General features: G+C 44.4%; 2 protein-coding genes, 1 long non-coding RNA gene and 1 pseudogene across 17 annotated transcripts; 2 read left to right on the top strand and 2 right to left on the bottom strand.

The window, feature by feature from the left end:
• Positions 1-8,831: 8,831 nt before the first annotated feature.
• APH1B (aph-1 homolog B, gamma-secretase subunit) lies at positions 8,832-148,928 on the top strand. 8 transcript variants are annotated; one of them, XR_009264083.1, is made up of 8 exons: positions 8,832-9,053; positions 10,476-10,646; positions 16,210-16,280; positions 17,899-18,021; positions 37,748-37,875; positions 47,945-48,139; positions 72,116-73,812; positions 74,021-75,562. XR_009264083.1 is itself a non-coding variant. In XM_058737484.1 (7 exons), the coding sequence occupies exons 1-6, from the start codon at positions 8,941-8,943 to the stop codon at positions 48,110-48,112; spliced, it is 774 nt and encodes a 257-aa protein (XP_058593467.1). In that variant the 5' UTR covers positions 8,832-8,940; the 3' UTR covers positions 48,113-48,139; positions 148,492-148,928. The 8 variants fall into 8 exon arrangements, 7 of the variants coding, with proteins under 7 accessions (XP_058593467.1, XP_058593465.1, XP_058593466.1 ...); XM_058737484.1 differs by lacking the exons at positions 72,116-73,812; positions 74,021-75,562 and adding an exon at positions 148,492-148,928; XM_058737482.1 differs by lacking the exons at positions 72,116-73,812; positions 74,021-75,562 and adding an exon at positions 92,353-98,118.
• On the top strand, positions 34,828-37,741 carry LOC131516452 (keratin, type II cytoskeletal 8-like; annotated as a pseudogene).
• Positions 42,993-59,442, bottom strand: LOC131516457 (uncharacterized). Its single transcript, XR_009264085.1, has 2 exons — positions 57,948-59,442; positions 42,993-43,818 (listed from the first exon to the last, which is right to left on the bottom strand). It is a non-coding gene; the product is annotated as an uncharacterized LOC131516457 (long non-coding RNA).
• Positions 67,949-119,425, bottom strand: CA12 (carbonic anhydrase 12). 8 transcript variants are annotated; one of them, XM_058737474.1, is made up of 11 exons: positions 119,207-119,422; positions 114,111-114,131; positions 87,710-87,889; positions 86,713-86,855; positions 84,279-84,374; positions 83,339-83,402; positions 82,998-83,155; positions 81,607-81,733; positions 72,276-72,308; positions 71,317-71,404; positions 67,949-70,492 (listed from the first exon to the last, which is right to left on the bottom strand). In XM_058737474.1, the coding sequence occupies exons 1-11, from the start codon at positions 119,286-119,288 to the stop codon at positions 70,423-70,425; spliced, it is 1,062 nt and encodes a 353-aa protein (XP_058593457.1). In that variant the 5' UTR covers positions 119,289-119,422; the 3' UTR covers positions 67,949-70,422. The 8 variants fall into 8 exon arrangements, with proteins under 8 accessions (XP_058593457.1, XP_058593456.1, XP_058593458.1 ...); XM_058737473.1 differs by having other exon boundaries at positions 67,949-70,495; positions 119,207-119,421; XM_058737475.1 differs by lacking the exon at positions 72,276-72,308 and having other exon boundaries at positions 67,949-70,495; positions 119,207-119,421.
• Positions 148,929-223,873: the final 74,945 nt, after the last annotated feature.

Below are 223,873 nucleotides of genomic sequence, written 5' to 3'. Positions count from 1 at the left end.
TACTCTGAAGGACTATTTTTTAATTATACCTCATTTAGCTAACTAGTATTCTAATACCTGGTAGAAAAACAGTGAGCCAGCCTTTAAGCATCCGGCACCATTTAGATTTTATGTTTTGTTTTGGACTAAAGACATCATTGGAAGAGGTAGGAGATAGTTTACTTTAGAATAGAACATACATGTCATATCCACTTAGTGCAAAAAAGGTATTCTCGCCCTGTCTACATTAAGAAATTTAGCTGTGCAATATAGATAAATGTTTGCAGAAATTTCTAAGTAAGAGATTATAACTCCATTTTACGGATTCTGAATGCTGAGAATCTGTATTAAGACTTATAAAGTTTTTCCTGTGAACAGTAAGTGATACATTTAAGGAGACTTTCTTTTCTAGTTCATGACTTAGATTTCTTTATAAATTTAGTACTTAATCTTTAAAGATGGACTTCTGAGCTTCAAATTTTAAAACAGCATTTCATTACGTTGGTTTACTTAGCTCAGATTTTAAGCACTCATTTCTGCTGTCGGGTTTTTTAGAATTTTTCTTTTAACAGAAAGGACCATTCCTTTTCCTTCTTGTGATATCCAAAGAAGGGAGGAAAAAGGAATGTCTAAAAATGAAATTCCTTGTCCTAGAGGTACATGATATGCTAATAAAAATTTAAATCCCAGCACAATTTTACAGGAGAATCAGTCTTTTTTTTTTTAGACTAATAATCTTAATGGGAGTCATGTTCAATATGAAAAAATTCTAAATGACTGAAATTTACAGAAGTGAAAATTAGCAAACAGTTATTTTAGGGATATTTTCAAATTTTACTTTGTTTTTTGCAATGCTTGTGCCATATGCAATTGCATTTCTTATTGCCAAGAACTAATAGAAACTTCTTGTTTCATTTTCTTACCTTTTTTAAAATGTGAATTTAATTATTATAATTCATTCCTATGGCCTTACAGATGGGTTTTATTTTGTTTGTTTGCAGCTGACACTGTAGTTCCTTTAATGCAAAACGCCATAAACGATTTGACTAAAATCATGCCCCTAGTGGGAAATATCTAGTCTTTCCATAGAATTGTCCTATTGTGTATGTTTCGGCATTTTTTTTTTCTTTCCTTTTTTTTTTTTTTTTTTTGCTTCAACGGCTTATTGTGAAAAGCTCCTGCAGATAAAGTGAACCTGTCATGTGGTTAATCTTGTTTAAGCCAATTCATTAACTGTATACTGATAACTGATGCTGTGTGTTTTCTTTTTTTAATGGACTTTATTCCAGGTGAACTTTTTTTTACAATAATGTTCGTCTAAAATAAAAACTACATAATGAAAACACCCCCGACTCTGAAATGGACTGCATGTTTAAAAAATGTTTCTTCAAATTTGCTAAGTGTGTGTGATTCAAACCGTGGTAGACATAAGATATGTTAGCAAACATATCTGACCTGAAGTTGTTTAAAACTTAGAAAAATGGCCACATCTGCTCATACCTACATCAGCATACATTGAGGTTGTTCTATTCTAGAACTGTAGCCTTCCCTTCTTAGTCCTCACAAGTGTAGTTTCTGTTGTTTTGTTTTCCCTTCCAAATCCCATGGATTGAGGCCCTGGACCTATTGCTGTCCTACCACTATGCTTGTGCCCATTCCTGGCCACTATGCTTGTGCACATTCCTGGCCACTATGCTTGTGCACATTCCTGGCCATAGCCTTTCGCATTCAGCTCCACCACCATTTTGAACGTTCACGGTTCTCGAGCTTCCTACTTCTCTCCCTTCACTCATAGTAGATAGGTCTTTCACCTCCTGCCTCACAGAGAAAAGCATCAATCAAACACGAGGTTCTTAGCCACCTCTTCCTCCCCAACCGATAGCTTCCTATGGGCTGGCTGCCCATCGCCAACCCTCATCCTCACTCCTTCCTTTTGGAATAGAGGCATCTTTTCCATTCTGTGCACTTTGCACCACTGCCTCTTCTCTGAACTCTTCCTCCCCCCCTACCCTTCAGAGAACTCGCAGCTCTTTCTCTTCTACCTTTACACCCTTCTCCTGTGTCACCCCTGTCCCTTCAGCATCTAAGCAGCCCTGGTGTTTGATGTACCTGCAGCAGATCCCAGGGGAGATGTCTAGTAGGCAGATCAGCTTGGAAGTTGATCCAGCCTTTGGCCCCGACTCTTTTCTCTCTGTCTCACCTATTGCCCTTTTTCCTCTTCTGTTGTAGCTAAGCTTCTTCAAAGAGTTGACTACAGTTACTGTCTTCAGTTTTTCAGTTTTCATTTATCCCTCAGCTCTCCTCCAGTTTGGCTTCCACCCCTGCCACTTCACTGACATTGTATTTACAGTTGCCTAGTTGCTAAAGTAGCTGACAATTTTCAGTCCTTATCTGGGTTAACCTCTTGGCAGCATTTGAGCAGTATATCTCTTCTTCCTAGAAATGTTCTCGTGACGGCTTCTGTGACAGTGTTCTCCTGGTTTTCCACTTTTTCCAAAAATAATTTCATCCCTTTTCATGGCTTTTAAATGTTCATAACTTCTGTGGTCAGCTGAATAATGGCCCCCAAGGATGTTCATGTCCTAATCTCTAAAACCTGTGATTGTTACTCTATACAGGGAAAGGGACTTCGCAGATATGATCAAGTTAAGCATCTTGAAATGGGGGGTTGTCCTGCATTATCGGAGGGTGGGGAGCATGTAATCTCGAGAGACTTTATGGGAGGGACACAGGAAGAGTTGGAATCAAACAGAAACTATGTGATGACAGAAACAGAGGGAGAAAAGGTGTGATCGTGAAGGGCTGTGAGCCAAGGAATGTAGGTAGCCTCTGGGGTCTGGAAAAGGTGAGGGAAGAGATTTTCTCCTAAAGTCTCCAAAAGGAACCAACCTGGCCCTAACAGGTTGGTAAGGTGTATTTCATAATTCTGCCCTCCAGAACTCTTAAGAGAATAGATTTGTGTTGCTTTAAAGCCACTAAATTGTGATTATTTGTCACAGCAATGATAGGAAACTAATACAGCTTTCAAGTTTATATCTCTAGCCCCAACCTCTTTGCAGATGGGCAGACTTCCAAGTCGATCCACCCACCAGACATCTCCCCTGGGATCTGCTACAGGTACCTCAAACATCAAATACAGTCTGAAACTCATACTCAGCTCTCCATCTGTCCTCCTCCCCAGCAGTTCCCACCAACAGCCCTTAAACCTAAGAGGAAAAAGCTCTTCTGTCTCCTTTCTTCTTCCTTGTGTTAGATAGCATCATCACCTACTTAGATCTGTACACAGTTCACTAGCCTCCAAGTCTTATTTATTTATTTTTTTAATTTTAACTAAGTAGGCTTCACGCCCAACGTGAAGCTTAAACTCACAACCCTGACATCAAGAGTTGCGCACTCTGCTGACTGAGCCAGCCAGGTTCCCCTTTGGAGCATTCTTTTTTTTTTTTTTTTTTTTTTAAAGATTTTATTTTTAAGTAATCTCTCTGCCCAACATGGGTCCCAAATTTATGACCCCGCGATCAAGAGTTGCATGCTCAGTAGCCTCCAAGTCTTATAGATCAAACACCTTAATCTCTTTCTAATCTGTCCACTTGTTCATTGTTTCTGCCTCTGTTCAGGCCTCGTCATCTTTCGCCTAGATGTCTGCAACCTCTCCTAACCAGTCGCCCAGTGTCGAATCTTATTTTCCTCCAAGCTGGTTTTCACAGTGCCAACAGGCTTTTAAAACTGTAATCTTCAGGGGCGCCTGGGTGGCTCAGTCAGTTAAGCCTTCCACTTCGGCTCAGGTCATGACCTCCCGGCTTGTGAGTCTGAGCCCCGCGTTGGGCTCTGTGCCGACAGCTCAGAGCCTGGAGCCTGCTTCGGATTCTGTGTCTCCCTCTCTCTGCCCCTTCCCCACTCTCTCTCTCTCTCTTTCTCTCTCTAAAAAATAAATAAGAATTAAAAAAATAATAAACTGGAATCTTCTATCACTGCCAAATTTAATCCTTCAGTGATACCTCATACCTTGGGGTATAAAAAACTAAACTCTTTAGCCTGGCAAACAGAGCCATTTACCACCCCCACATCTTTCTCTCCAGCCTTGGATCTTGTCATACCCTAACTCATACCCGTTTTAAATGTCACCACTAATTGCAGTTTCCCAAATACACCACGTTTTGTCATTCCTTTTCTTATGCCACTCCTTCTGCTGACTTCCTACCCCTTTCCTGGCTAACTCTTCCTTATCTTTCAAGACTTACTAAGGGTTTTTCTGGGAAGACTTCTTGCACAACCTATCCAGGTTAGGAACCCCCTCCTCTGTAGGCCCAGAGTGTCACTGTACCGGATTCAAACTGTCTGCTTATTTCCTTCCCACTAGACTCTAAGCTCCCAGGAGCTTGAATCTACGGTATCCAGTAAGGAGCCTGGCACATAGTAGGTGTTTAATCAGCGTTGAAGGAACCAGTGAACTTCATCAAAATTAACATGTGATTGAAGAAAGCTAAGTAATTTAGGAGTTTTTTCCCCCATTTACTTCTTAGAGAAAAATTTAAAGTAAATTCATCAATGCCTCAGTGAGTATAGCAAGAAAAAGAGGAGCTTCATTATCTGGTTTTTATTCTAGCGCTTACCTTACATTATTTTAGTCTTTATTAAATACAGAAGAATTTCCTTTTAATAAAATAAATCACCCAGAATGCTACCTATGTATTGATAAATTGAGGAAACTTTTTCTCTCCTTTTCTTCATGTGTCCTACCTTCAAAATTTGGGTTTTCCAATATTGGTTCCGGGAATATATAAGAATTCCCCCATACCAAATAAAATTAATTTCTGTCCCTCAGAAATGCCCTGCTTTCTTTCACTTGGAGGCCTTTCCTTGTCCATCCATTTCTCCCCTGCTTCTCATCTTTGCTAACTCCTAAGCAGAGACCTGAGTGAGTGCATGTTCTCTTTAGCAAAACCTCACACATCTGGACTGGGTGCCCTTCCCTCTTCCTATACATTCTCACAGCACCCTGTACCTGCCTATCCGGCTTCGCACTAGACCGTAATCTTCACGGAGACAGGAGCACATCTGGCTCCTGGTGGATTCCCCTTGCCCAGCATTGTGCCTGATAACTTCATCGCTATTCAGCATGCATTTTGAATGAATGAATAGATGGTTGAGTAACTCTGAATCTATCAGCACTACCAGAAACAAAGCTCAAGTGAGTTCATTAGTATCTTGTGAGCTACACGTAGGTATGTCAAAGCCTTATCTGATAAATTGCTAAAATGTGGTATTACTTTTGTACCCCCCCCTCCCCACAACCTCCCTGCCCACACCCAGCTTCCTACATGCACCCAATTCTGAGGAATTCCCAGAAGTCTATATCCAGAGCCATACCATGTGCCAGCCTCCTTCTGCCAGTCACCTCTTAGGGATTTAACCATCATCACTTAGTACCTTATGTTTTCAAGTTTTCAGGGGATGTTAATAGTGCATAAAAGCTTGAGGAGTCAATAGCACTGCTACTTAACCTCAAACTCCTCTCTTGTAAACAGAATTGTTGAAGTCAGTGTAAAAGTGTTCTTCAAATAACAATGCATTATATAAATGTAAGGTGCTATTATTCAGAGAAAACTTGAAATCAGTTTTTCCAGTAAATAACCATGAATGCTGAAGATGACTATTTTCTTGGTGATTTTTCCAATTTGGTCTAGTTGCTTTCTTTTCTCTTCCAAAAGACATCACTTAAAGATGTCTTTACTGATGGGGGCGGGGGGGCAGACCCATTACATTTTACATTACCTTCCCATTGTTTTTAAGTGGATTTGAGGACTAAGATTGAACTGAAATATGGTCAAGACACTATGAATACAAATTGCCCCAACTTACAGTTCTGCCTGTTGAGTTGCCTACTACAAGATATTTGAGGCAGCTTTAACCAAGACACAAGATCTTAGTTACGATTGGGGTAATCAAATCATTAAAATAGGGATAAAAGAATACGTCGTTTTCTGAGGTCATGGCAGTAATTATAATGCTAAAAAAAACCAGAATAGTTGCTATAACCGACTATTAAATTTAGCTCGAAGCTTCCTGAGAGTGCAATAAAGCCTGAATATGATGAGTTAGCTCTCAAAGCTGAGCATGTGTATCTATCGGGAGAAACAAAACTTTTTTCTAGCCCTGAACTCAAGTAGTAAAGCATGGATCTACTAAAGATATTGAACAATGATAAAGTTTTATAAAATATGCAGGAAAAATGTAGATGGCCATTTGTGGTATAAAAATCTTAATTTATGCTAAGGACATGAGTCCATTATGCTTCGTGAAGACATTTCTGCATGGAGCTGAAGTAATGGAATTGCATCTGGTAACTTTGATTCAGGATAGAACCAAAAGAATATGTAATGGTGAGTCACTCCATCATTTTGAACTGTGGTCTCAACCTGAGTTTCAGTAGGTACTATATAAGACATTTCAAAATGAAGTATATTGTGGAGTAAATGGAAAGTATATATGTCTGTTTTCAGTGAGCAAAGGTGACGTTTTATCATAATTAAATACTTGTAGGGATACCCAGGTGTCTCAGTCTGTTAAGCTTTTGACTCTTGATTTCAGCTCAGGTCATGATCTCACATTTTGTGATATCTAGTCCTGCATCAGACTTTGTACTGACAGTGTGGAGTCTGCTTAAGATTCTCTCTCTCTCTCTGTCTCTCTGTCTCTCTGTCTCTCTCTCCCTCTGCCCTTACCTCTCTATCTCTTTTCTGTCAAGATAAATAAAATAAACTTTAAAAAAAGGAAGTAAATACTTGTAGTTGTATTATTTGAAGGCCCATTATCAGAGACGAGATGCAAAATATTTTCAGTCAGGTCCTGGCTACCAGCGTTTCTCTTTTCAGTGTTCATTTCCAAGAGCTTTATTCATGATATTAAAGGATGAGTAGGAATGGCTAACACTTATATATCACTTACTGTGCAGGCACAATCCTCAAAATAACACATAAAGTATTATTATCGTTATTATCCCTTTATTATTTTTTTTAACGTTTATTTATTTTTGAGACAGAGAGAGACAGAGCATGAATGGGGGAGGGTCAGAGAGAGAGGGAGACACAGAATCGGAAGCAGGCTCCAGGCTCTGAGCCATCAGCCCAGAGCCCGACACGAGGCTCGAACTCGCGGACCGCAAGATCGTGACCTGAGCTGAAGTCGGACGCTTAACCGACTGAGCCACCCAGGCGCCCCTATTATACCCTTTAAACATGGAGAAAAATCTTAGATGTGAAATCCAGGAACTTAACCTTCTGATTTTAATTCTTAAACCTCTCAGACGTTGTTCCATTAATATAAAGTAGCAAATGTTTATAAGTTCCATCTTTTAAATTGTTTCATTCACTTAACAGCTATTTAGTCAGCACCTTCTAGGTGTGTGGAAACAGCAAAGCAAAACAAAACAAAGCCCCTACCCCCCAAAAATTTACATTTTAATCGGGGACGCAAAGGAGTAAGTGAAAACAGAGCAGGGAGATTTTACTGTTCGTATAGGGTGGGGGGTAACCGGAGAATGTCTTCAAAAACATCTTTTCTGAAGACCTGGGGGTGAGGGGACAACATAAATAGAAACAACGATGAGGACAGCTTCGTCCACCACTATTTCGTATGTGTGAGTTATCACCTAGGTTACCGCTATTCCAGCTTGGGTTTTATATACGATGGAGCACGAAGTTCCCGCAACTGTGCAAATGGCAAAATGTACTTTAAAAAGACACATTTAACTTTTACTTAAAAAGTTAAAAAAGACAACTTTATTTAGAAATGGAATCCTGCTTGTGTCCGGCGCTATATTTCTTTAGGGGATCTGGAATCTTCCCCCATTCTGGCTCCAAAGCGGGCTGGGACCTCTCTTCCTAGACGCCTCGCGGCCGGCACCAGCGGCCTGATCGAAGTGTAGGAGCGGTGATGGTGGTTTCGGGGACTCGGGGCCCTAGGCTAATGTCGCCAGGTACCCAGGGAAGGGTACCTCGGAATCCGGTCGGCCCTAAACGCCCAATTCGGGGGGTGGGGCGGGAGCTTGGCGATGAGGCCCGGCCTCCGCCCCGCCTTCCAGCATCATTGCTTCACACCCCCCGCCCCGCTCCAACATCTCTCCGCCCCGCGCCAACCTGCCACTAACCTTCCAGGCTAAGACCCGTCCCGCCTGCCCCAGTTTCCTCCGCCGCACCCAAACACCCTCCGCCCCGCCCCCATCTCCTCCGCACCGCCCTATCTCTCCGCCGCGCTCCGCCCCTCCCCCTTCTCCGTGTTCCGCCTCGTCCCCCATGCTGCGCCCCGCCCCCGCCCCGTCTCCAACCCCCTCCGCCGAGCTCGAGCCCCCTCCGCCGAGCCCCGCCCCACCACCCCGCTTCCAGCCCCCTCCGCTACGCCCCGCCCCCCTTCCAGCCCCCTCCGTCGCGCCCCGCCCCAATCTCTCCGCCCGCCTCCAGCCCCCTCCGCCGCGCCCCGCCCCGCCTCCAGCCTCCTCCGTCGCGTCCCGCCCCTCCGCCCTGCCTCCAGCCCCCTCCGCCTCGCCCCGCCTCCAGCCCCCTCCGTCGCGCACTGCTCCCGCCCCGCCTCCAGCCCCCACCGTCGCGCCCCGCCCCCGTCCCGCCTCCAGCCCCCTCCCGCCGCGCCCCTCCCCCGTCCCGCCTCCAGCCCCCTGCGCCGCGCTCCGCCCCCGTCCCGCCTCCAGCCCCTTTCGCCGCGCCCCGCCTCCAGCCCCCTCCGCCGCGCCCCGCCCCGTCCCGCCTCCAGCCCCCTTCGCCGCGCCCCGCCTCCAGCCCCCTCCGCCGCGCCCCGCCCCCGTCCCGCCTCCAGCCCCCTCGGCCGCGCCCGCCTCCAGCCCCCTCCGTCGCGCCCTGCTCCCGCCCCCGCGCGGCGCTGAGCTCTGTCGGCGCCTGGCGTACTTCGAGTCCCCGCCAGGCCTCCTGGCCGGCTTCCGCGGTCGCCATGACGGCGGCCGTGTTCTTCGGCTGCGCCTTCATTGCCTTCGGGCCTGCGCTGGCTCTCTACATCTTCACCATCGCCACTGAGCCGTTGCGCGTCATCTTCCTCATCATCGGGTGAGGCGGTTGCGCCGGGAAACCCGGGCCCGGGGCTCCCCTCCCCCGCCGGAGATACCGGCGAACCCCGGCGTCCGCACCAAACGGCTCTATCTTGTTGGGCTTGGAGGGGGGAAAGGTTGGGAGGGGTGAGCCGGGACCCCGGTCCCCTAGTACTCCTCGTCCTCCGAGGGTCGGCGGGAAAAGAACAGGAGCCCCGGGACCCCACAGTGGGGGCTCTGGGGAAGGAGCTCACACTGGGTCTCAGAAAACCCTGATGCTTGGCTCCTGAGTTTTTGCCGAGGGTCCATGGGTGTGGGCTTTAGTGAGTCGTGAACCCATTAGAATTGCATGAAAAAATTGTGGGTAAGTTCACATATTCACCTTTTATATTTCTTGAGGGGGGGGTCTCTAGTTTCCCTCAGATTATCACAGGCATCTGTAATCCCGAAGGGGTTAAGAGCACATTAGCACTTGGGGCTTAGGTGCTTTTAGAACGTACGCATGCCCACCCCCTATCCCGGATCAGCCACTTCGGAATGTCTTGGGGGGGGGGTGGGTTCGGGCTACGGATTTTTTTCCTTAATGCTCCCCAGAAGGACAGCCAAAGGCTGGAAACCTGTGAGAACACCGACGCACCTGTCAGTGCATCTCCTGGCAGGAGCTTGGTAAATACTGAACTCTGGTGGCGAAGGTGGTCATAATCCCAGTTCTCACCTGTCCTGCAGCCTTCCCGGGGCTCCCCACGTCCCCCTCCTCCCTTGAGTCTCACTTAGTACCAGGAGAAACAGCCTTGGTAGGCCAGTGATTCCCACCTTCTCTGAGCTGTTTCACCTCTCGCAGCTGTAGTGAAAGTGCTGCATCACAGGTGTCATTTTAAACACAATAGAGATTTGGGCAAAAGGTTTGTAAAGCTGGTTATAATCATTTAAAATCCACAGGTATGTTGCAAAAGCGGGACTGGAAAGCTGATTTAGATTTTCAACCATCAGCGGTTTCCAACCTCTGAATTTTATACTAATCACTGTGTTAATAGAGATGTAGACATTTTTCTGGAAAAGGCTCATACTTACACATCAGTGGGCAAAGCCTTAATTAGGAAGAGTAGCAGATAACCAGGTTTCTAGCTAAATGGCCCTTGGCAGGTAGTCTGCAGATGTACTTAGAAATAGCAGAGTCACTGGGAAAAAAAATGACTGTTAGGAAAAATCTCACGTTCCTCTTGGAGGGCATGTTCGTCTCCCTGGGGAAAACGAACCAGTGATGAAGAACAGTTGATCCAAGCATCACTTTATGAGGACTCCCCCCCCCCCCCCCCCCCCCGCCTTGTTAAGGAGTCAGGAAATCTGTTGCTTCTCAAGTAGGGGTTGTTTGTTTGTTTTTTTCACTTTTAAGTCTTTATTAATCCTGTTCACTTAACCTTTTCCTCCCTCTAATTTTCAGAGCTTTTTTCTGGTTGGTATCTCTGCTGTTTTCGTCCCTTTTTTGGTTCATGGCAAGAACCATTACTGACAACAAAGATGGACCAATACAGAAATATCTGCTGATCTTGGGAGTGTTAGTCTCCGTCCTTGTCCAAGAAATGTTTCGATTTGCATATTATAAACTTTTGAAGTAAGTTAAATGTTTGCTTTACCTTTTTTTGCATTTATACTTGAATTATGATTTAGTAGTTTGAAAATGTTAATGTAGTGTGGTGTTTGAGGGTCCGTGTCTTCCTAACAGAGTTGAAAGTCAAGGGATTGTACATTTTCAGCCTGAAAATACTGAATATTTTAACTGAATATTTTAACTCCCTTCATTCACTCATTCAAAAAATACTTCTTCAGAGTTAAATTAGTGCCAGGCACTATCCTGTGCACTGGGAATGATACATCCTGATTAAAAGACAGTTTCTGTCTTCACGGAGGTTATTTTATAGTGGAAAGAGATGACAAATGAATGAACAGGAAGATACATTGTATGTTAGAAGATAATAAGTGTCTTCCAGAAAAATAAGCCAGAGAAAGAGTTATTGAAACAACAAGAAAAACTGTTCCAGGTTAGAATTTCTGTGTGCTTCTTTTTGCTGCCACTTAAAATAAATAATTCTTGTGGAGATTATGCCTACCACTGTTTTAAATGCATTAGGGGAAAACTGGGGTTTATTTTGTGATAGTTCATGGCATTTCATATCTATAATAGAAAAATAGATTTAAAAAGAAGCCATTGTCTTGAGTTTCATTTTTTGGTCATAGGTTGTCTGTAGGACCCATGAAGACCTCACATGAAACCACTGATTTGAAACACAGCTTGATCTTGGGACCATGTTTTCTTTCAGGCAGTCATGAGGTTGACCTTGATTATGTAGTAAGAATTAATAAAGTGATGTGTGCTCTTTTTATTTCTGCAAATGAGATGATTCAGGCATTCCACGAATTTCATAGATGAAATCAAGACAGAGCCTCAACAACATCTCTTGTAATAGGCTTCAGATAATTTGTTCTTGCCACTATGCCAGGCCTTCTCTGTTTTTTTTTACTTGTTGCTTTTAATAACAGATATTGAAATTTAACACTGAAGCTGTTTTAATTACAAATAACAAACCCAGGAAGCTACTGCTTAAAAGCAAAAGTTCTATCTTAGAACAGGTTTAAAAATGATATTTCCCCTAGTTTCTGGAAATATTAAAGAGCAAAAACAAAATACCGACAATTACTTTTCAGTTTCCACAGGAGTACGGTACCCTTAACAGATGGACCATCTATTCACCTGTGGATGTTTCTGGTATGCAGCAGTTACTTTCATTCAAAAATTTAATTTTAACTTTAGAATATATTAAGGTAGACAAAGTCTCCCTCTTTCTGACCTCTGCCCCACATGGCCAAATGAAATCTTTGTTACATGGTTGTCATCTTGTCTCTTACAAGGCTACCCATACCTCATTTCTTCACCTGGCCCTCAGAAGACGTAGATATGGCTTCCAAACCTATTCCATCTCTGTTCTTTACGTCACTAGACACCCCCGTTTTTAGTGCCTGGAGTTCACCTGTGCTTAAGACAAGCACAGTACTCTGCTGTGGTCGAGGTGGTACCGAGCAGTGGCCCTTCCCACCCTTGACTGGGCACTGTCCTCTGAACAACTCAGCCTCAGATTGCACTGTTTTTTTCCTGTCAGCAACATCATTGGCTCATGTTAGTTTTACATTTTCCACATGATGATCCTGATTTTGAAGTAGGTTAATTTTGAACGATTTTACAGTGTAGGGATATGGGTTTAATAACCCCTTAGGGCTTTAGGTCTGTAATCCAAGTTGCCTGGAGTAGCTAAATCTGCCGTTCTTTACCACCTTCGTTCTTCATGGTGTCTACCTGGAATGCATCCTTTTATTTTGCACTGTCCTATGTTTCTAAAGGACCGCAGGCTGAACATTACCATTTTTAATAAGGGTAGGGAGGGAGTGGGGCCATATGTGGAAGGAATTACAGGTCAGTCTGATGGCTCTCAGGCCCGCAAGTTCAGTAAAGCCACTTTGGCTTTCTGGAGAAACCATGTTTACTGCTCTGAAAGGGCCTTTGAAAATTAGCAACCAGGTAACATGACAAACCTGTATTCATAGGTTCCTTTAAGGACACCTGAGTGGCTCAGTCGGTTGAATTAGGCTCAGGTCATAATCTCACGGTTCTTGGGTTCCAGTCCCGTGTTGGGCTCTATGCTGACAGCTCAGAGCCTGGGGCCTGCTTCAGATTCTCTGTCTCCTTCTCTCTTTGCCCCTCTCCCACTCATACTCTGTCTCTCAAAAATGAATAAACGTTTAAAAAATAATAAGTGGCTTTATTTGCCATTGCAAAATGCATCTTCGCTGAAACTTTGGATTATTGTACTGTATCTTCCTAGCACATTTTAGACATACTGGCTGTCACGTACTTATGTGTTAAAACAAGTTTGAGAATTATTATGATACTTTATTCATGACTAACCTATAAATACATTTAAGTTGTTGTCTTATGCTATGCTGTATTTAAATATAGGAACTTTGGTTCAGTCGATATTTTAACTATCTTCACTGTTAAAGTGGGTTCTCAACTTTAAAGTACTGCCTTAATCACATATTTGCTATCCGAATTTGGTGCCAAGATTAAAATGTGAACATTTTGCAGTGTTGTTTTTTTTTTTTACATATATGAAATTGAGTCAAAATAATTATCATTGTAATCTCAGTTTTATTTCATGGGTCAGGCTTTAGGAAAAGTACTTCATCTTGAATAATGAATAATAATTTTCACCCTAGCAAAGAGTTGTACCCTGAGAAACTGGCATGTGGCCACAAGTAATAGCTCTTCCTATATTAATTTTTTAAAAAATCCAAATTATGGGCCTGTACATTGCCTACAGTATACATTAAAAAAATGTTGGCTTGGGTTAACCTTTTGCAATTTAATCCAATTTTGTCTTACAATGCTGATACCATAAATATTTCCTAATTTTAGAAAATCTTCCATTCATAGAAAAGATACTCTTTACTATAGTTTCTTAAAAGGCATAATCTATTTTTAAAAATTTCTAAAATGGAATGTTTATATGCATATTTTTTGATACTGTTTGTCTCTTACTACACATACACAAAAGAAGACAAAGAAAACATGATTTATCAGTAGTTTTTCAAAGTTTGTATTTTAAAAATTGGACTTTTCCTTTTATGTTCTTGAAAATAGTAATAAATGCAAACAAAGAATTTTCCACTTCAGTAAAACTGTCAAAAACGCTGTCCATCAGGAATATGGAAACTACTTTTTCATTTCCTAATGTTAGCATTGAGAACTGTTAATGCCATTGACCTTTCCTCTCACAAATTTGTAATGTGGAATGAGGAAGTTTATTAAACTTTTGAAATTATATATTTAATATATTTGTGATAGCAGTACTTTGCTATACCAGATAGCAAAAATCTTTTATTCATTATTGAGCAATTTAAACAGATCCTCCAAAATTTAATGATTCTGTTGTATTCTTACGTCCATTTGTTGATAGAGATTATTACTATCATACATGTCTCTAAGCATTTTTTTCTAAGCTTTATTATTTTTTTAAGTTTATTTATTTATTTTGAGAGAGAGAAAGCACGAGTCAGGGAGGGACGGAAAGGGAGAGAGAGAGAATGAATGCCAGGCAGGCTCCATGCAATCAGCACAGAGCCCAACTCAGGGCTCAAACCCGTGAACTGTTGAGATCATGACCTGAGCTGAAGTCAGATGCTTAACCTACTGAGCCACCCAGGTGCCCCTTTTTCTAAGCTTTAATTAGCCTTTAATAACATTCTTGTGACAGGTTATTTTATTTTATTTAGAAAAATTGAACATTTTAGTTGGTTACTGCTCCAGAGAAAGATGATGACAGGCACTTAATGGCAATGTCCTTGCTACCAAATAATGCTTCTAAATGGAGTACCCTGAAATCGCATATTGTTTGTCTTGAGTCTGGAAAAGCAAAAGGCCTTTTTCATTATGCTTATTGCTATTTTGGTTGAATTCTGCATTGCCTTAATTTACTTTTTAAAAAAAAATTTTTTTTTATGTTTATTTATATTAGAGAGAGAGACAGAGTGTGAGCAGGCAAGGGGCAGAGAGAGAGGGAGACACAGAATCGAAGCAGGCTCCAGGCTCTGAGCTGTCAGCAAAAGAGCCCAACACGGGGCTTGAACTCACAATCCGTGAGATCATGACCTGAGCTGAAGTCAGACGCTTAATCGACTGAGCCACCCAGGCGTCCCCGCATTGCCTTAATTTAAAGAAATCTGTGATATTTATACTTATGTAATGAATAAGCCAGCTGCACTGAATATGTGTACCTTGAAATTTAAATTAATACAATGCCCAGAATATAAGTATGTTTTGGTTAATTTAAATTTTCTGTTTTTAGAGTTAACCCAACTCATTTTGTTTCCGCATTTGCTAAGAAATCAGTCTAAAACGTTCAGTTTCTTTATTGCTTTAACAAATATACTTTATAATAAATATAATGTAGATATCCTTGGAGTCAGGATCATTGTTGCAGAGTTTCTAGCCAACAAATGTTAGTAATAGTGACAGTAGTGGAACAGACCAGCCACATCTTGCATTCCTACATACATCTGCATGGGAGCAGGGACTCATGGTAAGTTTCTGAATTGTTCACAGCACAGATATGATCACTCTGAAGATCATTTCACATTGAGCAATATTTTAATGTTTCATTTAGGTATTCATTTATCTCCTTTTCTGAGCGCAGCATTTTATTCTCCTCTGATTATTTCTTATCTGAAGCCTGATTGGGATATGAAACAAATATGTTCAATACTTTTATCATCCGAAGACCAGGTTAAGTACTCATATAAGAGTTCAGACCATGGGTATTCTAGGATTTAAGAATAAGAAAGTAGAGCACCTTAGGGACCTAGATCCCTCACTGAGTGGCTCAGTGAGTGGAGTGTCTAACTTTGGCTCAAGGCATTATCTCACGGTTCGTGAGTTCAAACCCCATGTAGGGCTTTGTGCTGACAGCTGGACCCTGCTTCAGATTATCTGTCTTCCTCTCTCTCTGCCCCTCCCCCACTCACACTGTCTCTCAAAAATAAGCATTAAAAAAAAAGGGGGTAAGGAGATAATAGCAATCCCCAGTCACTGGCAAAGGTGGTTTCTTTGAGACACTGCTGAGTCAGTGAGACTTTGGAGGATGAGTATAATTTAGGTCCTATGAAGTGGAAGGTAGAAGGGAGGATAGCAACATAACTATAACCCAGGCAGGAGATAGTATAAAGTACCACTAAACTGGGATTGAAGATATAGTACTTTCGAAAGAGAAAACAATTCAGAGTGATAGATGCCATAGGATATTGAATTAAATATTTACTGAGCTCAGAAAGTAGTCAGAACCATACTTTTTTTCTTACTAAACCCAATCCTTGATGGCTTGTTTACTTACATTTTTCTTATTTTTTTCTCTTCTACATGAAAGTCAGATAAAAGGCGAAATGTTGGTTGTAAATTTCGATTGATTTAAGTTAATTGAAAATTTTCTGGGTTTCGTTTAAATGGATTTTAGATTTAGAGTATAACCTGATTAGAAACCTCAATAAGCATCTAGGTTTTGAAATATCTTGTGTATTTTCCTGATATACTATTTTCCTTTTAAAAAATTGTCTGTATGGTTTTATTTTAGAAAAGCCAATGAGGGTTTGAGGAGTATAAACCCAGATGAGACAGCACCCTCTATGCGATTGCTAGCCTATGGTAAGTTGGAACTGCATGTTGTCTCAAGAGAAAAAACCATACCTGGCATAAGAGCCATTTTTACTTTTATGTCTTTGTAGATTTTAAATAGTATTTTATCACTGCCTTGGCCTGTTGGTGTACATTGTGTCTTTTTCTAGCTTTTCAGGACCATTATATAAAGAAAAATAATTATACAGGTGATCTGTGTGTCCATTAAATATTAACTAGATTTGAAACTTGGGTTTCTAATATGTATACACTCTAACAGTTTTTAAGTGATGTTTCTCTTCTCTGGATGGTTACCATGACTTTGGCTATACTAGGAGGACTTTTCATATTAAATAATTAATACCCTTGTATAGTCTTCTTTCAGAATTATGTTTTAAAGACTGGATCTAGGTCCCTAAGTTGAATCACCTTTGTTTGACCCAGGAATTACTTTCTATAATCCAGTCATCCCTCAAGATCAGTTCCAGTTTTGAACCCTCAGACTTTTTTTTTTTTTCATTTTATTTAGCTTTATTTAATTTTACCTTATTAATTTTTGGAGAGCTGACTATATACATTATGACATAGGTGTGCAAAGGTGAATACAGTTATAGACTTTAAGGTGTGAAACATTAACCAAAACAAGAGAAGTATTAACTCCCTTACTCTATGCCTGGCAGACCAAATCTAGACACTGTTTTAAAAATGATATTGATAGGGGCGCCTGGGTGGAGCAGTCGGTTAAGCGTCCGACTTCAGCCAGGTCACGATCTCGCGGTCCGTGGGTTCGAGCCCCGCGTCAGGCTCTGGGCTGATGGCTCAGAGCCTGGAGCCTGTTTCTGATTCTGTGTCTCCCTCTCTCTCTGCCCCTCCCCCGTTCATGCTATGTCTCTCTCTGTCCCAAAAATAAATTAAAAAAAACGTTGAAAAAAAAAAATTTAAAAAAAATAAAATAAAATAAAAATGATATTGATAAAGTAATGACAGCTCAACATTCTGACCTCTTAGTTTTTGACCTTTTCATCTTCAAAGACCTACCTCCAACTTTCCTTAGCCTCCCCCTCCCACGAATGGTAGGAGGCAGAGTTAGGAGGAATCTGTACATAGTTTATCCGTGTTGATTCTCTTGTCCTAAGCTCCCAGTTCCCAACCCTGGCTGCACATTAGTGTTACTGGGAGGCATTAAAATATATTCATGTTTAAAACCCACTCTGGAATAATTAAATAGAGTTGCCATGAGGAAAGGGAAGAGATCTGTTCAATTTTAAAAGTTGCACAGATGTTTGTAATGTGTGGTCAAGGTTGAGAATTAGTTCTACAGACTGTTAACATAAACCAAAGCCAGAACTTCAGCATAGTGTCTTTCTCTGCCTTGCCTATTGCTTCTGTGCCTTTCTAGATCTTTTTCTCTCCTTTTCATTTCTCTGCTACATTCCACTGTTTATTTCCCTTCCTTTTACACCATTCTTGCTCTATTTATCATTTAGCCAAGCACTCATCTTTTCTGAACCAGCTTTCTCCACAGCTTCTCCAATAGCATGTGTCCTTTTTCTCCTTTAAAAAATAATATTCTCTAATCCTTGGAAATTTTATTTGAAGAGAAATCATAACATAAAAAGGGTCTAACAGTGTGTTTCTTCCTCTTTAGTTTCTGGCTTGGGTTTTGGAATCATGAGTGGAGTATTTTCCTTTGTAAATACCCTTTCTGACTCCTTGGGACCAGGCACAGTGGGCATTCATGGAGACTCTCCTCAGTTCTTCCTAAATTCAGGTATGTGCCTACCAGTTGTGAATGTCAAGTCTTCTGGTCTAAATGATCATCCTTATTGAAGTTACCTGGCTTAGGAATTGAAGTGAATATAAATTTATGTGATACCTTTTAAAGGCAAAATACTGTTAGACATCGGAAGGAAAGGACCTAGGAGGGGCGCCTGGGTGGCTCAGTCAGTTAAGTGTCTGACTTTGGCTTAGATCATGATTTCACAGTTGGTGGGTTCAAGCCCTGCATAGGGCTCTGTATTGATAGCACAGGAGCCTGGAGCCTGCTTCACATTCTGTGTCTCCCTCTTTCTTTGCCCCTCCTCCACTCACACGTGTGTGTGCTCTCTCTTTCTCTCAAAAATAAACAAACATTAAAAAAAAAAAAAAAAGAAGTAAAGGACCTAGGAAAATAAAAATTTGGTTAGGGTATTTAGGATTTTAGGGTGGAATTTAGCATACATAAAATTTATTTTTATTTTTGTGTACTAATAATGTTTCTGTGTGGTTGATATATTGTAAGTGAATTTTTATAGGATATATGCTTTTTCATAAGAGACTGTTAAAAACTGAGAACAAACTGAGGGTTGATGGGGGGTGGGAGGGAGGGCAGGGTGGGTGATGGGTATTGAGGAGGGCACCTTTTGGGATGAGCACTGGGTGTTGTATGGAAACCAATTTGACAGTAAATTTCATATATTAAAAAAGAAAAAAAGAAAAAAAGAAAAAAAAAAAAAAAAAAAGGATATATGCTTTTTGATTTTTATTACTTTGTATTTATTTTCAGTATAACCAGTAGTCTTTAATTAGTCATCTTGGCCCCTTTTTGGGATAGGCAGTATAACTGGATTTTGAAATTGAGAGGGAAAATGGTTGTTTAATGTGATGTTTATGTGTCTACAATGTATATTTAAACATACCCGTATCATTTAGAGACTAACAACAAATCTTCCCTTTTCCTTAAGAACTAGAACACTAATAGGACCTTAGAATCCCTTGTTTTTCATTGTTTCTTCCCCACAGGTAACTATTGCCTTGACTTTGTGTTATTAATTCCCTAGGTTAACTGGGTTTGAAAGGTAGGGTTTTTTGTTTTTTTTTTTAACTTATATATGTATATTGTTTTGAAGGTAAAACATGAAAGTTTTACGTTCATGTATGTATCTGAAAAGAAATTAATAGTTTTCCTGCTTCTGAATATTTAAAAATAAATCATACGACATTCTTTGAAAAAAGAAATTGAGAGGAAAAAATGATAGTAGAGAAGTTGACCTTTTTTTTTTATTGCTTTTCAAATTTTTATTTAAATTTCAGTTAGTTAACATAAAGTGCAGTATTGGTTCTAGGAGTAGAGTTCAGTGATTCACCACTTACATACAACACCCAGTGCTCATCACAACAAGTGCCCTCCTTAGTACCAGTCACCCATCTAGCTCATCCCTCACCCACCTCCATCCATCAACCCTCAATTTTGTCTCTATCATTAAGAGTCTCTTATGGTTTGTTCCCGTCTCTCTTTTTTCTTTTATTTTTCCCCCTTCCATTTGTTCATCTGTTTTTTTCTTAAATTCCACATATGAGCGAGCTAATTGTCCTTCTCTTTTTTCACTAAGCATAATACATTTTAGCTCCATCCATATTGTTGCAAATGGCAAGATTTCATTCCTTCCGATGGCTCAGTTATATTCCATTGTATATACATACCACATTTTCTTTATCCATTTATCAGCCGATGAACATTTGGCCTATTTACACAGTTTGGCTGTTGTTGATAGCGCTGCTATGAACATTGGGGTGCATGTGTGCTTTTGAATCAGAATTATTTTTTATGAAATTTATTGTTAGCTTGGTTTCCATACCCAGAACACCCAGTGCTCATCCCAAAAGGTGCCCTCCTCAATGCCCATCACCCACTTTCCCTTCCCTCTCACTCCCCATCAACGCTTAGTTTATTCTCAGTTTTTAAGAGTCTCTTATGGTTTCGCTGTCTCCCTCTCTAACTTTTTTTTTTTCCTTCCTCTCCCCCATGGTCTTCTGTCAAGTTTCTCAGGATCCACATAAGAGTGAAAACATATGGTATCTTTCTCTGTGTGACTTATTTCACTTAGCATAACACTCTCCATTTCCATCCACATTGCTACAAAAGGCCATATTTCATCCTTTCTCATTGCCAAGTAGTATTCCATTGTGTATATAAACCACAATTTCTTTTTTTTTTTTTTTTTTTTTTCAACGTTTTTTATTTATTTTTGGGACAGAGAGAGACAGAGCATGAACGGGGGAGGGGCAGAGAGAGAGGGAGACACAGAATTGGAAACAGGCTCCAGGCTCCGAACCATCAGCCCAGAGCCTGACGCGGGGCTCGAACTCACGGACCGCGAGATCGTGACCTGGCTGAAGTCGGACGCTTAACCGACTGCGCCACCCAGGCGCCCCAATAAACCACAATTTCTTTATCCATTCATCAGTTGATGGACATTTAGGCTCTTTCCATAATTTGGCTATTGTTGAAAGTGCTGCTATAAACATTGGGGTACAAGTTCCCCTATGCATCAGCACTCTTGTATCCCTTGGGTAAATTCCTAGCAGTGCTATTGCTGGGTCATAGGGTGGATCTATTGTTAATTTTTTGAGGAACCTCCACACTGTTTTCCAGAGTGGCTGCAACAGTTTGCATTCCTACCAACAGTGCTGGAAGGTTTGTTCCCCTTTCTCCACATTCTCATCAATATCTGTTGTTTCTTGTATTGTTAATTTTAGCCATTCTCACGAGTGTGAGGTGGTATCTCATCATGGTTTTGATTTGTATTTCCCTGATGGTGAGTAATGTTGAGCATCTTTTCATGTGTCTGTTAGCCATCTGGCTGCCTTCTTTGGAAAAATGTCTATTCATGTCTTCTGCCCATTTCTTAACTGGATTATTTGTTTTTTTTGAATATTGAATTTGATAAGTTCTTTATAGATTTTGGATACTAACCCTTTATCAGATATGTCATTTGCAAATATCTATCCTTTCCTACTGCGTTGGTTGCCTTTTAGTTTTGATTGTTTCCTTGGCTGTGCAGAAGCTTTTTATCTTGATGAGGTCCCAATAGTTCATTTTTGCTTTTGTTTCCCTTGCCTCGGATGACATGTCTCATAAAAAGTGGGTCAGAGGGGTTGTTGCCTGTGTTCTCCTCTAGGGTTTTGATGGTTTCCTGTCTTACATGTAGGTCTTTTATCCGTTTTGAATTTTTGTGTATGGTATAAGAAACTGGTCCAGTTTCATTCTTCATGTTGCTGTCTAGTTTTTGCAACATTATTTGTTGAAGAGACTGTCTTCTCTCCATTGGATATTATTTCCTGCTTTGTTGAAGATTAATTGCCCATATAGTTGTGGTCCATTTCTGGGTTTTCTCTTCTGTTCCACTGATCTGTGTGTGTGTGTTTTTGTGCCAGTGCCATGCTGTCTTGATGACTACAGCTTTGTAGCATAGCTTGAAGTCCAAAATCGTGATGCCTCCAGCTTTGCTTTTCTTTTTCAGGATTACTTTGGCTATTCAGGGTCTTTGTGGTTCCATACAAATTTTAGGATTGTTTGTTCTAGCTCTGAAAAATGCTTGTGGTATTTTGATAGGGATTGCATTTAATGTGTAGATTGTTTTGGTGTAGTATAGACATTTTAAAAATGTTTGTTCTTCCGATCCATAAGCATGGAATGTTTTTCCATTTCTTTGTATTCTCTTCAGTTTCTTTCATAAGTGTTCTATAGTTTACAGAGTACAGATACTTTACCTCTTTGGTTAGTTTATTCTTAGTTATCTTATGGTTTTTGGTGCAACTGCAAATGGGATTGTTTCTTTGATATCTTTTTCTGCTGCTTCATTGTTGGTGTATAGAAATGCAACAGATTTCTTTACGTGGATGTTATATCTGCAACTTTGCTGAATTCATTTATTAGTTGTAGCAGTTTTTTGGTAGGATCTTTCAGGATTTCTACAGAGTATCAAGTCATCTGCAAGTTTGCCTTCTTCCTTGCCAATTTGGATGCCTTTCATTTCTTTTGGCTGAGGCTGAGACTTCCAATACTATGTTAAATAGTGTTGGTGAAAGTGGACATCCCTGTCTTATTCATGACCATAGAGGAAAAACTCTCAGTTTTTCCCCGTTGAGGATATTAGCTGTGGGTTTTTTGTATATGATCTTATGATGTTGACATATGTTCTGTATATCCCTACCTTGTTGAGGGTTTTTATCAAGAATGGATGCTATATTTTGTCACATGCTTTTTCTGCATCTGTTGACAAGATAGATCATATGGTTCTTATCCTTTTATTAATGTGATGTATCACATTGGTTTGCAAATATTGAGCCACGCTTGCAGCCCAGGAATAAATCCCAGTTGATTGTGGTGAATAAATCTTTTAATGTACTACTCGATTTGATTTCGTAGTATCTTGTTGAGATGAGTTGACCTTTTTATTCAAAGATACAGTATAAAAGGACCACCTCATTTCAAATTGCTTTTTCATCCACCAGGTAAAAATTGTCGTCATGCTGCCATGATCATACATTTAGAGTTGATAATGTACATAATATAAAATTTATCTTAAATGTTCAAGAAGAATCTTTTAAAAATAGTTTTAAGAAAATTCCATTGTATTTTTTTCTCCACAAGTTATATCATTAAAATAAGTGTCCCCCATAAACACGTTCTATTAATTAAAAATTATTTAACGTCTTATGGGGTGCCTGGATGGCTCTGTTGGTTAAGTGTTGAATTCTTGGTTTCAGCTCAGGTCATGATCTCATGGTTCGTGGAATGAGCCCCGTATTGGGCTTTGCATTGACAGCACAGAGCCTGTTTGGGATTCTCTCTCTCCTCTTTCTGCCCCTCCCCCCTCAAAATAAATAAACATTAAAAAAAATATTTAACATCTTATACTAAAGGAATTTCTGTCCTCAAGGATCTTACCCTCTGGCAGAGAAAATGAGACTAAAAAAAAAAAAAAAAAAGGAATAACTGTTTTAATACAATTTAAGGTAGCAGTAGAACCAGATATTGGAAGGTATGCCCAAATTTTAAAAACTGCCACAGGTATGGAGGTTCCTCAAAAAACTAAAAATAGAACTACCCTACAATCCAGCAATCACACCACTAGGTATTTACCCAAAGGATATAAAAATACAGATTGAATGTAGCACATGCACCCCAGTGTTATAGCAGCATTAACAACAATAGCCAAACTATGGAGAGAGCCCACATTCCTTACACAGAGGAATATTACTCAGCCATCAAAAAGAATGAAATCTTGCCATTTGCAGCAATGTGGATGGAGCTAGAATATATTGTGCTAAGCGAAGTAAGTTAGAGAAAGACAAATACCATATATTTCACTCATATGTGGAATTTAAGAAACAAAACAGATGAACATATGGGAAGGAGGAAAAGAGAGGAGAGAGGGAAACAAACCACAAGGGACTCTTAACAATAGAGAACAAACTGAGGGTTTCCTGAGAGGTGGGTGGGAGATGGGCTAGATGGGTGATGGGTACTAAGGAGGGCACTTGTGATGAGCATTCGGTGTTGTATGTAAGTGATGAATCCCTGAATTCTCCTGAAACTATGATTGCACTGTATGTTAACTGAAATTTAAATAAAAACAAATTAAGCTGCTGAGGTAATTTAGTCATCCTGACTGTTTTAGTGATCCCCAAACCCAGTAGACTCTTGTTCTTCATTTTAGTCCAGGCCTTGGTATCTCCTGTCTAGATTACTACCATCAACTCCCAACTGCTTAGTCTTTCCTCAGCACACATTTCATATGAATCTGTCCTATATGCAGGCAGCCACCAAACTGATCTTCTTTATACAAAAATGCATGACTTGCTAAGGTCTCTTCTTTCCAGGGATTAAGTCAGGGCCCATTACATCTGGCTACAAGTTCATGGGTTGGACTTATTTAGAGGCACCTCCAACAAATCTAATTTTCTTCATCGTAAGCATTCCATAATTACGGCATTTCCGGCAGTTTTTTAAAGGAATTATAATGAACATTAGGTTTTTAGAATAAATGTAATGTTAATAGCTAAAGTCTGTTAGAGTCTAGTATAAATGAACAAAACATAATCAGGAGGGAGTATTACTGCTACGTTTTTCTGTATTTTCTGAAATTGGCCTATTATACTGCTACCTAAGCAGTTTGGTTCACGTAGCATTCTCCTAATGGAATTTCTTTTTCTGCCAGCTTCTTTCGCTAGATGGTGCTAATTCCCTTTCATAAGACTAGCTGAAGATGATTCTTTTGGAAGAAAGTGAAAGAAAGATGTGCTAGCAGTTTGGGGATTGTATTTGCAATTTCTATAAATGCAAGAGAAAATGCAATATTCCAAAGAAAATGAAGTATTTTAATGTCTCTGGCTGTTAGGATGGCAGGTTGATCATGCTGTGAATATGACCTATAGAAATAAAGAACAGCTGTCATTTTATTATATGCAAGAGTTTCTTATTTGTTATAGCATCATTATTTGGAACATAAACTCTGAATTATTCATTGAAGACATTTTCATTGCATTTTTTTTCAATATATGAAGTTTATTGTCAAATTGGTTTCCATACAACACCCAGTGCTCATCCCAAAAGGTGCCCTCCTCAATACCCATCACCCACCCTCCCCTCCCTCCCACCCCCATCAACCCTCAGTTTGTTCTCAGTTTTTAAGAGTCTCTTATGCTTTGGCTCTCTTCCACTCTAACCTCTTTTTTTTTTTTTTTTTTCTCCTTCCCCTCCCCCATGGGTTTCTGTTAAGTTTCTCAGGATCCACATAAGAGTGAAACCATATGGTATCTGTCTTTCTCTGTATGGCTTATTTCACTTAGCATAATAACACTCTCCAGTTCCATCCATGTTGCTACAAAAGGCCATATTTCATTCTTTCTCATTGCCATGTAGTACTCCATTGTGTATATAAACCACAATTTTTTTTATCCATTCATCAGCTGATGGACATTTAGGCTCTTTCCATAATTTGGCTATTGTTGAGAGTGCTGCTATAAACATTGGGGTACAAGTACCCCTATGCATCAGTACTCCTGTATCCCTTGGGTAAATTCCTAGCAGTGCTGTTGCTGGGTCATAGGGTAGGTCTATTTTTAATTTTTTGGGGAACCTCCACACTGTTTTCCAGATAGACTCCACCACAAGTCTGCTAGAACTGATACATGAATTTAGCAAAGTTGCAGGATACAAAATCAATGTACAGAAATCAGTTGCATTCTTATACACTAATAATGAAGCAACAGAAAGACAAAGAAACTGATCCCATTCACAATTGCACCAAGAAGCATAAAATACCTAGGGATAATTCTTTGCATTTTAAAATAATAACCTCAGATTTGTATATATTTTGTGTTTGTTGTATATGTTATTTATAATTGCTATCGTAACCACTTATTTAGGCATAAGCTCATTTTTTTTAAGTTTATTTATTTTTGAAAGAGAATGAGAACATGTGCGAGCGGGAGATGGGCAGAGACAGAGGGAGAGAGAGAATCCCCAACGGGCTCCGCACTGAGCATGGAGCTCAGTGCCACGAACATGAGATCATGACCTGAGCCAAAACCAAGAGTCAGTTTTTTAACTGACTGAGCCACGCAGGCACCCTGCCATGAGCTCATTTTTAATTTGTTAGTTAAATCTGTAAGTTTATATGTTAGTTTAACATATGTCATTACACATGCCTAAGTAGTAATCAGAATAGGGCCTATGGGGTCACTATGTTAGTGTCAGAGATACACTGTATATAATACCTGTCTGTACATAAATTTTTGTGTTACAAGTAGGCATAGTTTATAAATGATATGTATTTCTAAGTTAATTATTTTTATTTATAGTTGTGTAGCAGGCGAGCATTAAATTTTATTAGAGTCATTACCATCTTAGTAATGCTCTATAGAGGCAAAAATATGGAAATTGGAGTCCTAAGTTCAAGTCTTTTTCTGGCTCATTAATTTAGTATTTTGGGCAAGTCCATTCGATCATTTAATCACTCATTCCACACAGGAATATTAAGTATTTTTATCAAACAGAAGTTATACCAAGCTATGAAAATACAGCTTAATTGGTGTCTGTGCCTTCCACTCTTAGTGGGGGATGAAGACAAACAGCTGATTATAGTAAAGTGTGATAAATGTTATGATGAGGAAGAGCCATGAGCACACAAAAGTCAAGCCCTGACCCATGCTCAGTTGACCTTGTGCTTGCCTTTTTAGTACTTTCTGCAGTTGTTATTAAGTGGTCAAGTGTGTAGTTATTTATGTCTTTCTCTCCAGCTGGATGCAAAGCCTTTTAAGCGCAAGGACTATGTCTGTTTTGTTCACACCAGCACCTCGTGGAGTCCTTTATTTCTCAAATATTGATGGAAAAAATGAAAGCTGGGCACAGCTTATGGAGAAAGTGCTATTTGAGTAGAAACTGAAAGATGAATAATAGCTAGGCAGGCAAAAGAAGGAGGTTGTCAGGGAAGAATGTACCAGGTGGAGGGAAGAGGTCTTTTCCCTACTGTCCTGGAGGTAAGAAAGACATTGTTCATTGGGTAAAGGAAGTACTAGACTTCTGTCTAACCCTCAATTTCCTCATCTTTCTTTTTTTTTTCTTTTATATTTGGCTTTTATTTATTTATTTTAAATATGAAATTTATGGGGCGCCTGGGTGGCTCAGTTGGTTAAGCGTCCGACTTCAGCTCAGGTCACGATCTCACGGTCCGTGAGTTCGAGCCCCGCGTCGGGCTCTGGGCTGATGGCTCAGAGCCTGGAGCCTGTTTCTGGTTCTGTGTCTCCCTCTCTCTCTGCCCCTCCCCCGTTCATGCTCTGTCTCTCTGTGTCTCAAAAATAAATAAACATTTAAAAAAAATTAAAAAAAAATAAATAAATATGAAATTTATTGTCTAATTGGTTTCCATACAACACCCAGTGCTCATCCCAACAGGTGCCCTCCTCAGTACCCATCACCCACCCTTCCCCCCTCCCATCCCCCAAACAAAATTTCCTCATATTTCAAGAAGAACAAAAATGATGCCTAGCTCCGAGTTGTAATGAATTAAATGAAAATTTAGAGAGTAAATAATTGAATAAACTGTAAAATGGCATAAAGGTAGAAAAGTCGTTCTTATCAGGGTAGAGAATTTGGTTCTTGAAATTAAAAAACAGGATTTGGAGGATAATTTCTCTAGTTTATGTGGAATCTGGGTTTATTACTCTGAATTGTGTCTCATGCTTTAGAAGAAAAATGTCTTTAACTGGTACTCAGTAAGAAGGTTTAAAATATTAAATTTAAATTTAAAAAATTTAAATTATTTAAATTAATATATTAAATATTTAAATTTAATATTTAAAATATTACTCAGCTAATATTTTATTTTTAAAACTTCCCCAAATCATTTCATTTATATTTTCTTGGCAGTGCTCCTATCTAGGTAAGGTCTTAAACTTTGTACCCACTCACTAGGAGAAATCAGCACAGGTCAGATCATCATGTTCAGTTCTGAGCATTGTGATTTAACAGGAATACCAAAGAACTAAAATTGGTACAGAAGAACATCATGAGTATGGTGAAAGACCTAGAAGCTGTGTCCAATGGGGACTGATTGAAGGAAGAGGAATGTTGAGCCTGAAGGAAAATAAAAGTAAGAGGAACACAGGAGATTCGATATTTGTCCCAATTTGTCATTCCCATTATAGAATTACGCATCCACATCCTTGCATGGCCTGTCGTGGCCAGGATGTACTTCTCTGCGCTTGAGGTTACACGCAGTAATGTGACTTGAGTTGGTTAATTAGTGGATGTAAGGTAAGTCAGAGGCCAAAAAAGCACTTTATGGTTGGGCCTGCCTCTTTGGACTCTGGTCATGTGCCATGAGAACGTGTCCCGCATAGACTTGCATGCAGCTGTAGCAGCCTGTAGCAGTGCTGCCCGGCTGAGCCCAACCTTAATCAGCCAGAGCACAGTCAGTGAGACCTTTAGACCAATGAACATGACTCTTATAACCCAGTGAGTTTCCTTTTTTTCCTATAATATTTTAAGTATAATCCTTATAATATGTCAGTTTGTTACATGTTTAGACTTTTATTATTTTTGTTAATGTTTGTTTATTTTTGAGAGAGAGAGAGAGCGTGAACAGGGGAGGAACAGAGAGAGGTAGACACAAATCTGAAGCAGGCTCCAGGTTCCGAGCTGTCAGCACAGAGCCCGATGTGGGGCTCAAACTCATAAACTGTGAGATCATGACCTGATCTGAAGTCGGACGCTTAACCAACTCAGCCACCCGGATGCCCCAGGTGTTTAGACTTTTAAATGAAAGCTCTTTGTAAGCAACATTATCTCAAATGACTGTCTTACCAATTACAAAGTGGTAGACTAATAGATTAACATCTATTAATGATACAGAGAAAGTTTTTAACAATGGAGATTAATCTGCAATTCCTACTCTTTTCTGAATGTATTAGAATCTTAATTTCTTAGAATTATCAGAGCTATCTGCCACTGCTTATGATGCAGTAATATGTCATCAGTGTTGTCATCACATATATTTTTTCGTTATGTTTTCATTATATCAGTAGCATAATAGTCTTTCCTTCAAGCTGTCCATGTAACAGAGAATGGGAAACTCTACTGTTGGAATGTCCTTGGCTTGTTAGAGACTAGCAGCTTGTGATACGTTATCATGGATGCAGAGCACTGACAGCCGTCTTCAGGCAGTGTGCAAACAGGCAGCTCAGGAGGCTGCTTCACAGTTTGGCTGAAAAGAACGACGCAGGCTGTGGCTCTAAGACTTGGTGGCTCTTTCAGATATGTTCCAGGCTACTTTCTGAGACACTGATGTCTTTTCTGTCACATGGCTGAGTGGCTGGCCCCTGCTGACCCCTATGCAGCTGAGGCAGTCTACTGGCTTCTGCTGCTCATTTTTTTTCAGGCCATGTTTCTTCTTCTTTGCATGTGAATAAGTCCTTATTTTCTTCATCCACTACTGCCTTTAATTTTTGGTGTTTTTGTGTTTAGTTTCTTTTTCTTCCTAGAGAAATTCCCAGAGAATTTTTTCATAGCAGTGATGAGCAGGATATTACTCTGCAGATGATTTGCGCTGGATAAAAGTAACATTTTTGGAATATCATCTGACATAGTATCTTTTTTTCCTTCAGTCCCATAGGGACATATATTTTTTCCACTACCTCACTATTTACAAGTTTGAAAGCGGGGGGGGGAACCCACCCTGTTTCCAGCTTTATTGACCAGTCTGGCCTTTCTCAGTCACCTCAGCGTGATCCTGTGAGCCCTGTTGCTGTGTTGGGAGCATGTTCTGGGAGTCCTGGCATTTGCTGATCTGTTCTTTGCCTACTTCTCGTCACCAAGGATGCTCTTCACTTCTGGGATCAGTGGTGCCAGTTTGCTCCCCTGCCTCTCCATGGTTCTTCTAAAGAGAACTAGAATGTTCACATCAGGGCCGCTGCATTGCATCATTTCTGGGGAAATCTTTCATATTGTAATATGTTTCACTGGTGTACTCTGAGGTTTTCCTCAGTACTCTGAGTGCTATTACTGGAGCAAGTCTTAGCCAAATTTCCTGGAACCAGACTTTTTGTATTTTATGCATAAATGTTTAGAAATCTTTGTGGTTCTTTTTTAAGGAATTAATCAACCTTGAGGTTTATTTTAAGGGATAGGTCTATTTGATTTTATCAGCTTTTTCATTATTCTGCAGTTCTTCACCAAAGAAGATATATTTTATTTCATCAAAATATCAAAAAATATTTTGATATACAAAGATTTTGATTTACAAAGGTTTACTCAAATATTAACTTTGAATATTGAATATTTTTTTCAACTTTTTAATGTTTTTTATTTTTGAGAGAGAGAGAGTGAGCGAGCGTGAGTGGGCAGGTACAGAGAGGGAGAGGGAGACACAGAATCTGAAACAGGCTCCAGGCTCTGAGCTGTCAGCACAGACCCTGATACGGGGCTTGAACTCGGAAACGGCGAGATCATGATCTGAACCGAAGTCAGATGCTTAGACTGAGCCACCCAGGTGCCCCTTTACTTGAATATATCAATCTTGAGATTGAATTCCCAGTTTCAGATGTTGATTTTTCCATCTTTGGGGGATTTTTTTCTTCTTACATTGAATGGAACAATGATTTGAAAATCTGACTTCTCATCAGTAATTCTGGAGGACAGAAAACAGTGCAACAACATCTTTAAAGTGATGTTCTTAAGAAGTCTTCCTCATTTCAATTGATGCCCTTCCATCCTTCCTCTTGCTCAGGCAAAAACCTTGGCACAATTCCTTTCTTGGCACAATTTTTCCTTTTTTCTTATAACTCACATCCAGTCCAGCTACACATCTTACCTCCAACTTTCATTTAAATCTCCATCCAAGTTCTTTTGGCCAACTACACATTTTATCTCCAACTTTCATTTAAATATCCATCCAAGTTCTTTTGTGCTTAGTTTTGCTTTATATATAGCATTAGGAATGAACGGTTTGAGAACTGGTTTGGAGCAAACACTTAAAGGTAAATCTTGGGATGCCTAAGTGGCTCAGTCAGTTAAGTGTCTGACTCTTGATTTAGGCTCAGGTCATGATCTCATGGTTTGTGAGCTCAAACCCCATGTTGGGCTCTGCACTGACAGTGTGGAGCCTGCTTGGGATTCTGTCTCTTTCTCTGCCCTTTCCCTGCTTGCTCACTCTCTGTCTCTCTCAAAATAAATAAATAAATAAACAAACAAACAACTTAAAAAAAAAAAAGGTAAATCTGATGGTGCTGAAACTATTCCAGGCCAGAGACAAACATGGAAAGGCCCTAGTTAATGTCGTAAAGCCAACACAGCATTAATACAAAGCAGTAGAATCCCGAGAACCCACACTCCCGGCCCACTGCCAGAGGATGGGTTTCCCATTAGGGAGTTGTACCCTAGGTTCCCATGAACACTGCCTTAGGCCACTCATGCTCCCAGTGGCAGCTGTAGCCAATAACTTTTGGCATAGTTATCCAGCATTTTTGTGACAATAGCTGAGTAGTAGAGTTTCAGTTTTTTTTAAGTGTGCTACATATGGGAAATAAAAGAGTTGACTCATTCTTCTTCAAAAAGCCTTCCTAGGATCAACAAGCAGCATTTGGAGCAGAGTTTCTTAATGGCACTATTGACATTTGGGGTCAGATAATTCTTCGTTAGTGGGAGATGGAGGGCTGTCTTGTGTATTGTAGGGTGTTCAACAGCATCCCTGGCCTCTGTCTACTAAATGCCAAAAGTACCCCACCCCCAGTTGTGGCACCCAAAAATGTCTACAGATATTGACAAATGCTCTCTGGGGGCAAAATTGCCTCACTTGTGAATCACTGAGTTAGAAGGCAGATTTGGGTTCAGTTGGAGAAGAAACTTTCCCACCGTGACTGCTTTAATGAAGTAAGCTTCTAGACTGGATTTGAAGTGTACCCTGTGGGATTTACTTTTTCATTGCAAAGAGATTAGTTCATAAAACATGTAAGAAGTTTCCCAATGCTGACTCCCCACTCTGATGAACTAATCTGAAGAGAGGATTTCATCATTTTTTAACATGTGTTAGGGAGACTTTAAACAAAATCATATCTTTGACAGTCTGTTCAGTTCATGAGAATATTTCAGAAGCATTTTTGTAAATATGAAATGATAAATGCTGTTTAAACACCAGTAGTTAATTCAGATTGCTTTCAGAACATCTCTTTTATGATCTGTATTAAGGGATAGTACTACCCCTTTCTTATTGCTATGTAATATAAGATAGTTTTCAATGTCTTTTTTAAATCTTGGAGAATGTTATTTGATCAATGTATATATTTCTATATTATTATAATTAGGTCACAGGAATGTCATGTTTTTTAACGCTAAATTTTAAGTTAAATCACTCTTATAGGAAAAGCATTTTCAAAAATATTTAGTTCTGTGGCTTGACTTCTACTTTGGCTAGGTCAATGGAGATTGCTCAAGAATCCAGAGAGTTTCTGCAACCAAGAGGGATGGAGAACAGTCCCTCACTTCACAGAACCTTGACACCCCAGACTCTTTTCTTACTTAGAGAAGGAAGCCAGAAGCTCATTAGTAACTACATTCTGTCTCTAGGCAGTTGAGGCTAACCCTTGGCTTTGCTAAGTCCTCCTCTGCCTGTTGCTGCCACCACCCAGCAGCAGCCTTTGGCTCTCTCTGGCATAGTTGGAGATACTCTGAAGTTGTCGAGGGAAGCCAGATGATAGCAGTGTCTGTGCTGGTAGGATCTAGTATTAGAATCAGTCGCTACTTTAAGCTGCTATCTTTGCAGGGACAGAAAAGCAGATACAGGAATAAGGGAGAGAGGGACAAGCATGAAAATGAGGATATTTGTGAATCTGTGTGCTGAAACATTTAGAGTATATTCAGGAAGAACAAAAGAGCCAAATAGTAAATGTGGCCTCTTAAAGATAACACTGAAACATTTGGCTTAAAAATGGGTTAGATTAAAGCATTCTTTACCAAGGGAATTTGACTTAAAAGATATTTGGAAGAGGAAGTCCATTATCAAACTAGCAGCTACGGTTTCACAAACAGATGTACAAAATTCGTTAGAATGTTAATCAGGTTTCTGATTAATGTTCCAAAACACTAGAAATTCTAGAACTTCCTTTTATCAGTCTGTATTATAAAGAAGTTGTGAAATTTATATGATTAAGTTAGAGAAGTTTTTTTTTTTCTATTTTTAAGAATATTAGAACAAAGCACACTTAGGGTTAGATTCATTGAAGGAATTGTTGAATTTTATAGTTAGGAACATGAAATGAGAAAGTTTTACTAATGAAAAGATAATATCCTAGAATAGCAAATCCTTTAGTTGGAATTCTGTTTACTAGAGACAAGCATCAACATAGTATGTATGTCCCTCTAGCTACATGTACATGGCAGGATACTCAGGTCTCCATTTCTCTTGGACCTCTAACCAGTTGCAGAGGGAATAAACAATGAATCGCAGTATTCTAAAGAGCACATTGTAATAGGAAAGGCTTGTGATGACATGGAAGCCAGCCAGAAATTAATGCCAGCCGAGTAAATAAGCAGTCAGGTAAGCATATGCAGTGTTTTCACAAATGTCCGAGAGGTCCCCTTTGGATACTGTTAATAAAACAGGAAACTGAAAGGATGAGGCAGAGTCCCATGGGATTGTGTTTTGTGCACCGTGATAGCCCCAGTGCCTGGAACAGTGCCTGCCCATAATGGACATTGAATAAGTATGGGGAGGAAGAAGACAAATGCAAAAGTAATACCAGGTCAGAGGAAGAAATGTCCAAGGGTGAAGAAGAGTGCATTTTAAAACATAGCCCGGTACCTAGGAAACTTGGATAAATGTGGTAACCGCTTGCTGCTTTGCCTCGCTTTCTTTCCCACCTGACAGTACAACTCATTAAAGGCTCTGCCCTACTCATCTTTGAACCTGGAGACGGTAGCAGATGGTAGTATCATTTATTGAAAAGCTGTGGTTTATATTAAAGCACTGTTCTTCCCTGGAACAGCCCTATGAGGTATTATTGGCCCCATTTCTGAAATAAAGGAAACAGAAGGGGAGGGAGGTTAAATAATCTGGCCAAAGCCATACTGTGGAGCTCGCATTCCATCTCAGGATTGTGTGACTCCTGAGCTCCTATACAGAATCTTTAGGCCAGACTATCCAGGTGCTCAGTAAATGTGTGCTCAGTGTTTTTTAAAAATGAAGATTAGGTGTCCTAAAGAATTCACCAAGGAGATGGCATCAAGCTAGATCTCAAGTAAAAGTAAGATTTGGATGTGGTGAAATGTTGCCATCATCCCAAAGGTACATATTTTAAAACTCCTCCTCTACTTTCAAGTATTTGTCAGCGTTTCACTAAATGATGTCATTATATATAAAAACTTGCCTTCTAGGGGAGCCTAGACGGCTCACTTGGTTAAGCTCCCAACTTAGGCTCAGGTCGTGATCTCACAGCTTGTGGGTTCAATCCCTGTGTCAGGCTCTATGCTGACAGCTCAGAGCCTGGAGCCTACTTTGGATCTGTGTCTCACTCTCTCTCTGCCCCTCCCCTGCTCATGCTCTGTCTCTCTCCCTCTCTGTAAAGTAAACAAACATTAAAAAAAAATTAAAACTTGCCTTCTTCTAATCACAACAATTATATCCTTTTAATGTATAACAGTTTTGTCCTTTTAATATAGTTTTTGGATGTTTTTAACTTTGTATAAATAGTGGTTGGTGTTCCACAATATACTTTTGTCCCCACTAGCATTATATTATTGAGATCATTTATATTATAGAGCATATAGTATTCCATTGTGTGAATACACCACAGTTTATCCATTCTGATAATGATGGAAATTTTTTGTTAATATAAACAATGATAGTATAAATATTCTTGTATATGTCACTTGGTGCACATATATTAGAGTTTTCCAGGGTAGTGGTTCTCACATTTGAGCATACATCAGAACCACCTGAAGGGCTGTTTAAACACAGGTTGCAAGGCTCATTGATTCAGGAAGTCTGGGGTAAGTCCCAAGAATGTGCATTTCTTTTTTTTTTTTTTTTTTTTTTAATTTTTTTTTTAACTTTTTTATTTATTTTTGAGACAGAGAGAGACAGAGCATGAATGGGGGAGGGGCAGAGAGAGAGGGAGACACAGAATCGGAAGCAGGCTCCAGGCTCCGAGCCATCAGCCCAGAGCCTGACGCGGGGCTCGAACTCACAAGACTGTGAGATCGTGACCTAAGCCGAAGTCGGACGCTTAACCGACTGAGCCACCCAGGCGCCCCAAGAATGTGCATTTCTAACAACATCTCAGGTACTAATGATCTATTGATCCAAGAACTAACTGCTTCAGAGTATATATCTAACTGTGGAATTGTTGGAGTGAAATAGAGAGTACATACTTTCAATTTTACTAGGTAATGCTAGATTGTTTTCCTATCAGCAATGTGAAAGCGAATTGTCAGACTTGAATTTTTGCCAGACTGGTGGGTGTTAATGGTATCTTATTATGTGGCTGAAAGGGGAAATCGATATGCTTTTTTTTCTTCATATTAAAACTTTCAGAATAGACCCTAGAAGCAGCTTCTTGGCTCCTTCTCGAACCTCAGGCAGGTTCAGCCTACCTGCCTCCACTCCAACTTCCACACTGGCCTCCACCATGTCTATCAGGGTGACCCAGAAGTCCTACAAGGTGTCCTCCTCCGGCCCCCGGGCTTTCAGCAGCCTCTCCTTCACTCATGCGCCTGGCTCCCGCATCAGCTCTGCCCTGTCCTGGGTGGAAAGCGGCAGCAGCTTCCAGCGTGGCCTGGGCAGCAGCATGAGTGTAGTTGGGGGCTACGGCAGGCCCGGGAGTATGGGGGGCATCACGGCTGTCTCAGTGAACCAGAGCCTGCTGAACCCTCTTAAGCTGGAGGTGGACCCCAACATCCAGGCCGTGCGCAGCCAGGGGAAGGAGCAGATCAAGACCCTCAACAACAGGTTTGCCTCCTTCGTCGACAAGGTGCGGCATCTGGAGCAGCAGAACAAAATTCTGGAGACCAAGTGGAACCTCTTGCAGCAGCAGAAAACCTCTCGCAGCAACATGGACAACACGTTCGAGAGTTACATCGACAACCTTCGGCGGCAGCTGGAAACCCTAGGCCAGGAGAAGCTGAAGCTGGAGGTGGAGCTTGGCAACATGCAGGGCCTGGTGGAGAACTTCAATAAATATGAGGAGATCAAAGAACGTGCAGACATGGAGAATGAATCTGTCCTCATCAAGAAGGATGTGGACGAAGCTTACATGAACTAGGTGGAGCTGGAGTCCCGCTTGGAAGGGCTGACTGATGAGATCAACTTCTTAAGGCAGCCGTACAAAGAGGAGATCCGTGAGCTGCAGTCCCAGATCTCGGACACGACTGTGGTGCTGTCCATGGGCAGCAGCCACTCCCTGGATCTGGATGGCATCATTGCCAAGGTCAAGGCCCAGTATGAGGAGATCGCCAACAGCAGCCAGGCTGAGGCTGAGACCATGTACCAGATCAAGTACTAGCAGCTGCAGACATTGGCCGGGAAGCATGGGGATGACCTCCATCTCCCAAAGACGGAGATTTCCAAGATGAACCAGAACACTAACTGACGCCAGGCTGAGATTGAGGGCCTGAAAAACCAGAGGACTTCCCTGGAGGCCACCATAGCTGATACCAAGCAGCGTGGGGAGCTAGCCGTGAAGGACGCCAATGCTAAGGTGGCCGAGCTGGAGGCCGCTCTGCAACGAGCCAAGCAGGACATGGCCCGGTAGCTGCAGGAGTACCAGGAGCTCATGAACATCAAGCTGGCCCTGGACATCAAGATCACCACCTACTGCAAGCTGCTGGAGGGCGAGGAAAGCAGGCTGGAGTCTGGGATGCAGAACATGAGCATCCACACTAAGACCTCCCACCGGCTACTTGGGTGGGCTGGTCTCAGCCTACAGGGGCCACATGAGCCCTGGCGTCAGCTATGCCTTCCAGTCCAGCTTCAGCTCTGGCCAGAGCTCTGCTTCCTCTGGCCATGTCAGCTCCTCCAAGGCTGTGGTGGTGAAGAAGATCGAGACCCGTGATGGGAAGCTGGTGTCCCAGTCATCTGACGTCCTGTCCAAGTGAACAACCACTGTGGTCCCTCCCAACCTACCCGCTCCCGTGGCTGCCCTAGAGCCTGTGGGGGAAGGAGCTGTGCAGGGGAGCGTTGGGAATGGGAGGCCCACCTAAGCCTCACCTCAGTTCTTGGCCTACCCTTAGGGGGAGTCCACCACCCTGGGTACCCCCCTCTTGCCCATGTCCCCAGCTAAAAGCCAATTCAAGAGTTTTTTCCCAAATAAAGCCTCAGATGGCTCTGCCAATCCCCCTCTTCCCCCCAAAAAAACCTTTCAGAATATGCGGAATTGGTTCATTTTAAATAATATTTTCAGGGCACAGGAAACACATTCTTTTCCACAGAAAAATCTGGGATCAAATTCAGTTTTGGTTGCCTAAGAAGAATCTTAGATAATTGTTGTAATTTTTAATGTTTTTATTCTTCCGTTGGCCTTTTTAAAAAGGAAAGAACACAGGAGCAATTCCACTTTAGTGAGACTTGTGTAAACTGAATGTACTCCGTTTAATTGAGGATGGTGCAAAAGGCTAATTTGGGAAGAGTTGATTAGATACCACACTAGTTTTATTGCGTTCCTCAGAGATACTCCTTGAAAGCCAGGTCCAAGCTGACTTTAGGTTTAACAGGTTTAACAGGTTCACATTCTGGATGAGAAGCTACTGCAGACCTGGCGCCTCTTTCAGAAATGTTGCTTTCCAGGGGCGCCTGGGTGGCTCAGTCGGTTGAGCATCCAACTTCGGCTGAGGTCGTGATCTTGGGGTTCGTGAGCTCGAGCCCTGCATTGAGCTCTTTGTTGACACCTCAGAGCCTGGAGCCTGCTTCGGAACCTGTGACTCCCTCTCTCTCTGCCCCTCACCCTCTCACGCTCTCTCTCTCTCTGTCTCTCAAAAAATAAACATTAAAAAAAAAAAAAGTGTTGCTTTCCAGTTTACTATTTGAGCAAATGTGTGTCAAAGTCCTGCTTCTGGCAGGTGGTAATTAAACTCTCAAGGTGGTGTACCGCACCCCAAGAGCCTGTTGTATCATGACCAAGTGTGACTGGGCTTTGGCATCCGTGTCTGTATGACTGGACACTAATTGATAACTGTCTTTCAGCTTTCATGACGCTGGTTATCATATTGTTGCACGTGTTCTGGGGCATCATATTTTTTGATGGCTGTGAGAAGAAAAAGTGGTCTGCCCTTCTTGTAGTTCTTCTGACCCATCTGCTGGTGTCAGCCCTGGTGAGTATTGATTGTCACCATGCTCACAGTATTTTTTGGATCATAAGTCCACATATGGTACATTCCACTCTCAATGAAATACATGCTCATGGGAAGATGAAGCTCTTTAATGAGTGAATGGTAGATAGATAAATCATCTATTCCTACAGCAAAAGCCACTCTTAATTTGTTGGTTGATTTCATTAAAGATTTTATTCTATGTATCTATCTATCTTTTATGGGTATAGTCAAACCTGAAATAGTCTTGCATTAGGCTTATATTATGTAACACATCTTAAATAAGTACCATGTTATTAGAAATCCTTTTCATATATACATTTTAATAGCCTTATATCATTACATAGAATTACATGATAGTTTGCTTAACTGATCACATCTATTTCAAAATTTTGTTTCTTACGATGCTGTCTTGAACATCTTTGTACATGAAATTTTTTCAGTATGATGTTTAGATTTCATAGAATGAAAATATGAAATTAAATGGTACAAATATTTTTAAAGCCCTTGATATAAATTGGTAAAGTCCTCTCCACAAGGATTGTACCATTTCTACTCACTCTGATAAATAGCAACGGTGCCCATTTTATTCCCTCCTCACTGAAATTATAATTATTATGCCAGTTTTCTAAATAACTAAAATTTAAAAAGAAAGCTTGACTAGCTATATTTCTTAAGAATATTTAATGGTTTGGGTTTGACTTTCATGGCAATTTGCCATGTATTTACATCAGAATTATCCCCACTACTGCCTTGTCCAGACCCTTATCATTTCTCATCTCTTAGTTTTAGAAGGGTTCTTTCTGATGGTGTCCTACCTCATGTTTCTCTCTTCTCCATCCACTTAGAATTTATATCAAGTTTTCTCATACTGGGCTCCTTGACCTCTGATGCATCTAAAATGAAGTCTTGCAGGGGTGCCTGGCTGGCTTAGTTGCTAAAGCACATGACTCTTGATCTCTGGGTCGTGAGTTCAGGCCACCAGTTATAGGCATAGATAGATAGATAGTTAAAAGATAGATAGATAGTTAGATAAAAATGCAGTCTTATTGCTTCCCCTTCCTAAAACCTTTCAGCGGTGCAGGATACTAAAGTTAGTGTGATGGCAACTATGTGAAGCCAAATCTTCATGGAAAAAAAAAGACTGGAAAGAGAAAGCATTAAAATACTAATAGTATTTATCTCTGAATGGATTCTTTTCTTCTTTATAGTTTTTGGCATGTTCCAAATTTTCTGCAATGTACACTTCTATAATCAGAAAGGAAATTAAATGAAAAAACAAATGTCCTTTTCATGGATCCATGTGGCTAATTGATTCATTTGACAAATATTTACTGAGTACCTTCTATGTTCCAGGCACTGTTTTAGGTAAACAAAACAGTTTAGTGAACAAAACAAAGATCCCTGCTTTTACAGTTTAGTGGTGAGAGAAAGGCAGCAAGCAGCAGGCATAATAAATAAGAAATTTTATCGTGATAGGTGCTATGGAAAGTAGAGCAGAGTTAAAAGGAATCCAGAGTGTGGGGAGGCAGAGGATGTCCAATTTTTTAATTAGGTGGTCAGAGTAGGCTTCGTTGTGAAGGTGACCTTTGAGCAAAGAAGTGAAGTAGATTGGTCATGCGGCTCTCTGGGGAAGAGCATCCTGGACTGCACAACCAGTAGCAAAGTCTAAGATCAAAGAAATTGCTTGGCGTATTTTTGGAAGTGAGGGTGGCCAGAACAGAGTGAGCTAGGGTAAAGGTAATAGATACTGTCACAGAGTTGAAGGTGGGGAGGGAAGTAGAGGTTAGAAGTGAGAACCACATCTAGATAATGCAAGACATTGACATTTACTGTCAGTGAAATGGGAGTCGTTGCAGGGTGTTAGGGCCATGATCTGACTCAAATTTTTAAAAGATCACTTGGCCGTGTTAAGAGTGAACTGTAGCAGGGAAAGATTATAGTCATCAGGAGAAGGATGGTGATAACTTGGGTGAAAAAGCAGTGGATATAATGAGAAATGATCAGATTGAGGATATATTTTTGAAAGTAGAGCCAGCAGTATTTCCTTACAGATTGGGTAAGGCATAGAGTGAAAGAAGAGGAGCCAAGGATGTCTCCAAGGTTTGGGCCTGGACAATTAGAAGGATGGAGTTACCATCAGCTGGGATGGGGGAGCTTGTGAGGGTGGATCAAGGAGTTCATCTGGACACATTATAAAGGTGAAATAGAGGTGCCTATTGGACATCCTAGTGAAAATATCCATTAGGCAGTTGGATGAGAAAGTACGGAGTTGGGGAGAGAAATCCAGGCCAGAAATCCAAAGACTGAGCTCTGGGACACTCCCACATTGACACTGGGGAAAGAGAAGGTGCCAGCAAAAGAGACTGAGAAAGAGCCACTAGTGAGGTTGGAAGAAAACCAGGAGCCAGATGTCCTGGAAGCCAGATGTGTTAAGGAGAGAATGATCAGCTGTAGTAGATGCCTGTGGAATAAAACCCAGACTTCTTTGTTTGACATAAGCCTCTTATCAGCCTTACTGGTACAGAACTTAACCTCCTGCTGCTCCCCACAGTTCACATCATATGCTCCATCTAAATTAATCCATTGTGGCTTCCCAGTAGGTGTGCCTTGTCCGTGCTGTTTTATCTGCAGTGACGCATCTCCCCCTAACCTAAGTCAGTTTGGAAAAGTACTCATTCCATGTGAAGCCTCCCTGGAAAAGGTGCATATTCCAGACTGAGCACGATCACCAGCCCTTATTCATAGCTCTGTTATAACACTTATCCACAGATAACACTGTTTTATTTAATATAGCTATTTATTCATTTATTATTATTTTTAAAAATTTACATCCAAATTAGCATATAGTGCAATAATGATTTCAGGAGTAGAATCCAGTGATACATACAACACCCAGTGCTCATCCCAGCAAGTGTCCTTCTTGGTACTCCTTGCCCATGTAGCCCATCCCCCCATCCCAAACCCCTCCAGTAGTCCTCAGTTCTCTGTATTTAAGAGTCTGCAGCTACTTTCGAGGGAGTGCTTTTCCTTTACTCTAACGATGTGCTGCACGCTTCTCCCCTTCCTCTGTCCTCTCTCTGCAAAAACAGCTCCCTACCCTCCACAGCTTCTCTCTCTCTCCCCCACTTCACCTCTCCGCACCATGTACCTGCCAAGTTCTGTGGTTCAAGTTATGCAGATTGTTGTGTTAATCCTCAGATCAATTTCCTAGATGTGCAAAATAATGTGGTGCTGATCTAGCTGCATTTCAGGGATGAGAGAATCTGAGAACTTGAGTGCTGTGCTGCTCTCCCATCTTGGCCTCACTATCTTATTTAATATCGTTTTTGTATATCTCTCTCCAACTAGAGTTTGATCATCAGGGATGATCTTATCTTGTCAATGTTTGTATCCTCAATCCTATAAATGTAGAATATTGAATAGTTGATATTCTCTTTAATGATTAAAGAGAACCCAGGAAAATAAACTAAAATAAAAAAGAATTTGGGAAATTTGGAAGATTATCTACCAAAATTTTAATAGTAGTTATCTCTGAATAGCAGAGGGGGGAGGGGAACGGGGTAGTGCTTGGTGGCTCAGTCGGTTAAACATCTGACTCTTGATACCCGCTCAGGTTTTGATCTCCTGGTTGTGAGTTTAAGCCCCCTCTGGGGCTCCATGCTAGACATGAAGCCTACTTAAGAAAAATAACACACACACACACACAGAAACATATACAGATCAAAACTGTACATCTTGTAACCTATGTAACTCGAACCTACATGAAAACTGAAACATCAGATCCCATGAGCCTCCTACCACGGTCCTGACTTCTAACACCATGGCTTGCCTTGCCTTTTGGTAGTTTATGTAAACAGAACTATACGGTATTTACTCTTGTGTCTGACTTCTTTCGCTTAACATTATCTTTGTGAGAGTCATCTATATATATTGCTCATTTATTGCACTCTAGTATTCTACTTTGTGACTGTACTATGATTTATCCATTCAGCTGCAGAAATGGTATCTCTAGTTTTTGACTTTTGTGACTAATTATAATGCTTTGAGCATTCTAGAATATATCTCTTTTGAATATATGTGTACATTTCTTTTGGATGTATGCCTAGGAGCGGAATTGCTGATCATGGGGCGTGCATATGTCAGCTGTTCATACCACTCAGCTTTTCAGAGTCGTTGTATTGACTTACATTCCCATTAATTTGTGAGTGGCAGTTCCTCCACCTCCTCACCAGTGGTTGGTATGGCACTGTCTTGTTACTGATCCCCCTGGGTATGTGGTGGTATCACATTATGGTCTTAATTAGCATTTCACTAATGATTAATGAGATTAAGCAGATCTTCATATATTTATTGGCCATTTGGATCATTCTTTTTTTTTTTTTTTTGAGTTGTAAGAGTTGTTTATTTTTTAAATTTTTTTATATGAAATTTATTCTCAAATTGGTTTCCATACAACACCCAGTGCTCATCCCAACAGGTGCGCTCCTTAATGCCCATCACCCACTTTCCTCTCCCCTCCCACCCCCCATCAACCTTCAGTTTATTCTCAGTATTTAAGAGTGTCTTATGGTTTGCCTCCTTCCTTCTCTGTAACTTTTTTACCCTCCCTTCTCCTCCTCCCTGGTCTTCTGTTGAGTTTCTCAGGATCCAGATATGAGTGAAAACATATGGTATCTGTCTTTCTCTGCCTGACTTACTTCACTTAGCATAACACTCTCCAGTTCCATCCATGTTGCTACAAATGGCCAGATTTCAGTCATTCTCATTGCCAAGTAGTGTTCCATTATATATATAAACCACATCTTCTTTTTTTTTTTAATTTTTTTTTTTAACGTTTATTTGGTTTTTTGAGACAGAGAGAGACAGAGGATGAACGGGGGAGGGTCAGAGAGAGAGAGAGAGACAGAATCTGAAACGGGCTCCAGGCTCTGAGCTGTCAGCACAGAGCCCGACGTGGGGCTCGAATTCACGGACCGCGAGACCATGACCTGAGCCGAAGTCGGTCGCTCAACCGACTGAGCCACCCAGGTGGCCCAAAACCACATCTTCTTTATCCATTCATCAGTTGATGGACATTTAGGCTCTTTCCATAATTTGGCTATTGTTGAAAGTGCTGCTATAAACATTGGGGTATAAGTACCCTTATGCGTCAGCACTCCTGTATCCCTTGAGTAAATTCCTAGCAGTACTATTGCTGCGTCATAGGGTAGATCTATTTTTAATTTTTTGAGGAACCTCCACACTGTTTTCCAGAGCAGCTGTACCAGTTTGCATTCTCACCAACATTGCAAGAGGGTTCCTGTTTCTCAACATCCTCGCCAGCATCTATAGTCTCCTGATTTGTTCATTTTAGCCACTCTGACTGGCATGAGGTGGTATCTCAGTGTGGTTTTGATTTGTATTTCCCTAATGAGGAGTGACGTTGAGCATCTCTTCATGTGCCTCTTGGCCATCTGGATGTCTTCTTTAGAGAAGTGTCTATTCATGTCTTCTGCCCATTTCTTCACTGGATTATTTATTTTTGGGGTGTGGAGTTTGGTGAGCTCTTTATAGATTTTGGATACTAGCCCTTTGTCTGATATGTCATTTGCAAATATCTTTCCCCATTCCATCGATTGCCTTTTAGTTTTATTGATTGTTTCCTTTTCAGTGCAGAGCTTTTTATCTTGGTGAGGTCCCAATTCATTTTTTGCTTTTAATTCCCTTGCCTTTGGAGATGTGTCAAGTAAGCAATTGCTGCAGCTGAGGTCAGAGAGGTTTTTTCCTGCTTTCTCCTCTAGGGTTTTGATGGTTTCCTGTCTCACATTCAGGTCCTTCATCTATTTTGAGTTTATTTTTGTGAATGGTGTAAGTTAGTGGTCTAGTTTCATTCTTCTGCATGTTGCTGTCCAGTTCTCCCAGCACCATTTGTTAAAGAGACTGTCTTTTTTCCATCGGATAATTCTGTTTTTTTGAGAGCAAGAGAAAGAACAGGCATACACACGTGAGTGGGGGAGGGGGTGACAGAGAGAGAGAGCATGTGAGCAAGGGGGGGCAGAGAGAGAGAGAGAGGGAGATAGAAAATCCCAAGCAGGCTCCATGCTGTCAGCACAGAGCCCAACTCAGGGCTCGATCCCACAAATTGTGAGATTATGACCTGAGCTGAAATCAAGTCAGACGCTCAACCGACTGAGTCACCCAGGCGCCCCTGGATAATTCTTTTGTGAAGTGCCTATTCAAATCTTTTGCCTATAAATCATTTTGATTTTTAGGAGTTCTTTTTATGTTCTCCGACAAAACGTCTTTGTCAGATATACATATTGTAAATAACTTCTCCTGTACTATGGTTTATCTTTATCTCCTCATACTGTTGTCTTTTTTTATAAGCAAAGTTCCTCATTCTAATGTAGTTTAATCAATTTTTCTTTATGGTTTGCAGTTTTTGTGTTCTGTTCAATAAATACTAACCTATCTGAATTTCAAGTTTTAAAATTTGTTTATTTTACTCATTTGTGTATTCTAATTTTCTGCAACAATCACAGCTGCTTTTGTAATTGTTTAAAAGAGAAAAAAATTTAAAGAAACTAAAGAGAAATACAAAAGAGCTTAGCACCCTATAAAATAAATTAAAATTCAGTGGATTTGAGGTAAATTATTCTGAAGAATCCAGAAAATGCTCAATGCCTGCCATACCCACTGATGCCTCTTGAGAAAAGCACTTTTTCTGCATAAGTAGCTACGTGCAAAATCAGCCCATTTTCCTGGCCAGAGCTGATAGGTGGGATCATGTACAGGTATGGTGAGGGTAAGGACAGTGAGGAGCCGTGGAGGCACTTCCCCTGAAGCCCCTTATTGGCAAAGGTGTATGGTGGCAAGTTGACCCAATCAGATTCTCTCCTTTGGTACGTGTAAGTGCTGGCTTACGTGGGAACCCATCTCCTTATCTTACCCTGGCCCAGTAAAGGAAGTATCCCTCTTTCCGTCAAAGGCCAGTCCCTCCTCCTGGCCACCAGATGCAAATCTCGTTTAAGGACTTCACTCCTCTGATTGTGCCCTTTATCCCATACCACCAGCTTTTCCCTCTTTTCATCAACATACAGACATAACTTTTTGCTTTTTTTTTTTTTTTTTTTTTTTTAGAGAGCATAAGCAGGGGAGTGAGGTGGGGGGTGGGGGTGGGGAGAGAGAGAGAGAGAGAGAGAGAGAGAATGAATGAATGAATATCTTAGGTAGGCTCCACGCTTAGCTCAGAGCCCGATGCAGGGTTCCATCCCATAACTCTGGAATCATGACCTGACCCGAAATCAAGAGTCAGACACTCAACCACCTGAGCTACCCAAATGCCCCCATGTAGACATATCTTTTAAAAAAACAAAACAAAATCTCTCCTCTTGCCTTTCCCCCTCCTAGCCTTCACTCCTTTTTTTCTCTTCCACATCACAGCCAAATTTCTCAGAGTTATGTCCACTAATTTTGTCTCCACTTCTTCACCTCTCCTGCTTCTGATCCAGTCTGGCTTCTGCTCAACCACCTTCTTTGTTGTTGTTGTTGTTGTTGTTGTTGTTCTTAAAATTTTTTTTAACATTTATTTACTTTTGAGAGAGAGAGAGTGAGCACAAGTAGGGGAGGGGCAGAGCGAGGGAGACAGAGGATCTGAAGCAGGCTCTGTGCTGTGAGCACAGAGAATGATGCTGGGCTGGAACTCACCCAGCATCCCAGCTGGAGCCACCCAGGTGCTCCTCAACCACTCTTCCAAGATTGCACTTGTCAAGGTCAAAACAGACTTTCGTTTCTCCAAATCTGATGGACATTGGTGTTTTGGTTTTGGTTTTTTTTTCATTTCAGCAGCCTTTAAAAGAGTTCACCTTCTGTGAAACATTTTCCTCTTTTGACTGCTATATCACACTGTCCTGATTTTTCTTTTACCTCACTATTTGCTCTTCTCAGACCCCTTTGCTGACTCTTTCAGTACAAGTCAAGCTAACAGATTGGGGTACCTGGGGGTAACAGATTCAGTACGAGTCAAGCTAACAGATTGGGGTACTCAGTCAGTTGAATGTCCGACTTTGGCTCAGGTCATGATCCCGTGCTTCATGGGTTCGAGCCCCGTGTCGGGCTCTGTGCTGATGGCTCAGAGTCTGGAGCCTGCTTCAGATTCTGTGCCTCCCTCTCTGTCTGCCCCTCTCCTGCTTGCACTCTGTCTGTCTCCCAAAAATAAATAAACATTAAAAAAAATGTAAAAAAAAAAAAAAAAGAGTCAAGCTAATAGAAAGGTGTTGACACTTTTAATTTGCTCCTATAATACTAAGCAGCACAAACAATCTATAAATGTTCTCAGGGCTTATTCTTCTCCTTTCCCTTCTTTCTACAGTAGCTCCCTGGGTAGAGACATGGCTTTAAATACCATCTATGGGGGTGCCTGGATGGCTCAGTCAGTTGAGTATCTGACTCTTGATTTCAGCTCAGGTTATGATCCCAGGGTCATGGAATTGAGCCCCATATTGGGCTCTGCACTGGGTATGGGTCCTGCTTTAAGATTTTCTCTCTCTCTCCCTCTCTGTCTCTCTCTGTCTCTCTCTCTCTCTCTCACACACACACACACACACACATACACATTCTCTCTCTCTTTTTTAGAGAGAACTCTAAAAAATAATAATAAAATAAAAATAAAATTTTTTAAATTTTTAAATTTTATGCTTATGGATTGTGCTTTTGTATTCCTCTTTCCAGCCCAGGCCTCTCCTCTGAGCCCCATGCTCATATACTTAATGCTTACCTGACATTCCGTCCTTTGAAATCTCACAGGCATTTCACTCTTAGCGTGTCCTTATTGGACTTGATTCTTACCCATCATTTCAAGCCTGGTCTTCCTCAAGTCTTTGTCATCTCCTTAAATAGCACCATCATTTACCAAGAGCCAGAAACCTGGAAGTCATTTTGGCCTCCCCCTTTCCCTCACATTGCATCCATCAGCAAGTCCTGTCAGTTCATACTGCCCACTCTCTCCATCTCTACTGCCACCACCCTGATTTCATCAACCAGTGCAGAATCTTCCCAATGAGTCTCCCTGCTTTCACAATTGCCTCCTTTAATCCATTCTCTGCAGTTTTAAACATCTAAGCCAAGTTGTTCAGCCCCTGCATGTAAGCCTGTTCTGTGACCCTCCATTGCACTGAGGATAAAATTTACACTCCTTACCCATATGCTACATAGCTGGTCCCTGCCTTCCTCTCTGATGCCTCATCTCTTGTGCTGCCTCTCCATCCCTACACATCAGTCATAGCCCTCTCTCAGGTTCTCAGCTGCCCCAGACTCTTTGCTTTACTGTCATTCCCTCCCTCAGTCTACATGAGGCTGGCTCTCTCCTCCCAACTATGTGTCTCACTTTATGTGCCACTTACTCAGGACCTCTCCTGAGCAACCTCAATAGACCACCTTATTCTTACTTATCCTGGCACCATCACAATTAGAATTATTCTGGCTAGCATTCATCACAATGTGTAATTATTTAATTCATTTATTTGTTCTTTCATTACTTGTCTCTCTTCCTAGCATATAAGCTCCAGTAGGTAGATACTTTGGTCTTCACTGTTGTGTAACAGAGTACCTCTTGGCTTTTCACCATTGTTTTTTAAATAAACTTTTGGAAGCCTCAGCAATTATGCAGCTGAAAAAGAAATGCTGTGCCCTCTTGTTCCCTTAAATACTAAAGGTTCATACTAAAGTAACTTGGACGTGTCCTACTTTCTTGCAAATATTAAGAGCCAGCTAACACAGAAATTATTATAAACTGGGCCCAGATTATATAACATGTATCTTCTCTTGGGTATTCCATTAGATGCTGACTTCTAATTACCCTTTAGGTTTGGCATTTGAATATTGCAAAGCGCACACCTATGGGTTAGCGTCTGTTGACTAGGTTAGTTCTGTTCGTCTTTGTGAAACTCCGCAGTACATGACATACGTCATATGTTTGTTGAAACACACCCCAGCTGTTGAAAGTATCCTAGATTTTCCTTTAGCTTTGGTTACTCTACATGTTTAATAAGCTTGCTGTTACTACCCAAACTGCTTTATTTTCCTTTTGCAGACCTTCATAAGTCCTCATTATGGAATAAATTTGGTGTCAACATATATAATTGTGGTACTCATGGGCATTTGGGCATTCTTTGTTGCTGGCGGCAGCTGCCGAAGCCTGAAACTGTGCCTACTCTGCCAAGACAAGGACTTCCTCCTTTTCAATCAGCGTTCCAGATAACCTCTGACAACCAGCACCTGCCAAACAGTAAGCTGCATCTTTAGAGGAAGCACAACTGTGCCTTTTTCTAAAAATTCCTTTTCCTGGTGGGATTTAGAAAAAACAAAACCCTCTAGATAAATAAAATATGACTTCATGCAACAGCTCTCTGGAAGGATACAGCAGTGGATGTACACATCCTGGCTGCACATTAGAATCGAATCCCTTGGGGAAGCGTAAAGAATATTGATATCTGGGCTTCACCCTCCACATATAATTGGTCTGGGCATTTGGTCATTTTTAAAAGCTTTTCCCAGATGACTCTGATGTGCAGCCAGGTTGATAATCATCAGTGTCCAGATAGGAACTTTCTGAGAACACCATAAATGAATAAAAGTCCGATGTTTAGCCGTCTCTCAACTCAGCTTGTGCTGAGCAGGTAAATCTCTGACTGTCAGATCCTGCTTAGCCTTTGTCTTTTTAAGTTATGAAGTCACAAAACGCTAAAGGGCTCTCACCCCTGTGAACTTTTCATGTTCTTTATTATACCCTAAATTTATGAGAACATGGTAGGTTGTGCTTCTAAATGCAATAGTAAATTGCACTGACTTACTATGATAATTTAGCCAAAGTAAGCTAGTGATTAACAAGCTGCATTTTTTCTCGTAGTTTTACATTCTGGATTCTGCTTTTTGAGGCATTACTTTGTTCATGAGCATAGATTCAGTTTCTTTACCTAAAAATCAATTATTTTCTGATTTCTGGGAAGGTATTATAAACCAAGAATTTTTGTGCAACTTCCGTAAATCTTTCCTGGGTTTAAGGCTTTTCATGAGCTGTGCCCCGAGGCAGTGTTTACCAGCTGAGTGCTAGCAACCAGCTGGGCTAGTTGGGGTGAAGTCCATTGTTCTATCTCTGAGCAGTTCTGCAGGTTGCTGAGTGATGTACCCTGGGACACGCTTCACTAGAGCTGGTGAAAGTTCAAAAGCATGAGGAAAACAAGCCAGTAGAATGATGTTGACACTTTAAATTTGCTCCTGTGATACTAACCAGTACTTCCTCCTCCTCACCAAGTGATGTAGTGCAGAATTAGAAATATGTCTTAAACTGCCAAATCGATGCTTTTACAGAATCCGTATAATCTTTAGAGCTAGCAAATGTCTCTGGGTTTTAGTAGCAGATACAACACTCCCTTTATAGGAATACCCAAGGTGTTTGTTCAGCTTCTGAGCAACCTTTTGATTTCCTTTATAAAGAGGAAATGCCAGTGAATTGTGCCTTTACTAACTAGAAATTGCTCCCAGTTAATGGCTTTTAGAGAGTGGATGGTGTGAAATGAAAATTCCCTACACATTAAAGTGATAAGCTCAATGGATCCCATATGTGCAGTAGAACACCCAAAAGAAATGGGAGCAGCAATGAGAGAGAGCTCACCAGTGCCATGACAGATGGAAGAATTGAACGGTACTGTGATGGGAAAGAATAATGAACGTGTCTAAAGTGGAAATGTGGCCAGTGTTTTGGGCTAGCCACACATCATTCCAGGGGCCAGACCTTTCACATGAACTAGATCTTTATCGGTGAAATCTCCCCCCATGTTTAAATTATGAGAATTTCTCAATCTAGGGATTCAAGAGAAATAGGATTTCTAGAAAGGCTGTAAACAGTCCCATAGCAATTACAGTTATTACCCTAAAGTTCACTTCACAACACAAATACCGACGCTTCCACTGGAGTTTGCAGTTTTCCCCCTTTATACCAAGTTTTCCTTAGATGAAAAGAGCCACAGGAAGAGTCAGAGGCCTAGAGACTGAGCAGTGAAATTTACTGTGCAGAGTTAAGGGAAACAGGATACCCACTGAACTGCCCTTTATTCCTATAGGAATGTGGTGTTCTTTGATGAACAGAATAAGAAAAACAGATAGTTGCTTACTAGTATTGACTTACACATCTCTTAAATGGATAGTCTGATAAAATGTTTGATCTGTAAAGTATTGAAAAATCCGAGAATATTAGTCGTACACATTCCTGCCCTCTGAGGATATCCTCTGTGCTTTAATAGTTTAATATTAAGTAAAGAAGCTGGGATATGGTACAATCTTATTTATAAAAATTTCTCAGGCCAGAGGAAAATTTTCTTTGATGCTAAGACTCTTGTCTGAGGAAATTATTTTTGACTCCCTATGAATAAAGGAACTTTGTAATCCTGATTTCTCTTAAAATGTGAGCATTGCCATAGTCAGCTTAGGCACTGTTGTCATAAATAGCCCAGATTTGCCTGATGCCAAGGACACCCAGAAAGAGAGGAGAGGATAGTATTCCTCTGTTGCTGTGTATATATCGAGGTGCCTTTTTTTTTTTTTAAACATTTGTTATCTATGGTGAGCCTTCTGAGCCCTGATAGTATTTGTAGAGGAGGTGGTGTTGATCTTTTATGTTTTCCTCCACACCAAGCTTTCTCAGTTTGGAAGGAAATGTGGGTTATAGAGTTAAAGTTGACCTTGGAATATGAATATTGTTGCAGTGCTTGAATATCTTGCCATGTGATTAATAGAGATTGGTTTTGTTGCTCTCTAATAAATTTGTATTTATTTTGTATTCATTTAAGTCAGTAGTTGTAACTGCAGAAGTTTTGTTACCTCAATCCTGGCCCACCTGGCTGGTCATATAGTAAGTAGCAGTTTCTTTTAGAGCATCTAATGAAAACATGGCTGAAAGGAAGAAATGATGATAATGGCAGATTGTCTAGAAAATGGTTTTTGTTCTCAATGTTAATTTTTTATTTTAAATCACACTTCAGTGTTTGCTGAGAGTGGTAGATTCACATCAAAAATATTAGGTGTTCTTATCCATAGAGTTGGTGCAGTATATAAGCAGCTGTTGACAGAAGCTTCCTCGTACCTGCTACTCCTCCCACTTCCCAGTCACCTCATACTAGCGCCAAGACAGGGATTAGCTGTCATTATGGGCCTGAGGGCTCCAGGGAGGCCAGGGTGGCGGCCTGTCTTGGGCAGCGGCAGCCTGATCCCCAGGAAGAGCTCCTTGAAGGTGCTAGCTTTCGTTAGCTAACTGTTTCTTAGGCCCTGCTATTCCTAACTCTGGGTGGACCAAGTAGGTATCACAACAAACCAATTTTAAAGTGCTTTGCTTAGAGCATTTTGTTTATGATTGCAATGTTTACAGTTCTCATTTAATACAAGGCTTTACTTCTATTAAATTCTAGTGTTTAGAGAGGTGGGGTACTGTATGTATCATTTTATGTAAGTATGCAATATGTATCATTTTATATAAGTTATGCCGTTATGTCATGTATCCTTGTAATGTCAGGCCTTGCGTTCAGTACACAATGCAATAGACTCTTTGCAGACCTGTATTTTTCAGTGAACAATAAAAATATTGTTTGGCACTATTCATTTCCCATGTTTCCTCTTTTTGGAGTAGTGTATCCTTCAGTATGTGTTGTTACAGTTTTTGTCTCTTATAAAACTTGGCTGTATATTCTGTTGTTTATGACTGGTCAGCTCTGAGACTTTTTAAAGAGAAATCTTTGTTACCTTAAAGTTCCTAAGGCCTATTTCATTTCTGTGTGTTCAGAAACAGTTTGGTGCAGAGAAGTTCTTTGAGGTGTTCTAAACCAAGTGGAAGATTATTCTTGAAGATGCTAGAATCACCTTGAAAAATCTCCTCTAAGTAATTTTTTTAAAAAAGTTTATTTTGAGAGAGAGAGAGAGAGAGAGAGAGAGAGGGAGAGCATGAGCAGAGGAGGGACAGAGAGAGAAGGAGAGAGAGAGAATCCCAAGTAGGCTCTGCACTGTCAGTGTGGAACCCGATGTGGGGCTTGAACTCACCAAACTGTGAGATCATGACCTGAGCCTAAGTTGGACACTCAACCGACTAAGCCACCCAGGCATCCATCTTTCTAAGTAATTGTAAAACAATGAATTTATAAAACAGCATGTAATAGTGGCTAAAGATGGGAATTGGTTGACAAAGAGAGTATAGTTTACTTTCTACCCAGCGACCCTGAGCAGCCTATAGAGTCCTTATGTTTTTTTCTCTCCTTGATGTGGAGGCAGGGCAGCTGAGGCATTGAGCTTGGCTTTCACCATCAGACAGGCTGTGAAGAGAATTGTTATGGCCTGAAACGCAAACCATGTGATACCTGTTCACTCTGGTTTGAAATGAGGCTGCTCAGGTTTATGTTGACTGTGTTATTCTGTGAAATAACCTCAGAGACCAAGAGCCTTTTGGTTGTAACTTGTAAGCCAGTGGAAGAGATGTACATTCTGTAGGTAATAGCCCAGATTTGTGTACAATTTTTTGGCCCCTTCCCACTGAAACTGTGGCTCTAGTTTAATTGATATTTAGTTGGAACAAGGATTTCTCTGTGACCAGCCTCAACACATGAGAAACCTCCAGTGGAAAGAAGTACATATTTTATCTACATCTCATTGAAAATGTTGAATAGAAGGAGCTACTTAACTGGCTTTTGGATTTATCTTAGTAAAAGAATTGGGGACTTGACACATTCTAAGGCGACTGTAATTATGAGCCCTGAGCAGGTCCTGGCTTTAAGACTCAATAATACAAGGTACATGTTGCATGAGTGTGGATCACTATAAACCTTTCTTCGATTTTGTAGTAAACCATTCTTTTTTCAGTGCTTGAGCAAAATCAGAGATGGAGTTTGTAGTGTTTAATCAGGGCCTAGCATGCACAGAACACTGTATTAGATACTTTAAAAAGATGGAAAAGAACAAGATGGTGGAGATCTTTGTTCTCTGGGAACATGTAATCTCACCGCACAGATTAAAACACATAAATATTACTTTAAGGCAACTAAAAATGTACTACCAATTATGAAATAATACAGAATAGCTTGAGTGCATGATACTTGCAATTTTAGTGGTAGATGAAAGGCACCTAGGTAATGGATGTAGATCCAGAGGAGAAGGTGTGACTGAGGACTGAACCCTGGGAAACTCCCAGCTGAGAGGTTGGAAAGGGGAAGTGGAATTGTGCCCTGAAGGAGGGAGGAAAACCGGGAGGTGGCCTGAGAGGGGAAAGTATGTCACATACTGTTGGATAATGAGTAAGATGAGAAGTGAGAATTGATCGTTGCATATGAAGAGATGGAATTTCATTGTATGGATGAACACCTAAATGGAGTGGGTTATAAATATTGGGGGATAAGGACATAGACACAGCATATTGGGTACAGACAACCATTATAATTGTAGTAGAATGTACTACATTGTGCAGTAGAATTGTGTAGAATGGGATGATAGCCTGAGGAGTATGAGGGGGCAACAGAGGGTGTCTTTCTTCCCCCCCAACCCCCATAATTTATCATTATAACAACATGTTTGTATGAAGATGGGAATTATTTAGTGGAAAGGGAAAATTGATTGATGCAGGAGATGGGGAGGATAGTTGCCAGAGCAAAGTACCTGAGGGAAGAGTAGAGTGAAATTTTTAGTATTAAATGCTTATATTGGGTAAGTCAGAATGCTTAAAATAGATGACTTCAAGCTTTTTCTTAAGAAACTAGAAAAAGAGCAAACTAAAGTTTACAAAATAAGCAGAAGAAAGGAAATAATGAAAAGAATAGCAAAAATCACATAGCAGAAAAACAATGGAGAATTTCAATAAAACAAAAATCTAGCTCTTTGAGAAAATCACTACAATTGATAAAGCTCTGGCCAGATTGGTAAGGGAAAAAAAGAGGGTACAAATTATGACTATCACTACAGATCCTACGTTTATTAAATAAAAATAGAATATTATAAACAACTTAATGCCAATAAATTAAAAACTTAGATGAAATGGACAAATAGCTTTAACAACTCACCCAAGAAGAAATTGAAAATCTGAATGACTCTTCAGACTATGATAATTATTTATTAAACCTGCACACCATATACTGAGTAACAGGAACTGAAATAGGCTTTTAGTGTAAATTTTAATCTGAGCAGAAGTTGGATTGTATTAAATGTTTGTTGCAGCTCTAAGTACCAGAGGCTTCAGATTCCTCTAGTGTCCTGTTTTGGTCTCCCCTCTTGACTTTGGGCTTCTCTATATGCTCCTTGTCAAAGAAAGTCTAAGTCTTACAGCTCTTTCAGCTATAATCCACTGTTATTATGTTGGAAACCTATTGGTGTGACAGTAAAAGACATAAGAGAAAGAAGGTGTCCTATGCTCTTAAGAATAAATTTCAATTTTGTAGTGGGCCTGCATCCTTAAACTAAGCGTCTCTTAACTTTTTACCCACCCTGGGTAAGACAGGAAAGCCAAAGAGGGCTAGAGTGGGAGGAATGCCTTCCCCCCCAGGTAGGATAAGGCTCTTATAAGGTCTTTTTCTGTGGAGAGTAAGTCTTTGTTATGGATAACACTGGGCATAATTTACGATATTTGCTCTTACCCTTTCCCTGCCTGAGCCATAGGGGATGGACCATGAGATTGTGGTCATGTTCCTAGAGGTAAAACCTAGAAAAATGTGAGCCTCTTAAGATTGTGTGCTAGTCTTAGGGATTTCTCACTGTTAGGCTACTACACACTCAGACTGCAGCAGTTTGTTAAAATTAGCCTGTAAGTGTCCCTATCTGTTTATGACTCTGGTGGCTTCTGCCCTAGGCAAGCAAATCTCAGTTGTGACTCTGCAGATTCCCCTGTCTTTCAAGATTTCAGGGTGGTGGCCTGTCCTGAGACTCAGTTCTCTAAGAAGTGCAAAGCATTATTGATTGTTAATTGGTTTAGTGTTTTCTTGTTGTAAGGATGGGAGCGACAACTTCCAAACTCTTTACTTATTGGAGCTAACCAGAATTCCCCTGTCTCTATTAAAGAAATTGAATTTGTAGTTTTCATGAGGGCAATTCCTAGAAGGCTTCACTGGAGAATTCTACCACACAGAAAGAAGAAAGGAGAAGGAAACAATACTGATTCTACACAAACTGTTCTACAAAATAGAAGAGATGGCACACTGTCCAGTTCATTCTATGAGCATTACCAATGATAACAAGACCAGACAAAGATATTATAAAGGAAAACAAAAATAAAAGCTACAGATCAGTATCTATCATGTATAAACATGTAAAAATCTTCAACAGTCTTTTGGCAAATTGAATCCAGTAATATATAAAAGATAAGATGCATGTGACCAAATGGAGTTTATTCCAATAATAAAAAATTAGTTTAACATATAAATACCATTCAGTTCACCACGTTAACAGACTAAAACAAACAAACATGATCATGTCAACAGATCCAAAAAAGCTTTTGACAAAATCTAAATTCCATTTTTTTAAATTAAATCTCAGCAAACTAGGAATAGAAAGGGATTTCTCTGACCTGAAAAGAAGACATCTGTGTAAAACCTGTATCTAAGGCCATGCCTAATGATAAAGTACTGAATGCTGTCTCCACTAAGATTGAAAACAAGGCAAGAATGTCCACATTCACCACTTTGATTCAACATTGTACTGGAGGTACAAAAAGACAAAAGGAAATAAGTCATCGATCAAAAAGGAAGAAATAAAATTTTCTTTTTCAGATAATATGAATTATTAGTGTAGAAAATCCTAAGGAAGCTACAGAAAGGTGATTACAACTAATTAGTGAACTTAGTAGGGTCATAGGATATAAGACCAACATAGAAAAATCAATCATGTTTCTCTATACAAGCAGCAAACAATTGGAAATTGAAATTGGTTGGCTCTCTGGAACTAGTTTGCTTCTCAAACTGTAGTGAAGGGCCATTTTAAAAACACCTTCTAATTCATTGCAGATCAATACTTTTGTAAAATACAACAAAAATGAATTATTATAAAAATGTAATAAAACATTCAAATTACAAACCCAAAATTGTTGTTGTTAGAGTCAACAGATATAAAATTACATTCAGTAAATAAACCAAAGCAAACATAGAGGAAAAAAAGAATTACTAAAATGTATACGTTTTATTGACCATGTGCTTATAGGCAGTTAATATGGAACCAATATTATACTCAAAACTTTCTGTTCTATAATAACTGAACAAAATGTCATAATGAAAAGGATATTCTCCATGTTGAATGCCTGTTTAACACACCATGAAGCTTTTTTATGTGATAAATAATCTTGTATCCTGTTTCTTAATTTACCTAGTCTTTTCAAAGAATAAAGCATATTGATAGTATTTCTGTGTTTATCATACTAGTTACCAAAATATACCATAAATCTACAATAATGGATATGGATAGAAGATTCAGGGGCAGGCCAATGTGTATATGAAAATCTAGTATATAATAAAATCAGCATTTTAAATTAACAGGGGAGGAATCAGCTATTCAATATTTGGGCTATTTGATAATTTGATTATATTCGGGGGGGAAATGTACAGCCAGGTCTTTCACTTTTACTGTAAAACAAAATCTAAACATTAAAAATTCAAATGCAAGAAGTAAAACTATAAAAGAACTAGAAAAAAATTAGACTACAGTTGATCCTTGAAAAATGTGGGGGGAAAGTGGTGTTGACTCCCCCGCCCCCTGCATGCAGTTGAAAAATCTGTGCATGACTTTTGACTCCCTAAAAACTCAACTACCACTAGCCTTACTGTTGACTGGAAGCCTTACTGATGACATAAATAGCCAATTATCACATTTTATGTGTTATATGTATTACATACTGTTTTCTTAAAGTAAGCTACAGAAAAGAAAATGTTATTCAAAAATTATAAGAGAATGGGAATGCAAGCTGGTGCAGCCACTCTGGAAAACAGTATGGAGGTTCCTCAAAAAACTAAAAATAGAACTACCCTACGACCCAGCAATTGCACTACTAGGCATTTATCCAAGGGATACAGGTGTGCTGTTTTAAAGGGACACATGCACCCCCATGTTTATAGCAGCACTATCAACAATAGTCAAAGTATGGAAAGAGCCCAAATGTCCATCGATGGATGAATGGATAAAGAAGATGTGGTATGTATATATACAATCAAAACGAATGAAATCTTGCCATTTGCAACTGCATGGATGGAACTGGAGGGTATTAGGCTAAGTGAAATTAGAGAAAGACAAAAATCATATGCCTTCACTCATATGAGGACTTTAAGAGACAAAATAGATGAACATAAGGAAAGGGAAACAAAAATAATATAAAAACAGGGAGGGGGACAAAACAGAAGAGACTCATAAATATGGAGAACAAACTGAGGGTTACTGGAGGGGTAGTGGGAGGGAGGATGGGCTAAATGGGTAAGGGGAATTAAGGAATCTATTTCTGAAATTGTTGCACTATATGCTAACTAATTTGGATGTAAATTTTAAAAAATAAAAAATAAAATTGAAAAAAATTGTAAGAGAAAATACATGTATAGTACTGTACCGTATTAACATTGTAAGTTTACATCATCTGTTTACAAGATGAATTGTCTGTCAGTACCTACATCAGTATTGCCTCAAATGATACAAAACACTGTAAATGTTATATGTATTACTAACACTAGACATCAAAAATGAAAAGATAATGTGAAAAAGAAACTCATATTTATTTACAGGTATAAGAACTCATACATTGAGAAGCAGCAATATGATTGCTTTATGGTAACCATATTTTTATGTAATCAATAAGATTGCTTCATGGTAGCCTAGCCTACACTCTGATGAATTAATTGTTATAAGATTATTATGGCTTACAGTATTACAGTCATATTCATAATCCAGTATTGGAAATATTGTTGCTAAAAAAAAAACGGTTGTGATGATAGGCTGATATGCAGTTTCTCTAATTATAAGAAGCATACTGTAATTCCTGAAAGCAAAATTATCAAACAGAAAACTAACACATTATTAACTTTATGTTAAATATCACTCACCTTATGTCTATGTGAGGATAGGCTCTCCACTCCCATACAGGTTTCACATGCAGTGTTCTACATGATGAGCACTTAGGCGATGATGGTAATGGTGACACAAAATGTCTCACACAATTATTGTACAGTTGTTAGATTTTCATATGAAGACACTCACATATATGCATAACACATAAGTTTGTTGGCTGTACAGCATGATTGATTATTAAATGGAAGTGAATCACCATAAAGGTTTTCATCCTCATCATCTTCACATTGAGTAGGCTGAGGAGGTGGAGAAAGGAAGGATCGGTCTTGCTATCTCAGGGCTGGCAGAGGTGGAAGAGGTCAAAGGGGAGGCAGGAGAGGCAGGCACACTCAGTGTAACTTTATGGAAATACATCGCAACTTCTGACTTTTTGTATTTTCATTTCTCTAAAAATGCTTCTATCCAGTATCAATTGTTTTTCCACCGTTTGTTTTAGTTTCGGTGCCTGTATCATAGAAGGGTCCATGTTGTAGAAGTCACAAGCGGTCTTGAATAATCAGAACCCTTCTGCCAGATTGTCTAACATCAACTTGTTTTCTGGCTTCTGTGACTCCTTCTTTGTCTCCTTCCTCATCGTCTGGCACTATTTCCAAAGCATTCATTTCCATCAAGTTGTCTTCTGTTCATTTTTCTGGTGTGGTGTCTATTAGCTCTTGAATTTCTCTAAGATCCTTGAAACTCTCACCCTCCACCTTTTTTTGCCATATATAATCTCTATGGCTGGCCCTGTTGTAAATCCTTTGAAGTCATGTTTAACATCTGAGCACAGCTTTCTCCAGCAGGAATTTATTGTTCCTGGCTTGATGCTTTCATGGCTTTTTCTATAACAATGATTGAATCTTCAATGATGTGATCCTTCCAGACTTTCATAATGTTTTCCCTTTCAGGGTTCTTTTCCATAGTGTTGACTATCCTTTCCATAGAGTATTATGTGTAATGAACCCTAAAGGTCTTAATGACCCCCTGATCTAGAGACTGAATTAGAGATAATTGTGTTTGTGGGTAAGTAAACCACTTTGATGCCTTCTGTGATGAGCTCATGGAGTTCTGGGTGAGTAGGGACATTGTCCAGTATCATAAGAACTTTAAAAGGCAGTCACTTACTAGAGATCCTGTCTGGCTCAGTAGGAACAGCATGCAGTTCTTGATCTTGGGGTGGTGAGTTCAAGCCCCACATTGGGTGTAGAGATTACAAAAAAAAATAAACATTAAAAAAAAAAAAAAGCCTGGCTGTCACTTACTGGCAAGGTATTTCCTAACTTCAGGAACATTGATGGAACCAATCCAGAAGAAGAGTTCTGTTGTCCTCTTGTCGTATAACCAAAAGATTGGCACCTGGTCTTTTTTTCCCTTCAAGGCTCTGAGCTGAGTAGCATTACAGATAAGGACAACCCTGACTGCATCTGCACAGAACAGTAGAGGTAGCCTATTCCTTCCTGCCTTAAATCCTGTTGCTTAATTCTTTATTAAGAAATGTCCTTTGTGGCTTTTTCTTCCCCCCTAGAATAGGGCACTTTTGTCTGTATTAAAAACCTGTTCAGGCAGATAATTCTTTTTTCAACAGTGATTTTCTTAACAGTGACTAGGAGCTCATCTGTTGCCTCTTGGTTGGCAGAAGCTGTTTCTCTTGTTATCTTGACACTTTTTAAGCCAAACCTCTTTCTAAAAGTATCAAACCACTCTGCTGGCATTAAATTTTACAGCTTTCAATCCTTCACCTTCCTTTTGCTCTGAGTTGTCACATAATCACTTTTCTTTTTCTCAAATCATGATTAGAGTATATAGGAATGCCTTTCTTATAGCAAGCCTGCACTCACATTAAGGGTGCATTTTCAGTACAAGATAAAGGTGTTTTGCAAAAAAGTGCAAGATTTTTTGCACCTGCTGTCATAGCTGCAGTGACAGCTTTGTGAATTTCGGTTTTGTTGTTGTTGTTGTTTCCCACAATGGTCCTTACACTGGATTAATTTGCCTTGGAAAAGCAGGCAACCGCAGCTGCAGACCTCAAAGTATGGTGCAATTCCACTTTTTCTTGTAACGTCGTGACTTCTGTTTCTTGGCAATGTTTCCAGCATTACTTAGTGGTACTTCAGAAGGGTCCTGTAGTGGTATTCAAGGTTTATAGTATTGCACTAAACATAATGAAAACTATGTGAGACCTGAGAGAGATCACTTTTTACTGTGATATGCAAAAATACTGGAGAGGTAAAATTGGTCATGCAGAGACGATTAGCGTCACACAGCGTTTTAAGCAGATGCTTGCAATGCTTGAGTCCACCTCAATAGCAACAGGAGGTGGCTGTGAACTATTACAGTAGTACGTTATGGATTGCAGTTAATTTTATGCAGTTAAGATTTAATGCTGCATTTTTGTGTGTTTACATTTCTCCTGACTAAATGGCGCCATGTAGGTAAACTTTCACTTTTTATGATAGATTTGTGTATATTTCATGGAAATAAATGATAAAGTAGACCATTATCTACATCTTTTGTATGCATGATATACCTAACATTTTCTTAATTTTTTTTATATTTCTAGGCTATGCAGTTGTCTAAGTTTTTTTAAATTGTTGCAAGTCTCCAAAATTTTTTCAATAAATTTATGGAAAAAAGTCTGCCTGTAAGTGGACCAGCACAGTTCAAACTTGTGCTGTTCACGGGTCAACTGTGGTTTCATAATCTTAAGGTAGATAGAGTATTTCTCAGCACTTTACTATAAATCACAAAGGGGAAAAAATGGATGGATTTAACTGCATAAAATTTAAAACAGCAAAAGATACCCTAAAGAAGAAGACTGGGAGAAATATCTTTGGCATATATTACAAAGAATTGCCACCTATAATATATAAGAAGCTTCTATAAATAAAAAGATGACTGATTTAGTGAAGTGATCAAAGGAGGTCAACAGATAATTCACAGTATATAAATGTAATAGCCAACAAACATAAGATAAAATGCTAAACTATTAATAATAAAAAAAATATAACACAATTTTTAGATTTATCAGATTGTCAAAGGTGAAAAAGATTGATAATATCAAGGGTGGTTGAACATATGGTGGAAACAGCATGTTGTGAGACAGCAAATTAGTACAACCTTTTGGGTGGTAATTTAGCAAAATTTATTGTATCTATAAAATGTTGAGATATGCATATTTTGAGCCAGCAGTTCCTTTTCTGGGAATTTATCCTATTAAAATATATCCAAGTGCAAAAGGATCTTGCATTAGTATTGGAAGGTAAGGAATTTGCAATGTCTGTCAGTACAGCTTTGCCTCAAGGAGCAGAATACTTTATAGCCATTAAAAAGAATGAGGATGGGGGCTCCTGGGTGGCTCAGTCGGTTGAGCGTCCGACTTCAACTCAGGTCACGATCTCACGGTCCGTGAGTTCGAGCCCCACATCGGGCTCTGGGCTGATGGCCCAGAGCCTGGAGCCTGCTTCCGATTCTGTGTCTCCCTCTCTTTCTGCTCCTCCCCCGTTCATGCTCTGTCTCTCTCTGTCTCAAAAATAAATAAACGTTAAAAAAAAAAAATTAAAAAAAAAAAAAAAGAATGAGGATGTTGTTTGTTTTATTAGGAAACAAAAGCAAGGTATAGACCATTCTTCCATTCAGCACTTATTTCTTAGGCTAGGCATTGTGCTAGATACTGAGAATACAAGAGTGAAAGTAGACAGGTATGATCCTAGCCCTAGTAAAGCATGCAATATGTATCCTATTAGTCCATTTTCTTAAAAATTTAAAATAAATATTAAAATATGCACACACTTACATAAAAGCCAGAAAGATAAAACTAAATTACTAGCAATTTTTATTTTAGGAGTTAGGATTATGGGGGACTTTTGGTTTTATACATATATTATTTGTATTTTTTAATTAGCATATATTGTTTGTGTAATCAGACAAAATGATAAGCCCTTTCATGATTTTTGTTGTCCTTATTAGAAAGTGGATATCATTCGAGGCCTTTCACAATCTGATCCCAACCACTTTTTCCCTATCTTTGTTTCTCAGATGTTCCCAAACACATCCCTGAGAGCTCTTATTATCCACTGTGGACTTTCACACCTCTACCTTTTTGCTTTTGTTTTCAGTTTCAACCAGAAAGCATCCTATTCCTCCTTCAAGGTCCTGCTCAAATTTTACCCTTTGTGAAGTCCTTCCTGATTAGACTCAAAACAAATGGCTTTCTCCACTGTTATCCTTCAGCATGTATTTTCTTAAATCAAGGAATAATTTACATATGATAAAATGCACAGATTTAGAGTATACAATTGGATGAGTTTTGACAAACGGATACACCTATTTGGTAAACACCACATCTATCAAGATATAGAACATTGCCTTTCCCCAGGTGGTTTCCTCATGCTCCTTTCTAGTCTGTTCACCCCAGAGGTAATTGCCAGTTACAACTTCTATCGCCGTTGATTAGTTTCACTTGTTTTGAACTTCATATAAATGGAATAACACTAAATGTACTCTTTTGTGTCTGACTTCTTTCATCCAACATAATTTTCTGAAACTGATCCATGTTTTTGTGTGTATCAGTAATTTATAACTTTTTGCTAAATACCATTCCATCTTTTGGATATACAATTTGTTTATCCATTCTTCTGTTGATAGGTACATAGTATTCTTTTCATATTACTGTTCTGTATATTATGTTTAGTGTTTTCTGCTTGCTTCCCCAAAAGACACTGTGATACCAGTTATCACTGAATATAGGAACTCTATCTAAATCATGTTTGAATCTCCATCACTTAATCTATGCTTAGCAGACCGTAGTTATTCATTAAATTTTTGCTTTTGAATAAGGAGGTGTGAGAAAGGAAGGCAGTTGGAAATTACTTTGAATGATAGAGGAGAGATCAAGGAAAATGCTGTTCTGACAAAATGTGTGAGGTTTTCCACACGAAGCAATTCTCCAGTTCTCAGTGGACACTGTGTAGGTGTTCTATAATTTAACTCATTTCTAACTAACTCCCCAGACCCACAGGTTAAAGGCTCAATCCCACAAGACTGCCCCCACTTCAAACACCAGTTTATCTGACACCAGTTTGTCCCAGATTGTCACTTGTACTTCTGACCAGGTATAAGTTGTAAGTTTCCATGTCTCCCTTCTCAGGTCTGACAATTTGCTGGAACAGCTCACAAAACTCAGGGAAACATTTACTTATATTGACTGCCTTATTATAAAGGATATTACAAAGAATACAGATGAACAGCCAGATAGAGAGGTACATAGGTCAAGGTGTGGGGGAGGGGCACAGAGCTTCCGTGTCCTCACTGGGTGTACCACCTTCCCAGCACCTCCAGGTGTTGGAAGCTCTCTGCACCCCATGGTTTAGAGTTTCTGTGGAGGTCCCATTCTATAGGTATGATTGATTAAGTCATTGGCTATTGGTGATTGAACTCAATTCCCAGTACTCCGCTGGAGGTCAGAGGATAGGGCTGAAAGTTCCAACCTTCTAATCACATGGCTGGTTCCTCCGGCAACCTGCGTCCCATCCTCCAAGCATCACCTCTTTAGCATAAATTTAGGTATGGCTTAAAGGGGCTTATTATGAATAACATTTGGGATCTCTGTACCAGGAACTGGGAACAAAGACCAAACACATATTTATTATTATATTACAGTATCACAGGAGATTAATCCAGATTTCACCCAGTGGCTAAGAGAAGGTGATAAGCTCCAAAGCATGCTTGTCCAACTCCATGAAAGATTGTACGTTATTTAAGAAAACTTTTTTTTAAAATTTTTTTAAATGTTTATTTTTGAGAGAGTGACAGAGCGTAAGCAGGGGAGGGCAGAGAAAGAGAGGGAGACAGAGAAGCCAAAGCAGGCTCAAGGCTCTGCACTGTCAGCACAGAGCCGGACACGGGGCTCAAAACCAGGAACCATGAGATCATGACCTGAGCCAAAGTTGGACACTTAACCGACTGAGCCACCCAGGTGTCCCAGGAAAACTTTTCAAATGGTTATGTGTTGGGTGGCTGGGAAGGAAGGAAACTAAGGTGCATGAGAACTATTGTTGGATGTCTAGGTATCTTGGGAAACTAGTTTCAGCAGACGAATGAACTGGTTATATTACCTGACTCACCAGGAGAGTCTTTGCTTCTTGTAGAGAAGGTAGTAGACCCTGTCATCACTGACAACAAAGTTCCTATAGAGGTCTGCATCTGTCCTTGAACCTGTGGCCCTGTGTTTGTTGTTTTCATTGCAGGTAATTAAAAGTTAATATTTGATACTAGTGAACTCAAGCAGAAACAATGACTTTGACTTCCAGTATCAAGAGGTCATAGCTGGTCATGTGAATAGAGAGCACACTTCTTCCTGGGCTCCCACCCACAGGGTGGGTCCCAGGGAAGGTGCCAGTCCTGGGCAGGCTTCTTCTAGATGGACCAGGAGGATAAGCTCTCAATGGAAACTCCAGGACAGGGCAGGGTGTCATTTGGCTGTGTGTGGGCACATATTTAAAGTGTAAAATTTGACCAGTCTTGACCTATGCGGAGAAACCATCACCGCAAACAGGATAATGAACGTATCCATCACCTCACCAGTTTCTGGTACCCCTTTGTAATCCCTTCATCCCCCACCTTCCACCCCCACCTCATCCCTAGGCGACAACTGATCTGCTATCACTATAGTTTATTTTGCACTTTTTAGAATTTTATACAAATGGAATTAAAGTGTGTGTGTGTGTGTGTGTGTATGTGTGTGTGTGTGCATGTGCACACGTGTGTATTTATTCCTTCTCTCCAGTTCAGCCGTCAGATAGAGAAAGTTCAATGAATGCATCCTTGGGACACATTTGGTTTGCAGAAGTAAGAGGTGAGGGTTACATCCCAGGAGCTGTGCTGACTCCTTTTTCGACTTGCAGTTGGCAACCTTTGGACCGACTTTTCCTGAACAGAGGCCAGAGGTTAATATGACCAAGCAGAGTGGAGGCAGGAGGTGGTTGTTGACTTTCCAGAAATTGTTGGCACAAATGCCTTTATTTCCTTTAGCCTTTGCGGCTTTATGAGGTTGTGGCATGATTGAGATAAGCGTAGTACGTTCTATTATAAGAAGGTGTTTTCATGTCACTGGAGCTGCGAAGGGCAGACCGTACTGTCACTGCAGATCCTAGAGCTGCAGGAGCTGTGTCAACTTAGCCCAGAGCAAGAGCCCTGGTTTGATTTCCTACTTACAAGGGCAGTGTTTCCTCTTTTCCTGGGTTGTGAGATAATGGAGTGAAGGTACGTTCAGTCTAGGATATACAGGTGGGAGACTTACTGAAGCCTCCCTGGTTGACCTGCAGTCATAACAATATGCTGACCTGGTTGCAATGATTTGTTTATGATGAATAATTCTATTACAAGGCACTGTGGCCCTTATCCCTACCCATTCAATATAAAACAAAAAGGGACAGGTAGAGCATGGGGCCCCTCCTCTCCAGCACTGTCTGGGCCTTATGCCTTCTCTCCCACCCTCTCGTAGTGGAGTCTGAGCCAGATGACCATAGAGGATCATGCACTCCTGCCAGGCTGTGTACAATGTGGACATAGATGGCAATGCCAGAATGTGCGGTGGGCACCTCTGCTTCTCAGCAGGCCTCTCCAGAGGTCTCCTTTCCTCTTGTCTCAAGACTTCTCCCCACACCTGAATGGAAGGCAACTTACAGCCCCTTCCACTATGAGGGGCCAGGCCCAGCTGACAGTTCAAGGAACTCAGGTTTCAGGCATTTGCTCTCTTCAGGCTGGCCAGGACTGGAAGAGTGGAGACAAAGCAGCAATGTTGGGACTCTGAGATCAGGAAGAGGATGTTGCCGGGGAGGTGGGGGGGCGGGGGTGGGAAGAGGGGAGTTAGCACCTGGCACTTGGCCAGGGAAGTGCAGCAAGGTCCCCTAACAGGTTAACCAGGCATCTTTGTGCCTTTAGCTCAAACTCCTGCAAAGTCACCAGAATGCCCTAGATCGAGTCACTACTGAGCACCTGGACCCCAGGGCCTGGCCAGGGGACATTGCCAGGGTGAGGAGGGCTGGGAGCCCCCATGGAGCTACAAGAAGAGGTGTGAGGGAAAGGAGATCTATGCCTAAGGTCTGCTGCTCTGTTCACCTTGTCCTGATTTTCTGTCTGCCCTCTTTTCTTCTGTCGTCCATATCCACCCACCTGGATTCCCCCATTTTCTATCTCTCATCCCCCATCCCTTGCCCCTCAAAACTTTGTTCTTAGGTTGATTTTGCATGAAAGTTCTCTAGGTTTAACTCTCACAAAGGGTATGTCCCAGGAGGTGAGCGGTCCATATCTGCACAGTGGTTGTGCTGGCCTCTGGCCATATGTGGCTACTGAGCACTTAGGATGTGTCTAATGAAACTGAGAAAAAACTTGATGTATTTTCCTTTTTTTTTTTTTAATGTGTATTTTTGAGAGAAAGAAAGAGAACAAGTGGAGGAGGGAGAGAGGGGAACAGAGGATCTGAAGCTGGCTCTGTGCTGACAGCAGAGAGCCTGATGCAGGACTTGAACTCTCAAACCACGAGATGACCTTAGCCAAAGACACTTAACCAGCTGAGCCACCGAGGTGCCCCTGATTTATTTTACTTTAATCACTTTAAATTTAAAAGCCGATAATTGATTCAGTTGTTGGGAAAACTTTTAAGTGTGTTTGGAGCAACTCCTGGCATGTGAATCTGCTTTTTCAACTGTAATTTTGTCAAATCTAAATACAGATCAAATATTTTCAATGAAAGTTCAGCATCTGAATCAAGATGTGCTATAAATGTAAAAATACACACTAGGTTTCAAAGACTTACTACAGGAAAAAAGAATGAAAATGACCTCATATCAAAATATTGATTACAAAGTGTAGTGTTTTGGACCCACTTTTTTCCTTTTGGGAGGTGTGGCTACTGTGAATGTTCATGTGTCTTGCATTATGTTGTCTTGTATTCTGTTGGGCTTTGTGCTCCAGAATGTCCATATAGCTGGATTTACAAGAGGAGGTAATGGCCAACCTGAAGAAGGACTTGAGTGTCACCTGGCATCCCATGGCTCTTGCCACCTCACATCCCTGATCATCAACCCTGATGAATCTTGAGTTAAGGGAATGGGGAGAGAGGCTATGGAGAGACGAGGGAGATGATTTTTGTTGCTCGCCCCAGCCTCCCCTCCCCTGTCACCCCAGCCCCAATGGGAATGAGAGTCACAGGCACTCCGTGTATGCCTCGCTTCACCTGTCCTCACCCCAGAAGGATGCTAAAGGGCCAAACTGAAGAATCCCTGTGTTCTGACCAAGAGACCATCAGAACCTGGAGGGTTCTATTCTAAAGTGTTTCTATTCTAAAGCTGGGTCCACTGTTTTATCACCTACTGGAGCAAAATTACCCTTGGACAGTTCATGTATTTCCATCCTTGGGCAACTAAAGTGAAGACTGGAAGCTTTTCTAAATAACTCAAACAATTTTGTAACCGGTACAAGACTGCCTCTTTTAGCAAACCAGAATATGAAATCTGGAATTAGATAAAAATTATATGGAAGGCGATAGCATGTTTTGAAAAAAAAAAATCCAAAATAGGTAGCAGGCAAGCTAAAGGCTACCAACCTACTAAGTGCAGTAGCTACTAAGACCCATTCTCTATATTCATGTCACTTTGGTTAGGAATGCCTCCCTCTTTCCATCCATCTGTTCAAATGTGACATATTCTTTAAGGCACAGCTCAGATACCCGCTTCTCTCTGAGCGTTTCCCTGATTATTCTAAACTTCCCAGCTGTACTCCCTAAGCAGCTGTGTGATCCTAGGACTTTACTGCACATACCATAGGCCTCCTTCCTCAGTAAAATGATTAAATACATCAGTGTATTTTCCTTTGGAGCAGGGTTCTAAGACCTGGATGCAGGTGACATCATTATGATCAGTTACATGTCACCATAGACCAGGAACTACAAAGTGCTTTGCCAACAGTAATGCTTAGCCTCACCTCCAAAAAATCAGTCTGATGTGAAAAACATTTTATTTATAATTTCTCATATTTATAGTTTAGGTCTTCATTACAATCATTCTTACAATAAATACAGAAGTGCTAAACGTCATCATCACAGTGGCCCATGATCCATCCATGACGCAGGAATGGAGGGGTGCTGCAGACCCCACTGCTCCCCAGCGGTGCTCAGGAGGACTTTAGAGAGTTTAGCAAAGGGGAGAAGAATCTAAGGTCTGAACTTGAAATAGGATTAATAGTCAATGCAGCAAAATCCTAGAATGTCTATTAAGGAAACAAGTATAAGTTACTGTTTTTACCAGATGGCACTAAAGAAACAGAATACAGAAACTCAGGTTATCCGTTGGTGAAGCAAAGAAGCCAGGGCCTTCCGTGTGTCCCTTTCCCAGTCTGTGCCTGGTTTTTGTGATCTCTACCTGCTGTGCACCCAGCACAGCACTGGGGCCCTTCACCAGGTGCATGGGAGACAGAGGAGTGTCACACACCACAGTCTGGGTTCCTGTAGTGGCCACTGGTGTCAGTGGAATGAGAGAGAATCTGAAGAAAGGCTTCCCAATTCCAAAGCTGCTGGGTCCTCAGAGGTCTCATAATGATTCACATGGAAGTTGACAGTGTTGATTCTTGGAGCCTTCTGCCTGCCTCCCTAGCATTGCTTTATCTCAGCCACAGGGCAGGAAAAAATGCCAGTTTTCATGGCTCAGTAGATCTCCCTTTCTTTGAGCAGCTGTCATGCCAGGTATGATGATCTCTTTGTTCTCTTACAAAATTTGTTCAAAAAAGGTATAGAGAGACATTCCCATGGCTCTGGAGTGGTTTATGTTGGTTTCTGATGGACAACTTTGGGCCAAGGCCAAGAAAGCATCCCCTAAGTCACATTGCTCTGTCATGAGGGCTGTCCCTACTGTCATTTGATCAGCATCAGGCATGCTAATGGCAAGGTTGGGATGCTGCCCCAGGCTCCAAAGCTGTCAGAGTTCTCATCCACACACATCTGAGTGTCCATTAGGTCTTTCATAACTTTGTTTAGCAAACTAGCTACAAAGCCGCAGGGCTTGCCATCGCTACAAAAAGTCATGACAGTAGAAAAGGGAAAAGACTTCTCAGAGTCAGAGAGAGGAGTAGAAGGAAAAAGGTGTTATAAAGAAATCTGTGCTTTGATAGGACATTCCATGCTGTCAAAATGAGACCAGGAATCAGAAAGCTGTCTGTGAACTGCAAGGTGCTGGCCATGAGAGGTTGGTGCTGGAAGCTCCTTCTCAGTCATGGAACTAACTGATCTCCATGGGGCTCTTACATCTAGGAAAGAGTTAAGTCTTTTCAGAAACTGCGACTTGAGTGGAAGACCATGAAGAATCTTTGTAACATTCCATTATTATTGGTCCCTAAATACCGTGGTGCCCCCACCCTGCACAGATAACTTCCCGCTTTCATATCTCGAAAACAGATTTTAACCAAGCCCCCCCCCCCAGATTTTAACTCAATATTCCCCAAGTCAGAGAAGTAAGAAGTCCCCATTCCATCCAGCTAGGCACTAGAGATACCACAGAAGTGGCAGAAATGAAATTTGGGCAAAAGAGATGAAGCTCTTCAATCGTTTTGCATCTGCCCGTTTCCTGTAGAATCAAAAGCAGTTTGAGTCATCTCAGAACTCATGTCTAGGAGAGAGAAAGCAACAACACATTTTCAAGGAATAGCCTAATCATGTATAAAGTGTGTGGAGTACAAAGCATAACTGCCCCACCTACAGGAGTCTGGGCTTGACCTTAATATTCTGTCCTTCTCACACTTATGGCTTGACAGACAACTTCTGACTCCAAAGTGAGGTTCCTCCAGACCTTAGGTGTCTTCTCATTCTCTCCCTCTCAGGTCCCTTCACTATATTTGAACCAAAGTACAGGACTTTGGAAATGCCTCTACTCTGTTTCAAAGAATCTCTCTTGTTTTCTTTTGTCTCTGATACCTTGACCCTTCCTGAATCATTCTTCCTTCCAATTGTAAGGTCAGACCAAAGCTTTTGTCATAGCAGGAGGAAATCAGAGGAGAACAACAACCCCTTCCCTGAGGAAAGAAACTGAGTCTCAAAAGCAAATCCTAAGCAGAGAGTGCACATCCAGGTCTGGAAGCTTCGACAAGAAGCAGGATTTCCAGGATCCTTGAAATCACACTCAGGTGAATCCCTGGGTCAGAGTGTTTTGTGCCCCCAGAATCCAGACACCTTAATGGTCCACACAGCTGAAGCAGACTCAGAGTTTCTGCCTCCTTGGTGAGTTATTCCCATCCATGCATCGCACTGGCCGGTGGCCGTTGCATCAGGATGGCAGGGCACCCACCGCGAAGCGCCCCCATGGGTCTGGAGTGTTTGTGGGTTGAACGTCAGAGAACCTCAGCTATTTCAAGTGTCTAGGGAGCCACATTGTATAGTGTCCAAACCAAAGTCCTTCCTTGGACGTGCCTGGGAGTTCTGGGGCCTCAGGCATGAGCTTCGGTCTCCTTCTTGATGGCCGGTTTGTAAATGACTCCTTTGTTGTCACCTTTTTTGCTACTGGAACAGGAAGAACACACATTTAGTCTCAGTTAAAGAGAAGAGACAGGCAGAGAGTAGTCTGACTCAGCTATGAAAGAAGATGAACTTTAGGGGTCAGATTCCTTTCTTAGGTACCTTTCCCCAGTTCTGTCACTCTTGGGAGGAATGCCCCCAAATAAAGCATCAACCAAAAAGGAATCTCATCTGAAGAGCTTGTTTAAATGTAGACTTTTTTTGAGCCCAACCATCAGAGACTGATTCAGTCTGGAGTGGGGCCCAGGAATCTGCAACTCTTCTCTTTTAACAGCTGCATTTTGAAGAAGGTCTCATGACTACCCTGACTTCAAACCTTTGATTGTGTATAACAAAGCTCCTGGAAACTTTTGTTACAAATGCCAGAAGAAATAGATTTTATAAAAACCAAATGACAACAAAAACATGAGCAAAGGGCATTAATAGCTAATGTGAGTGATGAATCAAATTTTCCTTCTTTTTTCTTTTTGGGTTCAGAGAAGAAACAGAGACAGCCTTGCAGCTTGTATTTAGCCAAATGGGGCCTCCCGCGCCCCAGTCGAGAGACTTGTCTCTTGTCTAAGGTGTTAGCTGGTGCAGCAAGGCTGGCAGACACACCTCCAGCTCTGAGCATAAGGATCCTTAAATGACCAGCATCTCCGGCAGAGGATGCGAGGGGCAATTGTGTTCTGGAAACAGCACCCGTAGGATAAGTGTTGGTACAGGTGACAGGGGCCCTTCGTTCTGCAGGCTGCCTTTCCAGACAGATCAATCCTCATGGACAAATAAGCTACCCACTCTCATTTAGAACCAAAACCAGCTCCTACCTCTTCTTTCTTCTGAAAAGCCAAATGGACACTGCCAGGACAACGCAGATGCCAAGAACGCCAGCCAGGGCCACTGAAAGGATGATGCCTGGTGAAGAGGCAACGAACACACATTACCTTCCTCCCTTCCCCTGCATCTCGTCCCATGGCACATGGGTGTGAAGTCATGTGACAGCTGTATAATCTGCCACAGAAAGGTGTCATTTCCCTATTTCTGTTCTCAGGTTCTGGTCTTTAGCTCAGCAGAACTGGCTGGAGTACTTGGGGGTGTGTGGGCATTTGCAAACTGTAGTGACTCTTCAAGGGTTCTCAAACTTATACCAGGATCATCTGAAGAGCTTGTTTAAATGTAGACTTTTTTGAGCCCAACCATCAGAGACTGATTCAGTCTGGAGTGGGGCCCAGGAATCTGCATTTTTACCAAACAAACAGCTCTAGCTGATGCTGATGTAAATGGTTCATGAACCACACTTTGAGAAACCCTGAGCTACAGAATAAGAACTTACTCTGTCTTTGTTTGCTGGATTTAAGGCCCATTGGGATGCCTCTATTGGCTTTTCCCCCAAGCTCCATTGCACAGTCCTAAGCAGTCCAAGACAACCAGGGGTCCATTGCCAATATCACCTAGCCAGTCACCCAAACTCCACACTGGGCTCAGGCATGTTTTTTTTTTTTTAGACAATGGCTTCCCACCATGGCCAGCAGGTCTTGGATAGCTCGTTGAATGTACACATGCTATAGAGTGATTAGGTCTTTCATTAGGGAAGCATTTGATTGGCGGTTCATCTTTGAATCACAGAGTGACCTGAAGGTAAGACCCACAGCAAGGAGAGGACCGGGAGCCAGAGCAACAGCACAGAGAAGCAGGGAGATTGGGCTGGAAGTATCACAGGCCCAGATCACACCAAGAATCACAGAGATCACCCAGCTGCAGCATGCAAGGCCGGCAGGCCACATACCCAGACTCAGTCCTGTGTAGGTAAGGTCTTGCACTTCAAAGGGGAGAGGAAAAGGTTGAAAATTAACCAAGTCAAACCATGGTGGATTTGACCAGTGTGCTGAACATTTGGTTGGAAGTACAGGGCTTATACAGACTTTCTGAGAGTATTCATTCTTGACTCAGGTGCCTGATGGTATAGAGGGAATTGCCCACCTTGGGAGTTCACACTGTGATCCTCCTTTCCATTTTTTGTCACAGCAGTCTTTTTGCTAGGGCAAGACTTCAGTTTTTAGTACAACATGGCTAGAGTGGGAACATAAGGAAGGGTAAGGATCAGAGTCTCCTTGGGCAGGCTATTATCTGCTGCCTGGATACCTATCCCTCTTCATCTGTAAGGAATCTTCCAGGTTCTGGCTGTCTGGGGCTGACAGGGCTTAGCTGGAGCCTGTGGCTAGACTTCTACTCCATCCCTGTCTAGTCCTGTTATCATGATTTGGTTTTGTTTTTGCTTTGGCCCCACTGGACAAACTGGAGAAACCCTTCCCTGATACTAGCCTCCCTTCTCTGATGTGGAACGAGAAGATTGTGGCTTCTCTTAGTGAGTTCCTTTGGGGGTAAGTTAGGAGTCTTCAGTGGGGCTGAAATAGTGCCCAGCTCTCTGAAATAAAATCCCATAGTCAGCCTCCTAGGGACCTCCCTGGGGGAGGGTAATGGGTGAGCCCATCTTCTTGAGAAAGACAGTGGTGCCCAGTCATGAAGCTCCCCTGGGTAACCCCAGCATGCTCCTTCCAGGTTCTTAGAACTACTCCCCATTCTCCCAATCAGGTCCTGCATCTAAAGAAAGTCTCTGTTACACATACCCTCTTGTCTGGTGGTTTTCCGACCTTAGCAGAAACTTCTAGCATATGTGTGCATGTGTCGTGTGGGTGCTTGTTCCAGCTCACATTGGAAGCCAGAGTTGTGCTCGGAGTTGTGGCCACCCAGCGTGACACTCAGCAGAGCCTGTGCCCACAGAGCCCACTGTGAGACTCAGACCTTGGGAGAGCCCTGGCCAGTTGTGAGATGTCAACAGAGGGCCAGGGACTCAGACTTGGGGGCACTTGACACCCTGGGGAACCAGACCTGAGACTGCAGGATGAGGGTTTTTTTGTTCACTCCCTTCTCCTGTTATGTGGCCAGAGTCTGGTTGATTCCCCCGGAGCCATCAGCCCTGTGTCTTTTCCCGGCTGTCCTCTTCCACAGTCTCACACTGACCCTGCAGCCTCCCTCATCCAAGGCTGGCCCCTAGGAGTCTCTGGTCTGGCCTCCCCAGGTGGCCCGAGGCTGTTGTCAGAATAAGCAGAGCCGGTATGGAGAGGGGCTATCCACAAAGTACAGGGTGGCCTGTTCTCTTGGCTCTTGCTCGCCATCAGCAGCCCATGGCCTCCCAAGTGGCAGAGAGAGTGTGGCTCCGATGGCCTGATTCTCTGCTCCAAGTCTCTTCTTGTAACCTGAATACAAGGACCAGTCTGTGGCTTAGGGAGACACTCGGGATATGAGTCTCCCCTGAGGAGAGTGTCCAGTATTTGTATAGCATATGCTGTGTTCTCTGTACAACCTCTGGCCTCTGCACACCGTAATTTGGTATTTTTGGTTTTTTTTTTAAGTTACCTAGAGGCAACCAAGGCCTCTAAGATCTTAAAAACAACAACCAAACCCCCAACTGCTCATGCTTTCTTTTCCAAGCCTTTTGATGAAATACACTTTTGTTCTTTGTTCCTAAAGCTCCAGATGTCTGTGGTACCAAACTAGTTCTCGCCACGTAAGACCATCACTAGTAAGCCTAACCACTGGCTAAGCCGCCCCAACTGAACAGTTTCTAAAGTCGTTGCTTTCACAGTCACCTCAAACATCGTTGAGAAACACACAGGGCCCCGGACAGCTGAGCAGCCCCACTCCAGACTGTAGGGGGCACCCCCAGGGAGCTTGGGGAGCAGAGCCAAGTCTACAGAAGCAAGGCCCCCAGAGATGGGACTTTTCTCAAGAGTCCATGGCCCAAGTTGATGTCTTATCTGGAAGGAAATCTGGCTGCCCTTAGCTGTATTAGGCCCTGTAAACAACGGCCTAATTTAATCCAGGGCTCTAACCAGGGTTCCTTGCTCCTGGATGACCACTTGTGAGGGCCTAAATTGCCTTTCTGTGGAAATAATGAAATGAGCAAGCAGCCACAAAGGCAAAGTAAGCCCCGGAGACTGGGACAGATGCTTTTCAGCCAAGACTTTGATGCAGCAAAGACAAAGCGGCTTGACTGAGCAAGTGAAAAGCGTAAGCCACTATGGAAGAGGAATGGTAGTGAGGGTGTCACCTCCCAAGAATTCCACCCCCAGGGGAGCCCAGGGCAGGAAAATGTTGTTGGGATGCTACCCCCTGCCAGTTGAGACAGCACCAACCATCCAGGAAGCGGGACTTCTCTGCAGACCCAGATGAAGTCCACAGGGCTTGGGGCCCCCTGGAAGCAGCTGCTAAAGCATCTAATTAACAGGAGAGGGGAAAGTCGGGGAGACTTTGGGGGCACAGGGAAAGCTCTTGGGGCAACTGAAGAAGTAGAGCCCAGAGAGAAAAGCCAAAGCCTGCATCAAGCAGAGCCTGTGCGATGGTGTAGAGAATAGGGAACACAGTTGATGATGGGAGGGACACAGCCAGAGAAATTCATCTGCAGATTAAACAAAGAAAAGGTTTGGCTTCTAAATGGCGACTAACACAGGCAGTTCCCACTGAAGAACAGTGAGACAGGAGAAACAGAGACAGGCTGCTTGACGGAGATGGCCCACAAGAGCTACTGCATGAGAACACGACGAAGGGGCTTCCGAGCTGGTTGGTTAAGAGGGTGCATGCCATACAGATGTGGGAGCTATCTGCTATCTAGAAAGTGCTCTGGTACGGGTCAGGGTGAGCAAAGATAGGGCAGTATGACACAGAGAATGAAATCACACAGATACAGAAGAATTTGGTTGTCACATGCCTCCCCAGGAGGGTACAGATCCCGGAGAAGGCAGACAAACTGATTGCCACAGGGGCACTGCTACCTGTTGTTGCTGGCTCAGGAGCTGGATCTTCCACTGGTATCTCGCTGGACCGAGGGATGCTGGTTAACTGCTTTTGAGGTCTTCTGAAGCCTCAAGTGCAGACACAGAAAAGCCCAGCAGAAGGAACAAGCCCCTCGTTCACACAGCTTGCCGTTCCTGGAACAACTCTAGCATTTTCGAGATCTATTTGCAATTCTGTTTATTCAAACGGAATTTTAAATAAAGAGGAATACAATCCTTACTGTTATTCCTTTCAAAATGTTATTTTAGGGGCGCCTGGGTGGCTCAATCGGTTGAGCATGCAACTCTTGATTTCGGCTCAGGTCATGATCTCACGGTTTGTGGGATTGAGCCCTGTGTCAGGCTCTGTGCTGACAGCAGGGACCCTGCTTGGGATTCTCTCTCCCCCACTCTCACTGCCTCTCCCTCGGTCATGCTTGTTCTCTCTCTCAAAATAAATAAACATTAAAAAAATACTAAAGTATGGACTATTTTGGTAAGTGAGATTTTACATAGCTACATACACGTGTATACATATGTATATGCCTCTTTAGCAGTCTCCAGTCTTATAAAAGAGACAAGAAGAGCTTTGGCTTAGCAGGGATTTGATAGTTTAAATACATAAAATCCAGTTTGAGATGATAAAAGCTCTTATTATTATGCTTAATACAAGTCATAGAGTGAAGTAACTGAAATGCTAGTCCTCTCTTTGGATGATGCTTTGGTAAGAAAAGCAAGGAAGATGCCCTCAGTGACTACAGAACATAGCTATCTTTGGAGAACATATTTAACTGGAGGACTTTTTTATTGACACTACGGAACCCCCAAAAGAAATAATTTCTACAGATCTGCCAAAAGGATGCCACCACATTAAATCAGGGTGCTGGTTTTCTACAACCATGATAGGGACTGAGGGCTTTGCCCTCCAGATGGCAGGATTGTAGGCCCAGGACAGAAAGCCACACATTGCTCTGAGGGGCCTGAATCCCGGGGCAGTAGGCGTGGGTTAAAATCTCAGCACTGGGGGTTTAGTGCGCTCCGCTCCCTTCAGTGGCCAGGCACAGGCTGTCTGTGCTGAAGGAATGGTAGGTGGTGGCACGGGGGCCTCTTACTCCTTTTAGGCCAGAGCAACAGAAAAAGCCTGACAGCATCCCTAGGCGACTCTCTCCTAAGACTTTGAAACTTGCCGGCTAAGTTCTGATCTTTAAGGCTTCTTAAACCAATGGATTGATTTGAATGCCTGTTGGCAACCTGAAACAAAGCAAAAGAAGACTTGAAACTAAAAGGTGACCCCTGGCCAGGCTTATGTTCAAATCATTCTGCAGAGAAGAGCCTGGGGAGGGGAGCGGAAGGGAGCTGGCTTGGTTATATCCTCTCAAACTTGTAATGAGCACCAGGCACGATGCCTGCCACAAAAGTGAGTCCCTGTCCTTAGGGTCTTGGAGCGTGTGGATAATCTAGACATTGTTTTTCTTTTTCTGTACAGCAGTAAATCATTATCCTGTGCTATGCTAAGAACCATAACAGAGATGAACGGGTTGTTCCAGCCGCATTGAAAGAGACTGTAAGTCACCTTCAGGGGAACAGGGAAGATTTCTGGCATGACATTAGAGTGGGGTCGTGAAGGAATTTTCCAGGTGGAAAGCTGAGGGGCATCGCCGGCAAAGGGAGTCGTGTGCAGAAGTAAATCATGTGCACATGTAAAAGCAGTGCCTTGCTAAGGGAGGCCCTGCAGGGCGTGGACGGGTGCCAGGGGGAGAAATGCCGGAAAGATAGCTGGGGCCACCTCGCCGTGGGTGGGTCCAGCTTTCTGACTTTCCACCTGGTCTGCCCTGTGCCAGAGGCTTGTTTTTAAGGAGCAAGAGAACATCCACAGTGAGGTTTTTGTTCTCCATAATGCTCAGCTTGGGGTATGCTGAGGAAACATGTGGTGTGTTGAATTGCACTAGATGAAGGGGCTAGGGACTTCGTAGCACATTTGACAATTACTCCTGACTGTTCAGCCCCCTGGATCCAGGGGAATTGGAAGGTGGGAACCCCTCTGTCTTTCATTTGGATGTCTCAGTAGACTTGGTGATACTTTCCATCTAATAGTTTTTATTTAAAAATAGGAACTTTTAGAAACGAGGTCAATAACCACAAAGCATACAGTCTAGTCTCAAAAAGTAGATAATTAGCCATCTTAGCTTTGTAAGAGTTTTTCCTCTTTTTGAAGGTTTTATAAAACTCCCCAGGTCTCTAAGGGTCAAGCAGATTCTAATCGTGCGACTCCACAGATTTAGCACGGGTCAAAGCCCTGCCCCACTACTGTCCAGCGCTCTTGTCTAAGAGTGCCTCAGCTGGCTCTGGGCTCTGCAGTGGGGAACATGCAGTTGCTCAGCGAAAGCCCACTAACGCATGATTATAGAAACTCTTTGGCTTCCCCTTGTCCCTCGAGTGTCCCTTGCCCTGGTATATTAAAAATAGGACTAGATAACATTAGCATTTAGGTTCGATAGGCTCTTGCTTTATTACCCACCACCGTCAGGACCCAGTGTTGCTATCTTTAGCTGGGAAGAGGTCAACGTGAAGGAACTAAGAATCAGGCTCCTGGACTGTAAATCTGCCCGTGCCATCTTTCTCCTTCTTCACAGAAGGCATCTGACTCCTGTGAGATCTGGTCTGGTCACAGGATGTCTCCCCCGTCTCTGGGGTCCCACCTTGAGGGCAATGACTCTTGTCTCCCCTCTTCAGCTCAAGTCTTCCATTTGTACCCCTTGGAAGAGGCACTTTCACAAGAGCTTAAAAAAAAAGTGCCTGACGTGACTTTCACCTCTCCATCAAGAGTGGTCATTTTAACTAAAGGCAACAAGAAACAAAACACACATGAGAGAAAAAATGGTATAAAAGCGAGGGAGAAAAATGATAACAAGTTTCCGAAGCAAATTGCTGCCTCGGAGGCATCTGGAGCCCTGATAAAGGGGTTCGTATGCTTCTCTTAAGGGTGGATAGTTCTCGCCTGTCCACTTCTCTTGGCCTTGGACATAGCCAATTATACAAAAAGCAGGTATATTCAAATTCTAAAGGAAGGTAGGGAACAGGGTTTCTCTTGAGTTTGGTTGTTCTACCTTAGAAACCCAACAACCTTTCGGTTTCAAGGGTAGCCATCACGAGATTGAAAATGTCATGCTGTAATAGAGGAAAGACCAGGGCATATGATAGAAAACTCCAGAATCCTGTCATATAAGTGAAAAAAAATCAGCATGGGCCTAGGAAATTCATCGTGTAATTCCTGGGTAGTGGTTCTCAATTTTGCCCCTCATGCCCTGGAGACATTTGGCAATGTCTGGGGACATTTTTGGCAGTCATAAGTGGGGGGATGCTATAGGCATATAGTGGGGAGAGGGCAATGCAATGCACAGGACAGCCCCCCAGTGAGAATTATCCAGACCAAAATGTCAATAGCACCAAGGTTAAGAAACCCTGCCCTAGGGCTAAATCATAGACTACCCCTTAAGGACAGATTACTACCTCTTAAGGACAGAAATTAAGTTCTTTATTCCTTTTCTAAGCACAGTTGAGGAAGCCTGGTAAAGTTAAATGATTTAGTCCCAGTTGTTCCAATTTGGCTAAACCTCAGAGCCTACTCTCAAAGTCCTTGCACTTTCTCTCCTAGAGGATTTCCTTAACATCACTTTTCTCCTGGCTCAATGTTCCAACTCCATAGTTCCTGTTAACTTCCAGAGAAAGCTCTGAATAAATCAGGCCCTAATTACAAGTTTGCCTTAATGGAAGTTTACAGATAATTCAGCACAATTGCTAAAGGTTCACACTGACACAGGCTCACTCCATAAACCTGAAATGGCATGTTATGGTCTGAGGCCCCTCCAAGTTGGTGTGAGAGCCCCTCATAAATGCAGGTGCCCCCGGGGGGTGAGGTTTGGGGCTTCTCTCCTTTGTGGCCGTCCTCCCCATTGTTCCTTGGGAAACAGCCCCAGTAGCTGCCTGTGTCTTCGAGAAGTGGGAGGGGACAATTCTAGCCAAGTTTCTATAATCAGCCTCCAAATGAACAGGTTTGCCTTGGACTGCCAGGGTTTCTCACTCCAAGGGGAGAGCTGGGCACAGCCTGGGCTCTTGGAAGCAACAGTTCTGGGTGAGCCGTGCAGGAAGGGCAGTGGCAAAGCTGCATTTGGGCTTTGATCTTGATGTCCTGAGCTTGGAGTTGGTCTCCAGGCTTCTGCTAAGAGGCCCCTCAAGCTCCCCAGCCAGACTGGGAGAGTCTATTGAAGCGCTCTGCTACAAGCCTGACTGCACTGCCCACTCTGTGAGGGCCAACTTAGACCTGAGCTGGTCTAAGAAGATGGCTAATTATTCCCAGTGCCATAGTCCATTGTTACAAGTGGAGGTTACTTTGGGATGTCAGACTCAAGTTCCTGTGTGGTTTCTTCTGATCCTCTGTAACTGCCCTCAAACACTGTCCCTGCAACGTAAAGTCAGGATGGGCAGTTGTTAGTATCCACTTCGAATCCTATAGCATGTTAGCGTTGAAAGGACATTAGCTCACCTTGTCCAACCTATCATTTTATGGCTAAGGAAACCAAGGCCAAAGAAGGGACATGATTTGCTTACATCATACAGCAGGGAGGAAACAAATTGAGGCCTTGAACCTAGGTCTTCTGACTACAGGGGGTCTTTATGACCATATCCCTTGTGACTTATATAGACCAATCCAGAGAAGAGATCTGATTATTATCTTGAATCACAAATAAGATCTACCTTATCTATGTGGGCCAAGTCCCTTATCTCCAGGTAGTTTTTTTGTTTTGTATTTTATTGAAGAGTTGAAGTATTTTCCATTTACCCTTGACTACTACTCCATTTAGAGGAATGGGAAAAGAGAAATTTATATCCAAACTAGATCACAAAGGGATGATCTGTACATTTGAAGCGTTTTCCTAGAAAAGAAGTTGACAGTCATCATCATATGCGTTCTCTGTGTTTAAGAAGGACCATTGTTCACAGATGACGTTTTCAGACCAGGAAACTGAGAAAAAGAGAGAAACTACCTTAACCAGTGGTATGTGGCAAGGAGAGCACAAAAGATAAATTCTTGGGCAGGTCTGATTAAGTGATTGACAGGACATAATTCTGATCATATATATGGGTCAGTGCAAAAGGGCATGTTTCTAAAGCTTTCTGGCAAGGGCCCTGAAATACTATCTTCCTATGTTTAAGCTTAGTCAGTGGTAGTTATAATCTCACACAATAACAAAGGAACAAGAAGGTGAGACAAGGAGAACTGATTCTCGGACAAGTGGGTTAATGGGGTCATCTTTAGATATGAACACCTGGCCCAGTTCCATCACAAGTGACATAAGGAGAAAAAGTGGAACTTGCACAGACCTACCTGTTTCTGACCATGAGATTCCCGTGTTGGGAGTGGCCCAAGAGTCTACGGTGAGAAAGTGAACTTGGAGGTTTGAAGAAGGGTGTGGACCCCCAGGGTGCTCTCTTACCTGTTTCCCTGAACCCCCAGCTTCCAACAGTATTGACAGGGGTATTGAACAAGTAAAGATGTTAAATGTCCTTCTGGGGAGTTATGGTTACAGATTTAAGAGGAAGAACGGAGCTTTCATAGCATTAGGAATAAACCAAACCATTCAGCTTCATTCAGTATAGCTCCTCTGTGTCTGTGCTTAGGCAAGCTTAAGGAGATGAGACAAAAAGGCAGTGAATGCAGACGCTTTCTTGCCTGATGGGTCCTGGTACATCAGACCATGAGCTACTTATGCCCACAAATGTGGATTATGCCCACTCTCTGAAAGCTTAACGAAGGAGCATCCCTGGATGTTGGTGATGCTGATGGTGCTATGAATCACCTGGTGAGGCTGAAGATGGGCCTTGATGCCAAGAAAGCCTAGGGCAAGACGTTAGGAGTTTGTCTCGTGAAAACAGTCCTACCATGTGTCTTAGGAGACATAGTTCTCTGACAGAGAGGACCCCAGAACATCCTCTCTTCCCCATCTGTGAGAGACTCCCAGACTTAATGGGGGCTCCGGTCCAGGCACCTAGAAGCCCTGGCTGGTGCTTCCCTGCAAAGGCTCAGGGAAGTCAAGAGCAGTGGAGGGAGACCTCAGTAAACCCACACACAATAGCTTCTTACATACTTGGTTCCCTTGGCAGCCAGAGTGCTCTGAACCCACCGCCTAAGGGTATCAGTGACAAAACCCCGAGGGTAGGGCACCTGACTGCAGATAAAATGGGTGTCCTGGCACCATACGCCCCCCACACACCGCATCTTCTCACCTTGTCGGAAAGAGATATACACCAGCCTCTCGTCAAAGTTCTGGACCCGCCGGAAATTGTTGACCATCTCTCTGGGGGATGGGTCATCCACATGTGTGCAGTACAGAGCAGTCTCCAAAGCTAGAAGCTGCAAGGCAGGAACACACCCCATGGGCAAAGTGATGCTCCCTTGCCTGACCTCAGTGGGGAGGAGAACTCTGGGGCTTGGCAGGAGGCACGTCAGAAAGCAGTGGGAAAGCCAGAGAACTGTTTCCCCTCCCTCGCAGGCATCTGGTTGCCTGGACACCGGTTGAGCTGGTCTGTCACCACCTCCCAAGGCTTGGGGGGAGGTTACAGCTCTTAGCTGCTGGGTGGTGGAGGGGCTCCTCAGCCTCTCACAGGCCTGATTTGCAACCCGACTCTAAATCAGAGGGGCCTGGGGCTTATTCTGGTGGTCCCATCACAAGGAACAAAAAGAGGGAGGCAAGAGTTTCACAGTTCCTCTGACCACTGGTTCCATGGAATTTTCGTACACCCACATACATTATATAATCTGTTTCCAAGGCAGCTTCTAGGTTACTGCTCCCCTGAACATTTCATCTCTTGATTCATCACATCTCTATTCCTGTCTGCCCACCTGCTGCCATTTATCTACATTACTCAGATCAGTAGCTCATAGTAAAAAGAACGACCAACAGTGAGGGCCTTACTGGTCCGGAAGAGGGGTTGGGGGTGGGACGGGCCATGAGCCAGTGTGCAGCACTGCCCCTGGCCCTGTCTCCTGGACAGTCAGTTTTCTTCTTGATGAATTTCAACTGTGGAGTAGGGGATGGGCAGCGACCAGCAACCCCAATCTGACTTTGGGGCTTTGTCTCCAACCAGCAGGCGATCCCACAAACTCCCTCAACTGTCTATCCCTCACTTTCATCATCTGTAAGATGAGAAGGTTGGAGATGATTGCTGAGGCTTCTGTCCCCCAGTTTTGCGCTAGACTTTGAGCTTCTTGAGAACAGAGACCATTGCCTACTCACTGCTGCAGTCCCAGCACTCTGGTTGGTTAAACCATCGAAACTGGGTCTGTCTTTATTCTGCCCTGTAAAGGAACCGTGCTCGCTCCACCATGGAGGCAAACACCATGCAGCCACTGAGGGGTATATTAGGAAATGCAGCCTAACGACTTGCTTGTAAGGAATTGTGGAGATGGGTTCATTTTTCAAGCTTGACTTGATAACTCTGTTTTTGAAGCTCGGCCTGTAATTTTTGCAGTGCGTCCAGGAACCCGCACTATTTGGAGAGGTTTTGCACAGCTGTCAGTGAAACTCTAAGTGAGGAAATCAAGTTGTTATGATATTGGGTGATGGTAGAGATGGAGGTGCCACATGGCCTCTGACTCAGAAGAGCACGACAGTTACCTGCTCCTGGGAAATTTGCACAGGGTTCCGGAAAACCGTCCAGAGCACTGTGGGGTGGCAAGGAGGTGTGGTCAGGGAGCCTTTGTAGCGGTAGTATTCGTCAGGCCTCTCAGGAAGCAGCTCTTCAATGCTGAAACCCGGAATGAGCACTTCTTGGCCTGGAGAGACATATTGGGGAGATGGTGTCCGCCTTTCTCCCCATGGCAGAAGTGCTGCTGGGCATGCGACTGAGCCTAGAAATGTGAACAGCACCTGCCCCCTGCATTCATTTTTCTTCAGGTCACACGGGGGTGACTGTATTCTCCTCTCTAGGGGTAGATAAGCATCCAAGAACCCCTTACCTTTGTATTTGACATCTTGAAGGTGCCTGAAGATCTTGTCATAAGATGGATTGAAGGAACCCATCTGCAACATAGATGGGGCAGGTTGAACTAGGACAGAATTATATAGGCTGAGCCTGGTGTAACAGTTGCTAATGGAAGGACTGGACTAGGGGTATATAGTCATCACTGCCAAGGTCCTCCCTGAAGGATTCACTTTACTAGGACAATTATGAAGGATCGCTAGCCTGTTACAGAGTGAGGGTGATGGTCCTGTCCTCTTGCATCTCAGGACGCGAGGGACTGAGTCCTCAGGGCACTGGGGCTTGAGCGTCACGAGGCAAAGAATATAGCCTGTGCTCTTGGCGATCAGGCTTTGAGTCTGAAAGCCACAACTAGCATGTTTTCTAACCAGAACTCAAGGGAGATGTAGTACGTACAAGCCAAGTCAGGCAAGCAAGCATGTCGAAAAACGAGGTACTTGTCTTATTAGGGAAATACATGCAAGCGAATCAGGAAACATTCCCATTTGGGGGATTAAGGAAAGAGCTCACTCCAGGGTCCATATAAAGACAACAACTTGGATGTTAGGAGTTGTGTAAGGGATTCGACACCTGATGAGGCAGCGCTGAATGATCCCCACCCCCCAACCCCATACACACAGGGCCTGCCTCGCTGGACAATTCCAAGCTTTATACAATAGGGCTAGCACCCAGTGCTCATTTTCTCCAGTGTTCCAAAGGACATGCCCATTTCTGCTGCCCAGCTACACAAAGTGCTGCCTCCTGGCCAAAAGACAAGGTCCCCTATGGGGGCATACCTCTGGCTCTAGAGGCAAGACACAGCCAAAATGAGAGTGAGCCACACACATCCAACGGACGGGCAATTCAGGGACCAAATGCCGAGCGTGATACCATCCTGGCTTCAAGTTTCATGTAAAACCCCTTTCAACATCTCTTACCTCTATGAGAACAGCTAGGACGGCGAGGCCTTCTGACTTGTTACTGGCGGTGCTGGCGTTGGCATACAGGTCCGAGTTATAATGGACGATATGCAGCTGCAGTGGAAGGAAAGCTGCTCACCATGGGTGGGCGACTCATGGGAACCTTTTGCTTTTGCAGGGGGAGGACACATATTTATCCCTCCGGTGGAAAAAGAAATCACAGCCCGGCTTTTATACGGGTTTAATCAGCCATATTTCAAGAGGCCAAAAAAACAAGGACGTTACTCTCTGAATGTAGATTCTTAGCATTCACAAAAAAATTCTAAGCTCATTTTTTCAAAGCAGGAATTACTTGTGATTATTAAAGTGAGGGAAAGAGAACGTTCTGAGAAATCTTGGGTTTCAAAAGTCTAGGTAACTGGGACGCCCAGGTGGCTCGGTCGGTTAAGCGTTCGACTTGATTTCGGCTAAGGTCTCGTGGTTGTGAGATTGAGCCTCGAGTCCAGCTCTGTACTGAGCGAGGAGCCTGCTTGAGATTCTTTCTCCCTCTCCCTCTGCGCTCCCCCCCGTCAACATTGCATGCACACATGCTCTTTCTCTCTCTCTCAAAAAAATAAATAAATAAATAAAAATGTCTAGGTAAGCATTAAGGTATTGTTATGATAAATTCTGACAATAGGTTGGACCTAGTTTTTAATCCAAAATGTGGTGTCTGTCACTTGTCCTCCAAAAAAACTATATTAGTAGATACATCTGTATATGTGACATACATTTTTGCTGAGTCTTTGCCTCTTGAGACTGTGACACGCTGAGATTTTCTCTTTTCCTTCATCTCTTTCTCCGTCTTACATGGTCATAAATAGAATTCAAGCAGATTTTACTGAATACGGCTTAATGTTCCCCACCTTTCAAGTGGCCCTTTCTAATTTTCACAAGTGACATGACATCATTTCTTTTTTTAAGTAGTCCTCGCTATGAAGGATGTAGCCTGCCGCCTTGCCCCCTACCACGTTAGCCTGGCACAGCCTTGAGAAATGGGGGATTCTGTATGGCTGACACCCTGCAGGTCCTAGATCCGTATTTCTTTTTACAGCTGCCCTTTGAGTGTGCGGTCTGCTTCAGCACTTTTCTTACTGTGTTCAGATTAAACAGAGAGGAACAGAATTTCCTGCTGAAGAGATGAAGAGACTCTTCTCTATAGGACCCAATCCAGAAGAACTGTGCACTTTCAAGGACCCTCCACAGGGAATCTGCCACTTTCGGGTCACCTTGATGTATTTTCTCTATTAGAGACATTTATGGCCCATCTTCACCAGGCCCTTGGTGATGATGTGGCTTCATAGCAGAAAATATAATGATGAGAAATCCATTTAAATGCCCACACTCTCCCAGCCTACACCCTAACTCCTTCTTTATTCCCCGGGTGTAGGTAGAAGCCTCCACATTGCAATTAGCCTGAAAGAAATTGCAGTCCTGGGGTTTCAGAGATGGGCCTGGTTTGAAACGCGTGCCCCTCCAAGAGTGCCATCCTATTGGGCCAGAATTATAGCCCCTCCACACGTGTAACTCTACCTATAATTAGCCTGAGACATTAAGCAGTTCAGCAGTTAAGAACAGAGGAGAGTGGTCATGTCATTATTTACCTTGGGCTCCACTGGCTGATCAGTAGCATTTATCTCCTTGTATTTATTGCCCTGTAAACAGTCAGAGCCACACCCCCAAGTTCTGTCCTTTGGGAGCACTTAAGTGGAGCACCTCAAGCACCCCCACCGTAGCCCCTGCACACCTATAGTGCAGGAACAATGCTCCACTCCTTCCGTTTCCTCTGGGCATTTTGGGGCAGTGCCTCAGAACGACACAACACAATGTTGTGCCGACATCCCAGACTATCCTCTTTGACTCTCTCATTGCCGTGATGTCCCGTGAATTATAATGCCAGTCTTCCCTTGGCTTGTGGCCCTGGGGCCCAAGGTTCCAAGCACAACCCATGCGCAGGAAAAGGAAAGCTGGAGTGGGAAAGGCCTGTGCAAACAGCACGGCTTGTGAAGAAAGTTGGAGAAGGTGGGGGAAGCAATTAGCCCAGTAGGATTCAGCAGCGAGATACGATACGTCAGCCAGACAAGCCGGTGGGATCCCGATCTGTGCAGGCAGAAGAGCGATGCCGACAAAAGGGGCATGTGTGCCCCACTGTGCCACCCCGGGAGCATTGCCTTCTGAGCGGCGCCACTCAGTAAAGACAGAGACAAACTCCGTACGTTCAGGAGGAAGGGGACCAGGGCACCGCGGAAGAACCGTGGGGGGATGGGAGTGGCTCTGCCTTCCCTGAGTGGGTGTGTGGAGCCTGAAGGCAGCCCTTGCTTACGCTCTGATCTTCGCTGCACACCAGCCAGGTGGAAGGGTGCCAGACCACCCACCGCCAGGCAGCCTCTGCCGGCCTGCCCGCTCCACTCACCTCAGCAGCAAAGTGCTTCCCGCCGACAGTGTGCTCGGAGCCGTGAGGGTCATTCTGGTTCCCCCAGTGCAGGTGCAGCTGGGCGGCACTGTAGCGGGACCGGAGGCCCTGGATGTGCATGTCCGAGGGCAGGTTCAGCCTCACTGTGGGGAGTGGAGCCTTCAGAGCCCTGGCCAGCTGAGCACCGCCTGAGAGCAGTTAGCGATGCGACACCGGCCCGGGGCCCAGACAGGAGGCAGGTGGATGCAGTGAGTGGAGACACAGCCTGGGGCTCGGAAACCTGGGCTCTTCTCCTGAAAATGTCCCCGTTTCCCTAAAGCGATTCTAGTTGCACCAGCCCCTTCTAAGCTCCCCTGGGAAAAGGAGGGCAAGAGCACTAATACTAGATGGGTGGGTGTGTTTTTACATATCCACATATTACACACCCCGCTATCAAGACAGAACCTTTAATGAAGTATCTTCCAAGCCATAGAATAATATAACAGCAACAATAATAATTGCTATTTATGAAGCATCTTCTGTATTCCAGATCCCCAACATACATAATCTCTGGTCTTTCCGCAGTACCCATCAATATGCCCATTTTCCACATGAAAGCTCAAGGAGGTTAATATTCTTACCCAGAGTCTCATGACTCATAAGTAGTCAAGCCAGGATTCAAATCCAGGTTTGTCTGACTCCAAAGCCTGGGCGACCCCACAGTGAGTTGCGTGGCTCCTGGTGTGTTTGCACCAGGGAGCCCAAGGGCTCAAGCCTGTCCCCCGCCTCCCCCCCACCCCGCCCCTTCCCAAGAAATGTGCTTCTTATGCGAGGCGCTGCCCGGGAAGAACTGCCTCCAGCATCCCCCCCAGTGAGTGGTCCAGGCATCTCTCATCCCTCCCCCCTCCCACCACCCCGTCTCCCGGGGGCTGTACTTCAGTGCCAGGGGCAAGAGAGCAGGCCAAGGAGCTGAGGGGAGCTCAGACATCCCCTTGCAGTCCTCAGAGGTCTCTCTCACCTGAATGGCCATCGTTGGTCAGGAGAAACTGCTCGTTGGCAGAAACATTGTAGCCTTGGAACCCAAGGGGCACAAGGCTGGCGTCGTACTGGAGGATGTCACTGTGCAGGTCTATTGGGGACTGCAGCACGCCCCCACATGATGGGTACTTCTTGGACCAGCTCTTCTCCCCATCTGGACCTGAAAGGGGGAGATTCAGGCCCGAAAGTGAGTCCATTTCCCACAAAACTGTTTTCCTCACTTTCTAATTCTGTGTCCAATACAATCACTCCTTTTCTCCTCTTAATCCCCAGAGGTATATTCTTCGAGGCCCAGAAATCTCAGCCTCCTGCCACTTGTCCTTAAAGGGAGATGGGTATAGAAGGACTAGAGCGGCCCCATGCCACGGAATGGGGCCCACCAAGCTCCATTTTCATTGCTCATATTTTGGCACAGTACACATCCTTTCCATGTGAGGACCTGTTGATATTCAGCAATTTAGCCTCTCTTTATGGAGCACCTGTTATGAGCAGGAATTACTCAGGGTCTTGGGGCCACCAGGTTGAACACAACCATGGGGGCCCTGCTTGCCCAAGCTTGCATCCTCTGGGATGCTCCAGGCTGGAAAAAGTGGTGTCTTACTGACCACAGCTCCAGGAAAGTCTTCAGGGCTTGTGGATTTATAGGTATGATCTTCTTGATAGGAAACCTTTGAGGACATTGACTCTTGATAGCCACATCCAGAGCAAGTGTAAAACCCCATCTGATAGGGATGCTTGAAAAATTCCAAGTAATTAGGGGATCACAGAGCTAAGTGCACAGTGTACCCTGAGAGAGGGTGACAACACTACAAACTAATGACAAACGATCAGTGAAGAGGAAGAGACTTAAAAATAAATCCTCCAGGGCTCAGGCTTCTTGCTAACTACCAGGTGATTGTCCTTCCTCTGGAAATGGAAATAAACAATCCAATCCCATGTTCAGATAAACTTTCTTACTCCCACAGGGACAAATCTTTAAAGAATGTAAAGCTGCGCTTAAAAGATTATCTCCCGTGGTAATTAAATGGATTTTCAGGCTGAGGTTTCTCCAGAAAAGTGAATAATTGGCATGTCCTGGCTCGTTAGGGTAACACCATTGTGCCCTGTGGGCTCTGAGTTGGGGACCACGCTTTACCTTCTGGGGTCCATTCATCAGTATTTTGGCACCAGGAATGATGTTAACTGGAGCAGAGGGGAACAGAACTCCGCTTCCAGGAAGCCTTCCATAGACAGCGGCACCATTTCCCAAGAGTGTACGTGTGTATTCTGGTTCCCTACCCCTTGTTCTCTAACTAGGGGACTTCATCTGAGAGTAAGGAGAGTCTAAAGAAGAACTTGGGTGCCCGTGTTCATTTAAAATGCTATGAGGGGGGCGCCTGGGTGGCGCAGTCGGTTAAGCGTCCGACTTCAGCCAGGTCACGATCTCGCGGTCCGTGAGTTCGAGCCCCGCGTCAGGCTCTGGGCTGATGGCTCGGAGCCTGGAGCCTGTTTCCGATTCTGTGTCTCCCTCTCTCTCTGACCCTCCCCCGTTCATGCTCTGTCTCTCTCTGTCCCAAAAATAAATAAAAAACGTTGAAAAAATAAAATAAAATAAAATAAAATAAAATGCTATGAGGAATTGATCCGAGGTCTGGACACGCAGTGGAACCCTGCTAATTTTTCCGACTGTCAACCTTTGGATAGACCTTTTGGGAAATGTTAGGGCTTGAAGGGATTTCACCATCTCCTGTCCAACCTTCCAACAGACACCAGTTTCCTCACTTGCACAAGCCAGTCAGAGTCTTCCCTGAGATATATTTTAATTTCCCAGACCTCAGAGCCCTGGACTCAGAAGCAACTCACACCAGGATGGCAGAGGGAGAGGGAGGCCGGAGGACATCAAAGCTGTCACTCCGTGGGGCAAACCGGAGTAAAAGTAAGACCGTTACTCAGCTGAGGGCAAATCCAAATTCCTTAGGGACAGTCGGAAACATAGATGAAGCAATCATGGGGACCCTTCGAAACCCTCGGGTCAGGAAGAGGTACAGCTACCGGGTGGCAAGCCTTCTGGAGTGAGGCCGCCAGCCTTTTCTCTGATCACAACATCGTCTGGACCCACAGCCAGCGTGGCAGAAGGCTGCCAGCCAGGCACGAATGGAAAAACTCAGTGAGTAAAGAGGCGTAGCGATGAGATGATTTCTCCTTGCCCACATGACTAAAGGGAACTGGCTCAGAAGGACTTTCTCTTCCCAGAGCAGAGGTTCCAAAAGGTGTCATGAAGAGAGCCGTCTAGTGATAACTAAACCAAGAGCTCCTGGGGGACAGGGACATCTCTTGTTCATCTCTGTGAACTCATGCTGTGACTAGGGTCCCATGCATAACAGGCATTTAGTAAACAGCTTCCCAAAGAATAAAAGACCCCAAAGAACAGAGAGCTTGGGAAAAGGTTGTCAGGAGGAACTTTTCTTTTTCATTGCACCCTAAATACTCTTTGTTGGAAGTCACACTGAATTAGGTATTTGGGGGCAGAAAGACTAGGGATATAAAAGGCAACAGAGTCTGTGTTGGCAAAACCTCCCGAGGAAAGAAAAGCAACTGCACAGGACCAGAAGAGTCCAGAAAACAAGATTTCAGCGCCAGCTGTCCCAGCACCTCAGTGAGTGACCTTGAGCAAGTCACATGCACTGCCTGAGTCTCCTTTACCCTCATACAAATGAGAGGATTGAACGCTGCGTTCTGGAAGTTCCATTCTGGCTCTCAGTTCCGAGACTGATTGAGATTACCTAGGACTAAGCACCTCCACCCTCGGTGTCAGGCAGGTTTCAACGGGTTGGAGACGGTTGCTCATGCCAAGGCAGCTCCTGGGCATGTGACAAGGTGCCCAGTGGGGAGCGGCGGTGAGGCTGAGCGCAGGGCGCTGCTACTCCGAGGTCTGGCTGGAAAGCCGTCTGCATCAGGAACTTGCCACAGGTGTTGGCTGCCGTCCACAGGGGGCCTCGTCTTTGAGCCCCACTCACAGGCGCTTTTATAAAAGGGGCAACAGGGTCTAGTAGAAAAGGCTACTCCTCCTGCCTTGTTATTATTTTTAGTAGTTTTGGTTGTTACATCTCTAAACTCTATAGGATCCGAAAGGCAAGAATTGCCCCATTTTACAGATGAAGAATTGACATTGAATGATTTGCCCTAAGTTAGACTTGGGCTCAGGTAACAGAGTTACCTTGCCTGGGTGCCAGGACCTCCATGCCCTTCTGTTTTAGTATATACCCAGGAGATTTGGTGCATGCCTGTTTCCCCCCTCTCCTGTGCTCGCCATGCAGGTGAGCATCATGTCATGTTCACCTGGCACGGAGCAGGCCCTTACTTGTTTACTGAGCTGGATTCTGATGCTAATTTTGTGCTTGTTCCTCTCCAGGGAAGCACGCACCTATGAATGCCCCTAGCTTCCCTTTTACCCCGTATAATTTTTTTTCCCCATTAAAAAGAAAAGAAGAAACTTAGGTCGTTTGCTCAGGTTCAAAATTTACCCTCCTAGCTTCCTCGTTTACCTGCCTGAGGGTTCGTTCTGTTTGGGGGCCACTCACTGAGAACAAAATCCGGTTGCTGCCCTGGAGCCTGGGAGATGGTCTGCCAAGTATGGGGCTTCACCACAGTTCATAGGACCCTCCACCAGCACGTGGCAGCCAGTGTCCCCTTCTTGCACATCTGGGGACACTGTCAGAGCAGCCTCCCATCGTTGTGGCTTGTGAGTGAGCCAGGTGTGAGGTGCTGTGTGGGTGGGCACCAGGGCAGCCGGTATCAGGGCTGGGGGTGTTGTCAGTAGACCTCTCTCTGCCCCCCACCCCTCACCTCCGCCTGGGCAGTTTGTGACTTGTTGCAGAGGCAATGCTGGCTTTTTACAGGCAGCTCCAGCCCGGGCTGTGGTTTTTCAACTTGGCCACGATTTTCACACTCATGCCAAGTGCTCTGGTGCCAGAAAACCACCCTTGGGATGGACTCTTCCAAAAGAAGCATTTATTATTTCCAGCTATCAGAAAAATTCCACTTTTCTCATCTGAGTTTTGACTTTGCCTTTTCAGTTAGTTGGATTCCTCGTATGATCCTGATAAAGGAGATCGTGTGTATCTCCCAGTTTGTTTTTCCAAATAAAGTCCCGGCATTATTTCTTTTCCAGCACATGTTTTTCTGCTTTAGGCAAAACAGAAGTGGACCTCATTTTTGTTTTGAAATGTGACAAGAGATTAACACGGCACAGGTCAAAATGCCTCTCGTGATCTCTGAGTGGGAATTATGAAGCCTGGGGTCCAAGATTTGATGCCCAAGGACCAGAATTTTTTTCCATGGAGAATTTCAAATACATACAACGGGGGAGAGGGGAGCACAGTGAAACTCTGTGTCCCCCAGCTTCGACAACTAACAATTTGCAGAAACAAATCGCACCCACTCTCCCCATCCCTGGATAATTTTGAAACGAATCCAAATGTATTTTTTCTGTACGTATTTTAGTATGTGTCTCTAAAACACAAGGACTCAAAAGCACAAGACCGTTACCACACTTCCAGAGTGAGCGACTCCTTAATATTATCAAATCTAGTCAGAACTCAGTTTTCCAGTTATCTCCTAACTGTTGAATGGTTTATTTGTAAGCTTCGGGGTTGAAGTACGGTCCACAAACTGCAGTTAATCAACCTGTGATGGCCTGGATCTCAATTCGATGGTGTGATGCCTCATCAGAGAACAACTGGCCCCACTCTTCCAAGGCTCCAGATCTCAGAGTCAAGCTGGCTGTGTCCATCCTGTGCCCTCACTTGGTCATGGAATCAAACAAACTGTTACCACCACCGTCTCCACCACCCTGGGGTAAGCCCTCATCATGTCCACCGTCAAGACTTCCTGCAGAGTTCCGTGCCTCAGCCTCTCCTGTTAGCTGCCAGGCTCCTTTCTCTCATAACCGAGTTTAACCAGACTAACCAGATGTTGCCCTGCCTCTGTGGCGCCGCCCCTCCACCCCACCCCCCTTCTCCAGAGCACGCCCACTCCACCCAACAGGACAGAGCAGAGCCATAGCCATCTTTCAAGGCCTGTCGAGGCCTTCAGTGGCCCTCATACCCTCCCCCGCCAGCCCCCATGGTCAGGCCGGCTTCCCCATCCTCAGAACAAGCTATGAACTAACTCAACCTTCCCATATGTTCTTATGCTAAAAAATGTGCTTAAAATGCCACCTTCTTTCCTCTTTGCCTTTCTGAATCCTGTTCACTCTTCCAAGTCCAGCTCAAGTCCTGCCAAAACTACTTCCAGGGCTTTCTCCCTGCCCCGGGACTCCTTGGCCAGCCTGCTGGGGGTTCACACGGTGGTACAGTGATATGAATACTCACTTAAGTCTCATGTGTGACTGCTGTCTCCAGACTAGCATATGAACCTGCTCCAGACTAGAACTCTGTCTACAAATTTCACAGTCCTTTTGAAGACTAGAGCTTTTTGTCACGTCCTTCCCCCATGTCTGATATAGCAACACTTACTAAACACTTAATAAATTGATTTGGGGGATTTCTTAAGCTCATTTCAGAAATCTAGCCATAAAGGGTTGAGAAAAGACTCTGTGTGTGTGTGTGTGTGTGTGTGTACATGGGCATGCGCACATGGTTATAGGAAGATGAGGATAACAAGAAGGGTTTTGTTCTTAATAGACAGACTTAAGCATACTTCCATACAGAATGGAAAGGGGAGTAGAGAAGGAGAGTTGGATCCAGGAGAAAGAGGAACCTATGGATGGAGTGTGGCTCGGAGAAGACAGCGGGTTGGGGAGGGTCCAGCCAGCAGAGCACAAATTGATTCCAGGCTGAAGGAGGCACTCAGTAAGTATTCAGCAGATGAATCAGAGCAGGACACTGAAGGCTGCCTGGAAGTGAAACCCATAGACTGAAAACCTAGGCAGAAATCCAGGAGCTCAGCGGGCCCGCAATGCTGATCAGAGGGGATTGGCTATGGGAAGACAAACTTTCTCCACATTCTGCAGTATATGCAACCAAAGTGTGCCAGTGAGCCTAAACAAGTCAGTGTGATTTTTTTTAATGAACTTATATTTTGATATTTTCTTAATACATCTTGTGTCTTGTTTTAAAACTTAATTACAGAGAACTTCAAAGCAGGTGCAAAGGTACCATATAATGTACCCATCTGTCAATCCATGATTAGTTTAGTTTTTGTCTGTCCCCCCAACACTGGATTACTTTGAAGAAAATCTGTGGATGCTTATCTAAAGATAAGGAGTCTTGGGGCACCTGGGTGGCTTAGTCGGTTAAGCGTCCGACTTCGGCTCAGGTCATGATCTCACGGTCCGTGAGTTCGAGCCCCGCGTTGGGCTCTGTGCTGACCGCTCATAGCCTGGAGCCTGTTTCAGATTCTGTGTCTCCCTCTCTCTCTGCCCCTCCACTGTTCATGCTCTGTCTCTCTCTGTCTCAAAAATAAACGCTAAAAAAACAATTAAAGATAAGGAGTCTTAAAAAATAACCACAATATTATTTTCACATCCAAAAACTGTTGGCAGTAATGCCTTAATGTCATCAGATATCCAGAGACTGTTCTGGTTTCCCCAATTGTCACATAAGTTCATTGAACTGTCTGTTTGAGTCAGGGTCCAGGTAAGGTTCATGGATTATGACTGGTTAATATGGCTCTAGGTTTCTGTTTAATGGCTTTAGGTCTCTCTTTCCTGCCCCCCCTTCATCTCTCCCCAATATGGGTGTATTTACTCTGTACATATATGAGGTATGTCTTTGCCTCAAGCAAATAATAATTTATGCAAGTAAATGGAGGATAATTTTATTATTTTATAACCTGTTTGCAGACGTGGTATGGGGTAAGTAAAAACTTTATGGGTTGAGTAATTTCTTCTATTTTTATGCCTGGTACATATACTGTAATAATAAAAGCACGGAGAGTGCCTTCGAAGATGAGAACTATGTAGTTACTGCTACAATCGGATTCCGGTCTCTCACCGATTATTTCTCTCCCTGACTGTACATCCTATGTGCTCAAGAATAATAAAAATTTTAGTAAAAACATTGTCTGTAACTTGCACTGTATCCGATGAGTCTGGACAAAAAACAAAATGCATTCATTGTCATCCTATTTTGAGGTTTGTCTTTGAGCCTTTCTTAAGTCGGTCCCTCAGATCCACTTGCTGCCCCTGACATTTTTTCATGGTCATCCTCTCTGAGGTAGACTCATCTCCGTGTCTCTGTGAACCCTTGTGCAGGCAGCTTCCTGGGAAGCCAGTCCTGTGCCACAGGCTCCAGGGCGTGTCTCTTCGGCGTGGCCGCCGAAACACAAAGTCAGATCAAAACTTGTGCCAACAGATAAAACCATCGTGGGAAGGTTAACAAGGTCTACATATTATGGATGTTGACATGCCTTTTTTTCAACCAATAGTCAAAGTTTCAGTGCAATAAAAGCTTCCGGTCAGTCCCCCAAAGGATCTGACCATATAATGAAAATGGACCTAGTCCTGGCATGTATATACTTAAGTGGAAGTGATCACAGATGGTGTATCAAGTTTGAATACATTTAATGAAATCGATCATGTTTGCAATTAAAAATGGGTATTCAAATGTTGACTAGAGGAGGAAATTGCTACTCTCCTTGGAATGCTACTTAATTTTGAATTTCATTCATTCATTTCTCCAACAAATGTGCCTACTATGTGCCCAACACTGTATTGGGTACTGAAGATGCACTGGAGAACAAAACAGATGTGGTCTCTGTCCTCATGGAGCATCCATTCCAGAGGAAGAGTCTGATAATAAAGTGCAAATAGGCAAACCAATACATAAATATAATAATTACAGTCTGCAGTCAGTGCTATGAAGGAAATCAGCAAGGACTAGGATGGAGAAAATGGAGGGATCACTGTGGACCAGGTGCTACAGGAAGGCTTCTCAGAAGAGGTGCCATTAAAATTGAGACGGAAAGGATGGATCTAAGCCAACCATGAGCAAAAACAGAGGGATGGCATTCCAGAGAGAGGGCACCACAAGCTCAGAGGACTTGCTGCAGCAGAGAGTCTATGTATTTTATATGCATGTGACGTATGAACTCAGAAAAAACCTAGGATACATCTGGCTTGCCCATGCCCAAGATGGGCATCGCCCTACGACAACGCTGCGAATCTTTCGGCACCTGTTCATGTACACTCCTCTGTTAGAAAGGTCCCCCTCTCAGGGGGCTGGTACCCACCTTTCCCTGAGGGCCATCAGTCATTGTCCTGTGGCTAGAGCCATACGGAACACGGCTAGGCCATAGGACACCATTCAGAGGAGAAGGCAGCCTTTGGGGCCCCCTCTAAATCCATCTTGAAACCACACATCTTGAAGATGTCATTAGGACATGGGAGCCACGTTTTAAAACTATTTAATATATACTTTATAGGTCCTGCAGTTTACTTCCAAAGTTGATTAAAAGATATACAGCTTCTCATAGAAGTCCAGTGGGTTCAGCCTATGGGGAGTAGGGAGTTCCCACAGAGTCCACCCTAGCTGGGTTCTGGCCCCCCTGCAGAAGGCCATGTTCTGCCCATTCTGCCTGTTTTCCTGCCAGTCAAGTGGAGAGGCATGGCCACAATAACCAAGATCTTGCCCGGAAGGAAAGGAGGCTAGCAGGGCTGTGGGTTAATGATTGGTGGATGAGGTCTTATGATTTTATTATAAACAAGTGGAGGCCAAGGAATCAAACTGGCATTTTCCTTTGTTAATGTTACAAATGAGTCAGAGACAGGGCAGTGAGCAAGGACTGGAGAGTCAGGGCTACTTATTATTTATACAGCTTAAAGCTGGATTGCCGAAGGAGGCCCATTCTTCTTCCTTGGATTTTATGTTATGGGTTAATAAAAAGGGAAAAGTTTATTTTTTAAGTTTATTTTTGAGGGAGACAGACAGAATGAGAGGGGGGAAAGGCAGAGAGAGAGGGGGACGGAGGACCTGACAATGTAGGCCTTGAACTCACAAACCTTGAGATCATGACCTGAGCTGAAGTCAGATGCTTAACCGACTGAGCCAGCCAGGCGCCCTGAAAAGGGAAAAGTTTTCTAAAGATGCTTTAATCTGTACTTTATCTCAAACTTTCCTCTTTGTTATTTCCATTAGTATTTGGGCCAGCTTGAGAGGAAGAGCTGATGCTGGCGTCAGCTGGGCCAGTTTGAGAGGATCAAGCCTTGCTTGGTGTCATTTCTGGCTTAGCCGTGGCAGTAGGGGGAGAAGAGGTGAGCTGTGAGACTGACCGCCAACTCAACTCTCTGCTAGCCCTCAGAAGCCCCTCCCCTCTGCTTGCCATATCTAGAGGTACCTCCACAGTAGCACTGGAGTTGTGGGGGGGGAGGGGGTGGAGGTACGAGGGTAAATATCTCTCCCTGCCCCTCTCTCCCCCTAACACAGGACAGAGTGTTTCCCCCTCCTCTGCGCTCCTGTAGAGCCCTTGGCATTTCTCTTTCCTAGTAACACATACACTTTTCAAAATAGTATTTTCTATCTTTCTATCCCAGTAGACCAGTGGTTCAGTCTAGTCTCAGAACAGCTGTTGTCAAGCTTGAGTGACCATCAGAATTCCCTGGAGGGCTTTTTAAAACACAGATTGCTGAGTCCCACCTGCAGAGTTTCTGATTCAGCTACCAGGTGAGGCTGATGCTGCTTGTCTGGGGACCACACTTTGAGAACCACTGTCTACAGCAGTGTTTCTTAACCCTGGATTTACACTGGCATCTCTGAGAGCTTCTAAGTGTGCCCCTGGCCCCAGCCTCTGACATCTGGTTTAATTGGTCTTGGGTGGGATCCAGACACAGGAAGCCTTAAAAAGCTTCCCAGGTGATTCTAATGTGCAGCCAATTTGAGAAGAGCTGATGAAAAGCCCTTCCCAGATCAAAGGCCTTGAAGTTGGAGCCCCGGCTTTTACTCCCCATCGTCAGGGTAAGATTGCTTTTTTTTTTTTTTAATTAATTAATGTTTCATTGTGGTAAAGTATATATAACATAAGTTTGCCATTAGTGACACTTGGTATATTCACAGTGTGGTGCAACATCGTCACTCTTTAGCTCCAGAACATTTTCGTCACCCCAAAAGGAAACCCCATCCTCATCCCCCATTTCCCATCCCCACCCCCAACCCCTGGTAACCACTAATCTACTTTCTGTCTCAGTGGATTTGCCTGTTCCGTATGTTTCATCTAAGCAGATCGTACAACATGTGGCTTTTCTGTCTGGCATCTATCACATCATAGAACTGTTTTCATGGTGCATTCATATTGTAGCATATATCTGTACTTCCTTTTTATAGCTGAATTCTATCGCTTTGTATGGATACACCTTCATTTATTCATTCGTATTGTTGCTTTTTATTGTAGTTTAAATATCTGACTCTGGTTAAATTGCTCTTCTGTTGTGTAATAAAGCATCAGTGCCTCTCCTGTGAGGGTTTTAGAAGAAGTGTGACTAGAGTCAGCAGAAAAGGAAGATGGAGAAAATGCAGGCTGCTTTCCCGAGAACAAGAGTCTAGGGGTCAACGAGGCTCTTACTTGAATGAAAAGGGGAACCTTCCATCATCATGCTAACAAAGGCATGTTCCATACAAGGTGGTGTAGCCGTGTGCCCTCCCACAAGAAGGAAGTTGGTGGGAGGGCAAATTAAGTGGGCAGAGGCTGCCTTTGTGACAGGCTCTTTGGCGAAGAGAGATGTGAAAATGTCTCAGGTGCTCTGAATCATTGGTACAGCCGTCTCCTCTAGCTGACAAGAAGCTGCTTGTCTCCAACGCCACCCCCACCCCTTTGTTAAAAGGGTGAACCTGGGGGTGACAAACCGTGACTGCATTCAGGGTTAGACAGTAGGTGAGGGACAAAAGTGGATATCTAAGTTGAATGTGGCCTTGGCAAAATACTTAGTTGTGGACCTTGGATGTCTGTTTACTAGAACGAGTACTTCCCCTTTCGCTTTTACTGTGATATCTTTCCTCCGCTTTTCAGCCAAGCATCTCACAAGAATTGTCTAAGCTGCTGGCTTCTGCGTCTTCACTCCCCATTCAGACTCCCTGCCCTGCGACTCTGACTTCTGGGTCCATGTGCCACTGAATTCAAATAGACTCTTCAGCCCTCGCTTTTCTTGCAGCCCTTGATCCCAATGCCCCCACCCCCGTTTCTGAAACCTCTCCTCTTCCACTATCTGTAACTCAATGCCCCCTTAATGACAGCTGTCTTATGGTTTTGTTCTTGGCTCTTTCTTTACTTTCACACATGCCTCCGGACTGAGGCCATACCCTCCCATGGTTTCAACACCACCTCTGCCCTACGCAGTTTCCTCCTGAGCTCCAGACCAGCTGCCTACTGGATGCCCCCATTCGATGTCCATGGCTCCCTGAAACCAGACATGGCTGGAGAGGAAGGCAGACAGACAAGCCATCAAAAAAGAATAACCAAACTGGCCATATTTTCCTCTCTGACCCTCCTCCTTCCAAAACCTCCCTTACTTCCTTCAAGGTTCTCTGTCTCAGCTGATGGTACCACCCACCACACCAAAGCCTGGAATCCCAATCTACCTCTTCCTGTCCTCTCCTTTGGCCCCATTGCTAGGCACAGAGACATAATGATTTTATTTTCAGGTATCTTTTTCCAAGACTTTTTTATTTTGAAAAATCTTAAATGTATGGAAAATTGAAGGTACCACAATGAATTCCCATGTACTCTTCACCTAGAGTCACTAGTTGTTAACATTTTGCCACACCTGCTTTATTACTCGCTCTATATATACATATATATGCACATTATTATTGTTGTTACAGTTCCTCCTCAACGTGTGACAGGATTATGTCCCAATACACCCATTGTAAGTTGAAAATATCATGTAATTTGAAAATGCACCTAACCTCTCGAACATCTTAGCTCAGCCTCGCCTCCCTTAAACATGCTTAAATTAGCCTACAAATGGGCAAAAGCATCTAACACAAAGCCTAGTTTATGAGAGAGTGTTGACTATCTCATGTAATTTGTAGAGTGCTGGGCTGAAAGTGAAAGAGTGCTTGTCTGGATACAGGATGGTTGTAAGTCCCTCAGGTCTGTACCCTCGTGGTGGTGTGACTGCCTGGGAGCTGCAGCTGCCCTACCTGGTGTCACCGAACGGAATCACACCAGGTATCCCTAGCCAAGGAAGAGATCCAAATTCACAATCCCAAGTATGGCTTCTACTGAATGCGTATCACTTTCACACCGTCCTAAAGTGGAAAAATTGTAAGTTGAACCATCACCAGTCGGGGCTATCTTTTGAGAGGAAGTTTTAGACCTCATGCCTTCCTGTACTTAAATACTTACATGTCTGTCTCCTGAGAACAAGGACATTGTCCAACATAATCACAATATAACGATCCCAGTCACGAAATTTAACAATTAGTACAGTTACCTAATATACAATCAACATTCAAATTTTTTGTACCCAGTCTCAAAGGATCTTCCCATAGATTGCCTATGGTAACGTTGAAATGGAAAGCTACAGGCATTATCTTAACCATGTGATCAAAATTATCACCAGTCGAGAGCCTCCTGATGAAATACATAGATATTCAAGGACACATTATTTCTGCGATATTCATGCCAAAACGGACAACCTAATCTCATGAGAAACCCTCAGACAAACTCAAATTGAGAGACCTTCTAGGAGATATCCAGTCTATATGCTTCAGAAATGTCAGAGCATGAAAAGTCTGAAGAGGCATGCAATGAGTTACCTGGATTGACTCCTGTATCAGTAAAAGTGCTATCAAGGACCACATTAAGTTTCTTTTAAACTTGGCCTTCATGTGTTCCCACCGGCACAGCCTTTGTTCAGACCCACAGCTCCATATCTGTCTGCCTCACTGGCCTTGTCTCTCCAGGCTTACCCCACAGCCCTCACCTCTCCACACTAATGCACACCACTTCTGAACATTACTTTGCTGAAAATTCTTCAGTGGTTCCTCAAACCTTTAGGATTAATCCCAAGGCCTTTACTGCAGCCCTCAAGACCTTTGTGATCCCCCCTTCTCCAGCCTTTGCTTTCCCCACTGCCACCTGTCAAAAATCTGAGGTCAGTGGAGGGGGGACCTAAAATTTCAACCAGGCTAACAAGTTAGGCTACCACAGTTTGATGGGAAAGACGCGAGACTCCAGAGTCAGAGACAAAAGACAGTTTAATACTCACAGCAGTAGCAGAGTGACATTTGTGTCTGTTTCCCAAGCCCCAATTCCACAGGGTACTACAACGAGGGCCAGGTGACACCTGCACATGCCAACTGCTCCACATCATGGCCAAGCAACTCCAAGTTGGGAAAACCTGCCCAACTTTACCCCCAAGGGAGATACTGTCTTTATCTTATTGGATAGCAAACAAACCTGCTCTCTGCCCTGGAGGGAGACACTGTCTCTGTCTTCTAAAACTCTTTGCTACATACACATCCTTGAAATGATTGTCCGGAACAAAAGCCACCGGTGCCTCTGCCCACAGATTTGCTGAAACACAAGAGACCTAGGGAGAACAAGCTCCCAACACCACTCCTCAAACGCTAGGCTGCTGCCACCCTGATTCTCTAACCACTCCACACACTCTTACCTGCTTTTTGGACCTCTCTTGCCTTCAGTGGAAAGCCATCCTCATCCCTAAAACACACACCACCCATGCATATAAACATTCACATGCTCTTCTTGCTGTGCTCCTTTGTCTTTCAAGAAACAGCTCCTCAGGCAGGCCTGACAGTCACTCTGCCTCCAAATTGAGGCTTGCTGTCATCTCTCCGTGTCCACAGCTCCAGCACACATTGTCATAGCACTTAATTTGCTCCACTCTAATTGCCTGTTTACATGTCTGCGGGTCCCTTGGCTGTCAACCCATTGAAGGCAAGGGCTGTGTCATGCTTGTCTCTAATCCCAGGACCAGCCCAAAAAGGAATCATTAAGGACTGCTGGCGCGAATAAGTGACTCTGTGAATGAACTGTTATTTTATAGCAGCCAGCAGTTTCTTCCTGTCACTTGAGGTAGAGTCAGATGTACAAACCCTTGAAGCTGGAAGATTGGCATGGGACAAGGGGTGGGGCAGGTGTGGGGTTCATAAGCACCTTCAACATTCTGGGGGAGGAGCCAGAAATTTGTCCACGGGGAAGCCCTCCCCGTGTTGTAGGATGGAGCACTTGGATAAGCCTTCTTAGCTATACACACCTGAGGCCTGGAACTACCCAATGTTGCTATGAAAACGTAACCCTGCTGTAGCCATCCAAATGCTCGTGTTTCAGGCTGAGATGCTAAGGGTTCTGTTTAGTGGCCCAATGATACAAACTGGGTGCATCTTTAACAGGTCTGTGTCCTTGCAAAGAACACTGTTTTTCTAAATATGAATTTAGGTGTCCTGAACAGGAACATTGTTGTCCCACTTGTGATGTTATTTCCAAAGTTTAAGTCATTGTGGTCAAGAGGAGTGATATTACCCCTCAGGGGACATTGGCAATGACTAGAGACATTTTTGGAATCCCAGCTGGCAGGTGCTACTGACATCTAATGGGTAGAGGCCAGGGATGCTGCTAAATATCCTACAATGCACAGGACAGCCCCGCACGACAAAGAATTATCCTGCCCGGAATGTCAGCAGTGCAGAGGCTGAGAAGCCCCAGGCTAGTCTATTGTGACTTCCTCTTCTGGGCGGTATGGAAGAAGGACCAGGTCATACAGTGCAGAGGAGGTTTTTCTTGAAGGAGTTGGGTTCTCTCACTGTGAATCATCCTGGGGCCACAAAGAGGAATAGAGACCTGGTGTCAGGGAAGAGGGAACACAGTCAGGAGGACTCCAGGCCAGGAGACCAAGGCCGGTGCCTACATGGTGGTAGGGACCCATGGCAAAGGGATGATTGTTGCCCTCAGGGAGATCTGTAGACTGTAATTGCCTGTGTCATTCCAGGGCCTGAACCAATTTTTTTTTTTTTTTTTTTTTTTTTTTTTTTTTGCTAAATCCCAAGGCCTAATGAATTGTTTTTTAGTATTAGTGTTTTTTGTTTTTGTTTTTGTTTTTTTACACTACCATATAATGAGCGCTTACTATGTACCAGGTATCACTCTGTATCTGAGGTTGGCCAATATTTTCTGCAAAAGACCAGAGAGTAAAATATCTTAGGATTTGCAGGCTGTACTGTTTCTGTCACAACGACCCAGTCCTTTTGCTATAGTGCAAAAGCGGTCCTAGCAACTGTGTCAGTGGATGCATGGAGCTGCACACCAAGAAAGCTTCGGCTACAGAAACAGGTGGTAGGCTGCCTTTGGCCCACGGGGCATAGTTTGCCAATCCCCATTCTGTATGCGTAACATCTGTTAATTTAATCTGCGTACAAGCCCTATGACATAGGTACTATACTCTCATTTAATAGAGGAGGTGACTGGTGCACAGAAGTTTGAATAATATGCCCAAAGTCATACTGCCAGTGAGTAGCAAGGCTGGGCTCTGACCTTGGCAGTTCATACTGGCCACCATGGCAGCTCCCAGCGCGCTTTATAGGGTACAGAGCCCGGGCATCGGCATTGGTTACAGGGTGGTTAAGAGGTGACCGGCAGGTAGGCCCTGGGTAACCGTCCAGAGCTAGAGAGGAGGAGCAGCCATGGAGGCATTTGTGACCTTGTAAACATTCCCCAGGGAGTCTGGGAATCATGAAAAGAAAGGATCTGGTAAAAGACAAACTTTCTGCAGTTACCCTGGGTGGAAGCTGAACTAAAGTGAAGGGTGACTGGCCTCGAAACACGGGCCTGATGTTAGCTCAATCCTTCACTTACCAGCTTTCACAATGAGGAAGTTCTTTCTGATAGCTAACCTACAGCACTCTTGCTGTTACTTAAAGCTACTCCCTCAGTTTTCCTGTCTAGTGAGAAAAGCTGCTTTTTCATGGGTCTCTCCCACCTGAAGACCTCATCCCAGCTACTTCTTACTATCCCCTTTCCGGAGAGGCATGAGACTCAGCAGGAGGGCTTTGGAGCCCTCAGGCTGAGCTGCTAAGCACAGCTCTGCCACTTACAAGCTGTGTGACCTTGGGCACATGTCATCGATGCCCTGAGCTTCACTCAGAAAATGAAAGTGACAGCACCTCCTCCCATCCCTGTCATGAGGAATAAATGTGGTAGCGTAAGATCAGTGTCTAGATGTGACAGACTCCCAAGACAGGCTGGGCCCTGGGCCATTCTGAGCTAAATTGTCTCAATCCTTTCTCTTGCGGGCCATTTGCCAACCTTTTCGAGCAAGTTCTCCCTTTCGCCTCGCTGGAAAATAAATCTAGGGTTCCCTGTGTGTCTCCGTTTACTTCTAATGAGATATGCGTGGTGATGTGGCATTTCGTTTCAGACTGGCTTTTACCTCTGAAATCCTATCATCCCAGATCAAGTGTCACCTTCTCCCTGGTGACTTCCCCAACTCCCAAAGCCAAAAATAAGCAGAGAAATAAACCCTTCTTTCCTCCTTCACTCAACCAATGTTTCCCAAGCATCTTGCCTGGGCTGGGGTCTGTGCATCTGTCCAGGCAGCCCCTATGGGGAGGGTGTCGCTCCCCACAGGGTATGCAGTTATGTGCTCCTTCTGGATGACCCTCCTTGAGGCTGGAAATGGCTCCTTGCTCAGCCCCGTACCCTGCAGAGGCCCTAGAACACTGCCCTGCTTGCAGTAGGCTTATGCTAAAAAATAAATAAATAAATAAATAAATAAATAAAGCCACTGAAGCAAAAACTTCTCCAGTGATAACTGGACACGTTAATCTTCACTGGAAAGCAAGCGCTTGGCTATTATTACCAACCCAAGAGGCACCTGTGCTTCGGGGGACAGTTATGTGAAAGGAGAACACTAAGTTCCTGCAGTTCTCCATTTCTCTCCAGGGTGTAGTAAGTTTTCGGACCAGGCAGCTTTGCATACTCAGTGTTACTTGCACACCTTCCATACTCAGGGATGGGACACTCCCTCCTTCATCCTTGCTGACGGACACATTGAAGCATCGCACCCAAAGGTTTATCAAGAGCCCGGGGAGGTTCTTGGGTCACTGCCAGAAGGAGGCACAGAGGAGTCACTTGTAAGATTGTACCTGAGGGTCCCTCCAAGTTGAGTGTGTAAACAGACCATGGCTCAGAAACCAGCCGAGAGGCTACGCCAGCTCACAGGCTAGGGGATGGAATTGTGAGCGTGTGTGAGTACAAACGCATCTCAGAAAGCAGATACTCACATGAATGTGGATGTGGGCGTGCATGTGTGCATGCATATGTGGGTGCATAGGCACGCCCTCCTTCCTGAGGAACCAGGACAGAGCACAATGGTCAGGCATTCCTCTTCAGTCTTGCCGGCTGCCTCTAGCCCTGCAGTGTCCCATGCTCACACGACACTTGCCCACTAGATGCTCCCTCTGCCCCTGCCACCCAGCCCACTCACTTGATCTGCTTTCCTGACCTGCTTCCTCACCTCAATTCGTCCTCTACTCCCTACTCTTCCTTCCAACGCTGATCCTTCTGATTCCAATGACCACATTCCTTTAGCTGCCCTTCCTCTTCCTAAGAATCTGAGAAGGGTATTGATTCATGAATGCCCCCAGAGGAACCCCGACAACAGTAACAGCCGTGTGTTGCCAACGGTAACGATGGGGGGGGGGGGTGGAATCTATTGATTTTTTTCCTACCAACCACACTGGTCCTTGATCTACATTTCCCATGAGTGTGGCACATGGAACCTTATCAGATATTTATCTATGTCAAAACGTATTGTGTTTTCTTTAACCACTAAGCCTTTTATCCTGACGAGGGGAAGGAAAGCACATTAATTTGGCATAATTTGTTCCTGGCAAATCTATGTTATTTACTTTAAAAAAAAAAATCACTGCCTTTCCTCAAGGGCTTTTACACAATGTCATGATGTGCAGTCTAGGGCATGCAACACCTGGTATAAAATAAACATCCGCAAAATGACTGGGAAAGCACATGCAATGGGAACCGGGAGACACAAGTTCTGGTCCTGGCTCGGCGCCTTGTGCTCTGTTTGGGCCACTGTGGAACTGTGAGTTTCCCCTGGAAACTCATTTGTAAGTGGGGGTGGGGTTTGGCTACATCAGTGTCCCATACACACATACACACACACACACACACACACACACACACACACACCCCAGCGTCCCACGTAGGCAATATGGCAGTCTGGATGCCAATTTGAACAGAGACAGGCACTCATCCGCAATCAGGCTTCCCCGTGTCTACATTTCTGTTAGGTGTCTACATTTCCAGCTGATTTATACCAACAGGTCATTACCCCTATCCCCCCTCCCTTGATTCAGACCCCTAAGCCCTTCTCCCACATCCCTCTGGCCTCCCTTTCTCCAGTGTTCGCACTCCATTCACTCCTACCCTGCAGCTGAGAAGATCCTTCTAAACTGCTCATCTGATCACCTCAGGTTTGTACTTGGAATGCTCCAGCAGTCCCTGCTGCCTCCAGAATGAGGTCCTAACTCCTCAGCTGGCTCACACTCGTCACACTCTGGCCCTGGCCTGCCTCCCCAGCCCCAGTCCCCCTCATCAAGGCTCTTGGGTGGTCCCTAGAACATACCAGCCTAGGTGGTCATTGCATAGTTTATCCCTTGGCCCCCAGTGCCCTTTCATGCCCTGCCCTTTGCCTGGCTTGCTCTTATCTGTCCTCCAGATCTCAGATTAGATATCACCTCCTCTAGGAAAGCTTTCTCTAGTCCTTTCCCCCAAACCCTAGGTGAGGTCTCTTCCATGCTTCATCTCTCTGTATTGTAAGGCCCTGTCTAATTCACTGTCTCCTCCCAGATTCATAGTTCCACAATGGTAGAGACCATGCCTTACTCGTCATTCTTTAGCATCTAGTCCAATACTTGGCACTTAGTATTCACTCAATATTTGTGGAGTGAATGTGAACCAATTATCTTGGGCTAACTGAAAACTCTGATTGGTTTTTATGTGCATCTTTAATTAATAACAAAGGAGAAAGATTATTTCATTAATGTATTAATTTGCTAAAACAAATCTTTTAAGCAGTGGTGCCCATGGAGGGGGCAGAATGAAAAAGAGTGGTAGAAATCTAGAGTATCTCTACTATATGGTCCCTTCTAGCTAAAAATTCCAGAAAGCTATTTGTTGTAACCTTTTGGCTCAGAACCAGGAAAAATATCTAGAAACCAGAAGGGTGATATAAGGAAGAATCTTTAGATTTACAGGTCATAGAAGAATAGACAGTTACTCCAGTCGGAGCCACCAATTTGCCTCTGGGCTTCCTGGTGGCCAAAGCCAAAAGGGAAACAGTCATTTGCATGACTGCCTCAGACTTGCTACAAAATGTCTTGGGGGGGGGGGTGGAGTTTTTGTTCAACAACCTTCAGAGTCACCTTTTCTCACTTCTCCACTCCTCGTCCACCTCCCAGAAGATGGAACACCCAGGAACGGCCACTGCTACGACAGCACTAGGCACCATTTGCCAATGTCCTTGTTCCCTGCTTTAAGTAAATCTCACTTTGAACATAAGGAGCCTTTCCAGAGTGATCAGCCCCTAGAAGGTGGGGGCTGCCTGAACCTTGCCCTGACTGTGCTGGCGTCTGGACGGGTCTCATCCAGTTCACCCAGGAGTCACCCAACTGATCTAGTCACCAGTTAATGATTGCAAAACCATTTAAAAAGTTAAGATGATTTAAACAAACCATTCCGAATTACACCAGTTCTGAGTCAGCCTTTATAGGCAGAAGGAGGTGCAGCTGGCGTTTCTTCCTTCCTGGTTGGCATAAAATCGAGTGCTTGTGAGGAAATCGGGGAGCTTTCTTCTTAAAGAAACACTTTTGTAAAAAAAAAAAAAAAAAAGCTCCTAAATTACTTTGTTTATGAGTACTTGTAATATTATCAAACAGAAAGCATACATGAACCGAAAATTGGAAAACGTTATAGTTTAAAATCAAATATGATGACCCATCATTCCCATATGCTGTGTTGGGCAGTGTGCGTACCAGCCATTATTTTTACACTTTTTTGCCCCCACTGTTTTCACTATTGAGTTATCAAAAGTAATCATTTCAGCTCCTTTCCTCGTCTTCTTAGCATGTAACAGGGTGCTTCTCAGTGAGTATTTGTGGAACAACTACCATATTTCATTGCTTCCAGACACCATTGATGGTATGTCCCTATTTCAGAGATGCTAAAATGTGGGGGAAATGTGCGTCTGAGAATCAAGCCATTATGGTCTTTGTCCAAGGCAGGCACTTGGCCACATGGTGTGGCCCCTGGAAGTCTGGCTGTGCTTCTGGGCTTCTGTACCCCTCACCCCTGTGGGTGTCACTGCATAGGACAGTAACAGAGCAGGAAGGAAGGCCCTCCCGCCCAGGGGATTGCAGAAACGGTCTCGGATCCATTCTCTCCCTCCCGGAAAACCAGACTTTCCAGTCCCTGCCTAGAGCCTCCTTCACACACCTGTTTTGAATTCAGCCTTTTTTTGCTTTAAATCTTCCTTTGAGCCAGTTTACCCCAGAGGTTCCTTTCCGTTCAGTGCTGAGGCTGGGCTGCCAAGGGCTTTCACCAGCTCCTGGGGGGCCCTGTTCTGCCCTCACCAGGATGCCTGGGGCACAGGGCAGGAAGCGCAAGTCTGAGCACCGCAAGAGGCCTGATGGGGCCCCTGAGGAGACCTGCTCCTAGCTCCAATCAGTCAGCCAGCTCTCACCCTGCAGTCCCAAAGCTTGACTCTGCCTCAGGTGGGTGAGTGTTTCTGCCTGGGGCTGGGCTTACTTAGCTCACAATCCTCACAGCCCAGCCTCAGGTTTCTGCCCAGGTTCAGACCTCCACCCTGGCATCCTAAATCAAGGATCAGCCTTGGCGCTTCCCAGGGGCTGGGTCAGGAGGCCAAGGAAGCTGCAGTGACTTCAGCTGTCTGGCTGAGGTGGCTGAGGTGGCTGAGGTGGCTATGGCTGTGGAGCCAGGTATCTGGTCCCTAGAGGCCAGAAAAGCACCGGGGAGATGTCTGACTTCTCCCTGGCCTAATGGACAGAGCTAGAAGGAACATTCCGGCCTGTGAGGAGCTCGTGTTTTTTGCCCGGTCACTTTCTTTCTCACAAAGGAAATGTCCATTTGCTCAGAATACAAAAGGACTACCTCCTTGCTATTAAAAGCTCAGGCAATTCAGAAAAGCCCGAAGAAGCAACCCCCTCCCAACCCAGCTCACGTCTGTTTGGTGCGATAGGGTTTACAAGGCATTTTCCCACATATTAGCCAATATAATTCCACTCTGTGGGGTGGAGGGAAAGAAAATGGTGATTAGCTGTATTAGGGGCTCACTATGTGCCAGGCTCCACTAAGCTCTTTCCACACGTGATCTTACTCAATCCTCCATGAAGCAGACCCGTGCTTCTCAGACACCAGTGGGCCTCAGGATCCTCTGGTGGGCTTCCCCAAATAGATGGCTGGGCCCGGCCCCAGTTTTTTAATTTGTAGGCAGATCTGGGACGGGCCTGAGGTTTTGCATTTCTAACAAAATCAAACACGGTGCTTTTGTTACTGCCACAGAACTGGAGCTGAAGAGGTTGCTGTTTCCTCCCAGCCTCCTTCATGTGTTCCTCTTCCAGTTCTTTCTTAGTGTTTGGGAAGGGCATCGCGAGTCCCAGGTGACGCTGATGCTACTGATCTGAGAACCACGGAGTAGACGCTATTACTCCCATTCGGTAGTTGAAAAAAACTGAAGTTCAGAGAGGTTAAGTTCCTTCCCTAAGGCCATTCAGCCAGAAAGTGGCCCAGCAGATATTCATGGAGGTCTGCCTGGGTCTGGGTTCCATACACTTTCCACTTCTTCCTCCTGGTTTTCTGCCTCCCCCACTCCCGAGCCACTACACCTGCCTTTAGGAATGAATCCTGGCTTCCCTATGGTACTACCCAGCTGGTAAGGCCAGCCATGAACACTAAAATGCAGGCATTTTGGTAGCTACAGGCCAGGATACCCCCGAACACACAAACCTCAATTCCACAGCTCAGAAGAGATGAGAAATGAGTATGAGTAGGCAGACCATACCACATCCTAACAGACCCTGGATGTCACAACCTCAGTTAGAAGTAACTGGAACAACAGCACAGATTTCATAAATGATAGTGGGTTGGATTGCTAGCCTCAAGGGAAATCCCTAAGGCATAGGGCTGGGGATTCAGTTCCCTGGTATGAGAAACATGTTCCAGCCTTTTCCTGCTGTCTCTCCTCACAGTGCTCTGTGCCTCTTGGCATTCACCCTCAGGACAGCAACTGGAATCGGGGGCCGGGCAGGGGGGTGGGGGTCACTGGGGTGTTTGGAGTTGGTTGGGCCTCTTACCTTTGGTAAAGACAAGAGCTTTTTTTTTTTTTTTTTTAGTTTATTCATTTATTTTGAGAGAGAGGGAGACAGAAAGAGCAGAGGAGGGGCAGGGAGAAAGGGAGAGGGAGAGAATCCTAAGCAGGCTCCGAGCTCAGCACAGAGCCCAACATGGGGCTTGAACTCATGACCACGAGCTCATGACTGAGCCAAAACCAAGAGTCGGATGCTTAACCAATGGAGCCACCCAAGAGTCCTAAGACAAGATCTGTTCTTAACTAAGTGCACGTGCTTCCTACCTGTGTTTTAAGTTCTCCCTTTAGCTCTTAGTCTGCTTCCCATACTACATTTGAGAGTGAGGTCACAAGTTGCCTTTATCTATACTAAAGAATAGAAAGTGAAGAGTTTTTCCCCCAACCTCCCCCTTGTTTCGTATCTAGCCTGTAGAGTTTGGGGAGGCCTTGGGAAGGATGTCATGTGTCAGGGAAAGCTTGTTTGTGGCAATTTAGTGTTCCAGAAGATTCGGGACAGAAGGTGGGTGGAGCCCAGAGTCGGGAAAACCAGAGAGGTTTGCCCCGTAAAGGATCCCTGCCTGATTCCCAAGGAAAATCCTTTAAGACAGGGAATCTATTGTCTGGGACCAAGGGGAGCAGCATGAGGAATGCAGTGACAGGGCCTGGATCACACGGAGTCCTGCCAGAGTCCAGGGCCTTCTGGCCACATGGCAGAGACGCTGGGCAGGAGGGCCTGTGAGGGGCTGCAGCCCACTGCCCGGTGCCCCCAGGCCACGCCACCGTCGTTCCAGAGTTCCCTGCACCAGGATGGTGGGGCTGACCCAGCGGATGTCCTGCAGGGCCCCGACTCCAGGAGAGTGGGACGCCCGCCCCATGTTCCCCATCCATCCCATCTCCTTTGAAGGCTTGTCTTTTATCTCCCAAATCTCTAGCAGATGATGGTATCTGTTTCTGAGCTAGCTCACATCTAAGGAGCACCGTAGCAATGACTGCTATGCTCAGGGATGGGGCACGGCACCCGTTCTCTGCTCATCTGACATGTCCTTAGGTCATTAGTTCCAACACATTCATCCTTTTTGGCTGCTCTGTCGTTTTGAACACACTAAGGGGTCTGGGGGGGCATTTTTGTGGGGGGAGAAGTAAAAAAAACTTCCAGGGTAAGGACGACTCTCCCAGCCAGCTGGAATTGGTTGACTCTTTTATTGAATATAACACAAGTACAGAACAGTGCATGGAGCATCCGTGAGCAGCTTGATGAATTCTCCCCCCTCTGAGCACAGCACCCACACCAAGGAACTAACCGTGACCAGCACCCTTCTGGTGCCTCCTTCCAGTCACCTCCTCCCCATGAGGGCCCCGGCTACCCTGGCCTCCGTCAGCAGACAGTGACTTGAGCGGGCTGGCGTTTATCTCCCGCTCACAGGACAACCTGACTGGAAGTGCCCTCCAGTCCAGAGTCGGAGGAGCTTCCCGGGCTCAGCAGGATTGATCTGGGACTGGCGAGCGGTGGGGAGGGCCTGCTCGGCAGCTCCAAACCCCGCTGACGCACCCAGCTGCTGCCCCAGCCACCCCAGAGGGGTGGACAGGACCGGGGGTGGGGGGGGCCATCTTGCCTATCAGAGGGTTCTCCTGTCTGCAGGCGGGCCATCCGGGAGCTCAGCCTGGTGACTTTGTGGAGGGGGAGGGGGTAAGAGCTCTCTTTCCATGTGCTTCTAGAAGTCCTACCCTGTGTTCCAGGCCTTGGGAGGTCCCTGGTTCAGGATGACTCACCCGCATTTACGTGCAGAGTAGCTGAGGTCTGCAGCCTGGGAAAACTAGCACGTGGCATTTGGTTGGACTCGCCTCATTCAGGGCAGCCCTCACTGTTTGGAAACCATTTCCCCCGAGCACCTATGCCAGGCCCTCTGTTTCGCCAGGTGACGCTGAGCACAGGTGCCCGCTGCCAGCCTGGACCCGTCCCCAGCCATCCTTCATTCGTCCTCCTTCACTGGCCCCCACTGAGGGCTGAGTCCACATCACGTGTACTCATGTCACTAACAGGAAGCCAGATCTGTCTTTGTGCTCACCCCACGAATGTCACGCACCATTAGACTCTGCCCTCTGCTTCCTCGGCAGGGGGCTGCTACAGAGGTGCCGGCCAGAGCCCGTGGTCAGGAAGAAACGCTTCTGCACCGCTCCTGACGCCCCCCCCCCCCCCAACACTGACCCTCCCGAGGAGCCCTGGGGCCCAGACTCTGTGGGTTCTTCCTTTGTCACGTCCCTTGCCCTGCCCTTTCCTTCCCTCTTCAGCCCCTACCACCACAATACTCTCCCTAAAACACAGACTACTCCCGGCCCTGCCCCTCGATCTATGGAAAAAGTGGGAAAGCTCCGCCCTGCCCCTGCCTGTCTCCCCTGTTCAATCCAACCTATCTTTCCAAACTTAGAGTTAATCACTCCCCTATAACTCTTTTTTTTAAATATTTGTTTATTTATTTTGAGAGAGAGAGAGAGTGTGTGTGTGTGTGTGTGTGTGTGTGTGTGTTCAAGAGGCAGAGAGACAGAGGGAGACAGAGAGAATCCCAAGCAGGCCCCTTACTGTCAGTGCAGAGCCCAGTGTGGGTGGGGCCTGGATCCCCTGAACCATGAGCTCATGACCTGAGCCGAAATCGAGTCAGATGCTTAACCAACTGAGCCACAGATGCCCCACCTCTTTCTGTACTCGTTGCCCCTCAAATACCACCTTATTTCTTGCCTCCACTCATGTGATGCCATCATCATATTGGCCAACGCCACTTCTCTGAATCCACCACCACACTGAATCCTCTCCATCCTCCACGGCCCAGGTGAAAGCCCTTCTCCTCCAGGAAGCCTTCCTTGACCATCCAGCCCTAACCCTCTCTATCCTCCTCTGAACCATCAGAGCACTGAGCCATTTATTACCTGTCATTATCTATTTAGCTTTGAACTGTGAGCTTAAAGTATTCCCAGGTACAGACCACGGCCCACCCTTCTGATCTCCCACGCACTCCGCAGTGTGCCTTGCACACAGCAAATACATAAGGGATGTTAGTAATGATGGAGCCATGCAGTGCTAGGACCAAGGGGACCTTGACCTGTAGGATCATTGGTTAATTAGCTCAGTGACTTTGCTGTGCCTCCTGGGTTAACAAACATCCAGAGGCTAGCTTTTGCAAATCTAAGGCAGACCTTTTTTGGATTCTGCTTACGCTGTCGAGATCAACTCCTTTGCCTGTCACCACTCCTCCTGTGCCAGTGAGGCAGTCCCAGCCTCCTCACTATACCAGTCCATCTTGCCCATTGCTTGTGACCATCCCTAACAAGACATTATTAACATTCCTGTGCTTGTCAGTGGACCTGCTACTTGGCCTCCATTCCCACCCCAGCTGACGACCAAATTTCCAGTTCATTGCGACACAGCAGCTGGGCTGATTTCAGGCTGCTAACCTTGCAGGCCCGCCAGAAGTGGCTAATGTCATTCTTGAGCCAATCCCACAGAAACCCCATTGCTTACTCGATGTCCCTCTCTCTCCTCATGCACAAGGCAGGCATCCCTCTTTCACGAAGGACTGTCACTACCCCTGAACTATGCTTGTTTACAAACATGGCAACAAGAAGTTAATCCTAGGCACACTGACAGCTTAACTCCTGGGGCCTGAGCCAAACTTCCAGAAAGGAGCCCTTTGTTCTTTGTTTTTTGGAGAATAAATGTCCTCCAGAGGAGAAGGTCTCTCTCCTAGCCAAGGCTCTTGCAGTCTGGAGGTAACCCGGGCACATTCACCTGGGAGGTTTGGTAGAAATCCTTGCAGGAAGCTGGAAACCTTAACGCTGGGATTCACAGTTTTCGTGCACAGAGCAGGCTCCTCGGCTTGGAGAAAGTGCTGCATGGAACCTGGGTGGAACCGTCCTTTACAGAAGCCTGGGTACCCCCTTTTAATGATAGCAGAGTTGCTCTTCTCAACCCCCACTGTCACCTCCACAGATCGTGGAGTTTCTGGCTTTCTCATTAAATACAGCCATCCATCTCCTCAAAAATAAAAAAGTATGCAAGATCTCTACTTACCAAAATAGCTCCACTTGGACCCTGCAAAGAACAAAACAAGGCAAAGTAAGTGCAACTGAACTTGAGCAAGCTGGAGAACACTAGAGATTTTATTTTGAAACGGGTGCGGTCACAAAGGAGGTGGACACCCAGGCGTAAAACGTCACTGGAGTCGGTGTCAGAACAACCCAGAGTCACCGTGCTCCAGAGGGAGGCACAAGGCCATGGGTTCAGGCAGGGGCTCAAGGATCAGGGAGGGGGCTTCTTGATTAGAAGCCTCCCAGATCTTAAGCCAAATTTTATTTTTCTGAATACGTAATAAAATTCACAAGGCTCAAAACCCAAAAGCTCCCGAAAGGTACCAGTGAAAGCTCCTCCTCCCACCCGCTCTCCCTGCTTCCATTAGAGACAGCCAGTTTTATAGTTGATGAGAACATTTTCACGGTCTGACTACGCACACACATGTAATGACGCTCTTTCTCCCCCTTTGCACACAAACGTCCGCATCCTGGAAACGTGGGTCTGCATCTTGCTCCTTCCCACTGAACAGCATACCCTGGAGAGCAGTTCACCTCCGTGCATAAAGAGGAGAAAAGTCATCTCAAAAGGCATGTTCTTCGTGGAGGAAGCTGCCACCCTCACCTGCGTTAGAAGGCCAGGGGCGGTAAGAACGTGGAGAAGTTCTGCCGGGAATATAATGGAAGCCGCCTACCCCCTCCCGCTCCATGCCCTTCACAGGTAGAAGTCCTCTGTTCCCACGTCAAAACACAGTTTGGGAAAAGAGGCTGCTGGGCGGCACTTTTAGTACCCCGCCTGACACCTCCCTCGTCACCTCCAGAAGGACACAGAGACCCTGAATCAAGACTCAGGGTGTCTCAAGGGACACCGCCAGGGAGAGGGACTCTCTAAATCCTAAGTGCCTCTCCTGGCTTCTCTGGAGGCCTCCATCATTCTGGGCCCACGGGGTATAGTCGGAAGAGGCTCTCACGTCTCCTTTTTCTCCTGGGAATTGATTTGCAGTAAAGCTTTAACTGACCAGCAATCTGCTCACTTAGCACAACTGGCCATTTTCTACTCAAGCCAATGGTGATTTTGCAAAGCTAAAAGAGTCTTTTAAAACAGGGAGGATGCGCTTGGGTGGCGCATTTGGTTAAGTGTCCGACTCTTGAGCTCGGCTCAGGGCGTGACTTCACAGTTTGTGAGTTCGAGTCCCGCATCAGGCTCTCTGCTGTCGGCACGGAGCCTGCTTTGGATGCTTTGTCTCCCCCTCTCTCTGTCCCTCTCTTGCTCATTCTCTCCCTTCCCCCTCTCTCTCAAAATAAATAAACTTAAAAAAAAGTTTGGAAATCGTTGAGTCTCCTTCTCAATCTGTAGTGTGGGAAAGAAGGGGGTGTTCAGATCTCTTAGAATAACTGATGAGTACCTAAGGACCTCTTCCCCAAAAAATGCCTGTAGGCTTGGACACACAAGATTTCACATACAGTTAATTTCCAGAGGTCCACAGACCCTCTAAAACCTGCTCTGGACCCCATAGGAGTTAACAGTCCTAAGATTAACCTTCCCTGAATTAGGAGTTAGATGAAGACATTCAGAACCATGGGGAAACCGAACTTGTACACTACCCCCAAGTGTACCGCTGGACCTTTTACTGAAACAACACTGCAAAGGAACAAAGGAGGCATTGCCGTGGAACCAAGCTACAGAAGACCTCAACCCTCTTTGCTGAACATTTTCCTTCAGCGGTTTTGCCTGAGGGGTTCATTATTAAAATACAATCATGGATTTCAGAGACAGAAGAAAGACTGCCACTTAGGCTGGGCAGCACACTTGGAAGCTCAGGATCTAGAAGTTCACAAGTAACCGGGGAGTTTATCCTCGCCCCTAACCCGGAGAGACGGGCCACTGCGGTGAGCCTGGAGACCACCAGAAACACAGCTGCTGCCCGTGAGCAGTCCTGCCTTGTCCAGAAGTTGAATTGCACCTGCCCCAAATCAAATCATAGCCCCAGTCTTCCGCACCTTCCGCTCTCCTCCCCAAAGCTGGCCACGCTGGGGTTTTCCCTACTGTTGTAGCTCTTCCTCTGATGAGGCATCTGTGTGATACTTTGGAAAGCTCAGGGACCAGTGGTATAGAGTGGACATCTGGGACTGTAAAGCCTTGCAGGACCAAGGACTCGGTCTTTAAAAAGCAGCGGCATCCAGAGTAAACGTTCCCACCCTCCTCTCCCCAAGCAGGCCTGCCTGGTCCTTAAGACCAAGATACAAATTGGCAGTCTCTGGAAAGACTCAGGAGCTGGAGGCTGGGGAGAGGAAGCATGATAAAATGAAGGGGAGAGTAGTCTAAGGGGGAGGGGGTTTCAGATGAAGGTCAAGGCCCAGCCTGGTCCATCTTCAGCTCAAAATTAACCTTAGGAAGACTTTCTAAAGGAAATGTGTGTGTGTGTGTGTGTGTGTGTGTGTGTATGTTTGCTTTATCTGCAAGTAGCACCTCCTGGTTCCTCGCCTCTAGCTTTAGGGGCAGGAGTCTTTTTTTTTTAATGTTTATTTTTTTTTTAAAGAGAGAGAGACAGAGTACTAGCTGGGGGTGGGGGGAGGGGATGGGGGTGCCGAGAGAGAGGAAGACACAGAATCCGAAGCAGGCTCCAGGCTCCGAGCTGTCAGCACAGAGCCTGACTCGGGGCTCAAACTCACGAACCACGAGATTATGACCTGAGTTGAAGCTGGACACTTAACCAACTGAGCCACCCAGGCACCCCTAGGGGCAGGAGTCTTAACAGACTCACCTGACCATACACAGGAGGCAGGCCAGGCCAAGGCTCCTTCAGCCACATTTCAGAGGCTTCCTGAGGGAGCAGGCTCTTCCAGAAGGAAAATTTTCCCCTTCCTGGAAAGGTGATCTTTTCTGTTAGATGTTGGAGGCTCAGCTCAGTGCCTGTTAGAACCTGCAGGCCTACTCTGTACTGGGCAGGGAGAATGCCCTGAGGGCTCACTGAGGAAGTAGTATGGATAAGGATCCAGGCCAAGGGTTCAGGGCCCACCTGCTCCCTGTCCTGGGTGTTAGAACCTTCTCTGAGTAACTGTCGTTGGGGAGGCCAGAGACTGTCTAGCTCTCCATACCAGGTTCAGACAGAGCAGGCTCTGCAGAACTCATTGAAATGTTCCCCCAAAGCAACTAAAATTTCCAAGGTTTTCTCCAGAAGACACTTGACCTCACTTTATTACATTCCCTCCTTCCCGACTCAAGTCATTTTTTTCAGACATTCACCAGTGCCAAATGCTGGAAGTTTAAGTGCTCCAGGGGGAGGGCAGACCACACTCCGACCTCTTTACCTAGCTTCACCCCCCTCCATTCCCAACCTTGGGTTAATACTGACACTGTTTGCTTTGACCTTGTCCCCCAAGGCAGTTAAACAGCCAAGAAACCTGCATGAGGAATAGCAGAATAAAACCCATGTTCTTCAACTCTGGGGGGTAGGCAGGCTGGCTACTCAGTGTGGGGTGAAAGTGAATTTTTTTACTGCAAGCTTCCCCCAACTTGGAGAATGGGGAGGGAAGCAAGGCAAAGGAGGAGGGAAAGGAAAGGAAGAGGGAGGGCACTGAGAAGAGGGGAAGAAGAGGAGGGGAGGGCAGGGAGACAGGGGAAGAGACAGCAGGGAGGAGGAGCTGCCCCAGAGTGAGGGGAGTAACAGGCTTTCTGGAAGGCAAGCCAATAAATGACTGTTTCTCTCCCGTCTTGAGCAGCTTGGAACTACAAGGGAGATTTCTAGCAAAACTTGAGGTCTTGGTGCAGCTTTCTTGAGAGGGGAATATATGACAAAGTCTGCAACTGTAAAAATTAATTTCCACTTTTAAATAACCCCTTTCTCCCACCCACCTTCTATTTCTCGTGGGCCAGATAGGGGAAATAATATCAAGCCTATCTTGCCAGCCAGTGGATTTGAGTTGAATTAAGAGTAATGCCAAAGCTGCAACAGGCCAGCTCCCCAGACCTTCCTCCTGCCCTGCCCCACGGGCATAGTGACCTCCAGGAGAGGAGGAGGGTTGGAGCTTGCATGCTACAGAGGAGGTCCAATGTCCCATGACCACTGCCTAGTAGGGGAGGAACCATTTCCAGCCATCATAGTCACTTTCAGGCCTCCTATAAATGTTTCACCCTAATCTCGGTCCAGGAACCAGGCACCTACAAATGCCCCTACAACTTGGGACAGACTCTGTCAAGGGCAGGAGCCACCATCGGTTAGCCACCCAGAAGTTTCCACAAATGTCACCATCTACCCTCAAGAAAAGTGCTCTCCCGGCAGCTGGAGAGGCAGGGGACAGGTTGGAGTCCTGCTGTTTGTTCCTAAGGATAAACTAACCTTGACCTTGGCTGCTCACCCAAACTCACTGCCTTGACCTGAGCCTGCAGTTCAGGTCCTCCCCGTCTCCTGTCATCCCATTGGGCACCCTCAGCCTCCAGCCCTTCGGGGTTAAAGGCCCTAATTACACTCAGAAATGATGTGTGTATGCTCTCCTGAGTGCACACACACTTCCCTTCAGGATAGTGGAGCCCTTCTGGAGAAAAACAGTGATTAAGGATGGGACGCATCATCCCTTAGACTTGGAGGTAAAACGTCATGGTAGAGAGTCTCTCCTCCAAAGAAAAGCATCCTCCACTGTGGAAGGTTCTGCAACTGGGGAGCGGCAAACCCCTCCTGGTAACCACGCAGCCCAGAAGGCCACACTCACTTCTCTGCCATCTACACGTGGACCGAGGCACAGTACCTTAAATCCCGGTTCCCTCTCTCCTCCCTTCAGCAAGTTCCCAAGACGCCCCTGCCGAGCTGGCGGGAGCTCAAAGAACACACAAAATATCTTTCAATCCGAAGACGACATGCTTCCCCCAACCGCAACAGGTCGTGCCTGCCAAAAGAAAACGAATTTCCCAAAACGCATTTTCTAGATTGTCTTAAAAACACGCGTTTGAAAGTATGCATGTCCTTCCCGGCTCCGCCGCAATGATTTTGCTTTAGCATGAGAGAGAGAGAGAGAGAGAGAGAGAGAGCCCTGCAGGAAACCCTCCGTCCAGGTGTAGCTGAGCTCCTGGGACCGGGAGGAAAGAAGAGGCAGGCACTTTACCGTGGAGCGGGGCCGGGCCGGCAGGCTGTTGGTTTAAGCACAGGAGCAGGAGGACGGCGGCGGCGTGCAGGCTGCGGGGCATCGCTGGCTGCCGGGGCGCGGCGGGGGCGCAGCCTGGGCTCCCGCTCCGTCCCCTCCCGGGCTCTCCGCGCTGGGGACCGCGTGCGCGAAGCCCCGCCGCCTTGCGAGCACGTCTGCTCTTCGGGCTCCGGGCTCCCCGCGGGCTGCTTTTAAGGAGCGACTCAGCCCCAAACACATGATGTCATCGTGCAGGGGTGGGGTGGGGGGGAGAACGCCCTGCCTACGGGAGGTCTGGTGCCCGGGGCTGCGAGGTGAGTTGTAGCCTGACTCGAGCCGCGCTCCGCGGGGCAGCGCTGACCCGGGAATCCAGGGCTCGTTGGGAGCAGCGGGCAGGTGTGGGTCGAGAGCCGCCTGCCTCGGTCCCGCCGGGACGGGTGCGGCTGGGGACTGGCTCCACTGGTCACCGCCTTGATCTGTGGCTGCCCTTAAGTGAGAAGCGCCCTGAGTATAATGCCATAGGGACAAGTGCCTCCTTCGGGACGCCCAGTTGCGTGCCTGCCTGGACCGGGCACACACATCAGGGACTGGAAAGGACAGCAAAGGGGCTGCACTCCAATTCAGAATTTCCGCAGGTTGTGCAGTGCAGCCTGCTTTTGAATTTGCACACAAAGAAATTAATTAATTAAGAATAGGTAAATAGGGTGGGCAGTGAACAGCTTTAGGAAGCAATTAGACTTTCCCTAGTAACATGTTAAGTAGACAAGGCTCATATTCGTTCGTAGTACCAATCCGTTCTCTACGAAGCTGGGGGGCAGGGTGTCCCTTCTGTGGGGTAGAAAAAGACTTCGATTATTTATTGAGTACCTTCTATGTGTCAGGCACTGTACTAGGCATTTTGCATCATGCATCAATGTCTGAGTTCTGCTTCCAATGCATATTATTATCACCTGTTGCTCATTTCTGCCCATTTTTCTCACATATCTGTATTTTTTTTTTGAGAGAGAGAGAGAGAGAGAGAAAGCTCAAGCAGGAGAGGGGCAGAGGGAGGAGAGAGAGAGAAGCTTCAGCAGGCTTCATGCCCAGAGCTAGCTGGACATGGGGCTCAGTCTCATGACTGGAGATCATGTCCTGAGCTGAAATCAAGAGTCCCGTGCTTCACTGACTGAGCCACGCAGGCACCCCTGTATTCTTTTAAGTATGTGTATACATACATCTAGTCACATACTCATGGTTCTGATTCCCCTTTGTATTTAGTCCATGTTCATTTGTTAAGTCAAAAGTCTTACTAACCTGCTGCCTCGATACATCTTCCTCCTGCTGTTACTGCCACTTGCCGTTCCCACATCCTTGTCATTTGTTCTTTTGGCTTCCCCGGGCCATCTCCATGTCTGCACTGCTCCTCGTGCTGGGCTCAATTTCCTTCCTGCTCTGCGATCTTGCCTGTTCTCTTGGCTCCAGCTGCCTATAGACGCTGTACAGACCACATGGTCTGCTGAAGGGCACCCACCGGCCCTGGTACACGACCCCTGCTTTTGTGACTTGGCCCATCCTGCCCTCTTCTCTTGGCCACAGCAGCCTGACCAGCCTCCCATCTCTCCGGTCTGTGCTGACTCTCAGCCTATGTGGACTCTCAGGCTGGCCTCAGTGACCAGGGAAACCACTTGTCCATGCAGGTTTTGGAGGGAAGAGCAGCTTCTGTGCTGACAGTCACCAGCAAGCACATGCCACCCACATTAGAAGGGGTGCTACTGTTCTGTCCCCAGCAGCTCAGCTACTGTTTGCATTAATCAAGAGCCCTGAAGTCTTTGTAAGGAAGTAGCTACAAAGACAATCTTGTCACCGGCACTTTCAGACCACAGCAGGCTTAAGGATGACCTTTTCTGCCTGCAAATCTTGATAAAGAGCCTTGACTAAGCTCCAGAGCTGCGAGTGAACAGTTCACTTACAGTTCTTAAGACATTCCTGCCTCCGATTTGTCATCAAGGGCTTTAGAAGATTAAATGTACTTGAAGGACACAAGAGATAGGGAAGAGCTGTTGCAGGTTCAGAGATGCACACACTGAACCTGTGCAGATGAAATCATTCACCCCACGTCTCACAACGACTTAAAGGTACCCTGGGCCATGCACACACATTTCGTTACTCTCAGTTCAAGTGTTTTCCCATTATGTCTGGCTAAACATTAAGTTCAATTTCTCCTTGAACATGCATCTCTAAGTCTTCTCCAAGGATCCTCCGAGATCGAGGTGGACGGGTTTAAATTTTTTTTTTTTTTCAACGTTTTTTATTTATTTTTGGGACAGAGAGAGACAGAGCATGAACGGGGGAGGGGCAGAGAGAGAGGGAGGCACAGAAGCAGAAACAGGCTCCAGGCTCTGAGCCATCAGCCCAGAGCCTGACGCGGGGCTCGAACTCACGGACCGCGAGATCGTGACCTGGCTGAAGTCGGACGCTTAACCGACTGCGCCACCCAGGCGCCCCTTGACGGGTTTAGAAAAGAGGGGGGATTTAGTAGAAGAGTAAGGCAAGATTGTGAAGTGGGTTTGGTGCAGAGAAAGGAGAGGGCTGGGATGTTCACTGCATGTCTAGAACAGAAATGTGGTTAATTAGTAAAGAATGGATAGCAATCAAAAGAGAATTGAGAATATCAACTAAGATCCAATTGCCCTGCTTTGAGTGATTTTTTTTTTTTTAAGTTTAGGGGATCAGAAAGGGGGAAAAGCAAGCAGGAATGGATGGAGTGACCAAATTTCTAAAGTATTAAAGCTGAACATCAAGCACCCCCTCGCTCCCCAACAAACAGCACAAACCTAACCAGCTTAAGTTCCCAACTCTGGGAGCCTTCCCTGCCAGAGGCTCCCTGAAGCCTGCGTAACTGGACATGCACGGGCTCGCTTTGCCATCATCAGATGGGGCTGTCATCCGCCAATAAATAATCCATTACTCAATGGGTTAAGGTGGAAAACGGACCTATGGCACACAAAATGTGGCAGCTGGCCACCAAACAACATGCCCAGGCAGAAGGCTCCAGGGTGAGGAGCTCCTGTATAATGTCGCCATCTGAATTGACGAGAGGGCGAGGCTGCTGAGTCAAAGGGCAGAGAAGTGTGGGGCAAAGGAGCTCGAGATTTGGTGTCGGGGGGTCTGGGCTGAAGTGCCTGCCCCATCACTACTTACCGAATGGCCTTGACAGTGGTACAACCTCTTGAAACTTCAGTTTCCTCCTCTGTATAGTGCAGGTTGTAATCCTGGTCCCTGGGTGACTAACAGAAATGATATATGGCTGGAATGAGGGCGAGTGGAAACTTTTCTGTTCATTCATTCACCCTCTGTATGCTAGGCACTGTGCTAGGCATTCTCCTTGCTCTTGGAGAGTGTGGAAACGTAAAACAACCTAATAAACAACTATATCAGATTGGAATAAGTGTGATGGAAGGTTGATGTATAACCAGACGGGAACCACTCTGCCTGGGGCAATGAGGGAAGACATCATCCATGTAAGAATTAGATTCTGTGACTTCATAAAACCTCTGAAGCACACTGCTAATACCAATCTCTTCTTTCCCAGAGCTGGCATCGTTTGTCCATACATAAGCTAATGTGTAGCCATAAGCATTCCAGTATAAAGAGTTTGATTTCCTGGGGCACCTGGGTGGCTAAGTCGGTGAAGTGTCCGACTTCGGCTCAGGTCATGATCTCACAGTTTGTGAGTTCGAGCCCCGCGTTGGACTCTGTGCTGACAGCTCAGAGCCTGGAGCCTGCTTTGGATTCTGTGTCTCCCTCTCTCTCTGCCCTTCCCCCATTCGTACTTTGACTCTCTCTCTCTCTCTCTCTCTCTCTCTCTAAATAAGTAAACATTAAAAAAAAATTTTTTTTAAGGAGAAAAAAAGAATTTGATTTCCTAAGGTATGAACTAACTTTTCACATAGTGTCACTCAGGGTTGCCCAGGTGGCTCAGTCAGTTAGGCATCTGACTCTTGATCTCAGGTCAGGTCTTGATCTCAGGGTCCTTGGGTTCAAGGCCTGTGCTGGGCCCCAGGCTGAGCGTGAAGCCTACTTAAAAACAAACAAACAAACAGTGTCACTCAGTTGGGAATGACTTTTTTATGGGGCTAACGAAAGGACTAGTGGGCGGAGGACTAACATTTAGTGAGTACCCACTGTTTGGCACTGTGCATGGCACTTTATTCTTACAACAGCTTGTGGGGATAGTGTTAGGATTGCCATTTCACAGATAAGGAATCTGAGGCTTGGCAAGGTTAACTCCTTTCCTTGAACGAGGCTGTTGGGTGGCAGAAACTGAATCCTCAACCAGACGATTCTCTGTCTCCAAGACCCAGGCAGGCTCTTTTCACGGCTCCCCTAACAAATACCTTAGATGGGGATACTTTATATCCTTGTAGGATGAGGATTCTTTCATTTTTTAGATGCTTTGATCATTTATTTGTGGATTAGGGGCACAATGTGCCAGAATGCCCAGCATGGGCCGTGGCTGTGTCCTCCCTGACCCCCATGGGGTTACTGAGAGCCCCTGCACTCTGATCAACGCATAGCACATCTGCCAAAATGTGATACGAGGAACCTGAGACCACAGAGCTTTGATATGACACGTCTCTCCAGCAAATGAGAATATGAGCCCGACTGCCTAGTTACTTGTTATATTAATGGACTTGTTATATAATGAACCAAGGAGAGGGAGTATGGAGGAAGGCAGAGGGAAAGGAAGGAAGGGAGGAAGGGAGGGAGGGAGGGAGGGAGGAAGGAAAGAAAAGGAAGGACAAGGAAGGAAAAGGAAGGAAGGAAGGAAGGAAGGAAGGAAGGAAGGAAGGAAGGAAGGAAGGAAAGGAGGAAGGGAGGAAGGAAGGGGAGGGAGGAAAGGAAAGGAAGAAGGAAGGAAAAAGCCACAGGTTTTCCTTTGACTGGGTAATAGCTGAGGAGACCTCTGGGCCAAGACTTGCACAGACCCCTTGATCCTGGTGCAAGTGTCTAGGTCTTTGAAAATGCACTCACTTTTGTAGCTTTATTCACATGGGCTTCTTCACTTGTGAAACTGTGGCTTGGAGTCATAGCCTCTGTGTGAACCCTAGCTACCCTGCTCACTTTCAGGCAGGATCGTCACAGGGTAGAGTGACCCACAGGAAAGAATGCTGGACTCATGGCTTTGCCAGGAATGAGCTCTGGGCTTATAGCAGATCTCTTGTCCAGCATAGGCCTCAGTTTTCTGATCTGTAAGTGGAAGTAAGAACGTCTAGCCACACACAGGGTTTCGAGTGTGGGATGAGACCATAGATGTGAAAGTACGTCGGAAAACCAAGTGAAAGTACTCGACAAACACGATATTCCTAAGAGAGGGCTTGAAACAAAAGATATTGTTTTGATCTCGGCCTTGGTTTACCAAAGAAAATGAAAACTGGATTCCAACAAGGGACCCTAAGTTCTCATTCAGCCCCTGCCACCAGTTACCATGGCAACTTGTGACTCTGGTCCAGCTACTTGTCCGCTGAATCCTTCAGCTGTTGCTTCTGTCAAGTGGGAGATAATGGCTTGTCATCAGGACTTTTATAAAGCACTCTGCATGATTAATAACAAAATGACAGTAATTTAAAATTCTATGTACAAGGAAAGTACGCATTGTCAGTGAAAATAAACCTTGGTGCAATATGTTTCCTCTTTCCAGGCAAACGATTCTGAAAACCATGGTTAGCCGACAAGAGACTGCTTAGGAGATATAATTAGACTACAATAGCTTAAGGTTTCTCACATCCATCTCCTTTCACCCCTGCTGGTTGGATCCACTCTTCTCTAACCTCGGGGGTTTGGTCCAGATCCTGGACTATTCACCGAAAGTGAATAGTCCTCATATCAATTCTGACAACTTCCGCCCAGGGTTAGGAAGGCCGAATGGTATAAGGGAAAGAGTTTGTCATCACATGAACCTGGGTTTTGAAAGTCAGCAACACCACTCACTACCCATGGGAACTTGGGCAAGTCATTTAACCTCTCTGAGTTTCAGTTGCCTATTTTTCTTTTCTTTTCTTTTCTTTTCTTTTCTTTTCTTTTCTTTTCTTTTCTTTTCTTTTCTCTTCTTTCTTTCTTTTTCTTTTTCTTTTTTTTTGAGAGATAGAGGGAGTGAGAAGGGAAGAGGGGCAAAGGGAGAGAGAGAGAGAGAGAGAGAGAGAGAGAGAGAGTCTCAAGCAGGCTCCATGCTCAGCATGGAGCTCAACATAGGGCTCAATCTCACAACTGTGAGATCATGACCTGAGCCAAAATCAAGAGTCAGATGCTTAACTAACTGAGATACCCAGGCACCCCTCCTGTTTTCCTTTTTAAAGAGATGAGGGCCATAGAATAAGAATACCCCAAAGAGCAATAAGGAGGAATAAACAAAATAAGCTAGGCCTGTAAAGAACTTAGCCCAGTGGCATATAATGAGCACCATATAATGGTAGTTCTCTGCTATAGAAAGGCCTTGAATGGCGGATGGGGGACTATTTCACCCATTGTTCCTGGTTTAGGCAACCCCACCAACTTCCCTGGTTTGGGCAACCACACCAACTTTCATGAACCCTAAGAGAAGAATGAGTGAAGATCTCAAGACATCTCTTTTCCCCTAATTTTACACATTGGCCTCTCAAAGAATGTCACTTTTGTCATAACACACCAGCCTTCCTACAGAAGCAATGATACCTTTTAATCAAGGAGACTCAGAACTACTTTATCACGGGAAATGCCTGATCACTAGAATCTTGGAGCTGGGAGGTACTCCTGAGCTCAGAGATGCCACATGCTATTAGAATAAGCTAGTAATTTCCTCTTGCTTCGATACCCTTGTTTTTTACAAGTGCAGGAATTTATAATCTGATCCCTCATTTCCTTTCCTTTCAAAGAAAACTGGCAAGCAACTCCCACCTTCCTTCGGCCCCAGTGCCAGGCAGAGACTCAGTAGGCTGGAAGCCTGGTGCAGTTAACATTGCTGGCTTCATGGCATGGACAGGTGATGGCCACTGAGCATCTCAACAGACCATCCAAGTTGAGTTGGCTCTCGGGTCAAGTGCCAGCCCTTGGCAAGGACCCAGCTCCATCTCAAGCCCTGAGAAAGGGCTCAGGTGTACCCGGTGGCCAAGGACAGCAGATAGGCAGCCAAGGCTTCATTGTTCTCTCACCCAAGAGAGTATGGCCAGTGAACTAGAGATACCTCCCTGAGGAAAGGCTGCACGGTGAGCTCACTGAGATGAGTAAAGAAATCTTACCTATGGAACTAACTTCTTTATGCCCACCCCATCCCCCAATCCTTGAAATCAAGAGTCTGAGGCTCAGGGAAGAGGAGAGGGGCCGGAGGTTGAATCAGTCACCAACGGCCAATGATTTCCTCAGTCATGCTGATGTAATGAAGCCTCCAGAAAAAAACAAAAGAACTTCTGGGTTGGTGAGCACATGGAGATGTGGGGAGGGTGGGCCCTGAAGAGGCATGGAAGCTCCATACCCCTTTCCCAGACCTCATCCCCTGTAGCTCAGCCATCTGTTCCTGAGTTGCACCCTTTAAATGTGTGGGGTTTCTTTTTAATGTTTATTTATTTATTTTGAGAGAGAGAAATATATGTGTGCATGCACACAAAGGGGCAGGGCAGAGAGAGAGGGAGAGAGAGAATCCCAAGTGGGCTCCATGCTGTCAGCACAGAGCCCGACGCAGGACTCGATCCCATGAACCGTGAGACTGGCAAGATCAAGAGTTAGACACTTAACCAACTGAGCCACCCAAGTACCCCTGTTTGTTGTTGTTGTTGTTGTTGTTTTGAGAGAGAGTGGAGAGTGGGCACAGGGAGAGAGACAGAGAATCTCAAGCAGGTTCCAGGCCCAGTGCAGGGCCCAACACAGGGCTCAGTCTCACAACCACGAGATCATGATATGAGCCAAGATAAGAGTCTGATGCTTAACTGACTGAGCCACCCAGGCACCCCGAGTTATATCCTTTGATTATAAACTGGTGATCCAGAAAAAAAAAAAAAAAAGAGTTTGAGGCTCACTTTACAGTGGAATAAATTATAACTAGGTTACTTACATCTTCGAATTCTGTTTCTCTTGGGGAGGATGGGAAGGAAAAATGCCTCAGATACCTCAGTCATTCCATTTTTGTAATAGAAACTGTGCCAATTAATTCCAGTGAGAATTTGTAAAATTCTTTTGAAACATTTAGGAAGGATTCCATACTCCATAATTACAAAGTGTACTGATGCTTGTTACTATTGAGTTGTTCATCTTTAGTGAAGGCATCTGATCCCCCTGTGATAAGAAGGATCTCAGAGTCATTACCCCTCTGAGACAAAAAACATGTTAACACAGGCCCAGTTCATAGTAAAGAAATCACTTCAGAGCTAGTGAATAAGAGAAATCCCGTCATGGGGTGCCTGCCTGGCTCAGTCAGTAGAGCATGCAACTCTTGATCTTGAGGTTGTGAGTTCAAGCCCCATGTCGGATGTAGAGGTTACTGAAAAAATAAAATCTTTGAAAAAATAAAAAAGAGAAATCTCATCGTAATAGTTCCTATATAACGAGCTGCCAGCAGAAGGGAGATGGTAAAAACTGGGGAAGAAGGCAGAGAAAAGTTATGGAAGGAACAGTGCTAACTTGTAGCCATTGTCCAGACTAAAGGGGAAGAAGCCTGGGGAAGTCAAGGATAACTCCATGGTCTTCCGCCTGAGGGATGAGCAACATGTGATTTTGTGAAAATTCAGGAGTCTGATGCTGGACAAAGCATTCCTGGCCAAGACTGGAAACACAACTTTTTTTTTGTTTATTTTTTTTAATGTTTATTTACTTATTTTGAGAGAGAGTGTGAGCAGGGGAGGGGCAGAGAGAGAGGAAGAGAGACAATCCTAAGTAGACTCTGTGCTGTGAGCACAGAGCCCGACATGGGGCTCGATCTCATGAACCATGAGATCATGACCTGAGCTGAGATCAAGAGTGGGACGCTCAACCTACTGAGCCTCCCAGGTGCCCCTGGAAACAGAACTTTAAATGCTCAACTATAACAGGGAAACATCTCAAATGATTTTTATAAACAAAGTTATTTAGAGGGAATTCATAAAAGGAAAAGAAATCACATACGAATGCATCCTAGTTGACAATAACTTCTTGCACGTTCCATTCTTATTCATGTGAACAAAAAATATTTATCCAGTCACTATCAAGTAAATATACCATAATGTGCATACAACTTTTAATAAAAAAAAATGACAGTGGATCATAAGCACTTTTCTACTTTTCTACGTAATCTTAATAATTTTTACATTGACAAATCTTAAGTTTCAAGAAGTCATGAAACCTGGGAAGACTAGCAATTTAAAACAGGGAATCAAATTTCTTGAGGGAGTTCCTCAAGAAGGTCAGGAAAGTCCTAGAAGAACAATGGAAGATACAATTTGACGGATTTAGATAAATATGACACTGGGTAGATTGTAAGTCAGTGGCTTGATGGCTTTGGGAACAAGGGGAAGTGATTGCATATACAGAACTGGCTGCACAGGGGAAGTGAGCCCACAAGGATGGGTCCAAGTTCACAGCCCAGAGCAGGAGCAGCCATAGTGTATGACAATGAGTCTCTTTCGAAGTTCACATGCTGCACAGTGTTTCACCAGTAGGCACTCTAAAGAAGCTTCTAGGCTTCAGAGCTCCTAAAAGAGCCCAAGACCAAGACCAAGAACCAAGGACATTCAATGAAAGGAAAAGTTTGGGGAATCATCAGAGCCACACATCCAGGACATCCAGAGCTGGGCATTTTCTTCCTTGTCCCACTTCTAGGTTGCCAGCCGCCCTCCTCCCACTCGCTTGTTGTGCTTTTCCTTTCTTCTTCTCTATTTCATTTATTCCTCCCCCGTGAACGTTCTCCATCTTTCAGTCTGAAGAGTCAATGGGCTAGGGCGCCTGGGTGTCTCAGTCAGTGAGTGTCCGACTTCAGCCCAGGTCATGATCTCATGGTTTGTGAGTTCAAGCCCTGCATCGGGCTCTGTGCTGACAGCTTGGACGGAGCCTGGAGCCTACTTTGAATTGATGTCTCTGTGAAGAGGGATTAGCTAGGGCAGTAGGAAGTAAACTCCGAAGACCCTGTCCCAGGAAACAAAGTGACAGTTTTACTTGTTACACTTCTGTATTGTTTGAAGTTTTGGGATTGTTGTTGTTGTAGTTTGTTTTAAGCAAATCTGTTACACATTGAAACAGTCACACAAGTCAAATTTTAAAACCACTGAAAGAGGCAAATGTTTTCTTTTTTGAAGTAAAAAGAAGCAACAGACAACTGTTAAAGAACAAAAGTGCAACTGAGTACATTTGAAGCTCTGATTGGCTTTATGAAGCGATTCCAGAATCTCGCAAGTGGAAGTGAGCTTCAGGAGAGGAATTCGACCACATGGAAGGTTTTTATAGGAAAGACAGTGGGACAAAGACGTCTTTAGCAAAAGAAATGATTGTTCCAGGAGAGGGCGCTTTCTCTTTGGGAAAAGGGCGGGGGGGGGGGTCTCATCATGCAGATTACTTCATCTCCCCTTGGGTGGGGTGGAGAGGACCCTCGGGACAGGTTGCCTCATTGGTGCTGGCTGGCCTGCATTTGTAGGGAAGGTTGAAACTACAGTTAGGTTAGGTATAAAGCCCCCGTTTCAAGACTTGGCCTCAGTAACGCCGTGTTGAGCCGCTGGTTCTTTTTCACACTACCTAAGGAGAGTCTACAGTGCCTATAAAAGCAAGGGCAAGATCCCAAATAGCAAATGCAGAGGAAAGGTCTCAGATGACAGGCAGTCAGTGCCTCCGAGAAATCCTGTTCTGCAAACACACAGAGCGAGCCTCGAGAAAGAACCCTGGTAGGAGGGAAATGGCAACTGATAAGAGATGGATCATTTAACAACGTCAGCAGGGAGGACAAGGAGACAAGGCAAGAGCAGCAGGAGTCTCGAAGATTTGGAAAGCTTGAGGCAAATACAGAGAATAAAAGGAGCTGCCATTTCCGAAGCCAGGAGGGAACATTCCAGACAGAGGAGAGCTGGAGAAAAAGGGACCAAGAGGAGGAAGGAGAGAGCAGTTAGGTCTTGCACTGCAGGAAAAAAAATGGTTCCGATTTTTTAAAACGTTGTACTAGGGAAAGCTTCCAAACACATATAAAAACAGAATACAGGGGCACCTGGCCGGTTCAGTTGGTGGAATATGTGACTCTTGATCTCAGGGTTGTGGATTCAGGCCCCACACTGAATGTAAAGATTACTTAAAAACAAAATCCTGGGGCACCTGGGTGTCCGACTCTTGGTTTCGGCTCATGACATGATCTTGTGGTTCCTGGGATTGAGCCCGAGTCAGGCTCTGTGCTGAGTGTGGGCCTGCTTGGGATTCTCTCTCTCTCTCTCTCTCTGCCTGCCCCTCTCCCCCCATGTGTGTGTCCCTCTCTCTCAAAATAAATAAACTTTTAAAAAATCTTTAAAAAAAAAAAAAACCAGTGTAGTTACAATGAATCCCTGTGTACCCATCGCCCAGCTTCAACAGTTGGCAGCTCATGGCCAACCTTGCCTCCTCTATATGCTCACCAACTCATTACCCCTTCCCTGGGCTGGCTTGAAACAAATTCAAGATTCAACATCTTTTCAGTGGTTCTCAGACTCGACTGAGCATCAGAACCCCCTAGAGGGCTTGTTCAAACATGGATTGCTGGACCCCACCCTGGGTTTCTGATTCTGCAGGTCTGGAGGGGGACTGAGAATTTGCATTTCTATTTATTTACTTTTTTTAATGTTTATTTATTTTTGAGAGAGAGACGACAGACAGAGCGCAAGCAGGGGAGGAACAGAGAGAGAGGGAGACACATAATCTGAATCAGGCTCCAGGCTCTGAGCTGTCAGCACAGAGCCCAACATGGGGCTCAAACTCACAGACCTCAAGATCATGACCTGAACTGAAGTCGGACGCTTCACTGACTGAGCCACCCAGGTGCCCCGAGAATTTGCATTTCTAACAAGTTCCCAGATAATACCAGTGCTGTGGATCCAGGGGCCACACTTTGACAACCACTGTGTTATTTCATCTGTACATATTTCTCTTTCAAAAATGACCCCCTTATCTAAAACATAATCACAATGTTGCCATCACTCACAAAAATCTATCGTAATTCCTTACTATCATGTTTTCCCAGTTGTCCTCTCGGTGGTCTTACCAACCACTTGTTGATCTGTGCTCCGGACAAGGTCGGGGCCTTGCCGTGGGTTAGTCTATTTTCTACTCCTCTGGTCTAAGGGGTGGGGTTTGAATGAGTAGCGTGAGGGTCGTTTGGGCGGTAGCATTGAGAGATGTGCCGCTGTGTATTGTGAATAGAGCACAGCCTTTGGGTCTGAATCGCGCGCTGCCACTTGCGACTGACAGAGGTCGGACCCGCCACCGAAGTGCTCTGAGGCTCATTTGCCTCATCTCTGAAATGAAGAGAATAAGCCTATCTCATGGAAGACTTGCGAGAACTGCACGAACATCAAGCCTGTGGCATGGTGTCTGGTCGCCTGTTGGGCTAAGGAACCAGAAGACATGGTCGGTAGCAGCTCTGTGACCTTGGGACCTCAGGCACGTGCTTCCCTAAGCTCCAGCTTCCTAACCAATAAAATGGAGATGATAATAATAGTACTTTCGTGGGGTGTGAACGAGCTAATGGGCGCAAACAGCTGAAGCATGGCATCTAATGTGCAGTAAGCTCTCAGATTTGTTGTTGCTCTTAGGAAAATACCAGTTATTATTAGGAGCACAACGAATGTCACTTCTCTTTCACCCGAGTAGGAACGCCTTCTTAGAATCTTGGTTTTCAGAGTGACGGGCTGGGAGATCCCAGGCCGTGAACGTTCATGGTCCCCATCTCACTTATTTCTTACTTTGGTTAATGGCACCACCATCCTCCCGGGTGCCTGAGTTAGAAACTGGGGGTCGCCTCGACTCCACGCCACATTCAAGTGCATCATCCATTATGAGGGTTTCCCCCTTCAGGTTGCCGCTGGGATCCCAAACTGAATGAAAGAACCTAATAGCGCCCGGTATACAGCAGGTCCTTAATCAACACTGATGGTTTATTTTTACTTCCATTGCCTCTGCTCTCCTTCTGACCACCGCCCTCCCCCCACCCACACTGCCCAGCAACTCCCCTCCCCAACCTCCCTTGCCCCCCCACCCCCCCACCCCCCGCCAGCCTCTCATTCTTCAGATGACAGCCTTTCTCCCAGTTTCTCCCCCTCCCCCACGCTGTCTGCAGTGCAGTCTCCCTCATTCTCCAGCTGTGTAAGGAGCCACTTTCCTTTTGTTGTGCCTCTCTCCCTTTGTCCCTGATACTTCCGGCTGCCTCCTTCCCATAGGCCTTCACTCTCGTGGGTTTTTTTAAATGTTTATTTATTTTGAGAGAGAGAGAGAGCATGCACAAGCAGGGGAAGGGCAGAGAGAGAGAGAGAGAGAGAGAGAGAAAGAGAGAGAATAGCAAGCAGACCCTGTGCTGTCAGCAGGGAGCCCGAGGTGGGGCTCAGTCTCGTGAACCCTGAGATCATGACCTGAGCCAATGTCAAGAGTTGGACCCTTAACCAACTGAGCCACCCAGGTGCCTGGCACGTTTTTGATAACGTGTTCTTGGCTACGTATGTGAACTTGAAAAATACATTGTGTTTTTTTGTGTACATTCTGTTCTTAAACCCACCTACCACATCTACTTATCCGGCCCCCTGGCAAATACCCTCAACTCCCCGCGGCCAGTACTACAGTGAGACGAATGTCTTTGTTGATGATCCTTTAGGACCTGGGCAAGAGTTTCTCTGAAGCATATGCCAGGAGGGGAATCACTGAATCATAATATCTATGCCAATTTCCTTTGACAAAGTACTGCCGGGTCATCCCTGAGAACTACAGAACTCTCGGCATCTGAAGACTCTGTTGTCCAAACCCTTCCACTAACAGACTTGATGAAACTCTGGCATGGCTTCAGTCGCTTAAGGTCATCCCTGGGATGATCCTAGCCCCCTGGAAGGGCCCACCCGGGATGAAAGTTCAGTGCTGCCAGGAAAATTTGCTGTTCGTTCCGCAGATGGGCCCCGAACCCCCTCAAAGGGCAGTTACTTTAGAAAGCTTGCAATTATGAATTCTTTCTCTGCCCTTTGAAATGCAAATCTACCACCTCAAACTGTTTCCTAAAAGACCTAAGAGGAAACATTCAGGGAGATAACGCTCCTCTCCCACCTATCCCTGTGGGAGGACAAAGACCTAACTTGAGCGGGCGCCTTGTTGCATCTCACACCACTGCCTCCTTCATAAAGACTGGAGAATTTGTTTCTCCTCAAATAAGCACCAATTAACGAATCCAGGTAGCCTCGTCACATAGGCTGAGCCCTCTTAACCCCCATCTCAGTATCTTTCCCCTTGCACATCCTTTCAACACCTCCATGTTGAAACGTTTCCAGCCTTTTGTTTTGAGGATGTTGAGTCCCATTCCCTCTGGACTCATTTTCCCTGTTGCAACATAGTTACTGAATAAAACCTGTCCTCGCTGCTTAAACTCGTGTCCAGCTTTATTTGTGACATGCGCTAGAAAAGTCCTAGCAGTGTACTTTCTTCCCAGCAGGCGACCAGAAGAGTTTCAGACCTTGCGAGAATTTCATATTACCCAGTCCCCTAATTCTTGCCAGCCTCCTGGGTAAAAAGAGATCTCTTTTGCTATTGTTTGGATTTTCATTTACCTGTAACAGGTGGGATTGAGCAGAACTAGTGGACTTTCTTGTGTGAGTCACATATTCATATTCTTTGTCCATTTTCCTACTGGGTTCTCCATCTTTTTCTGATTGATTCGTAGGACTCTCTTATACATTCTAGGTAATAATCCCTGTTGGTTTTGAAGTCTCAAATATTTTTTCTCAATCACCTGTCAGTTAATTTTGGTAACAATATCCATCATTATCATTAATTTTGACATAGATCTCTCCATTTTTTTGGCCTATGATTGTACTTTTTAGGTCTTGGTTTTAAAAGAATCCTTCCCCACTTTAAAATCATAACTATATTCTCCTACATATATTTCTGTGTCTTTTTTTGTAGGGATGGTTTTCACAGTCAATCTTTAGTGTATCTGAAATTCACCTTTGTTTATGTGTGTTGAGGCTTCAACTTAAATTTTCCCCATGTAGTGAGTCAGTTTCCCTGTACTATCAACTCAGCAACTTACCCTGTCCCCATTGATTGTGGTACTTTTTTCCTGTACATCAGGTACACTCACACCCAAAAGCATATACGTTTCTGGGCACTTTATGGCCCTTGGTCTCCTCACACGTTTCTGCACCATAGTGTTTTATTCCATGACCCTGGAGTATAGTGAGGTAAGTCCCTCCTCTTTGCTCTTTTCTCAGAATTATGGATGTTGATTTTATTCTTCTAGATAAATTTCTGAATATGCTTTTCCTTTCCACTCAAAAAATTATTAGATGTCTATTGAAATTGCCTTACATTTTTAGATTCACTTTTGGAGAATTGGGATCTTTACATGTTAGGGAGTCTTGTCTACCAACATGGCATATGTATCTGCTCATTCAAGTCTTGTATTTTGCCCTTTAATAGTTTTACATTTGGCTTCCAAAAATGATTTTGAACTTTTCGTTAATTTTTAGGTACTTTATAATTTTGTTGCTCTCATGAAAGGAATCTTATTTTCCATTATATTTTCTGGTTAAATATTGCTAATACAGAAGAATGCTACTGATTTCTGAAAGCAGACCTTGTTCCTGACATCCTTGCCAGGATTCTATTAATTCTGGGGTGATTTTCTATATGGATAATCAAATCACCTGTCAATAGTGACAGTTTTGTCACTTCCTTTCCTTTTTTTTAAATTTGAGACAGAGAGAGAGAGAGAGAGCAAGCATGCAAGCATGGGAGGGGGCAGAGAGAGAGAGAGAGAATCTTTTCTTTATTAAAAAAATTTTTTTAATGTTTTATTTATTTTTGAAAGACAGAGAGAGACAGAACAGGGTAGGGGCAGGGAGAGAGGGAGACACAGAATCCCAAGCAGGCTCCAAGCTCTGAGCTGTCAGCACAGAACCTGACATGGGGCTCGAACCCACAGACCGTGAGATCATGACCTGAGCCAAAGTTGACGCTTAACAGACTAAGCCACCCAGGCACCCCAGAGAGAGAGAGAGAGACAGAGAGAGAGAGAGAGACAGAGAGAGAGAGAGAATCTTAAGCAGGCTCCATGCTCAGTGTGGAGCCTGAAGTGGGACTCAATCCCATGACCCTGGGATCAAGACCTGAGCCAAAATCAAGAGTCAGATGCTTAACCAACTGAGCCATCCAGGCACCGCCCCCCCCCTTTTTTTAAATGTAAATCCATGTTAGTTAACATATGGTGTAATAATGATTTCAGGAATAGAATTTAGTGATTCATCACTTAAAACACCCAGTGTTCATCCCAACAAGTGTCCTCCTTAATGCCCCTTGCCCATTTAGCCCATCCCCCCCACCCAACACCCCTACAGCAACCCTCAGTTTGTTCTCTGTATTTAAGAGTCTCTTGGGGTTTGTCTCCCTCTCTGTTTTTATATTATTTTTGCTTCCCTTCCTTTATGTTCACCTGCTTTGTATCTTAAATTTCACATAAGAGTGAAGTCATATGATATTTGTCTTTCTTTGACTAATTTCACTTGGCATAATACCCTCTAGTTCCATCCACATAGTTGCAAATGGCAAGATTTTATTCTTTTTGACTGCTGAGTAATATTCCATTATATATATATATATATATATATATATATATATATATATATACCCCACATCTTCTTTATTAATCTGCCAATGGACATTTGGACTCTTTCCATACTTTGACTATTGTTGATAGTGCTGCTATAAAGATGGGGGTGCATGTGCCCCTTCGAAAAAGCACACCTGTATCCCTTGGATAAATGCCTAGTAGCGCAATTGCTGGGTTGTAGGGTAGTTCTATTTTTAGTTTTTTGAGGAACCTCCATACTGTTTTCCAGAGTGGCTGCACCAGTTTGCATTCCCACCAGCAGTGCAGAAGGGTTCCTCTTTCTCCACATCCTTGCCTACATCTGTTGTTGTCCAGGTGTCCCTTTCTTTTTTTTTTTTTTTTTTTTAAGTAGGCTCTACACCCAACGTGGGGCTTGAACTCACGACCCTAATAAGATCAAGGGCCACATGCTCTACCAACTGAGCCAGCCAGGCACCCATCGCTTCATTTCAAATCCTTATACCTATTACTTCTTTTTCATGTCTTAACATGTTGGCCAAGACCTCCAGTATTCTGTTGAGAAGTAGCATTTCCTGTTCTTAGAGGGAATGTGGATCTACCTGAACCTCTTATCTCCTTCCTATCCCCAGGGGCTAAGCCTGCCTTCATGTAGCCACAAGCTCTATTTCCTACTCGTGCAAGACTGGTGATTCTGTTTTGCCATGTAGTAGAGTTGGGATAAACCCTAATCTGTCCATGGAAATATGGGGGAGATGTAAGTTCCCCCACCTGTGGCACCTTTCCTCTTCCCCTATAGACTGTAGTCACATACACATATACCCTGGGACCCAACTATTTGCTGTCTCTCTAGAAGCTTCTCACAGTTATTACATTAGATACTCAGATTCACCACTGCTCCATTTCTGAGGCGTTCATTCCCAGCACTGGGTTGAGGAAGGTAGCCAGTAGCCTAAAATGGGTTGCCATTTTGTCAAGATCCAGAAGCCAGAGTGACATTTCTCAAATAATTCCCATCATGAGAGTGCTTTAATCATAGACCGTTGAAGGCCCTCATTGTAAATTAATAAGAGCATTCAAGGACTTGACAAGGTGGCCTCACCTCCTTTTCTGCTTACCACAGCATACCCCACACTCAGACCATCCCGGGTGATCTCCTTTTCCTGAATGTGTGTCCATTCAACCTTATCTGTTTACCATCAGTTCCCTCTGCAAGGGATTCTCTCGCCGTTTCTCCACATTGAGAAAGCCTAACCATTCATCAAGGCTCAGAACAAAAGTCATCAGTCTTATGCTGTCTTCCCAAGTTTATCTCATTGGTGTAAATCATTCCTTCCACCATGCTCTCCAGAGCACTTGACTATCAGATTTGCCTTACAGTTTGTTGTTACTTATCTAACTGTTCCATTAGATAGCGACGTCCAGAAGGTCAAGGACTGTGTTCTATTCATCTCTGTCTCTGCAACAATTCCTTGCACACAACAAATGCTCAATAAATGCTTGTTCATCAAATGAAAGGGTAGAGATCACAAATTACTCAAAAAAGAAGTCGTGAATAAAGATGAAGTAATGCCGATCGAATGTGTATTTGCAGAGATGTTGTTACCTGCAGTAATAGTCGGCAACACGCAGATAGGAGCAAGAACAGACCCCGTACGTGCCTAGTCATTCTCGTTATTCTGTGATAAACCTTGCGGGTGCTATAGTGACAGGTGTTCAACCTGTGCAGTGCGGAGCAACCCTGGGGACAATTGGGGAAGTTAGCGTGTGGGCAGACATCCCTGGGTCTCTCCTTCTGAACGATACTTCTTTTTTTTTTTTTTTTAATTTTTTTTAACTTTTTTTTTTTTTATTTATTTTTGAGACAGAGAGAGACAGAGCATGAACGGGGGAGGGGCAGAGAGAGAGGGAGACACAGAATCGGAAGCAGGCTCCAGGCTCCGAGCCATCAGCCCAGAGCCCGACGCCGAGCTCGAACTCATGGACCGCGAGATCGTGACCTGGCTGAAGTCGGACGCTTAACCGACTGCGCCACCCAGGCGCCCCTATATTATATATATATATATATTACACATATATATACATATATATGTATATATATACACATATATAATTAATATATAATGATATAAATATATCATTATCATATAATAGCTGAGATAAGGAGGAATTAAATTCCTTTTCTTCCATAGATTGTTGCAGCAGTGGCCCTCAAATCGTTCACACCTCCCTGTATGTACATCCTTGGGTAATACCTTTCACACTGACTCCAGGCATGGCCATGTAACTTGCTTTGGCCAGCGATAAGAGCAAATATGACATTAGCAGAAATTTTATTTTTTTTTTAACATTTATTTATTTTTGAGAGACAGAGACAGAGCGTGAGTTGCGGGGGGTGGGGGCAGAGAGAGAGGGAGACACAGAATCCGAAGCAGGCTCCAGGCTCCGAGCTGTCAGCACAGAGCCCTATGCGGGGCTTTAACGCACAACTGTGAGATCATGACCTGAGCCGAAGTCAGACAATTAACTTACTGAGCCACCCAGGCACCCCTGACTCTAGCAGAAATTTTGAAGGGCTTGCATACTGACCTTGCCATCTCCTACTGCTCTCTGGTCCCCTGAGACTGCCATGGTGCGATCACCACATGAAGCCTGGGCTTGAGGATGAGAGAACATATAGAGTAGAGACAAGCCATCACAGCAGAGTCCCCAAGAAAGGAGCTTATCAATCTTCGGGTATGTGAGTGAGGCCAGCCAACTCCAGAGGAGCCACCTACCGACCTCAGAGATCCATCACATCAACTAGATCAGAAGAACTGTCCAGATGACTCACAGAAGCCTGAGAAAAACTAAATGTCTGTTGTTTTAAGCCATTAAGTTTTGAGATGGTTTGTGACACAGCAAAACCTAACTAATACATTCCTCAAGAAAGCCTGCTCGGGCTAGAATCTAGAGGTCCTGGTCTCCAGGTTCATGTTAAATTGCTGTTACTCCTTTTCTAGTCAATGCTCAGGTTGAGATATGCAAAACTTATGTATCTTAGGTATGCTCAGGCCTCTTGAATTCCTCGAGGGCAAAGGTCACAACTTTATTTTTCCAGTTGGCTTAGTACATCACTTTATTCATAAAATATGCTCAGTACAGAGTATTACTTTTTCTGAAAGGGAATGAAAGTTTAATTCTTATGAGGATAAAGGTAAATTAAATGTGATATGTATAACCCTCAAACTTTATATAGGACGGAGGTATTTCTAGTTACAAAGAAGGTTTTAGACTAGCAATCTATCCTAAGAGAGAAAACAGAGAGGAAGGAAAAAGCAAAGGCCATGTTTTTGTCCCCAGGATACAGAAGAGAGTCTTGCAGAGTCACTGGCCTGAACAACTTCAGGGAGCAACCATTCACATTGAGGTCTATACTAATAGTCTCCCCCCCAGTTGTGCAGTGTGCAATGTACACAACTGTACACGAGGCCCCTGCCTGGCACATAGTAAATGTTGAATGAATGAATGAGCAAATGAGTGAGTGAGCGTGTGTGTGTGCCTACACATCATGTTTGTGGCATTTAGCAGAGTTTTAACTGGAAAGAGAAATAAGCCAAATTAGAAGGAGTATCCCTGTTTAGTGGGCTCCCAGAGCACAAACCACTTTGCTTTTGGTGTGGAAAAGTGAGAAAATAGCCAAAGCAGCTATAGATTCAAAGAAAAAACTTTCACCAAATGTTTGGTTAATGGTGACACCTAGTGGTAGTATCCAAGGTGTGGGTTTTCCTTGGAGTAATAAACTATTTTATTTTACACGTTAGGGTAGCGGAGTCCTTGGGAAGGTCGATTCCTGCTCCCCTAACAGATTGGGCAGTTAAGGCCAATCGGCTTCCCACGGTCAGCACAGCTGGGACATTTGTTGTTCTGGAATTTAGCCCTGGAGAGGGCATTCCCTTGCTGCTGCCACAGAGACCTCGGAATAAATGCCAGAGGTGGTAGGAAACTCCCTTCCTTCCAGTGGCACAGGGTCACTCACTGTCACTTAAGACAACTGTCCTCAGCTTTTCCACATATGTCTTAATCTTTTCCCCTCTCCTTCCTTTGCTTCTTCTATTTGTCCATTACCAAAATAGCCAACCCATGTGGCCATTTAGAATGAAATGAATTAGGGGCACCTGGGTGGCTCAGTCGGTTGGGCGTCCGACTTTGGCCAGGTCACGATCTCGTGGTCCGTGAGTTCGAGCCCCGCGTCAGGCTCTGTGCTGACAGCTCAGAGCCTGGAGCCTGATTCAGATTCTGTGTCTTCCTCTCTCTCTGACCCTCCCCCGTTCATGCTCTGTCTCTCCCTGTCTCAAAAATGAATAAATGTTTAAAAAAATTTTTAGAATGAAATGAATTAAAACTAAATGAACTGAAAAATTCAGCCCCTCACGTTTCAAGTGCTCCACAGCACTGGTGGCCACTGAAGTCAGTGCAGAACACGATCATTTTCATCATTGCAGAAAACCCTCCAGGAAAGCGCCAGCCTGGAGTTTGGTTACCTACCTCTCCAGCCTTCCCTCTCTTTTCCTTTTCAACACCTCTTCTCTAAGGGGTGATTCTGCCGCCTCCCTCCCTCCCTGCTCACTCCAGTTTATTTGGTGGCTTTCCGTGTTCTGTATATTATTATGTAAACTCGTTGAGGTGACCTTACCGAGTGAACACAAAAATATATAATCATATTGGACAGTTTATTCAGGACAGTCAATGATTCATAGCATCTTGTTTTCCATGCATTGGAACACATCAAAATATTTTTAAACTCAACACATCAACACATCATTTAAAACAATTATAGCTCAGGCTTTCTGTCTCTCTCTCTCTCTCTCTCTCTCTCTCTCTCTCTCTCCTGCTTTTTAAATCCACAGGTTTCTGCCCTTCTACTTTGTCTTGAGTTAAAGTGGCTTTAAAATTAAACAGTATATCTTTTTTAATGTCTGAAAAAAATATTTTTTAAGGTTTCATTTTTAAGTAATCTCTACACCCAAAGTGGGGCTCAGACTTACAACCCCAAGATAGATCGGGAGTCGCATGCTCTACTGACTGAGCCAGCCAGGTGCTCCAGAAAAAATATTTTTTATGCATAGAATAGCTTTGAAGTAATATACCAGAAACTTTTGGTTGAATACTCTTTTATAATATCTTAGTTTACCAGATTTTTTTGCATGTGTATATTTGTATCTGTGTATGTATTTATCTCTATGTATAACTTTTTATTACTTTTTAGACTTTTTTTAAGTTTATTTATTTTGAGAGAGACAGACAGTACCTGTTCAAGAGGGGCAGAGAAAGAGGGAGAGAATCCCAGGCAGGCTCCTCACTGTCAGCACGGAGCCCGACGTGGGCCTCGAACCCACGAAACTGTGAGCTCATGACCTGAGCTGAAACCAAGAGTCAGATGCTTAACCAACTGAGCCACTCAGGCGCCCCTGTATGTATAACTTTGTAAATTAAATTGAATTCTAAATCACTTTTGCAACTTAAATCCTTTCTGAAAATAAATGTCACAACCCTGAGAGGATCCAACCAGAGGCTTTGCAGGATACATGAGCTCTCGGAGGGAGAGTAATTTCTGAATGAGCCTGCAAAGTTTGGGTGGTGACCCATCTCTTTAAAGAGATCAGGCGGGACGGGGCGCGGTGGGGGTGGATGTGGCACTGCATGAACTTCAGATTTATGTCTAATGACAATTTGCCAAGAATCGGAATGCACTGACAAGTGGCCCTCTTGACTGTCGATAGGAAGTTACATTGGCTGGAGAGTCTTCCTTTTCCTTCCCACCCATGATTAGAGAAGAGTGACTGAGAGCTTGTCCCCTTGGTGCCCATCTCGAAAGGGACCTTGGAAGGTGCTAACAGCTTGGATCCTCCCTTTCAGGGGCACACTGACCCCCCCCCCCCCCATGTCTCTGTAAGGGCTTGATGAACAGAGTGAAAGTTACCATCTCTTGGGGCACTTGGGTGTCTCTGACGGTTAAGACTATGACTCTTGATTTCGGCTCAGGTCATGGTCTCACTGTTCGTGGGTTTGAGCCCCTCTGTGCTGACAGTGCAGAGCCTGCCTGAGATCCTCTCTCTCTCCCTCTCTCTCTCCCTCCCCGCCCCCTCAAAATAAATAAATGAACATTAAAAAAAAAAAAAGAAGAAGAAGAACATGGGCTCAGGGCATGATCTCACGGCTTGTGAGTTCAAACCCCATGTCCGGCTCTGTGCTGACAGCTCAGAGCCTGGAGCCTGCTTCGGATTCTGTGTCTCTTCCCCCTCTCTCTGCCCCTCCCCCTCTCACGCTCTGTCTCTCTCTCTCTCTCTCCTTCAAAAATAAATAAATATTTAAAAAATTCTTTTAAACAAAAAAAGAACAAAGGTTCCCATCTTTCTTCCTTTTCCTCTGATCCCTCGGCTAGTCATGGCCACCTATCCTCTGTAGAACCACCGGCTTTCAAAGAAGAAAACCGGATAAACCCTGAGATCTCTCCTGACTTCAAATCTGGTTTCAGCTCAAAGTTACTTCAGAACTTGGATTTATGCAGCATTTATGTAAAGACATGTATCTCTTTGAAAAGAGATTTGGGGACCAGGACAGAATCACCATACTTCCATGATAAATAACGGCTCTACTGCCAGTATGAGAAAAAGGGAAACTGAGGCAGGGCACAGTAACTGTGGTGTGTGCTGGGATTTGCAGCCACTACTTTTGACTTCCCGTAAGCCAGTTTGCATCAAAACCATGTAATCATATGCCCAGACCAAACTGTAGCATCTCTGTGTGGATTCCTCTAAATAAAGTGCCGCCCGGACCATGCCACCCAGGGGAGTTGGTTTGTGGTTCCTTCTGACCGTGGACGCCTGTGGTGCCAGCCTGGCTCGGGCAGAATCATGGTCCTTCTGAAAGAACAGGCGTTTATGTGTCAGCTCCGTGGGACATGCAGGAGTCCGTTTCTAATGGTGCTCTGTGATGGGAAGACAAAAAACATCCCACCCCTTCCATGGAGGACCAGCATGGTCCTTATCCCAAGGCAGACTGGCCATGGGAAATGGAAAACTCAGGATCATCAGTGCTACGAAGGCCCATGAAACACTCCTAGTCCATCCCCAATTTTATGGAGAGGGAAACTGAGGCCCCAAAAGGTTAGGGGGTCAAGCGACCTTTCTAAGATTATATAAAGGGAGTACAGGGCTGCAGCACAACCCCGGCCCCTGCCAGGCCTCCCAAACCATTTGGTGCTGCCTTGTCTGCACCATCCCAGCGGCCCCGAAGCCCCCTGTGCAAAGACTTCCTCTAGCCTCGTGGAAAGATGCAAACACCTTCATAGTGTCCATTCGTTAATATGAAGATTCACATACTGAGGATTACTCGGTGAGTGTTTTCAGGTCAGATTTTTTTTATTTATTAATTTTGAAAGAGAGTGCGTGCGAGCAAGGGAGGAGCAGAGAGAGATAGGGAGAGAGAATCCCAAGCAGGCTCTGGGCTGATGGCGGGGCTCGAACCCAGAAACCCATGAGATCATGGCCTGAGCCGAAACCAAGAATCAGGCATATAACTGATGGAGCCACCCAGGCACCCCTCAGGTCAGATTTTAAATGTAGATCTGTGCTAATAAATTAGCTAGTAGCCACAGGTGACTACTGAGCTCTTGAAATGCAACCACATAAACATGCTATAACTGTAAAATACACATCAGAGTTTGAATAGTTGTTATGAGAAAAACAAACTTTAATCATTTTCATACTGACTAAATATTGAAATAATATTTTAGATATATTAGGTATTATTTAATGTATTATTAAAATATGGGTGTATTTCTTTTTACACTAAAAAATTTTTTAATGTTTATTTTTGAGTGAGAGAGAGAGAGAGAGGGAGAGAGCATGAGTAGGGGAGGGGGAGAGAGAGAAGGAGACACAGAATCCGAAGCAGGCTCCAGGCTCTGAGCTGTCAGCAGAGCCCGCAGCTAGGCTCAAACTCACAAACTATGAGATCATGACTTGAGCCGAAGTCAGACGCTTAAGTGACTGAGCCGCCCAGGCGCCCCAGACAGGCTTCTTTTTATGGCAGTCTCAGGGCATTCTGAGTGATAAGGGCAGAAGCTGCAAGTCCTTTTGGGTTCTAGGCCCTGAACTCACGGGATGCCCGCTTAGCCATCTGATATCGGTCAAGGCAAGTCACAAAGCCAGCCCCACTTGAAAGAGTAGGAAAATAAACTCTGCCTCTTGGTGGGAGGAGCTGCAAAGAATCGATGGCTGGATTTCATTCACCACACACATGTACTAAAATATTCATTTACTCTTTTGAAACCTACATAATGCACGGCAAACCTAGAAAGCATCGTCTCAATTTCCACCATCTCCCTTAACTGGTTAAAAGGAAAAGCAACTATCGCGAAACTATCCAAACGCAGAAGGTTTAATTCTATTTAAACCTAGATAAATGTGTGGGGTTTTTTTAATGGAAGAATAAAAGGGGGGCGGAGAATGGACTTTTAAAGAGAATGATGAAATGCAGGCCTGGAAATGGAGTCCCCAGCAGGAACATCTGCTACCACTTAATATTTAACTGTGTGAGCCCCAGACGATGAGAATGGGTGGGATTTTAGTGTTTGGAACTTACTAAGCACCATCTATTTGCTACACTAATTTTTAGTTGATGTGGAATTCTGTATTTTAGGAAGACAATTTGAAGGGCACAAAATAAAGCTAAAATGAATACAAGTGAGCAAAGTCGGGGGGAGCCCCGCGGGACAGCAGGTGAAGGGGGTTAGCAGGAGTGTAGCTGGGTATTCATTAGATGTGATTGTTACATTAAGTATCAGTTTTGCACTAAGACAAAATGCATGAAAGAGAAAAAAGGAAAGGGGAAACAGCGAGAGGAGGAGAATCTTAAATGTTAAAAAGTGCAATTTGTGAAAAAGCTTTACTTCCAAAAGAAAAGAAAATTCATTTAATTTTGGAAGAAACTCTTTCTCAAACAACTGCCGTTTTCATCTCCAAACCCAATCCACCATATGTGAGATTGCGTTCAGTTAAAGAAAACATGTTCTGGAAATGATTTACACACTCAGGCATCAGGAAAAGTCACTGATAAAAGCGAATGTGCAATTTTCTTGGGGAGAAATGACCGATGACCACAGGGATTCAGAGAGTATGGAGTGGAATCAAGGGCTGGGGGAGCCAGGCTGAAAACAAGAGAGAAAATGTAAGCCAGGTGAGAATGATCTGGATACGAGAATTGCAGGCTACGAGAAAGGGAGATAACCGGGCAAGAATCTGCTCGCTTCCTCCCTACCGGGATCCTGCAAAAGCATTAACTGGCCTTTTAAAAATGAGAAAAAGGAGAAAGAGAAACAAAACGAAAAGGAAGACCCCGAGACATCACCAGCCTGGACCAAAAGCCAAAATGGGGCGTTTAGAGAGAGTTGCAAGGCCTGTGGCAGCTGTGGGGTCCTGACCCACCCCTCGCCAGCCATTTGACCTTGGGTGAGTAATATGATATCTTTGAACTTCAAATTCTTAGTCTGTAAAATGGGAGCCGAAAGTGATGCACATAGCATGCCAGGCACACAGTAAATTCCTATTATTCTCTCGGGGCAAGCTAAGCTCCTGCCATTTTGTCACGCTTCCTGTCTCCTCCTCAGCCCTGACATTTAAGCTCATTCAAGACAGGCCCCGACTCAGGCACGCCAGCTTTGGGGGTCCCAGCAGAAGCGGTGAATAGTTTTCCTTCTGGTTGGGATCTCGTGGGGCCCAAAGGGGCAAACCTCAGCACGGCTCTCATTTTTAAACATTTTGTTGCCTTAAGAGGCAAATGTAAATACTTCCCAAGAGCCTCAGTAGATTTCCAAGCGTTGCCTGTGTTGCGGCATCTGCGTCACCCCAGAGGTAAAATGCTTAACGTTTTTAATGTGGATTTTCCTTCTCCCGAAGCCTTTAAAAAAGATCTATTTCTCTGAGTGCCTTTTGCCAAGAGACAAGAGAGTAGAGAACATGCCTCTGTTGAGTTTTACTTCTAAGCATAACGTCATCCTTTGCATTAGCTGAATTCACTTTAAAAAATATTTATTGAACATTTACTATGTGCCAGGCAAATAGAGGAGCTCAGGTGAAACAAAGAAAAGTGAAACATAGTTCTTGCCCCTGAAGAGGGGCAAGAGGTCCAGAGGGAGCTAAACCGAATACACACTCAGGGACCCCCAATCAGGTAGGAACAAGGTAAACCGGGGAGTTTGAAGGAAGGGTAGCATTTTCTCTAGATTTTTATCACATCAACAACATTCTAATAAAAATAATGCCCTAATAAATAGTAGTTTTCCGTTCTCTGTGCTCCCTTACACAATCTTATTCAAACATCTATGTGATTTTTATAGTATGTTCACAGTACAGTTTTGTGCTCTCCTAAGCATCAGGTTATAAGCATTTCCTTTTGCTAAATACTTTCCATCATAATTTCCCTCTGTTGGTGAATATAATTGCCTTTACGGTCCCCCATTGTAGGATGGTTGGGCTATTTCCAGTTTTTTCATAGTTACAATTTATGATGTAAAGGGTATCTTTACGCATGTAGCTTTTTTTCTTCTTTGGTATAATCTTATTTGGGTTAGGTCTGCAAAGTAGGATGGATAGGGGTCGAAGGGCATGAACATTTCTGTATCTCTTGAAATATATTGCTCTGTTGTTTCCAGCACCCTCCCTCAAAACTTGGACCCATTTACGATGTCACCAGCAACCTGTTTCTTCAAAACAATGTCAGCATTGGGTGATTTTTTTTTTTTTGGCTTTTTGTTTTTTTAATCTGATGTCATAGCTATGCCATGATGCCTCACTGCTATCTTCATTGACATTTCTGCGATAACTTTTTCCATATCCTTCCTGGTTGTACCTCTTAGTGAGTTCCTGTTCAGGGCAAGGGGGCAGAATTCTACAGGCAGAGAGCCGGTGAACAGGCCCGTTGGGGAGAACAAATGGCTCAAGCAGGTGTCGGGACGGAATGGAAATGCAGACTTTTTGGTTAGGGGATAGGGTATACCAAAAAGAGAAATGGTGGCGGTGAGGCTAGAAAGGGAAGTGGAGACCAGCTTGTGTAAAAGTTTGCTTTGAATCCTATGGGTTTTTAGTGTAACTGGTACAAAATGCCTCATAGGAGCGAACAGTGAGATGGCCTGAGTCTCTTTACCTTGATGAATCTATGTGACCAACACCCAGAACAGCCAGCTTCATGACCCCCTATTGCTTCTGTCCAAACAAGCTCCTGCTGCTCCCTTCTTTGGCACCCGGGGCCTGCTGATTCCCTGGCTCCTGCCCACCTGCCTCACCTCCAGTCGCACACTCGGGGAACCCTGGCCCGCCTCCTCAGCGGTGTCCCGCACTCACACTCAGCATGTGGCATGGGTCATGCTACATGGGCTCTCTCCACCTGACCCAGCCCAGGACCCAGCATCAGTCCTGAGCATTGGATCCCCAGTCCTGCACTCCTCCTGCGCCCACCCCGGCCCCCTTGGGGATGTGTTCTCTCTGTCCCGCAAGAGGGTTAAAAACCACCAGACTGGGAAGGAGGCATCCACAGTGTCTTTCCTCACCTACTGGGAAAACTAGGCAGCCTGAAACAGAGCTGTAGAGGAGTGTGTTGTCCTTTGAGAAAGCACCTAGGCCTTGGTTCCTAAGCTTGGTGGAATCTTACACAATAGTGTTTGCAAGTATGAGAATCTCAGATGTGAAATAAGGCTCCCAAGACAATGGCCTGGGAGCACTCTCTGACCCAAGGGTTGCCCTTGTGACTTTCTATAAGCAGACCTTCTGATAGAAAGCCCTTGGTTCCCAAAACATGCCTGTGGGAAATTTCATCCCACCACTAAGCCTCAGTCTCCTTATCTGTGAAGTGGGAAGAATAAAACCCATCCAAGGTGTTGTGAGGATTAAACAAAATAATGTATACAGAGGACTCAGTGCCTGGAGACACTCCATAAATGGTGGTCACGATAATTTGGGTTGATTTGGTCAGCTGCCTGCCTCTGTGCCTCTTCTGAGTGCACCAGCCTGAACACCCACGATGAGATTATTGAGCATCTGGCCCCAAGCCCTCAGGCCGGGGCCATTCCCTCCAACCAGATCTGTAGACCGGAGCTTCCTTTCAGACATCTGTGGTGGGTCCAAATGCGGGTCTCCCGATGCCCACCCATGTTAGTAACAACTGTTCCTCCAGGGCAGGGAGGGGAGAGCCAAAACCAAATCCATGCTGGACCTTGATGGGAGGGGCTGCACCCAGGGGCCTGAGGTGGGCGGGTTCCCTCAAGGCATCGTGGCTTCCACGCTGGTTAGGGGCCTTGCAGCACGTGGCACCGCCCAATCTCAGGGGCCACTGGTGGGCCACGTACTGAGCTCCCGGTGCTCTGCTCAACCCACAAAGCTAATGTCATTCTCTCCCAGTGCTCTCCAAATAGGAGGGGGAGAATGCTGAGGGTTCTGTCCCTGGGTTCTCTGTGTGGACAAGCACTACTCCGTCTCCACAGGAGGAAGGTGTGAAATCACGTCTGTGGCAGCCCCGTGGAAACAACAAAGAGCTACACAGTGTCAGGCTCCCAACTGTGAGTTTTGGCGTGAGCCCCGCCCCTACGATTTACTGACCCCTGGAGACCAACTGCAGGTAGCGTGTTGTGATATTTGAGCAGATTGCATGGTTCGCCAGCATGGTTTTTCAGACAAGGCAGATGAAATCACACCCTCATCAAACTGGATAGACGCCCCCAGCTGGGGTCTGGCGTAAGCTGTGTTGATGATATCATCCAGATTCCAAGCTTGTCCCCACACTTACCTGGTGCACAGCCCGAAGGGAATTCTGGCAGCTCCAAAAAGTAGAAAAACAGTTGCTTTTGATCCTGGACTATACTCTGCTCTCATATTGTGGGAGAGCAATTATTAACTTGTCTTAACTTGACATTCAAAACCATCTCAGTGTCTGTTTTTTATTAACTATATCCCACCAGACAGCCTAAGACAAGTGAAGGAAAAGGTAAAGCTTTGAACATTATCTTAGAGACCAGCTGGAGGAAAATTAAAAAAAGAACAATCATATTAGCATGTATTCAGTGCTGCCCTCTGCTAAATCCTGCCTGCGTTCTCCCTTTTTCTTGACAATGATGTGGGAATCTCTTATCGCCATTTGCCAAACAAATGGATTTCAGCTATTGGAATAATCGATATTTGGTTTTTACAATGAAAAATAAATTGAGCTTTATGTCCACGTGTAGTAAAGCAATGGGGATGCTTTTCTCTCTACACCAAAACACAAGTTGTGGTAAATGTGTTGGTTGCATGACTTTTGTACGTTCTTTGACTAATTCCATCTGTTCTTCCTGGGGTAAGCTCACTACTTATATTTGCAGAGGCTAAAGCATGCATTTAAAGGGAGGCTCCCTGGCCAAAGCTCATGTTGCTGCTCTGTGCACACGCTGTTCTGTTCCTCACTGCAGAGGGCCCTGCATGCATGTAGGCCGACTTCGTCCTCGTGCTCCCACCAGAGCGCCCTTGGCTACCTCCGGGGCCCCTTGATGTGCACGTCAGACACACTACCCGCCTTGGGGAGGACGGATCTGGGGAAAAGTTCATCAAAGGGTCTGGGGCTCATTTCAACAGAGAATTCCAGGGCCCCAGGCACCACAGCCTGATCTGGAAGGTGCATCTTGTCCCTGGCCCCCTTAGCTCCATCTTGCTCCATGGGGGAAGAGCCCAGGGATAGGAAGGCCTAAGCACGTGGTCCCGTAGAGCTGAGTGTGTAGGGCAGGAACCCTGACTGCCTGATCCAAGGGTGACATTTAATGGTGTGTGCCAATGCCAGCCCGGATGGGAAACCAAGTGGAGAAGCATCGGCTGTTCTGGCCCCAGAGGGCCAATAAGTATATCCCTGGACCCAGTGGAGGTCCCCAGAGTGGAGCTGACAAGGACTGGATGCCCTCTCCACCTAGATATCATGTGGGTTTTTTTTTTTTTAAGTTTATTTATTTATTTTCAGAGAGAGAGAAAAAGTTAGCACATGTGCATGCAGGGTTGGGGCAGAGAGAGAATCCCAAGCAGGCTCCGCACTGTCAGTGCAGAGCTCAACACAGAGCGTGAACTTATGAACCCGTGAGATCATGACCTGAGCCACAGTCAAGAGTCAGACACTTAACCAACTGAGCCACCCAGGTGTCCCTATGTCAAAAATCTCCTTAGCCTGGCCTCAACCCATTCCTCCCAACTTAGTCCCAGCATGTTTCCAATTAAAGGTTAACCTCCTCTCCCCAGTAAAAGGATCTAGGCCTAAAGCAGCTACTTCAGGAGGCTTAAGCCATGAGGCCCCCCCCCAAGCATGCAGAACCGACTAGGTGAAGTAACCAGAGAGAAGGTTGGCTCAAAGGCTAGACAGAAGAACAGATGAGAAAAATGAGTCCTGCTTCTATTCCTGAGTATAGTACCTGGAGAAAGGGGTTTACAGACCTAAGATTTAGTGGGTAAAGGCATCATGCAAAAGCAGGACTTGAAACCTTCCACTTAAGTCAATAAGAGCGCTGAACCTCAGTTTCTTCACTACAAAACAAAAATCTACCTCCTTGCAGGGATATTGTGATGCGTATGTGGAGATAATGCAAATGAAGTGTTTTATGCTATCGAGTGCTTCACGTATGTAAGGGCGTGCTACTGGGTAATCTTGGAGGTCTTTTCGAGTCACTTGGAAAAAATAGTTTTGATGAGGTATACTTTGTGTACCATGAAATTCACCCATTTTAAGTGTACAACGCAGTGATTTATTTTTGCACAGTAACAGAGTCATGCAACCCTCGCCCCGATCCAGTTTTAGAACATTTCCATCGCCCCAAAGGGACCCCTGATGCCCATGTGCTGTAGAGTTCCATTCGCACCACCCCCCAGTCTGAGGCAACCATTGATCTGGTTTCTCTACCTTTGGATTTGTCCTTTCTGGACATTTCACATAAATGGAGTCATACGATACATAGTCATTTACATTCAAGTTACTTTTTACAACATTTTATATGTTGTCTTTTCCTTTTTCGCTCTGTAATTCCCAACTCACCAGACGAATTTATTCTAAAAGTTTATGTCTTGCATTGGTCTTTGAACCTCACTTATGCTTCCCCAAAGAAATACTGTTGTAAGTCATGGTTAAGTTCCCAGACCAACTCCCAATGCCTACTTAACCCCGAACAGAGCCGAACTAGAGTATAAACACTTCCAGCCTGAGCTTTGAGTCCTGAGAGGAGGGAGCCATGGGATACAGAAGGGACATAGGTTTTCTCCTGCTTTCCCTTATACAGGGTTCTCCTAGTAACATCCTTGGGTTGGGCAAAACTTCCTACTGCACCTCTCTCTAGATCAAAATGGGATCCTTGGATTACCCGCATTAGAATTCATTCATTGGGGCACCTGGGTGGCTCAATCAGTTGAGCCTCCGACTTTGGCTCAGGTATGATCTCAGGGTTCATGAGTTCAAGCCCTGCATCGGACTCACTGCTGTCAGTGCAGAGCCTGCTTGGGATCCTCTGTCCCCCCCCTCTCTCTCTGCCCCTCCCACACTTGAACTTTCTCTCTCAAAGAGAAATAAAAATCTTATTTAAAAAAATTCATTCATTCATTCATTCAACAGAAGCATTTCAAGAGCTCTATGAACTATGCATCAATTCCCCTATCCCATATTTGGAAACAGAATATCTGGGAGTAGACCGCAAGAATCTATCATATTTCACAAGCTCTCCAAGAGATCAGAATGCACAAGACAGTGTGCCTCTTCTATGCTGGACTGGCTGTCCCTGAATTTAGGGTGTCCTAAGCCATTCAGGCCTAGGCTAGCCACAAAGTATCGATTACCTATCTCCCCTCCAATTAATAAAATTCCCTTCCCTCAGTGTAGCTCTTTTCTGCTAGATAATAAAAGAGCATCCAGCACTGCCCCTGCATGTTTCTGTATTTTCCAAGTTTTCTTGTCTAACAGTTTAAAATTAAAAAGAAAATAAAGATAACAACAGAGGCAAAACTGGATTCTGTAACCCCTTGTCCTTCCCTGCTCAGAGCCCTATAAAAACTGCACTTAACAGCTTGATTTTTGTCTCCCTCCCTCCTGCTGGGGCACACGTTTTGGGGGGGTGGGGAGGGAAGGGGGGTGGGGGGCTGCCTTTGTCTGGTATATTCCTGCTGCCTTGCCCAGTGGCTGCCAAATAGTAGGTGCTCAATAAGAATCTGCTGAAGATTGTGAAAGATATTGGAAATCTGATTGAACAGCTCAATACTTTGAGGAGGGGGCACCTGGGTGGCTCAGTCGGTTAAGCATCCAACGCCGGATTGCTGCTCAGGTCATGATCTCACGATTTGTGGAATCGAGTCCCGCGTCAGGCTCTGTGCGGACAGTGAGGAGCCTGTTTGGGATTCTCTCTCTCCCTCTCTCTCTCTGCCCCTCTCCTGCTCACGCCCTCAAAATAAATAAACATTTAAAAAAAACCCAACAACTCAATTCTTGGGGTTAATATTTCCATTCACTCAAAGGTAGTTAAATTTTTCAGAGACTGTCTCTAAGAGCAGGAGGGGTACCTGATGATTCCCTGCAGTTTCTGACAGAGAAATTAAGGGAAAATAAGAGTCCAGGCTTTTTGAAGAAAGAGAATTTGGGCCCCAGAGACCATCACATGCAGGCTCTTGCTTTTAACTCCGCCTTCCCGGTTTGTGAGACTCTGTTATAGAGGCCTGAAGAAATCAGTACACTGTCTCACCTCACTTCCATTTTTCCTTCACTTTTGCTGTGCTGTGGGATTATGTCCTTCCATAAAGTGTTTGCCTTAGGCTCTGTTGTCAAAGGCAGTTAAAAATATTATATATATATGTATATATAATATACATATAATTTTTATATATTACATATTATTATATTATATATATTATTTTATTATATATTATATTATACATTAATGTATTTTACAATATATAATAAAATTATATAATATGTGTATATTGTAAAAATATATATAATATATATTTTATAATAAAATATAATTTATAATGTAATATATAATATCTATAAAATTTTAAGTATTATGTATATATTTATTATGTGTATATAAAAATGATGGTAATATTACATATTATGTATATACACATTTGTGTATATAAATATATATTTGTGTGTATTATGTATACCTGAGGTGGAATTCGACCCATGATAGATAGGAGATGATTATATATATATATATAATACATTATATGATTATAGGAGATAATTTTAGGAGGGTTATGTTTATAAAGGCATGAACTATTATTTTTGAGAGAACACATAAGAAACTGGTAAAAATCATTGCCTCTCCAGAGGAGGAGTGTCTCGGGACAGGGATGAAGAGAGAATTTTCTGGTTTTCTTTTTGCACCCTTTGCATGTCGAACAATGTGGATTTATTGTGTTTTGGTTTTTTTAAGGTAAATTTAAAATGGTTCAAAGACAGCCTAAGAATGCCAGAGGACCTGAAAAGGACACAGAGAGTACAGAGTAGAATGACCTTGATGACCAGATAACAGATGAGGTACGTGATGTCCCAGAAGCCAGCACATTCTGCGCCAAAGCCTAGTCAAGATGAATCACAGTTCAGGGAGTAAACATGGGCAGGTGTCTGCCTCCACTATTGTGATGACACGTAAGCCCCCAGGATGAAGGAGGACAGTCACCCTAGGGAAAAGAAAAGAGAGGAACAAATACAGACTTCACTGAGCTTAAAACTAAAATGACCAAGAAAACCCTCAAGTGTCTGAATTTTCCTGGAATTGACTATCGTCTGACTGTTACTGTGTCTGCATTTAACCAGAAGGCAGGATGGGAGCTCGTGATAGTATTTAAAGCTAAATTTCAGAAAAACTTGGTATTTTAATTGGTATTTCCCCCATGTTACAGATGGGAAAACCAAGACTTAATCACGGTTAGGCAACATCTACGTGTTAGAGCTGGGTGTTAGTGTCAAACCTAGGTGCTTCTAGCCCCCGAAACTGATGCTTTCTTCAGGACTCCACATTCCATGTTAAGTGGGGTTTATCTGGTCACTTTTCTAAGAGAGGTCCGCACATCTGCCAATTAAGTGGCCAATTGGCTCTTAACCAAATGATGCTTTGGGGTCGGGAGTAGGAAAGACTGAAACTGGAGAGGAATGGAAAAAAATAGAGGGAAAGAAGTGAAGCCCCACTCCCACTCATCTTTGTTTCTCTTTCTGGAGAAGGTACATCTTGTCCAACAGGTTACTTCTCCCTTCAGTACAGTCTGATCCAGGTGTAGCTCCCACTTGGCCTCAATTCTTGGTGACCCGGTGTTTTGGGGGACTGATTTGAGAAGGTTTGAGTTGACAAGCTATGGTGTCATGTCACAGGATGTCTATTATTGCCAGAGTGTTCCCCAAGGGACAATGATAATCTGGGTCAGTCATAGACTGTTCTCTTGGTCTGACTCATAGACAGGCAGACTGTCTCATAGACAGTCATAGACTGTTCTCTTGGTCTGACTTTACAAAATTCGAAGGATTCTGCTCCCAACTGGTTCTTGTAATTAAAGAGCAACAGTATTCCTGTGGCAAAAACTTATAGATTATTTATATAAAAATAAAAAGAATGCCAGAAACTATGGAAACTGGAATCTTCTGACCTTACTATGGTTAGCAATAGGAGAGCTTCATGTTTACCAAACACTTCCTTTCCTTTGGGCCCCAGAGTTACTGAGTTCATCTTCTACCAATCTACTTATTCTAACAATTATTGGGAGAGAGGTTTTAAAATCTCAGACAGTTGGGGCACCTGGATGGCTCAGCTGGTTAGGCATCTGACTCTTGATCTCAGCTCAGGTCTTGGTCTCAGGGTTGTGAGTTCCAGCCCTGTGTTGGGCTCCACGCTGGGCATGAAGCCTACTTAAGAAAAAAAAAAATCTCAAACAGTAATTGTGGTTTTGTTTATAACTCCTTGTAGTTCTATCAGTTTTTCCTTCATGTATTTCATGAAGCTCTATTATAAGGTATACAAGTGGTTAAGATTATTGAATTGAATTGACTTCTTTGTCATTATTTCATTACTCTCTTTATTCCTGGTAATATTCTTTCTCTGAAATCTACATTGTCTGATATTTGTATAACCACTCCAGTTTTCCTTTGACTAGTGTTAGCATGGTATTATTTTTTCTATCCTTTTACTTTTAACCTATTTGTGTTTTTATATTTAAAGTGAGTTTCTTATCGATAGCATATAGTTGAGTCTACTTTCTTATCTTTGTTTTAATTTGGATATTTAGCTCGTTTACATTTACTGTGATGATTTTTATGATTGGCTTCAATTTTCTCTCTTGCTCTGCCTTTTTTCAGCTAATTAGATATTTTTCATGATTCCATTTTTCTCGATTTATTGGCTATAGCTCTTTGTTGTGCTACTTTAGTGACTGCTTTAGGGTTTATAGTATGCATTTTTAACATCACAGTTTAACTTCAATTGACATTATACCACTTCATGTATGATGTAAGAATGTTATAATGATATACCTATGTATAATATAAAAACCTTATAACTGTATATCCTTCTGGATTTTGGGTTATTGTTCTCATACATTTACTTCTAAATAATGGCATTATTATCTTTGCTTTAAATAGTCAATTATCTTATTTTTTAAGTGTTTATTTATTTATTTTGAGAGAGAGAGCGCACAAGCACGAGCTGGGGAGAGGCAGAGAGAGAGGGAGAGAGAGAATCCCAAGCAGCCTCCACACTATCAGTTCATGGAGGCCGATGTGAGGCTCGAACTCACAAACCATGACATCGTGACCTGACCCAAAGTCAGACGCCCAAACAACTGAGCCACCCAGCCGCCCCATAAATAGTCAATTATCTTATGAGGAGATTAGGCTAGGAAGAAAAAATCCTTTAAATTGCTGATGCAATTGTCATTTCTGATGCTCTTTATTCTTTTATGTGGATCTAGGTTTCCCTTTGGTATCATTTTCCTTCTGCTTATTAGACTTTCAATAACATTTCTTGTAGAATATGTCTGCTACTGATGAATTTTTCCAGCTTTTGTGTTTCTGAAAAAGTATTTTACCTATCTTTCTTTTTCCTTCTTACAAAACTTTTTTTAAAGATTTTATTTTTTTAGAGCAGTTTTAGGTTCACAGCAAAACTGAGAAGGAAGTATACAGATTTCTCATGTATCACCTACCCCCATACATGCATAGCCTCTCCCCTTATAAACATCCTCCACCAGGATGGTACATTTGTTGCAATTGATGAACCTACATTGACACATCACAGTCATCCAAAGCCCAGTTTATCTCAGGGTTCATTCTTTGTATCATACATTCTGTGGGTTTAAGGCAAATGTGTAGTAACATGTATTCACTATTGTAGTATCATACAGAGTGTTTTTACTGCCCCAAACAATCCTCCCTGCTCTGCCTGTTCATTCCTCGCACTCCAACTCCTGGCAACTACTGATCTTTTTACTGTCTCCACAGTTTTGCCTTTTCCAGAATGTCATACAGTTGAAATTATACAGTATATAGCCTTTTCAGATTGACTTCTTTAACTTAGTAGTATGCATGTCTTTTCATGCCTTGATAGGTCATTTCTTTTTAGCATAGAATAATATTCCATCATGTGGATGTACCACAGTTTATTTAGCCATTCATCTATTGGAGGACATCTTGGTTGCTTACAAGTTCTGGTAATTATGAATAAAGCTGCTAAAAACTAAGGAGTGCAATTTCTGGATCATACGGTAAGAATATATTTAGGGTTGTTTTTTTTAAATGTTTATTTATTTTTGAAAGAAAGAGAGGGAGAGGGAGAGAGAGAGAGACAGCGCGTGAGCAGGGAAGTGGCATAGAGAGAAGGAGACACAGAATCTGAAGAAGCCTCCAGGCTCTGAGCTGCCTGTCAGTACAGAGCTGAACACAGGACTTGAACCCACAAACCACAAGACCATGACCTCAGTTGAAGCCGGACGCTTAACCGACGGATACCCAGGCGCCCCAAGAATATGTTTAGTTTAATAAGAAACCTCAAAATGTCTTCCAAAATGCTCATGTGATTTTGCACTCTCCCTAGTGGTGAGTGAGAGTTTCTGTTACTCTGAGTCCTCACCAGCAGTTGTCATAGTTGACAGTGTACCAGATTCGGCCGTTCTAATAGGTATGTAGTGATACCTCATTGTTTTAATTGGCATTTCCCTGATGACATAGAGTGTGGATTACCCTTTCATATGCTTATACATCATCTGCATATCTTCTTTAGTGACATGTCTGTTACAGTTTGGCCCACTCTTTATTTGGGTCGTTTGTGCGTTTAAAAAAAATTTTTTTTAATGTTTATTTATTTTTGAGTGAGAGACAGACAGACAGAGTGTGAGCAGGGGAAGGCCAGAGAGAGAGGGAGACACAGAATCTGAAGCAGGCTCCGGGCTCTGAGCTGCCAGCACAGAGCCCAGTAAGGGGCTTGATCTCACGAACCATGAGATCATGACCTGAGCTGAAGTCAGATGTTCAATCGACCTAGCTACCCAGGTGCCCCTAGTTGTTTGTTTGTTTGTTTGTTTGTTTGTTTTTTTCATTACATCTTTTTTTTTTCTTATTGCTATCTTATTGTTGAGTTTTAAGAGTTTTGTGTATGTTTTGGATAACAATCCTTTATCAGGTATGTCTTTTGCAAATATTTTCTCCCTGTCTGTGGCTTACCTTCTCATTCTCTTGATCATCTTTATTTTTTAAAGATATTTTCATTGAGTACAGAATTCTAGTTTGACAGATTTTTTTTTCTTTTTAGCACTTTATTTAATTTTTTGGTAAAGTTTATTTATTTTGGGCTAGAGTGTGAGCAAGCACAAGCAGGGGAGGGGCAGAGAGAGGGAGAGAGGGAATCCCAAGCAGGCTCTGTGCTGTCAGTGCAGAGCCCAGTGCAGGACTCGATCCCACAAACTGTGACATCATGACCTGAGCTGAAATCAAGAGTCAGATGCTCAACTGACGGAGCCACCCAGGCGCCCCTCTTTTTAGTACTATAAAGATGTCATTCTACTATCTTCCAACTTGCTTCGTTTCTGACCAAAATAATCTGTCATCTTTATTTTCGTTTCTCTGTAATATGTCTTTTTTCCTCCACTGCTTTTTATTCTCTCTTTATTACTCGTTTTAAGCAATTTGATTATGATGTGCCTCGAAGTTTTTTTCTTCATGTTTTTGTGCTTAGGGTTTGTTGAGCTTCTTGGATCTGTGGGTCTGTAGTTTTTGTCAAATTTAGAATATTTTTGGCCATTATTCCCTCAAATATTCTTTTTGACCCCTGGACCCCCATTTCTGGGACTCTAATTTCTAAATTACACGTATGTTAGGCCACTTAAAGTTATTCTTCATTTTACTGATGCTGTAACTTTTCTTCAGTCTTTTTTCTAAGTTTCATTTGGGATAGTTTCTATTGCTATGTCTTCAAGTTCACTCTTCTTTTTTTCTATAATGTACAATCTATTTATCCTACCTAGTGCATTTTTCATCTTGGACATTATAGTTCTCATCTCTCAAAGTTCACTTTGGGCCTATTTTATATCTTCCATGTCTCCACTTATTATGGCCATTCTTTCTTCTAGTTTCTCAAGATATTGAATACAGTCCTAATAACTTGAAAAATACATTGTTGTACATGAATTATAGCATCTGTATTCTTTCTGGGTCACTTTTAACTCACTGATATTTGTCTTCATTCTGGATTATACTTTCCTGAATTTACGCATGCCTGGTACATTTTGTTTGGATGCCAAACATCGTGAATTTTACTTTGGTGGATGTGAATACTTTTGTATTTATATAAATATTCTTGAGCTTTGTTCTTGAATGCAGTTAAGTTACTTGGCAATAGTTTGATCATTTCAGGTCTTATTTTAAAATTTTGTGAGACTAGATCAGAGCTGCATTTCATTTACAGTTATTTTTTCCCCCAAGACAAGACCCTCTTTAGTACTCTAGTCAGTGCCTCCTGGATTGTGATGTTTCCACTCTGGCTGTTGGGAAAAGGAATTACTTTTGGCCCAGTGTGAGCTCTGAGTACTGTTCCCTCAAATCCTTTTAGGTGGCTCTTTTCCTTGTCTCAGCAAGATTCTTCACATGCATGGGCTGACGAGTATCCAAATGTGTACTCAAGGGGCCTCCTTTGCAGATCTTCAGTATTCTCTCTCTGTGCAGCTCTCTCCTCTCTGCTACTCTGCCCTGTGAGCTCTAGCTGCCATGGCTTCCCTGGACCCCACCTCTTTTTATTCAACTCAGAGAATCTCTCCTACTGAGAGAAGCCTCACCTGAGATCAGGCCCTCCCCAGGGCAGCTCACATCTGGAGACTTAGAGAGGCAGACGTTTTGCATCACTGTGGGACACTCTGAAGGCCACTACTCATCCCTGAGTTCCCTGTGGGTTGACTGAAGCTTTGTCAGTCCTGCATAGCAGTTCTTCTTCTCCCGATGCCCAATCCTGGTTTCTCTGCCTGCGTTTTGCAGGCAGTAATTCCTAACAAATGCCTTGTGCCCAAGCTCTGGCTCAACATCTGCTTCTGGAGAAGCCCGCTTGAGATGATTATCAAGCCAGTGACTACTGTGGGCAATTAAGTGGAGCTTAACCTCCAGGGACCTCTAGGAGACAGTGCAGGGCGTGTGCCTCAGAGTTATTCTGTCTGAGGATCAAGGGAGCTGGAGAAAGTATCTACCAGCTCCCCTCAAGCATGGACTGAGGGCTGCTCTGGGAGCTGTTAAATCCTGGCCCTCTGGTCTGCCCCGCGGGCAGTACAGCAGGTTCCAGCAGCCAGAGAAAGCTCTCCGGCAATTATGTGGGATGCTGGAGCGGGGCCAGGCCTAAGTGCTGGATCCAGGCAGGCGAGATTCCTGGTTGGTACAGGGACTGCTACATTCATACAAAGGAAGAGTAAATAGCAGGAAAAATGAACGAAATATTTGTATCGATATGAATAAATCTCACAAAAATAATATTGAGTGAAACCAGCAGGTTGCAGGAGGAGATATGTAATAGCATATAATTTATGGAAATGTTTAAAACATGCAAAACAAGAGCAAATATTTTTGCGACTTAGGTATTCATAGTAAAAGTAGAAAATGTGATGAACAGCGAATTCAGGTGAGTCATGACCACCGACAGGGAGGGAGGGATGGGATTAGAGGGTGCACACAGGAGGCCTTAAAATAAAAGTGTATTTTAAGTGTTTTGTTTTTTATGCTGGGCAGTAGGTATACCTATGACCATGACATTATAGTCTAAAGTTTTTCTAGGTCTGAAATTTTTTAAACGAAAAAGTAGTATTAACCAAAGTAAAATCTTATTGAAGGAATCCAAATGGTTTTAAGGATTAAAGATCTTTTTAAGTTGAAAAATGCATCTGTGAGAAGAGCAACAGAGAATGTAATAGGAATTGCCATTGGAAAGTAGAAATACTTCCAACTTCATACTTTCCCTGTCTGAACTTTTTTTAACATGAGCAGAAACTGCCTTTTAAAAGTTTTTTTTTTTTTTAATATTTATTTTTGAGAGAGAGAGAGAGCATAAGTGGGGTAGGGGCAGAGAGAGAGGGAGACGGAGGCACTGAGATGGAGGCACCCACTGGGGTGTGTGGTGTGTGGGGATACAACCCTATTACCATACCATTGCCGGGATTCCCTCCGTTGCACCTTCATTCCCCTGACTTATTCATTCCCAAACTGGACACCTGTATCACCCTCTCCCTGCCCTCTCCCCTTCACCCATTTTGCCTGGGCCCTCACTCCTTCCCCTTGGGCAACCAGTTTGTTCTTTGTATTTGTAGGTCTGTTCTGCTTTTTTTCTTTTTCTTAGATTCCACATCTAAGTTAAGTCATAATGGTATTTGTCTTTCTCTCACTTATTTCACTTTGCATTATACCCTCCAGGTCCATCCGTATTGTCCCAAGTGGCAAGATCATTCTTTTTTTTTTTTTTTTTTTGTGGCTGAGAAATATTTCATTGTGTGTATCTATCTACCTACCTACCTATCTCTTTATCTGTGTCATATCATCTTTATCCATTTATCAAGTAATGGACATTTGGGCTGCTTCCATATCTTGGCTATTATAAATAGGGTTGCAATAAACATAGAGATGCACACATCTTTTTTAATTAGTGTTTTCATTTTGGGGGGTGGAGGGGTAAATAACCCAATAGTGGAATTAACTGGATCATATGGTATTTCTATTTTTAAGTTTTTGAGGAAACGCCATACTGTTTTCCCCAAGAGCTGCACCAGTTTGCATTCCCAGCAACAGTGCATGAGGATTCCTTTTATTCCACATCCTTGTCAACACTCGTTCCTTTTTGTCTTTTTGATACTAGCCATTCTGACAGGTGTGAGGTGATATGTCATTGTGGTGTTGATTTGCATTTCGCTGATGATTAGTGAGGCTGAACATCTTTTCATGTGTCTGTTGGCCATCTGGATGTCTTCTTTGGGAAAATGTCTATTCAGGTCCTCTGTCCATTTTTTAATCAGATTATTTGGGGTTTGTTTTGTTTTATTTTGTTTTGTTGGTGTTGAGTTGTAAAAGTTCTTTATAGATTTTGGATAGTAAACCCTTATCAGATATGTTATATGCAAATACCTTTTCCCATTCAGTAGATTGCCTTTTTATGTTGTTGATGGTTTCCTTCACTGTGCTAAAGCTTTAACACCACTATTTTAATTTCCATTAATCCTTTTCCAGGTTTGCCCACACACATACATAGTGCTGAACTGCAATCATATTGCACATGTATTCTGTACTCTACTTTTCTCACCTAATCATACATGGTATGTCCATAAATGTTTCTCCATTTCTATATAGTCTAAAGAATCATCCTTTTAAATGGCTGCACGATGTTCCGTTGTGTTGATGCATTCATCCAGTCCTCTATTTTGGACATTTATATTGCTTCTCAATTTTAGATATTGAAATAACTTTATGATAAATATACTCATAGAGGTTTTTGTTTATGTTAAATATAACCTTAGCAGAATCCCAGGGGTACAATTACTAAGTCAGGGGGTGTGACTGTCTGTGTGGAATTTTGCCACGACACACATAAAGCTTTCCCTCTGACAATGGCTGTTTACTTAAAGCCCTGGCCCTCCCAAATGCCTAGGAATCTTCATTTTAGAAATAATCTATTTTGGGCTTGTTTTCGTTTTACTAGTTTGTGGGGAGGCTAAAGAAGACAGCTGGGAGGAGATGGGCAAACCCCAGTTTGCCCAAAGAAATGTCTATTTTCTTTTTTTTTTTTTTAAGTTTATTTCTAGAGAGACAGAGACAGCACAAGTAGTGGGGAGAGGTGCAGGGAGAGAGGGAGAGAGAGCATCCTAAGCAGGCTTCGCACTGCCAGCACAGAGCCTGATGCGGGGCTCGAACTCAAGAAACTGTGAGATCATGACCTGAGCTGAAACCAAGAGTCAGATGCTTAACCGACTGAGCTACCCAGGCACCCCAGAAATGTCTATTTTCTAAGGGGCATGAAGAATTTAGGGGGAAGGCAGTCCTGACTTCTAATCCTGACTACTACTGCTGAGATGTGCAGCCTTAAGAAAGTGGTCCCCTCTAAGTCTCAGTTTCCTCATCTGTGAAATAGATATCAACTATGTCTACCTCACGGGTATGTTCTGAGGATGAAGTGAGAAAACGCACTGAAATGCCGGATGCAGAGCTTGGCCCCTAGCAGGTGCTCCCCAGATGCGGACTGATACTACGATCAGCAGAAATACTCCCCCACAGACCAGTGCATCAAAGGCACAGCCCAGCCCTGCTGATGCAAAGGGTGCAGAAGCTGGACCCACAAATCTGCCTGGCCGCAAAGTCGCTTCCTACGTGAAAGGCTGGTATTTCTCAAGGGTTCTGATGCTGGTGATAGTTAAATGGTTGAAGGAAGGGGAGGGAAAGAATCTTCTCTGAACTTGGGAACCTGTACTTTCCATATTAGCCCAGAAATGAGAGGAGACTGGTGTTCCTTGGACAACTATGATGTCCTAGGTGTTTCCCAGGCACTTGTTGCCCCACGGTCTCTGTGCAGTGTGAGGAAAACTTGGAGTCGTCTAGGTAACCCATGTTTGCACCCTGACCCCCCACAGCTGGGGAATTGCACAACTGTATGTAATGTTTCCTTGTGCGTAAAATGGGGGTGATCAATCATCCTCGTGGGAAGAAACCATGCCTCTAAGGCGCCTGGTACATAGTAGGCACCCAGTGGCAGCTGTAATGGAAACTTGCCCCAGCGCTGAGCCTGGGGTGGGGTCTCCTGCCTCCAGAATCCACATTCTTTCCACCACCATTCTTCCTCTCTACGCACATACCACGGTCTGTGTGACACAGAACACTGAAGGAATACTTTCATGTTGATTCAAGGAAAGGATTCTTCTGGGCGTCTATGTTCAGAGCATTCTATAATCATGAAATTCATCTCTCCACTCACTTCTGAAAGTTTCCCTTCTTATTCAGGACCTCAAAAGGGATGGAGACCCCGAAATGTAGATTTTCCCCAGATCAGAACAGCCACTGGGAACAGAAGCCCTGATACCTTCGTGTAGAGCAGTCCCTGCCTCTTCTTGGATGACGGCTTTCCCTGGAATAACTGGACATTCATTCGTTCACACAAGGGGAAGCAAGCTCAGAGAAAAGCAAACCCGTGTTTTAAAGCCTTGGGGATATTCACCACACCTTGTTGAACCTGTTTGGTTAACAGGTAAGGAAACTGAGACCCAGTCAGTCACGTTGGTCACAACTGCTCCACGCTTTCGTGTCTGAAACAAAATTACTAACCACCCTGTGCTTCTGGTAAACAGTGTTTGAGGTTTCACATCAATACGAGCGATCATATATGACAGCGTCTCTGGCTGTGCCGTTAAATTACCACCTTTCTAGAGTAATCTCTGCCCGAAATACGCTGCGGCTGGAATGGCCTCTTGCACGTGAAATGACCGCGGGCCCCATGGGCATGCAGAGGTCTGAATGAGGAGAAAGGTGACCCCCTTGGCAAGATGGGAGGAAGCCTCACGTATTTCAACTTGCTGGTGCCAGACTCCACACAGGGCCTGCTTCTGTCAAACAGTCCCTCTCTGCAGCCATCGTCACGTGACGGGGTGGAGCCACCACGCTCGCTTATTTTCAGCGGGAGCAAGCAGGGGCCGCTTCATAGAGGAAAGAGCTAAGAACGCACTCTGCCCACAGCGGGTACCGCGCTTTGCTGTTCTTAGCCTCGGTTTCTTATCTAGAAGGTGGGGACGGTAACCTTTCCCGCATCCAGTCCTATGCGTGACCGGCAATACCGTCGGTAGACTGATGCCTCCCACATTCGAATCTCCGTCCCCAGTGGCTCTCCTGAGCTCTAGATTCATGCATGTGACTGTCCCCTGTACCTCTGCTTTGTCATCCAATAGTCAACACGCCTCTTCTCCGTAGCCCATCAGTCTTCATCCACCTGCTCAGGCCAAAGATCCGGGGGCCCCAACTCCTCTTCCTCCCCTCCCCACGCTTAATCCACCAGCTGGCTCTGCCAGCTTCACCCACAGGATGCATCCAGAACCTATTTGTTACCACAAACCCTATTTCCACCAGTGCTGGCATTTCCTTCATTTTCTTGCCAGGAACTGAAGGATCCCTGTATCACCATAGCGTTTTTTCAGTACATAAAACCACTGGGGATTACAAAGAAAACCGATCATACTGAAATATAGCTACCAAAATATTTTAAATAACAGACTTGTGGTGTATTAATGTATGTGCTTCACTGGTTAAGTGAAAAGACCTAGTGGCAAGTCTAATAATTATTATAATTACAAAGTAGTGACAAGGATAAGCAGTATTTCTAGACACCTGCAGAAACCGTATGTAACATGATGTAAAACCATCTGTGATTTCTAGCGGTGACAAAGTCACCGGCACTGTCCGTACTGTGATCGTTGCCTACATTTATCATCGCGGGCAATGCTAACGTTTAGTTAGAGGTTAATAAAAATAAAGCGAAGCCCCATCTAAGGGCATGAACTCCCCGAATTCTGCATGCGAACACCTGGAGTTTTACAGGAAGCCTCCAGGCTTGCAACCCGGCCTCCCTCCGTCCATTTTCCACACCACAGTCCCCCTGACTGCTTCCTATGTATGTCCTATCATATCACTGCCCTGCTTCAAACCCTCCAACAGTGTCCCATCACCAAAAATAAAATACCAAGGGACCACAACAACAGGGCTTCACCTGATCCGGGCTCTGGCTGCCTCCCCGCCCTCATTCTACCACTCTTCCCTCACTCGTTACACCTGGTGGGCCCACAGGGTCTTGGCCCAGTGACACTCCTTACCCCAGTACCCACACGGCTCCCTCACTTCCCAGGGGCCTCTGCTCACATGGTGCCTCCTCAAGACACTTCCCGCGGTCCCCTCCCCACCTACCCTGTCTCAAAAAGACCAGCCCCTCTTCTCAGTCACCTTCTATCCTCATGCTCCACTGTAGGTCCTTTCTGGTGTGTATTCCTACCTGAAACGTGTTATATGTGTCTGGTTTTTTCTTGCCTGTCTTCCCCACTAGAGCGTAAGGCTTGATTCACTGTTCTTGGGCAACACAATGCCGGCCCTATAGAGAGAACTCTAGACGGAATGAATGGAGAAATGTAAGCTTCAGACTCCTCAGCCTTGAGAGCACCGGCCAGGAGAGGCCAGTCAGGGTAGTTCCTGGAGAAAGTGGAAGGCGAGCAGGGCCCCTGCCAGTTGAAGTTGTCCTATGTTTCAGTGCCTCACTTCACATGCTCCAGTCCCCACGTCACTCATGTTGCCAGCGGACAGCCCATCTCAGAACCTACAGAGAGCCCAGAGGAGAGCGGGGCACCAGGCAAAAGGAAGAAGTCCTGCAGTAGCCGAGCCCAGCCTTGGAGGGCACTGAGTGAGCTCTTGATGTTACCAGTGCAGCACCGAGGCTCTCAGCCCCTGCCCCAGGCTGAGGTCCCCTTCCCCAACCTCATCGTGCTCTCCTTGAGGCATGCTGAGAAACACACTTCCGGACGGGAACCATCTTAGTCCATCTGGGTGGCTGTCTCAAAATGCTATAGGCTTCATGCCTTACAAACAGCAGGAATTTATTTCTCACAGTTCAGAAGGCTGGAAGCTCAAGATCAACATGCCAGCATATTCTGGTGAAGCCCCTCCTCCTGGTTCATAACCAGTGCCTTCTCACTGTGTCTTCCTATGGCAGAAGGACGAGCAAACTCCCTGGGTCTCTTTTATAAGGCGCTGATCCCATTCATGAAGGCTCCACCCACCGTGACCTAATCACGATCCCAAAGGCCTACTTCTTTTTTTTTTTTTTTTTTTTTAAATTTTTTTTTAGCGTTTATTTATTTTTGAGACAGAGAGAGACAGAGCATGAACAGGGGAGGGTCAGAGAGAGAGGGAGACACAGAATCTGAAACAGGCTCCAGGCTCTGAGCTGTCAGCACAGAGCCCGACGCGGGGCTCGAACTCACGGACCGTGAGATCATGACCTGAGCTGAAGTCGGACGCTTAACCGACAAGCCACCCAGGCACCCCCCAAAGGCCTACTTCTTAATACCATAGGCTTGGGGGTTAGGATTTCAACATATAAATTTCAGGGGGACACAGACATTCAGGCTATAGCAGGCTATACTGTCTTTATTGGTCAGTGCTCCGCCGATGCCCCTGTAATCGACCGTAGTGGGCTTTTCAGCCTCACGGTCTTGTCCTGGACAAGGACTGGGACCTGGACAAGGACAAGGATCTGGACTTCCCTCTCTCCTGGCCTGGCCTACCTGATCTCTCAATTTCAGGTTTTGGCAGAGCCCCAATAACCTTCAGCTCCCTCCAATCATCATGCTGCCTGTGCCCCAGATCTATGGTGGACCTTCCTGAAGAGTCAGCCCGTCGGCCACAGAAGAAAGGGGCTGCCCTCCCCTTTAATGGCCTGTCACATCTTGAAGCAAACAAAAGCAATAATCTAGCTTAAGTCCCAGCCCGATTCACCAGATTTGATTCCCAATCGTTGAAATTTCCTTCCCAGGCCTCTCAGGACCCAAGGCTGGGCGGAGGAGCTGGGTTGAGCTGGCCCCTGGGCCACATGGCATGACACCACGGGGGAGCTCTAAATCAGGATCTTGGGTGAAGTTGGGGCCTTCCAATGGAGCCATGCTGAGAGGCCGACACCAGCCCAGAGCAACAGGCCTGCCAGCTTGGGTCTCCTTAACATACACAGGCTAAGTGTTCAGAGGTCACAGACCATATACATCAGTATTTTAAAATTACAAATCAAGGGGCACCTGGGTGGCTCAGTTGGCAAGCCTCCGACTCTTGATCTTGGCTCAGGTCATGTGATCGAGCCCTGTCTCTGGCTCTGTGCTGACAGTGCAGAGCCTGCTTGGGATTCTCTCTCCCCCCCTCTCTCTCTCTCTGTCCCTACCCTGTCTCTCTCTCTCTCTCTCTCTCTCTCTCAAGAGAAATAAACATTAAAAATAAACAAATAAAATTACAAATCAAGCTAACAACAGCATGAAATAAATATGTTCTATCCTCCTACCTTGGCAAATACACCTTTATACCATACCTTCATTCCACAGGATGGAATCCCAGGTTCAGATGTAGAATTTTCACATTCCTCAAAGTTCCAAGTCCAAATACGATAGCAGAGGAACGCCCCCAACCCCCAACCTGTCGGTCCCCCTGCCCAGTTTTCTTTCCATTGCCAACTCTGTGTCATACCACAGGGGGACTTAGGTGAATGCATCTCGGCACCCCAACTCCCCACACAAACGTCATACTCACAAACCGCTGCCCTTGATATCCCCTCAGCCGAGGATAAGCACAGCAGCAGTGTAATCTAAGAGGGAGGTCATGCAGCTTAGAGGCTCTTGGGTAGGGAATGTGGGAGCCCCTGGTACCCTGAGGATGGTCCAGTAGTGAGGGCACAGCCACTTGGCACCATGAACTCCTGACCCCACGGGGAAGGCCAGGGCTAGAGAAGGGCCAGAGCAGGCCCTGTAAAGTGTGAGGCCCAGGGCAAGTGTCCCCCTTCCCCCAGGTCTAAAGGTGCTACCTCCCCAGACCTCACAGCTGAGCTGGTTGTGACATGGGACATGGGAGGGTACTGGGGAATGGAGCATAGAGCACTTGCCTGAGGTGGGAAAAAGGAGTGAAACTCTGTTTAGAGGGTGCTAAGGATAGACCCGTTATAGCATCAGAGGCAAATCCAAACCCATCTTCGGCTGTTTCTAAAAATCTTCCCTTAAAGGACGATTTTGTTCTCATTGAGGATTTAAAAAAGAATCCCCTACAAATAGTTCCAAAACATTCTCTTGTAAAAATTCTAGTATGTTGGCAAAAAATAAGCTTTTCTGCTTGATGGCTTCACCATTCATAAAATATTCGATTCATCCAATTCAAAAATTGGAACAGGATATTTAAACTTTCAATAAATACAGGTAAGGATGATGAACCTTGAATTGTGATTTTTAACCTTGTTTTTTAGTCATGACCAGTTTAGGGGAGAAATACCAGGGGAAATGGGAATAAAAAGGTAAAGTAATTTTTTAATGTAATTTATTGTCAAGTTGACTAACATACAGTGTATACAGTGTGCTCTTGGCTTTGGGGGTAGATTCCCATGATTCATTGCTTACATGCAACACCCAGTTCTCATCCCAACAGGTGTCCCCCTCAATAAGGCAAAGTAATTTTTAAAAAATAAACGAAGTTGGGGGGCACCTGGGCAGCTCAGTCTGTTAAGTGTTAGACTCTTAATTTCAGCTCAGGTCATGATCTCACAGTCATAGGCCCAAGCCCCGCGTCCAGCTCCGTGCTGAACGTCGAGCCTACTTGGGATTCTCTCTCTCTCCCTCGGCCCCTCACCCCCAACTCGTGCTCTCTTTCTCTCTCTCTCTCAAATTAAAATAAAAATAAATGAAGTGGAATAGGTATAGGAAGAAACAGAGATGTGTGCACAATGAGAAAAAGAAGCATAAAAGACCTACCCACACTGATGAATATTATACTAGTGCCTTTTAAGACACTAAGTATTTTGAAACCATGTGGCATTTTTACAACCATAGGCACCAACAGCGATATCATCTCTAAGTACTTGCCATATGAGTTGTATGAACTTGTGTGACAGACTTCTGGTTTCTCAACTTTTTCTAAAGCTGTCTGGGCATGAATCACAGAGGGCGGTTTATCTTAAAAGCATTAAGCGAGTGGCAGGGGTCAGATATCTGAATCAGCAGGACTCTCTTTTGTCCCTATAGCAACCAGTCATCCATAATAACTAATTTTTAGGTAGGACTGGTACCTTTTAGCCTGTGACGTCATATTGCCTCTAGTGGTCCCACTATAGCCACGGGTGGGTGCCTATCCTTGAGATACAGATAAAGAAACTGGAGAAAGGGGAAAGTGCTTGCCTAGGGTTTGAAAGCAAGCGAGTTACTAAGAGATCTAGGGCAAGAAGGAGCAAGCACCTAGGTCTCCTGCCTTCTAGTGCTAAGTGCTCGCCATTTTGCTGACACTCAGCCTCCCCTCCCCCACCTTCCCCACCCACTCAGTGGAGAAGAGCTTGGGACATCCATGTTCCCAACAGCCAGGTGACTCAGGCACGGATGCCTGACAATGGCAGCAGGGAGGCATCATTCTGGGCTTCTCTGATGAGAGGTTGTAGGTGTAACCAGCTGTATGTGGTAGGGGAGGACCCAAGAGGCAGCTCTAGGGTGCCTTGTTTCTAAGAAGCCAAGAAAAAACAGGGTCTAATGGTGCCTTGAAATTAAATGCATGACATCCAGGTGGGCCAAATATAGAAACAAAATAATAGACATGCTTTGGGAAATCACCATCCTTGCCACGTCTGAGGACACTGGCCCAGATTAAAAGGGAAGGAGGGAGGGAAGGGGCAAACCAGGGAGGCCAAGCTGTGGCTTTGAGCCAAGTTTGCCCCTTGAAGAGAGGTGCCAGGGCCACTGTTCCTGGCTACAGCTAACTGTGACCACTGGGCGAGCCATAAGTAATTCAAGAGGCGGCCCTAAGAGTCAGAGCTTAATAAATACACGTGGGATGAAAGAATGACTGTGTGGACAGACTGACGGATGGATGGAGGAACAGAATGAGTAATCAGTGCCTTGCTATCAAAGTTTCCGTGGGCACAGAGTTCAGGTGACATTTACTGCTCTGTATTTCTGGAGCTGTTTTTCAGGTTGGAATATTGGATTCTGCCTTTAACCAAATTTTTTAATTTTCAGAGTGACTTGGGCACTCCACAAAGCTGCAGACATTGGAGTGGGGAACCCATCACTCAAAAGTCACATCTAAAACTTGGCTTGATTTTGTCTAGCCCTTGACAAGAATTTCCAAAAACATGGCTTTTGTTGTTTAGTTTTAAGAATACTTTTGGGGGCGCCTGGGTGGCTCAGTCAATTGATCGGCCTACTTCAGCTCAGGTCATGATCTCGTGGTTCATGAGCTCAAGCTCTGCATCGGGCTCTGTGCTGACAGCTCAGAGCCTGGAACCTGCTTCATATTCTGGGTCTCCCTCTCTCTCTGTCCCTCCCCAGCTCATGCTCTCTCTCTCTCTCTCTCTCAAAAATGAATCAACACTAAAAAAAAAAAAAAAAAAAAAAAAAAAACAAAAACGAGTACTTTTGTCCATGTGGCAGAAAACAATAGAAAGAGCACTGGTGTTGGAGTCAGAAAACTGGCCTCTGTCCTCAGATGAGATGTGTCATCATGTGAATCTGAGTTTCCTTATTTGTAAATGGATAGGATTCTCTGCCCCTCATAGGATGTTGTAGGAATCAAACGCAAATGAGATGATGCCTCTGAACATTCTCCACACATGGAAACTGCTAGTTATAATAGTTATCGAGTGCCTTCTTGATGCGAGGCATTAGTTCTAAGTTCTAAGAACTTCACATGAATCAACTCATTTCATCTTTATCACAACACTGTGAGATACTGTGAGATACCTGTGGCACTGTTAGTACCCTCACTTCTAGATGAGGCAACCGAGATACCAGCCCAAGACCACTCAGCCAGGAACTGGAAGCCCTCAGATACAAGCCAAATAGTCTGGCTATTGCCGAGCCTACACTGCAGCGACTGCCCATGTGCTCCCGAGCGTCGCTGTCGTACCACTAAATGCAACGTACTCAAGCCTGTCAGTGTTGGGGTGGACGGTGGGGTGCTATTGGCATTGACGTCAGACCAAAGGCTGATTTCAAAACTTGTACCAGGCCCGCGATTATTGCTGATGTTTGTCTGAAGCCATTGGTAGAGATGTTTCTTCAGATTTGTGACCCATGACGCTGTCACAGAAGGGGAAACTAAGGCTGAGAGGTGAAGAGCCTTAGACCGTGGTCACCTAGCTAGGAAGTAAAGTAGCATGGGTGGGATTTGAACCAAGTCCCCAGAACCCACGTATTTGCCCTCACAGCAGGCCACCTCTTCTTGTCTGTGCATCCTGCTTAGATCCTGGGACGGGGCAGGCTGGACACTGGGACAACGTGAAGAACATATTTTTCTCTTGCCACTCGAGGTTCCACATGAAGAAAAAGCAATCATTTTTGTTTTGTTTTTATTTACTCCGAGAGAGAGATAGAGAGTAAGTGGGGGAAGGGCAGAGAGAGAGGAAGAGACAGAATTCCAAACACCAGTGCTGACAGCACAGAGCCTGATGTGGCGCTCGAACTCACAAACCGCGAGATCACGACCTGAGCCGAAATCGAGAGTCAGACGCTCAACCGACTGAGCCCCCCAGGCACCCCAAAAGTAGTGGTTGAATGATATGGCTACGGCAAGGCAAACAGACCATTTTGGAGGACAGGTTACTGTCCTGGAAAGGAAGACGCAGACAGGACTCAACAGTGGGGGCCGGGTCAAGGGGGCGTTCAGTGACCAGAGGGTATCAGAGGACACGGGAGGTGAACTTGGCCTATTCCTCAGGCCAGCCTGGTGTTGAGAAGAGGTTTGAAATGAGTGTGTTTACCTTGCCACGGCCCTTCCTGCAAGGCAGCGTGGCCCTGGTGAACATAGCAGTGTGGCTCCTCAGATGGGATCTGGTCTCCGGGCTCACCTCGGTATGTCTACAAGTCCCATACGCTGTGGCTCAGAGGGATGGAAACACGTTTGTCTTTGAATGGACAGGTCCACATCCCACCCATGCTATTTAAAATCAGAGTGGGCCAAAACAGCAAGCTGGGATCCCAAACACCAGTGGTTTTCATTCTGGCCTCCGAATCCAGGGGAATGATTTCCAAAACCTCTTTCAGTTGCCCAAACATGGCGTCCACCTTAAACCATCTAAAGATGTTCAGAATAGCCCCAGACGGGAGCCCAGAGCATTTTGGGCAACTTGGGAGCTCAACTGAGTCACAGCTTTGACTTCTTTTAGGTCAAGACTATTCATCTAAATAAGGCACAAGAGAAGCTGGTGTTTTAAGCTGTCAGGACAGATGAAAATAGCTCCCCAGCCTCCCTGGAGTCTGCTTTTCCACCTCAGCACCTGACACAGAAGTCACCAGGCCTGCAGCCAGAGATCTGTAATCCAAACTGTGGTGAAGGGGAATAACCGCCAAGGAGGCTCCTCTGTTAGCTTTGCATCACCAAGTGAGGATGGGCCTCTGGCCGCCGGACTCTGGCTTGGCCCACAGACCTCAAATGTCTGAGACGGGAACGATGACATGTGTGGGGCTCTGATCACCAGCCTCGGAGGGAACTCGCTGACCAAATGGGATGGCGTGCCATGAGCTGTGGGCGTGGGGGAGGCCTGGGTCTGGCTGATGAACAACAGTAGCTGCCTTTTCTGGAGCACCTGCCTGGTAGAGATTTACATTAGAGACTCCTTGCTAAGGTCAGGTTGGACAGAGGAACCATCCTGAGCAGGGGAACAAATTGGAGACCGAGTGACTCTCCTGATTCAGCTCCGTGAGGACAGCACTAAGTCTGTCCCCTTCACTATCCTTCCCGACACTCAAACAGTGCCCAGCCCAGGGTAGAAATAGCAAATCGTTACTGAGTGGACTCGACCTCTCCTCGTGGGGCTATTGGCATCAGAGTACTTTCTTGGAAATACCGGACATGTCAGCCCCCGTTCTGTGGAGAAACGTTAGTTCTTTAGTTTCTCTATCTGTAAACACGGGCGTAAGGCTCCCCTGCCTTTTTTGCATGGTTGCTGCAATGAATGCGGGAAATATTTGAAGTCTGAAAGCATCTTATAAGCGTAAGGGGTTAGGACCGTTGCCGGTGAGGGAATCTCTGCTCAGATCTGTTGTCCCCGACTTTGAAAGCAGTCAGAACCTGAAAGCATGTCAGAGATTCGAGATGCCCTTCCGATTGTGAAAGATGGTATACTAAAGGACTTTCTCACCTTCGGGTTTCCATTATAGCACTGCACTGTGGCCACCCCTGTGATGACAATGTTGGATTCACATCCACCAGAGGGACACCAACCACCATTGTAAGTGGCTAACTGTGAACTCAGCATTCACACCTGAGCGGTGAAGAGTAAAGAAGCGGGAATTCTTCACCTTTCTTAGGCACATTAAAATAGACCTGACCAACACAGTATCCTCTTTAAAAATCAGTTCTCTGGAGGGGCACCTGGGTGGTTCAGTCAGCTGAACGTCTGACTTCGGCTCAGATCATGATTTTGTGGTTCGTGAGTTTGAGCCCCGCATCAGGCGCTCTGCTGTCACCGCAGAGCCTACTTCGGATCCTCTGTCTCCCTCTCCCTCCCTCCCTCCCTCTCTCTCTCAAAAATAATAAATAAAAATTTAAAAAATAGATAAATAAATAAACTCTTTGGGTGTTTTGTATTAGAATGAAGATCCAGGCAACTCAGTGAATATAAACTTTAGCCACTATTCAGTGAGTGCCTTCACCTGGGCCAGGTGTTTAACCAACACAATTTCCTTTTACTCCTTCCTTCGATGCTATGAGGCCAGTATTATTCCCATTTTATAGATGAAGAAATCCAAGCCCAGAGACTTCAAGTAACTTTCCCAAGATCACCAGCAGACACCGGGGATTTCTCCAGCAGCAAAGAGGAAGAAGCAAAGAGAGTAACGGTTTTGGACCAACCAGTGGAGTGACAAATGACAGCAAGATCCTTCCGGTTTGTTACAGACCATTTTTTCCTTTTCCACTTCAAAGTGTGTAACAGGCTGGAGGCATCTATAAGCTGCCATCCGGGACGTCCGGCTGCACCTGAAGGAAATGAGATCAATGAAAGGAACCGAGGTGTGCCCCACTGCGAGGGATAAACTGGAATGACCAAGTGGTTAAGGTTAGTTTGCAGCAATCACACGGGAGCTAAGCCCTCCAAACCACTGCTGTTCTTTTCAAAGGAAGCACCTTGGAGGACTCCACTTCCTGCACTGGGCGTCGCAACCTGGCACATCGGAATCACTGGGAAGCTTTAATACACTGATGCCGGGCCCGACCTGCCAAGATTCAATTGAGTTGGGCAGGCAGGGCCGAGGCATGGGGATTTTTCACATCTCACCGGGCGGTTCTAACATGCAGAGGGTTGAGAATCACCGCCCTGGGCTGAGCCTTTTGGGAACTCTTCCTGTAGAAATGCCTTCAAAGTCTGTGGCACTTTCCTTTGAATCTTATCAATAGTAACCAATCTTCTTCCTTTAAAGATAGATTGGGGTTCTTGAAAAACAGGCGAAGTCATTCAGAGCTGAACCTGTGGGATAAGAATGAGATACTCTTCTTTGTCCCAAATAAGATGAGAAACCTCAGAAATGCACTGGATCCCATGTGTGGCTCCGCAGGGGGTTTCAAAGGCAATAATGCACTAAGCACCTGCCATACGCCAGGGGCGGGGCTGGGGCCAAAGCTGTCAAGATCAGAGCTGGTCCTCCGGGAGAGTGGGAACCAGGACCCAGGCCTTGGATTCCCTGTCACCAGGGCTTGCTCACACTGGCTTCCCTTTGAGGGACTTGCCAAATGCCCCATCCCTCTCCTGCCACATGGAGTTGTGGCATCTAAACGCTCCTGGTTTCTGGGGCAAAGATGCTCTGCAACCAACATCTCACCAAGCTACATTTGATCCTGAGCTGTGGCCTGAGGTTGAGGGTGGGTGACTTCCCATCCCTTCCTCTGTGCCCACCCATAGGTGCCACAGGTCCTGCCCATCTTGCCTCATCCCTTGATGGAGTTTTCCCAGAAGTAGGTTCCAGAACAGGAGTCAAAGTGTTGGGAATAAAACTCTGGGACACAATGACAAGGGGAAAGGGAGGACCTGACTCAGCCTTTCTTAGTAATGCCGTGGTCTTTTTTTTTTGTTTTTTAAGAATTGTGCGTTTTGTTTGTTTGTTTTAATGTTTATTTATTTTTGAGAGAGAGAGAGCACAAGCAGGGGAGGGGCAGAGAGAGAGGGGGGGGATACAGAATCCAAAGCAGGCTCCAGCCTCTGAGTTGTCAGCATAGAGCGTGACGCAGGGCTTGAACCCACAAACCATGAGATCATGACCTGAGCCGAAGTCGGATGCTTAACTGACTGAGCCACCCAGGCATCCCAGTAATGCCGTGTTCTGGACAGTAATTTCACAGTGTAACCTCAGCAGTGTCTACACAGCTTGAGATCCCAGTTTCCCCAACTGTACATAAAGGAGATTTATTTATTTTTGTTGTTTGCTCTTTATTTATTTATTTATTTTTATTTTTTATTTTTTTCAATATATGAAATTTATTGTCAAATTGGTTTCCATACAACACCCAGTGCTCATCCCAACATAAAGGAGATTTAAATCATTAATCTTTAAGATCCTTTCCAGCTCTAAAATGCTGTGAATCTAAAACTCTATGGGCCTGATTTTTGTTTTAAGTTTACTTATTTATTTTGAGACAGACACACACACAGAAGCCCAATCAGGCTCCGGGCTGACATCAAGAAACCTGGTGAGGGGCTCAAACTCACTAACTCTGAGATCATGACCCAAGCCAAGATCATGAGTCAGACACTCAACCTACTGAGCCACCCAGATGCCCCTATGGACCTGAATTTTTAAAATCAAGACTGGATTTTAAGACAAATTCATTACAACTCTGCTTTGCTACCCAGAGGGACTAGGAGAGGATGGGCACAAAAGCAGAGTGGACACCTTGGGCTTGAAATCCGGAGACAAGTCTTGATGGCTTGTGGTGTATTCTAGATGTGTCCATACAATGAGCTTTCCAGATAAGGTTGTGAACAGTCCCCTGGTGCCAGAGTGAGAGAAATGCCTTTCCTTGCTGCCTCTTAACACAATTATTGTCACGTCTGCGTGGTGGTGGTCATAGAGGCAAGACAAAATCATTCTGGAAGGAGAGCAGGACTTCTGCAAGTACTGCTTGTTGGCTTGATTATTTTGTGGAGGGGCAAGCCTTGCTTATGAACCCTCGTGTTTCTGTAAACCAGAGGAGCTGGTGGAGCTGGATCATTTGGGCTTCGTGGACTCACGTAGCTGAACATTGAAAGGGGAGTCTGCCAATCACCCTTGTAGGTTAAGGCCCGTTTATCCCTGGCCACTTTCAGAATTCTCTCTTTATCCTTGTATTTTGCCAGTTTCACTATGATACGTCGTGCAGAAGATCGATTCAAGTTACGTCTGAAGGGAGTTCTCTCTCTGTCTCCTGGATTTCAATGTCTGTTTCCTTCTCCAAATTGAGGAAGTTCTCAGCTGTGATTTGTTCAAGCACAACCTTCAGCCCCTTTCTCTCTCTCCTTCTTCTGGAACTCCTATGATACAGATATTGTTCTGTTTCATTGAGTCACTTAGTTCTCTAATTCTCCCCTCGTGATCCAGAATTTTTTTTATCTCTTTTTCTCAGCTTCATCTTTTTCCATAATTTTATCTTCTAATTCACCTATTCTCCCCTCTGCCTCTTCAATTCTGGCTGTCACTGCCTCTAGTTTATTTTGCGCCTCATTTACAACATTTTTTAATTCCTCATGACTATTTTTTAGTTCCTTGATCTCTGCAGCAATAGATTCTCTGCTGTCTTCTGTGCTTTTTTCAAGTCCAGCAATTAATCTTATGACTATTATTCTAAATTCTTGTCTAGTTATATTGTTTATAACTGTTTTGACCAATTCTTTAGCTGTCATTTCTTCCTGGAATTTCTTTTGAGGTGAATTCTTCCATTTCATCATTTTGGTTAGTTTTCTGTCCCATATGTGTTTTAAAAGCTTGTTATGTGTCCTGCACCTGTGAGCACTACTATATTAAAGAGGGGTCATGCACTGTCCAGGGCCTGGCCCTTCAGGAGGTGTTTTTTGGAGAGTGTTACTTGCTCTCTGTTGTTGGGAGTTTGGTTACTTTCTCTCCCTACTCGTGGTGATGTTTTGAACCCTCCACTAGGTGTGCTTTGATTTGTTCCTTGAAGTAGTCCTGTGGCTCGTCAGGTTGTCCCGGTGGGTCCCTGGAAGCGCGACTGTCTCTTTTCCTCCTGGACTCTCGGAGTTCAAAGTCCTTTAGCTTCGACACTGCTTTGTTTGTGAGACTAGGAAACTTCGGATGCCCTTATTTCTCTGCCATGTTGGCTCCTCCCCCCTGCAGTCTGCCAATCAGACTTGGTTTCCAAGCTTGGTCTTGCCACTTACTAGCTGTGTGACTTTGGACAACTTTTGTCACCTCTCTGAGCATTGGTTTTTATCACTGGAAAATACGTAGGGATATATCCAGCTTGCAGGGCATAGGTCCGATTAGACACAATAATGCACATGAAGCAACTGGCAATAGAAGGTCAATGCTCAGTAGCTGAAACCTCCCTGTAACCTCTGGGTGTTTACCACCTAAACAGTTTGAGAACCACCTGCACTATTTATTGCAAGATCTGTGCAGTAAGGGAAAGATCTCAAGGAAGCAAAGACCTCTGCTCAAGGGAGGAAGGTTGGACCTTAGCAGCCAGGACTCCTGGGTATTTCCCTTTCTCTTCCGTCACCCCTCTGACAGTGTAAGGGGACACCGCCCTCCATCTTTGGCAGTAGAGGCACTAAATTATAGCAGCTCGAAAGCCGTGCTAGCAAAACCATAATATAAACACAAAGCTTCATTGTAATTCCCAAGCCAAAATTATTCAAACCTGGGCCAGGGACCAGCCCGACATTGAAGGGTCTGGCTGGAGGGCACCCACGTGGTTTCCTGGAAACCTCTCCCCGACAGCACAACATATGGTCAAGATGACAAGCCTCTGTGTAACCCCAGGTTAAATGCATAATGTGCTTATTACACATTTAAGTATGTTGTTGATGTTTTGAACAGGCAGCTTCAACATTTCAGTATATACCTATCATTAAGGAGAGTTTTAAAAATAAGATCCTATGTACCTGGGGCGGGGGTGATGAGAGATAGAGGCATCAGCATGATGTCACTTAACTTCAACCTCAGGGAGCCTGGGTGGCTGTCGGTTAAGCGTCTAACTCTTGATACTGGCTCAGGTCAGGTTCTCACAGTAGTGAGATCGAGCCCGGGTAGGGCTCTGTGCTGACAGCCCAGAGCCTGCCTAGAATTCTCTTTCTCCCCCTTTCTCTGCTCCTCCCCTGCTGACATTCCTTCTCTCTCTCTCTCAAAATAAATAAATAAACTTTAAAAAAAAAAAAAAAAAAAAAACCTTCGACCTAAATACACTCAGGAAAGAGGCAGTCTCTGAAAGGCTTGCCCATATAGAAGTGCCCTCCTCATCACCTTGCCCCCAGGCCTAGGGGTGCCACCATTAGTCTGGGTCTTTGTCCCAAAGGGAGAGAGGAGAAAGGTCAACAGGAGTTAGGTTTATTAACTCACTTAACATTGGAGTCACCTGGAGAGTTTAAAGTAGTGATGTCACCCCAACCCTCAAGCCTCTCCTCCTCTCCCCTTCCCACTCCAGTCCTGGTCAGTCTAGAAAGCCTGGGGCTCAGCAGACACCCAGTAACAAACTACAGGTAGGTATTATGTTCCCATTTTATAGATGAAGAAATTGAGGCCCAGAGAGTTTAAGTGATTTTTCCCCAAGGGCACCCAAGTAATTAATGGCAGACTGGATTTCTCTGGCTTCAAAGAGATTCCCGGCTCATCAGGCTGCCTTGATAACCCAGGAGCATTAACTCCTTAAGCTATTAATACATCAGAAGATTTAATTTATAGTAGTAATGACCTCTTACATTTTTATGGAGGTGTTATGGTTCACAAAGCACTTTCACGGTAATTTGTTTTTTGATAGTAAGGATAAGAAAGATAAGAAAGTTTAAAGATAAGAAAACTGAGGCCCAGGAACATTAATACATAATTACACAGGTAGAGGAACCACAATTTGAGTGCAAATCTTCATATTCCTATTTCCAAAGCCTGGAGCACTTGGGAGAGGGGGGTGAGGGAGGTACCTTTTTGGATCTAGGGAACTGGAAAGTTTCAGAGCAGGACAAGCTCTCGGGTTCACTAAAGGCAGGAGCCTGAGGGACTTCAATACCCAGGAGGCAGCAAAAGAGGGCAGGAGGCCATAAAGAAGGCTCCATCCTTTCTGCAGTTGGGTTTCTGGCAGCCAGCCCAGCTCAGAGAAGCACGTGTTGCTAAGTGTAAGGCCACTAATGCCCAAGTGCCCTCCCAGGAAAGACAAGAAAGGAGAAGGCCTTTTGTCTGGTTCCCTGTGCAACTGCCCCTGCATAATGTGCTGAGTTCTGTTTTATTTTTCTAAATTCTATATCACATTCAGCACCCAAATATTGGTTTCCAAACACCATTGTCCAGTAAAAGCACCAAGGGCTCCTTAGAGAAATAGTTGATTCCAGGACTTGGCAGAGAAGTAGAAGGTGAGTCTGGAACATCTTGCAGGACCAGAAAATGAGGGAGTTTTGAAATTTTTTAGTAGATGGGAAATATCCCAATTAATTTTAAAAAGCTGATAGGGACATTAAAAAAAAAAAAACAGCGGGAAAAGGCTACCTACTGGACAAACCAGAGACAATTTGGGCATCAAAATAAATAATAACTGTAAAAGATTATAAGATGTTATCCATCCAAAGACTCTATTAGCCCATATTGATACTTACAAACACAAACAGATATACAAATAGATAAATAATTAATTAAGGGATAGGAAACAGTAAGGAGAAAGAAAGCTCTTCCTGTCAAATAATAAATGTAGAAGAAATGATGAGTAAGAAAATCATCATTTTCTAACTATTATACTAATAAATGATTGTGTATTTAAAAATTTTTTTAAAAATATTTTGTTTTTAAGTAATCTCTACACCTGGGCTGGACCTCACCACCCTGAGATCAAGAGTTGCACGCTCAAAAAAAAAAGAAAAAAAAATCACATGCTCTAATGACCCTAGCCAGCCAGGCACCCCAATGATTTGTGTATTTTTTTATTATTGTGTATTTATTTATTATTTTTTAACGTTTATTTATTTTTGAGAGAGAGACAGAGAGACAGAGCATGAGTGGGTGAGGGGCAGAGAGAGGAGACATGGGATCTGAAGCAGGCTCCAGGCTCCAAGCCATCAGCACAGAGCCCAACACGGGACTTGAACTCACAGACCGTGAGATCATGACCTGAGCCGAAGTTGGTCACCCAACCTACTGAGCCACCCAGGCACCCCTGGTTTGTGTATTTTTAATTACTAAGTGAAAAGAGTCCCTTTACAGTTGAAAGATCTAGAAACACAACCTTAACAAACTGATCAAAGTTAACATCACCATTAACGAGACAACCAACATCATGTGCCTCCTGGTATGATGCACTGAGGAGGACACACTGTTTCTGCCAAAAACTCGTAAGCTGGACCTAATCATGACAAAACAGCCAGACAAATCCAAATTAAGGGACATGCTACAAAACCTGTGCCCATGATTTTCCAAAATGTCAATATATAGAATATATATAATGCACTAAAATGTTAAAGCTAGCGGATCTCATTGAAGAGTAAGCAAGTGTTGTATTATTGGCCACTCTTCCATAGATTTAATTTTTTTTAAATAAGAACAGGAAGTACAGGTAGCTTTAGAAATAGCCACACAATATTCAAAGTGAGTTGTGAAGAACCAGGGAAAATACTTTTATTCTGAAACTCGGTTACTCTTTCTAACAGCAAAAAAATACTGAATCATTTACCTGTGTCACTGTTATTTTTTTAATTGAAAATGAAATTTTAAAAAATGTTTTTCTAGGGGCGCCTGGGTGGCTCAGTCAGTCGGTTAAGTGTCCACCTCTTGATTTCGGCTCAGGTCATGATCTCATGGTTCATGAGTTTGTGAGTTCTAGCCTTACATAGGGCTCTGTGCGGACAATGCAGAGCCTGCTTGGGATTCTCTCTCTCCCTCTCTCTCTGCCTCTCCCTCACTCACACTGTCTTCTCTCTCAGAATAAATAAATAAACTTTAAAAAAATAAAATAAAAAATGGTTTTCTATAGAATTTTATTTTTTTATAGACTTGGCAGTTTTGCTCAGACTTCATAGTTATTTAGCAGGGCTTATAATTCAGTAGAAATGAAAATATATACTATGTTGCTATATTAAAATAGCTACACAAAGAATGTATTTACTTTTAATTTAGTTATAAATAAATAATAGTTTTATATAAATTAAATAAATTTTATATAAATAAAATCCTATGGGAATTTTCATTCTGGGATATTGATGTATATCCTATGACTTTAGAAACATGTTAGAAGTAGAAACTTTATAAATATATAGTTCGTTGTAATAGTCTTTATCATAAGGAGACAGTACACAAAAAAATACCATGGTGTTACTCTCCTACTTGAAGATTCTTGGAGTGTCCCATTAAGTCAACAGAAGCCCATGCTCCTTATGTGGACCCTCATAGCCTTCATAACTGGCTGCAACCCACTTGCTAGAATCATCTCTCTTCCCTGCCCAGGCACTCCCAGGCTCTTTCCTGAAAAGGCCCTATCCTTTCAAGACAGAGTCTTAGCATACATTCTTCCCTGGCTGGAAGGCTCCTTCCTTCTCCCCAGCAGGTGTCTCCTTCAAATAGCAGCCCTGGGGCGCCTGGGTGGCGCAGTCGGTTAAGCGTCCGACTTCAGCCAGGTCACGATCTCGCGGTCCGTGAGTTCGAGCCCCGCGTCAGGCTCTGGGCCGATGGCTCAGAGCCTGGAGCCTGTTTCCGATTCTGTGTCTCCCTCTCTCTCTGCCCCTCCCCCGTTCATGCTCTGTCTCTCTCTGTCCCAAAAAAAAAAAAAAAAAAAAAAAAAAAACCGTTGAAACAAATAGCAGCCCTACCTCAGCCCCACCCCTAACCCCTGCCCCTCTTTCTGCTCATAAATGTCCCCGGGGTAGCACTGCCTCACTATATTTGAACAACATATCATGGTGGTGGGATCTTTCCTCTTTTCCAGAATTGCCTGTGAGAGCCCCTAGCTGGAAACCTCACATTTTTAGAACAACTCCACCAGCTACCCCTGTACAAATTTTCTAACATGCAAAACATCATTTCTAGAGAACCAGCAGCCATTTCTCCCACCCGAACCCCATGATTCCACCCTGGGTCCCTGCAAGATGCACTGGGGGAGGGGGATTGATGATTAACTTTGAGGGGTGAGCACGTTTGTAAATTGAGATGACTTTTTTGCCATCTCCTGCCATTGTGAGAGGGTCCCCTGATTGGTCCCATGCATAAAGGCCAACAGTAGAAGTACCAAGATAATGACCCTGAGACAATCTTTTGTAGGGCCTCAGAGCTTGCTGGCCTGAGCAGAGCTGGGGGAGGTGAAGAAGGGGCTCACTAGGGTGAGTTAGCTAGAAGGGACCAGGGCCACTTCCTCTGCTGGGGAATATCATCGCAAAGACATGACCTCAGATTGATTTATAAGCCAGACCCAGGCACTGGGAGGCTCCTCACTCCTCCCCTGTCCTGGGAAAGTGAGTTCTGCTGGCTTTTCCTGCTCCCAGAGGCAGCACCAAGGACCTGGCCTTGAGACAGTGATGTGTTGAGAACATCTACTTTGTAGGCATGACTAAACCCAATTAAATCCTCTTTGTAAACTTTTAAGGGTTTGGAGGGCGGCTGCAGGGACCTATTGATCTTGCCGCAGCCAGACGAGCCTCATATGTAAGTTCCCTTTGCTTATTAAAATTGCCAGGACCAACCTGGAGTGGCTGCCTCTTTCTCAGTCTCTCTGAACTCTCTGTGCACCGACCCTTCTCAGGTTACACCAGGGGAGTTCCTAAGAGGGTTTCAAACCAACATCCTCTAATCCCATTTCTGGAAAGGTACGGCTGGGGGGTCCAGAGCTGGAAAGTAAAGAGACAGGGAGAGCAAGCTGCAGCATGGTACAGCCAGTGGGGGATGCACACGAGGTGGGGGCGGAGTGAGGCAGCCGGAAGTTGGGAGCCTGATCAATTCTGCGCCGACCGATGTCAAAGGGATTGCGTGAGCTTGAGTCCTGTCACACTGGGGCTGGATGGAGCTTCTACCCATCCACACGGAACCTCTTGACAATGAGGTAGCTCAGGGACCAAGGTCCCCTGGCCATCCCGAAGATCAGCAATTAGAGCAACCAGGGGGACCTCCTCCCCATCACAGTCAGTCAGTTGTGGGAGAAGACTGGTTTCCCTCTCAGGTTTCCAAGCCTGGAAGGGCAGGAACAGGGAGAGAAGAGGGGCTGGAAAAGGACATTCCCCCAGGGATACACTGCGGGAGCTGTGAAGCTGGGGAGGGGACCCAGAACCCTATGAAAGAGAAAATGGGAGTTTGCTGCAAGAAGTGCATATTTGTAGATGTTGGCACTGATTTTTTTTAATGTTTATTTATTTTTGAGAGAGACAGAGCACAAGTTGGGGAGGAGCAGAGAGAGAAGGAGACAGAATCCGAAGCAGGCTCCGGGCTCTGACCTGTCAGCGCAGAGCCCGACGCGGGGCTCGAACCCACAGACTGTGAGATCATGACCTGAGCTGAAGTCAGACGCTCAACCGACTGAGCCACCCAGGCACCCCTGCACTGAAAAATTTTAAAACAATTTAAAGGCCATGTATTAAGTGTATTCCCATTTTAAAGTACGCATTTGGGGGAGCCTTGGTGGCTCAGTCCATTGAGGTCAGACTCTTGATATCGGCTCAGGTCATGATCCAGGGTCTTGGGATCAAGCCCCAACTCAGACTCTGTGATGAGTGTGGAGCCTGCTTAAGAGTTTCTCTCTCTCAAAATTAAAAAAAAAAAAAAATTTTTTTTCTCTCTCTCTACTCCTCTCCCACTCACATGTTCTCTCTCTCTCAAAAAATAATAAATAAATAAAGTATGCACTTGAATGGCTTCCTTGTGTAAAAATGTGGAGCACAGGGGCGCCTGGGTGGCTTGGTCAGTTAAGCGTCCGACTTCGGCTCAGGTTATGATCTCACAGTCCGTGAGTTCAAGCCCCGCGTCGGGCTCTGTGCTGACAGCTCGGAGCCTGGAGCCTGTTTCCGATTCTGTGTCTCCCTCTCTCTCTGCCCCTCCCCTGTTCATGCTCTGTCTCTCTCTGTCTCAAAAATAAATAAGCGTTGGGGCGCCTGGGTGGCGCAGTCGGTTGGGCGTCCGACTTCAGCCAGGTCACGATCTCGCGGTCCGTGAGTTCGAGCCCCGCGTCAGGCTCTGGGCTGATGGCTCAGAGCCTGGAGCCTGTTTCCGATTCTGTGTCTCCCTCTCTCTCTGCGCCTCCCCCGTTCATGCTCTGTCTCTCTCTGTCCCAAAAATAAATAAAAACGTTGAAAAAATAAATAAATAAATAAATAAATAAATAAGCGTTAAAAAAAAATTTAAAAAAAATGTGGAGCACATAACTGTAATACACAAACTCCTTACTTATGAGGAGCTCAGGCGCTTTATCATTGGGTAGCGAAATCGCTGTATGCTGAACTTCAATTGTATTAAAGTGGTGGCATTTCTTTAGTTATTTCAAAGTTGTGTTTATTTTGTATGATGGGATTTTCTCCTGATGGCATGGTATAATACTTACTTTAGATTGTCCAAATTTCCCCTCTTTGTGTGTCTATATGTGTCCTATGTTATTTTAAGAGCATGTAAAATGCTAACAACTTTTCTGAAAGTTTCAAATGATATAAAAATAGGGGCGCCTGGGTGGCTCCGACTGACTTGGGCTCAGGTCATGATCTTACAGCTCAAGAGTTCGAGCCCCATGTCGGGCTCTGTGCTGACAGCTCCGAGCCTGGAGCCTGCTTCCGATTCTGTGTCTCCCTCTTTCTCTGCCCCTCCCCTGCTTGTGAGGTCTCTCTCTCTCTCTGTCTCTCAAAAATAAACAACCATTAAAAAATTAAAAATAAACAAACAAAATAAATAAAACATTACCCCAAAGAAGTTATTATAAAGGTTGTGATAACTACCACTGATGTTTATACATGGGTGATCACACATGGGTCCCTTTTATTAATGAAGTTGAAATGATTTAGACGTCAGGTCACTTTTTAAGAAACGTAAATGCCAATGGAAAACAACATTTTCTTAATGGAAATAATAGCCCTTTCTACTTTTTTAAACAGCTTTATTGAGATATAATTCACTTACCGTACAATTCACCCATTTAAAGTATATAACTTAAGGCTTTTGATACATTATTAAATTTTAAATTGTGGTAAAAATATATATAACATAAAATGTGCCATTGTACCCATTTTTAAGTGTATAATTCAGCGGCATTAATTATATTCACAATCCCTGATATCACACTATTTTTCTTACTAGGAAAAAAAAAGTTGATTTTTCACGTGAAGTGCTTTTAATTCTCTGCAGGGAGGATGAAATCTTTATGTTCTGATACCACTTGTGAAAGATGAAGAATAAATTAGAAGGGAGACCTGAAAGCAAATTTAAAGCCCTCACATCTGCTGACCAGGCCTGTGCCTTGCGACTTAAAAAAAAAAAAAAAATGATTATTTGTAATTCCTACATACTACGAAAATACATGCTTTTAAAATGTTTCATCCTTGGGGCACCTGGGTGGCTCAGTCGGTTAAGCGGCCGACTTCGGCTCAGGTCATGATCTCACAGTCTGTGAGTTTGAGCCCCGCGTCGGGCTCTGTGCTAACAGCTCAGAGCCTGGAGCCTGTTTCAGATTCTGTGTCTCCCTCTCTCTGACCCTCCCCCGTTCATGCTCTGTCTCTCTCTGTCTCAAAAATAAATAAACATTAAAAAAAATTTTTTTTAATAAAAAAAATAAAATGTTTCATCCTTCTGGGGAAAATGTGTTTTCAAAAGGAGAAAAATCCCTCTTTGGGCTACAAGAAAAGTCACCTGTGTGAGCAAGTGTATCCACATGGTAACCTGGGATGAGCACTGGGCGTTGTGTGTAAGCGATGAACCACGGGAATCTACCCCCAAAACCAAGAGCACACTGTATACACTGTATGTTAGCCTGTTTGACAAGAAATTAATTTAAAAAAAAAAAGATAATCTGCTGATATAATAAAGTGGATTAATTGCTACTTCTCAGGGGAGAAAAGAACAATCCGTCACAGTGCACAGACATACACGTTCAGGAGTGAAATACAAATGTAGTTGCATTTTTATAAACGTCCTCAATATCTTACTCAACCCAAAGAGACAGCTGAACAGTGGGAATCTGAGTTAAGGTGGCAAAACCCAAGGAGGGAACGATGGTGAGCGAGGGGCACGAGGCGTAGTGGAGGCAGCCTTGGACCTGAACTCAGGTACAGCTGGGACTGGGACCCTTTTCTGCGGTTTACCAGCTACTCAGCCCGGGCAAGTCATTTCCCTTCTGATGCCTCAATTTGTTCTCACCCATGAGAAGGAGCGTGTCAAGCGGAACGCTTTCACCTGCAAAGAACAGAAAACCCAACTCAAAACAGCTGAGACAATCAAGAGTCTCCCAGGGAGAAGTGGGAGGGAGGAGGATCAGGATGGGCTCTCTCAGCTCCAGGCTGTTCTTCAGCCCCCAGGTTCCTTCCGTCTCCCTGCTCTGCCCGTGTCTGCTCACGGTAACTGCTCCTCCTCCAGGCCTCAAGCTCAGACGCAACACCGTCCAGCAGCCAAGGAGCTGAACGGCAGCTCTGTGAAGAGCGAGGAGAATCATTCCTCGAAGCCCTTCACCAGACTTGCTCCTGCATCCCTCTAGAACTGTGCCAGGTGCCTAACTGGCGACTAGCAAAGGGCATGCCCCCCACCCTGCCCTGTGCTGCTCTGAGATCTGGGAATCGGGGAGCAGCGCCCACCCCCTCTGAGGCCCAGGAAGAAGGAACAAAGCCGAGGCCCAATATTCACAAAAGGAGACAGATGGGGACCCCCGGAATAACTGGTAAGTGGGCAACCAACTCTGCTGCCTGCGGTTAGAAATAAGACCTATTCTAAAGTCTTGATATGAAGGGGCACCCGGGTGGCTCAGTCGGTTAAGTGTCAGACTCTTGATTTCAGCTCAGGTCATGATATCGTGGTTCGTGGGTTCAAGCCTTGTGTCGGGCTCTGCACTGACAGTGTGGGGTGTGGGGCCTGCTTGGGATTCACTCTTCCTTTCTCTTTGCCCCTCCCCTGCTCCTGCATTCTCTCTCTCTCAAAAATAAATAAACATTGAAAAAACCAGAGGCGCCTGAGTAGCTCAGTTGGTTAAGCGTCTGACTTCAGCTCAGGTCATGATCTCGAGGTTTGTGGGTTCGAGCCCCGTGTTGGGCTCTGTGCTGACAGCTCAGAGCCTGGAGCCTGCCTGGGATTCTGGGTTTCCCTCTTTCTCTGCCCCTTCCCTGCTTGTGCTGTCTCTCTCTCTCTCTCTGAAAAATAAATAAATATTAGAAAAAAGCCTTAATATGAAGATTAAATAAGATAAACATGTGTAATCTATTTGTAAATGTTAAAACACTGGGCATGTGTTAATTACTGAAATTACAAAGTGTTGAGCACAAAGGAGGGAGTAGTTTTTGCCTCTCCATTTTCATATGCTAAATCAGATGAGTGGACAACCAAACTTTACTTCCTTCCTTGTTTCCTTTTCTTTCTCCTTCGCTCCCTCACTCCCTTCCTTCCTTCCTTCCTATCTTCCTCAAACAGTCCTGGGAGCTATGCTAAGTGATAGAAACAGAGATATGAATTAGTGTCATCTTCCAGGTGCTCCCAGTCTGCCAGGGAGCCCTTGCAACTTTTTTACACTGTAAATGCCGTAAGGCGGGCAGAAAAAACCCGAGCGAGCAAAGAGCCCAACTCTGCCTGAGCGGTGAAGGGCAGGTGGTGGCGCGGCCAAACAACACTACGCCTGATCTGATTTATTTCCAGTTTAAACTTGAACCATGGACGTACTGATGCTAAAATAATTGCTCCGTGATTATCTAAACTGGGCGTCCTGCGTGTTTGTGGTCATTGAGTCTGACAATTCTGGGAGTCGGGGGATATTAGAAGAATTGAACTGAATGAAATTAAGTTGCTGTGGCCAGTTCGGAAAGCTGCAGGAGTTGGGGGGTGGAGAGGAGGGATGGAATTGGGTTGTTGACCTGAGTTAAATAGAAAGGAATGGAATTTCACTTGTTAGGGTAGAATAAAAACACAATGGAATCGGCTGAGTTGAAAGGCACGTAGTAGACCAACCTCTTGGCTCCTGCTCACCATTTATTGAGCGCTTGGTTTACACCTGACACGATGCTAAGCACTGAGCATGCGCTATCTCCTTGCACCCCACTCAGAGCAAGGACCGAGGTGAGGCAAGTGAGGTGCCTAGGATGCAAACCTTACAGGGACACCCATGCTCAGGGCCAGACAAGTATGCCCTCTTCCCAGCCCTGCATCCCTTCTACAAACCACAGCCCCTTGTCACAGATAAGAAAGCTGAGGCTTGGGAAGGATTTAGCAGTGTGTTGAATTCATCAGCAGTGGAGTTGGGAGGCAAACCCAAAGGTCTGTGCCCATAACACACTCATGGGCTGTCTGAGAGGGGCAAGTGGTAGAACCACGAAATGAACCAGTCTCCCTTCCAGCCTGCACTTCCTACACACAACTTAATTTGTGTGGAATGAAATTCATGTAACATGTTTAATCTAGGGTGAGCAAAGTCTCTCTACGTGGGACAGAATGGAGAGAAGTAACCTGTCTTTGGGGTTGGGGGATCCACAAATCCTTGCCACTCGGGCTACCCATTAGCATGCCTGGAAAACTTGAAGAAATGCGAGCCCCACCACAGATCTCCAGGGGTGGAGCCCCAGCATGGAAATTAAAACATTAAGGTTGAAAATCACACCTACCCCTAAGACTTGAGAATGCCCGGCTGATGAATTATCAGACATAAACTCCAACTCTGAAGAGAGATTGTTTCTGCCTGCCCACTGGGCCCCTCGCCAAAGGCCTGAGAGGTTTCAGGGGCCAAGTCGGATAGGCCATGGTAGGCTGTGTGAAAGGGAGTCTGGGGACACGCTGAAGGCTGGGGACCTTTGGCCTTCCTGTGTCCTATAAACAATGAGAGCAAGAAGATAGCAACGTGGGTGTTTTGATCCCAAACAGGCTTGTTTTAGTGTAGGCAAGACTGTGACATTTTTTAGTTCTGATAGGGGTCGGGGGGCAAAGAGAAGGGTAGGACTATTACTAGCTCTATTATCTTAGACCTCTGCCAATACTCTTTGCTAGAGGTTCTCTCTCTTGCCTCTTTATCCCTGAAGCTGCCTAGTTTGTCCACCCACCAGAGGGAAGATGTGGAGTTGCACAGGATCCTGTGTCATGTCCTCAGAAGGGGAGGGGAGGGGACCCAGGTGCTGGGAGGAGGGGCCTTCCATATGCCTGGCTCAGCCACTGACCGTCCAGGTGCCCTTCACAGGTCCCTCAACCTGCTTGAACCTCAGCTTTGTCATCTACAAAATAAGGACAATTGTTTCTCTTCTACCTACTTCCTAGACTTGGTCTAAGCAGATTGAAGGGGATACTAGTTTAAAGCTGTGCTTGGAAAGCATGGACACTTCATGCAACTCTGAATATTTATGGTTCTAATTAGAATTTCGTATGTCGTCTCTGGGCTCTCGAGGAAGGCTCTAGATATTTCTGTGAATACCTGAAAGGACTTTCAAAAAATCTTGATAGTATTTCTGATGCTCTCTCTGCAAGCCTCTTATAGAACCCATATTAATTTATTTTATCTCTATGGACCTTATACTGACACTCAAAGTTTGCTACATGCTCAAGGGTCCATCAGTGATTCTAACTTAACATTTCCAGGGACTTCATACCATACTTCGCAGGTGTTTGCAAGGATGAGAAACAATAGCACAACCTGGGAGATGTTTAGAAATGCAGACTCTCAGGTTCCACCCCAGACTTGTGACTCAGAAATTCAGAATCTACATTTTAAGATCCCCAAGCGATTCAGTGTACATTTTGGTGTGAGAAGCCTTGTTCTAGTCACCAACTACAGAGTTAGAGAAAAGCTATGGGAAAGAAATGATGCCTGTGCCTGTGATACTTGAGAAGCCCTCACTCAGAAAAGCTTCCAGACCCCTGTGTCAGGAGGTCGTCTTGCACCTGCTAAGGAGGGCAAACACCCCCAATATTGCACAGCTCCCGAGACAGGAGAAGAGGTGAGAAAGGGAAGCCAAAGGCAACCAAGTGATGAGTGTGAGGCTCTGTACGTGCAACTACCTGCTAGACAGACTTCATTGCCCCATTTCACAGATGAAGAAACAGAGGTTGATCAAGAGTGAGCAACTTGACTAAGGCCTTGCATCTGGCTAGTGGAGGAACTAGGATTCTAATTAGTATCTCATTAGCTACCTCATAAGGCAGAATGCATTCCACCACTCCACTTGGAGCAGAAGACCTGCATATAAACGCTGTGTTAGGCTCATGCATCTAGCTTCTAAATGTAGATCGTTGTATTACAAAACTCTCATTGTGGTTTTCCTCCACTATCTCCTTCCAGAACATTTTTATCATTCGATAAAGAAATGCCATATCCGTTAGCAGTTACTACCATGCATCTTCCCCCAGCCTCTGGAAACCACGAATCTATGCTGTCTCTATGGATATGCCCATTCTGGAAATTGCATACAAATGGAACCATACAACATGTCTTTGGTGACTGGCTTCTTTCACTTAGCAAACGTTCTCAAGGTGCATCCATGCTTGAGCATGTATCAGCACTTCATTCCTTCTTAATTGCCATGTAAGGTGCCATTGTATGGTTATAGGATGGTTTGCTTATCCATTCATCAGTTGGTGGGCATGGAGGTTTCCACTTTTTGGCTATCATGGATAATGCTGCTGTGAACATGGGTGTGTGATTTTAAGTGGACGTGTGCTTACAGTCTCTTGGGTATATATGTAGGAATGGCTTTTGCTGGGTCTTACAGTAACTCTCTGTTTACAAACATTTTTCAGAAACTGCCAAACTGTTTTCAGAGAATCTTTTCATTATTTTGGTACTATATTGGAATTAAACAAGATCAGCGTGCAGTTAAAGAGACTCGGGGAGGGGCGCCTGGGTGGCGCAGTCGGTTAAGCGTCCGACTTCAACCAGGTCACGATCTCGCGGTCCGTGAGTTCGAGCCCCGCGTCAGGCTCTGGGTTGATGGCTCGGAGCCTGGAGCCTGTTTCCGATTCTGTGTCTCCCTCTCTCTCTGCCCCTTCCCCGTTCATGCTCTGTCTCTCTCTGTCCCAAAAAAAATAAATAAAAAACGTTGAAAAAAAAAAAAATTAAAAAAAAAAAAAAAAAAGAGACTCGGGGAGCCACAAAACTGAATAGACAAGAAATAGAAATGATTCAGTGAACTTCAACCCACACTACATCTGAAAAGTGGGCAAAAAAAAAATGAATTTGACCAGGACCTAGAAAAGCCTGTTGTCTACAGGTCTGTGACTCATTTGTTTTGTTTAAAAAAATTTTTAATTGTTTTTTAATGTTTATTTACTTTTGAGAGAGACAGATCTTGAGCAGGGGTGGGGCATAGAGAGAGAGGAGGACACACAGAACCCAAAGCAGGCTCCAGGCTCCGAGCTGTCAGCACAGAGCCCAACAAGGGGCTTAAACCCAGAAACCACCATATCATGGCCTGAGCCAAAGTCAGACGCTTAACCAATCTAGGCACCCAGGTGCCCCTAAAGGCCTGTGACTATTAATGACAGTACAGGATGCTGGAGACCTGGGCCCAAGTCCCCACTTGCCACTAGCTGACTGTGTAATCTTGAGCAGGAGCCTTCCTCTTGCTGGCCTCATTTTTGTCATCTACACATTGAGAAGTTCTGTCTGAATGTGATCTCACTCCCTGTAGTTCTATGTCCATCTTCCGCCTTCCCACATCTCGGAGCTCCTACTCCCAGTGATCAGGTGCTTTCCTGATATAGATATTCACCCTGGAGTTCCAGAAGCCTCAGGAAATGGCTAAAATTACAGGTGCCCTGGAAGACCTTTCAAGAATGATGACAAGTCAGGAGGGTTTTCCAGTCATATGCACAGTGGCAAGCGAAGTCTAATACCACAGGCACAGATGGCACTCAGCCACTGTGAACTGAACGATGTGGGTGAACAGATCCTGCATGCTGTGGATATGAAGATAGGATCCATCTGCACTGAAAGAATAAAACAGAAACAGCAACCACCTGACCAAACTCCACGTGTTTAAGCTTTGCATTTGAAAAAGAATATTTATTACATGTTAGTCACTCTAAAAATTCTATGTACTCATTACAGAAAGTTAAAACACAAAAAATTATGAAAAGAAAAATCAAGCATCCCACTACTATCAAAAATAACCATAATTTACAGTTTAATGTTTATTCTTAATATCTTTATAGTTTTAATTATTGGTATTCTAGTTGATAGTTTCCTATTTTTTTCTTATTCCATGTCATCAATGAGTCATCAGGAACTTGATTTTCAATGATTACAGGCTATTCCATTGTATAGATAGACTATTGTTTTTTTAACCATTCATTCATTATTAGATGTTTATTGGTGGGGGGGGGGGGTCCTAAGTTTTGTCTCTGAAAATAAACGATGTTCATCTTTGGGAATCCCAAGCACCTGGGCATTTAAAGCCCTTCACAATTTGTGGTGCCTTGGTGGCTCAGTTGGTTAAGCATCTGATTTCAGCTCAGGTTGTGGTCTCACGGTTCCTGAGTTCAAGTCCGTCATTGGGCTCTGTGCTGACAGCTCAGAACCTGGAGCCTGCTTTGGATTCTGTGTCTCCCTCTCTCTGCCCCTCCCCTGCTCATGCTCTCTGTCTCTCAAAAACTGAATAAACGTTAAAAAACATTTTTTTTGGTGGGGGGGGCGCCTGGGTGGCTCAGTCGGTTGAGCGTCCAACTTCTGATCCACTCATGATCTCGCGGTCTGTGAGTTCGAGCCCTGCGTCCAGCTCTGTGCTGACAGCTTGGAGCCTGGAGCCTGCTTTGGATTCTGTGTCTCCCTCTCTCTCTGCCCCTCCCCCATTTGCTCTCTCTCCTTCAAAAATAAATAAAAACATTAAAAATTAAAAAAAATTTTTTAAATTGTTTCTCTCTCTCCCCCTCCCCTTCTTCCTCCCCCTCCCCCTCTCCCCCCACTGCCCCTTTCCCCTGATTGTGCTTTCTCTCTCTCTCTCTCTCTCTCTCAAATAAATAAAATGAAAAAAAATGTTAAAGCCCTTCACAACTTAACTCCAACGTGACTTTACAGCCTCAGCTGCCATTAGTCTCCAATGCAGGGCAGATGTTTAGCCAGCAGGCACTGATAGAGCCATCCTGGGTGTTCAAAGACGAATAACATGCTTCAGCAGGGTGGTTAAATCGATCAGAAGTCATCTCTAACTGCTGTCCTGAGCTCCCACGCTCACACACACACCTCGGGGTCCTGGCAGTAGGAACGTCTCCCAGCCCCAACAACTGAGACTCACCTGGCCAGTAATCATCAGGACTGGTTAGCACGTGCACTTTACCAAGTGTTAACTCGGGACTTTGCCACCTTCTCCAGGGTGACCCTTTTGTTGGTGCCGCTTCCCCCTTCCTCTGCCTCTGGCTACATTTCACCAGTCCTTCAAGACCTAATTCAAGTCGCCTTCTCCATCAAACTTTATCCAACTACTCCAGATCAGTTCGATCTCTTGGTTCTGTGAACTCTTACAGTCTTTTGTTATCGTATAGTTACTGATATAGTCAGCAACTATACTGCGAATGCCATGCTTGACACAGTGTTTGCAATTGTACTGTTACTCACATTTTCATACATGCTCACTTTTCTCCCCAGCCAGATCCTGGGCTCCTCTGACACAGGCACGTGTCTTAAAGTCGTCTTGACTCTCTGCCACAGACAGTGCTATGATTTATTTATCAAGCTGTTGCCTCTTCCTAGACATACTGGAAAGTGATTTCCTCATATCCCTTGCGGTTCTGTTGGGACCGTTTGAATTCTAACCAAGAACATGTGTGCAGAAGTAATGTGCCTCTTCAAAGGTCTCATGCAAGCCTTCAACCCTCTTTTCTTCTTTCGCAGGATGGCAGAGACGGTGGCCTCACATGATGGAGGTGGCCTGGGTCCCTGAAGTACCACACGGAGCCTAGCTGCTCAGGAGATCACTGAGGCTGCCTGGGACAGTAAGTGAGCAAGTCTAAACCTTCAATGTGCTAAGCCACTTAGGTCGGGAGATTGTTAGTGCCCCCAGTCTGTTTTTATTGGGAATACAAGCTAAGAAAGGTGTTTGCATTTTCAAAGGGATATAAACAGAATGCAAGAGCTGTATGAGGCCTGCCAAGCCTGAACTATTTGCTCTCTAGCCTTCTACAGAAAATTCTTGCTGAGCCCTGGAATAACCGATGATGCTAACATAACTCTGCATAGCATTCAGTGGCCGTACAAAGTTCACTCCACTGGTCCTTCCCCAATAGACTATCTGCACAGTGCATGAAGTCATGTGCTTGATGCGTGCTTCATTCATCTCTGCACCCTTATGGGTACTGTGCAAATAAGTGTTGAATGAGTTAAGGAATATGGACATACCTACATCCATGTGGATGCACTGTTCTAGGAAGCAGAGGTCACATAAATCTAAGAGTGAAAGATGTACCAGATCCAGTTTATATGCTCCCTATTATGTCTCCTTGGCCCTCAAACATTCCTTGTCCCAGGCCTTGACCCCTCTCCTTAATTCTTGGCCCAAGTGGTCCTGGCAGAGCTCATACTATTTGTGAGCTCATAACGTCCTAGCAGCTACCACCATCACCCCGTCTCCCAATGCCACTGGTTGCCTCCACCTCCTCTAAGGACAAGGGCCAGAGTACTAGGTGCTTCCATCTTGCCCACCACAGCAAGAATCACAGCAGCTCAGACCCCCAGACCTGAGCTCACCTGACTCATAGAGGCCTTGGCTTCTCCAGAGGTTGCCTGAAGTCTCAGGGGGGTGGGCTTGTAGGGGCGTGCAGAAATGCAAGGACTAAGTACCCCGTAGGGCAAACTTTGATTAGCCAGAGACAGGAAATAGGAAGGTGCTGGCAAGTAAGGTGTTCTTCTCTCCTCCAAGGCTCCAGGTGGTCTCTTCAGAGAAATCCCGCATGACCCCGTAACCAGCCATGCCAGCTCAGTAGCACCATCCAGTATTTGCTCTTCCTTCCTTCCTGTCTTCTCTTTTCCCCCTCACTCTTGTTGCCCTGGGTGAAGCCAGCCAATAAAGCATCAGTGCATAAGACCGGCTGCAGGCTCTGTTTTCTGGGGAACTCAAGCTAAGACAACAGGAAACAAATACTTATGGATTCCTATTAAGTGCCAAGCACAGTGAGCCTTCCCTGTGTTGTCTCATTTCATCTGTAATACTACGATTATTTTTTTATTTAAAAAAATTTTTTTATTACATTTATTTATTTTTTGAGAGACAGAGTGAGACAGAGCACGAGATGGGGAGGGGCAGAAAGAGAAGGAGACACAGAATCCGAAGCAGGCTCCAGGCGCTGAGCAAGAGTTCAGCACAGAGCCCAACGCGGGGCTTGAACCCACGAATGGTGAGATTATGATCTGAGCCAGAGTCGGACACTTAACCGACTAAGCCACCCAGGCACCCCTATAATACTGTGATTATTAACTGGGTCTTCCAGGTAAGAAAACTGAGATAAGAGGAAATAGGCAGCTATTAACTGGTGATAATGAAATGGAGTATTCAGACAGGCAAAGGGCACCATGCCTCACCCTCAGTATGTTACACTTTTTGTGATCTCCTAAGAGTTTTGGTCCTTTGAGGAGCCTTTAGTTCATTCAGTTACATGCCAAAGAGGTTTGGGGCAGAATTAAACCATAGATAGCAGTATCTGACCTAATAACAAACTGTTGTGAGGGGTCCTCCAAATGACCATACAGAATCAGGAGGAATTCCAGGAAAGGAGACAGAGCAAGAGGGAGGAGGATGGGTTTGAAAGACTGGCGAGGAAGCTTTCATGTGGTTCTTTCCAAACCAAGGAGAAGCCTGAGCCCCAGAGGCTCAGGCCCAGTGTGAAGCTGGGTGACGGCAGGAGTATGTTAGCTGATGCAGAGGTGCTACCCTTGCGGGCTGCTGGGATGTGAGAGCATGGGGGCAGGAGCTGGGCACAGCTGAGCAGGGCTGAGGGACGGGCTTCACCACCTCTGAGCCGAGCAGATTGTAGGGTAGGGAGCTCCATATCTGGTGTGGAGGCGCCTCCTAGGGGTTTTGGAGCAGCTGAAGGATGCAGGACACACGGCCTTTGAGAGCCAAGCCTGCAGCCCCCAATGAAGTCTTTCTCTTGGCACCTGTCAGAACTGAAAGCCCTCTGTGCTGAGAGGAGACATACTAGAATAGAAATAACCTCTGGCTTACATTTTATGGAAAGATGCAGGAGCTCAGAAGACAGAACAGTCCTAAGAAAGGCATTTGGAATTTTGTAACTCACAGCAGGAAATGTGGGAGATTATCTGTGTGATCTCAGGTGAAAAATAATTTCCTAAACAAGATGCCAAAAGTGAAGGAAATGATGAAGAGAAAGATGGACTGTGCATTAAAATAAGAACTTCTATTCATTGGGGGAAAAAAATCACAGAGCGTGACAAGACAAGCCAGAGACTGGGAGAAGATCACTATCACACATACAACTGGCAAAGAATTCGTGTCCAGAATCTATAAAAGGCAGCTACACCTCAATAGGAAAAAACTTAATTTTTTAAATGGGCAAAAGACATGAACAGGCATTTCAGACATGAAGACCAAAAGTACATGAAAAGATGCTCAACGTCCTTATTAATAAAGAAATGCAAACTAAAACCAAAATGACCAAATACTGGATGGTGCTATGGAGCTGGTTGTAGCTAGTCACAGGATCAGGTGGGATTTCTCCTCCGGTGAGTTAGTCTCGAGCCCTGGCTGACAGACAAGTGCCTTCCTACTTCCTATCTGTTGTTAATCAAGATTTGTCTTGTCCACAGTAACCAGAAATTTAGAAGCAATCAAGCATGAACAGGACTGCAGAACAGTGCAAATTCTCATATACTGTTGGTGTGTTAAGTTGTATAACCTGTTGGAAGAGTTTGGCCTTATCTTAAAAATTAAAGACCTACATGCTAAATGACCCAGCACTTCCACTTGTAGATACATACAAGCTCTTACCCATATGCTACAGGAGACCTAGAAAAGTATTGTTTATAATATTCTCAAACTGGAAACAACCCAATGTCCATTTGCTGTAGAACAGGTAAGTGAATAGCACATCCCCATCATGGAATACTATATACCAGTGAAAAATGAATGAGCTGCAGCTGCATCTATCACCACAGGGACATCACAGATGCAAGAAGTAAGTTATAGAAACATAGGACAATCCTCTTTATAAAAGTTCAGAGACATGGGGTGCCTGGGTGGTTCAGTCAGTTAAGCATCCAACTCTTGATTTCGGCTGAGGTCCTAATCCTGGTTTGTGAGTTCAAGCCTTGCATTGGGCTCTACACTGACACTGCAGAGCCTGCTTGGGATATTCTCTCTCTCCCTCTCTCTCTCTCTCTCTCTCTCTCTCTCTCTCCCCCCCCCTCCTCTTTGTCTGTCCCTTTGCCACTCTCTCTCTCTCTCTCTCTCTCTCTCACTCTCAAAATAAATTAACTTTAAAAGTTCAGATACAGGCGCCTGGGTGGCTTAGTCTTTTAAGCATCTGACTTCGGCTCAGGTCATGAATTCACGGTTCATAGGTTTGAGCCCCACATCGGGCTCTGTGCTAACAGCTCAGAGCCTGGAGCCTGCTTCAGAGTCTATGTCTCCCTTTTTCTCTGCCCCTCCCCTGCTTGTGTTCTGTCTCTCAAAATTAAGTAAACATTAGGGGTGCCTGAGTGGCTCAGTCAGTTAAGCATCCGACTTCAGCTCAGGTCATGATCTCATGGTTCGTGGGTTGGAGCCCTGTGTTGGGCTCTGTGCTGACAACTCAGAGCCTGGAGCGTGTTTAGGATTCTGTGTCTGCCTCTCTCTCTGCCCCTCCCCCATTCACACTCTGTCTCTCTCTCCCTCTCTCCCTTTATTTTATTCTCAAAAATAAAAATAAACATTTAAAAAATTAAAACTTTGGGGCGCCTGGGTGGCGCAGTCGGTTAAGCGTCCGACTTCAGCCAGGTCACGATCTCGCGGTCCGTTAGTTCGAGCCCCGCGTCAGGCTCTGGGCCGATGGCTCGGAGCCTGGAGCCTGTTTCCGATTCTGTGTCTCCCTCTCTCTCTGCCCCTCCCCCGTTCATGCTCTGTCTCTCTCTGTCCCAAAAATAAATAAAAAATGTTGAAAAAAAAAATTTAAAAAAAAAATTAAAACTTTGAAAAAAGAAGTTCAGAAACAAAAAAACTAATACATTGCTTAGGGATATCAAATATGTAATGAAGCTATTTTTCAAAAGGACAAGAAAGATCCACACAGAGTGAGGCTAGCAGAGTGAAGGGGCAGCATCTGGGAAGGACAAGTAAGGGCTTCACAGGAGATTTGGGGGATATTTTTTTCTTAAGGTCAGTATGTGTTTTGTTGTATGAATGAACTTTTCACTAAAAACTCTTTAAAGATCAAGAGCTGTTTTTTTTAAATTTTACGTATGTATGTATGTATGTATGTATTTTACATCCAAGTTAGTTAGCATATAGTGCTATAATGATGTCAGGAGTAGATTCCAGTGACTCATCCCCTATGTATAACACCCAGTGCTCCTCTCAACAAGTGTCTCCCTTAATGCCCCTTACCCATTTAGCCCATTCCCCCCACCCATAACCCCTCCAGCAACCCTCAGTGTGTTCTCTGTCTTTAAGAGTCTCTTATGTTTTGTCCCCCTACTTGTTTTTATATTATTTTTGCTTCCCTTCCATTATGTTCATCTGTTTTGTATCTTAAATTCCTCATGTGAGTGAAGTCATATGACATTTGTCTTTCTCTGGATAATTTCGCTTAGCATAATACCCTCTACCCTCTAGTTCCATCCACGTAGTTGCAAATGGCAAGATTTCATTCTTTTTGATTGTCAAGTAATATTCCATTGTTTGTATGTATGTATGTATATGTATATATATGTATACACATATATGTGTGTGTGTATATACACATATGTGTGTGTGTATACACATCCACCACATCTTCTTTATCCATTTATCTGTCAATGGACATGTGAGCTCTTTCCATACTTTGGCTATTGTCTATAGTGCTGCTATAAACACTGGGGTGCATGTGTCCCTTTGAAACAGCACACCTGTATTCCTTGGATAAATACCTAGTAGTACAATTCCTGGATCGTAGAGTACTTCTATTTTTAACTTTTTGAGGAACCTCCACACTGATTTCCAGAGTGGCTGCATCAGCTTGCATTCCCACCAACAGTGCAAAAGAAATCCTCTCTCTCCGCATCCTCGCCAACATCTGTTGTTGCCTAAGTTGTTCATGTTAGCCATTCTGACAGGTGTGAGGAGGTATCTCATTCTGGTTTTGATTTGTATTTCCCTGATGATGGGTGATGTTCAAGGTGCTGGATTTTTTTAAAGGTCAGTCAGATAAGGGGCGCCTGGGTGGTTCAGTCAGGCGTCCGACTTCAGCTCAGGTCACAATCTCGCTGTCTGTGAGTTCGAGCCCCGCGTCGGGCTCTGGGCTGATGGCTCAGAGCCTGGAGCCTGCTTCCGATTCTGTGTCTCCCTCTCTCTCTGCCCCTCCCCTGTTCATGCTCTATCTCTCTCTGTCTCAAAAATAAATAAACGTTAAAAAAAAATTTTTTTAAAAAGTCAGTCAGATAAGTTTCAGAGGGTACTTTCTATGTAGCTGATCCATCTGGATGGGCTCAGGACAGAACATCAGGGCTGGGGGAAGGAGGGCATTCACACTAACAGGGGGCTTACCCTACGCCAGGGTCTAGTAGGCATGCACACTCTCAATGGGCATCAAATGCTACCTTGCCAATAATGCAAACCACAAACAAACTGAGGGGCTGAAATTCTGAATGACAGCGAATTAGAACTTACTGCTGTACCCAGTAGTCCATGTGGAACATTTGCACAGTGTTTCACAATTTACAAAACCCTTTCATATGAGTTAACCCAGTTGGTTCCCATGATCTCTCTGAGAAGTAGCCAGAGAAGGTTATTTTTAGGCCTCTTGTAAAGGAGAAGAAGTCAAGTCCAAGAGAGGTGATGTGACTTGATGGAGGCCACACAGCCAGCACTAGGTCTTAGAACCTCTGGTCAAGTGCTCTATGGTAATAGCTGCTGCCTCTCTGTTCTGAGTGTGGTAGAGAGAGATTCTACCACATATCTGCCACCCACCCCCGCCAAGCCTGCACCATGCCCCTCTTCCTTCCAGCCACATCCTTCCTGGGAATGGGTCAGCCTGCCCCCCCCCCCGGCACCCTCCCACCCACTGGGACTACTTCTCTTCTCTGGTCTTGAGTTATATTTCCCTGTGTCCCAATCCTTAGGAGTCTTCTATTTCTTTTTCCCTAAGGAATTTCTTCAGATGCTTCTTTTCCTCACTGTCATTATAGCCCCTCTACATAGATTTCAATCTGCCTCTTACTATATACATCACCAGTTTATTGACACCTGTCCAGACTAGAATATCCCGGGGGTGGCACCCTGGCACACAAATCTTATAGATGGCTCTGTACAGTCATTGTAGTCATTGTCAATGGAAAACATAGCAAGATGGTTTGGAAAAGCTCCCCGGAGACTCTGATTGGCCATTCCAGGTCCCCACCATACCCCCATTTGAGGATCAGTGAGTAACACATCTTAGCTGTGGGAGCTGATGGAGATACCTGACCTCTCTGAGCCTCCATTTCCAAATCTGTTACTCTACAGGTGTTTTTAAGAAACTAAATGAGGCGGTGCCTAATACATAGTATGTGTTAATCAAACATTGGTTCCTTCTTCATCCAATCATCCCAGAAAATAGTAGTGGGGTGGGTTATTAAACCCAAAGCCTTTCTGACAGAGTCAAAATCGCTCACCCTCACACAGGCCCAGTTTCTAACATTTCCAGTCTTCTTTCAGGAAAAGAACTTGTGCTTAAGCCAAGTATTTGAGCTCCTGCTTGGATCCCTGGGTGGTAGGGCACTTGGAGTTCCCAGAGAGGAAAGGCCCAGAGTTCTTGTTGGAGGCTAGGTAGGAAAAGGAAACCAACTCCCACAACACAGAAAGTGTTCCCAGAACCGTGTTCTGGAAGTCATCCAGGCAGGCAAGAGGTGGACAATTGGGGGCAGGGGCCTGGAAGGAAAGAATCACAGGTTCATTTAGATTCAAATCTAGGACAGATGAGAACCAGGAGCTAGAGGTTCTAGCTCTCTCTGTAAGTTTGGGCAAGTCACTTGACTGCTCTGGGCCAGGGCTCTGGGCCATAGCAGAAAGACCTTTCCAACAGAGACATTCAACGATGCTTTGTATCCTTCAGAGTCACTAGGAAACGAATTAACTCTCCAATCACATAATTTTCATTTGCGTTATTGTAACCTGGGCTGATGTCCAACTCTTTAATAAACAGTGGGCAATTATGTCCCTTCCATTAGTGAGTCAAGCCCAGCCAAGGGTGTCACAGAATCCCTTTCCTCACTTCGTAGTTCTGGGCAGCAGAACAGAGTTGCACTCTAGATTCTGAAACAGCTGAGCTTTCTTAGGAAGATTCCAGAAAGACTTATTAACCCAGTGAATAATGCAGTAAGTGCCATTCTGACTCCCTGGGCTGCAATACTGCAGTCTTCTGGTGCTTTTCTGTCTTCACAGGAAAGACTCAAATGCTTAACTGCAGTAAGAACAGCCGTTTCACAAAGGAGCAATTATACAGGCAAAAAAAGAACCTGTGCACTGATATCCAAAGAAATGCAGATTAAAGCAAATTTGGGACCCTCTTTTAAAATATTAATCCTCGGGGCGCCTGGGTGGCGCAGTCGGTTAAGCGTCCGACTTCAGCCAGGTCACGATCTCGCGGTCCGTGAGTTCGAGCCCCGCGTCAGGCTCTGGGCTGATGGCTCGGAGCCTGGAGCCTGTTTCCGATTCTGTGTCTCCCTCTCTCTCTGCCCCTCCCCCGTTCATGCTCTGTCTCTCTCTGTCCCAAAAATAAATTAAAAAATGTTGAAAAAAAAAATTTAAAAAAAAATAAATAAATAAAAATAAAAATAAAATATTAATCCTCAAAAATGTGTTAAAGTCACAACATTCAACGTACCCGATGTTGCAGCAAAATTGGCTCACTTATATAATATAAACTATGCCATTATAAATAGTAATAGCTCTTTGGGGAAACAATATGGCAACACATGGGATCCTAGAACCATATTCATGATTACTAAACAGTAATGCAATAAAAAGTCCGCATGAAGAAGTCAACATCAGCAACTTCTCTTATAGAAAAAGAAAAGGGAAAAAATGTGTCCAAGCTTAAGGGAATTGCTACATGGATTTTGATAGGCCACACATTTACCTCCTACGTAGCTATAAGGATAATTATGCAGATTAGCAACATAGGAGTGTTCATTATGATTGAACTATAACAAACTTCAGGGTAACATGCATTTTGATTATAGCTTTTTAAAATGTGCATACACGTGTAAAACAGCTGGAAGGTGTTGAAATACAAGTCGCTGTAGCATTCATTTTTTCTGTTCAGATGACATCTTGTCTTCAGTTAAGGTATATCAGTTAACAAAGAATTCATCTTATCACCAAACTTTCCCACTAGACAATGAGACCAGGAACTTGGCTTGTTTTGTTCAAACTTATTTACCAAAGCACTTGTCTGGTACGTATGAAGTGCTCTGTAAATATTTGTGGACGGACTGACCACTGCTGTCTCTAAACAGGGTCTAATAAATCCCCGTCAAAGACCTCCTGTCTGTGCAAAGACGCCCTTGCCAGCACCTTCCCAGTCTCTAAAAACAAGAGCACTGTCACTTAGAAACAGCTTTTCAAAACTCAGTATCTTCTCTTTCTCAGAGTTTCACTGGCAGAAGGAGGACATCACCCTAAAGCCACCACCGGCCCCGGGGTCACCTCGGCTTCCTCCTGCAGCTTCACCTGAAGGGCAGATCTTGACAGGGACACAAGGGGGAGCACTGGATCTGGATACTAATTCTTTACACCAGAAGGTGGCAGTGTATACACTTTGTTAGGGCACAGAACCAACACCTTCCAGGACCTTTTTGATCATCAGATTAGTCAGTGGTGGACCATAGTGAGCATGTGACAAGGGTCACCAGGGCCTCAGGCCAAAGTCAGGAGCAGATGGAGGCAATCGATGCCTACTGTGCCTGGTACTAGGAGAGATGGCATCTCCTTCGTTTTACAGTTGGGGAAACCAAACTTCATAGAGGCCAAGAGACTGCCAAGTCCCCAGTCTCTAGTAGATGAGTACTGGCCAGACCTGAGCTCAGCTCTCCTTACTCCCATCCCTACCCTCCTCTACCACATCCTGTGACTCCCAGCTCCCCAGCAGCAGCAGCAGTCTGTGAAAAAGTGGGCAAGGATATTTCTAAACCATGATTTAAATGCTTTTTACACAACTTAGATCATACCCTTTGATCATACTCTTAATATTACAGTTAAAACTGGAGGCAGCCTGAATGCCGACCCTGGTAGGAGCTGGGGATACTGTACTATGGTCACTATACTGACACTGGGAAGATCAAAGCTGATGTCCAGCTTGTCACGTGGGTACTGTCATACTGGTTGTTCCATTACTGAAATAAATATTCCCATGCCAGTCGGTAAATAGTATGACCTGAGTGTCTCCCACCCCCACTTGCCAAACTCCCTGGCTCCTCCCCTAGGATCCTCCTGGATCTCCCCATCCAGCCACTAAATGGTGAATGCCTGGCCCAGGAGGATGCTCCAGGACCCTACCCTGTCAGTGGTCAATGCATATCCTAGGAACAGTTCTTAAATATTTTCTAAACCTCCTCTGGCTAAGATTCCCTACAGTCACGTAAAGGGGACCTTGTTTTAGAAGGAGACCAAAGATATGGAGATCGATGAAGGCAGAGACATCATATGACTTAGTAAAAAGAGGTAGATCTTGATGTAATGAATATAAGGAATAGCAATGAGGCAAACTTTTATTTACATAAAGAAGAGTTTCTAAGAAGCCACAGAGTTTGTAAATATTTGGTAATTTCATGAATGGGAAAAGTGGCAAATATTGTCAGTTGCCTACTCAATAGCCTTTCCCCCTCATTCCTTCTTAAAAGAAAATTGCAATTTTGTTCATTTTCCTCCTACTCTTCTGACAACCAAGTGCTTTGGGAAAGGTTGAGCCTGGAGGTCTGGAAAAGGCGGGGGGGGGGGGGTTGGTACAAATCTAAATTGCCCAAGGCCCACGTGGCAGCCCATTTCTCTTGCCAAGAGGTTAATTTAGACATGGGCTGGTCATGCCATTCTGGCCAGTGAGGTAGAAGGGAAGGTAGCTGGGAGATTCTAGCAAGACTTTCTTTGCCCGTATAAAGGGTTCATGGCAGGAATGCCCCCTTTGTTTCCTTTGAGGATGTCTTGCTTAAAACTGAGGCAAATATCTTTTATCCCTAAAGGGAGAGCTAAGAGAACGGAGTCTTAGTCATGACGTCTTTGAGCTGCTAAATTAATCAACCCTGGAACTGCTCTACAGCTAACCTTCTTGTTATTGTTCAAGCCACTTTAGTTGGATTTGTTGGTATTTGCAGAGTCCCACTAGAACGTAAGTTATTTGTTCACTGCTATATCTCCATTATCTATAATACTGTCTGGTACACAGTAGACCCACCATCAATATTTGTTGAAAGGATAAATGATAGAAAGCACCCTCATTGATGTAGGAGGGTGTTAAGTTTTTTGATAGTCTTCGTGTTAGACTTTTCCATTTAATGGATGTCATTGACCGTCTATTGTGTCTAAGGCATTCGTGTTATAGAAAGTGGCAGACAGAACCAGATTTGAATCTGGCCCTGGTACTTACCACTCAAGTACCCTTAGGCAAATTGCTCATCTTCACTGAGCACACATGCAAAATGAGCACAAACGACTAAATTATAGGAGGGTTATGAGGCTTAGATGAAAAACAGCCACAGAATCAGACACACGGGAGGGGCTCAGCTGGTGTTTGTTCCTCACTTCTCTGGATTTCCACATCCTCAGGTACCAGGACACCTCACTGGCCAGGGGAAGAATCAGACACATCAACAAATCAACCAAGTGATCAATGTTAACATGACCAGAAATGAGACAGTGACCTCATGGACATCTTGATAGTGACACCTCAGGGTGAACACAGGTGAACACAGCATAGCCCATGGGATACTCCAGCCAAATCTGTACACCATGAACCCATCACGAGGAAACAACCGGCCAACCTACAATGAGATGCTTTGTATAAAATAACTGGCCTAGACACTTAAAAATGTCATGAAAGACCAAAAAAAAAATAAAAAGGTAACTCTTCTAGATTAAAGAATACAAAAGAGACATAACTAAACGCAATGTATGAATCATGATCTGGACTTTCCTTTGTGATAAAGGACTGCATTGGGGTACTTTGTGAAATCTGAGGAAAGTCTGTATGTTAGATAATAATCAATATCAAAGTTAATTGCCTAATTTCGATAATTGTTCTATGATTAGCTAAGAGGATGAGAAAACATACACGTTGAAGGAATAGAGGGGTATAAAGTCTGCAAGCAACTCACCAACAGTTGGGAAAAAATAAAATTATACCTCCAGATAAATAGACGGATAGATCTAGAGAGATGAAGGCAAATGTGGCAAAACATTAACATTTAGGGAATCTGGGTGAACAATGTACATGAATTCTTTGTATACTATTCCTGCAATCTCCCTTTAAGTCTTAAATTATGTCAAATAACATTTTTTTTTCAACGTTTTTTTTTTTTTTTTTTTTTTTTTTTTTGGGACAGAGAGAGACAGAGCATGAACGGGGGAGGGGCAGAGAGAGAGGGAGACACAGAATCGGAAACAGGCTCCAGGCTCCGAGCCATCGGCCCAGAGCCTGACGCGGGGCTCGAACTCACGGACCGCGAGATCGTGACCTGGCTGAAGTCGGACGCTTAACCGACTGCGCCACCCAGGAGCCCCTATGTCAAATAACATTTTTTTTTTTTTAATTTTTTTTTTCAACATTTTTTATTTATTTTTGGGACAGAGAGAGACAGAGCATGAACGGGGGAGGGGCAGAGAGAGAGGGAGACACAGAATCGGAAACAGGCTCCAGGCTCCGAGCCATCAGCCCAGAGCCTGACGCGGGGCTCGAACTCACGGACCGCGAGATCGTGACCTGGCTGAAGTCGGACGCTTAACCGACTGCGCCACCCAGGCGCCCCCAACATTTTAAGAAAACATTTTTAAGCAACAGCAGAGCCACGTCTGGAAGGAAACTAGGAATTCTGAGGTTGGGAAGGAGGAAAAGGGAACCCTGGGCCAAGTAAAGACTGAGGAAAGCATTCAAGAACCCACTGGATGCTGGTGGGCCCATTTCACAGAAAGCTACATTTGAGCAGGTTCTGGAAAGAGGAGTCAGGGCGCTCCAACCAGACAACAGGAGGAAGGGCCTTTCAGTAAGTGGCCAGGAAGTATGAAAGAATAGGGCACTGGCAGGCAGGAGTCACATGTGGGCAGGCACTGGCTGTGGGCAGGAAAGCCAGACTGTAGGTTGGGGTTGAACTCTAAAGGAACGAACGCCCTGCACAGGTGACAGGACTTTATCCTGTAAGCAGGGAGTGGGCAGGGAATAAGATATATGTCATACATGGTGGGGGGATGAACGTAGAAGAGCAGGACAGGAGCTACGGAGACCCAGGACTACTGCAGCGTTTGGAGGCTAAAGACGTTGAGGGCTTGAATGTTGGTTTCCCCAGCTACCCAAAAGTAGAGTGTTACTATGAAAACTTTTGTAAGCCACAATAGTATAAAGTGAAGCAGGAATCCCCGTTAATTTATGTGGAAAAAATTTTTGAGCATTCCCAGAGCCAAAAAAAATTGCCTCTCTTAGGCCTTTCTTAGGACACATCTTGCTAACAGAAGCACAACATAAACCAAAAAAGGCTGCGATGCTCACAGACACTTTTCAGGGCTGTGAGGGCTGGATGCTGCCACGCTGAATGTAGTTCATGCAGAAGGAGCTTGGTGGCGCCACTGTTGTGGCTGGGGCGTGTGCTTGATAGTGGCTGACTGTAAAACAAACACTAAATGCTATTCTCAGTTTTCACATTTAAAAAAAAAAATCTTTTTTAATGTTTATTTTTGAGAGACCGAGCATGAACGGGGGAGGGGCAGAGACACACACACACACACACACACACACACACACACACACAATCAATCAATCCGAAGCAGGCTCCAGATTCTGAGCTGTCAGCACAAAGCCCGATGCCAAGCTTGAACCCACCAACCACGAGATCATGACCTGAGCGGAAGTCAGCCGCCTAACTAACTGAACCACCCAGGGGCCCCAATTTTTGCATTGTTTTTTCAATCATAAAAGTGAAAATCCTCTTTAGATCTCTTTTGGCTAGTGAAAATAGATACTAATGTAGGGTTGTTTTGTTTTGTTTTGGTTTTTTTTTTTTACTTTTTTTTATGTTTATAGTTTTTTGAGAGAGAGACAGGCAGAGTGAGAGTGGGGGAGGGGCACAAAGCGAGAGGGAGACACAGAATCCAAAGCAGGTTCCAGGCTCTGAGCTGTCAGCACAGAGCCCTATGTGGGGCTCAAACTCAAAAACCACGAGATCATGACCTGAGCTGAAGTCGGACGCTCAACTGAGCTACCCAGGCGCCCCTGTAGGCCTTTCTGAAAAGCAAAGTGATGTAACATGAACTTTTGATAATTAGGGGATACCTGTAATGCCTTTCAGCCAGAACTAGAATGGTAATATTTACATTTATGTCTCCAGGGGGAAAACTGGAATCCCATTTTGGTGCTCTAATTTGCAGAGGCCACGGGACAACTGCTTTGCTGGCAAGGGCGAGTTCCTCTCCAGGCTTAGAGGGTGGAGCAGACATGGACACGTACATGGACAGCCAGGGATAGAGGGCCACTAGCCATCGCATCATAAAAGGCCTTTGCAAAAAAAAAAAAAAAAAAAAGCCTTTGCTAAATGCAGAAAACCACCTACATTCCCTGTCCTAGTCAGCTCAGTCTCTGATAAACCCACAGTGCCTGCCTGATTTGCCAAGATTTCAATGTGCTCTGCACATGGGTACTATGGCCACTCCTGCCACATTTCCACCCAGGATCCTAAAGACCTGGCCACAGACTTGACTCCTTTTATTGCACAACAGTTGGGCATTTTCAAATCAAATAGAGTCAATCCATTCACTTAACACTCAGCAAATATTTGCCCAGTGCTACTGTTTGCTTAAGGGACTTAACTAAAAGGAAAAGGGAAAGCAGGCAGGGTGAGAAAATGACTAGGTTATATTAGGATAAGAGTGGTTTTTCCTGTCGGGTTTTCACTTGGTATACCCAAGTTAGATAGGGATTTGGAATTTGGATTTCAAACTTGAAAGGAATTGTCGTTGCTGGCTGAATGAGAAGTGGCATTCTGAGCAGCATGTTAAACGCTCATGGAACAGGATGATCCATATTCAACCTGAAGATTGTCCTTAGATGCATCTAGAATTCTTACTCGACCAGGGAGTTGTTCGTAGTCATGATGGGTAGGATGATGATGATGAGCACCTTCTCTGAGCCAGGCACTCTGCTAAATGCTTTCTGCATATTCTCTCCACACCTAACCACCTAATCCTACAAACCAGGTATTGTACACTTGAGGAGGTCAGGATTCAGAGAGGCTGATGCACTTGTCCAAGGCCACGTAGGGGCATGTAGGGGCAGAGCCAGGATCTGAATTGAGGTCTTCTTGTCTCCAAAAATTACGACCATTCACCCTCATGCCATGTCCCACCACTTCAGAATGGGAGGGGACTTTCAGGTAAATTAACAAAAGTGTGTGCTAAGTCAGGGGTCCTCAAACTTTCGCATGCACCAGAGTCACTGGGAGGGCTTATTACAATCAGGTAGTTGGGGGGGAGGGGGGCCCCTGGGTGGCTCAGTCGGTTAAGTGTCTGACTTCGGCCCAGGTCCTGATCTCACCATTTGGTGTGTGAGTTCAAGCCCCCACACCAGGCTCCCTGCTCTCAGCACAAAGCCTGCCTTGGATGTTCTGTTCCTGTAGCTCTCTGCCCCTCCCCCGCTCTCATTCTGTGTCTCCCAAATAAATTAACATTATATATGTAGATATATAGTACCGATAGTTGGTGGCCACTCCTAGAGCTTCCGATTCAGTAGGTCTGGAGTGGGGCCTGACAAACCCAGGTGCTCCTGGTGCTGCTACTCAGAACCACCGCTCTAAGGGACAGACTCCATTAACTTTCCCACCTCCAGGTCAGTTTGGCCCCTCCAAAGTCTACCCACTTTACCTGCCTGAAGAGAAGAGGGAGGGCAAGTGCTGCCCCAGATCTTCCCCTCTGTTTTCATGGGAGCCCGTGTTAGAGACCGCAGGCTCCGTGCCGACAGAGCGGGGCCGCCCTCCCCCTGCACCCCGGTGTCAATCCCAGGCCCCCCTGGACTTTCGCTCACTTGCTGCTGCTTAGTGGACCGAATCCGCTTTCACCTACTCTGTCGAGTATGGTTTGAGAACTCTGCCTGCCTGCCATACCCTCTTTCTTCCCATCCGCGGGACTTTAGACTGGGAGTAAGAGATCTGATTCAGGGTGACATGGGCCATAGGTTATCTGCTACCTGAGATCCTTGTTCCTCTGGAAAGATAAACTTTCTGGCAGCTGGGTGACCTTCCCGACTTACAGGTTAATATGGGAATATGTGTTTCAAAGGCTCATGAACTTTTAGACTTGGAAGAGATTTTAGCCGAAGAGGAAAGGAAGGAAACTCATACTTAGAATATGCCACGTATCAGGCACAAGGCCAGAGGCTTAGTATGTGTCATCGTATTTACTCTTCAGAGCGACTCTATGCGTTAGGGTGTGTGTGTCTTTTGATCCCATGTACAGATGAGAAAACTCAGATTCTAAGAAGTTCAGCAACCGGCCACTCTGACACAGCTAGTAAAGAACTCCTCCACGATCTGCCCCCAGGTCTGCCCCTGCTCTCTCCACTAATGCTGGCCCGTCAGTTCACAACACTGATATCCTCTCCACTTTCAACATAAAGTTACTGAGCTTTGGGCCACCCACGAGGTCCAAAGCCTGCCTTAATAAGACAAAACCTGAGTCAGTCACGTAGTAGTCAGTGCTAGGGAAGCAACAACAGGTCCAGTTTGAGATGCAGCCGTGGTGGGCAGGAAAGAGGCCATGGTCAAGTGCTGGGGGAGCAAGTGGGAGGTCCTAGGATTCTAGAAGAGTGGGTTGCAAGAGCTGCTCGGGGCAGGCAAAGACAAACAGGGTCACATGGGTCTCAGAGGAAGATGTGACAGCCAGTCTGGGGCCTTAAGTTAGAACTAACTGCTGTGCTCCTCCAAAGAGTCAGGTGCCAGCCTTCCTGGCCAGGCTGCGGGCCTTTGTGAAGGCAGCTCCCATGCCCAGAGGCATGTCTGTCAAGTGCCTACCTTTGTGCCCCAGCATTGTGCAAAATGATGAGGCTACACGTTTAAAAAAAAAAAAAAGTCATCAAAGAGTACCTGTTTAGGAACAGGTACAAGCAACTAACTAAACCCAGGCAGATAAATTAATTTGAATATAGTGCCTTATAGTTTGGAAAGGCTGTTCACATACACACACGGTGTCCAGTGACCCTCACGAGGACCCTACCACAGGGGCGAAGAGGAAGGTTGCTGTGCTAGGCATTCTGTCCTTCCACAACTGATGTCTCACGGACACTTGGCACACCCTAGGGGACTCACAGCGGAGTGGTGGGTGAGCCTTCCTGGAAGTGTAGCAGTTGAGTTGGGCTTGGAAGGACAGGTTAGGAGTTCTACGTGCAGAAAAGAGGAAAAGGAGGTTCCTGCAGGTGGAGGGAACGCTGCCATTTGTTTCACTGTGACTTCGGGGTTGTAGGCACTGTAGCCTTAGCTGAGGGGAGGGAGGCTTGAGACAGCCTCTGGGCCTCTTCCCTTCCCAGTTGAAAGGCTGTAGCTTTTTTACATCTGCCCTCCTGTGACAGCTCCCTCTGGAAGAGCCAGTATGTCTCAAATGCTGGCAAATAGGCATCTCAGGGGCTGGGGACATGTGCTTTCAGCTGACAAGGGCTGGTTTGGGGGTAAAAGTTAAGATCTATTATTTTCTCTCTCTGCCATCCATTTTTCCTCCATGACTGTTTTCCTAGAGTCCATCATGGAGTGATCGTGACAGACCAGGAACAAATGAGGGAGGAGCCATCAACCATGGGTGTCATCTGTCCTTGTTGAGTCACTGAAAGAAAATGTTAGCCCAGGGGTGCCTGGATGGCTCAGTCGGTGAAGCACCTGACTTCGGCTCAGATCATGATCTCACAGCTTGTGAGTTCGAGCCCCGTGTTGGGCTCTGTTCTGACAGGTCAGAGTCCGGAGCCTGCTTCAGATCTGTGTCTCCCTTTCTCTCCGCCCCTCCCCGCTCATGCTCACGTGTGCATGCTCTCTCTCTTTCTCAAAAATAAGTAAACATTAAAAAATCAGAAAAAAAAAAATGTCAGCCTGGAATCAATGAAAAGTTGAGCATGAAGCCAGAAGGGGAGGAGATTTAAATGTGTCTCTGAACCAGGGCAAGTAAGAAAGCAAGTCTTGGACTGGAATTTAGCAGAATGGCTTCACCTTAGCAGCTGGGGAACCAGGGGCCAGGAGGACCTGGGAAAGGACTCTCACAAGGAAGCACAGACATTAGTGAGATTGAGGGAGGAACGGGGAGAACCATCAGGCAGCCTGAGTGGTCGCCCAGCCCAGCTAGCACCAAGAGGAAAGACCATTCCTCCACCCCAAACAGATGTGGCCACCCCTCTGGGGTGCTCTTTGGTGGGGCCAGACTGAATACTCCCCAAGGGAACCTTGTACAGCACTCACACTGAGACTGTCTCTTCAGTGGACCCTCGACTGAGCAGGTGGAGAACCTGGCCCTGCCAACCCCAGCAGCACCTGGATGAGGCCGTGGCCAGGAGCCAGATAGTATGACTCAGGCAAGGGGAGTCCCAGGAAAATCACTGTGAATCACTGTGAACTCCTACTGCCATCAACAGGCCCTCATTTGTTTCCTCTCAACACTACCCCCTTCCTCAGGACCAGGAGGAGGAAGGATATTGAAATCGTAAACTGCACAGTGACTGAGATTTTAATAACTAGTTGGAACTACAAGCCTGTAAAACCTTAGAGGGACCTAAATAAATTGCTTGCTCTAAGCCTGTGGAGGGATCCAGGCCAAGAAGGGTTAATGCCATTATGGGAATAAAGCTAGTTTCATGTTTGCCCATGTAAAAATGATGATAAAAACAAATCCACCAGACTCAATCCCCCCACAACAACCCTTGGGGATATTTTGTTTGTGTCTTTTTGTTTTGTTTTGTTTTATTTTGAGTGTTTATTTAGTTGTTTTTGACAGAAGTGAGCAAGTGGGGGAGGGACAGAGAGAGAGGGAGACACAGACTCCAAAGCAGGCTCCAGGCTCTGAGCTGTCAGCACAGAGCCCAGTGTGGGGCTTAAACTCATGAGCCATGAGATCATGACCTGAGCTGAAATCGGATGCTCAACTGGCTAAGCCACCCAGGTGCCTGTTTGTTTTCTGATTGAGGTGAAATTCACATAACATAAAATTAACTATTATAATGTATACGATTCAACTGGCATTAGGAGATTCACAATGTTGTGCGACCACCACCTTTAGCAAGTTCCAAAGCATTTTCATCACTCCTTGGGGTTGTTTTTATGCCCTTTTTATGGGTGAGATATTAAGGCTCAGGAAAGAAAAGTGACTGATTCAAGTTCATCAGTGGTAGAGGCCACACTTGAACCCAGATCCTCTCGCTCCCCTGAAAGGAGGGAATGTTTGTCTTCAGACTTAGTAACAGCCTCTGAACCCACTTCCTGTCCTCTTGTTTCCCCTCCCTCCAGTTCTCTTAGACACAATTAGTAGATTGATCTCCTACAGCAAGGCTCCAACAGCATCATTCCCCTCCTCAGCCTTCCAAAGAGTCTTCTTAGCATCGAAATAATGTCTGAGCTCCTTTACATCGAAATAATGTCTGAGCTCCTTTACGGCTTTAACCTGTATGTGATGGAATCACCCCGCACCTTGCAAATGCTCACTCATTGTTGGTGGGAACTCTGGGACTGGAGGCTGATCCCGGCCCTGCCCCTTCCTTTATCCTGTCCATCAGCTGCCAGCCAGCCTGCATTTGCCCTTTAGATTTCTTAGTTTTGGACACCAACGTTGGCTCTGAGAACAATAAGAAACCCTTATTAAGTTCTTTGAGTGTTCCCATCAGAGCCCCTTGCCTTGACTTGAGGGGAAGGACAGGAACCTCCTCTCCCTCCACTTTGGCTGGCTAAATTATTTTAAGGTCAAATAATGGATGCAAGGTAGATATTAAATATGTTGATGGCAGCATATATGTGTTAGTTGAAAAGATGTTCTTGGTGTATTGTAAGATGCCAAAGGGTAAAATCACATATATATAATTGTTCCAAAAAATATCAATCTATAGAAAGAGTGCATATATATGTCTTGAACTGATGCACATATTTGCATGAGAAAAAAGTGTGAAAAGATATACTCCAAAATATGAATGATGCTTCTCTCTGGGTGGTGTAATATGGAGTGATTTTAATTTTTTCCTTTTGCTTATTTTCACATTTAGTAAGATTTTTTCCTAGAAAAACATGGCTTGCGTAAGAAAAAGAATACCGAAGGGGAAAAGCGTTCCTGTAATACTTTGGTTGCCCACCTCAGTGTGGTTTATCTCACAGCTCATTCATATATGCGCCTGCTTTCCCTTTACCTTGGGGACATGGATCTCCTCTTATTCATTTTATCTTCTCCATGGCAACCCCATGACCTGCTCAAGAATGAATTAGCTGGCTAATGAGTGGACTCAGGCTCTCCTCTCTCTAACCCCTCTGATCCTAGCCCCTCGGGCAGGCCACCAGGAGATAAAGCTCCTGACACTTCCCAGTCTTGAGTACCTGAAGTTTCCTGCCAGGCAGGGGTGTCAATGAGCAAAAGGGGCAAGGGGGCAGCCACAGGCATACACACTACCTCATCTGTGTCCTGTATTCACTAGACGAACATCAGAGGGAGAAACAGCAAGACTGTAGACCCAGCAAACTCTTGTGCATGTGGGTTTCTTATCCATATGCTTTCATTACTGTAAGGCAGATGTTCCATTGCCAGGGCAACCAGACCGGGGAGTATGCACAGAACAGCCTCCACCTCAACCTTAATTCTATTTTGTTAAACTCCCACTGGGTTTTGAGCTCACTTCACATTTGTGGTTGCAATAATGTAAACATTCTTCAGTTCTCCTGGTTGGGTGGTAGTTGCAGGGGGGGGTGGGGGGGGCAGTCTTCATCTTGTTTTGTCTCTCTTTATAAGGTCTGCCTGACATGTATTATTTCTTCTACAAATGACCTACGAAACTCATTTTATTTTTACCAGCTCACTTTGATATCTTTCACTCCTCCCCTACTGTGTTGTGATCAGTATTGCTCACTCAAAATAGATGACTATATATATATATATAATATATATTTTTTTTTCAATATATTAAAAACTAACAAGAATATCAGAATTGGAAACTTCCAGTGGAGAGAATGCTAGAGAAAACAGCTTTTAACTATGTTTTCCCCCCCTTGATTTGCATCCCCCCCCCCCCCCGTTTGGTTTTCCTTCTCCAGCTCCATAGTAGCACAAACACGCATGTTTCTAAACTACATTGGAGAAGCAGCTCTCTGTGGCATGGCCTGATTAGGGTGAGCCATGATTCTGCCTCTCTTTGGTAAAATCAGAGGTCTCAGCATGACAGGCTGAGAACTAGACTCTTCAGTAATAATGAAACTCATGTGCCCTCCATTTCCCTCTCATTCCATCTCTTGTCCCAGTTAAATTATTTGTGAAGTAGACTCCATTCCTGGAATTGTGTCCCAAACAAAGTGGTTTTCTGGAGAGTTGAGCTTCAGTCATCGAAACACACTAGGCTTGCCCACCACCTGAAGTTTAATTGTTAAAAGGAGTTAAACCTAATTAAATAGAATCAAACCAGATTGAACTGATAGGCCAAAACCTAGCCTTGCCCATAAGGGCCACTGGCCCTTTAAATGTAGCCCAGCTGAAACCACAGTGTCTAAGAGGAGGCACGCACACTCCTAGCACCCATTCTGGTAGTTTGGGAAGGTTCTCTTCTTACTTAGCTCATTGCTCTGTGGTTCAACTCTGGTTTCTCAGTTACTGCCTGTGGTAAACGACCGGCTTTGAATCAAGTCAAGAGCGTGAAGTCTCTGAGAGAATCCGGGTATGAGCTCAGCCAGGGTGTGAATGAGCATAAACGGGGTGGGGGAGGAAGAGAGGCCCCACCTACAGTCAGTGAGGGGAAAATGTAACTCAGAAACATAAGAGAATTATGAGGTGAAATGGTCCCGCCCTCTCTGGATAGGTCCCAGCCATGAAGGTATCCGAGAACAGCCAAGGCTAGAGAGGTACACACAGGCAACTTCAGGCTACAGCCTGATCCTGCACCCGGAACTTGAAGGGAAAGAAGAAAGGTCAACCACTGTGCTAGGTTAAGCAGTTAGTTTTCCATGACAAATCTGGGACGTAGATCTTATTCCCATTTTACAGAAGGGGAATCTAGCCCAGAAGGCTTAAGCTGTATAATGGGCAGGCCATCACCTTTAGAGACGAACTGGGTATCTGATGTCACTGCTTCACCTCCCTGACCCTCAAACTCCTCATCTGTGAATGGGAGGTATTAATGCCCGCCTCCCAGAGTTGTGAGGATTCCGTCCAATTAAGGACAATAATGCACAGAAAACAAGGCCCTGACACACAGGAGGTAGGTTTTCAGGGAACGTGGCTCCTCTTGCTCCTTGCCCAAAGTCAAGGTCACCCATCCCCCTGGGGGGTAAGTCGGGGACCTCACTTTAGGGCAGGATCTCCATGCCTCCTCTGGTCTCCCTGTGTGTGCTCAGGAATCGGCAGCTGAAAGGAGAGAGAGAGGGGGTTCTCCAAGCACCCAGTCAGCTCTTCCTCACACTTGTCCCTCCTCCAGCCCACTTCATTGCCCAACCTGTTGCTGGACTTGCTTGCTTTCAAGTGACATCCCTTAATGTCCACAGAAGAGCCAGTTCTGCCATGTGGAGCTCATAGTAGCCCCAACTCAGACCTCGACCCACTGACCATTCTGGCCCCTTCAACCTCTGTATTAATACCCCCTATTTCCCCCCTTTCCCCCTCAGGGCCCACCATCTTTCTTTCACGTGGAGGCACAATGTTTGTGGCCTCTGCCGGGAAGCCTCCCATCACACTCTTAGCTGCAAATAACTCTGTCTTGCTCTGCTCACTTACTCTTGACCAAACAATTGTCACCTACTGCTCTGTGTCCCAGTAGTTAGCTTGAGACTCCTCCGGGGAACTACAACTCCACTCCCCAGGAAGGAGGGCCCCTGTCTCTTTTTCCCTTCAGTGGTTTCTGTCCTGCCTCCTCCCCCAGGGAGGCCCTGCCACTTGAGGAGAGGTCAGCAGGGGAACTTCCAGTTTGCACTGACCAGCTGAATCAGGTGAGAAAGAGGAAACCATGTGCCATCCACTTTCTCTAATCCAGTTTTGCCAACCATTAAGACCCTTAGCCCTGGGTCAGTTTCTCAGCTGGTTGAAACCCACATGGAAGGAGGAGCAGGATTTCTGCTCAGACCTCAGCGGCAGACTGGGACCCCTGTGGGGTCAGAAACTCTTTCTTGTTTTCAGTAAATTAAAAAAAAAAAAAAAGCCCTACTACATATAAAAGAAAAATACAGCATATCTGTAAATTATAAAGCACAATAATAAACACTCCACTTAAAAACTAATCCACACGGTCTCCTTCCATATATCCTGTCTCTTCTCAAAAGGTAACCACTGTCCTGTATTTTGAGCTTAAAATTGCCTTCTATTTTTTTGTTTTCAGTTTTAGCAAATATGTATGCACTTCTGAGCTCTATATACTTTACCTGTGCTGGGTTTTGAGGATGCGGTTCTCTATAAACAATCTCAAACTGAATTTAAACTCCAGTGGTCATGAGATTTACCATTTAAGGATGGATATGTACCTACCCTGTCACTCAACAATTCCACTCCTCAGTATGTACCCTAATGCAGAGCTTCTTAAACTTTTTGGTTTTAGGATTCTTCTGTGCTCTTAACAATTATTAAAAGATCCCATCCCAAAGAATTTTTGTTTTTGTGGGGTTGTGTTTATTGATATTTACTATATGAGAAATTAAAACTGGGACGCCTGGGTGGCTCAGTTGGTTAAGCATTCAACGTGGGCTCAGGTCATGATCTCCTAGTTTGTGAATTTGAGCCCCATATCAGGCTCTGATCTCAGCACAGAGCCTGCTTCGGATCCTCTGTTTCCCTCCCTCAGCCCCTCCCTTGCTTGCATGCACACTCTCTCTCTCTCAAAAATAAATAGATATTTAAAAAATTAAAACTGAAAATTAAATTAATTAATTTTATTTTTTTAATGTTTATTATTATTGAGAGAGAGACAGAGTGTGAGCAGGGGAGGGGCAGAGAGAGAGGGAGACACGGAATCTGAAGCAGGGCTCAAACTCACGAACTGCGAGATTATGACCTGAGCCCAGGTTGGACACTTAACCGACTGAGCCACCCAGGCACCCTTCAATTAATTTATTAATTTTAAAATAAACTCATTATATGTTAACACAACATATTTTATGAGAAAGAATTATATATACTTTAAAATTTGGGGAGATGAGTGGCATATTTTTACATTTTATCAATCTCTTTATTGTCTGGCTTAATAAAAGACAACCTCACACAGATACATAGTTGGAAAAGACAGGAGGATTTTAATTTGTTTTTTAATCTTTATTTATTTTTGAGACAGAGAGAGACAGAGCATGAACGGGGGAGGGTCAGAGAGAGAGAGGGAGACACAGAATCTGAAGCAGGCTCCAGGCTCTGAGCTGTCAGCACGGAGCCCGACACGGGGCTCGAACTCACGGACCACGAGATCATGACCTGAGCCGAAGTCAGACGCCTAACCGACTAGGCCACCCAGGCACCCCAAGACAGGAGTATTTTAAATAGCCTTTTCTGATCATGATGCATATATCCTACAACCTCTGGAAAACTGCACTGCATATGCCTGACAGAATAAGAGGGAAAAATTATTGTGAAAATAGTTTTGACCTCATGGTCCCCCAAAAAGGACATAGGGACCCCTAGGGTCCTTGGATCACACTTTGAGAAATGTGGTCTCAGTGAAACTTAAACATGTGTGCTGGGAGGAATGTGCTAGATTGTCCATTGCAGTATTGTTTGTAATAGAAAACACTGGAAACATTCCAAGTATCACCCATCAGCAGGAGAATGAATAAATGAATTGTAGTTCATTCACACAATGGAATATTTTATAACAGTAAAAATAAAGCCTCTTTCCCCCATCTTTGTATATGGGAAGTCTATGTATTAGCAGAGTTCTTGCATTTTGATTGAGTAGCTCAATTGATAGGTAGACTAGAGTGTTAAATGAGGCCTTGCACAGAGTAGGTATTTAAGAAATGGACAAATGAAAGAACGTGCCCAAAGGCTGTGACTGAAGAAGCAAAGCCAGAGTCACCTAACTTCCTGCCGTGACTTTTGTCATGTTAAATTCTCAGGCTGAAGCCTTCCTATTTTCTGAAGCACTTGATTTCAGACAGATGATTAAAAGCTAACTTCCTGTTTTAAAATGATGTTTATGTCGCTGTAAAATACTTTGCAAACAGCGGGACTTGATAAACTGTGAGCTCACAGAGAATTCAGCACATTTATAAAAGATCTTCCCTCTGGAAGTTGGAGAGCCCAGAGCTAAAACAAGTACATTCTGTGTTTAAAACTGAGTCTTCTTGCTGGAATAAAAACATTTCAAAGCAAAATCTTCCCACACATCTGATCCCCAGTTAAAAGGGAAGAAGGAACAATTGAGAGCTTTATAGAGGCCAAACAGGCCACTGAAATAATCCTCATCAGCACAAACTCCTAAAGGTTGTAGGGAAGTAGACCCAAGATTCCTATGAATGGAATTGTTTCCCAAAGGGCTCCCTTCTCCACCATCCCCATCACTCCTGCTCCTCCCCACCCCCCCACCATGGGCAGTGTATGGTACATTCTTTCAACTACAGGTGCAGGCGGTAGCATTACAGGGGCCACAGACTAAGGAAGTAGTAAAGGATACATGTTACATCTGTCCTTCAAACGCACTTATATTAGTAGTTATGCATACGGTGACACTTCATGTATCCAGAGGCTCTTACCCAGCAAACTTACTGGTTTCCAACATAGATTCTCCACATATTAGTATTTTAATATTGTTTTGAGATATCAAATATCAAATTTTTTCCCAAAAGATTTTTCCATTCTGTACTGTCCCTATGTTGCCAATGCCACCTCCCCCACCCCCCAACACACACACACACACACACACACACACACACACACACACACACACACTTCCCTAGCTTAACTCCCAAAGAGCAGGCAGCCAGATATACACCCACTAAGCAGGAGACTGGAGGCCCCAAGGGAAAAAGGCTTAAGAGATTGACAGTTGAAGGTCACCTAAATAAACAGTGGGCTCTCTGCCTAGTTGTCCTGCCTGAAGCCTTTTTATCAAACAACCTTATTCTCCCTCTTAGACACACACACACACACATACATTTTCCAGTCAGTTTTTCTGATGCTCCGCTCTTAAATAAGGATAAATAAGCAAAAATCATATAATTAAGGCAAAGTCTCTAATTTAAAAGCAGCTAAAACAAAAGAATGAACTCAGAGAAAAGAGAGATATACAGAAAAGAGGAGGGAAAAAATTCTATATTTAATCTTCAGGAAGGGAAGAGAAAATAATGTATCCATGAAACAAAAAAGGAGCACTTGGAAAACAATAAAACACTCTTGGACTTAAAAATATGATAGCAGAGTGGGGTCTGGGTGGCTCAGTCAGTTAAGCTTCTGACTCTTGGTTTCGGCTCAGGTCATGATCTCCTGGTTCATAGGATGGAGCCCTGTGTCCCACTCTGTGCTGATAGTGCAGAGCCTGCTTGGGAGTCTCTCTCTGCTTTCTCTCTTCCGCTCTTCTCTCTCTTTTTCTCACTCTCTCTGTCTCTTGAAATAAACATTAAAAATTTTTTTAAAAATATTTTTTAATGACAAAATCATTAGAAATGACAGCTCAGTAAAAGAGTCACAAGATAGAATTTAAAAAATCTCCCAGACCAGAAAGTAAACAAAAAAACCCTGCATAACTTTTTGTTGAAATCAGAAACTTAAGATGCATTTGCTTTATCAACCAAAAAGTATTCAAGAAGCCTTGGTTTAGGAAATCAACTTTTCTATATTTCCTGTTGCATCAACATCTGGCTTCTTAGACATGATTGGATCCCACCCTCTTTATCTTGTGTTTTGATGTCCAAGAGTTACTTACTTCAAATGTAGAGGTATTTGTATGGATGATTCCATAAAGTCAAATGCTGATTTCTGGTTAACAAATAAAGTGTTACCGACTGAGAAATAGACAAACCAATAAAAAAAAAAACTGTCCAGAAATAGACCCAAGTATACATATGAACATAACACTTAATAAAACTAGCATTTTAAAGGAGAAAGGAAGTACTATTCAAGTGTGTGGGTATTGAGACAATTGACTAAACACCATTTTCCATTTGGGAAAACTGTTTAAATTATATTGCTACTTCACTCCTTACTCCAAAATAAATTCCAGATGAATAAAAAACTCAGTGTAAACCATGAAGCCATAAAAGTATAAGAAGAAAGGGGCACCTGGCTGACTTAGTGGGTAAAGCATGCAACTCTTGATTTTGAGGCTGTGAGTTCAAGCCCCACATTGAGTGTAGAGATTACTTAAAAAATAAAATCTTAAAAAATAAAGGAATATGTTTATAATCTTGAAATTAAGAAAGCATGCCATGAAATATAGAAGCTCTAAAGGCAAACGTTGATAAATTTGAGTATATAAAGTTTTTAAATTTCTGAACAAGAATAAACAGAAACAAAGGCAAAAACAAACTAATAAAATCATTACATATATGATAATTGGCTAATTTCCTTATACAAAGAGTTCTTACAAATGAATAAGGAAAAAATCACCCAAGTGTATCAGTCAAGATCCAGTCAGGAAGACAGAAACCATGCTAGGTAATTCCAGCAGGGATAATTAATGCATCTGATTACACAGATGCTGGAGAGTTAAAAGACAACGGAGTAACACATTTAGAATGCATATCATACATAGAGAGCTAATAGTGTTAATTTAAAAAAGTGCCTGAGACCAAAAAGAAAAACCAACTCCACATCAGGCAAAATACATGAAAATTCACATAAAATAAAAATGGGTCTTTTTAAAAAAAAATGTCTGTTTATTTATTTATTTTGAGAGAGAGAGTGCACACGCAGGAGGGGGCAGAGAGAGAATCCCAAGCAGTCTCCAAGCTGATGGCACAGAGCCGGATGTGGGGTTTGATGCCACGACTATGAGATCATGACCCCAGCCAAAATCAAGTCGGACACTTCACTGACTGAGCCACCCAGACACTCCTAAAAATGAGTCTGAAATGCATGAAAAGATGCTCAATCTCATTCATAAGAAAATAAATAAAAATTATAAATGAGATAATATTTTTCATTTATCATTTTAGAAAGATCAAAAGCCATTAAAAAAAAAAAGTACATACTTAGAACCATCCAAAACAGTTTAAGCAGAAAAACAATGCTGCAGAATGGTATGACCATTTGCTGTTCAAAAAATGAGAAAAATAACATATATATAAGCATATACAGTAATATTAATATTATATAAATATATATCCACATTCACATACATACAATAATAATTTCTGGAAAGAGAAGAGTTCTAACAGTTGTTTTTGTCTTCAGGAATGGAACCTAAATAAACCTTGTGTATTTGTATTATGGTAAAATAAAGTCATCACTTTATTTTAAAGTGTACAATTCAGTGGCATTTAGTGCACTCACGATGTTGTGCAACCATCACCACTATCTAGTTCCAGAACCTTTTCATTGCCCAAAAAGAGACCACATACCATTAGGAGTCACTTGCCATTCCAACGTTCCCCCAGACCCTGGCATCCACTAATTTGCAGAGAAGAAAATCTCTATGGATTTGCCCCTTCTGGATATTTCATATAAATGGAATGATATAATATATGGCCATTTGTATCTGGCTTCTTTCAGTTAGCATAAAGTTTTCAAGGTCATCCAAGCAGTGGCATGCATCAGTACTTCATTTCCTTTTATGGCTGAATAATATTCCATTGTACAGATACACCATGTTGTGTTTATCTTTTGTCAGTTGACGACATTTGGGTTGTTTACACTTTTTGGCTATTGTAAATAGTGCTGCTCTAAACATTAGCATGCAAGTTTTTGTTTGAACACCTGTTTTCCATTTAGGTGAATATATACCCAGGAGTGGAATTGCTAGGTCATAGGATAATTACTGAAAACTCTGTAGTGACTTTGGAATGTTATCCCATGTGCATACATTACCGAACCAAAAATGGACTAGTGTAATAAAAATAACGAGAGACAGATATTTTGTTTTACAATCACTGTTGGGCAGCGCTGCAAAATCAGCATTGGATCAATAACTGGCCTTGTGAAAGAAAGAAACTAAAAGAAACTGAGGTGTAGGAAGTAAAATATCCAATTTTAAAACATGACTCATAGAACCAGTAGGTCTTCAGGCTACAAATGCTCCCCATCATTAAATGTTCCAGTAGCATTGCCCTGGTGAGCGTGGGAAGGGCTGTGAGAATGTTTTCTAAATCCATTTTTTAAAAAAAGTTAAAGCGGTAATTAAAGTTGACTTGGGCCGCGTGATTACGTTGGTTTGTCAGTTGCGTGTACTCTCAGCGGGAGCCCTGGCTCCCTCAACACCACGGATGTCCTCTAGGGGGCGATCCCAGGAGACATGCAAGAGCCCCTGAGTTGCTCTGCACAGGCGGCCAGCGAGAATTCGTCTAGCGGAGCTTTTACAAAGGCGAGAAGAAGAAACATTGTACAAAGAATCCAGTGTGGGAAGGACACTTCGAAAACATATTTCTCAAGTCCTTTATTTTTATAAAGGAGGATGAAACCCGGAGTGGTTGCTGATGGTCACACAGACTTTAAACATCAAGTCTGGAAAATGCCGCCTTGCTGCAGTGCGAGGTGTGTGGAGAGTGACTTTTCAAGCCCCATCTAGCTGAGTTTGGATCCCTCTTCCTTCCCCCTTGCGTCCCCCTCGCGTCCCCCTCGGCCCCCTGCCACCCAGTTTTCACTACTTACTTAAATGTATGACCTTGAGCCAGTT

The sequence above is a fragment of the Neofelis nebulosa genome, chromosome 7 (assembly GCF_028018385.1).
Source record: "Neofelis nebulosa isolate mNeoNeb1 chromosome 7, mNeoNeb1.pri, whole genome shotgun sequence".
NCBI classification, from domain to species: domain Eukaryota; kingdom Metazoa; phylum Chordata; class Mammalia; order Carnivora; family Felidae; genus Neofelis; species Neofelis nebulosa.
Note: the sequence above shows the minus strand (reverse complement) of the source record. Positions and strands in the feature narration are given on the sequence as shown.

What these genes read in the sequence shown, in the direction of transcription:
- APH1B (XM_058737484.1), top strand. Translation starts at nt 8,941, where the DNA reads ATGACGGCGGCCGTGTTCTTCGGCTGCGCCTTCATTGCCTTCGGGCCT. An exon ending in TATGCGATTGCTAGCCTATG is followed by an intron (nt 16,281 to 17,898) that starts GTAAGTTGGAAC and finishes CTTCCTCTTTAG; the next exon opens with TTTCTGGCTTGGGTTTTGGA. An exon ending in TCAGTTCTTCCTAAATTCAG is followed by an intron (nt 18,022 to 37,747) that starts GTATGTGCCTAC and finishes ACTGTCTTTCAG; the next exon opens with CTTTCATGACGCTGGTTATC.
- CA12 (XM_058737472.1), bottom strand. Translation starts at nt 119,288, where the DNA reads ATGCCCCGCAGCCTGCACGCCGCCGCCGTCCTCCTGCTCCTGTGCTTA. An exon ending in GTCCAAGTGGAGCTATTTTG is followed by an intron (nt 87,890 to 114,110) that starts GTAAGTAGAGAT and finishes TCCCCCTTTCAG; the next exon opens with GTCCAGATGGGGAGAAGAGC. An exon ending in GACCAACGATGGCCATTCAG is followed by an intron (nt 86,856 to 87,709) that starts GTGAGAGAGACC and finishes CACTCCCCACAG; the next exon opens with TGAGGCTGAACCTGCCCTCG.